The 267361-nt window shown below is 38.1% G+C and overlaps 12 protein-coding genes, 1 long non-coding RNA gene and 1 other non-coding gene across 20 annotated transcripts in view; 5 read left to right on the forward strand and 9 right to left on the reverse strand.

The window, feature by feature from the left end:
- LOC145765240 (glutamate--cysteine ligase regulatory subunit-like) overlaps positions 1–8716 on the forward strand; it is a 13990-nt gene extending 5274 nt beyond the window's left edge. Inside the window, exons 6-8 of the mRNA XM_082577026.1 lie at positions 4476–4590; positions 5700–5790; positions 6559–8716. Coding sequence (XP_082433152.1) covers positions 4476–4590; positions 5700–5790; positions 6559–6664 — 312 coding nt within the window. The 3' untranslated portion in view covers positions 6665–8716. The remainder of the gene's footprint in view (positions 1–4475; positions 4591–5699; positions 5791–6558) is intronic.
- A 1-nt stretch (position 8717) lies between these two features.
- LOC145765241 (glutamate--cysteine ligase regulatory subunit-like) lies at positions 8718–14606 on the reverse strand. Its single transcript, XM_082577028.1, has 8 exons — positions 14395–14606; positions 12147–12215; positions 11801–11945; positions 11381–11490; positions 10974–11081; positions 10311–10425; positions 9540–9621; positions 8718–8981 (listed from the first exon to the last, which is right to left on the reverse strand). The coding sequence occupies exons 1-8, from the start codon at positions 14506–14508 to the stop codon at positions 8900–8902; spliced, it is 825 nt and encodes a 274-aa protein (XP_082433154.1). The 5' UTR covers positions 14509–14606; the 3' UTR covers positions 8718–8899.
- A 7828-nt stretch (positions 14607–22434) lies between these two features.
- LOC145788186 (4-trimethylaminobutyraldehyde dehydrogenase-like) lies at positions 22435–31903 on the forward strand. The gene is made up of 10 exons (XM_082599874.1): positions 22435–22626; positions 22916–23061; positions 24521–24650; positions 25062–25196; positions 26514–26710; positions 28138–28278; positions 28611–28799; positions 29290–29374; positions 30075–30213; positions 31206–31903. The coding sequence occupies exons 1-10, from the start codon at positions 22446–22448 to the stop codon at positions 31411–31413; spliced, it is 1551 nt and encodes a 516-aa protein (XP_082456000.1). The 5' UTR covers positions 22435–22445; the 3' UTR covers positions 31414–31903.
- A 282-nt stretch (positions 31904–32185) lies between these two features.
- Positions 32186–42605, reverse strand: LOC145788185 (mitoguardin 2-like). Its single transcript, XM_082599873.1, has 15 exons — positions 42406–42605; positions 42145–42257; positions 41776–41872; positions 41346–41413; positions 40933–41008; positions 39423–39539; positions 39170–39308; positions 38351–38456; positions 37728–37825; positions 37159–37262; positions 36779–36851; positions 36204–36389; positions 34467–34601; positions 34090–34260; positions 32186–33438 (listed from the first exon to the last, which is right to left on the reverse strand). The coding sequence occupies exons 1-15, from the start codon at positions 42558–42560 to the stop codon at positions 33274–33276; spliced, it is 1803 nt and encodes a 600-aa protein (XP_082455999.1). The 5' UTR covers positions 42561–42605; the 3' UTR covers positions 32186–33273.
- Positions 42606–75272: 32667 nt separating this feature from the next.
- On the reverse strand, positions 75273–84212 carry LOC145764949 (ras-related protein Rap-1-like). Its single transcript, XM_082576658.1, has 3 exons — positions 84037–84212; positions 77199–77423; positions 75273–76922 (listed from the first exon to the last, which is right to left on the reverse strand). The coding sequence occupies exons 1-3, from the start codon at positions 84126–84128 to the stop codon at positions 76646–76648; spliced, it is 594 nt and encodes a 197-aa protein (XP_082432784.1). The 5' UTR covers positions 84129–84212; the 3' UTR covers positions 75273–76645.
- On the reverse strand, positions 79070–79176 carry LOC145765771 (U6 spliceosomal RNA). Its single transcript, XR_014288645.1, has one exon. It is a non-coding gene; the product is annotated as a U6 spliceosomal RNA (small nuclear RNA).
- Positions 84213–93581: 9369 nt separating the features above from the next.
- Positions 93582–113632, reverse strand: LOC145765023 (phosphatidylinositol 4-phosphate 5-kinase-like protein 1). The gene is made up of 8 exons (XM_082576755.1): positions 113465–113632; positions 113073–113141; positions 112686–112849; positions 112219–112290; positions 111484–111574; positions 108532–108697; positions 98778–98940; positions 93582–98490 (listed from the first exon to the last, which is right to left on the reverse strand). The coding sequence occupies exons 1-8, from the start codon at positions 113630–113632 to the stop codon at positions 97839–97841; spliced, it is 1545 nt and encodes a 514-aa protein (XP_082432881.1). The 3' UTR covers positions 93582–97838.
- LOC145765694 (uncharacterized) lies at positions 103749–107029 on the forward strand. The gene is made up of 4 exons (XM_082577515.1): positions 103749–104084; positions 104351–104538; positions 106377–106543; positions 106856–107029. The coding sequence occupies exons 1-4, from the start codon at positions 103966–103968 to the stop codon at positions 107027–107029; spliced, it is 648 nt and encodes a 215-aa protein (XP_082433641.1). The 5' UTR covers positions 103749–103965.
- An 8000-nt stretch (positions 113633–121632) lies between the features above and the next one.
- On the reverse strand, positions 121633–149200 carry LOC145764835 (uncharacterized). Of its 2 annotated transcripts, none has more exons than XM_082576518.1 (28): positions 149073–149200; positions 142764–142878; positions 139137–139294; positions 138262–138336; positions 137684–137834; positions 136775–136854; positions 136443–136587; positions 136061–136178; positions 135154–135280; positions 134240–134420; positions 133731–133855; positions 133308–133339; positions 132404–132614; positions 131358–131513; positions 130544–130613; positions 129641–129783; positions 128962–129034; positions 128059–128382; positions 127503–127550; positions 126881–126946; positions 126488–126661; positions 125932–126104; positions 125242–125395; positions 124845–124972; positions 124172–124381; positions 123853–123964; positions 123408–123565; positions 121633–123017 (listed from the first exon to the last, which is right to left on the reverse strand). In XM_082576518.1, exons 1-28 carry the CDS (start codon positions 149133–149135, stop codon positions 123006–123008), a joined length of 3582 nt encoding a protein of 1193 aa, XP_082432644.1. In that variant the 5' UTR covers positions 149136–149200; the 3' UTR covers positions 121633–123005. The 2 variants fall into 2 exon arrangements, with proteins under 2 accessions (XP_082432644.1, XP_082432643.1); XM_082576517.1 differs by having other exon boundaries at positions 128059–128385.
- A 10159-nt stretch (positions 149201–159359) lies between these two features.
- Positions 159360–175798, reverse strand: LOC145764657 (uncharacterized). Of its 2 annotated transcripts, XM_082576300.1 has the most exons (13): positions 175787–175798; positions 169301–169350; positions 167808–167870; positions 166914–167001; positions 164810–164892; positions 163932–164073; positions 163679–163765; positions 163494–163593; positions 162590–162632; positions 162371–162441; positions 161697–161774; positions 161272–161505; positions 159360–160029 (listed from the first exon to the last, which is right to left on the reverse strand). In XM_082576300.1, exons 2-13 carry the CDS (start codon positions 169341–169343, stop codon positions 159907–159909), a joined length of 1155 nt encoding a protein of 384 aa, XP_082432426.1. In that variant the 5' UTR covers positions 169344–169350; positions 175787–175798; the 3' UTR covers positions 159360–159906. The 2 variants fall into 2 exon arrangements, with proteins under 2 accessions (XP_082432426.1, XP_082432427.1); XM_082576301.1 differs by lacking the exons at positions 161697–161774; positions 175787–175798 and having other exon boundaries at positions 169301–169446.
- A 16034-nt stretch (positions 175799–191832) lies between these two features.
- LOC145765406 (prostaglandin E2 receptor EP4 subtype-like) lies at positions 191833–212070 on the reverse strand. Of its 2 annotated transcripts, none has more exons than XM_082577225.1 (9): positions 211802–212070; positions 209244–209421; positions 207730–207908; positions 207064–207216; positions 197617–197757; positions 195410–195510; positions 194507–194618; positions 194095–194193; positions 191833–192401 (listed from the first exon to the last, which is right to left on the reverse strand). In XM_082577225.1, the coding sequence occupies exons 1-9, from the start codon at positions 211895–211897 to the stop codon at positions 192246–192248; spliced, it is 1215 nt and encodes a 404-aa protein (XP_082433351.1). In that variant the 5' UTR covers positions 211898–212070; the 3' UTR covers positions 191833–192245. The 2 variants fall into 2 exon arrangements, with proteins under 2 accessions (XP_082433351.1, XP_082433350.1); XM_082577224.1 differs by having other exon boundaries at positions 207730–207911.
- A 17690-nt stretch (positions 212071–229760) lies between these two features.
- Positions 229761–237479, forward strand: LOC145764558 (uncharacterized). 2 transcript variants are annotated; one of them, XM_082576182.1, is made up of 6 exons: positions 229761–229901; positions 231949–232175; positions 234172–234241; positions 235075–235137; positions 235349–235522; positions 236961–237479. In XM_082576182.1, exons 2-6 carry the CDS (start codon positions 231981–231983, stop codon positions 237173–237175), a joined length of 717 nt encoding a protein of 238 aa, XP_082432308.1. In that variant the 5' UTR covers positions 229761–229901; positions 231949–231980; the 3' UTR covers positions 237176–237479. The 2 variants fall into 2 exon arrangements, with proteins under 2 accessions (XP_082432308.1, XP_082432310.1); XM_082576184.1 differs by having other exon boundaries at positions 229824–229901; positions 231957–232175.
- Positions 237154–249651, reverse strand: LOC145764557 (putative GTP-binding protein 6). 2 transcript variants are annotated; one of them, XM_082576180.1, is made up of 12 exons: positions 249535–249651; positions 248876–248998; positions 246356–246441; positions 242701–245734; positions 242101–242206; positions 241593–241760; positions 240988–241122; positions 240202–240377; positions 239754–239868; positions 239195–239288; positions 238688–238839; positions 237154–238068 (listed from the first exon to the last, which is right to left on the reverse strand). In XM_082576180.1, the coding sequence occupies exons 4-12, from the start codon at positions 243083–243085 to the stop codon at positions 237684–237686; spliced, it is 1716 nt and encodes a 571-aa protein (XP_082432306.1). In that variant the 5' UTR covers positions 243086–245734; positions 246356–246441; positions 248876–248998; positions 249535–249651; the 3' UTR covers positions 237154–237683. The 2 variants fall into 2 exon arrangements, with proteins under 2 accessions (XP_082432306.1, XP_082432307.1); XM_082576181.1 differs by lacking the exons at positions 248876–248998; positions 249535–249651 and having other exon boundaries at positions 242701–245766; positions 246356–246372.
- On the forward strand, positions 244620–248311 carry LOC145764559 (uncharacterized). Of its 2 annotated transcripts, none has more exons than XR_014288489.1 (2): positions 244620–244763; positions 247954–248311. It is a non-coding gene; the product is annotated as an uncharacterized LOC145764559 (long non-coding RNA). The 2 variants fall into 2 exon arrangements; XR_014288490.1 differs by lacking the exon at positions 244620–244763 and adding an exon at positions 246361–246463.
- Positions 249652–267361: the final 17710 nt, after the last annotated feature.

A 267361-nucleotide genomic window follows, 5' to 3' on the forward strand; every position in this document is an offset into this window, starting at 1 on the left:
CGAAATCGTTGATCGGAGTTTCCGTTGTTTCGCAAACATTTTAAAATTTTTAGTAATGATCCTAAGAGTTTGCCGAAGTCCTGATCGCAGTTTCAGCAAACATTTTAAAAGGGTTAGGGTTAGGAAAAGATCGAGAAGAAAAAATTAAAAATAGCCGAAGTCGCTGATCGGCAAACAAACAAACAAACTGAAAAGATCGAGAGAAAAAAATAGAACAAAGCCGAAGTCGCTAATCGCAGTTTCAGTTTTTCCGCAGTTCCGAAGTCGCTGATCGCAGTTTCCGCAAACATTTTAAAAGGGGTTAGGGTTAGGAAACAATCAAGAGAAAAAAATTAAAAAAAGCCGGTCGCTTATCGGAGTTTCCGCAAACAAACAAACTGAAAAGATCGTGAGAAAAAATAGAACCGTTTTTCCGCAGTTTTAGCAAACATTTTAAAAGGGTTAGGGTTGATCGGAGTTCCCGCAAACATTTTGTAATTTCCGGTAATGATCCTAAGAGTTTTTGTTTGTTTGCGGAAACTGCGATCAGCGACTTCGGCTTTTTTAAATTTTTTCTCTCTATCTTTTCAGGGTACGAACTGAGGGTACGAACTGTTCAGGGTACGAACTAGGTTGCATCCATATCGATCAGCATGTAACGAATTGATGCTGTGTAGATTATGGAATGTGTACCAATGGAAATAATCATGTGTTTTGTACTGCTCATGTTTTTAAACTTTAGACTATTTCCCAAAATTTCATCACGTTCTTGAACTTTGTTATACCATAAGTCTTTTTTATTCATGTTTGTTTTTAAGACTTGATTTTTCATGCACACTTTTTCCGTTTTCAGGTCTTTATAAATATTAAACAAAAACATCTGTATTAACAACATGAATGCTTATCAGTATGCCAAATACAGCAGAGACACATTTTGATAGTGCCACACTGATGGACCTCCTTGAATGAAAATAGATTTCAGCAGCACCCCTCCAAAAATTAAAGGCTGGATCCATCCCTGCTATAAACACACCCTTCCCATAAAGCTCCAGTCAACCAATGAATGTTTTTTTTTTCAGACAGCAAAATTCGTCGTTTTTACATTGATTCAACGTCTGCAGACGCATAATTTTGCTGTCTGGGCTGATGCTGGAAATTGTTCCAAGTAAACTGAAGCGAACGGTGCAATACACCTTGAAGTATGCTACCTTAAATTGCAACTTGTGATTGTGCGTGCCTCTTTTGTACGGTATCAAACGCACAGCACACCGGACTAACCCACATTGACCTGCTTTTTTGCTATCTACCCTGATTTCTTTTAAATCTGTCACATACCATAGGAGTACCATAGAAGCGTGATATTGTATGTGTGAGGCTTGATGGCATATCTTTTTGGGTACGGTACCTTGCGATATATTTTACAGTATTATTCCCCCCCCCCCTCTTATAAATCAGTTTTGTGGTGGCAATCGAACGCTGATCAGAGATCAACGTGAAATAAAATATTTATACAAAACTTATGACAAAGCAGAACACAATTAAATACATCGCAATAGGGGTTTAACATGTTGCAATTAGACAGCAATGTTGATATCGACCCGTTGCTGCCTGTCCTAGCATTCATTTTAAAGCTCGTGTACAATTGCATGACCTGAACAACAACAACCATGCAGCTGTGTAGCATTTGCTTTGGTTGGAACATGTGAAGTTGTGCAATATTCTCCAGGGACAGACACCACAACTTTGTTGTATTTTTAGTCATTACACTTATGTATTCATTTGTATTGATGAAAGTTTTTTCAATATCAAAATCGCAACAAGGGTGATTGTAAATTCCTTGAGGCATTGTGTACATGACAACAGCTATGGACTTGTGGCATTGACTCGGCAGTGCTCTCAAACACATATTGATTCAAAGCGTTCAGCAGTTTAGCGCGTATAACTTACCGTAGTTGTCGTGAAATGCTTGATTTATATCGTAAAAGGATTATAATTTTTCCAGGTAAATTTAATATTTTGTTGTAAAACGGTGTTTTGCAGTCCAAATAAAATGTGGAGCGCAGCGACGCAACAATTGATGGTTTCCCTTACTTTTGATTGTTCAATTCTTTATCGTTGATAACTACGAATTGTTCTAACTTGGAAATTTAGTCGAAACTTTAAGTAAAAACAAAATCCTAAAATTAAATTCTTTGAAAGAATCACATCACTGCATCACTGTTTCCAAGCAGCAAGGTCTTTCAGCCAATGCCCAACCAGCAAATCAGCTAACGTCTACAGACGTCGAATCAATACAAAACTGACTGATTTGCTGACTGGTTTGTTCGCCTATTTACTTGTCGTTGTCCAAAAATGATGCAAATGCCACAAAACTGGAACGGAAGCCAATGCCCGAGCCAGCAAAAATTACTGCACTTTACAGCGGAACCATCTCGAACCGCTGTCAATTTGTTAGCTGGCCCACCATCATTGCACCTGCAAAACATCCAGCAATGGTTTGGTAACGTTGCTAGAACAAAGATCTCTCTGCAACTTGAGAAAAAATTTTGTATTTTTGGATCACCTGGAGACCACCCAAATGTCGGGTTAAAAGTGTCTGTTTCTCGAATGCCGAAATAAATAATTATGTTGCATGCTGCAACGTAGTTTATGCAGATATCTTGCAGTTTAAATGTTAATCCAATTAACGTAACGAGCTTTTCCGTTTATTTAAAGATTATTATGATCACGCCGCCGCTCTCGCAGCATATGAAGATGCTTTTACCATTTTCTGCACTATCATGCTATTGCCCAAGGCACGATTTGCTCTGAGAGTGATCATAAATTATTGCTGTTCTCATCCGAGTGTTCGTTCCATGACTAAGCATTCTGAGGCGTTGCAAACAAACCAAACGTATTTGCATTGTCATGCTTGTTTACTGTTGTCCCAGCCAGCAAACCAGTCGCATGTTTTACATTGATTTAACGTTGATCTCTGAAACGACGTTAAAATGATAAACGTTTCCAGAATACGACGTATATGTGTCATATCCCGAGTAACAGATCAGCCCACCCAGACAGCAAAATTTGTCAACGTCTGCAGACGTTGCATCAATATAAAGACATTGATGCCACGTCTGCAGACATTTCATCAATGTAAAAATGACGAATTGCTGTCTGGGCGGTCTGCAAAACTTGCTTTTGAAGAGGTTGCAACATTGCAAAATGGCATTTTTTACTGACTAGTTTAGTTTTATGGAGAAAGTCACCAGTTTTAGCTTTTCAATGAACAAATGCATATTTTTCGTACCAGAGGCAAATCAGTCGCTTCTTGCATTGATTCAATATAAAAATGCGTCTAAATGATGCGAAAAATTATTGTACAAGAAATCATGAAAGTCACTGGGTCTAGGATTTCCTTCCACGATTCTTCATTAACAATTTTAAATTTACTATCCAAACATTCCAGATTCGAATTTACCTTTTGCCCGGGATAATTATCCGGTAAATTGCTATGCGGATGACCGAGTGAGCACATAATTACCAATAATAATTTGAACTTTGCATGTTGAAAAACTTATTACCCAGACATTTGGATGAGAAAACGTTGCTCGAATCATTCTGACGCTTTCATGTTGGCTAATTTGTGCAAAGTGGTGACGATTGAATGGGAATCTGTCAGTCCTTTCTAGTTCCAGACACCCCCACAGCATGTTCAATAGCGCCACATGTTTCGGTGCTTGCTTTTCACCTTATTTTTCATCATCATCAAATTTTCCACAATAAAAAGTGTGCTTCTTGCTATGGCATGCGATATACCAACAGGGTGGTAAACGGGAATATTTTGTTGTAAACATTGTAAGGTAACGTTGATGAAACGGGTCTGCTACTATTCGGTGAGTCCGATTCGGTGAGTCCGATTCGGTGAGTCCGATTCGGTGAGTTCCTAACCTCTAACCCCTAACCCTAACCTCAACCCCCTAACCCTAAAACGGCAATGATAATTAGGCTGCGGTACCCAATAATTTTAAAAAAAAATTGAAAAAATCCCCCGTTAAGGGATCGGACTCACCGAATCGGACTCACCGAAACGGGCCATTCCCGATGAAACGTGCATGAACAGTTGTAAGTATGATATATGAGTCAGTAAGATTCAGGAAGACCGAATATGATAACATTTTTTTTTTAATTTTAAGGCTTTTGTGACAACTTACATCGCAATGCAATCCCAGGTCCAGCACAACATACTGTAACGTTTTAAGTATTATCACCGGTTACCGATAAACACTACAGCCAGATATTTTCATTGTGGCAGTGTGGCACGTCGTTGGCTGACCAAAAAGTAGCCACTTGCGGCGGGATTCGAACTAAGCACTTGCAAAGCATCTCTTAGATGCTTTCACATTTTGTCGTGTAGCCAATAGATTTGTTAACGTAATTTGATTGTTCTTGTCGGCGGTGCCCTGAGCATGTTTGGCACAGCACACAGACTAAGTTCCTCTTTCTTTCGTTTTCAGATTAAACCGACGATCAATCAAATCAGTTTGGCCAATTGCTTTGCCGTTTCTCCAGACCTCATTCAATTCTCCCAGGAGAGAGGCATTGAGCTCCTAACTCACAACGATCCTCCTGGTGAGTCGTGAAAGTCTACATGGTGGATCAAAGTTTATTGATCTGTAACTGTCGGTGCACTAACTGGGTGTGCCATGTAGGAAGTACATACGATTCTCTAATACATTTTTTTAAGCATTGTTCACAAAGTTTTTTCAATTTTTTTTCCAAAGTTTATTTTTCATCTTCACGTTATGAGGTGGTTCAAACGTCACGTAACGCCAGCATCATCAGATTTCAAATTGTGCAACATCGGGCTCTGAATTATATTTTGTTATCATTTTGGTGCCGATGTCGTTGGAGCGTCGTGCAAGCGCTCACCACTCTGTGTTATAATGACTCCTGTTATCACATCTTAGAAAAGGTTTTGGTTTAAGTTGTTCGTAGCCTACTATTGCTCATTTTATTTAATCTCTTAGATGTTTTGATTTCGTAATTTGTTTCGTACAACCCTGTCGTTTGCCGCCCAAACACAGCACAGAGGCTAGAACTGGCTAGAACACATTTTGTCATTCCTTTTGAATATAAACTAGCTCATTTGAACGTATTTTTGATAATAACTTTTTGGGTGTGGTTCATGCTTACTTTGTTGTACAAAGTTGCATATTTACCGCCAGAGCCACTCGTTGAATGCAAAAGAGGAACTTTTCCGCGCATGTTAACACACGATTGGCAGTGTTGTCTAAAGTTATAATGAGGGTGTTAGATTTAACAATATGTGGACTGTGAGGGTTTGGCTTATTTAACTTTGTGCTTGAGATAAAAGCTCGTTCGTCACACCTAACTTCAAAGCTTTGTTCTGCCGCCTTTTCTATTTCCTATAAAATATATTTCTATTGACACTATTTTGTGTGATTTGTCCGAGCTGTCCGTTAAAGAAGTGAAGAGATCGTGACTGTCTTGAACAATGGTGGAAAACTATGCATAATATGTGCTTTAAAATAGTAGTTACAAATTTCACCTTTTCTTATCCCACGCATCTGCTAAGTACGGTACTTTCACGGTGCTTTAAGCATATTTACCTCAAACCATTTACGGCTTCGATGACATCATTGCAATTGTTGCACGTCATTGTGCGGTTATAACATGACTTGCATAAATTTCTTGCTTTGACAACGATGACTTTGCAGAAATCCTACCTGCTCGAAAGTTCCAATCATTTATAGCCGAAAGCACTGAAGATATTGATGCTGGAGATTGGACACCAAGTTACATAGCCAGGTAACACCAGCATCTTTATTTTTGAGGGTCTTCACTAAATTTACGCAGTTTGTGATTGTGCTGCACTTTTACCCTTTCCTGATAATAAAAAAATGGTGGACTATCAAGCTCTCTTGCGGCAACTTGTGGATTAAATTTAATAAGACGTTTTCAAACTGAAAGTTTTAGCAGATGAATACAAAACGTTAAATGTTTCTTGCATTGCAATTATTTGGTCATCTTCCGCACCTACGTACGGTGCCACGTTTTGCATAATTCTATTTTAGATTCATTTCTGTTAAAAAGATAGGGCACGTTTTTTTTAATTTAAGACTAACTCCAGTACAGTAGCCTACATTGAAATATAGTATAGGCTATTCATGCAGTGTGTTACTGGCTTTCTAATACTGCAAAAAAGAATTTTTCTAACGACTGTCATTCATTGCGTGATAACCTCTTTAAAGAAACCATCTTTCTGACACTTTTCTGACGTGATGCATCATCGGATTTCTTAATTGAATGTTCTTTCGATCATTCAATAAAAGCGTTGTAGGCATACACCTACCATATGATGATTTTCCCATATATCTTAAACTTAGCCGCTGCCATGATGACATGCGTATGTGGTTTCAAGGTCGGGTCAGAGCATTGTTTGCTGGCAACAAATTGCTGGAACCACTTTCTCCATCATTAGAAATATTTATTAAAGTTTGTGGATTTAAGTTGAATAATAATTAAAACAGCCGCCCAGTATCTTTGTTGTAACGTTTTCTCTGTCTGACGTCACAGATACTCCGTCTTAGTCCGGTATCGAGGCATTGTCCATTCAAAGGGCTACGTCATGTCTTCCGAACGTCGTAACTCTGGAGCTGAAGAAGATTACGGTTTCTTTTGAGTATTTAATCAACTTTTCGATCTACCTTATCCTCGGGTCGCAGTTGCAATGCCTTCAAGATTCAGATCAAGTCTAAAAGGTTGTATGGCCGTTGATTTTACCTCTCACAGCACTTTGTTCCAGCCGCGACATCAATCTAGTAGTTTTAAAATATTTAAATAAGTGAAACGCTTTATGTTGCATCGTTGTAGTATTATTCTCCATCCACGAATGTAGAATCAAGCAATTTTCAGTACAGTTGTCGCATTTTGGTTGTGAGAATTCGCCGTGGATAATCACTGTACGCATTTTACGGTCGTAATCTTTCTTTGTTCGATCTTCCCTCACTTTTGATTTTTCCATGTTGAAAAGTAAATTAGATTATGCGTGTTAGTGCAAAATTTACGGAATTCTGTGTTGCTGAAGCTTTTTCTTAATATTTTCATCATCTGGCTTCATATATTTTTGTTTCGATATACTTTTCTGTCATGAACCATCAAAGTCCTTGCCCGTAAGTAGAACAGTCGGCAAAGAACAAGCTGGTTTGAATTGAGTCCGGGGCTTTTCAATATTTTGATTTTGCGATCCCTTGGTGGGCACTTTACAGCGCAAATTACCCATTGTAGATCCACTAATTCGTTTGGCGATCCTATAATTACGATTTAAGCGACTCCGTTTGGGAAGCCCTGGATTGGACTATCTTCTTCATACCAAATTACCCAGAATTGAAATTAGGTATAAATCATACTGCAGTTTAACAATATACCGTCTCAATGTATTGGGTTTACTAGAACCTTTTTGGTTCCAAATAGGGTAATTGATTTTCCTGAAAACTACACAATATTTTATACGTTTTGTTTGTAACTAACATCGCATTCCCATTAGTTTGGGAAAATTTTGAAAATATCTGACTTTTTTTTTTAATTCCCAAGTTTAAGATATATATTTTGTTCATCGTTGATTGTAAAAAATCACGCCTCACGTTCCCTGTTTCAAAGACTTCTCAAGAATCTGTATGAAAACAGTGATAATAAATGTGCGGTTCGGTAGTGTTGGCGGGTTTACAGCTTACAATACTTAAAGTTGTAGCCTTGGCATCGTCTACAGCTGAAAATACAAACAGCACCTGACCGCCAAGTTCTATTTTCTATGCATGTACCTCGTGGAAATGTTGCAATTGTTATATTGTTTCAACGTCTAGCAGCTGCATAGCCGAGGTATGATACCGGTTCGACATCGCAAAGAACATTTAGCCGTGGCCCGTTACCTTAAGATAAAATAGGAAGATTGGCTTCCTTGCTTTCCGTCCACTTCATCTAACTACTAGGCACAACGCCTAGATACGATATCAAACGTCTAGCGATGTAAGATAGAAATTTTTCCTAGCCGAAACCCTAACAGCAAATCAGTCGTTGTTTGTGTAGATTCAACGTCTGCAAACGTTGAATCAATGTAAAAAGCGACTGATTTGCTTTCTGAGAAATTACCATAAACCGACTTGTGAAGTAAGTTAGTTTTGTTGATTTATTCCTCGATGTGAATAGAACAAATTATCATGTTGCTATGTCTATTCAAAAGTAAATAACATTGAAACGACGTAGAAGTAACATTGAAGATCTGTCCCAGACAGCAAATCAACCATCTAAAAAGTGATTTGCTGGCTGGGGTATTGGTATGGTGTTTTGAAATTAAAGTTATCCACGAAAGTAACCAAGGAAGCGAAAGTCAAGCTCTGTCAGTTAAATCACCTCTTTTGATCATGTGATGCAATTTATAATATGCATGTGACCGAGTACTCGTGATAACAAAACCCAAGCAGCAAAATCAGACATTTATACATTGAATCAATGTAAAAATGATGGATTTTGCTGCTTGGGAAGTAGCTCTCGTCAATTGTAATTTAATAATCCAGATTTGTCACTCTCACACTCTCAATGATTATATGGCAGCCTATCAACTACGGTATTTTGCAAAATTGAATGAGCTAAAAACACATGTTATTCGTCTATTGCAGCAACGGCATCCATTTGTACAATTTTTTGTTCCAAATACACATACTTGGTTTTACAGTGACTCTGTTGTGTTGCCAAAAGATGCACAATTACAACGTTTTCTGAAACTATAGGACTGCAAGAAATTCGTACGCAAAATTTACAAGTTTAGTAGCAATAAATACTAAGCAAGTCAGTCGGCAGCAATAAATACATCGAACTTGGTAATGCAGGCAAGGAAATCTAAATACAAACGTCCAATCTGTCACTCATCTTCGTTGCTTTTTATACATAAGAAATATCCTTTGGCCTTTACTATTTGACGCAACTTGACGACGCTGACATACCTGCAAGGAAATTTGTCAAGTTTAGAATGCGTCAAAGCGCCGCAGCAAAAGTTCGATAGCAGCATGATTTTAGTGACGTTTTCGCAATAACGTCCATTGAGGTAGTCGCAAAGCTGGTTGCCGTAGTGACCGTAACGGACAAGTGTCACAGATTTGACTAGCGGAACGCCATTAAGTAAATACTTACCGTATCGCAGTATAAATGAAACAAACATGCCGAGCACTTGGGTCAACACAAAAAGTGCCCAGTCATTGCCTGAGCACCTTTGTAAAAGAATGGGTTCAAGCCTTTTCATCTTTGCAACAAAAAAGCGTTACCGTACATTACTGTTCCAAGACCATAAAATCACCAAACCTACACCATATTAATACACATAAACCAGCGCTGTTAACCATTTAGTTTTACGCATGTACTATCTATAGAGAATAGACAAACGTGCAGTGTGGTTAACACAAAATACCTTAATCTATTTAACATTTTAAACCATAAAACTATATGTTCCTGGTCGAGCTGCGACCTCGTAACAGCAGAATGTGTAACATATGATTTTTACACACTTTGCAAGATAGGTTGTTTTCCATCGCTTGGTGGCCGTGTTTTTGGGAAGCACACACTGCAGCGTGTTTTCAGGGAAGATATCTGGAAACGCACATGCAACAGGTTAAAGAAATGTAACATGGGTCAAACTGGCGAAGTACCGTATCTTTTGCATAGATTCAACATTTACAGACATTGAAGCAAAGTAAAATAATGATATTTTCAGCAATCGACAACCCAAAACTTAAAAGTGTAGTCGCTCAATTTGTTACAATTTCTAAATATTGCACTACATTTAAGACATCACGTACGGTACTTAACATCATGCTTATTCCCGATTAAGCGTGTGTAGCCTGAAATGCAATAACTGATAAAAAAAGGGGGGGGGGCTATTGTTTGATGTTTTTGACGTTGAAACGTAAAAAGAGCATTTTTTTACTGGAAACGAGACTAACCAGTGATTTTGTGTTTCATTCACTATGCGGTATGCCAGCGGAACAAAAGATAAGGAAACATCGCAGGGCCAGAAACGCGTAGCTGACTTTAAGTCTTTCACTTTCAGCTAGCAGACCACCATATTTTGTAGCTCGCAGTGAACCTACAAGAATTACTTGATTTCACCAGAAAAATTATCGACTGCACAAAAGCGAACAATCCGATTACTCTGTTGCCGACCATCTGTACACGCTATGGCAAAATAAATTACCTGCCATTGCTGGAAAATTTGATTAATGTCTGCTGTTCTCTTACCTATTAAAACATGTTAATCGCTCAAAAAGCAAAAATGTCACCTCGTGGATCGTTATGCGTTAGTAGTTCGATGTTGTTCGAAGAGGCATAGGAAGTCAGGTCTTCGGGAGGAGTGCAGCAATGTTCCAGATTAATCTGGTTGCAAACCGGTTTTATCTGGTACAAAAGTTAATTTGTATAATTAGTTGGTGCTCATATGCGAGTCTGCAATCGTGGCACTTCACAAGCGACATGAAACGAACTAGCCTTGCTGCAGGATATGAAAATGACTTCCTTCCATTTTCGAAAAAAACCTGGTTGACTAAGTAATGTCAGCTGTGGCAAAACAGCCCAAAAATCGAAATTATGTCGCACAAAACATATTCTTTCACAAACTGCCACTGCATGCTAGTGTGCAATTGTATAGTTAAAAGTAGAAACTGCAATTACAGAAAAAGTGCAATGAACAAAAAGAGGTTCAATACATTGTACAGCATACATGCCTTTCTGACTGTGTCTTTTTTGTTTTTCAACATTCTACAAGATGTATTAAATGAGAAGTATGGGATTAACAGTTAACACCTTTCTAAAGATCAAGTCTAAAAGCAGCCGCACAGCCACAAATGTAATAGTGAAAACGGCCAGCCGATTACTTTCTTAAGTATTTATCACACACAGACAATACAAGTAGATACCTTTACATTTCATTTAAATAAAATGCATACTTTGCTGCATTCATAAAGATCTTTTAAGCTTGGTAAGTCAAAGTCACAAACTCCCAAATGAAAAACGAGTCCTCTTGTAACTAAGTCTTGCAACTTTAACCAAACTTCCTGAAAAAAAAAAAATTAAACAATTGACGATGTATTTCATTCAAAGTAGATTTGAAAGTAAGGATAATATCAACTCTTACAGCATAATCTGCAACTGAATTTGCTTCAGGAAATAAAGAATAAGGTCTAAAAAAACACCAGTTCAAATGGGTTCTGTTTTTGGTGTTACGGTATTGCAGGAAATATTTATTCCATTTTTAAAATGTTGGAGATTATGTGTCATTAAAATTTACAAACTATTGGTTGTTCGTGGGTTAATAACATGATAACAAGTTGTCACAACCGTAAACCAAACTCGCCTTAATACGTTCGAACTCCACTGTTCGAAACGTTTGCTTTGGACACGTACTAGTTGGTGGAACCGATAGATACACAGTATCAAGCTTTTCACACTTCACGTCAGTGATCACTGGAACAAAGGTGATTTTACAGAACGATTGGAAAACATCAGAATAGGTCTTCTCTTAAGTTATTTACAACTACTGTAGTGCTATATTTTTCTTGGCGGCCCATTGTAGCTTGCATTCACAGAAATATACACCAGTGTTTCGCCCATGAGGCTGACAGTATGAAACCACCTGATTCATGCCCATGAGCTCTCGTTACGTTAGCGAATCGCAATTGCTCTGTTATAGTGAGCACTCAGTCTTGTGGTGATAGCCAGGAAGAATGCTCCTTTCTAAACACTAAAGAGCTTGTTGATACAAAAAGACAGTTACCTCTGACAATAGCTTCCTCTATAATTTGTGGACTGTTTTCCTCCAAAAAAACTTTTAAAGTAATTTTTAACTCTTCCCGATTTTCATTCTCATCATCGGCAATCAATAAGCCATTGTTCGAAATGCAAAGATTGTCAGTCCCACACTAAACAAAAAAAAAAAACTAATTCAAGGTTTATCTTAGTTGCACGGTGTAAAACATCTTAACCACATGCTAAAAAAATTCCTTTTGTGCAATTGACACCAAAAACTTGAAGCATTTTCATGTGCTGGAAATTCAATTTTGCATAAAATTTAATGACAAGTTTTAGACAATCAAAAATTGTCATTTCAAGAAGGAACAAACCTGCGTTAGGTCACCTTTGGATTCACCTTCAATCCATTTCTGCACTGTGCCACAAAAAGCTCGACAGATCTACACATAGATGTTAAATATGTTAAAAAGCTCAACATATGCTCGGCATAGTTATAAGGTGTGTTTGAGATAAATGTGTTTTAGTTATATTTGGTCACTTACTTTTGCATGAAATTTCCATAATGGTTACATACACAGGTACAAAGTATTATATATGCCTGAAAATCTCACTCGGTGAAAATTCTGTGGAAAAACTATAAAATATATAGTTGACGCTCACTTGCTGGAGATGGGCCTTTCTTAAAATGAATGGAAATATGAAAGGGTGTATTTTTCATGTGTAGGCTTGAAACTATTGGCCGTTTTTTTCAAGTACGGTATCATTTAAAACCATAAACAACTTAACTCAGCAACAACACTACATTTAACATTACAAATAATAGTGTTGTTGCTGAGTTATGTCTGTTTATGGTTTAAAAAAATTACCTTTCTACCCAAATTGTATCATTTAAAAGAAAATAAAACGAATCAGAAAAGCATTAAAAGTGAAATTTGAAAAAAATAAAGTTGGGCCCTATTTGAATTCACATGTTCAATTGCATGTCTATATTTCATTAACAACAGCCTCATTCAATTTTCTGTCTATATTTCATGTCGTTTTTTTGCGCATTAGCCTAACACACGTTGCTGCATGCTGTGATGACCTTCAAGACTAATTACAGCAATGCAACTTTTTAACACTGTAGCTATAGTGTACGCCAGGGGTGTACAACATGCGGCTCGCGGGCCAAATGTGGCCCACGAAGAAAAATTGTGCGACCCGCGAAGATGTACCAATTTTGAATTGTGTGCGGCCCGCGAAACGTGTTTATAATTTAGTTTAGTCTGGTACATGTGAACAATTCATTGTGGAGTGGATTATTGTAATTTCGCACCTTCTGTTAACCATTTTAGAAATTTCCCACCGGCCACCGCTAATCCGTTGTATTTAATTATTTGGAACGTCAGAAGATCAGAGGCGGAGCCCTGCTATTGTCTCTGGCTTTGTCGCCTTTTTATTTGATCTCTTGCTTTAGACCTTTTGTAGAGCCGGCTTGCGTCAAATTTAGCAGTTGCCTAATGTAGGCCTAGCCTATAGGCCTACAAGCAGTTGGATCAGAACAACTTCAGCCTAGCGGCCCATTCCTTGCCAAATTTGTTGAACCAGTCAAAATAGAAAATTTGTTAAAATTAGAAGCAAAAAAGTAGAGGCATTGGAAGAAAAAAACATTGAAAAAGTGGCAATTGAAAAGGGCAAAACAAAACAATTGAATAAACTCAATGCAAGACTGCAGCAAAAAAACAGTATGCGAATGAGATGTATGGTCACATAAAAGGCTTTATGAACAAATTACGACTTTGGAAAGCCACATACAGACAGGAAATCTTTTCCACTTTCCAACTTTGAGAGACCATGGAATGCATCCTGAGAAGAAAACTGAATTTGCAGACCAACTTGAAAAATTGTTGTAGGCCTATGAATTTTTGGCTCGTTTCAAGGACTTTAAATCTCATGAACATTTGTTTGGTATATTCTCTTCGGCATTCAACACAGACATTGACAAAGCACCAGGTGATATCCAACTTGAACTGATTGATCTTCAAGAGAAAACGGATTTGAAAGCAAAGTATTTAGAAATGAATCTTGGCGATTTTTACCGAAAACATCAACCAAGATGACTTTCCACATTTGAAACAGTTCATGGCTTCAAAAATGGCTCTTTTTAGCTCAACGTATTTGTGCAAACAATTTTTTTTAAAATGGGCGTCATAAAATCTCCCTATCGATCGGTTCTGACAGACGAACCATATTTTGTCAGCTGACAACACTTGGAAAATGGACTTCGAATAATTCGCTTTATTGCTAGCACTTCCATTGAAGTAAATTTGGAAAAATCCGTGGGGAAAAGAAGCCAGCTGCAAACTTCTCACTGAACTCATTTAAAGACTGTGTGACAATAGATTTAAATAGCAGTTTTCTTCAGAAATTTATACGTCTCAACTTATTATTTCTGCAAGGAGATCCCCTAATAATACCATATGAATAACAAAAAACTACTTTTTTGTGCCTGCAACTACTAGAAATCATATGTCAAATAAACATGCGGCCCGCGGTTTCACCCAGTTGTTTATATCTGGCCCTCCTGTAAAAAAGGTTGCACACCCCTGGTGTACGCAATAGTGACATGATCAAACATACATCATCTGAAGTGTGAAGAAGCTCATACAAGACATTTCCAGAATGGATGGTGATGCATTTAGCTTTATCAATCAACCTTTTGCTTTGCAAATTCTTTTCAGCTGATGTGTTCATTTCTTCAAGCTACTGGAAGTTTGTGATTTACAATACTGAATGCTTCGAGGAGAGAAGTACTAAATAAACCCCTAATGAATTTTAGCAACAGTTAAACAACAAGCTAGAAGATTACAGAAACAAGATTTTGTAGAGTTAATATTGATCTTATCTCTAGCATTGTTATCCTTGTCTTTGTTCTGCACTCTTATGACAAAATAGCAACTTCTCTGCAAGTTCTAGTATATTACAAAGCTTGTTAGGGTTTAAAAATAGAACAAAAGTCTTGTATGCAAATGTTCACCAGAATTGCCAGACCAGAGGTTTGTTTGCGGTACGGTACCGTAGCTCTAAATACCCATTGTTAGGCATAGTTAAAACTGCCAGTTCCAATTGGATTAGTTTTTCGGATTACAGTAGGCTAAGAATTTTAATTGGTGGTTAATAATATGGTCTGACAACCCATTAAAATGTCTGCAATGAAAAATCCTTGAAAATACTGACAATGCTTGACAATTGTTAAAAGTTGCCAGATCCGCAAGTTTTACCTGCAAAACTTGGGCTACTTTTGCTTAGGGCTCGACCGATATAACGGTCAGCCGATATCAGGTGTAGCCGATATATTGTGTCGGCTATTTTTTGCCGATAAACATCGACCAGCAAAAGCAAACTCAAAACCAGCCATACATGCCTTTAAAAGAAACACAAGTTGCTCAAACGTGCTTGCATAGCACGAACAATTGTTGCGAGAATGTGATTTCTCGCCCATTCTAGTGCGCGCATCTAGAAAATGTTAATACTGTATCCCTTAGCTTCCATTCAAGCAGGAAAACGTTTGATTTTTACGTTGCTTCAACGATTGGTGACATTGCATCAGCGTAACAAAGGTGAACTCTTCGCTAAGAATCGATGGTAGTACCGGTGCACTTCTACACTAACCACGCGCAACTTATTTCAAGTCTTACATCACAATGTTTGGCTTTGATCTGCGAGTGATATTGATAAGGCAAGATTTGTTACAAAATTAGATCATACGAGTAGGCTATCACCAGAGCCACTAGTGGCTCTGCTATCACAGCAAGATGCAGCAAAATTTGTCAAGTTTCGGTATTACAGTAAGAAAGAAAAGGCCCAGGGAAAATTAACATTTGCTAATATAACATGCAAAAATAAACCCAAAGAAAAAAATCCTAGTGAAACTTTGCACAGAAGAAAATAGTAGCGTCATTGTAGAAGTTGCAAAAATAACCCCCCAAAAAAAAGCCTAGTGAAACTTTGCACAGAAGAAAATAGTAGCGTCATTGTAGAAGTTTTCCGACCCGTGCCCAGAGCATTGTGACGTAAGAAGCCATATGACCTCGTTCGGTGGAAGTTAATCAGTTATGCAGCGTATTGCAGCTACACGGCGCTTTGACTCTCCAAGCGCACCTCGTTGGTCTGATGAAAGCCTGCGCTGAAATTTTAAAAAGCCTTACAAACCGTAGCCATACCTCTTAAATGGCGAAGAATTCCGACCGGACACGCTTGTCCGCCGTCAGCAAAAACGAATTTCGAGGCCTGGGTTGTTTCTTTTTTGTTCGGTGTTTTTTTGTGATTAGTGTTAAGAATGATTTTTCTATTACAGCAACTAATGCATAAACTTTCTTGGACTGGTTTGTTGCTTAATAACTTTGTTGGTAACAAACTTTTCGTAGCTGATATATCGCTCACCTAGAACCGAACTATGTTATGTCCACTTTTTGCAAAAATCACTTTTTCAACTTTTCTTGGGTTTTGGACATAGCTCTATCTGATGGCATGCTCAGATTTCTCTTATGTCCATTATTTTAGCTTTTAGCCTATGTTAAGTCCTGCAGAAATTTCAAAATGTTCAAACTAAACTGTGCTATGTCCTTACCTGGACTTAACGTAATGTCAACCTATTAACTGTGTCTGGACATAACATAGTTTGTTGGACTTAAACTAGTTGCTACTTTTGACTGATTGAAAATGCTGGACATAATACATGTTGTGAAAAGGTGATCTTCGGGTTTATTTATTGATGGTAAATTTTCAGCACCCTTTTACCATTGTATCACTCAGAGATAACACAGGCTGTGTAAGGCTGGTTGCTATGGGTCAGAGAACATCCCACAGCTTGTTTTCTGTGTGACAGGTAGGGATGCCCAAAGTAGAATAATTGCCTATTCTAGAATTATTCTAGAATTTATTTTCGGATCTAGAATTTCGAATCCTATTCTAGAATCCTCGGCGTCAATTTTAACCTTTTCTTTTTATTGAGAAAATACACATAACGGCATGAAAAAGAAGCTTTGCAAAGCTATCATTTTAACAAGTTCTCAATCGTTCACAACAGTGATGAATTGCAATGTAGAACGTTTATCTCCTCCAGATGCTGCCCTGTCAGCCTTGTTTTGAGTTTTCCAACAGTCAGCCCAGCGCTTGAAAACGATCGCTCCAAAGAAGCTGATGTTGCTGGAATGGCCACGTATTTTGCAGCTAAATTGTGCAAAAGTGGGAAGTCTGCTTTGTTGCAAGACTTGCAGGCGTATTTTTTCAAATTTTTTTTTATTTTTTTTATAATTTTTTTTCTCCGTATTATTTCCGAATCCAATTACCCGATAAAAAAGCGGTTTTTAGATTCGAATCTGGATGGATTCGAATTTCAAGGATTCGAAATTCTACTTTGGGCATCCCTAGTAACAGGCTGCTATTTTGACTTAAGGCATTAATGATAATGACCAACCTTTCAGTTTTTCTCCAGTCCAGTCCAGTTTTTTCTCTAGTCATTCTAAACCAATCCTACCATAGTGACAATCACTGATTTTAGCCAAGTTGTTGACTTCAAAAAAATTGTGAATGATTCACCACAATACTCACATATCATGCGAGGCTCAACTTTTGATTCTGACGGTGAAAAAATACTGTGGACCAAGATTATGCAATTAAAGTTTTGCAAGGTAAATCCAGTCAAGCTATACTTCAAGTACAAATGTTCAAAGCCGTCTTTCAGTGAAATAGACTTCATAAAATCAAGTCGACAGAGCAGCAGACGACTTGCAACTGAATTTTCATTGCCGTTAGTTGTGGAACTACCAAAACGTTACAAATCACAGCTTGCAGTAAAAAAGGACAAAAAAGCCGATTTGATGAAGTTATTGTAAAAAAACCTCATTCCTCCACACCATCACCACTTTTATGCAGACATTCCAGAGTAGCTGAACAGTGAACACCAATGCTAGTTTTGCTTTTGTTTCAGCTGGACTCATCTTGACTTCCAAAAGAACTGTTGAAAATTCTGAGATCCTAAGTATCAATTTTGCTGATATTTAGGTCGCCGAATTATTATCTTTCCTTGTAATTTCATTATGTGGTTTGTTCGTTCTGTAGATACTCTTGAAAATTAGCATAGAGATTTTATTTACCCATTCCTTGAATTCTAGTTTTATGAATGCATCACTGGTTTGCAGTGATGTACGCGCATACAAAAACTATTGACGCCGTCAGCGTAAACGCAAACGTTCGAAAAACCATACACCGTATGCGTCAACGTAACTTGTAAAACAAGTTGACAGCGTCAGCGCATACACTAGCGTAAACTCATTTTGTTTGCTAGGTGCCAAACATTCACACGGTATAAACCACTCGAAACAAACAAGTTTTATTTTGAATTTCCACGAAGAAACACAAGCATCTGAAGTGTTCATCTGACATTTTGCTGCGTTTTGGTTTTAATATGTCTTTGCCCATTGAAAACATTCTTTCAACTGCAGCGCTGGAAGGTATTGGTGTGTTGTAGCGAAAAAAAATACATTAAAAAGTATGCGTTGACGTTGTGCACTAAAAAACCGCGAAAACTTTACGGCGTAGCTAGCCTCAAGCGACAACTATCAAAAAAAGTGTGGTTGTAACCGTTAGCGCAAACAAAAAGTCTACACCACAAGTCTACGGCGTATACGTACATCTCTGCTGGTTTGTGACAATGATTAAGGTTGTCAGATCAACTAATTTAGTAAATACAATATTGTTTAATAACTTACAGTGTTTTAATTGGGATGTTTTTTTTAATGTCCAGACTCCAGATGTTAATTTAGTTGAGCTGTTGGCATTTATTTCAAAGTCTGATGAAAGTTGGTGGTTAGGCAGCTAAATTAGAAATTCAGAAATCTTAGTTATGGTTCTATCTAACAAATGGGATTGCAGCATAGAACAATAAAGCTTTCAGCTATTTACTAACTAGGTCTTTTGAGGAAGCCATGTACCAAAAGTCCAAAGAAGACCTGTCAGATTTTATAGCACTATTGCAGAAGATGTGTAAGATGGCAAAGAAACAATTGAACATAATATCACACACGACTAAGTGAAAAGATTGTGTGGTATCAAAACAGGAAATCATGGTTCTACACTGTCAAAAAAGTTTACAAATGCTACCTGGAGGCTACTATCTCAATTTATAGCTCCATCTCAAATTGTTTCAATGTAAAAACAGTGGTTGCAATACTTTAATCGATTTTATAAGTATGCTATGTCCGTTATTTCATGAAATTACCAGTTAGAATTTTCAAAATTAAACAATGTTAAGTCCGTCCAATACTTGAAAAAACACTATATTGCTCACTCTAGTGGTTAAAAAGTATCATAAATGATGCCTAACAAACAGCAAGATATTACTAGTCACACTGGTACAAAATATTGCATATATATCGGGAGATAATTTACAAAAACCTAATTCAAAATCTATTTTCCTGTTTTTCTCAAAACTTGAAAAATGGACATAACATAGTTCGGTTCTAGGTGAGCGATATATCGGTATCGGCGTAAAAATTTCATAAATATCGGTATCGGCCTGAAAAAGTGATATCGGTCGAGCTCTACTTTTGCTTCCCAGGTGCAGAAACGTTTTACCGATTACGAAGTGTTGTATTGTTGAATCCTTTGAATTCCTATTAATTGCAATTTGCTTCAATATAATAAATACTATTTTTAGTTAAAAACATCTGGTAGCACTGACAATGGGAATTTAGAAGTATCCATTTATTTGACAAATTTGGCTCAAGTTTTTAATGTCACTTGAGTTTTTTTTGTTTTGGCAACAGTGAGATTGAGGTTTAAAAAGTACTATTTATACAAAATAACGATGTTGGTGCATAATCTTAGCATGCTGCATACATACATGAAAAAATGTGCGCTAATGCATAACATGAGTCATTTTGACCCGTATTGCATTTACATGTAATTTTCATTTGAAAGGCTATTCTGTACAATATTGTTGCTTTAGTTCAGGGGTGACAAACCTTTTTGCGGTCGCGGGCCACTTTGTCAATTACACATGAGTTATCGGGCCACACAACTTTTTAATCGTAACCTACTATGAAATCGTTTAGAAGCGATTCAACATATTATTCATGAAAAATAAAAAACGGCAGATGAAAGTAAAAAAAAACCCACGCAGTTGAAATTATCTTACGCAGAATCGAAACATACAACAGTTTGGCATTGCAATCATAAAAGTTTAGTTCCTTCCATGGGCTAAGTTAATATTGACTTTTTGTTGGCACATAAATTTGGATATATAGTTCAGTTTATTTTTGTTTTGTTGGCGAAAATTAAAAAAACAAAAATATACAAAAACACAAATAATTTGCAAAACAAGGATGACAGTGAAAGACCAAAAAGTCACCAAAGTGCAAGATACATGACTGGTTGAATTGAGTGCAAGGCTAAGTATGGAGTAAACATTATCGTATTTCACTTCAAGCTTACACATTTACTATTACTACCACCTGGTACCGTAAGTTATAGCCATCCTTGACTAGTCTATTGCAATAATTTTTTGTTGTTGATGGTTTTAACATCGCTGCATACTATATTGCCAAACTTTAAACAAATATTGCCTAACTTTAAACAAAACTGCATTAAAAGAGCGAGTTTTGCCAATACCAAACATTTAAATATCTCAGCCAGGAATTAGCAACAAGAAAACATAGAAACTTAGCTTTATTTCCGAAAAATGCCGAAGAAAACATGATCTTATCTTTTTGCTATGCCACCGGACAGCACCATTTTACAGGAATATTCATACCCACATTTTTGTTGAAAATGCTCTCAGAATGCACCAAATTCAAAGTAATTTTTCAAAATTTTGTGGGGGAGGCCCCCAGACCCCCTGCCGATGGGTTGTCAAAACCCCCTCCAAAAAGTGTGAATTTATCATTTCTGCAAAACAGGGATATCTCAAGATAAAGATACGAAGGCTCGCCGCGATTGCCTTATTCTCACGACACTAGAAGAGCGGTAGTTGGCAGCGTACCGCGTCAAACGTGTAGTTCTTTTTATTTATTGCAGAAAGTCTTGTATGGGGACAGTAGCCTCAACCGTCTTCGTACGGGCGTCGGACTTTTTCGCTCAACCATGCACCAGTGGGGAATGGCTTCTTCCTGTGAATATGGTGCCGAGGAACAGACAGCAGACCACATCATGAATGACTGTAATGTCTTTAAGCCACCTAACGGAGACTGACTGCTCTCTAGTAGCCTCCCAGTGTCTGGCAACTCTGACAACAGGATGGGTACGACTCAGGGTTTCCATATTTTATGCCAAATTCCACAAATTTGGCCTTATTTAAAGTGGTTTGGCATCGAAAAATGCCGTTTGGCATATACGTCATAGTTTGGCATATTTTTGGCCTTTTTATTGTTGTTGGCATCAGGGATGCCAGGTTGGCATTATTAATGCCAAATTTCACAAATTTGGCATTTTTTTATGTTGCTTGGCATGAAAAAATCCTGTTTTGCATTTTTTCAAAATTATTTTTTCTGAAGAATACTCTCAAGAATAAAGATAGCTAGGTTGTGCAATTGCAGAAAGTGTAGGCTGAGCTTTGTTGTAGTTTTATCCATTTTCACGGTCTATTTTTTACCGAATCCTTTACTTATTAATGAAGAAAGCTTCGATTTTGCAGCGTTTTGCCTATTTGGCATTTTTTGACCAGTTGTTTGGCATTTTTCCATAAGTGGACCTGGCAACCCTGGTACGACTACGATGCCGATGGTACGATTTTTAGATTTTATAGCTAGGTACGGTACCCAACATGGCAGATAGAGACAAAGGTAGAGAAAAACCATTTAGTTCGTCTTTCGTCTGTTGCGAGAATAGTACTGTACAATTATACACAATACGAATAAAATAGCACCATAGCAATTTAGATACCACAACAGACAGAAAGCAGCGAAAGACTATATCACTCAGTGAGCTGCTTCCCTGTTCTTAATGTGACAAATGTCAAGCGTCGGCAAATTACGTTAAAACAAGATAGGCTGATGTTCAGTAAAAATTTAAGAAAAAAAAAGAAGTCATGTACTGCTGCGATCCTCAAGTGAAGTCTTGTGATTATATTCAAATATACACTTAGGTCTAGAGAGAGTCTAGACATACGATATATATATATAAGTGCAGAGGTCTTTTCAAAGTTAGGTGCGACATAATGCAAATTTTATAGCGTGAGAATCAATTTAAAATATAGGAAGTGGCTATTTTTCTACACTTAATGCCATGGTTACAATCAGGTGTTGGCGTGTTGCCAGAGTTAGGATTGAAGTTTGGAAGGGTTAAAGTAAGGGTCAGAGTTAGGAATAAGGTTAGGGTTTTGATCTTTGCCCAGGACTCAAAACACTTTCCAAAATATACCGTAAGTTTTTGTTTTAAATAGCTTTACACATTTCTGAAATTAGGGCAAAATTCCTTATCTGGCAACACTATTGAGGCTATTATTACACTATACAGTGTAAATATAGCCACAGCCTAAAATATATTATGGTCGCAACATATCTTAATTTGAACCAGTCTGTTGGTTAAAATTAGTTACGTTGTACGTTTGATCCTAACCTTGTAGACTGCTCAGCATCATTATTTAAACTTTGCTCATATCTTTTATAGGTTTTAGTTTGAATAAAAATATAATGGCCAAGTTACATGTTGGGATTTCAAAATGCATGAAATCACTTTTTTTTGGAAAAGATATTTCGATAAGACATTCTTCAGCTGGACATTTTTTTCCTGATCTTCCTCTCAATTTTGTTGGACAAAGAGTGGATTGCCAAGACGCAAAATCGAGTGTTTATGTTGAAGAACCGGCGACTGGTAAAGCATAAACTTTGCATCAAACACAAAATAAATTGTGTCCATTTGGTCTCACTCCTGCATGCTTGGAAATGTGTTTTCTCACTCATATAAATTTGCAGCAATATACATACTTGATACAAATGACTAACTACATGTTTTGTAATATTTAGATCTATAAGAGTTTCACCATGTCAGCACCTAAGCTTATTTAAATGTATAATTTAGCTAGACATTAATTTTTGCAATATTGTATTTTCATCAAGCTGATAAATTTTCTTAAATTCTATTTAAAGATGGTTGTTTTCAGGAAAACGCCTTTGCAAAATGCTTTGTTCTGGAAAAAAAGACGTTGACATTGCTGTCCAAAGTACTAAGCAGGTTCAGCAAGATTGGGCCGAACTCACTGGCTTTGAAAGAATGAAATTACTTCGTAATGCATCCAAGTTGATTAAGGTAGTACTGTAGACCTATTTTGATAAGTTATGTTTGCAACTTTGTCATTTAGTTTGTTTTTTACATTTGATAGTTCAATTTTAATGGCAATTCTAAACTCAGATAACTTTTAAAACTTATTCCAATGCATGGTACTTGAAATGGATCTTGTAATGAATTTATGTAATTGTACCAAGAAAAGCCAATTTTATTTGTTGTTGCTCAAGTGGATCTACAATTCTAATTTATGTACTTCATATGGAAGCTGTTGTGCTTCGTAAATTACAGTAAAACTGAAATTGCTAATTACTGTCAATTGTATAAAACAAATTGTGTTTGATATTTTAATTGTCAACTATCCTGAAAAACTGCCAGGATAATATGCTGGAGGCGACTTCCTTACTAACCATGGCACCATTTGTTCTCATCATTTATCAGTTATCACTTTTGTTCACTCCATAGCATAGGCTAGTTGATAGCCTACTGACAAACAGCTAGATTAAGCGATGGTGGATCAGCTGTTAATTGGAGCACTTGAACATCGCACTTCTAAAAGAGCACTCCATTCCACAAAATATAGCCTGGTACAAATAAGAAACTTTAAAGGCCTACTAAATGAAAATTTCAAACTGGAATTAAGCATTAAAATGCTTAAACTGAACATCCAAGAATACATTTCAAGAAAAATTACCGAAATGAAAAATGTTTTCAATGGTGCTGGCAAGGCCCAAAGTCCAATGTTTCATTTATTTTCAAAATAACCAAAAGTGCAAACACTGCTCAAGAATACACAAGTCGTCACAAAAGACAGCAATAACAAAAGCCACGTTACCACATCTGATGTTTTGAGCAAACTGTCTGATGTTTTGATGTACAATTGTACATACATACATAGCCTACAGTCAAATCGCCCGCAGTAACAATTATTGCGAGATTAGCTGATTGCTAGTCTCTAGTGACGCAGACTGTACAGTCGCACGCTTCGCTGCTCAAGCCCAATCTAGTTTTGAAAGCTCTGACAAAAGCACGCGCGCAATGATGGTCAGACCGCAATGGGGCAAAATTTTATTGAAAATCGTTTTATGGTGGCATGTTAAACAGAAAGAACGTGGAAAATCGCCAAGTCAGGTTTTTCCTTTAGTATCCCTTGAACAGCATGCCAAAATCACACACTGCTAACTTTAATAACGTTTTTTGTGTCAGCCAAAATCTTCTGCAAGTATGCAAAATTATCAGACTAAGCTTGACAGGTTTTCACAGTCTGAGTGAAAAATATTTCTAAAGTCCTTAACATTATGGTTGTTGTCTACTTGCACTTTGTTTTGGGTAATACATTGGCTTTCCAAATATGCGAACCTGATTCGTCACCCGGCTTTGTTGAAAAATGCCATTCACCTCTACTCAAGGTATAATAAATTGGGTGGGCATAGTTGCTGAAGGAAAAACGGCTATTGAGTATGGGACCTTTACTTTGTTTTAGGATAGTTTGGAAGAACTGGCTACAATTGAAGTGCATGATACAGGAAAACCAATATGGGAAGCAAGGAATGATGTGCAGACAGCAGTTGATATTCTGGATTACTATGCAGGATTAGCTCCTACTGTCTGCGGTAAATTCCAAAGGCTGTTAACCGTATTGCAATATTTACATATTGTTGGCCGTGAGCTGCACACTAACCAGTTGGTGTTTTTCTTCATCATTAACTTTTGTTCAAAGCGGTTTTAGTTTTATAACTTTTAATATATACTTTATTTTTAAGTCGTTAGTTTTTGCTCATGTTTGTTCAGTGAAGTAGGCCGATGCCGGTTGTATGCACCTGATTTTCCTTTTCAGTAGATTTATATTTTTCATTTCACGTTATGCCAAATATCTTATAGAAAATAACGGAATTGTGTACTGTGGCAAAATACATAGCGGTGTTAAAACAACAAACAAACAATAAATTTCATGTTTAGAAAAAGTTCACTAATTAATATTATGTATTGTCTACACGTTCCTTTAAGGAGGTTTTTACTTGCAGGTGAACACTATAGGCTCTCATCTGGTTCGTTCGGATACACAATCAAGGAGCCACTGGGCGTGGTGGCTGCCATCGGCGCCTGGAACTTTCCCATTCAGATAGCAGCATGGAAAGCTGCTCCTGCTCTAGCTTGTGGTCAGGAATTTTGCTTTTTTATTGCTATTATTTTTATCAATGGCGTTAGACGTTACAGTGTGCTTGTAGTCAGCAGCCCATAAACCATATGTTCTTCCTTTGAGTGACAAACTACATCCTATCCCTCCCAATGACGGTGGTCAATGTAATTTTCATTTTTGTTTCAAAGATACCACGTTTTATATCTCATACCAAAGTGCTGATTTAAAATACATTTTGGATTAATTAAAAACAAGCCCAGAAAACAAAAATATTTTCTTGCAATTACAACCTTTGTGATTGTTACTGCATAATTACTAGGGCCATTTTTATATGACCTTAAAAAATCAATAATATGACTTTATTTTTTGGAAAATATGACTTTATGTGAAAATCGTTTATTTTTACATACGAACAACGTCACTCACGGAACTAAAGAGTAAAACATACGCAACATAACAGTAATACACATCCATTTTTATTTTAAACCACTGTTGTAGTACAGTTTCATGTAGTGTGGAATGTTAGAGTCTTTGAAGTTACGATTTGGACGTAAAAATGATTTTAGTAAGGAAAATGAGCGCTCCACAGACGCTGATGTGGGTTGACACTTCTGCAGTTTTGCATAAAGCGCTGGTGAAATGTCTTGTCTTTGTAGCTCCATAATTTGTTTCACATCGTTTTTGTCCAATTGCTTCTTAATGTAATTTTTGAGCTCAAGCGGATCTTTTCCGAAATCAAGGGCATTTAGATCAGCATGGGCCTCTTTGATGGTGTACGTACAACTTTCCATTTTGAGTATTTAGTTGACCTCAATGTGTGACCTCATAAAATATAGGTCTGTGACTGTAAGTGTTATGTAGGCTAATCCTACAGTTTGCCTTCGTTCAATCAGAAATTGCCTTACTTTCTTAGTGCTTAATTGCTTCACCGCTTAAATTGGTATTTTTTATTTAAAGTATACAACGGTATGACTCTATAACTCAAAAATATGAATAACTTAAAAAGCTGATTTATGACCTAACCAGGAAAATATGACTTTATATGACTTCATAACTTTCTTAATATACCTCATAGGGATGCGGTTTTTGCGTTAAAATTGATTTCACGACTTACTGATGCATAGAAAAAAATATGACTTTAATGACTTTAAATGGCCCTAATAATTACTATATATTGTGACGCATAGGGTTACATGAGTAAAGCTTATATATAAATGTATTTGAAATCGCGTTGTTTTGTGTTGTGGCTAATTTTTTATGGTTTTAAAGTTTTGCACTAAAATTGTTTATTTGCACTAAACAACGACTTTTTTCAACGTTAAGATGTACTTTATAGGAAACGGGGTAGTATTTAAGCCCTCACCACTGACACCATTGAATGCTGTGAAGCTGGCTGAAATCTTTGTTAAAAGTGGACTTCCGCAGGGATTGTTCAACGTCGTCCAGGGAGATGCGGACACTGGAGCGCTGCTAACATCTCACCCGGATGTTGCAAAAGTAACTTTCACTGGGAGCGTACCTGTTGGCTTCAAAGTGAGAAACTGGCATTTTTCCGCCTTTCTTGTAGTCGCTAATTTACCTTATGTACTGTAAGCCAGTTTAAGGTGCAATTTTACAAGTTTCTTGTAAGTTCAAGGTTGAAATTAAGTGTACGGAAAGGCAAACAAGACTTGTCGGGTCTCCCGGTAAGCGTGTCACTAAGTACCTTACTAAGACACAGCCGCGAGAGGTGTCGAACCGCCAATACTTTTGTTTGTTTGTTTGGTTTATCTTTATCCTGCATTGCGGGAAAGCGGACTTGAGCGCTATGCATCGGTGTATGCCTTCCGACGCACACCTGACCCACGCTGCAGCCGACGGCAATGTCTGTTTCCGGTTGTCTACTCTACTTATGACTTAAATTTGGTACTACCCATTACTCGAAATCGATCACTGGGTAGAGGCAATTATCGTAAAGTTTCTTGCCCAGAGAAACAACAGCAAGTGCGGGTGGCTGGAGTCGAACATGCAGGCTCTCGACTGCGAGCCCAACGCGCTAACCACTCGGCCACTGCTGCCGACGTCGTACAAGGATCTCACTACTCGGCCATTTATTAAATCAAGATATAAGAAAGATCTCAAGCCAATATTAACTGACCCCTCTCTTCCAAGTGGTTTTTGGGAAGGTTCTTTATTTGATCCAAAATATTTTGTTAATCAGGGCTGATGTTTTATATGTAAGGTTGCAGTGGATCGATTGTGTGGTCTTGTGACATCTGTGTTATGTGTGCTGAAGTAATACGTAAGGTGGGCGTAGAATCTAGTAATACGTAAGGTGGGCGTAGAATCTACACAGTGGCGTAGCCAGGGAGGAGGGGGTTACAACCCCCCCCCCCCCCTTGGCACGCATGTGACGTCACGATACTGAGAATGATCCTTTCAGTCTCTTTATGCTTGAGAATGATGCTTTCAGTCTAAAACAAAGTTTGCCTAATTTTAAACGAAAGTGCATTAAAAGAGCTAGTTTTGTCAGTACCAAACATTCAAACATCTCAGCCAGGAATTAGCAACAAGAATCCATAGAGACTTAGCTTTATTTCCGAAAAATGCCGAAGACAACATGATCTTATCCTTTTGTTATGCCACCGGACAGCATCATTTTACAGGAATATTCATACACACATTTTTGTTGAAAATGCTCTCAGAATGCACCAAATTCAAAGTAATTTTCAAAATTTTCTGGGGGAGGCCCCCGGACCCCACGCCATTGGGTGTCGTCTTAGGCGAACACGCCGTCAAAACCCCCCCTTTTCAAAATTCCTGGCTACGCCACTGAATCTACATCCTGTCGAGTAAAAAACGTTTACACCATGGTTTACACCCTTATAGGCTTTCATGTAGATTGTAGACTTATGGCTTTATTTGAACTATCCTGGTGCAGTGAAACGAAAAGAACAAATGCAAATTTATTTTTTCTTTAGGTTCTGGAGTCATCTGCTAAAAGCCTCAAGCATGTTACCCTTGAACTTGGCGGGAAATCTCCTTTGATAATGTTCGATGATTGTGACAAAGAAAACGCGGTGAATGGAGCATTGGCGGCCAACTTCTACTCTCAAGGCCAGGTCGGTCGACAATATTAATGCGGGATTTATCATGGCTTCCTAGGCAGAATGTCAGTTTTTTTTACGTTCAATAAACGTCTGCAGACGTTGAATCAAGGTAAAATAGGACTGGTTTGCATGCTGGGTTCAACATCAACATGCTGCTTTTTTCAGCACCGACGTTCAACATCAACTGTTGATCAGCACCGACGTTCAACGTCAACTGTTGATCAACACCGACGTTGAACGTCAACTGTTGGTCAGCACCGACTTTCAACATCATCTATTCATCAGCCCCGCCGTTCAACATTAACTGTTGACTCTAACCGAGCATGTGTTTCATTCTGTTTCAGGTCTGTTCAAATGCAACACGAGTGTTCATTCACGAAAGCATTTACAAGGACGTCGTTTCCGAGCTGGTCAAACGCGTGGAAAAGATTAAACCCGGCGACCCACACGATGAATCAACTAAAACCGGAGCAATAATAAACGGAAACCAGGCCGAGCGAATATTAAAGTTCATACGAAGAGCTAAAGAACAGGTGAGAGTGAAATTGTTTTCATGTAGAAAGTCTAGGGTTGGTCTTGGTAGAATTTAAAATAAACTCGAAAAAAGGTAACCCCGCGGATATATTTACTGTAGATATCCCTGGGTAATCCTTGCGTTGCTACAATTTCCCGTAGAAAAAAATAGTAGCCTACCCCACCTTTCAATAATAATTTCACTTAAAAAAGTTGTTTTCTTTATCGAACTGATTGTTTTGATGATGATGTCACTTCGATTGTCGTTCAATAAATTGCCGCACAACGCCAAAGGGCTTCAGCCGATTCTTGAAAAACACCCCTTACCTAAGATATAAAAAATTGGGTGGGCGTAGTTGTTGAAGGAAAGTCGGCCGAGAGAAAGGAACTGGTTACCCTACTCTCGCTAGTGCCGAGGGCTTAGTATAACGAGAACCTTGCCGTCTCATCCCCCAATGCTTGGATCAAGTATGGAACTCACTTTTTTACCTTTTAAGTGTTTTTACGTAGCGTGGCAACGTTCTTTGCGGTGGGAAGTTAGTGCGGCCATCCTCTCCCGTGTTGAAAGGCAAATACATAACACCATGCGTCATCGGTAAGTAATCTCTTGTCCGGGACGTTCAGCTGACTCATAATTTAAGACTTAAAAACATAAGCTGCTTTTTGCAAAAGAACACGGTACCGTGAATCTTGTAATTATTGACCACGATTCACGGAAGTTACGTTTGATTGATGTTGGGAAGTAGATGGAAGTAAAATATATCCAAGTCAGTTTTCTATAGGAAATTTGATGGATTGAAGAAAATTTATTTAATTGCATGACTCGAGATGGTCCACATTACAATCAAACATAAAAAGTAGAAACAAAGCAGATACTCAACTTCGAAGAGCTTAGTCGTAATGTACCAAATACAAAGATAGGAACAGACTAACAGTCTGTTTGCATTAGTTCATAAACCCATTGATTGGAAGACAAGTTACATCGGGTTACAAACTGATATAATTTTTTTACATTCTACATATTTAAATTGGGTATCACACTTATCCACTATTAAAAAGACAATCTTCCTCGTAGGCGTAAATCAGTCTTCAAATAGAGCCTATTTTCTATTTCAAAAAACCATGGATTAAAGTAAAACGTACCATATTTTATATTATCTAGGCTCTTTTCTGAGAAAGTGTTGATGATTTGCAATGCCATTATTTGACTGTTGTTAAGAATGATAAAAAAAAAAACAATTTAAAATTCTAAAGTCTGCAGTTTGATGACAAGTTCTGTCTTCACCAAAATATAGAGGCAGCGGATCATATGGAAATCTCCAAAGAAGAAGTCTTCGGTCCAGTGATGAGTGTTTATTCTTTCAAAACTGAAGAGGAGGTTGTGGAGAGAGCCAATAACACCCAGTTTGGTTTGGCAGCAAACATATTTACACGGTACGTTGTTTGCTGGGTCTTGCTCGGCTTGTTTGAATTAGGTAAGGTTTTAGTCATAATGATTAACTTTGATAACGGGCAGACTGTGGCCCAGGGATATCTATAACTACGGGATTGGAAACTCTATTTAGTGCTATACATCAGTAGGGTCATCACATTACTACGACTACAAAAAGATTAACAAAATAAAATACCGACTAAAAGATATACAAAATTCGATTTTACAATAGTAATACAAAATGTACACTCACATTAAATTTAATTCATGTATAAAAGTACATTTACGCTGCTAGAAAAAAAAACAATGAATCCAAAAAATGAATGAATGCAACGAGTCCAAAAACCGTCTACTGTTGTTCTTTATAAATTTGCGTACTGCAAATCGGATCAGAAGTAAATGAGGAGTGTTCAGCAATCAGTGAAATATGTTGTTGTATCATCAACTTGTTCACAGACCAATCCAGTATAAAACCAATTCGTTTACGATGTCATTAGAAATAAAACCAATAGTCATTCTGGACATTTTTTAAGGAGCAAACAAAATACAACAGTACTGCAGTTATGAATACAAACAAATAAACAAACCAGACAAGCGTAGACCTTACAATTTATAGCAGGTGAATTAATTGTTACACTTTTGGTTGTTCGTTTAGCTTACAACTTGCTGCCCTTTAAGGTCAATTTATGTGATTGTTTATCACAGCAGCGCACAAAGAAAAATGACCCTACTGGTGTATAAAGTGGTTTTCAGTTTCACAGAGTTTCCAATCCCGTAGGTATAGATATCCCTGCTGTGGCCGTACAAAACACGGCAAACTGTTAAAGGCTTTCTCTAGCCGGACAAAGTGTCATTGTGTGCTATCAAATGGAAAACGAAATAACACCACCATCCTGCGAATGCCCGTGAGCCAGACAGGGAATCCAACCAAGAACCTTCGAGTAAGGTCAATTTAAATGCACAAATATGTATTCACACGCAAAACTACTTCCAGGGATTTGAACAGAGCGCATCGTGTGGTATCCAAGCTGAACGCGGGAAGCTGCTATATCAACAACTTCTGCACATTTCCTGTTGAATTACCATTTGGGGGTTTCAAAAACTCCGGCATCGGCAAAGAATGTGGCACACAAACTCTCGACCACTTCACTCGAGTCAAATCTGTTTTTGTTGAAGCCAACGACGTACAAAGTCCGTTTTGAGGAGGGCAGCAAAAATTTCAACTGACACATTGATTTGTGATTACCAATTCAAGAAATTACGCAATCTGAGACGAGTGTAGGTGTTTGTTGCTGCCGTATCCCATCCACGAATAACTTCTTTGTGATGCGCAATTTTCTACTATGATCAGCTTGCAAAATGGAGGGTATATGCTTGTTTTTATATAGCGTTGTATCCATCGCAGAACGCGTTGCTCCCCTGCGCTTTACAAAGCAGACAGTGATCACTGTAACTCGCTTTGATCTTTTTAGACGTTCGCAATATTTTTTTATAATTCACTGTAAATTGCCTATTTTATGAAACGGTGCCAAGATTCCTGACCTGATTGTAAGCAGTGTTGCCATTTTTCGCAATTGACGCCAAACCTTGTCGGTGCAATTCAATAAATATTCTAATTCTTAACTTTGTTTTCACCATGATATCGCAAGTTTTCTTCACATCTCTATTTCAATGGTGAGGACACCACTGAAATAAAACCTGGTGGCACAAACATGGCTACCACGAGGTGCGACCTGATTTGTCTCCATTATTGCAACTGTCTGGAATCTTATAACATGTTTTTACATTTTGCTTTGCTTGCATTTGATGCCAAGGAAAAGTAAGTTACAATTAGACTGTTAGCAAATGGCAAGCAGTCGGAATGAAATTTTTCTGAATCAATTTGTGTTTGTAACAACGCTAGATAAAGTACAAACCCAAATTTGTACCCTGGGAAAGACAGAAAAAAGACGTTGAAATATTATTTTTAGAAAGTTTTAAACAGTTGTTTAAAGTTGGCAAAATTCAACAAATCTGGCGGTATCTCTCGGTAGCCATGGTACAAGTTAGAAAATATGTTTTAAGAAATTTTGATCACTGTTCTATGAGCCCATTTCAGTGGTAAACCGTGCTTTCTATGCCCAGAATGTTTTGCTTATGAAGTGGGCAATTACGTCTTCAAGCTGCTGTTTGTCGTGTTTTGTTCATTTCCGTTACGTTCACAATAAAGTGATTCAAGTTCTTACGTCTAGACTCCGCTTCCAATAAAACCTTCCGTTCAATCGAACATCTTTCACTTTCTTTGTTGTTGTCTCACCACCACTTCTTTTACATTCACAGTTACACTCAGGCACTAATACTTTGCCTGGACTCGCATTATTACTGAGTCATAATTGAATCCCAAATAACATAGCACAATGAACAAGTAGCTATCTTGCTGCAATAGGTCTCAAAGTAAGATCCAACACATCAAATACGTAATCATGGTTGCGTAGCCTGGTATCAACTTTGAATAAAATTAAAGACCGAATCTGTAAAAGGCAAATGACAAATTTGCTGCAGGGGGCTGTTCATTGTTCGAACATCACGTGCTGCCTGATATCGTTAACCGAGACGATTGTATTGCCCAATCACTTCGTTGAATGAGATAGTTCAACACCCCCTGTTGGTGGAAGTGGTTTGTCTCTCATTTCTTTTTCGGTTAGCCAATTAATTACTTGGACAAGAAGTGTACCAAGCGATCACCACGCAAAAACGGCAAGTCTTACCATTGAGGAAACACATACAAAATTTACTTTTTGTCACAGTGGTCGAGAAAAAACTTACTACTGCACCTACGAAGGACCTTGGCGTTTTCATTTGTGCACGAAAATTTTTTGATGGCGCCACAAAATCACAATCAAACAGAAGTGAGGCTGCGACTTTATGAATTCGAAATTCATTGAACAACATTTGCACAAAATCAATGTTATTTTGTGGACGGCATGTCATGTGTACAATGGCGTAGGCTATCTTTTACCCTTGGTGTTCCGCAAGGGGCCAATCGTGTACCGTAAGCTGTGTCGGTCCGTATTCCCACTGTTTCAACCGATAATATCAGAATATGCGCTCGTTTGCTGTAAGTACTGCGTCAGAGCGCCGAACCGTTCTCTTGTAAGGCGCAAAAGGTCGTCTGCCATTTGGTTTGGCGTGGTGTATCTTATTAGACCAAAACTGAAGAGTTCCTTCAGGAAGTCCATGACCACCTTCTGCCAAGAAAAAAGCAAAAGATATAAACAAGACAAAAAATGTTTTCACAACCAATAAATGTTTTTAGCAAGCCATCTTTTGAAACACTTCGGAATAAAAATTATAAAATATTGAGAAAACCGACTTTTCTACGGTTGGCTAGACGCCTGTTTCAATAAACAAAGAAACTTCAAGATCAAGCGGCGCTGGTTCAGGGTGTGCGCTTGAGCAACGCATTTCAAAGACAGCACTCCGATGAGCGGCTACTAGTTTGTTTGTCGTATCCAGGCTTACACCCGGTGGTTGAAGATTTAGATTAAGTGGACGGGAAGGCAAGGAAGCCAATCGTCGTGTCCACCTTCAGGCATGCCTTTAAGTGTCCTGCCACAGACACAGCCGCATGCTCTTGAGCGGTGTCGAACCTGCGCCCTTTCGATTGCCGTTTCAGTGTTCTCACCACTCGGCTATGCCGGCTACTAGTTGATGGAATAATTCAAGAACAAGCAAAAACTGCACTCTATCAACCTCGGTGAACGGGCTTGCGTCTGGTTCAAAGCCTCTGATGATAAACTGCCAATATAAAGCTCTGAAAGAAGCTTTCCCAGTCCAAGGATAAAGATCCCTACAATAAATTGATTTTATTCACAATTTATTTCCTTTGAACAACCAACCTTAAAATATTCACAGACGTCTTTCAAAGTTCCGCTTGGTCCCATAAGTCCCCACGCGATGACCGGAGTTACGATAGTTGACACGTCGTATAAATGCGACATGAAACCATTGCTGTATTGTAATCGTTTACGCTTTGCTTTGATGACTGACCAAATAGCTGTGTGAAGGGCCTGCAAGAATTATTGCCATGGTTGATATATTTTGAATTGAAAAAAAACATGCTAAAATGCTACCCAGTGCACACAGCGACAAACCGCACCCTTTATACTTAAGAATCATCTTCAGTGCAAAAAACCTCGTTTGAGTTAGAAGTTTGAACAATGAGCCATCATGCTCACATTTGGAATACGGGTTGATTATGTATATTTTGGCTTACCGATTCTTTGAGCGAACTTGCCAACCATCTGTTGCTGATGATAGACAGCATTGGACCGGGTGGGTTGGCCAGGTCATCAAAACTGTCCATAAGAAGGAAATCAAGCACAATGTCGTAAAAGTTTATTTGTACTACCTGTAAAAAAGAGGATATTGACAACCTTGTTCGTTTTTAAACTTGCTCTTATCTTAGAAATTAGCATTTTATAGAACATATGCTACTACAGTAGGACTCGGTTAATCCGGATTCGATTTGACCGGCGATTCCATCCGGATTAACCGATGACGGTTCTATCCAGGGGCGTATCCTCAATGGAAGCAAGGGAAGCATTGCTTCCCTTGTCAAAATTGAAAAAAGAGAAGCTGATATTTTTCAGTAAAACGATTTCGTAATTTCTTTACCTAAATGCGATTTAGAACGGTTTTTAACTCATGCCCCCCGTATGATTTTGAAATCGGTTTTAATTTAAAAAAAGTTGGAAGCCAACGGAAGCGAAGATTCGTATTGCATCCGTTGCTCTCGTTTTTGCAATAAGAAGAAACAAGTTTGAAAAAAAGGAAAAAAGCAGCGCAAAGTTTTCGCAATTTACGTTTCTTTTAACTAATCGCTGGAAGCGATTTAAAAATTGCTTCCAGTCGCGGGGTTGCCAGATTAGCCAAATTCCGCGAATTAGTTTTTTTTGAATAACTTTTCAAAATGCATAATAATCAATATTTCTCTAATATTGTAACCTTACCAGATGAAACCATATTCACCATTGTTCAATACATGTTCTATACTTGTTTAATACTCGTAATGTGGCGGATCAAAACTCATCCGCTACTTTTATAGGCTAACTTGCTATTTTTTGGGCTACTTTCAGAATTATTTTTGCTACAATTTTTTAAAATCCACTACAAGTTATAAAATATATATGTAAATTTTATTATTTTTGATAGAAACAGGTAAATATATCCATTTGGCCTTTTTTGTCTAACATTTTCCTTGTTTTGGCCTTTTCTTTGTATTATTTTGGCTTTAAGACTTTTTCATAGTCTGGCAACTCTGCTCTGTTGAATGTTGTGCCAGTGAGCTACGTAATGAGAAAATCTAGGGCACTGTTATGGTTATAATATCGGCCTTGTAAGCAAAAGTTTGAGCCAAATGTTGGCTTTACACTGTTATCCTGGCTGGATAGACTTTGGAATAAGACAGGATATGTGAGGTCTAAGCTAGACTTGACTTTGTAGCTGAGTTTTTGGTGTTCTCTAATTATAGTCGCATTTTTGCCCTTTGCCCGTTCGTGTGTAAGAGCTACCTTTAATAAGTTAATAGCTGTTTATCTGCTAATAAATTTCATACAAAAATTACCCTAAAAGTGTTTCCAGAAAGCAGTATAATTCATTATTTGAGTGTAATTTTGCAAAATTTTTCCGGGGGAGCATGCCCCCGGACCCCCCTAGAAAACACGTGCCTTCGGCACGCTCTATTCCCCCACGAGTTTTATTGCTTCCCTTGCTCAACCAACCAGGATACGCCACTGGTTCTATCAAGACTTGTTCATTTGTACTTCCAGTTTTATCCGGATTAACCGAGTTCTACTGTATTTAATGTTAGTCACTGAGCTACAAAATGTTTTTAAAAATGAATTTCAAAAGATCCAAAAAAGCGTTTTTCTCCCTAAAGAAAGTTGAAATTTAAATTGCCAAAACTATTAATAGTAAGAATTGGTTTGCCGATTTGGGACTTTTTACTTACGTTCCTCTTTTCCAACTCTTTTTCCATCTCCTCCGCATTCGACGCGTCATTGACGTAATCAATCATTCTTGAAAAAGCCGATCGGAAATCTTCAATGTTCCGCTCGGCAACGCACAAGATACATTCGATCATAGACCGACTTGTCTCAATCAGCCATTGGCGTACCCCAAAATCTTGCAGCATAACCTGGACAAGTGAAAGGCTAAACCCATGGTGTTGTTAAACGCTTTTTGACACACAAGTCAAGCTACCAAAGGGACCGACCCAGCAAGTAGCCTTAGGAAGGGGGATTTTAAGAAAACACAATGATATATAGGTCTACATTAATCCCTCCCAATTATATCGCAAATAGAGTTACTTTTCTGTGTTTTAGAATGGGGTAGGGGGGCGATCCGCCCCCTCTAGATCCACGATTGAGCTATCGACAGGTTAAACATTTACTTCACCCAAAGTTTTAAGAGAAGTCGCATTGTGTGGAGGCATTACCTACAAAACCCTTTCCTATGTAGGGCACGTACGGAGCCCAAAAGCGTGAGGTGAAACGAGGCGTTGTACATAAGATATGTCATACATACTTCAAAACCTTGTCGTAAACAGTGCAGCTTCGCAAGAAAAATGTCTTCTGAAGCACAGTTAAGCAATTCTGCCCTGCAAAGCAAAACATTTCAATTATAATCTTCAAAAAGTATTTAAATCAACCAGCACCTTTGCAAAATAAAACTAAGTAGAGACAGCACCACGATAAGTAAAATTTCTGAAAAAACAACTTGTGTTGATCCGATAAACCATGATATGATTGCTTTTAATGTGCAATATAAAAAATAGCTGAAAGAAGCGAACCCACGACACTCTGGGTTATCGGTCACTTGAGTTTCGTGCAAGCCAAAGTGATACAAAAAAACGCAAGCATTTCTGTGCAAAAGTATTTTTTCACATTTACAAAACGCAACCATACCTTGATTTTCTGCAGAAGACCTCGCCCCTTTCTACAGCGACTTGTGCCTCTTCAAACATCCACTGACGCTTAGAATGGCTCCCTGTGGAGCGAGTGTCCCAATTCTATAAACAAATGAAGTCAGCGATTGACAACAAGCAGGTGTCACCGACACTAACATCATAGTCATGCAATTTGAACTATCCAAAACCAAAACATACCCCACATAACTAGGCGAAAAAAGTACTGTCAATGGCTAGAAAAAAGTACGAGTACAGTCAGCGGCGTAAGCAGGATTTGGTAACAGAGGAGTATTCGATCCAATTTGATACTTTTTTATTAAATTGCAAATTAAACTGATACAATATTAAAAAATTTTTTTTTGAGGAGGCACTGTGTACAGCAGATATGGTTAGTAATTCCCATACTGCGGTAAGTCAAATACAAAAGCATATGTGAAAACCTTCTCTCCTGGTCATTACTGAGACCTTTCTGCGATAACCAAACAAACTTATTTTTCATTCCACAATCGTATTCGGGTATGACTTTACAAAATGAAAAATTACAAATAAATAAAGTACTTTATCTACCTCACGAGCCGATACGTATGACTCAGTTGACTCCGTTTCTGTGTCTGTCATCACTTGGGGATTGTCGAATCCCGTCAATGTGATGTCAGTGTCGGACTCTGTTGCCAGATACAAAGGTGGTTTCAATGAAGCAGAGTTACAAATCACCAAAGTTTTGAGCTTCTATCACAGCTGCTTGCTTTCAATTAACTGAATTTTGCATAACTTTAATGACAAATGCTTTAAAATAAACGAGAACTGGTGCATTGTTTTAAACCTGTGTCATTGCAATACTTCGATTTCTCAGTTACATGATATATAAGTTCAAATTGCGGTCATTGAAGGTAGCGCATAGTTAACATTCGTTCAGCAAAATATATTCTGGCAACCTTGTAGTTGAAATTGTGGAGATATTCCACGATTAGAATAAGTTTATGAGTTTTCTTTCGACAGAAACTGAGATTTGCTGGACCAATCCCAAGTACCAAAGGTTTTAGTATTCCAAAGTGAAATTTAACCGTACTCTCTCTGATGCGAATATGTCCCTGCATCGTACTACGAGCATACTATTGTATCATACTACGAGCATACTATTGTATCATACTACGAGCATAATACTACAATAAGGATATGTGTCTGGTTACCCGGCCCGCTGTCGTCGTACAGAACATGTGTGAAGGCATCCTGAAGATGTTGAGCTCTTTGTACAATCGACTGGAGCTGATCTTCGAAAGACACTCTTGGAAGACACTGAAGAACGGACAGTAAGACGAAATCACCAAAGCCAAGTCCAAAAAATACACGATACTAAATGTTACAAAGTGAATTGGGTTCCATGCCGGAATGTTGTGGTTGAATACAATACTAAACAAAATGTAACCACGTATAAAGGCTACAAATGTATTCTTACGCATTTCTTATCTTAGGGGACTTAAATCAGTCTTCAAATGTTTAGACAGAGTTATAATTGACGTATAGGAACAAATGCGTTTGCAGTTTTCTCAATTGTAACATGATAAAAACAGTGGCTTGCGTGTGGTTAAACAAATTACTGTAATTGCAAAGATACTGGTCTGAAAATGATTCTTAAGTTTCCCCGATAATAAGGTGTAGATTGATTGATTGAATCTTTATCCTCGTACTGGGAAAGCTTCTTTAAGAGCTTCAACCTGGCAGTTTCGCACCCTTGTAGAGGCTTTGAACCACAGGCGCAGGCCCGGTCACCGAGATTGAAAGAGTAAAGTTTCCGATTGTCGAAGTGCTGTTGTCTGTGAATTATTTCCATTCACTCAATGCCGCTGCAGATGGAGACTTGGAAAGCTGCCTTGATATGTGTTACTCAAGCGCACATCCCGAGAGTAAAACCAGTGCTGCTTGATCTTGAAGCTTCTTCATTAGTGAAGTCTGGCGCTTAACAAACTGAGCTATCGGGGCGAACGGATGTTCATATCAAGCGCAGTCACCTCGCTATGCTTCACGCCATTAAGGAGTTCATCAAGCTTGCTCTCAGACTGGGAGTGGAATCTAGTCTTTAGCTTTAATCTGGAGCGAGCAGATAAAAAGGAGTCGGACTTTTCGTGGTTGGTTTCTGAGGACGGTTCGCTAAACAAGCAGGAAAAAAATTTTTAATGCAAGAAAATGGTTACAAATTTTAAAAAAAATATTACACAACAAAAAATCGATTGACCAAGCAACATCAGTGCAGTTTTTACTCACTTTAATGAAAAACGGCGGATTCTTCTATTGATAAAAAGTTTCTTTTCAGACAAGATGCTTCTACCTAATGTATCTATAGCTTCCTCGTCTTTGGGGTGTTCTATAAGCATGGGTGACCTGCGCATATGGGTTATGTAACAATCTTCAACAGTTGAACTGAGAAAGAATTTATGCTGCAATTTTACGATTTTCTAATAAGAAAAATGAAAAAAGTATGTTCACATAACAATCAAAAATCATTCTTTTCACATTGATTTAACGTCTCAAAACTAAAAGTCGACTAGATCAGTAATCAGACAATGCCTAACCAGCAATTAAAAGCCTTGGTGTTCATGCAAAACAATTTGCTTGCAAAGACAATAGAATGTCATTTAATTAATTATCAAAGCAAACAAAGCTTACAAAAAAGTTGAGCCTAACTTTACAAGCAATATGGTGCTAATTTCACCAGCTTTTGAAACTGGAGTAGTCAGAAGTCGTTACTGAAAAATAGTCCTCTGGTTCAGAAACTGCGTCCATCTTTGCATAGATGATAGATTCAACGTCCGCAGATGTTAAATAAATGAAAAAAGGTTTGATTTGGTGGCAGGCCTTCGACTATTTCGTGCATACTGTGATTCCCACAGTTGCTTCTTCTTTCGTAAGGGACAGGATTGTTCAAATTTCAGGGCGGATGATGGAAACCCAAGTGAGTGTAGGTTCGTACAGTGCTGCTATACCGTGCATTCCATTTGGTGCCTTGTAAATGGGACATTTAAGAATGACATGGTCAGCAGTTTGTTACTTTGTTTGTTATGTTTGTACAAAGAGGTGTCTTGACTTTAGCCGCCAGGAGGGTTTTCGAGATGGGACGTTGAGTTTTGAGTGGAGCAGGTGGTGGGGATCTACTGCCCGGCGAGCCAGGTGTATAACGGCTCCCTTTCGGGGAAGCTCAGCAGGATTGGTAGGTAATCTGTTGGAGTTGGGCGCAGGCATCCAATTCACAATGCGATGTTGATTGGCCGGGTGTGGGCACTGCGGCACCAGGCAGATACGCAGTATTCAGCGGTGGAGTAAACCAGAGCCAGGGTTGCAGTGTGCAAGGTGTCAGCGCCTGCCAAATATTTCAGCAAGGCAACACGAGATATCAGTTTTTTGCGTAGTGACTGTAAATGATGACGGTATGTGAATGACCTGTCAAGCGTAACCCCAAGGTATGTTGGCTCTGGACAAGAAGGCAAGATCTTGCCGTTGATGGTCACTTTCAGGTCACGTTTAGCCTTCCTATTATTGAAATGGAAGGCTGGCGTCATCGTTTTTCTTTACAATCGCTGAGCTTCAGTTTTCACAGTTGCTAAGTAAAGGTCAGAAACCACACAACAAAGCAACCGTTTGCAGACGTTGAATCAATGTAAAAAACTGTTGTTTTGCTGTCTGGAAAGCACAAGAAGACACACAAAAAGAGAAATAAGGTTGCTAGCTATAGCTGCACAGATGGGTGAAAATAACCTAGAATTGAAATAAAACTTACTTGTGGGAAGAAGTAATGCGTAAAATGCTTGATGCCTTCTCCCATTTCGCGATGGCCAATTCAAAAGAGTTCACACCTACATCAAAAAGTGTTGCAATTTAAAGCCATGCTAATATATAAAAAGTGGCATTTTCATCATCAAGATATTGTTTAAATTAAATAACTATTGCCAAGAAAGCCAAATACCGTAGCAGATTGTCATTTTATAACAATTGTAGTGGACGACACGTATTATGTTTACAAGCTTGTTTTAACGATTTTTGATAAAGAAACTCTTCTGGGATTTTTTGGATGCAGCTTCAGTTAAATATATAGGCATGTTCATACTTTTGCTTTTTTATACAGTATAACAAATATTAAAAGGAAAGATATATTTTATCTTGTGTGACAAGAGTTGGTATTCGGGTGTCTACCTTCTTGGTATAGCTTTTCGACTTCATCCGCATCTTGTGGATTTGACTCCATTAATAGCTTCCAGGATCTACAACAACAAAGCAAATGAATAAATCACAGCATCCAGAAAGTCTTTGAAATTTTGAACCGAAATGCATGACACATTAAACACAGTATAATTTGAAAAACAAATAGCATTTTTGTGCATACAAGCAACTGATATCATGTTAACAAATTGTTAAGCTTGCTCAAACTTATGACGTTGCACTTGTCAATAAAAAACAACAAATTACATGAAAATTCATAAATACCGTACAAAGGTAGTAAAAACCATTTTTATTTTAAACAATGTAGAAAGGACATAGTTTACTAGCTGGTTGTTGCTTCTGGTATTTTTATCAGGAAGAAGTGAACCATAATCTTCGCAGTTTTACAATTTTAATAACTTACTGTGTATTTACAAGGCTTCCAGTGGACGATGCTAAACTTGGAGTGTATGAACTATTTCTATTGTGAGCTCTCCGAGATGATCTCACACTGCTTGGAGCTAAATCGCAAAAAGTATAATATTTTAGCAGTTTTATGTGGGAAATTGTAAATAGTGTTACGCTATGTCAGAGATGGCTAACTTCTCATCAATTACAATCAACTAGAAAATTTCTTAATTACTCGCGATTGACCGGTTGGTGATAAAATTGCAACATTACCATGTAATCCATAACCACAATTCACAAAGTAAAAACAAAGATGAAGCAAAAATTACTTTTTTTGCACGATATGATGGTTGTATAAAAAAAATAACCCGACAAGCATGCTTACATGAAGTTGCTGTAGGTGTAACACTATATCTCTGCCTACCAGATCGTTTTCTTTTACTTCGATGAAGAGTTTTGTTAATCTGTTTCTTGGTTGGAAAGCTTTTCTGGCGCTTTCTGTAAAAATATAATACATGCTGTCGGTTAATGATAGACAATAATTTTTTACAGATTAAAAACAAGCCTTTAAACAGCAAAAACAACTATTAATAACTTAGCCAGCATTGAAATATACTTTGTACTTTAAGTTGAACTATGCACTTGCCTCTTCATATACAAAGCAGTTGCTGCTAAAGCAACAACCATTGTTGCAGATGTTATGATGACTGTGGAACGTTTCACTGGTGGCTTCAGACTAGGAAATTTTTGCAACAAATATTGCACATTTTTAATCATTGTAGAAAAAGCAAAAAAACCCATTTTTGAAAAACAAAAATTTCCTAGTCTAGTTACATTACCTGCCTATTACCTGCAAAACACAACATAATTATGGTTTAAATTCAAAACAGATCTTTTAACAATAAAGTCTTGCACTAAAATTTAAAGCAAAAAGTATATATATATATAATGGCTAAAATCACCACATATACAGCCATAAACTCAAACACTAATGTCTTCCCAGCACTTAAGCATAAAGTTTGTATTTTTTTTTAGCTGGCTCAACAGAGAAACTCTGGCTTTAATACATTTGTAACTTGTTACTTTTTGTGTCAAGATACGTGGTGCAATGATGCAAAAGAAGTTCCATATGTCCTTGATTTGACACAGTTCACATGTACTTTTTGCTACGCTTATTTACATTTGAAGCAGGTCATTTGTGGATTGTGGTTTTTGCTACTTCCAGCTGTCTCCTCATAATTTTTATTATACCAACTAAAATGATTATTATATATTTATCATTATTTGATTCTAGGTTAAAATCTGAATTCTGATTGTTTTCTATGCTTTATCAATTGTGAGCAATAAAGTTCAATTGTTCAAGTTTTTCAATTGTGATAGAATTTAAGACCTTTTCCACATTACTGATCGTTTGCCAAAAACAGACAAACCTACAGTTGCTAAATGAAATTGCATGCTATCCTTCCTGCACAGCCACTGGCACTACGGTAGTCCACTCAAGCAAAATTTTGATTCAACAACGTAACCTGCTGCGGCCTCTAACGCAAGAGGAAGGCTAGTGATTAACCAGCCTTGTTTCAGAATAGATTTGGTGCTTATACAAATTATCAAGACTGATTATTAAATAGGCTGTGGCTATATTTACACTATATAGTGTAACAATAACCTTAATAGTGTTGCCAGATAAGGAATTCTGCCCTAGTTTGAGAAAAGTTAAAAGCTGTTGAAAACAAAAACTCGTATTTTGGAAAAATTTTTTAGTCCATTTTTTGGATCAAAACCCTTATCTTATTCCTAACTCTAACCCTTACCTTAACCCTTCCTAACTTTAATCCTAACTCTGGCAACACTTGATTGTGGAAAAATAGCCACTTCCTATTAAAATAAGCCAGAAGGTATAGGCCTATTTGCCATATATAGATAACAAATACGCTTCGAAAAAATAAAACAGCTGTATGACATCATTCTTAAGTAACATAAGGTAACCAAAGTTTTTTAAGCTAAAGTTACCGTACATGGTAACTACAGCCTATACCAAAAAATACTAACATCTGGGACAACGATTCAAGTGGTACCAAACATGTAATAATGTGTTTCATATGTATAGCATTATATCTAGGAAGTGGCTATTTTTCCACACTTATGCCATAGTTACAATCAGGTGTTGCCAGAGTTCGGATTAAAGTTAGGAAGGCTTAAGGTAAGGGTTAGAGAATTATTCTCTAACGCAGGGCTTCTCAAACTTTTTTGCTCTGCGACCCCATTTTGAAAAATATATTTCTATGCGACCCCATTTATTTATTTACATCAGACTCAACATGGTCCATTTTACAATCAAACATAAAATGTAGAAACAAAGCAGATACTCAACTCCGAAGAGCTGAGTTGCATTGCACCACATACAAAGATTGATAGTAACAGTCTGTTGGCATTATTTCATAAATTCATTGATTGGAAAACAAGTTACATCGTGTTACAAACTGGTATAATTTTTACGAATGAGAGCTTGAAAAGTTGTGGAGAGCTGAGTTGCATTGTACCACATACAAAGATTGATAGTAACAGTCTGTTGGCATTATTTCATTAATTCATTGATTGGAAAACAAGTTACATCGTGTTACAAACTGGTATAATTTTTACGAATGAGAGCTTGAAAAGTTGTGGTATTGTTATCAACGAATGCAGAGGTGATGCTGCGTCGTCTCCGCAGATTAAACAACATTCTGCAACAATTATTGTATCCAACACGTAAGCGATTACTATTGGATGAAAGATAGTTGCACCATAGTTGACAGGCATAAAAAGGAATACAATAGGAACAAAACAACACATTTTTAACAGCAATCGAACATTTGGAAAACCTTGCTTTTAACATGTTTCCAGCACAATACAACGACCGTAATTGTCGTTTCGTGTCTTCATCATCGGATAGCAAGTCGTTAATTATTACTCCTAAATATTTCACTAGGTCTCAAAGCAGATACGTTTTTCATTTAAATATATGATCGGATTAAAGTCAAGTTTCAACATCTTGGATTTAAATAAAACACCAACAGTTTTGTTGCAATTAAAGTTTTGTTGCATTATGGGGACATCCACGTTAATGACATTAAAACGGATCATTTTGATCATTATATTTTCTTTTTCTTTCTGACTTATCAATTGTTTTCTTTGTGCTTGCAATTGTTACCGCATGAATCTACGAAACCTAACCACTGATTCATAGTCAATTAATCTTGTAACTGGTTCCTTCAGAAACTAGTTGATAAGCTACTCTGAAATCATAATGCGAGCGGTAAGGTTACTTTTGGTCAGCACGTTACAGCAATGATAGCGTAACAATGCATCAATTGTTACGATTGGTTATATTTTATCGTTCGACATTTCATACCGACGGTTGCGGTCAATTGACATCATGGCAAGACTACAACCCATCGGCACTAGAATTTCATTACGACCCCAAAATTTCATTACGCGACCCCATTTGGGGTCGCGACCCATAGTTTGAGAAGCCCTGCTCTAACGTGTCGGTGTCTCAGAAGTCGGTGTCTTGTGTCGGTGTCTCAGTCGGTGTCTCAGAAGACATTCACTTTATCGGTAAGGGTTAGAGTTAGGAATAAGATTAGGGTTTTGATCTTTGCCCAGGACTAAAAAAATTTCCAAAATATGGTCATTCCCCTAAGCACGAATTTTTTTTCTGAAGCACAAAATATTTTTCATTACCTACTCTTTAATTCTGAAGATATATTTTTTTGGTGGTAATCCACTTTTAGCTACTTGTGTCTACCTTACAAAACAATTTATTTCAGGCAAAAACTCCATCAACTTCGGAAATACGGAAGAAGATTGTGAATTGGGAGCAGGATATTCGTGGAAGGGGAAAAATCCCTAATGCGTAAATGCGCAATTGGGGAAATTCACAACAAATCTTTCAATAGCACGTTTATTTTGGAATAAATTTGCTTCCATTTGACATGGTTAGCTCCTGCATATCTACTGATTATTTTCACATAGTTTCATCCAAAAAAAAAAAAAAAACGTTGGCGTAATGGATCCCGAAAACAATGTTGGTCGATAGGAAAATATGTATAAATAACCGCGGACCCGCAATTTTTCTAATTCTTATTTATTTAGTGAAAAAATATCCATCCAAACATTTTAAAGACTTGAGAACACAATAGCAGTGATGACATTATTCATCAATTGATTGATTGAATCTTTATCCTCGGACTGGGAAAGCTTCTTGCAGAGCTTAATCCTGGCAGTTTTGCATACTTGTAGAACCTTTGAATCACTGACGCAGGCCCGGTCACCAAGATTGACAGAGTGAAGTTTTGTTGTCAGGGAATTATTCCATCCATTAGATGCCGCTGAATGGAGAGCAGTCCTTAACGTGCGTTGCTCAAGCGCACACCGAGAGTCGAACCAGCACCGCTTGATCTTGAAGCTTCTTCGTTCCAGAAATCACGCGCTAACCAACTAAGCTATGGGGGCGGCCACGCCATTACACAACGCAACAGTGAAAAAAAAGAAATTTATTAAAGAAATTAAAATGAACAACACAGCATAAGAAACACGAAAACAACACGGAGGAATTAAAATGATTTAACAAAGTCTTCAAATATTTTGACTCGCTCTGTGTAGCGAGTGCGCGCGAGACGTACTATGGCATCATAGTTAGTGCATTGCCATTTGTTGCCTTTAAGAGGCAGCATGGATGCAACAGATATTACGTCACATGCTGGAAAAATGGAGATGTCCGGATTTAAATCATCCGGGACATTTTGCATATTTCAAACATGTGCTATGTTCCTGTTACTGACAAATAAACCATTGATTGATTGACATTTGTAAATTTACCTCCGGCTCTGAACACCCCCACACTAACCTGTATAATATACATGTTTAAATAAGTTCCTACATTCTCTAATGCATATCTGAATTATATCTGCATCTTCAAAGGCAAAGGCTAACTCTTCATTACGGTCCCACGAGTTACCCATAAGTACCCATAAGCCCCATAAGTCGCGTCGAATTACCCATAAGCCCCATAAGTCGCGTCGAATTACCCATAAGCCCTGTAAGTCACGTCGAATTACCCATAAGCACCATAAGTCGCATCGAATTACCCATAAGCCCCATAAGTCGCGTCGAATTACCCATAAGCCCCATAAGTCGCGTCGAATTACCCATAAGCCCCGTAAGTCGCGTCGAATTACCCATAAGCCCCATAAGTCGCGTCGAATTACCCATAGGCACCATAAGTAGCATTGAATTACCTAAAAGTAACGTCGAATTACCCATAAGCCTGTATAGTGTAGAGTGTAGTCTATAGGCGTCTAGAAGCCTAGTAGTCGGCTGCATAGCCGAGTGGTGAGGAGCACTGGCTGGGCGTTCCAAAATATAGTTCGATACCGCTCAAGAGCAGGACACTTGAAGGCATGCCTAAAGGTGGACACGAAGATTGGCTTCGTTGCCTTCCGTCCGCTTATGTGTAATCTGCAGTTTGCTGCAGCAGATGGAGTGTTTTGTCCGATAAAACACCTTAACATTGGACAATTTTCCCTATGAACCAGGTGACTGCAGCATAGCAATCGTTCTCGCACTCAGCCAGAGACTTAATTCTTGCTTTAAACTTGATAATTAAAGAAAAAAAAGAATAATGGCAAGGGTGGGAATCAAACCCGTGTCACCAAATTCAATAGCCCTTTGGCTAAACCACTCTGCCACGCAAGCGCTCGTGAAATCTTCGCTTAATTTGGTTTATATGGGTAATGTTTCGAGAACGCTCACAATATTATCAGTTTGGTTTGTTTTTATTTCTGACCATCACAACGAAAAAACAATATACGACAAACTTAGCACAGATCTACAAAAGGTAGAAGCGACAAAACGCGGACGTTATAACGTGCATGATACCAAAGCAGGACAATCAGTTTAACATGACACAGTCGCAAGTCGCAACAGCAACCTGCAGATTACATATACGCTGACATGAGGCGTAAGTAATTCCACGTTGCTTATGGATAATTCGACGCGACTTATGGGGCATTTGGGTAATTCGACGCGACTTATGGAGCTTATGGGTAATTCGACGCGACTTATGGGGCTTATGGGTAATTCGACGCGACTTATGGGGCTTATGGGTAATTCGACGCGACTTATGGGGCTTATGGGTACTTATGGGTAATTCGTGGGAATTTACCATCGAATTACCCATCGAAGTACCATCGAACACTTTTTGATATAAGTCGAATTACCCATAAGCAACGTGGAATTACTTACGCCTTCATGTCAGCGTATATGTAATCTGCAAGTCGCTGTTGCGACTTGCGATCGTGTCACTTAAACTGATTGTCCTGCTTTGGTATCATGCACGTTATAACGTCCGCGTGTTGTTGCTTCTACCTTTTATAGACCTCTGCTAAGTTTGCCGTATATTGTTTTTTCGTTGTGATGGTCAGAAATAAAAACAAACCAAACTGATAATATTGTGAGCGTTCTCGAAACATTACCCATATAAACCAAATTAAGCGAAGATTTCACGAGCGCTTGCGTGGCAGAGTGGTTTAGCCGAAGGGCTATTGAATTTGGTGACATGGGTTTGATTCCCGCCCTTGCCATTATTCTTTTTTTCTTTAATTATCAAGTTCAAAGCAAGAATTAAGTCTCTAGCTGAGTGCGAGAACGATTGCTATGCTGCAGTCACCTGGTTCATAGGGAAAATTGTCCAATGTTAAAGTGTTTTATCGGACAAAACACTTCATCTGCTGCAGCAAACTGCAGATTACACATAAGCGGACGGGAAGGCAACGAAGCCAATCTTCGTGTCCACCTTTAGGCATGCCTTCAAGTGTCCTGCTCTTGAGCGGTATCGAACTATATTTTGGAACGCCCAGCCAGTGCTCCTCACCACTCGGCTATGCAGCCGACTACTAGGCTTCTAGACGGCTATAGACTACACTATACACTATACAGGCTTATGGGTCATTCCATGTCAAAACACCGAAATTTCAAAAAAGTTCCCACCCGACCCTCCCAGATCTTGCTCAAACTTTATCAGAATGTTGGTAAACATAATTAAGCAACATATGCAAAATTTTAGCTCTTTATCACTTTTCGTTTAAAAGTTATGCCCCCTCAAACTTTTGGATCCCCCCGAATCACTCATTTTCGTCTCATTTTATAGCGTTTTTGAAGGATCATATCTTCGGATTAAAGTGAGCTACAGTGCTGAAACTGGGAATTATGGTAGACATCTTTCCACTGATTTCAGACATGTATTAGGTAAAAACGTAGTGTGTTGCAAATTTGAGTTATATTTCTTTAAAAATGGCCCTTTCTACACATGCGGACGTGTTTTTTGCAAACTTTGGAGACCTGTATCTCCCGCAACAAGTATGACAATGCAACGAAACTACTGTTGGTTTTCACTCATATATGTAAGATTACTCTGATAAAGTTTGAGGCTTCTAACTGCAGTGACTTTGCAGTAATGAACTTGAACACACCAGACATTTTTCAAAAATGGTGAAATTGCGCCATCTTGTGTGGACCATTTCATAATGTGGGCAACATTTTAGAAATTTCAAAATTTCACAAGAGTGTGTCTTTGACCCAAGCTTCAGCATATACAAATTTTAAGAATGTGTCTCAACTATAAGGTTATTTTTTGAGGTCATGAAAGTCCACCTATTTTGCAGAATTCGCTTGCAAATTTTCCCTAGCAACGACCATAGCAACGACACTCTGCTTGCTGTAAACCCCCACTATCGTTACATTTTTGGAATTTATATTGAAAATTCAGCAACTTGCACCTGCTATGAAGCAAATTCTCATCAAAATGAACAACACATGTGTACTGATTGTTTTCCTATACCCCAAACATAACCTGGAGGCTTGCACACTATGTTATGCAGGATCAAAACTGGCATTCCAGTTTGTGTTGTATATATGTAAACATTAAACTCAAGCATTGCAGCATCACATTCATATTAATTGAAAACAACTGTGTATATATATATATATATATATAATACCTTCATGGCCATTCCAGTGTAAACACTGCACTGACGAGACCGGAAGGTCGAAACGGTGTGCACTGTCTGCAGTTATATATATATGCAAAAATTAATCCCTTAAATGCCAGTGCCCAGTATGCATTAAACTCAGCCCCTCATTATATTGCCAGCCTAATAAAATACGGATTAGCAATTCTTGCTACATTATTTTAATCATCATGTGTCAACCTATTCTTACTCTTGTATAGTCTCTGAATTGCAGCTCAGGTAATAGCCTACAGGAAACACAACATTCAGTTCTGTATAACATTGAACAATAAATAAAAGTCTGGCGGTTTCTGTGATCAATCATGGCGTTTTTCAATCTTCCAGCTGGTAGGAAAAAAACAGTCAGATCTAAATAATCAAATTATTCGGCTTTGATCTGCACTGCTCAGCTTGTAGCATTGACCACTTTGATGTTGAAGTACGGGGCATCCACAATGCATAATATTCTTGAAACGGTATCCAGCATTCATTTCTTGCATGTTAGGACCATGCTAACATGTTGTTTTGGTCAAGATGCATAAATTTAATGTATACATCATTTTGCTCTTCACACCGCTCTGTAATAATTCCGACATGCCATTCTTGATCATATGTGCATGCTACATACTGTAAAGGTTGGAATTTGATATTATTTTGAGTTGATCTTATGCCAGAAGAGCATGCTGCTGCGTTTTCAACTTCTCCAAGTAAAACTTTGATACCAGCAGTGTCAGAAGAAAGTCTCTTCATTTCTATGACAGACTCAGAAACAGAGATAAAACTGTGATGTGAACGAGTTCCAGGAATGATGTTACATAAATTTACAATAATGCTCTTCTAGGTCAAAGTCCCGGGAATTGCTTGTGATTTCACTTCCACTGACATATAAATATGTATTTTACGCCAGTAATATGCTGACCAACCCATGTAAACATTTGAAAGGCCGTCAAAATTTGGTTTAATTCTATTGCCTGCAAGCTTGCTCTTTTTGCCACAAGCCGTTTGGTTGTACCAACCAAACTATCGCATGGTGACTTATTATTATTATTGTAACTGTCTCCGCCGCCAGTGTAGCCAAATCGTTTGGCAGCCCCTGGCTTCGATCAGTCTTTCAACAAGGTTGATAGGATCTCCATTCTGTTTTGTCCTTTGCGATGTTTTGCAATCGATGGAGATGTGATTTGCTGAGTAGGGATCCCAGGCCAGCTTTTCTGATGTCAGATCTCAGCAGTTGTAATAAGTTGGTACGGTGACGTCCGGTTTGGCCTTGGTACTTTTTGCTGCCAATTATCGCAAATTCAAGGGCTTTCTGGGGAGGTGAGTCCTGGTGACGTCTCAGAATATGTCCAAACATGTTCCATCTCATGGTGGAGATCTTGCAAGATAATGGTTCACTGTTGCATATTTTGTAACATGGTGACTTAGCATGGCTGGTAGCAAAAAAATGCCACTCAGCTTCAAGATGATGATCATGTTTATGGTGACACATATTTAGCAGATTCTTGAAGTTTTTAAATTGACTTGCAACACCATCACTAAAATAAATCAGTTTCGCCGTTAAACAAAGTTCTTCGATAATGTATTGAAGTGCTGTATGGATATTTGGATAAAAGCATGAACTGCATTGTTGTCATGCTTCATGCTGTTCAATATGATGCAAACATTTAAACCAGGGGTGGGCAAAGTTGCTCAAGGAAAGACCCGCTTGCGGATAAACCATAAACACTGGCGAGCCGCAAATCACTTTGACACCAAATAACATAACAGCAATAAAAACATAATGATTGTTTATTCATATTAGTTTTCTACTTGACTCGCAAATCTCTGAAAATTTGGACGATAAATTGTTAATGTTGTGCGACTTAATTCTTCCAAGCGTTTATTTGTCAAGGTTGCACGATGTTTTGATTTTACAAAGTTATAAATTCTTACAAAAATGAGTAAGAAAAGTCTGGTGCTACTTGTAAGCTTCAACTAATCGCTGCTTAGCGACTTTATGAAACTTCCAATTGTTGCTGACTGAACACAAAATGAGCCAGGAGAGGCATAATGTTGCGTTTGCAACATCACAACTCCATTGTTTAACAATAGCTACCAGTAAAAGAGAGACTCCTTTTTGATCTTTGTATTGTATTGGGTGCAAATTAGATTTTAAAGAAAGTGTAGGCAACAAATATTAATTTTTACCAACCGATTTTCGCGCCCTTATCAATGCGAGCCATGCCTACCATACCCTAGATATGCCATTGCTCAGTTGACAGCGCGAGATAACATATTTGTAATGTATAATCTTAATTTTTGTAATATTACGATTCAATACTGTACAAGAGCTACAAAATTTATGTTGACGAACCGCATGTGGCTCGCGAGCTGCAGTTTGCCCACTGTTGGTTTAAACAATTAACTTCCTCCCCTTGTTGTACTTGTACATGCATGTTGTTCATTTTGATGAGAATTTGCTTCATAGCAGGTGCAAGTTGCTGAATTTTCAATATAAATTCCAAAAATGTAACGATAGTGGGGGTTTACAGCAAGCAGAGTGTCGTTGCTAGGGAAAATTTGCAAGCGAATTCTGCAAAATAGGTGGACTTTCATGACCTCAAAAAATAACTTTATAGTTGAGACACATTCTTAAAATTTGTATATGCTGAAGCTTGGGTCAAAGACACACTCTTGCGAAATTTTCAAATTTCTGAAATGTTGCCCACATTATGAAATGATCCACACAAGATGGCGCTATTTCACCATTTTCGCAAAATGTCTGGTTTGTTCAAGTTCATTACTGCAAAGTCACTGCAGTTAGAAGCCTCAAACTTTATCAGAGTAATCTTACATATATGAGTGAAAACCAACAGCAGTTTCGTTGCATTGTCATACTTGTTGCGGGAGATACAGGTCTCCAAAGTTTGCAAAAAACACGTCCGCATGTGTAGAAAGGACCATTTTCAAAGAAATGTAACTCAAATTTGCAACACACTACGTTTTTACCTAATACATGTCTGAAATCAATGGAAAAATGTCTACCATAATTCCCAGTTTCAGCACTGTAGCTCACTTTAATCCGAAGATATGATCCTTCAAAAACGCTATAAAATGAGACGAAAACGAGTGATTTGGGGGGATGCAAAAGTTTGAGGGGGCATAACTTTTAAAGGAAAAGTGATGAAGAGCTAAAATTTTGCATATGTTGCTTAATTATGTTTAGCAACATTCTGATAAAGTTTGAGCAAAATCTGGGAGGGTCGGGTGGGAGGCCCTTGGTGTTTTGACACGGAATGACCCTTATGGGTAATTCGACGTTACTTCTAGGTAATTCAATGCTACTTATGGTGCCTATGGGTAATTCGACGCAACTTATGGGGCTTATGGGTAATTCAACGCGACTTACGGGGCTTATGGGTAATTCGACGCGACATATGGGGCTTATGGGTAATTCGACGCGACTTATGGGTAATTTGACGCGACTTATGGTGCTTATGGGTACTTATGGGGCTTATGGGTAATTCGTGGGACCCCTTCATTACACTTCCTTACCTTTTCCATGACCAGATCAAAACGGATATAATAAAACCATGGCTACTCTTGCGCAATGGTAAAATTGCTCGAATGCGCAATATTTACTATCACCATCTAGCGGTTGCTGTGTTGAAGTTTTATGTGCCACATGGCGCTAGAGTATTATTTTCCGATTTTATTGATGTTTCAATGGCAATTCTAGGTTCACCAGAAGAGATTTAACAAAAAAGTTAGTGCAGACGGTCAGAAAGTTTTCAATTTTATTAGGGACAGGGTTTTGGGCCTAGGTGAAATATTTGCTGATTGCTGAAATCTGAAAAGCGGTTTTGGTCTAATTTTTAGTGCAGAAATAGGGATAGCAATCTTCTTACCTGTACCATTTCAGTTTTTGAGTTTAAGCAAACATTAGCCTGTTTTATTTGAAATTCGTGTTTCGGGTTATTTTACCAAAAATTTGTGTTTAGGGGAATCACTATACAAGTTTTTGTTTTCAACAGCTTTAAACTTTTCTGAAATTAGGGCAGAATTCCTTATATGGCAATACTATTGAGGCTATTATTACACTATCTAGTATAAATATAGCCACAGCCTTATATCTATCACAAATTAGCATTGCCCTCAGTGCTTTACAAGGATGCAACCTAGTTCGTACCATGAACAGTTCGGATCGTCAGTTCGTACCTTGAAAAGATCGAGAAAAAGATTAAAAAAAGCCGAAGTTGCTGATCGCAGTTTCTGCAATCATTTTAAAATTTTCCCCCTAAAAAGATCAAGAGAAAAAATAGCTCAAAACCGAAGTCCGCTGATCGCAGTTTCTGCTAACTCTAACCATAGAGTAATCTATGCTCTAACCTTAACCCTCGCTGATCGCAGTTTCTGCAAAATTTTTTCCGCAGTTTCCGTTAAACTTTACCCTAATTCTAACCAGCGTAATCTATGCTCTAACCCTAACCCTCGCTGATCGCAGTTTCCGCAAACATTTTTCCGCAGTTTCCGCAAACATTTTTCCGCAGTTTCCGCTAACCTTTACCCTAACCATAGAGTAATCTATGCCCTAACATTCGCTGATCGCAGTTTCCACAAACATTTTTCCGCAGTTTTCGCTAACCTTTACCCTAACCAGAGTAATCTATGCTCTAACCCTAACCTTCGCTGATCGCAGTTTCCGCAAACATTTTTCCACAGTTTCTGCTAACCGCAGTTTCCGCTTACCCTAACTCTAACCATAGAGTAAATCTATGCTCTAACTCTAACCCTCGCTGATCGCAGTTTCCGCAAACATTTTTCCGCAGTTTTGCAGTTTCCGCTAACCGCAGTTTCCGCTAACCGTAACCTTTGAGTTTGTTTCAAATTGTTTGGGGAAACTCCGATCAGCGACTTCGGCTTTGTGCTATTAAACTGGGATCAGCGACTTCGGCTTTTTTTAATTTTTTTTCTCGATCTTTTCAGGATACGAACTGACTGTACGAATGGTTCAAGGTACGAACCAGGTTGCACCCGCTTTACAAACCAGCTGGTATCTGGTATCAGTGCAGTCATGCAGAAAGTTACGGTACAACCGAGTAGTCTACAGCCCTACACTAGACCATTGTCATTCTGGCAGAATAATTTTGCGTGATCCGCCTAAAAAAATGATCCGTAAAAAATTGCGCGGTTAACAATGCGATGAAAGCAGCAACATTCGGAAGCTGATAAAATCACTTCTCCTTACCACATCAAAGCAAATGTTATATTTTTTCCATAGCCAAATGAACAGTGAACACAGAAATTTGAATAAAAAACTCAACTTGTCAAAGATAAAGCAACTGCAATTGCGAAAAGTTATACATAAAATCGTATCTATTAAGACTGCTATATGTAATATGGCAAGAAAAGTAAGCATCACAAAAACGACTATAAAAATATTTTCCCGAAATATTTTTCGGAACTTTATTTTTGAATCGTGTTTAGAATTAAATTTCCTTTCCAGGGGTGTCAATTTCGTGGTGGGGCATTCGAAGGAAACGCGAGCAGAATGGTTTAAAAATGGGGTAAATGTCTTACAAATTTAAAAATAAATAGAGATTTTAACGTTTATAGACGCCTTCAATTAGACGTCTATAAAAACATTTTCCCGAAATATTTTTCGGAGTTTTATTTTTGAATCGTGTTCAGAATTAAATTTCCTTTCCAGGGATGGCAAGCTCGTGGTGGGGCAGACGAAGGAAACGCGAGCAGAATGGTTTAAAAATGGGGGAAATGTTTTACAAATTCAAAAATAATTAGAGTTTTTAACGTATGTACACGCCTTCAATTAAGCGTCTATAAAAATATTTTCCCGAAATATTTTTCGGAATTTTATTTTTAAATCGTGTTCAGAATTAAATTTCCTTTCCAGGGATGGCAAGCTCGTGGTGGGGCAGACGAAGGAAACGCGAGCAGAATGGTTTAAAAATGGGATAAATGTCTTACGTATTTAAAAATAAATAGAGATTTTAACGTTTATAGACGCCTTCAATTAGGCGTCTATAAAAATATTTTCCCGAAATATTTTTCGGAATTTTATTTTTAAATCGTGTTCAAAATTAAATTTCCTTTCCAGGGATGGCAAGCTCGTGGTGGGGCAGACGAAGGAAACGCGAGCAGAATGGTTTAAAAATGGGGAAATGTCTTATGTATTTAAAAATAAATAGAGATTTTAACGTTTATAGACGCCTTCAATTAGGCGCCTATAAAAATATTTTCCCGAAATATTTTTCGGAATTTTATTTTTGAATCGTGTTCAGAATTAAATTTCCTTTCCAGTGGTGGCAAGCTCGTAGTGGGGCAGACGAAGGAAACGCAAGCAGAATGGTTTAAAAATGGGGAAATGTCTTACGTATTTAAAAATAAATAGAGTTTTTAATGTATATACACGCCTTCAATTAAGCGTCTATAAAAATATTTTCCCGAAATATTTTTCGGAATTTTATTTTTAAATCGTGTTCAAAATTAAATTTCCTTTCCAGGGATGGCAAGCTCGTGGTGGGGCAGACGAAGGAAACGCGAGCAGAATGGTTTAAAAATGGTGGAAATGTCTTACGTACTTAAAAATAAATAGAGATTTTAACGTTTATAGACGCCTTCAATTAGGCGTCTATAAAAATATTTTCCCGAAATATTTTTCGGAATTTTATTCTTGAATCGTGTTCAGAATTAAATTTCCTTTCCAGGGATGGCAAACTCGTGGTGGGACAGACGAAGGAAACGCAAGCAGAATGGTTTAAAAATAGGGGAAATGTCTTACGTATTTAAAAATAAATAGAGATTTTAACGTTTATAGACGTCTTCAATTAGGCGTCTATAAAAATATTTTCCCGAAATATTTTTCGGAATTTTATTTTTGAATCGTGTTCAGAATTAAATTTCCTTTCCAGGGGTGGCAAGCTCGTGGTGGGGCAGACGAAGAAAACGCGAGCAGAATGGTTTAAAAATGGGGGAAATGTCTTATGTATTTAAAAATAAATAGAGATTTTAACGTTTATAGACGCCTTCAATTAGGCGTCTATAAAAATATTTTCCCGAAATATTTTTCGGAGTTTTATTTTTGAATCATGTTCAAAATTAAATTTCCTTTCCAGGGATGGCAAGCTCGTAGTGGGGCAGACGAAGGAAACGCGAGCAGAATGGTTTAAAAATGGGGGAAATGTCTTACGTATTTAAAAATAAATAGAGATTTTAACGTTTATAGACGCCTTCAATTAGGCGCCTATAAAAATATTTTCCCGAAATATTTTTTGGGAATTTTATTTTTGAATCGTGTTCAGAATTAAATTTCCTTTCCAGGGATGGCAAGCTCGTAGTGGGGCAGACGAAGGAAACGCAAGCAGAATGGTTTAAAAATGGGAGAAATGTCTTATGTATTTAAAAATAAATAGAGATTTTAACGTTTATACACGCCTTCAATTAGGCGCCTATAAAAATATTTTCCCGAAATATTTTTCGGAATTTTATTTTTGAATCGTGTTCAGAATTAAATTTCCTTTCCAGGGATGGCAAGCTCGTGGTGGGGCAGACGAAGGAAACGCGAGCAGAATGGTTTAAATATGGTGGAAATGTCTTACAAATTTTAAAATAAATAGAGATTTTAACGTTTATAGACGCCTTCAATTAGGCGTCTATAAAAACATTTTCCCGAAATATTTTTCGGAATTTTATTTTTGAATCGTGTTCAGAATTAAATTTCCTTTCCAGGGATGGCAAGCTCGTGGTGGGGCAGACGAAGGAAACGTGAGCAGAATGGTTTAAAAATGGGGAAATGTCTTATGTATTTAAAAATGAATAGAGATTTTAACGTTTATAGACGCCTTCAATTAGGCGTCTACAAAAATATTTTCCCGAAATATTTTTCGGAATTTTATTTTTGAATCGTGTTCAAAATTAAATTTCCTTTCCAGGGATGGCAAGCTCGTGGTGGGGCAGACGAAGGAAACGCGAGCAGAATGGTTTAAAAATGGGGAAATGTCTTACGTATTTACGAGTGGTGCCTGTTCTGATGCTATGAAGTCTAATACAGGGTCGAGTGGTGCCGGTCTTGTTGTGGTGAGGTCTGCTAAAAGGACGAGTAGTGCCGGTCCTGTTGTTGTGAGGTCTGGTACAGGGTCGAGTGGTGCCTGTTCTGGTGCTGTAATGTCTGCTTCCGGTACGAGTGGTGCCTGCTCTGGTGCTATGAAGTCTAATACAGGCTCGAGTTGTGCCGGTCCTGTTGTTGTGAGTACTGGTACAGGGTCGAGTGGTGCCTGTTCTGGTGCTTTGATGTCTGCTTCCGGTACGAGTGGTGCCTGCTCTGGTGCTATGAAGTCTAATACAGGGTCGAGTGGTGCCGGTCCTGTTGTTGTGAGGTCTGCTAAATGGACGAGTAGTGCCGGTCCTGTTGTTATGAGGTCTGGTACAGGGACGAGTGGTGCCCGTTCTGGTGGTATGAAATCTGACACATGTACGAGTGGTGCTGGTCCTGTTGTTGTGAGGTCTGCTAAAAGGACGAGTAGTGCCGGTCCTGTTGTTGTGAGGTCTGGTACAGAGACGAGTGGTGCCTGTTCTAGTGGTATGAAATCTGACACATGTACGAGTGGTGCCGGTCCTGTTGTTGTGAGGTCTGCTAACAGGACGAGTAGTGCCGGTCCTGTTGTTGTGAGGTCTGGTACAGGGTCGAGTGGTGCCTGTTCTGCTGCTGTGATGTCTGCTTCCGGTACGAGTGGTGCCTGTTCTCGTGCTATGAAGTCTAATACAGGGTCGAGTGGTGCCGGTCCTGTTGTTGTGAGTACTGGTACAGGGTCGAGTGGTGCCTGTTCTGGTGCTTTGATGTCTGCTTCCGGTACGAGTGGTGCCTGCTCTGGTGCTATGAAGTTTAATACAGGCTCGAGTGGTGCCGGTCCTGTTGTTGTGAGGTCTGCTACCAAGACGAGTGATGTCGGTCCTGGTGCTGTGATGTCTGCTTCCGGTACGAGTGGTGCCTGCTCTGGTGCTATGAAGTCTAATACAGGCTCGAGTGGTGCCGGTCCTGTTGTTGTGAGGTCTGCTACCAAGACGAGTGATGTCGGTCCTGGTGCTGTGATGTCAGCTTCCGGTACGAGTGGTGCCTATTCTGGTGCTGTTTTGAAGTCTGACACATGTACGAGTGGTGCTGGTCCTGTTGTTGTGAGGTCTGCTAATAGCATGAGTGGTGCCGGTCCTGGTGTTGGTGTTGGTGTAAGTTGGTGTAAGCTTGTTGGTGTAAGCAACAAACCCATTCAACATTTAAATGTCTTACCTCCAGTTTTCCAGCAGAAATCTGATTTGCTTTGTAACGTAAGTAAATCTGCCTCTCCAACTAATTCTGATAATTTACAATTGTCTGATAATAGATCAAACTTACTTCTATCTAACTGCGACAACAATTTGGTAAAGACCGAAACTAATCACCTAAAAACCGAAACTGACAAAATAATCGAAATTGATGATCTAAAAGCAAAAGTTAATAATAATAAAAAAAAATTTATTGATGTAAAAGTCAAAGTTGATGAAATCTTAAATGAAATAGATAATAATTTAAAACCTGATGACAAAGCTGAAGATGATGTAGGCCTAAAAGTTGATCGCCAAAAAATATTTACTGATGTAAAAAACAAAAATAATGACCCAAACGGAGTAAATGATAATGAAGGTAGCATTTTTGGATGCTCCCAAAATCAGAAACCTTGGATTTCTGATGAAACATTGAAGGAGTTAGGGGATTTTAAAGAGCCAGTATCGCAAAAGCGTGAACGACGTTGTGAATTGGTTAACATAGATAGTAAGTCGTTATTCCTCACGTTAGATGAATGGAAAGAAATGACTCCCAGTCGCACTGCGCATAGATTTTCATCTGGTTTATATCGCGATATTATATGCAAAAAAAGTTAGAAAAATTTATGACAGATGTGTTTTTTGTTTCAGAAATCATTATTTGGTAGAACCAGCAGCAGTTGAATCTCTAAGTAGCGGCGATACAAAATTTTACAATGGCCATGCTAACATGTATTGCAAGCACTCGCGTTGTTGTGAATGCTCAGTAAAGGGGACCATTCGTATATTTTCGTACGTTGATAAAGTTGAAATAGTCGTAAGTGTGAAGGGGAAGCGTAGCCATGAATCACATTGCGTTAAACGAAGGCCGGTCGCAGGAGAACAACGTAAATTACTTATGGAACAATTACAATGTAAACATCCTAGCGAAGTTGGCCGAAAGTTGGTAGATGACTTAACTGAAGATGAACTATTTTACGGAGCGTATAACTTTGCTCCTGCCTCGTCTGTTTTGAGAAATATAAAAAGTGAAGGTAAGCTTTGCAATAGATACTCAATATTGGATGTATAACATCAATCGCCTGAGATACGAGTTTGAAAAGAAAAATCGAACCTTTATAAGACAAATAACTACACATCCACCAGGAGTTATAATGTATTCAAATGCACAAGTGAAACTTTATCGGGATTTACGCCCCATTGATGCAGTTTATTTCGACGCAACTGGAAGTATAGTCAGAAAACAAGAAGGTGAAAAAGACTTTCAAATTTATTCGCTTTTAGTGAGAAGCCCATACACCGAGGGTCCAGCGCTCCCGGTGGCAACAAACATCGCAACAACTCATAATTCTGAGAGTATACGGAGTTTTCTGGGAAAATTTTTAATGGACACTGTAAAAATTTGCGGAAAAGTAAAAAAGCCGGCATTGATGATGATTGACAGTTCCATGGCTATGTGGAATGCTGTATTAAGTGCTATGTGCAATGAGACAAGGTTAGATTATTACAACAGATGCTGGAGAGTAGTTACAGGCGAGGCAATAACGTACGACTTAGAAAAAACGTTCGTTCACAATTGCTTGAGTCATGCCATGCGTGCAGCTAAAGTTATGGCAAAAAAACATTACAAACATAAACAACACAGATTGACTGCAATGCATTGGATTTCGTTGGTATTTGCATGTACAACCCTGCCAGGGATATCTAAAGAAGGGGATACGAAGGCTTTTATTACGTCTGACAATAGAAGGGCTTTTGTTTATCGTAAATAATCTGTGTTTATCATAAAATGACAATTGGCACCGATAGTAGTTTAATAAATTTTGTTATGATAACTTGCATTGCGCTATTAGCATCAGGCCTGGATATTCACAGCATGCTCATGGTTGCTTGTTAATTCAACTACTTGTATACTTGCTTTACATCTAGCCTACTGCAAAGGCTTTGTTCAAAAAACCAGCTTACTGGTAACTTTTCAACTGTCTTTGTAAGCAAGTATTCTTTAAATATGCTCTACGTAACATTTGCTAACTGTCTCCTGTAGCTCACTGTACCAGCTGCACTACAAAACTTTCTACGATTTTAAAAAGAACCACATGTTTAAAGCACCACAAACTACCGCCCTGGTAGTGTCACGAGAATAAGGCAATCGCTGCGAGCCTTCATATCCCCTTCTCTAGATATCCCTGAACCCTGCGTGAACTGGACGAAATAATGGAAAGCATTATTTGGGTAACCAATTGCGAACGAACGTCTTTTCAAGTGGACTATCATTTTAGCAGACTGCATCAAGGCGTTAAACCTTACGAAACTAAATCAAAAGTAACAAACGAAATTGAAGAAACCGATGTAAACGACCTGACCAGGCGCGGATCTAGGAGTTTTTTTCGGGGGGGGCCAGAAAATTTGAAAATCAATTAAACAGAAAGAAAAAGATAAAACAGATATTAACAATGATACTACGACAGTGGCGTAGCCAGGAATTTTGAAAGGGGGGGTTTTTACGGCCGGCGGGCGAAGCCCGTCGGCGTCTTCGCCAAATGCGACACCCAGCGGCGGGGGTCTGGGGGGCAGCCCCCAGAAAATTTTGAAAAATTGCTTTGAATTTGGTGCATTCTGGGAGCATTTTCAACAAAAATGTGGGTATAAATATTCCTGTAAAATGGTGATAAGATCATGTTTTCTTCGGATTTTTCGGTAATAAACCTAAGTCTCTATGTTTTCTTGTTGCTAATTCCTGGCTGAGATATTTAAATGTTTGGTATTGGCAAAACTCGCTCTTTTAATGCAGTTTCGTTTAAAATTAGGAAAACTTTATTTTAGAGAAACAGAGACTGAAAGCATTATTCTCAATATCGTGATGTCACACGCGTGCCAAAGGGGGAGGGGGTTGTAACCCCCCCCCCTCCCCTTGGCTACGCCACTATACTACGACATATACGATATGCCATAAAATAAAATATACATTAAAAGAAACAGCCATTTCATCAATTGTGAATGTTTGAAAAATACATTTTGCTTGAATAAAAATTGCTAAGCATGCAAAGTAAACTTGAAATCTGGTTTAAAACCCTGTATGCAGTGTCCATGACCAATTGGATGTTTGTATGTTTGCAAGCATAGACGGCAATTGATTGAAATTATAATGAAGGCTAAAAACTATAAAACAGCCATTCAAGGTTTCAGATTGTTTCAACTGACGTCATTTGGTTCAGCATTGGTTTCAGCTGAGTCAGCTCCAACAAATGTTGCTATTAAAATGCATTTACAGTTGTATAACGGAATAAAGGAGTCTGATCGATGGATGATTTTAACCATAATAATAACAAAAAATTACCCCCCCCCCCTCCCAGATAAGTGAAGTCTGCCGTGGGACTAATATCAGTTGTGTAGACGCATATCAAACGATTTGATGCGGATACATAGAATTTCAACAATAATTCCTCGCAACATTTCGGGGGGGGCCCGGGCCCCCTGGGCCCCCCCCATAAATCCGCGCCTGGACCTGACTGACCATTTTCATACCAGCATGCGTGAGGATCAAAAACAAGAATTGAAATCTCCATTTTACTTACGCTACCATAACCGACTTGTCGCTTTTTTAGATTCTAATAACTTTTCGTATCACCTTAACCATTGCAATTCAAAGCTAAAGCACGAAAATGTTTATATGGACAAAACCTTTTGTTCCCAACTCATTCGAATTGTTTTAAGTCGAATTAGTACAACTTCGCAGCTAATTCTGGGAGACTTATCCCGGCATTCGTCTCATCATCAATGCCCAAATGATCAACTCTACTTTCGGTATTCCTCTTGGTTTAAAAATGTTATTTCTTCCGAATTAAGAAATATTTCTCGGGATAACTTAACTCAAGGAATCATTGAGCAGCATTTTTGGGATTTGAAACAAATTTATTTAAAAGGAAAGCGAGTTGTAAGTATCGATAATTTTGTGGAACAATATGAAAATGAAATCAGAACTAGTGAAAAAATATACTCTGCACATTATATCCACCAAGGTTACAGAAAACCTCACATTTCTTCCAAAAACAAAAGCGACCAAACATTGAAAGATCAGTCAAACCATTGCACTAGTCTGGTAGTTTCTAAATTTAGAAAACCAAAAAAACGTCGTTCAACTGGGTTTTACACTAACAATGAATCAAAAAAGCATATTCGATACGGCAATGTCATAAGTGACTCCATGTCCACATCGGCTGTTTATAAAAACACTGCTTTTGCAACCTCTCTGTGTGATAACAAACGGATAAATGACTTTTGGACTGCTATAAAAAAAAATTTCGAGTACATGAAGGAATTTTTAACAAAGGTGTGGCACGGTTTGGCAATAAATCGTAACTGTTTATCTGATACCGCTCTCGTAATAGACAAAAACCACGAAGTGTCTTGGCTAGACTTACTTACGGCGTGTAATAACCCCTGTAGGAAAATCAAGAGCGAATTGGAAAAGCACTATACAAATCCATCGGCCGTTGGTTGGCTAAGCAAACGTCTGGTAGACGCTTACATTTTGCTAAAAGTCAATGAACCGAGCAACATTAACGCCATAGGAGCTTTAGACTGCGATTCCACAAGCAAGCTTCTTCAAGGAACACCCGTAAAGTCAATAAAATTTTTCAAAACGGCCATGATAGAAAACGAGGACAAACTGCGACCCGTCGTTCTTCTGCCTTTCTTGTGCAATGGTCATTTTCGTTTGTTACATTTTTCCATCCAAAAGGAGTTGTTACATTGCTATGATTCATTAAACAATGACATGTCCAGTGATGTTTCAAAGTTCTTTCGTGACGGCGTAGATTGTTTATTAAATGTCTTGGTTGATTACGGGCTATGTAAGGACGATTGTGCCGTAGACACTAAACACATCTTGATGCAACCAGACAACAATACTTGTGGAGTGGCCGTTTGCATGACAGCGGATATTCTTTGCAACAACAGCAATGAAAAGCTTAACCAAAGAAATTTGGATGTTGATTTTTTCACAACCTATCGACATTGGATGATATATTACATCGTTACAAACGCTATCAAACGCTATACAAACGCAAACGCTATCTGGAACTTCTAATAGCAATCTTCCTCCTGGCTTAGTAAATGTAGGTAACTTATAATGCATAATCTTATTGTTAACAGAAACGTAGAAGAAAAACTACTTAAAAACACGTTGAATGATATAAGAAGTAAATTTCCACTGGATTTGCAACATGACCCTGCCGAATTTTTTAGCGAATCGTCATTGCCATTGTTATTAGAGCGGTCTGATATAACATTGGCACTGGAATACGTCACGTATCACCAGTGTATTGAATGCGGTTCAAAAAGTGAGCTTCATAGAAATAACGAAAAAGTATTATTTCTACCAATGTACCACTGGATTTCAGAAAATAATCTTTTATCCTTATATCTAAAGAACTTGCTCGTTGACAACGAAATGTCACCATGTTGTAAATGTACAAGTGTGAACTGCACTACGTGTAAACAAATATTTAGTTTCCCCAAAGTTTTGGTTCTGTCTTTAGGTAGAAATACTGGTGTAATCAAATCCAAAAGATGTGTCACAGCAGATGAAACTTTTACTCTTGAGGATGCAAATGGCGTTGAATGTAATTACAAATTCGTAAGTGCCATTGCACATTTTGGTGAAGGGAAGGAAAACGGCCATTACATTTGTTATTGTCTAGAAGGAACCAATGTAGTTTGGGAATTTAATGACAAAAAAGTTCGATGTATTTCGTTCTGCGAAATGACAAAGGTAATACAGGATCGCGGATACTTGTTTTTCTACGTAAAAGCTAAAGACTGAATACAGCAAAAGAATCCGCAGCATCCTACTCAGTGGTGCCGAAGTTAGTTGAGGATTGGGGGGGATAAATCAAAATTTTATCAAATTTTAGACAATTTTGAACATTGGGGGGGATGCATACTTTTATACACAATTTTAGTGGTTGTGGTAGGCCTATTAGGTTTATTAAACAATCACCGGACCTCGGTAAATTAGCTGCTAACAGCATAATACACAGACAAGAAATAGTGGAGATAAAAGCGCTACCTGTGCTCTTGTGAATGACTGCTGCAAGATTAAGAAACAAGCAAAGAAAAATTGGTACCTCCAGCTGGATTCGAAGCTATGACCTTCCAATGAATACTTAGTTTTTCCAAAAAAAACAACAGAAGTTATAGGCTACTTTTCTTTTTACCCTCTCCTTCACTAGAATCACTACACTTAGTGCGCTATAGGACAAAGTCACTAGTCAGGAGACTGAAAACAATCGAAGCTACAGAAGAACATTTGCAAATTTATGACAAAAATGCTAACTTTCAAACACATCACAAGAACTTAATTGTTACAACCAAATTGCGTTTTACGGTAGTGCTCATTGAAAATACATTAGCACTGTCATTTATGCTGATGTCATTAAGAATATTTTGGTCAATGTTGCAAACAATGCTAGCATTTAACCTTTCCTGTCCCAAAGTATTTCTCAGTCAGGTTTTCAATCTACGAAGATTGGAAAACGACCTCTCACAAGCAGCAAAGCTTACCGGGCAAAAAGAGGTTCTTAATCAGCTGGAGTATTTGAGAATAGAGAGTTTTTTTTCAACTCGGACAATGCCTGGTAAGCTCTTTTGGCATCGTACAGAGATTTTGGTGCTGTTGCCTTGCTGAATGAATCAATTTGATAACTCATCGATTGTCTATTCAGCTCTGGATAATTTTTGACCATTTCAGGAACTAAGCCGGTCTTGAAAATTCGTGCAAGTTCTTTATACTTTGCCAAATCAGAATTCAGGCTACTTTCAAACCTCTCGGTCAGTTCAGACATAACTCTGTCCATGAACTGATTGTAAAGTATTTTATAACTTAATGCAGTTGAGTGTCTGCAGTAGCTGCCATCGAGCCTCCACCCAATCTTTCAGGGACTCTTCTTTGCAGTGGTGCTTGCAAATAAAATTAGCAGCAAATTTTTCCGGAATACCTTCAATGAAGGTCCTTCATTGTCTAGCGTCAAATCCAAGACAATTAGAACTGTGATTAAACATCAATAAAAGAAAAACAACAGCAATTCGAGATGCTTACAAACAACTAAATTGAAGTACAACTTCATAGCAACTAATTTTTTCTGAATTATTGGGGGGGATGCTGCCAAAATATTGGGGGGATATATCCCCCCCCATCCCCCCCTACTTCGGCACCACTGATCCTACTCGATTTGCTGAACAAATGTTTAGAAGTTTATGTTGTGCTCAGAGAATACAAATTATTCTTCATTAACTGATACCTACTACATAGCCGAGTGGTGAGGTCGGCTGCATAGCCGAGTGGTGAGAACTTGGAAAGGCAATCGAAAGAGCACCGGGTTCGACACCGTTCAAGAGCATGCGGGTGTGTCTTTGGCAGGACACTTAAAGGCATGCCTGAAAGTGGACACGAAGATTGGCTTCATTGCTTTCGTGTCCACTTAATCCAAATCTTCAACCACCAGGTGTAAGTCTGGATACGACAAACAAACCTAGTGATTTCTAAATCAAATCATTGTAGATGCAGTAATCTATTAAAACTTTAAAAAATACCCATTCGAAATGTATAGCCTATAATCGCTTTCTAGAGAAATTTAAGTTTTCAAATTAGGATCTCTTCAATTTACACATCATTTTGTCAAATTCTGAAAAGTTCAATATTGATAAAGCATTAACTATTCTGTACAATTTTTTTGCACTACTCAAGATGTGCTGTATAAGCAGGTGTAATATGGCTACTGGCGACAGGTCCTGCGTTAACAAAAAATCTAACGACCGTATAAGGTTGCCTCAAAGGTGCGGTGGGAAAACCTTACAACAATACAGAACTTAATAAACAAATCTAACACAAGGAATTTATTTTGTACAGGTCTTTTCCATTATTTTCTGTAATTTCCAATTTTTCAACTATCTTTTATAAACGCTTAATTGAAGGCTTGTCAAAACGTCAAAATCCTTATTTAATTTTAAATACGTAAGATATTTCCATCAATTTTAAATCATTCTGCTCGCGTTTCCTTCGTCTGCCCCACCACGAGCTTGCCACTCCTGGAAAGGAAATTTAATTCTGAACACGATTCAAAAATAAAATTCCAAAAAATTGTTCGGGAAAATATTTTTATAGACGCCTAATTGAAGGCGTCTATAAACGTTAAAATCTCTATTTATTTTTAAATAGGTAAGACATTTATCTCATTTTTAAACCATTCTGCTCGCGTTTCCTTCGTCTGCCCCACCACGAGCTTGCCACCCTTGGAAAGGAAATTTAATTCTGAACACGATTCAAAAATAAAATTCCGAAAAATATATCGGGAAAATATTTTTATAGACGCCTAATTGAAGGCGCCTTTTAACGTTAAAATCTCTATTTGTTTTTAAATACGTAAGACATTTCCCCATTTTTAAACCATTCTGCTCGCGTTTCCTTCGTCTGCCCCACCACGAGCTTGCCACCCCTGGAAAGGAAATTTAATTCAGAACACGAGTCAAAAATAAAATTCCGAAAAATATTTCGGGAAAATATTTTTATAGACGCCTAATTGAAGGCGTTTATCAACGTTAAAATCTCTATTTATTTTTAAATACGTAAGACATTTCCCCCATTTTTAAACTATTCTGCTTGCGTTTCCTTCGTCTGCCCCACCACGAAATTGATACCCCTGGAAAGAAAATTTAATTCTGAACACGATTCAAAAATAAAATTCCAAAAAATATTTCGGGAAAATATTTTTATAGACGCCTAATTGAAGGCGTCTATAAACATTAAAATCTCTATTTGTTTTTAAATATGTAAGACATTTCCCCAATTTTTAAACCATTCTGCTCGCGTTTCCTTCGTCTGCCCCACCACGAGCTTGCCATCCCTGGAAAGGAAATTTAATTCTGAACACGATTCAAAAATAAAATTCCGAAAAATATTTCGGGAAAATATTTTTATAGACGCCTAATTGAAGGCGTCTATAAACGTTAAAATCTCTATTTATTTTTAAATACATAAGAAATTTCTTCCATTTTTAAACCATTCTGCTCGCGTTTCCTTCGTCTGCCCCACCACAAAATTGACACCCCTGGAAAGGAAATTTAATTCTGAACACGATTCAAAAATAAAATTTCGAAAAATATTTCGGGAAAGTTTTTTTATAGTTGTTTTTGTGATGCTTACTTTTCTTGCCATATCACATATAGCAGTCTTAATAGATACGATTTTTTGTCTAACTTTTCGCAATTGCAGTTGCTTTATCTTTGACAAGTCGAGTTTTTTATTTAAATTTCTGTGTTCACTGTTCATTTGGCTATGGAAAAAATATAAGATTTGCTTTGATGTGGTAACGAGAAGTGATTTTATCAGCTTCCAAGTATTGCTACTTTCATCGCATTGTTTATCGCGCAAATTTTTACGGATCATTTTTTTAGGCGGATCGCGCAGAATTATTCTGCCAGAATGACGGTGGTCTACACTAGCCAATGTAGGTATGGTGTTGAGGGATAGAAAATGCCACAAATCATATAATAAAGTTAATTTTTAAACCAAAAAATTGGAGTTTTTAAAAGTTATTTTAATAAATTAAGGGTGAGTATTAAATTTACACAATGACATTTGCAGTTTTCTAAATTGCCAGATCATAACTCAGCAAACAAGGCAGTTTAAAAACAAAAATACTACGGCATGCCTATTCTACTATGACTTCTACTGTACTAAATACTTGTAAGTACTAACTACTGTTCAAAACGCTACTACAGTTAGTAGCCTATAGTAGGAGAGTAGCCTACTAGTACTACTACTCCTGTTTTCATTTCAAATTTTTCATGGCGAAAAAAAATGATTGACCCTAGAGACTAGAGTTGCCAGATGTAAATTTAATTTTCCACCAACAATAGGCCACTGCAGGAATAAAATACTATACAACCAGAGCCAATAAAACCAACAAAAGGAAAAGACGGCAAAACCGTAGACTAGGGGTGTGCAACCTTTTTTACAGGAGGGCCAGATATAAATAACTGGGTGAAACCGCGGGCCGCATGTTTATTTGACATATGCTTTCTAGTAGTTGCAGGCACAAAAAAGCAGTTTTTCGTTATTCATATGGTATTATTAGGGGATCTTCTTGCAGAAATAATAAGTTAAGACGTATAAATTTCTGAAGAAAACTGCTATTTAAATCCATGGTCACACAGTCTTTAAACGAGTTCAGTGAGAAGTTTGCAGCTGGCTTCTTTTCCCAACGGCTTTTTCCAAATTTACTTTGGAAGTGCTCGCAATTCGAAGTTCATTTTCCAAGTGTTCGTCTGTCAGAACCGATCGATAGGAAGATTTCATGACGCCAATTTTAGAATAAAATTGTTCGCACAAATACGTTGAGCCAAAAAGAGCCATTTTTAAACCCATGGATTTTTTCAAATGTAGAAAATCATCTTGGTTGAGATGTTTTCGATCAAAGTCGCCCAAAATTCATTTCTAAATACTTTGCTTTCAAATAGCCTACTTTTTCTCTTGAAGGACAATCAGTTCGTTGGATATCAGCTGGTGCTTTGTCAATGTCTGTGTTGAATGGCGAAGAGGATATACCAAACAAATGTTCATGAGATTTCAAGTCCTTGAAACGAGACAAAAATCTATGCAACAATTTTTCAAGTTGGTCTGCAAATTCAGTTTTTTTCTCAGAATGCATTCCATGGTCTCTCAAAGTTGGAAAGTGGAAAAGATTTCCTGTCTGTATGTGGCTTTTCAAAGTCGTAATTTGTTCATAAAGCCTTTTATGTGACCATACATCTCATTCGCATACTGTTTTTTTGCTGCAGTCTTGCATTGAGTTCATTCAATTGTTTTGTTTTGCCCTTTTCAATTGTCACTTTTTCAATTTTTTTTTCTTCCAATGCCTCTACTTTTTTACTTCTAATTTTAACAAATTTTCTATTTTGACTGGTTCAACAAATTTGGCAAGGAATGGGCCGCTAGGCTGAAGTTGTTCTGATCCAACTGCTTGTAGGCCTATAGGCTAGGCCTACATTAGGCAACTGCTAAATTTGACGCAAGCCGGCTCTACAAAAGGTCTAAAGCAAGAGATCAAATAAAAAGGCGACAAAGCCAGAGACAATAGCAGGGCTCCGCCTCTGATCTTCTGACGTTCCAAATAATTAAATACAACGGATTAGCGGTGGCCGGTGGGAAATTTCTAAAATGGTTAACACAAGGTGCGAAATTACAATAATCCACTCCACAATGAATTGTTCACATGTACCAGATTAAACTAAATTATAAACACGTTTCGTGGGCCGCACACAATTCAAAATTGGTACATCTTCGCGGGCCGCACAATTTTTCTTCGCGGGCCACATTTGGCCCGCGGGCCGCACGTTGCACACCCCTGCCGTAGACTAATGGTTTAAAACAGCGTTTCTCAAAGTGGGCGCCGGGGGGGGGAAAAATCGAAGAGAGCGATCGGGGGGAGAAAGCACCCGAAGGGGCGAATTTATCGAACCACCAAAAACAGTCCAACGCGCTAATCAGTTCTATGCACTATCTAGGCTAATATCTATGACTATGGTAGCCTATACTATAAAGTTTAATAAATCACAAATTCAATTATGGACATAAAGTAACAACATTTCCAGTGGCGCGGGAACTATTTTTCTCTAGGGGGGGCTGAAGCTGCCATTAGTGTTGTGAGCTTCTGGGGGGCTTCGCCCCCCAGACCCCCCTTGTGCATGAGAACGTTTAAAACTGGTAGCAACTTTTATAGTTCCCTCCTGTGTACAAAATGACGCCAACACACACACGCATTGTAAGTTGTAAGAAACGAAGAACGGCAACAACAAAGCAGCTGCTCAGAAAAGTAAACGAACAAATTAGAAAGTGATGTGAAAACGACAGTTTGTGGAAATGAGTTTTCACACTCTTTCGAAGATTGCTTTTCGCTCAGGTTTTTCTTTAACTTATATGAACTGTGTCATGAGCTTTTTGACATCGACAGTGTTCAAAATGTTTTGGTGGACATACATCAACGCAAGATGAGTACGGTAAGTCTGTATTGTGTCATTGAGCTTCTCAACCACGTTTTCAGGCGTCTTAGAGCAGAAAAAGAACTTTCTGATGATGCAGCTGAAACCGGGAGGCAAAGGCAGAGCTCCACGAATTTTCACGTTTCTTTTAAAAGATCAGTGTTGGAGGGTTTGGTTGCGATAGTATCCCAGCAACCTTTTGAACGGAGTTTGCGGTTTTTTCACTTATACAGCATCGCTGAGCAAGGTAAGTTCCGTTTTAGGCGATCTTTTCTGATGGCATCCGGTAAGCTGATCTCAGTATCAGATCCTTCCTCACCGTTTGCACAGCTCAGAAGGGCCTTTTCTTTGGTGGCTGCTGTAAGCAGATCCACCTGGTCAAATCTTCGATCAAGCTCAGCTTGAACAACTCAAGGGCTTTGATGTATTGCCGTTTCCACGCTCTTTCTCCCGCAGACGACAAAGCATCCGATTCCTCTGTGTTTCAAAATTTTGCTGAAGTTTTGCTCACTCGGAGATCCTTTGGTGTCTTTTGGCTATTAGCAGACGCTGGGACGTTCGCTGCTTCCACAAGCTTGGAAACGGATTCATCTTTTCTGAGATTTTTGATCCGTTTGCGGAAACTGGTGATGGATCCAAAGCTGAAGAAGCGGAGATCTTCTTGTTTTGGAACTGTCTAGTGACGGCTTCTGCAGGCTGAAAAACTTCACCTCTGCAGGTAATCGTAAAATAAAACCGCATCGTGTGTGCTTATTTTACCAAGCTGAATAGGCTATCTTTGCACGTGCGTCTCCTTCCATTGCACTATCTTCTGTCATGTCGGTCAGACATTGCAACAGGGGAGGGTAGCACTTAACAACACGAACGAGGGCAGAAGCACGAACGCACCAACGAGTAGGACACAAACCCAGAAAATTGCAGGCAACTTTATCGGACCCAAAAAACGACATGAATAAAGATTTACGTTTAGACGATTCACGAATTACAACTGCCTTGAACGAAGTTTAAGGCATCGGCAATAAGCCTCACCTCTTTTACAACGTCTTGCAAAATCAAATCGAGAACATGATTACTGCAGTGAATGTATAACGATCCAAGGCATAATGCTTTAAGTTTGGCCCGCACTCCGTTATAACAACCAGATCTCTTGCTGTTCCATGCTGTAAGTGTAAAGTGAATATTGCAGAATGATGTCCAATAAACGATGGAACGCCGTGTTAGTAGGGAGGGTGGCTGGAACTGCTACCGCGAAGTATAGTTCCCTGTGATTGGCGACTCTTTATTTCGAATGATGAGCGCGATCACACGTAATAGGAACTCGATCGATTCATCGTAGCAATTATTGCTCGAATAATTTTCTGAAAATATGTTATGTACCTTAAATTATCAGAATTCTAGGGGGGGCTGAAGCAATTATCAAAATTCCAGGGGGGGCTGAATTAGCTCTAGGGGGGGCTGAAGTCCCTTGAGCACCCCTACTTCCCGCGCCCTTGAACATTTCACAATCTTGCAAAAATTTACTTTATTACTTGAAGCTATTGAAATCTAATCAATTCATTGCAAAGTTATCTATTGTTGCACTTGTAGCGTCACAGTGCTCTTAGCAAAATATGAAGTTGAAACGTCACAGTGCTCTTTCATATTCCCAGATATTGCAACTGTTTTGGCGTGCTTTACACAGTTTGCAAGCGACAGACATGCAAAATCAGTTGTAGTTTTCAGTAGTTTAGGATCAATTTATATCGTTCAACTACTGCTGCGCCAACACCTGAGCTAGGTTATTCACCAGTTTATTCATCAGTCCTAGGCCTAGTGCTGTATTCGAGAGTATACGCAGTATACTCTCTGCTTTTTTGAGCAAATATAGTATAGGTATACCCTCTGGTTTTCCAAAGAGGGTGCCTATGCTATCCTTACTGATTCTGCTATCCTTACTAATAAACAATTTTGTAGCCTACCTCTCGTCCAATACGGTCCAATTTTGATGTTGATAATTCATGTTATGGTAGAATAAAGATTAGTATTTGGCAAGTTGTGTATTATTTATCATTTTGACAAATCTGACAGTAGACCCTGTGTTTTTTTTACAAATACAGCACTGCCTAGGCCAGTGCAAAGCCTCGAAGCCAAGGCTTGATCAGCCGAGGCCAGCCAAGCTCGAAGCTAAGGCCAGAGACCTCCGAATTTTATCACTGGTAGGCTATTCACCCTCGTAATTTACGATTAAGTCTCTGGTCAGTGTCAACCGAAGCAGTCTTAAACAGCATGTAGCCTACGGTAGTTAGTAGTTGATCACAGTAAATGTAGTAGGTTGCCAGTCAGTAGGTAGGCTAAGTGATAACATGTTTCAATTATAACAGAATTAACAGGCTTCTTAAATAATATCCCAACATTCTCTGTTGATAGTTAGAAACGTTAAACAGCAAAAATCGGGGCTAAACTTGTCGATGAGTTATAGTGGCAGACAAAGGGAAGTAATAAAGTGACTTCATAATTTTGATTTGATAGAACTCAAAACTTTATCTCCAATTTTGTAGTAGGCAAAAGCTGTGACAGAAGTAGCCTATCTTCATTCAAACAAAATTTGGGTCGACATGTCTTAACTCAGTTTCCCAATTTGAGCGAGAATGTTATTACAGAAGCACAACGGCAAAAATACTGCTCACATTTAGACATGCTTCATATAAAGACATGAAACTTCACTTTGCAGATCTCGTGGACCTTCATCTTCCAAATTGGGTGGTAGCCTACAACCATTTTCTACCGAACCCAAAGACATAGAAGTGGAACTTCAAGAGCAGTTCATTGATATGCAAACAGATGATGAGTCAAGAGTGAAATTCAGAAATGATCGATACGATTTGTTTTGGTGCCAGGTTGCTGGCAAATATGAGCTTCTCTGGAAAAAAGCTAGAATGGGGATTTTATTGTTTCCTACTTCATATATGGTTGAGAAGGGGTTTTCGGCTGTGACATTGATGCTTTCAAAGCAAAGAAATCGCTTGCTAGTTCATAAACGGGGTGATCTTCGACTCTATCTTACGAAGATGTCGCCAAACATTTCTTGGTTCCAGAAGTCAAGAAGAAGCTTCAAGATCAAGCGGCGCTGGTTCCACTATCGGGGTGTGCGCTTGAGCAACGCACGTTAAGGACTGCTCTCCATTCAGCGACATCTAATGGATGGAAGAATCTTGTTGGCTAAATAGTCCAGACTCTTGTTCATTGGATACATGAGTTCAAAAAAACTTGACTTCAATAAGCCACCAGTTCGTACGATAGTAGGCTAAGTGCTTCTAATGTGTCTAATGAGTTCATGCAGTGGCGTACGCAGGATTTTCTCAAGGGGGGGGCCATTGAGAGTAGCGTAACTAGGAATTTTGAAAGGGGGAGTTTTACGGCCGGCGGGCGAAACCCGACGGCGTTTTCGCCTAAAACGACACCCAGTGGCGGGGGGTCAGGGGGCCTCCCCCAGAAAAATTTGAAAAATTACTTCGAATTTGGTGCATTCTGAGAGCATTTTCAACAAAAATGTGGGTATGAATATTCCTGTAAAATGGTGCTGTCAGGTGGCATAGCAAAAGGATAAGATCATGTTTTCTTCGGCATTTTTCGGAAATAAAGCTAGACGTTTTCATGATATCCCAGTATGGTTTTAGTTTAGACTTTATCCATTTCTTTCTCACTATAATAGGCTTACATAACACTATGCTACATTGGCATACCTGGGGTGGGGTAGGTGGATTGGGCCATGTATTTCGTATTGGCTTAGTCTATATTGTTAATTGCTTTGACAGAGCAATGCAAAACATATTAAATGGCTTAATCTACGTCGTTAACTACTAAAACATTTTAAAGGGGGGGGGGGGCATGGCCCAATGGCCCCCCCCCTGCGTACGCTAGTGAGTTCATGCATTAGCCTAAATAGCTTATAGCTGTCTGCAGTGGCGAATCTTCTTAAAACACAGAAAAGTAACTTTTTTTGTAGGCTATGGTGTATTTGCAAGGTCCGATTAATGTAGACCTGCACATCATTGTGTTTTGTTAAAATCACCCCCTTACAGCTACTTGCTTGATCCGCCTCTGGTTGTTTCGATCGCTGATTTCAAGGCTGGTTAACCACACAACAAAAGACGGTGTTTGAAACAACTTTTAATCAAAATAATAATCTATGCACAAACACAACGTCAATTGCACAGTGACGGAGAGGCCCCACGTAGAAAATGTCAATTGCCTTGTTTGATATATCTTTTCACATCGATGTTACGTTATAGTCGCAGTAGCCTTGACAGGGGGTTCAGCTTATTGACCCTGAGCAAGAGATAGTTGCAGAGTCCCTTGAACCTTTCTAAAGGGGCCAGAAAACTCCAGGAAAACACAAGGCATTTTTGCTTTGTACGCTAGCGCATTTGTATCCCATTCATTCATTCAATTTTAGGGACATTCCTTACGTCTTGATGGTAAACTACATTTTTTGCAATAATTTCACCAATATTTTCGTAATTTTTTCTCCCTTGATTTTTTATAGTTGTCCTTATATGCTGTCATGGAGGGTCCGAAATCTTGATAATGAGCGCAAAATACCCTTTTTTAACGGCTCTACATATTCGCATTTTATAAACAAAAAACACGAAACCAAATTTTGATTAGTTTTTCTTATTCAGATCAGTCAAACCTGAAACGTTAAGTTGATCAAAATCATAATCCACCAATGCCACCCCGTTGTAAAGACTGTACCATTGTTAGGGCCATTGAGAGGATATTTTGGGCCCGGTACCAATGAGTTTGGACTTTTTGGACTTTGGACAATGAGTTTAGACTACCATTTCCTTGGACTTCAAATCAAGATATTTATAAGCAAAACGCAATGTCCAAAGAATACGCAGTGATTAGTCTTTGGGCCCATAAAATTATCCCGGGTCGGAGTCCAAAATCACCTCCCGGACCCCCCTGTCAATGCTACTGGTTGTAAATCGATGGCTCTCGTTCTTTTTCAAGGCAGAGCAAAATTTCAAACTTCCAGTACGTAGATAACCAAGGATAGCATTTTAAAAAAGCATTAAATACTGTAGGCCTTGTATAAACGAAAAACTTTAAGTAGCTTACACTGCGAAAATACACATAAATTCAATAGAAAATTGAATATCAGCTGTGGCTTAGAACAGGTTTTTTTAACCAAGGATTAATTCAGTCAAGTGAGAGAATGTGTTGCAGCAAATTAATAAATTTACTGCATTAATCAGAGCTTTGAGCGAGATAAATCATTGCTACAGAGTTAAATATAGTCCAATAACTTTTTTCTTATTTACTAGATGTGGTACAAGTGGACTAATTCACGAGTTTGCAAAGACAACAAGACAGCACGACACTTTAAAAACCTTTTTCTCTACGGTAGATTTCTTTCAGAGAGATCATAAACTGATCTTCGTTTACCGCTTGGAGGAGGAAATGATGTTACATTGCAGTAAAGATTAGGCCACGTCATCGCCATGTAAGCCTACGTCATCACATGACGATGCATTTTCCGCTAGACTTTTTCTTTGTGGTGGCTTCTTTTTTCAAAGCGGCAACACGAGATTTTCTTGTTTTTTCAAAAGAAATAATTTCTCTGACAACTTGAACAAACACGCTTTCAATCTCTTGGTGTTCCCTTGCTGAAGTCTCCAAAAATCGGCAATGGGGCCATTTTGCGGCTAGTTGGGCCCCCACCTCTTCCTCTATAACTCTTTCATGCTCAGCTAAGTCTCTTTTGTTTCCAACCAAAACAATAGGAACTTGTTCACTGTAAAATACAAAAATTCATGAAATACAAATTGCAATAACACAATATAGCTCTATAAATGTTAGACGACATGCTAATGTAGCTTTCAACCAATACAATTTACATCATAACAAAAATGGCATGTTTTCGGAGGGGGAGAGAAAAGTAATCATCCTACTTAATCAATTAATTATAATTAAAAAAAAAATTTAAATAAAAATTAATTATAAAAAAAAGTAATCAATTATAGAAAAATCAAATTAATCGTAATCAATTATGAAAAAAAAGTAACGATACCTGTATTTATTTCGTACTATTTGCTCTCGTATTGTTTTCACATCTTCGAACGTTGTTGGGTCGATTATGGAATATACTAAAATGAAACCATCGCTTTTTTTAATGTAGAGATCTCTCATCTGTGTAAACTGCTCCATCCCAGCCGTGTCTACGAGTTCTAGCATGCAGTTTTCACCATCGATTTCAATTGGCTTTTTATGTATTTCTTCTATCGTGGGTTCGTATCTGAAACATAATTTTTATGTAAAAAATGATAAGCCTACAACACTACCAGGAACGTAGCCATGGGGGGGGGGGCTCGGAGCATCATACGCCCCCTTCTCTTCCAGATATTGTATCTTGCCACCTCCTTCCCCACACAAAAATATGCTTTTAATATTATGGTAACGTTTATGTGATATTGTACCGTATGTTAAATGAAGTTTCATAAATGTTTGGTTGCATTTAGTAATAATATTTTCAAACATTTTTTTTCATTTCATACATTGAAATATCCCCCCCCCCCCTCACAGTTAGCCTACGTTTATACCCTTCTAAAAAATTTCTTTCCAGCTACGTCACCGGACACTACACAACTATCAACACTACATTTAACTCCAACAAGTGTTTAATATCAATTAAGGCCAATTTCTTTAAAAAAATGTTAAATTATACAGATTTTAACGAAAGGTTCCCACTAAAGCTATGTCTATAAAATGTCAAACAAGAGCTTTTCTTAGGCTGTGATCTAAGTCGTTGAGTCATTATTAGGCCATGATCTACTGTATCTACGCAGCATCAGCTTATTCTTGGTTAAGAAAATCTGCTGTTTCTTCACAGCACTGGATGTTGGTTGAAATGCTGATATACCATGTCATTTGATGCGGAAGTGACATACACATAACACAATCATGATGTCAGATGTTAACATGACATGTGGAAAATGGAGCTTGTTATTGGTTTAAAAAAAATGTAATTTCTTGTAAAAAAAAGAATAATGCATTCTTTCCGTTTAAATTCTTTTAACCAAACTATTTTTTAGGCTGTGTCTGAAAATAGCCCAAGTGTCAAGCTGCCGTAGCCTATTACAAATATCGCAACGTGCAATGCATCATGGTTTGTTTTCACTCCCGTGGAGAAAAAATTGTGTAAGTTCTTTGAAGCTTGGCGTAGGCCTAGTTGCACACCAGCCACGTGCACAGATACAGGCCCGTAACTAGCTTGGAGCACCAGGGAGGGCAATAAGTACTCTAGAGGGGGCTCAACTTTTACCTTCCGTATCATGTACGAAAACGACGTTTGTACACAATGTGGGTATAATCACGCAAAAAAAACATTAATCGTATTAGCCTACACTGCAGGGGTCACCAACTGGAGGCCCGCGGCCCGCATGCGGCCCGCCACGCTGTATCGCTGCGGCCCGCGGAAGGCATCAGCATACAAGTATAACCAAAAATACTTTTCTTGAGGAGTTAAAGAGCACGAAGGCAAAAAATACTTTCCGGGAAGCATATTTTCGCTTTGCATACGATTCCACCGACCGACCAATCAGATTATAGTTCTAGGTGGGGGTTGTTTAAAGTTATTCTAATGCGATGTCCAGCCACATTGTCCCAGTGGTTGATTAAAACGTATGTTTTCGAATTTCGAAATTGTCTGTGAGCATAGGGTTGCTTATTTTAAGTTTGCAAATGTCATGTAAACACTGGTGTGCGTTTCACCGTTATTGTGTTTCACGAGCAGTGTTCTCTTTATGCAAGGTCTTGTTGTCGAAATAGGTCGGTGTGCCAACTCAATTTATAATGAATTGGCAAAATATTATATATAAATTTAAAGACTTTTTCTGATTGTATTATGAAAATATTTAGCTTAGTACTGCAAAATGTTTTTTTTTTTATATGGAACGCTTCACGATTTTGCGTGTCATCCTTGCGCAGGGGCCATGCTAATCTTCTCTATATCGTTCCAATTTTAGTATATGTACTGCCGAAGCAAGTACTGCAAAATGTTGTTAATCAACAAATTCTTGCCATGCTGATAAGCACCGCAAGTGACCGTTGTCTATAATAAAAAAGACGGTTTTATAGACTCTCACAAAAAGGATGAAAAACCAATTCATTGCTTTTTTAGAGGAAACACTGTTCAATTCATGAATTACAATAGAATTTCGGTTTTTCGGTGATTTCCACAAGCGTTTGTTTCATGGTACCTGGTTTCTTTTTCCCTGTTATTGGAGCCTATTTTTCGCTGATATGTTCGCAGGTCACTATTGTTGCCTGTATTGCGATGTGTCAAACATTTCCTTGTTTATTGAAATTGTTAACTGCAAGATATCTTTTGTGAAGCGAAGAGACAACACCACTCTTGCTTGGTGATGAATATTCTGATAAAACCGCTCGCCTCGCTATAAGTGCGCAAACCAAGTGGCCTCATTTATTAGTCATTGCTAAAAAAGTCAAAAGTGTTGTAAAAGGAGCTTGGCCTGGCAGTAGCGTTGTTCGATTAATTTTGTTGCTGCGGTATTCTAAGATAAATATCAACAACATGTAACGCTGGATACTGAATACGAAATGAGTTCTTTTCTAGCATAAGAGTCAACCTACCTAAAATTTTAATAGTACGGCCCGTCACAGCTTTCCTTAGTGCCAAAGTGGCCCGCATGCAAAAAAGGTTGGTGACCCCTGGCCTACAGTGTTCATATATTAATTAGCATAGATTATCGTAGAAACAGCAGCGTGAACTGGCATTATAGAGTCGATTACATGATGTAGCTTAAACAGTTATAATGACGACAGCATAGAAATTGAGAAGCAAAATCATTTTTAAAACAGCTGACCATCAACTAGTGATAAAATGGTTACAAATTGGCATAGAGGCCGCAGTGAAATTTGTGATTCTGTAGTTAATTCCTTTGTTAATCCATTGCCTTTCATGGACTTCGAGTTTGTTTTAGTTCATTTACATTTTTCTCTAATGCGCTGCATAAATCACACAAAATATACTATACATAGAAAGTAGGCGTTTAAGTATGATCAAATATGCAGCCGCTGCACCTCTCACTCATCGTTTTGTAAATAATAATTGTAGCCTACAATGTGTAGCCTACATTGCACCTCATTTTATCTAGTGCAGAATCAACAATCATTTCTTCCAGATCAATCCTTTTGATGATAATAGTGAGAATGTATGTCACACCATCAGTGAAATGTAACTTCGCCATAGATAGGCAGGCCTCGAAATTCGTTTTTGTTGACGGCGGACAAACGTGTCCGGTCTGAGCAGCTATCTCGGCGGACAAATTAAGTCTCACGGCGGACACACCAGTTTTAACATCGATCAATCAATCAATCAATGTTTTATTTGTCAGTAACAGGAACAAAGGTAGATGTTTGAAATATGCAATTAATGTACACAATGCAAAGTTACACAAGTTCCCATACCGACTGGGAGACAACGAAACGACCATACGGTCTACAAGTCAATTGCCACCCTACGGAAATGATGATTTTGCCATTTAAACTAAGCTTACAAGAGAGAGAGAGAAACCTTTTCTTTTGTCTGTTGCGACAATACGAATAAAATAGCTATCTAAATACCACAACAGACAGGAAGCAGCGAAAGACTATATCAGTCATCGAGTCAGCTGCTTCCCAGTTCTTAATGTGACAAATGTCAAGCATCGGCAAATTACGTTGAAACAAGATAGGCTGATGTTGAGTAATATTAATGAAAGAAAAAAAAAATCGTGTGCTGCTGCGATCCTCAAGTGAAGTCCTGTGGTTTTTTATTCAAATATAAACTTTATTCCGGGTGATTAAAAATAGGAAAAACTTTTAAAATCAATAAACTCTTGTAGCAAGGGCGTTTAAACTTCAGTACAACAGAGAAAAGTTCAAGCCAATAAATAGTACAAGACTATACGAGTAAAAACATTTTTAGTAACAGTATTACAATACAAAAATAATCAAAATTTAAAAAAAGGTATAGGCCTATTGTTCTGTCATAAAAGAAATGGCTGAGTGACTCTCAGTGTGACCTGTTAGGCTGCATGAAACTAGCGAACAATCCTGAAACTAGTAAATGAGAAATATTTGAGTGTAACCGAACAACACAATAGGTCAATAATGTTTTCTTCAGACGAAATTTAACAAATCAAATCCAGGCGACGTATCATTACAAAGTTTGAGCCCAAAATAACAATTTATGACAATTTTTGTCACTTTTCCACTGACATAAAGCAACAAAATTTAAAATCAATTAAAAAAAATCAAACACTTCGCATTCAAATAAAAACAGGAAAAAAAAGCACTTTTGTCGATTTAGGCTATGTGCGATTGATCCAAACTTGTCTGGCAGCCCTGCTTAAAAACTGACTAGGCTTGATTGCTGGCCAGTGGCCAACGTTCGATTTTTATGTCAAAAACTAAGTAATTTATCATTAAAAACTCTTGCGCTGGTTAATTAAATTGATTTATACTGATACAACACACACTAATACAGAAAAGTTTAAAAAACAACTGAATTTAAAACAAAAAATTTTAGGACAAATTTTGAACGGATTTGATAATGGGCAGCAAACGAGATCGTCATGTTTAATCACTTTATTTTGATAATTGTTCGCCATTTGAGAACTATAGCTACGGTTTGGAAGGCTTTTTCAAATTTCAGCGAAGTCACTTTGAAAGGCTTTCATCAGACCAACGACGTGCGCTTGAAGAATCAAAGCGCCCTGTAGCCGCGGCGCATAACTGATTAACTTTCAACGAACGAGGTCGTATGGATTCTTGCGTCACAATGCTTTGGACACGAGTCGGAAAACTCCCACACTAACAGGGCCGGATTTAGCTGATGGGGGGCCCGGGGCACTTTTAGATCGGGGGGCCCCCGTGCAAAAAATTTTTAACCGTCTCTACGTCTACAGTAGCATCAGTCCAGTACTGCACAGCATTTTGCAGAAACTTCAAAGGCCAAAAGGAAAAAAATAACACAAAATCACATTTTTTTTCACATAGGGGGGCCCTTCAAAAGTTGGGGGGCCCGGGGCAACTGCCCCCTCTGCCCCCCCTAAATCCGGGCCTGCACACTAACTTTACTATTTTCTGCTGTGCAAAGTTTCACTAGGCTTCTTTCATTAGGTTTATTTTTGCGTGTCATGTGAGCGAAAGTGTCAAAAAGCGAGTAGGTTCATCGCCCTCATTCTCACTTTTAAAATTTTTCCTGTGTTTTTTCTTTCTTACAGTAATAACAAAAGTTAACAAGTTTTGCTGCATCTTGCTGTAAAACTAGCCTACTCGTGTAATCCAATGTTGTAACCAACCTTGCCATCAACATTACTCGATCAAAGCCAGCCATTGTGACGTAAGACTTTAACTAAGTTGCGCGTGATTAGTGTAAAAGTACGGCAATGCAATCGGCAGTTTGATATACATTATACATATACGTAGTTTTACGTCTTTTTAGCGTTGTGCATCTGCCGCATGCCACATTGCTATGAGCATTCTAATCACACTGAGTTTCTCTTAAATCAACCCGTCTGGCATTAAAGAAAAATCAGTATGGTTTTTCTTAGTCATAGTTAGGGTGGTGCGTTATTTTCAGTCAGTTCACCACGGATTCTTTTCTTGAAAGTCACGGTGTCAGTTCAGTTATGGTCATAGTTTAGTTTTATGTTCTGAATCATGGTTTTGTTTCAGTTCATCTCATTCTGTTTGTAATCAAGTTAGGCATTATTTGGCTGCAACGTTTTCGATCTGGAGGTTTGTTTGTTTTTTTTTCTTTGCAATAAACTCATACTTGCAGAAACCAAGATATCATTCTCAGATCATCACCACTACCGTGCTTGTACTCGGGATGTTGCTGTAACAGTTACAGCTAGGGATGGGCGGATGCTCTAGTCTAGACTATTCGACGTCCGCTACAAAAAAAAGCATAAAAAAGCAAGCCAGCTTAAAAGGCCGGGCTGTAGCTTGGAGGCGGTAAGTGACAATAAGATTGACAGGGGAGTACTTTTGGACCCAGGCCAGGGGTTCAGGGAGTACTTTTGGACCCAGGCACTTTTGGACCCAGGCCGGTAACCTTTCCAAGGAACCTGCAAACTTGAAGGAACCACCACATATGCCTTGAATATAGTGCATTTTGGGACCTAGGACCTGGTTGGTACCGTCATCCTCGGCCATGGGGAGTGATCATACAACTTGTTAATGAAAATGATGTTTAAACGCTGCACAGAACCGACAATTCACTGACGTACGTTCAGGTTATAATGATTACGCACCTCTTACGTTGACGTTACGTAATGTCAAGTAGGCCAAAGAAAATATTTACAAGAGCTAACATCCTGTAAATTGGAAAACCTAGCTCTAAGTTACTGACAAGGAAACCATTGTATCCGTTTGTAGATCTGACAAACTACAGCATAACTTAGTTTTAAATTGATTCAAATAGTCTCAAGAGAAAACACTGAAAACAACATTGGTTTAGTCATTTCAAAGAAAACCATTCCAATCCAAATGGATAATTTTCGAATTTGAATAAAAGTTAATTCAGCCTCGCACATGGAATTGGCCTTTTTTAAATTGATTCCACGTCTGCAGACGTTAAATCAACTTCAAAAAATTGATCTTCCTAATTGCCGAACGTTTTCTGATTTCATGAGGTGACTACTGATTAGTGAAATGATCTAAATTCTAAAGAAAGCTTTCATGAGCGATTTAATGGAAATGATAAAATGACGACTAATACTGGCTTTTGTGCTACATACTGTACGATTGTCATAGAGGTAGACTATCGCTTTATTATTGCGTGATAATAAGTTGCATTATTAAGCTACAGTACAAACTATAGTTTTTCAATGACTTACCTTTCATCGAATTTGGCTTGCACAAATTGTGTTGTCATTGACGTTTTTCCTACCCCCCCGGCACCCATTAACACTATCTTGAAATTCCTCATGTTTTTTTAGAAATCCTTGAGTGAATAAATCAAAGATACAAAATTAACCACCTGAGTTGTGCAAAACTTTCACTGCTTCTCGAAACGAAAATACCTAAAACACAGAAGTATAAGAGTGGGTCACATTTTAAGCTAAAATTATTTCTTTTGTGAACAGATGTAATAGCATAATTCCATGTCAGCTTGTCGAAAAACTTCGCCAAGACATGGATTTATATTTTATAGGAATAATATGAAATAACTGTTTTATCCAGTTTCAACACAAAAATACTAAAAAAGCATTTACCAGTTGAATCTATGGAAATAATACATTGGTTGAAAATTGAAATATATACCTGAACAAATTTGAAATTTTTAAACATTGAATTTACTTGACTGTTAAAAACTTCGCTCTGCAACTCTTTGACTGGCTTTGATGAAAAATTATTTCATTACAGAACTACTAGGTAGATCTTTGCAGGCCAGTTACTTGAAGCAGTCTCACTTGTAAAAAAAAATATAACAGAATGACTTCCCACTGTCACTTGTAGGCCTAGCCTACGTATCAGTTTCCTAGCCTACGGGTCGTATAAGTCAGCAAATGAGATTTTCGTGCTCACGTCAGACTTGCTTGTCACTCATTTTGCTGACTTGTGTCATTCCAAGTTCCGGCTTGTTGAGTTGTTACTTGCTCAGTTTCAACTTCAGGCACTTGCTGAAATGTTGCTAGCTCAGTAGTCACTTGCTCAGTTCACAACTGCTGGCTTGTAGAAGACTCAGCCACGCACCACTGCATATTTAACATTTCTTGGTTGCAAAACTTGTCGTATATAGTGTCATATATTGAGTATATTTAACATTTGACATTTTGAGGTTACACAATTTGTCGAAGCGCTTTCGAAGCGAAGAAGGAAATTCCAGGCGTTTATCATCCAATGTTGTGAAACAATTCTGCAAGAATGGAGCAAAAATCCATTTGCATGACGTAGTGTGCAATTCTGCGCTTACAAGATCCATCTATTCAATTTAGAGCAGTTTCTTTGGTGGTTACGTCACGACAATGTAGATAATTAACTGTTTATCGGTTAGTTCCGCATTACATGACACATTCCGTTCCAGGCATCGCTGATGTGGACAACTGCAAACTATTACACAAAAGTAAAGCATCAACTGAAGATAAGTAACGAAATATTATATTTAAATAAAGCGCACTTTTGCCTCAAAAGAGAAAGTGTTAGAACAGTGTCTGACCGGAAGGTTCTACGATTTACATTCATATGATATCATATCACCACATACAGGGTTATGGCTGGGTTGCAATTGAAATATAAATCACAACTTTATTATAGGTCAATCACCTCCTATAGTAGCATACAGTAGCGTAGCCAGGAATTTTGAAAGGGGGGGTCTGGGGTCCCCCCACAAAATTTTGAAAAATTACTTTGAATTTGGATATTCTGAGAGCATTTTCAACAAAAATGTGGGTACGAATATTCCTGTAAAATGGTGCTGTGCGGTAGCATAGCAAAAGGATAAGATCATGTTTTCTTCGGCATTTTTCGGAAATAAAGCTAAGTCTCTGTGTTTTCTTGTTGCTAATTCCTGGCTGAGATGTTTGAATGTTTAGTATCGGCAAAACTCGCTCTTTTAGTGCAATTTTGTTTAAAATTAGGCAAAATTTTTTTAGACTGAAAGCATCATTCTCAATATCGTGACGTCACACGCGTGCCAAAGGGGGGGGGGGGGTTGTAACCACCAAACCCCCCCCCCCCTTGGCTACGCCACTCGTAGCATAGTATCTGAAAACAAATTAATAAGGTTGAATGTCATTAAGCTATTCAAACAATTTAAAAAAACTAACAAACGAAATAAACTCAAACGTTTCAGGCCAAAATTCCATGCCCTCCTAAGGAAATACTTGCAAATACACTTGAAGAAAACAACAAAATAATTCTAAACAACTATAAGAGATAGACAATTTAAAATCGTATCCTAACAAGTTGAGAACAACAATAAAGAGACAGACATGGAATCTGTCAGGTCTATTAATTTTCTAGTCATAGCTTGAATAATGCCATTCAATCCCATTAATTCGTGGTCTACTATCTATTTGTTATGCTGTACTATGTGATATGTCAACAAATGGGAAAGGTGACATAATCTTGCATGGCGATTTCCATTGTTCATAGAGTTGTTTAGCTAGTGAGAAGGCTTTTTATTTGTAGTAGCAAGCGCGATAGCAAAGGAAAACCTAGATATCATTCACGCGCCACGAAACATATTTTACAAAGGTCTAAGCTAGAATATGCCAGTTTCTGGACCTACCTTTAAAGACAGCAAAAAATAACCAAGCATTTTTATCACTTTTCACAATAAAACTATTCGATCTAAACCTAAACCGAACTTAAACTCATGCCAGCAAAGTACAAAACTCATATTCTCAAAAACACATTCAAAATCAAGTTTCTCAACGCTTTCTACTCATCTTTCATTTAACATAAAACCTCTCAAACTAATCATTATTTTATTGGATTCAAAAATCGCTTCATCAAGTCTGTCTCTTCAATGCACATTCACACTTTGTTGTTTGTTATGAGTATTACGTCACAAAGCTAATGCGCTTATCAAAGCAAGCGCTCCGCACAGGATAGCCGAAAAATCTCAAGTGCTTGCGCAAGAAAATTTCAATATTGTTAGTCAGTAGGCGTGCCGATTTCTTCACTGTATTCAAGTAGATTTTACAGCTAATTTTAATTAAGGCCTTGCGAACTTCAATGCCCCTTAGTGGCGAATTTGTCTGGTTGAGTTCAATAGTAAACACAATCAATTAGTTAGAAAAGCGTAACTTATGCCAAGAAAAATCTGCTTGTCATAATTCGACACAGTCTAGATGGGACTGACATTTAAATGCATCAACAGCTGTTTAGTGTTTATGGCATTACTAATTTGTGTTTTTACAAAGTTAAAGAGTTTGATAAGCTTCCCTAACCCTAACCCTCCTGCATCTGCTGCAACAAGTGGAAAAGTAAAAACAATTATGGGCGGTTTAAGACTGTATCTTTTTTCAATAACAAGGTAGTCCGAAGTCCACAGGTAGCTTTGCTTCCAACGATAGGTTTTGATAACACTGGTCTTAGGTGCTTTATTGAGTAGGAACCAATTTTACCTTCTAAAATAGTCTTGAAGGATATTTCTGAGCCACACTAATGACTAATCTAGAATTGGCAGTTAAAAAAGTTGCAATCGTTGGTATTGTCCAGACGGGTTAAGATGACTACTTTGGCTACGTTGCTACAATTGTTCGAAGCCAATTTAATCTGGACGAAACAAGTTTCTATCTTGATAATTATGAAACAAAACTAAGACAAAAGAAAAGTTGTTTCTTTCAGATATCTGACAATTTCTCAACCCAATAGCACACTACCAAGCTGAAATCTTAAATCCGTAACTGGACAAAAAATATCTTTCTGATACTTCTACGACATTTCAGAGATGCCAGTTAAAGTCTGAAATTTTTACTTGGAAATAGCCTACCGGTACTAGCAAAACGGTATGTTTACTGTGCTAAAAAGTTACTGCTCTGATGCATGAAATCTAACACAAAAAAACTTTGTTTGAAAGATGCATTAGACTGCATTGTCTGCTGTTTGTTTTTGTTCGTGTTGCTTATAATACTTCCTGTTTGTCGTCATAACTGTGACATCATATCCGCCATGGGATTCACTGCGTAGGTTCGCTTTACATCATTCAAATACTATGAAATCTAACCACTTTCTAATTAATTTTTACCAACGTTTAATGAATCTTGATTTATAATTGTCTCCTTGCTGAAGTAGCTTTTTGCAAAATACTGTAAGAAAATTTCGGAAGCAACAGGCCAAAGATGGCCATTCTGAGAACTCACAATAACTCAGTTCAGTTTGATTTTATTTCTGACGATCAAAAACTAAAACTTAATTCCACGATATTAAGTCATCTGCATTAGAAAAGGCTATTCTTGATGGAATTTCAAACCTTTGCAAAACTTGTGTCACTACACACACACAGTAATTTAAAACCGGAAACTCTTTCTGCCTCGTATTGGATCATATATTACGTTACTGTTACTCAATGTTGTTATATCAAAGCTTTTTTCATTTTGCATTCGTTTCGAAATCTAAACCAGTCACATTGGAAGAATTGTAGTGCTAGCGCACATCTCTTTTTTACGCTGATATAACATTGGTAGACGTTCTAATACAGAAGCGAATTATGAGTGAACCGCCGCTTCAAACACTTCAATCCCGTCCTAGCATTTTGATTCTCATGGGGCTGCGATAGTACCAAATCAAAACAAAAACTTTATAAACATATCGGTTAACAGGCTGGGCCGTCAAGAGGGTAACTTGGGCCGGTACCAATGAAATCCTCGGTCTTCGAAACAAGAAACTTCTAAGAAATACGCACTACATCCAAAGAATACGAGGTGATTTCTTTAAGTTCCTTTGGAAAGGTAACCGGTCCTCCTTAATATCATCCCAGAACCAGGCCCAAAAGTACCCCATGTACCTCCTGTCTACGCTACTGAATGTACTTCTTCTTCTTCTTGCGTTTGAGGCCGCCACAGGTCATGTTACGATTCAGGCACAGGATTGTGCGTTTGTTGAGCTCTGTGAGGTTCACATATCCAGGGCCGGATTTAGCTGATGGAGGGCCCAGGGCACTTTTAGATCGGGAGGCCCCCGTGCAAAAAAAATTTTCGCGCCTTAGGCGCAAAAAAACCACCTCTGCGTCTACAGTAGCCTTAATCCAGCACTTCACAGCATTTTTTAGAAACTTCACAGGCTTAAAGAAAGTAAAAAATAATAAGACAAAGTCACATTTTTTCCACGTCGGGGGCCCTTCAAAAGGGGGGGCCCGAGGCAGCTGCACCTTCTGCCCCCCCCCCCCCCCCCCTAAATCCGGGCCTGCACATATCCATGACGGCTCTGGTCATGTGGTAAGCATATAGAACATTGGTAGATAATGTGGTGTGTAGTCTAAAGACTAGGCCATATGCAAAAGATGGTGAGTCGGCGAGGCCCCATTGGAACATGTTGCTATTGATACGGGTAAATAGTCCACCTCAGTTCGTAAGCGAGCTTTACCCATGCTACCCGCGGTCTGCTCAAGCGCTTTAGCGTTTATGAAGTTGTCTGTTGGAGCAACTGTGTCTCAACTCAACTGGCAAACAACTGATGCCTCTTTACATCGAAACAGCGTTTGCTGATGTTAAACTATTGTTCTAGCTAGAAAATCACTGGCTTAATCAAAAGGGCAAAGAATTGATGATGTGCCTTTGATATACAGAAAAAACGATTAATTTTCTTAGGGTAGGCTAAAAATTGTTTACTCGACTAAATAAAATCAACCACAGTTATGGTAAGGGTAAGAGTTGAAAAGAACCTTAAAAAATGATTAGCTTAGTTATGAAGACTCGTCAGAACTTTGTCAAAACACACTGCTGCAATCGTTTCCTCCTGGCAAAAACAATAGTTTTCGATTATGATAACTGTTAACTTTCAGCATAGCATGGGTGATTATATCTTCTTCAATCAGTTGCCAAGAACATTTGTAGATGTTAAATCAATGTAAAAAGAACAAATTTTGTTTCACATGAAAAGTTCTATGAAAGCAACTGTTTTTCGTTTCCTTTTTGATTGCTCGCCTACTACATCCTACGATATTTCACATAGTGTGCAAACTTAGAAAAACCTCGACTATGTTCTGTTCTTTCTTCTGTGATAACCAGCTCAGTAGCCGAGTAGTTTTGCCTTCGGCTCAGGCGTTAGTAGATCTTAAATAGTTTCCAGGTCGGGTCAAAACGAAGACTTTAAAAATGGTACCGACCGATAGTATTCTTTCTTGCATAATGTAGTAAAAATAAGTCGGGTAATAATGTAATGACACTGTAAACCTGATATAAAGTTAAAAATGAGCCCTGTCGGTTGTAGATCGACAATAAATAAAGCCATATTAATATTCTTCTGTGATTTTGCTTTTTATTTTTTCTTGCTATTCCTAATATAGAGATTAATATTTTTTTTTTGAAATGCCCAATGTATTTTGATATAGGCCGTTGTTTCAGTTTCGGCTTTTGGTTGCAAATGGTTTACTTCATGAATAGAGATTGCATGCTTCGACACCATAGGAAAAAGTTTGCAATTGTTCTTTGGTTAATTCCATACTGTTGCATCATATGACGCGCTGCATAGCAGAACCAATAGTAAAAACCCCCGTGCATGAAATGTGACAACTTAACTTTCGGCTATTGTAGGCTACAGCTCATAATAAAGAGTTTAGAGAAAAGCTTTTCATAAAAGCGTAGTTCCATTTACGCATTTACGTGGCGTACGTAGGCAACCTACGTAAAGTACCACGCTTACAGTAAATTCTGTTTCGAAAGCAGACTTTTTCAAAATGTGAGATCAATTTGTAGATTTTTGTGCTGTTTATGACGTCATTAAATCGCTTTGTGGCTTGTCGTGTTATAGGCTACGTCATCCCAGTAAAGCTTTCCAAATTTGGATAGTTATATGTCGTTTATTGTGGTTGAATCAGAAAGTGACCATTGGGCCAGCAACCCCTACTTAAAAAGAAAAAATGATGTACTTTTAGAAACCAGCGAACCAAACATGAAAAAATCTGCTACAAAGTCCACTATCTCACCTAATATCAAAAATGAACAAACATAGACTAATAAGCAACAGGGCAAAACTAACTTGCTTGAAGTGGAAATTACTCTGACCTGAAGAAATACTTTTCTGCAAATTGGCTACATGAAACTGTGTTTACCATAATTTCACGGTCTTACTTACAGTAGCACTGCAGCGGTAGAAATTAAAAAGATATGCAAGAGTTCCGTGACCACGGAACAATTGGCTAGTGTTCAGGGTAGCCACTTTACCAAGTCAATTCCCACTAAGAAACCACCTACAGCAACGACACCGCAAGCCAATCAGCACATGTTTAAGTGGCTATCGTCCAATTGTGACTCTTCCAGCACTTAGCCAGGGAGTTATGGCTAAAAGAGTTATGGCTACTAAGAAAAAAGAGTTATGGCTACTATTGCCCTAACCCTCTACGCCATTGAGCTGACAGCGAAACGTTGATTTTTATATCGTGTATGCGCATTTTCTTTGTTCTTTCTGGAAACGCAGCCTTGATGACATCACAAACAGCGTAGCATCTGGTTGGTTATTGGTATAATTGCTGCAATTGGGATCTTACTGGGACTTTGCATGTTTAAGTGGCTATCTTTTAACAGCAGAAACTCAACCAGCGTTGTCAGATGCGATGTAATGTCCTAAATTTGGTGAAATTTTCAGATCGTTGGAGGAAAAATGCGAATAAGGAAAGTTCCTAGGTTCTGAAAGTTTGTAGCGGGAAACGATCACTGACAAAATCGGTGTGACGACCATGTTATGGCAGTGAAAGGAAGTCCATGTGGTGGCGTTCACCAACATTAAGATAAAAATCAATGTAAACAAAAATAAACATCATCTTTAACCTCTTCGATTCAAATTAAAAGCTTATTTTGCAGATTTCCCTTTTCTAAACTGTGAACTTTTTATTTACAACTAGAAAAAAATAATTTCGATAATAACCCCCTGTGTATCTTGTATCTCTTTCGCTTTGTTAATATGCTGTTCTTTGTTCGCTTCACAATCTATACAAATCCTTCCTATAATAGTTGTTTCTTTGTAAACAGCAACGTAGTCTCCGTACGACCTTTAGGCTACAACGCAGCCAAGCTGCAGCAACAAAAAGCCTTAGCCTAAATAGCAAGCTCATGCGATTTTTTTCAACAACAATATAAGGATAACGGAAAATGACGCAGCCGATTGTTCGTTGTCACAACTCTGTAGAAATTTCAATGCGCAGTCACCAAGCCTGCTGAACAGCTAATATCAACAACTTTATTACACAATTGGTTGAAAATGCTTCAATAAATAATGCCTAACAAGCTAAAGCCTTTTGCTGTTTTACAATAAAAAAAGTTCTCGCAGTTGTGTCTACTGCATAGCCAGTGCCGGTCTTAGGGTATTTCGGGCCCTGTGCGGAATATGCTTTGCGGGCCCCAACGACAATCATCCAATTCAATAGCGTAGCTAGGTATTTTGAAAGGGGAAGGGGCAAGGAGGTGGTTTGACGGTCGGCGGGCGATGCCTTATGGCGTGGACACCCAGGGTCTGGGGGACCTCCCCAGAAAATTTTGAACAATTAATTTGAATTTGGGGCATTCTGAGAGCATGTTCAACAAAAATTTGGGTATGAATATTACTGTAAAATGGTGCTGTCCGCTGTCAACAAAATCGAATTTCAACCTATTTCGTCCCCTGAAATGATCGAGAGATATTTTGAAATGTTTGCGGCAACTCCGATCAGCGACTTCGGCTCTGTTGTTTTTTTTCTCTCGATCTTTTCAGGGAACGAAATAGGTTGCACTTATTGAGTTTCTATGCTGAGTCTCTATGTTTTCTTGTTGCTAATTCTTTTGTTCAATTTTCCCCTTGGAAATGACAAAAGTTACTGCATTTTCTGAGTAAATTGCGGGCCCCCTACTTTGCGGGCCCTGTGCGATCGCACGGTTTGCACACCCCAAAGACCGGCACTGTGCATAGCCTATGTTTTAGAATGCGTTTAAAGATTAGTTCTTGGTGCTGCACGCGTTATTTACAAAGTAGCTTAGATGAGTGAGGTAGGCTATTCCAGGAAAAAGTTATCACTGCTCAATTCTTCGAATTGGCATGAATGCATTTTGTGACTGCAGTAGCCGGTAGTCTGATATAATTAAATGAATCAGCGCTGTACGGAGTGTACGCGTTCGAACTGGTTAGGCCACTGTGCAGCCAATACAATAAACTATATATATATATATTTCGATTATAACTAAGTTACAGCGTTTTAACTTACAACTTTGCATTGCAACAATCAGCAATAACTCTCGCTTTTCACCCCAGATATGACGTTTTTTGTTAACCTAATCGCTTAATGCAGCATGATCAGCGGCGTAGGCTACACAGGATTTTATAACTGGGGGAGAGGAGATTCGATTCAATTTGACATTGTTTGACAGAGAGTAACACTTAAATTGCTAAAATACTTTTAAACAAAAAATTTGGAACGGGGAGACATGGCCTGATGCACCTTCTGCGTACACCAGCGATTATGATACTTTTGAGAGTCTTTTCCATTATTCAGAGTTTTATAGGATACTTCAACGGCTTCTGTTGGTATCTTAAACGTTTTACACTGTCGTCGTTTACATTTTTAAAGACACATCTTTGAACACAAACTCTGGTATTAAAACTTTGCCTTAATTATGTCCAAGGTTGCTTGATCAGTGAAAATCTGATCATAAAACGACAAATTTTCATGAAAAAGTGGCAACACTGATTAAAGCAAGACTTTGAGACCAGGAGAATGTGAAAACAATTTGTAACAAAAAAAATATATATATTCGATTTGTTTATTAAGGCGACAAAAATAAATTTATAGTTGAAGAAATCTCAGCATACTTATCCAAAACGGTTTTCGGCCATTCTCACATTAATGCGACATCACAAGATGCCATATAGCAATGGTTCTCAACCTTTATGTTTTGGCGGACCCACCCCTTTTGGTGCATTCGAAGCGGTCTGAACTTTTGCTACATCGCGTCCCCTAAGGGAATCAAAAGTTTCATAAGTTTCGAAGCGACACACTCAAAAGAACGAGTTCATGTGATTGTAGTTATAGATATCCCTGGATTGAATATTACCCTAGTCTGTGGATTGTGGAAGTTTATGGTCCAAGCAAACCTGTTATAAATAGCCGCGTCATTCGATTGTGAAATTATTAGGGTAGTGTATTATGGGGATTAAATTTGAGTTTTGACAGGCCTTTTAGTAGAGTTGTGCTGTAGATGATTGTATTGTAGAGTTGTAACCGATATTGAGTAGATTGTAAAATTGGAAGTTATTGTCAATTGTAAAGTAGCTGTGGCAAGTAGTATCGTAAAGCTAGTTTGAAATCGGCTGAGACGTTGGCTGTTCAGAACTTGATTTATGTACGTGCTGGAAGTGGTGAACCATTCGTTAGTTCAAGGTTTGCATCTAACATCTCACAAGTACTGTAGAGCTGTTCGACTCTTTATCTGACTGTTCAACGTTTGATATCCCAATAAACTACGTCATCAATCTTTCAAAAGTGTCTTTACTTGAAGATAGAAACATATTGTGACAATGTTGCAAATTCGATGACTTTCACGGACCCCCTGAAATCGCTTTGCAGAACCCCAGTTGAGCACCACTGCCATATAGGCTAAACGTTTGCTTGAAAAGTATGAAAGTTGTACTTAAATCAAAAAAATGTACATACAGGATTGAAAGATACAGTACATGTATGTGAAATGTCGCCATCAATTAATTAGAGGCATATCACTAAAATACGTGAAACATAAACTTCTAATCTAAGGCAATAGCAAAACACTGATACTGGATATCTCACAAAATGTGTCCATATTTTTCAAAGCTCCCAGAGCGCCAAAATTGTGAATAATACAGTATATAGGCTATAGCAACTTTGCTGACAAGACATAAGATTCTTGATTTTCTAATAGCAACATTAGGTAATTTACAAGTCAGCAAAAATCTTTAAAATTTATTCTTAAATAGACAAATTTCCTGTGATGTGATAGCCGTCTATTTCTATAGGTCTCTGTGGTTAAAAATCTTTTCAGTTTCCTAACAGTGAAAGTTGGCATTGGAAACCAGACACTTCAAATACAACTATGGAGATCAAGTGCGTAGTAAAAATGAACAAAAAGCTAAGTTTAGGAACTACTTGAGTGAAAATTTTAAGGTAAAGCAAAAGTTATATTGTTTAATGGTCAAAATATTTTCCCAACTAAAAGTTTATTTTACAAACGGAGTGACGTGGTCAATGGCGTTGTTCAGTACGTGGTAGGTTATGCTTTTGCAAAATTTTATATGCTTCTTTCTCAAACATACTCTTCTGTGATATTGATAGTTCTTAACCACAAGTCTCAACTTGGCGACTTCAAGGTATTTCATGTTGGTGCAATTGTACAACAATTACAAGCCTCCTTTACACTGAATCATTACGAAAGGCTGCTTTGAATAACTATGACGCAAAGTGCAATATTTGTAAAGCTACCTCAACCTACTTTGAAGAGTGTGGGACATTCGGGTGAGTCACAATATCAGCGGAATATCAAAGAGAAATTCAAGTAAAACTTTTTTAAAGCAATGGTACAGAAAGAAAACCAAAGTTAGATATGTACTGTAGCCTGTAAAGACAAATTACATAACCACATCATCAAATAAAGTGGTTAACGCGGGTTAACTGTCATTTGCAAGAAGTATTTTATAACTGCTATTAACCAAACACATTTTAAGCGCGGAATCAGTGTTGTTTATCAAGTCCTGGACATTTGTGATTAAAAACTTGCGCAGTATTTTCAAAACGTACAAACCTAAGTCCACGTTATATCAGCTGCTTAAAAATAATGATATTCGTAAATTTACCTACTTCTACCTACTTCATTTCATATAGTCTGTAAATGTAATAGAAATTCATTAAACAAGGTATTGTAACTTCTAAACGCCGTGTTTCATTCATAAATTTGCAATGATTCAGACTACCGTATATGATTTGAAGTAAACATAAATTTACAAATACAATTTCTTCAGTTAGTTGAAAAAGTTCTTTATCGAGACTTAAAATCTGTGCGGTTTTGCATAAGATATTTTTAAGTTGGTGTCAATCGCAATTGGGATAAAGCTTTAAAAAACATCTGGCAACACTGCTGATTCCCTATTTCAAGTGTGTTTAGTTGAAAGCAACTCTTCAAACAACTTCTACAATCGAGTTAAACGCTGAATATCGCTACACTTAAAGTAGCTTCAAATGTACTCTGGTGAACTGCATTTAGGAAAGTGTCTTTTCTAGAATCAAGCAAGTCCTTCAAAAGGATAACGTTTTACAACGATTGATCTAACTTCACAAATCTGGATAATACTGAAAAAAAGTCGTCGAAAGCAAACTAAAGCATACATCTTGAATCAAACCCAGACAAAACGGGGCTAAACCTAAACAAGTTACTTTCAGAGATGAAAAGTATTTCTGAAAGGTAAAAAGTCATATTAAGAAGTTTATATCTTAAAACGAAGAAATACAAGTGCAAAGGCGCCATCTGGCGACTATAGAAACTTCAGCTAAATGAGCACTAGCGTCACTGTACAAATTGTCACTAATACATGCTCAAATTCAGGGATGCCAGTTTTTGAAAATGTTTTCTATCGGAACTTTATCGATGTCTTCCCTTCAACCAACACACCAGGCCTATTTGGTTGGCAAAGGTGCAATAGTGAAGCAAAATTATGACGCTAAGCTTCTAAGTAAACCACTATTTCCAAACAGTGGAGCTTGTGCACAGGATCAGCATGCAAGGTGAGGATCACTGGGCTGCAGCAATTTATTAGCAAAGCAACGATTTCGGCTTTGCAAAACGTTGACGCATGACCCTATTGCAAAGTAAATGACGTTGACGCAAAGCAACGATAAAACGTTTGCGGATGACCATTGTAAACGGTGTTATCGGGGTCTGCCTTTGTTGTTTAGAATTTGTTCATAAGAAATCCATGAAAAAGTGTGCTCTCAGAATCTAATTATTCTGTTTGATAAAACTTACAAAGATGAGGCGAACACCACCGCCCGAGCTTGTAATAACACGTGGATTGATTGTATGATGACGTCATTGATGATAGAAAAACTAGATGGATCATTCGAGAATGCTGTAAAATGCAGAAGGCGTGAATGAAGAAATGCAACAGGCAAAGCCATAAATAGCCTAGATAGTGACATGGAAAAAAGTGACATGGATTTGCCCCTTGCCTTACTATGGTTATGCTCACAGACATATGTACATTGTACATGTAGTAGGTTTCCTTGGAGCAGTTAATAAGCTTATTTGAAGAAAAGATTATTATTTATTACACAAATCGACATGTCGCGCAATGCAAGGGTCTGTTGATAGCGTCTCAAACAACAGCTATGCAAAACTAGTTTTGAATAATAAAAAAAAATTTAGTTTTGTAGAAATTAGTTCAAATACAGTATCAAACAATGAGTACTGTCAGTGTTGCCAGATTGAGAATTTGCTCCAAATGGAAAATTTTAATACTATTAAAAACCAAAATTTCAAATTGGAGAAATTTTTCAGGCTCTGAAAAGTTGCAGCGGGAAGTGCAGCCTGCAAGGAAGCCTGTAAAAACCTGGGTCTTGGAAGGAAATGTCTTTTAATTCTTCTAGAGACCCTGCAGAAATTGACCGAAAACCGAACCAAACGTGAGTGAAGACCTTTTTTTAAAGGTCTCCCTAAACTTAACGGCAGAACTCTTGAAGTCAATTAACAATGAAAAAGTGCTAGTAAAATGGCGTTGCAATTGGGGAATTAGTGAAGCAGTTGTGAAAAAATATATTTGGCGGAGTCTGGTAACACTGAATAACATAGTACTGTAATTGAATGATATTTTAACTTTTTCCAATTGAAATGTTTTGTCGAAAAGTTCCTGCCACACACAGTGCCTGCCACATTATCGACGCAGAAGCATGGACTAAGGTATGGTTTAGAAAGAATTTGCAGGTTTTCTCATACAAAAATGAGAAAACATATGATAGTTATCAAAAGCAATTTATATTAAGCTATTATTCAGTATGCTCTTCCCAATATTTATTAAACCTAGCAGCGTATGCTTTAGGGGGAACAGTTGAAAACGATAAAGGAGGATAAAGAATACGCTTGTATGCGTTTTCTAATTTCTTTTTGAAAGTGTACCGAGTGAAAAAATCGATCACTCCTAAATAGTATCGTTCCTCCCCATCAATAACATGCAATTCATTCCGATAATCCGGTAGAAGCCTCCGATTTTGAAGGAGTGCCTCTTCTCCTGTGATGACACGGCTGTTACGACAAAAGATATCTCGGGATGTTGTGACCTTTACCGATGAAACGGATGCTGCCTTATCTATCTTATCAACGCTGGGTCCGTGAGACGGCGTCAGAGATATAGATTTATAATCAGGAAGAGTTTGCTTCACAAGAGGAGAAGGATATTTGTCTTTTCTTTTTGATGGTTTTATTTCTCCTGTTTCTGTTTCTACTGTCGCAGTGGACGTCCCGGAGTGACTTCCAGTTGCATCTTTAACGTTAACCATCCCAGGAAGAGAGGATGCCTCACTTTCATACCCATCATAGAGAGCCGGAGATGCGGAGGGAGTTGGGATGTCTTTTGAATCTCTTGGTCGTATGGAAAGACGATGACCTTTCACTCCTACACTTTGATACTTGGAAGTAGATCTGAAACACAATAACGAACCTGAACAGGTGGTGTCAAAAGAAACCTAGGAAGACCTGCATAAACTTTCATGCAAAGTGGGTTTGAACCCTCACAGAGTACAGCTAAGAAGAACTGCGACAGTTGAAAACCGCTAATTATGGAGACTTTTTATTGACGCTATTTCGCAGCCAACTGGTGTGACATGAATTATTATTATCATTAAGTGGGGTCGCGGGAGCAGATTGCAAAAAGAATGCGTCAATAAAAACAATACTTAAAAAAAACCATCACATGTTTCATTTCTTACTTTTGCGCACGTTTTATCACGGTGGCAAGATCGCTATTCTGTCTGATCTCGTCCTGGTGAAGAGACTGGACACCAATCAGCAGGCTATAGTCAAGCACCTGGATGTCGAGCAAAAAGTCAGTGTCGTGTTTAATTTGCTTCAGAAACCACTCCCGTTGAGACCCTGGGTAAAAAGAGAGTAAATCAACATTTTTTCAACGTTACCAAAAAAAAAACGATGGCTAGAGTTGGTCAGAGACGACATCAGTGCAAAAAACCTGGATAGAATCAACTCTAACAATAGGGAAGCATGGCAAAAGGCATGAAAAATCTGGCGGGCACCTGCTAGCGGGGACAAACGCTAGGTCTCATCTACTGAAGGGACAAACAGATGATGAAAGAAACTTGAAGGACAGACAGTATATACTTGTTCGATCGAAAAGAAAATGACAAAATTGTCACTGAAATGAAACAATTTTTATGGTTTCTCCACACTCACTGGCATGCTGGTATATCGCTTATATAGCAGTAGCTAAAGCTAATTTATGTCATGCTGGAGATGTTAGTAACAAAAAACAAAAGACGAAGAAGTCTTTCTACTAACTAATTGGAAGAAATGACATAACTTTTAACTTCTAAATGTAATTTAAGAGATGTATTACAGCAAGTATGTAGCAACCTAAAGAGTTACTAACAAATGATTATTTTACAACAACAAAGCATATAACTCATAAACTTTCAAACACCAAGGCACGTAAACTCGTATCGTCATTATTAGATCAACAACAAAAGAAAAATACCCAGCGCAATAAAGAACAGTGAATGAAAGCGTTTGAACGGATTACGAAATCATATCGACAGCACAACACCGCGCTTCACTGAACAAATAATGGAACAGACTGTATGAAAGCTAAGCAATTGAGAAAGGAAATACATCACCCAGAGTGAACGATAATACTTTATATGTACATTGAACCAACCTTAAATCAATTTAAGAAACTAGAATGAACGCTTTGCATCCGCACAGTTTGGCCCCGAAACTCGATTACAATAAACAAACACTTTATAAGCGTATGATGCACTTTAGGTGTCTTCAAAAACGCTTTTGTATGACTCCGTGTCGGTTTAGTGGTTTGATTAGCACGCGGCACAGAAAAATCTTAATTTTCTTATGGCATACCAACCCTCTGTCAAACGTGTACATTTCTTTGTACAGTTTGTAACGTTATTGTGCAACTATGCGCAAGCCCAGCTAACACAGCCATGCAGGTCCCGTGCGGGTTTAGGGAGGGGCTCTGCAGGCCCGTGCGGGCTGCGATGCCAGTGCGGGTACTGCACGGTCACCATGCAGTTTCGCTGACGTAGACATATTTAAATTTCCTTTGATTGCTTTTTTAAAGCATTGTAATTCTCCAGAACTGACTTTATGATTATTGTGTTATGTAATAAGCAATCCCAGCGTGTTTGTAGCCACGAAAACAAAAATTATCATTTTACTTTTATGATGCTATAAACTGTAGTGGACCGTTGCAGGAACTATATGCGGTGTAACATCGTTAACTTCTTTTTAAACTGTCGGAAATGATTTTGAGAGACTAATAAAATCTTTAGGTAGCCTTAAAATTTATCTAACTGTCGAATAATCTTGTCAGCGTAGTTTCAGCAGAAAACTCCAATACTCTTTATAAACTGTTGTGGAGCTGTACAGTAACTGTGCAGGCAGGTCGCTGTGAGTTTAGCTGCCATTAAAATTCGTTCATTTTTGTTTTACATAATAAATGTTTAAAAATTGGCAGTTTCGAGTTGGTTTTAGCAACTGCCTTGATATATAAATAAGAATGAATTATACTATGCGGGCTTGTTAGGTTTCGATGCCAATGCCGGTACTGTGAGGGAACAGCGCGGTTTACAACGTAAAGCTGTAATTAATTTTGCTCATTCTGTCATTTTCAACTATTAAGTCTTCTCAACTGACTTTATAATTATTATGTATAGCCAAATAAACAATTCCGGCGTGTTTGTAAGCTGCAGCCACGAAAACAAAAAGAATTGTTTTACTTGTGTGAAGCACTGAAGCTACATCAGTTTTCCCGCGCTTTTTTAAAGTGAACAGCAAAGTTTTTGCAATCCAGGTCTAAATATATCAATTGGAATCAAGAAAAATTTAGGCCTGGAGAATAGCTAGATTTGGACAAATTGAGAAAGGAATGTAATTGTGGTCATTTTAGTTGCAAAATTTTCAAAATCGATGAAGAACTCGCAGAGAAGGGACAATTCAAAGAAACCTTGATTTAGCCTAGCCAGACTAGCTAGGCCTACCAGTGAATTCGGCAGCCATTTTGTTATTTGCATTTTCTGAGTTGGGTCGCTCGTAGATAGCCACTTTTATTGTTGAATTTTGAAGACAAAGTAAAGAGAAGTCACAAGAAATGGTTTTGGCCTTTTTTATATTCCACCTAACCGTACCGTAGTCAACCAAGTTCAAACACTACCCAGGCTTGGTGCTGTAATCATCGACTCTAAAGAATGTTGTTTATGATTACGGTACCCAATCAAATTTGTAAAGAATTGAATCTGGACTGTTGATTGTACGGTACTGTATGTTACAACTCCGTTTTTGTTTAATTTTTTTTTGTTGGCCAATAGTTTGTAGTTCTGCACATTTTTGAATTTATAAAAATGTAAATGTAATCAACTCAGTCTGACTGATTTTATAACTTTTGCCTAATTTTCATATTTTATGACGCAACAATAATATTTTTGAAAATTTGACCTTTCGAGCTGTTCCTTCTCTTGTTTTTTTGTTGTTATTTCTATTTTTGTTTCCCCATGTTACAGTAATTGATGTCTTAATTAGGCTACTTGATCTATTTACTGCAACAGACCACTTTTTATTTTCACAGCTGCATATGTTTAATTGCGTAGCATTTTAACCTAATTCACTTGTTTTAATACCACTGTTTTAAACTGAAATTATATGCTTAAGGTTTGTCTGAATGAAAAGTAGGCCTACATCAATTACAGATAAGTTAATCTTCACTAATCACCTTATACGTTATTGCGCTCAATTATATATATTGTATCTCTGCTTTTTTTTCTACAAGTCACTCAGCTACACATAAACTCAATAACTACTGTACACAAAAATCCAACACAGTAAGCCATTCTGAAATTGCTTCTACAAATTAGTTCAAAGAAACGTAAATCTCGTAAACTTTGCGCGATTTACAATTTGCAAAATTTATTGGTGTCTTTCTGTGTGTCTAAAACAAGTCCTGGGGGGTGCTAATAGCCAGATGTCTTGGAAAACATTATAAATTTCTACAAATTTTATTACATTTTCAACAAAGGGCTCAACTTCGGAATCCAACTTGGAAAATTTGGGGGGGCCATAACCCCTTTCGCCCCTTAGTCACAATTCGCATGCATGCAAATTGTTAAAACTATTTGTTAAGAAAGTTCCTGAGCAATATGGTCGCCAAGCTTTAGTCTATAATATGCATAGTTTAATACCGTACATCTTGCACAAGATGCCAAGAAGTATGGAAGTTTGAATAATATTTCCTGTTTTCCATTTGAAAGCCTTTTAGGACAGCTAAAAGCTATGGTGCGTAGGCCTCAGAATCCTGTTGCTCAAATTGTTGCCCCCTAAAGATGACACAACCAAGTGTTATAAGCAACAACACTTAGCTGGACCAATACCACTTTCTCACAGACACTGTAGTCAGTACAAGAAGTACATTGGAGATTTTTTAGTATCTACGTCGCAACGTAATAATTGCTTTGAAGTTAATAACCAGATAGTTTTGGTGAAAAATATACTTGTTGCACCTAATGGAGAAGTTAATGTTGTAATTCAACAGTTCTTAACCTTGCAATGTTTTTTTGACACCCCATTGAACTCTAAAAGTCTTGGAATATACGTTGTATCAAGACTTGCCTGTGATCTTTTGGTTGTACCAATAAGTGCATTAACCAAAAAAATTGTCTTATTACCATTTAATGATGATTTTGTAGCAATGCCGTTTGTGCATAATGATCATGGAAATTTTTATAGTCAAGTAAGTGTTCAGTATTTACACTATAATGCATTGTGATATGTGTATGCAACTATGCATAATATGAATTTTTTAGATTATGTATGTTCTGTATGTGCTGTGGTAACCTCAATGCTTAATTACCAACTTTGTTGGCAAACATGTTCAATTGTTCATAAATATATCCATATGCATAATATGAATTTTTTAGATTATGTATGTTTTGTATGTGCTGTGGTAACCTCAATGCTTAATTACCAACTTTGTTGGCAAACATGTTCAATTGTTCATAAATATATCCATATGCATAATATGAATTTTTTAGATTACGTATGTTTTGTATGTGCTGTGGTAACCTCAATGCTTAATTACCAACTTTGTTGGCAAACATGTTCATAAATATATCCGTTAATATACTTTTCAGTGTGTATTAATCTTAAACCTGTCTTTTCAGTGTAGGTATATTAATATTTACCCTAAAACTGTGATGGCTCAATATGCAATAGTTGAATTTGTTTTGTCCACAACTGTAGCAATTATACCATCTACGATGGTTTCATGGAGATGAAGAAGCTGCATGTTACTGGCCCCCAAGATCATGGAGTGCTTCCAAACGAGAAAAGTCTGTTATTGACAAGTGTGACTGTTGCGCATCCTGGTTCGTTTATGATATACATGTTCTCGGAAAAGCAGGTGTGAAAATACTAAACGTTTGAAGCACTTAAACAAAAGTTGTTTAAAATGCTAAACTATTGAGTTATCTTTCTCTTAAGTATATATAGAATTGCTTGGTGTGTATAAAAACTGTCAATAAATAACACAAATATTCTAATTATTGTGCTTCCATAACTATGCATTATTTATTATACGGTACTCAGTATAATGCAGATTGCATGTATTTTGTACTACAGTATCTGCTAACATGCTCTCACTTTTCTTTTAGTCAAGTGCTGAATGTAATAGCAGAAATAAGTTAATTTTCCCAGTTGAATAACTGCTTTGATGTCTGTCAATGCAGCAGCATTAATGTTCACATAATAGGAACTGATAGGAAAAGTACTGATTCAGTTTTCGAAGCAGTTTGATGTTCTTGAAGTAGTTTTTCTTCCAAACTCTAATTTTTATGATGTTTGGATGACGTTAACTTATGCTTAATATATTTAACTACGTAAATGCAATTTCTTTCAGGGACATATGAAAAAGCGTTGAGGAAACAACAGTTGTCACTGGATACATCTGATCTTTCCACTGATAATGGAGTAGTGGCATCCACTCCTAGAAGGAAAAGAAGGTATGCTTATAGTTGACTAGAGGAATTAACTGCTGGAGTTTTTCACAATTGCTTCTGGCATGTATGTTCAGATTGTCATGCATAGCACCAAGGGAAGAAATGTTTACATGTTATGTTGTTTTCGTTTGGTGCCTAGCTAAGAAGCTAGTAGTGTAATATGTACTGATATAATAATTCAAGATTACAATATTCCATTCCACTTGTCAGCAACTCAGTTTTGAGAGAAAATTAACGTCATGTAGATTAACCATTTCATGATGATTCAGGAAAACTGAAAAATATGAAGAGCACTTCAAAAGGTATGACAGTTCTTCAAATGACGAAAGCGAAAGTGTTATGCCGCGTGTACCGCCAAGCCTCATGTCATCCCGTGATGATGAGAGGTTGCATGTTGCTGAACCTCAGCATGAAGTGCCAATTGATCCAGAAACGAGCATTAACACAAACAGGAATGGTGCGTTAGTTAATGCAATGAAAATGCCTTATCACTCTCTGCTTAAAACAGCAGTCATCCTTTTCGTTTGCAAAGCTGATTACTTGAGAGTTACCTGTAGTGAGCGTTTTTGCTTTTGAGCGGAATTAATCCTTAAACATGTTGAAATGCATACATGTCAGAAAAAGTGTTGTTACAAACTAATATTGGGTTCAAAGTAAGTGAAAAGTGTATGCAATGTTACATTATAGTGAGGCTTAAAAAAACTTTGTATTTAGACGCAGTATTGATGAGTCGGACAAAAAATTGTTGATACAAGTTCTAAGAAACCAAGAAGTGATAAAAGACACGCTAAAGCCTAAAAGGTGCATTCTGGCATCTTGTCATCAATTTTGAGGAAGACAGGGATGAAAAATATTTCACCAGATATTTTGCCAGACGGAGCTTCGTTTCCCATTAAATCTCGCAACAAATTGGAGGCGATGGAAGAGAAACTAAAAGAAGAAACTTTTATGAATGGCGTTGTAAGTACATGTAGCATTTATACTGAGCACTAGTTATTTAACTTGAGATTTGGTGCAATCTTTGTTTTCAGATACCGTTTCAATACATTGCTGTAAGAAAAAATCAGAACAATTTAAAACATATATCGCTGTAGTTTTCAAACTTTATGAAAACCAAGTATTTGACTGCGTACTAAACAAAACACTGTACTTCAGTTTGATGTTTGGCATGTGTTGTGTGCAATCAATGGGTTAAGCCATTAAGGCAGTGATTCGCAACGTTTTTGACCTTGCGGCACCCTGGAAAACCTGGATCAATTTTATGAGGTTGTCATGTGGCAAAATGTCATGTGGCTTGCAAAATCGCTGATTTAGCAACAACTGTCCACCTGCGAGTGAAAATTTACAGCAAAATTGTACAGCAAAATAAAACAAGCTAAAAAAGAACAGTACACTCGCAGATTTTTCATCACATGCCAGAAGTATGTCATTTACGATTGTTAATAAAAGAGTTTCACTACTGTGACCTTTTTTATATCCATACTGGTTCAAGTCAATCAATCAGTCCTCTTGCTCGATGTCCGGGTTGACATCATGCGTAGAACCAATCAAGTGGGTTATGGTCCTCCATTTACTGGGGTCTTCTGCAAAAAGTGAGGCCTCTTCCAATGACAGGTTTATCTCTGTGAGGTCCCTGGACACCGTGGGCGTTTCCATCCAGCCTCCTTCGGATCAAAATGAAGTAAGGCGAGTGTTGGGTGATCGGCAGGGAGACGAAGCATATGTCCGAGCCAGCGGTGGCGGGCAGCGAGGCATGAGGCTGGAAGCTGCTGGGTTTGCCTGCGAAGCTCAGTGTTGGTGACATGCTGTTGCCATTTGACACCCGCAATGGCTCGGAGTGCTCTGCTGTCAAAGCCATCATCATCAAAAATGATCGCTTAGCGAGACATTTTTCACACATATTTCTGATATTTTCTGTGGTTTATTAGTAAGTAAAACATCCAGCAAGTGACCCAATTTATAAGTGGGTTCAGAGATAATTTGGGTCAAGCAGAGCATGAAAGAGCATGACTCCAGCAGAGCATTGAAAGTTACTTTGTTAATATCAACAGCATCCAAATGAATATTCACATCACCACCAATCAATATCGAATCACATCTTATTGAAATAATTTCAAGCAATGAAGAAAATTCAGTAAAAAATGTGTGCCAGGGGATTGATAGGAGCCTATAAAATGATACTAATACCATTCTTTCATTCCTATATGTTAATATTAGGCTATGTTTGTTCAGGTAATCAACAGTACGTAGTTGGTGAGTAAAAGACAATCAGTTTACATCATTTTTATTTTGTAGGAGCACTCAAAAGAAACACTTCAACAAGTCATGCATCAAGAAGTGATGCAGAGAGAAGTGTCAGTAAATTGCTGCGAGGAAGCAGGGATCGTGGGAGAAGAAGAGCCAAACGATCAAAAGCTCTTGCTCTATCTATATGTGATCCTTATCCGTTGCTCTCAGGGCCTGTGGATTATTGTTGATTTCAGGGTCATCAACATTTATCGTTACAACTTTGAAAGGTTATAGTAAGGAAATGAAGCAAAATTTTTGAGTAAAAAACGTGTAATATTAAAGGAAAAACATTAAAAAACTAATGTCAAAATTATCATTTAATATGTCCGCCCTTGGCATCGATCAATTCGAGCTCTCCGAGAGCTCGAGTTATTCAATCTCGCATCCAAGGAGGCACGTTACCGAATATCGCTTTCAGCGACGAAAATAAATTCGATGTTCAACATCATTTTAACCCTCAAAACGATCGTGTTTGGTCACGTCAGGGGGATGAAACACCTCGTGTCGCGTCTCGGACGCAAAGTGCTGCCGTGACGGACTCGGGTAGTTTGTTTTACGTGGGTCAGGGAGTGAAACTGAACAAGGAAAACTACTGCAAGGATATTCTCGATGGTTCATTGTTGCCCTGGGCTAAAAAGCATTTCAAGAAGCGTGCTTAGTCTTTACAGCAGGACTCAGCTCCGTCTCATGGAGCTAAAGATACGCAGGAGTGGCTTTCAGCCAATGTGCCACACTTCATTTCCAAGGAGGAGTGGCCACCCTCCCCCCCCCCCCCGATCTGAATCCTCTTCACTTCGGGATCTGGTCTTACCTTGAGAGCAAGGTCTCGTCGTCATGTCACTGAAGTTTGAAGGCTCTGAAGATGAAGCTTCGAAAGGAATGGACCAAAATTCCGGAGAGCGTAATTCGTGTAAGGCGTTTTCTAAACGTTTTCAGTTGGTGATCGACGCCAAGGGCGGACATATATAATGATAATTTTGACATTAGTTTTTAATGTTTTTTCTTTTAATATTACACTTTTTTCACTCAAAAAGTTTGCTTCATTTCCTTACTATAACCTTTCAAAGTTGTAACGATAAATACTGATCACCGTGTGTGTGTTCTGTTTTTTGGTCTTTTAGATACTCGTTACACTAAATTGTATTTGTAAAATTAAAAAAAAATTCACTAATTTTTGTTGACTTTGTGTGCTGTTACAGTGTACAGTTAATCAGCAGTTTGTACCTCAGATACTAAAGTCAACAGTGGCATGCCCTTTCGTAACCACGTCCAACCCGCAGTGGTTAGCATTTCATAAACCGCATTTAGCCTGCACACATATTGCATCTAGCCTGCGTTTAGCCCGCTCGAAACCACTGCTTCCCCTTCGCTCAGCCCGTGCACAAACCGCAGTTTTCTCGCGTTCAAACTGCGTTTAGCCCGCTCGAGACCACTGCTTCCCCCTCGCTCAGCCCGTGCACAAACCGCAGTTTTCTCGCGTTCAAACTGCGTTTAGCCCGCTTGGGACCACTGTTTCCCCGGCGGCCAAAACCGTACGGGTACTATAAGGGCCGCCCGCAAAGGGCCTGCAATGCAGCCCACACTTTACCTGTACAGGGCCTGCATACTTGTGTTAGCTGGGAGCAGTATTGAAAGGGTCAATCCAACATTGAACAAACTAATTTTCCAAAATGTTAAAGCTTAACACAACAACTCTGTTTGCAACAGTCGAAATCGATTTGAAATGTTCGTTTGACTTCATGAAGATGTTAAAATTGCAGCAGGTAACACCAACTCTCCGTAGCCCTTCTCTCCTAACTTTAACGTATTTTTAGAACTAGGTTATGAAGTCTGAGCAAAAATACTAGAGTCCGAAATCCAAAATCATCTCATGAAATTTAATTTTTGGATGTTTCATAAACTACAAGGCAGAAGAAGTTACACTCAAGGTCGTTGAGAAAATAATTTGGACCCGGTTCCAATGAGATCTTCGGGCCCCATATCGAGACATGTTTTAGAAAAACGCACTAAATCCTAAGAATATACGGTGGTTTCTAAGTTCTCTGGCCCTTGAAAAGGCTACAGGCCCTTAAAATCACTCCGGGACCAAAACTACCCTCTGATTGCGTCAACGCTACTGGTTACACTTGGTTGAGTTTTGATTGCATTGGTTGTCACATACCCAGTTTGATTTTTCCGTCTTTTAGGTTTTTTTCTTTCAATATGACAAGCATGCTACTGTCTTCAGCTGGCGTGGTGTACCTGCCGATTTCACATCCTTTGATATCATAGTGGTGATGTATGCGCTCCCCAGGGTAAAATATGCTCAGCATGACAAGGAAGTAGATCTAAAAAATAAAAAGAGGAAAGTATATATATTTTTCGGCACCTTTTGCCATGGTATTGGTATGCAATCAAAGAGTTTTAATTTGTGGCAGTGTTGCCAGTAAAAAAAATGTCTTAAATTTAGTGAAATTTTCAAATCTGAATAAATTCCCAGGTTAAGTTTGCACTCTGCCCAAGACTTCAAAATGTCCCAAGTCACAAGATTGTGTGTTCAACGCTTGGAAGTTTTCTTAAATTAGGGGAAAATCCCTATCTGGCAACACTCTTGGCGAAAGTCGTCATAAACAGAGTCACTTCCCGAAAAAACTACATTTCAGGTAAAATTTGTGGTGATATTCATCCGCTTCTCAGAGATTCGTACGAAACGGTTGTAATATCAAAACAATTTAAATGTTGCTTATCTGGCAACACTCTTGGTGAAAGTCGTCATTTCAGGTAAAATTTGTAGTAATATTCAGCGCTTCTCACAGATTCGCACAAACCGGTTGTTGTATCAAAACAATTTGAATGTTGCTACAAACTACAAAGAACAGATTTTCATATATTTACTGACCATATTATTCAGAAAAGGTTTTGGAAAATTTTGGACCACACAACCGGTATATAGCTTGTTTTTAAATATTTCTAACAAGTTTAAAAAAGTTTTTTAAGAAGTATGGATTTGCACATCACTGATGCCAAGTTGTTTATTCAAAGAAAAAATCAACCCTGAAAAAGTAAATAGGTTTTCTCAGTTAATATTTTTTCTTAATGTTGAAAAAGTTTGTTTTTTAACACATTACCGTCTGCTGCGGACTGAAATTATAAAAGTTTTATGCTAACATTATAATGATTTCAACTATTAATAATTAAGGTGTAAACTATTTTGACAGCATGCGGCATGATGATCTAATATGCACAAAAATCTTTTGAGTATCATCATCATCATCAACCAATTTAGATTATACAGGCCATGAATTAATCCTCATGTCGAGGGTGTGGCCTGTCTGTCTGTCGAGAACGAAGTCTTCCCCTCCACACTTCACGATTTATTGGGTTGGCAGAGTCCATGTTCAGGGCTACAAGGTCACGTTTTACAAGTTCTTCCCAAGAAAGTTTTGGTCTACCTTGACCCCGCTGTGCTGCGATGTTGACACATCTGACCTGTGAGATCCAGCTTGAGCTGCGCTCAACGTGACCAAGCCATTTCAGTCTGCCTAATTGGAGGACTTCACTGATGTCTTTTAATTTGAGCTTTGATAGCAGAGTCTCAAACCGGATGTTGTCCTCAGGCCCGACCAGGCAGGTCCATCTTACCATCGCTCTGTCATTACGTTGTAGGCGCTTGACGGTGCTTGCTAAAGTAGCCCACGTTTCAGAGCCATAGAGCATGACACTCCTCATACAACTGGAGTAAACTTGTCCTCTGGTTGCAGCAGGAAGTTGCTTGCTTGTGAGGATAGGGAGAAGTTCTCTAAACTTTTTCCAGGCTGACTTGCACCGAGTTATAGCCGCATGCTCACACCCCCCTCCAGAAGACATGGTATCACCAAGGTAGCAAAAGTCAGCTACCACGTCAAGTGTGCCACCTTCAATCTCAACCTCGCTTACCGGCCTGCCATCTATTGGTCTTGCTGTGCCCTGACAGCGTGGGCATGAGTAGTGTGGGTCCGGTCTGAGTGACCCATTAATTCCACTACACTTTTTGTGGACCCAGTGGGAGCAATTGGTGCAGAAGATAGAGTTGCTACTGGTTCCACTTAGGCATACCGAGCAAGGGTGCTTTCCTGATCTTCTTAGGGAGTTCTGGTTGATGCCAGAGATCATTATTTTGGTCTTACCCATGTTCACTCTTAGGCCCTTTGCTTCCATTCCCTTCTTCCAGGCGACGATTCTGTCAACTAGTGACTCCAATGAGGTGTCGATAATGGCAAGGTCATCCGCATACAACAGCTCCCAAGGGCAGCCTGTGCGCAGTTCGAGTGACAGGGCCTCCAGGACAATGATGAAGAGCAGTGGGCTCAATACAGAACCCTGATGCACATCTACGCCTACTTTGAAAGTGTTACTGTGCCCATCCCCAACACGCACACAGCTCCTAGCATTCAGGTACATTGATTGTACTATCCGTACTAGCCATTCCTCAACACTCAGCTTTCGCATGGCCCACCAGATCACCTTCCTTGGCACTCGATCAAAGTCTTTTTCTAGGTCTACAAAGGCCATATAGAGAGTCTTAAAGGCCATATATGTACTCTGAAATATTAAAATGCAACAAGCAACCACGTGTTTGCAAATGGCTTTGGAGGCAACTGACTGTTATTATAAATGCCAAAAATCTAGTCAAATAAACAGGCTGAATGGAGCTTCCTAATTACACAATAGGTATGTCATGTAAATTATGTGGCATATAACAAAGCTCACCCAAAATCATATAATGCGGGGACAATTTTAACAGTAATTGAAATAGAAAATTTAGAAACAGGAGCCTACATGTCTAGTCCATGTGATAATATTGTGCATCACGTACATATAGGCTATATTACAAGAGGCGGCAGTGATGTTTAGATTCACAGGGATTTCACTTCTTTGACAGGTGCATATGTAACTACAAACAATAAATGCTATTAATACTACAAAAGTGCTCAATGCCAAGCAAAGAAGCCAAGCAGAGCAAATTACATCAAATTCAGTTACTATTTTCTGATAACCTCTACAGCCTGTTTTACCTTTACTGGGGGTTATGGCTGTTAGAAAATAGTAAATGAACTTGATATGTAACTACAAATGTGCAAAAAAGCAATATTACCGGCTTTGAGAGTAATTTCAGCTTCACACTGTGTAATCCAATGAACTTCACTAATAGACTGTGTGGAAAATTTTCAAAGTGGTCAATGTATCTGAGATGGAATCATAGAACAAATGAATTAGTGAAATAAAAACTTATATACTTCAACAAATCATTTAAAACAAAACAAGAAAGAAAATAAAAAGACTGGTTGCTTTCACAGCCAATAAACGTTACAGGTGCTAGGAAATATCATTGAAACAAGTGAATGGGAATTTTACATTATTTATAATATGCTTTTTTTTTACATCAGCAGCCTGTCAAGCTTTTTCTTGATCTAAATTGAACGGATCAATATCCTTTCACTTCGAGATACACTCGAAAGAAACTTTTTCAATGACTTGTAGAGCTTTTCAACATCAATGTTTAAAGGTTTTTCAACCGCATTTAAAATATTCAACAACAATTACATACAATTGTCAAAATCTTATTGTGAAACTATTTTCTAAAACACTTGAAAAACTATCAAGGTTTCTTACACTTATCTCAGATTGCAATCTTTTCATAAAATTATGAAATTATATGCAGACTATTTCAATTTACCTATCTTTATAAAAAGATAACAGGTTTTTGTGATGTGAATCAGAATTAAACAACTTTAACACAATAACACAAACTGCAGATTTCACTCCCTCATTATTTTTAAATACCATTAATTCCATTTATGGCATCACTGCTGATTATTAGCAAACTTACCTTACTAAAATCCTCATGAAAAAATCTGCTTCAGTTTTTGTCACAGTTTTAATCATCAATTGTCTGTTGTTTCTTTAATAAAAGTTGTAAAATTAATATTTGAAAGCACCATAACACATTTCACAAAACATAACCATGTGCAATGTGCATCGTGCAATGATCAAAGTTACTACCACGCGGCACAAAAAAGGTGACGGCTATGCTGTTGAATAAAAACAAACTTGCAAAGTTTTATTTGGTTATTTGAGGATTTGTTGCCTACAACTTAGACAACAGATAATAAATATATAATACAAACTGATTGTTAAGAAAGTACAAATAATGTCAAATGCAACATTAATGCAGATATATATTTTATTAATCAAACTACACTAACTAAAAGACAGAAAGGCTTTGAAATGACACACAAACACAAATAATAAATGCAGTATAGCACATAAAAAGTTATATACAGTAATCTATCTTACGTGAAAAAGAAATTTTGTCCACTTTTTGAGTTTGAAAGAAATTCTAAATAGCGACAATCCTCCTCTAAAGGTGAAATAATATCCATGTATGTTGACGATGGTATTCCAATCATTTGACGAAGATAGGAAAACACATTTGGAGCATATGAATGAAAATGGATTGTCTTAAAAAAACATGAAAAGCATTAGAAAATAACAGACGTGCAATACTGAAAATTGGTTTTAATTTATCCAATTTTAAATAATGCATAGGCCTACCCTACACTGCAGCCATAGATATGGTGTAAAAAGCATTAGAAATGTTTTGCAAAAAATATACAGTTGGTTATAAAAATAGTTATATCATTGTCAAACAACAATTTGACATGCTTAAAGATTATAGCCTACCACATTGTTGAAGTCGCAATAAATGTCATCCACCCTCACTTCCTTGTAATCATCTTCGAAAAGATCCAACTAAAATTTATTAAAAGATGAATTATTATATACAACATAGCCAATGCAATGAAACCACTAGACCTTGCATGAGAGCTCTCAAAACTGCCCATTTGTCAAAATGTGGTTGGAACACATGAAAATGAATGGAAAATATATATAACAAGATTGATGATAAATACTTGAAATACGTAGACAGAATGTTAAAAACAAGAAAATAATCAACAAAAAAACATTGAATAAATTAACTTAATAGGCTTACAAATTAAACAAAAAAAAGATGCTCCTCTGGCATGCAACCACTTATTGATGCTAGAGTTGCAGCTTTTCATTGCATACGGTACCTCATATTCTTTACAGCGGATTAGAAACTCTCTCATTCCAAGTCGAATATATTGTGTAAATAAATATTTTGAATGTTCTTCTGTAATTTCAACAACATCCCTACGTTTCCAACGTTTACGAACCCTTGTGAAGTAATTTTCACGTTTGACTGCAGTTAATTTAGACATCCTGATGATGTAAACATGAATAGAGCATAGCAATAATTGACTACTATAGAGTATAGACACAACACAATATTGCTGAAAGTGAGTTAATAGAATTTTAAATAACTACTTACAAAAATAGATTTATTCTACTATGTACAATTGTACAATAATCAAATACATGTCAATTTTCTCAAATGTGAGATAAATTTTTCACAGATTAGATTAGTTCAGGTAGTTTATTTTGCATATAGACAATCTGAAACAATGTCAGAGGGCTAGTCACTTAGGCACGAGATTGATAGTTTGAGTGTTTTGTTTTTACTTGACCTGTTACTTCCACTCGGTGCTGCTGAGTAGGCTAGATGGCTGTTCTTAAAGTGCGTGCTTCAGCCTAACTGAATGCACACACTAGAACTTGATGTTGAGCACCCAATATGGAGCACCAAAATAATTCAAGCTTGAGTAATTTTATTTTACAAGTCTTGCTTTCCAAAGTAACTTATTCATGCCATTGTTCCCACAACTATGTTTCAGTGGCTATAATTAAGTTGACATACATTCTAACCTAAACTACTAGGCACACTGGCACAGGCTATACAAATGGTTTGTCCAGTTTGAAGTCATAATATAATAATCTTCCCATAAATGTCAAAATAATTTGTTTGTTTTATTATCTTTATCCTGCATTGCGGGAAAGCGGACTTGAGTGCTATGCATCAGTGTATGCCTTCCGACGTACACCTGGCCCACGCTGCAGCCGACTGCAATGTCTGTTTCCGGTTGTCTACTCTACTTATGACTTAAATTTGGTACTACCCATTACTCAAAATCGATTACTGGGTAGAGGCAATTATCGTAAAGTTTCTTGCCCAGAGAAACAACAGCAAGTGCGGGTGGCTGGAGTCGAACATGCAGGCTCTCGACTGCGAGCCCAACGCGCTAACCACTCGGCCACTGCTGCCAATTTGAAGTAAACAAACCGTGAACAAAGTAAACAATCTAAAAATAAAGTCTATCTGACGTGACCACGTTCGGGAACTATCAGTGTTAGTTTTTTTTTTAATTCTTTATTTTTGTTAAAATCTACACGAAAGTTTGTTTTTTACCTTTATCCTGCATTGCGGGAAAGCGGACTTGAGCGCTATGCATCGGTGTACGCCTTCCGACGTACACCTGACCCACGCTGCAGCCGACTGCAATGTCTGTTTCCAGTTGTCTACTCTACTTATGACTTAAATTTGGTACTACCCATTACTCGAAATCGATCACTGGGTAGAGGCAATTATTGTAAAGTTTCTTGCCATCAGTGTTAGTTGCTATGAAAATGTTTTGATTTTGCTGTGATGACATCGAGTGGTGAAAGTTTCATGCAGCCTGGTTACAAATCATGTTTATGGCAGGGGACTCTTTCGAGCTTGTTAGTTTGGCATTAAATCTTTATCCTTGGACTGACAAAGTCTTTATAGACAATTTCTGGTAATTTCGCATAATTGTAGAGATTTTTGACGCAGGGCCGATTACCGAGATTGACAGAGTGAAGTTTTCCGATTGTTGAAGCAGGCCCGTAACTAGCTTGGAGCACGAGGGGGGCAATAAATATTCTAGAGGGGGTCAACTTTTACCTTCCGTATCATGTACGAAAACGACGTTTGTACACAATGTTGGTATAATTACGCAAAAACATTAATCGTCATACAGCGTTTACATAGCATAGGTTATGCATAGGTTATCATAGAAACAGCAGCGTGAGCTGGCATTATAGAGTGAATTACATGCTGTAGCTTAAACAGTTATAATGACGACAGCATAGAAATTGAGAAGAAAAATCATATTTAAAACATCCGACCATCAACTAGTGATAAAATGGTTAAAAATTGGCATAAAAACCGCAGTGAAATTTGTGATTTTGTAGTTGATTCTTTTGTTAGTTAATCCATTGCCTTCCATGAACTTTGAATTCGTTTCAGTTTATTTAGGCTACATTTTCCTCTAATGCGCTGCATAAATCACACAAAATGTTGTAGATTCTAGTTATGGTGCTATTTTATTTGCATTGTCTATATTTTGTACCGTATAGCCTACTTTTCTCGCAACAGACAAAATAAAAGGTTTCTCTCTCTCTCTCTCTCATCGTTTTGTAAATAATTGGATAATGCACCTCATTTTTTCTAGGGCAGAATCAACAATCATCTCTTCAAAATCAATCCTTTAATGATAATAGTGAGAATCTATTTCACACCATCAGTGAAATGAATCCTTGCCATAGATAGGTTAGGTCCTACCTTAACAGAAGGCGTGGATGGACTTCACTGAATCTATTAACAAAAACGTCCACGTCTATTTTCTCGGTCATTTCCTTTTCAAACGCCAACAGAACCAAGTTCGCCTGGAACATAGATCTGCGTGTAGGCTTGTCTATCCGAGATAAGACCGAGAAGCCACTCTCACAAACCGCCCTACCGGACCCGAAAAATGCCCAGAGTAGCGGCAAGTGTATATAGGCTACATTCAGGAATGCCAGTCGCTGATTGTAGGCTACAGTTCTTTCAGTAGCCTACTATATTGGAATCCTGGTGTTCTGCAACTTCCACAATCCACATGGTCATTTAGGAACTGTTTTGCGACTTGCAATTCCGCTTCTGATGGAATATTTATCTTAAGTTTTGTATATGGTGGAATTAGTGATTCACGGTCCAAGAAGTTTTTATTTTTTTTTGAAAGGGCACGAACAGATGTGTAAAGCCATGAATTGTCTGCCAATTTAAATTTCAAACTGCAAGTATATAGAAGCATACCAGGAGCGCAAATGCCAAGGTGGTTGTCCGGTAGGCTACTTTAATAATGCTTAGTGGCAGGACTGGCAGTCAACTGCACAGTATTCTGGAGACTGATCGGCTATCACACTGCTTAGCTCAGTTGGAAACTGGTGTAGGCCTACTTTGGACCTTACCAGCAATAAATCTCAAGTCTGTCTGTTTAACACAACATTCGACCACACCATTAGACACACCTACACACAATGTTAAAAATTCAACAACACAAGAAAATTGGGTATAAAACTGAAAAGTTAGCGAAGAGAGCTAATTAACATCATTTTTTCCAGGCGAAGCCCCCCCTTAGTTACGGGCCTGTGTTGAAGTATAGTTGCCGGAGGAATTATTCCATCCATTAAATGCCACTGAATGGAGAGCAGTCCTTAACGTGTGTTGCTCAAGCGCACACCCCAAGAGTCGAACAAGCGCCGCCTTGATCTTGAAGCTTCTTCGTTTATGAAGTCACGCGCTAATCAACTGAGCTATCGTGGCTGTAACATTATTCACTGTTAAGCGTTGCATTAATAAACTGTAGGTAGCATTATTCTAAAATAAAAAAAAAGTTCATTGAAATGAAAACCTAACACATTTGAAAATGCCTTTTCCTACGGTTTTCGACTCCGTTATGAGATCCTTGAAGTTATTTTTTAAAAGCATAAAGTGGCCTAGCGTCTGCAGTCTACACAATCCCAGAACGGATGCTGGTTTAGCATCTCATGATCTCAGCTATGCCCATACAGTTTATTGTATACAAACAGTGTAGCCTACAGATAATTATGTGTAATTTTTCTTCACTTTTGGCAGTCAAATTAAATTGTGGGCGAACTGTTCTTGACTATTAAATTCCAACATAGACTTCTCGCGTTTTTGGTGTAGACGCCTGAGCTCATTAGCCTACGTTCTTCAGTTCAATTTACAATCCATCAATCAATGTTTTAGAGTCTACCACACGTTTACAAAGAATGCAAGTGCAACTGGGTAATTTCTAACTGTAGTTCATAGCTCCAGTAAGTTCACTGCTAACTTAATCCACTTGTAGCCTACTCAAGCCGTTGAGAGGATAACGTGAGCCCAGCATTGTTAGCGTAGTGGTTACAGGCCTGACCCAAGATGAAGAGGCGCTGGTTCGACTCTCGTGGTGTACGCTTTCAGGACTGCTCTCCATTCAACGGCACCTAGTGGATGGAATAATTTCCCGTCAACAACACTTCAACAATCGAAAACAGAGTTGCCATATTAGCAATTTTATCGCTAAATTCCAGAAATCTGGCCATTTTCAAAGGCTATTCGGCTACATATTTTTGGTTTGGCGATTTTTGGAAACCGATTTTAATAAATTAATTGTGTTTGGCGATTTGCAGCAAATGTCACTTTCAGCACGGTACGGACCGTAGCCTTCTTTGCAAAAAAATCTTTGGCAATAGGCTACTTTCGGTCTCACCATAATGGCTGCAGCCAGCCAGAGAGTTACTGTAGAATTAAATTAGTTATGAGTAAGAGCACCAAGTAGCCTAAACGTTTGGCCTGCAGCAACGACATCATTAGTTTGGCAGCTAAGTCCTGCTCAGCATTTTTTTGTAAAATAGGCTACCAGACACCCTTGCTAGATCAGTTGCTGCTTGCCAGCAATGATACAGTGTGGAATGAGACTTCCGGCACTTAGCCTACTTTTTTTATCGTGTGTTTGTAATTAGCCTACATCAAGATTATGTCATGCCAACATTAAGCAAATTCAACAACTGTGTAAAAAAATTGTTTGACCCAGAGAATTAAGTAATCTTTCTGAAAATCATGAGGGGTCATTATTGCGGTCCACAACCTAATGATACAGACACAGTTTAAAAGACTTATCTCAAATGATGCATTTTTTAAGCTGCCACGGTACTCCAATGGCGCTTGGGCATAATACAGTAACTTCTCACCACAGTGATGTAATATCTTCAGCCTAAATTTGGGTGATTTATTTTTAATAGTTAAATAACGAGTGTTTAGCTAGCCAGCTTAAATTACTTTGAAAATTTTTTGGACCTCAAGTTAAAAAGTTTGCCCACTCCTGACATACATAGGCTACATTAGATTACTAATTGTTAATATGCCTTTTTTGTCTTATAAATGGTGTAAAAATATTCGAATAAATTAATTAACGTTAAAGTTGTACGTTTTAAAACTTGGCTATAGGATTATATTGGATCAGGCAACCGTGATGGAAAACTTCACTCTGTCAATCTTGATAACCAGCCCTGCGTCAAAAACCTCTCCAAGTATGCGAAACTACCAGAAATAACCTAATGAGGCTTTGTCAGTCTAAGAATAAAGATTCAAAACCAAGCCGGTACCAATGAAATCCTCGGGCCCCAAGCCCTAAAACCAAGACACCTCTAAAGCGTATTATTTCCAAAGCATATGTGGTGGTTTCTTCAAGTTCCCGGGACCTTTCAAAGGTTACAGACATGGGTCCAAAACTACCCCCTGGACCCACATGTCACCGCTACTTCTTGTACTTCAATCAGCAGCTTACGTTCAGTTTGCGGTTAGCGATCAGGTCGGGTCCCACTTTAAACACGGTACCGATTGTATTTCCTTGCATAACGTAGTGAGGTTAAGTTGGATATCGGTAATGATGGGCTGACATCCTAAATATGACACAGATTAAAAATGAGCTCTGTCTCTATAAGACCTTACTAGTTGTAGAACGACAACAAATAAACCATAACATTAGCCAATAACCAGTAAGGGCCTAGCCTGTTGTGCGAAACACGAAATTGATGGTCAAAGTCGTCAAAACTGGTATCGTTTAATTTAGGAACTCTCGAGTTTTTAAATGAAGACAAAAAGATATTTCATGTTGAAATATGGCGGCATTTGTATAACCATTCATATCAATATGTACAGAAGCAGATGCATTAAACTAAACGAGCATAAAACAGTTGCAAATTCCTTTGTGACATTTCTAGCATTGGATACACGTTTCGAATCAGAGAACAACGAAACAAAAAGGAGTTTGCTATAATCCGCTCAAAAACTGCATACAAATCCATTCGGTTTAGCAAATCCTACGGTACTTGAATTATTTTAATGCTTATTCAAACAAAGAAAATCGATCTAGAAATGTTATAAGCCGAAAAGTAACATGCTTAAAAATAGAACAAAGGGCAAATGTGGACCGCAAGCATGCAGATCAGTAACATAATGATGTCACTGTCGTGGTTGTAGGCTAGCCTGCATTCGAGAGCCAAGCAGGTGAGCTTTTCAAAACGCGCGAGTTCGAAAAATGGGTTAGGGAACGTTCAAATATTACGTAACGCCTTCGAGGGGGAGGGGGGGTTTATGCAAAGCGTTACGTTAGCGTCACATCGGGGGAGAGGGGGTTCAAGCAAAACGTTACGTAACGCTTTCGAGTACGGAATGGTAGTTTTTTGTGCTGAATTCGTAGTGAAAAAGCGTTACATGGGGGAGGGGGGGATTGAAAAAAGCGTTACGTTGGCGTTACATGGGGGAGGGGTGGGTTAAAAATTCGGAAAAAAAGCGTTACGTAATATTTGAACGTTCCCTTAGGCATCTTTTATAGGGTGTTTCAAAATTTCACCACTTTTAAATTTTAAAACGAGTACCTTTTTTTCTGATGGAGTTTTGGCCGCTGATTACGAATCTGGCATTATTTTTTCATTATGACGTCATCTTGAGGGTGCCCCACGCGATTTTTCGCGTTTTTTCAATATCACGAAAACTACTTGGGCTAGACGTATGGAATTTGTATCAAATGATGCAGAATATACAATTTCCTATCTCTACTTAAGAGTGTTTAAAGTCGTATCTGCTTCAGATTAAAAGTAATTTGAGAAAAACACTTTTTTATTGTTTTTACATCCATTCCATATCTATAATCTTCGAGCTATATGACAATACATTGTGACGTCAATTCGGTAATTGGTAATAACAATGGTAATTGTTTGTAAATGAACGATGATAATTGTTTGTTGACAATACGGGTCTTAAGGGATAAAAACAATTTCCAATTTGAATTTAGTTGGTCAGTTTTAAATGCAGTATAAGCAGGGATATGGCATGGTTGAGATCTGTTGAGGTTAAGTCTCTGATAGTCTCGAAAAAGTTACTTGGAAATACATTACCAATGTGTAGAGAAGTTATAGAGCACTATCATTATATTCAGCAGCTTTTAATGGATACAGACACTAAATTTTTGAAGAAAACTTCAGGATTCTATGATATCAAAGATGTAGTTATGAATGACACAGTTCAACTGTGGAGAAGAGCCAGCTTGCCTGCTATCGAGTTGAGAAGTATCCATACAAAACTGAAGCAACTTATTCACAAGTTTGCTGTGGCAAGAAAACGTGCCAAGAAATTGAAACTTATTTCAATCAGCGATGGCTGGCTCGACCAGCTCTTTGATATAACCAAGTGCCGGTGTGAAATACCAGATATATTTCAAACGTATAAAGGTAAGCTGATTTGTAGTTGCAGTTTTGACCACAGAGTTCCAGAAAAAGAAAGTATGTTTCTGAAAGATCAAAGATCCGTTAGAAGAATGATTTTATCTTCATCCAAAGATGCACTGTTTAATACACACAAGCTGCAGAGTGTAATCAAGCTCAAGCGACTCACCACGGCGGAAGATGATATTGAGAACCCCACATCCAGTAAATTAAGAGCTACAATAAACGGAGGCCTATCCAATTCTAAAGTTTTGTTCAATTCGTTGAGACCGCGCCAGTTCGATTTAAATATAAATTCTAATGAGAGCAATGATGATCTTTTGGAAGCAGAGACGAGTGATAATGTTAGGGACACGTCAACCTATTTCGACCTGGATTACCAACCTGCTCCCAAGCATCTTGCAGGAGGAAGAGCTTACCTTAAAAAACGTTCATTTTCGATCAGTACCAGTGACCGTGTTAAAGCAGACCGGCTTAGTGTCGATTCGCCAACAATCCGATCTGCAGCGATCAACTATTGGAGAAAAAAATATTTCTGCTTCGCCAACAACTGTACTTCGAAAGCGCGAGCAGTGTCGACTTGAAGCTTTAAATCAATGTGAGTAAGAGCTGAAACATGCTAAAGCAATTCAATTATTCTATGATGGAATAATCATAAACAAAATGGACAGGTACATCTTTTTGGGACAATTTGTGGATACAGGAGTCAAGTGTGAAAAAGTTATAGCTGTGAAAACTTTTTTGGAAGGAATTTCGGTAATTTCTCAGACCGTTTTTAACTGTGTTACCGAGAAAATTTGTGAGGATACTTTAAGTAAAATATATTCAGTTATGTCAGATACTACTGCATTAAACACAAGGAAAAAATCTGGTATAAATAAGCGCCTGGCCGATTTCTTCATGGAACGGCATGGTCGAGGCATCCACACATTGGAATGCTTATTTCATGTTAATGAAATATATTTCACTCATGTCATCTAAAAAATCGAAAATCACAATTGTAATTGTCATATAGCTCGAAGATTATCGATATGGATATCAAAACAATAAAAAAGTGTTTTTCTCAAATTACTTTTTTTCTGAAGCAGATACGACTTTAAACTCTCGTAAGTATAGATAGGAAATCGTATATTCTGCATCATTTGATACAAATTCCATACGTCTAGCCCAAGTAGTTTTCGAGATATTGAAAAAACGCGAAAAATCGCGTGGGGCACCCTCAAGATGACGTCATAATGAAAAAATAATGCCAGATTCGCAATCAGCGGCCAAAACTCCATCAGAAAAAAAGGTACTCGTTTTAAAATTTAAAAGTGGTGAAATTTTGAAACACCCTAATCTTTTATGAATAAAGCTTTTTTTTACACGTAACAGCCTATTGAGCGATATTTAAATGCAAAACATATTCTAAAAACACCCTACAAGTACACGAACGTACCTGAAAGACGACTTTACTTACACAAAACAATGCAAAAACAATGGCGCGTTGTAATAGGTGGGTAGGTCAGTAATTTGAATAGTCGGTGGGTGATTATGTAATTATCAAGGCTACCTTATCAACAAACTTTCATTATGGCTACTCGACTACTCGTCTTCTTGGAGGAGTTAGAAAATTGCGATTTTTATGGAGTGATGACAAAGTTCATTTCAAGAAAAATGGGTGAAAATGACCGCATCAAGTGATCCTTTAACTACTCCTCAGACCACCAAGCTGTTCATTTTACCCGCAGTGCGTGATCAATAAGAAGGGCGAGTAATTGAGCTTCGAACACGTTGTTGGCTTCTGTCATTCACTGCAAGCTGTGGCTGAACGTTGAATCAATGTACACAAGAATATCAAACTCCCATCACACAAAAGAAACGAAAATAAAATTATTACCATCTGGAAATACCCAAGTGACCAAATTAAGGCAGAACTGCCGAAATGGCGTTTTCAGAGCATGCTGGACCATAAAAAGATTTTAACAAAACGACATTTTAAGTTTGAGAAACGTCAGAACGTGGCGACGCCAAAAGGTAGGGACGTCAGAACGTAGGGACGTAAAAACGTATAGAGGGAACACTGAGATTCACCCATCAACGTGGATTCAGAGAAAAAAATGCAGTTGATTTCATCTGGGATGGCTACGAAACAACCTAAACAACAGGTTAGGGGAGATTAATGCAAAGTTACATTAGTTCACAAAACTGAAAATAGTTGCTTCAAGTAGCCTATGTAGTATGTATCTTTTTCATGTACGATAGAATTATGAAGCTTTAGATTTTTTTTATCGTATTAAAGCTAATATCCGGTGGTTGAATATTTAGATTAAGTGGACGGGAAGGCAAGGAAGCCAATCTTTGTATCCACCTTCAGGCATGCCTTTAAAGTCTTCTGCCAAAGCCATGCCCTTAAGCGGTGTCGAACGCGCGCCCTTTCGAGTGCAGTACCAAAGCTCTCACCACTCGACTGTGCAGCTGACGAAATGTACTGGTGACACATTATCACAAACACAAGACGTTTCAGTTAAAAGACGGGACATTTACCTTTCTTCGTTTGCTGGCAGGCATTCCAACAACATATGCATCGCTATACGGTAGCTGTGGATCCATTTTCTTTTGTTTCTCGGCGTCGGCGACTATTGTATCAACCCATTCTGCCGGGACCTCTTTTTTCCAGTTGTCGCCCGAACCTTCTTTCGCTTCTGCAAACAAACTGAAGTAAATCAAACAATACGGAAAAAAAGCAAAATCTTTTAACAAAACATGGGTTCGATTCTTCGTCGTGTCATACCAAGCTCATACAAAAGGTTGTTTGATCTGGTTTTTGCTTGCCAATCAGCTTGAGATAATAACAGATCCAAGGCAAGAATGTACTCAGTAGCACCGAAACCATCTGCCTTGTACAGAGCTGAGGCCATACATATATGCAAAGGATAGCTGTATAAAACACATACTATCATGGGTCAATTATGTCCAGTAGATAGAGAACCTGTGCTGGCCGCGGAAGGGACCGGGCCACTTGACGATCCAGCCATGGATGAGGCTTCACTGGTGGAAGGCAAGGCGTGGTTGGCAGGGCTGGTATCCATTGCGTCTTCAAACTGGAACAAATGAAAACATTGACAGTTGTGGATGATCATTTGTGTAGCCCCAGCTTGCAAACCAACTGTTTATTACATTGTTGTCTACAGACGTTGAATCAATGTAAAACACGACTGACTTGCTGTCTGGGTAATTGTTGACGATATGACAAAGCTAAATAGGTAAAAAAAAGTTGATAAAGGCAAAAATATCGTCATAAGACTAACGCTTTCATCATCTTCGGTCTCTGGTGATCCAAGATCCGATTCTACTTTCCGTGGAGCCTCACTGAGGACGAACTGATCAATCTGCTCCTGGGAGACCACAGAGAGGGTGGTGATGTAGTGGAGAAGAGCGGCAAACGGCTCTTCACCTTCGGAGCTTTGTCCAAAAACTTGATCGATAATGTGCAAAAGAGAAGTTTTCGATTGCAAGGGCTGTATGAGTAAAACGTGATGTAATAACGTGACGTGGGAAATAATGTCGATTCAATGCAAATTTTAAAGCAACTTGCAAACGAATGATAATGCAGAGTGGATGTTCAACACCCATTATTAGCACTAGAAACCTAATAATGTTTTGAAACAAACATCATAAAAGTGCCGCCATCGCGATTGGCCGGTTACAAACTGATAGTGCTGCCATATCGACATTTAAATTTTGTACAGAGCCTAGTTCCTTTGTATGCATAACAAACCCATCAAGCGCAAATTGCCTCTTTACATCGCTTCATCGGCAGATCGCGTTGAAACCATGTAAAAAAACGACCAGTGCTAGAGTGCTGACATTTGCGTTGGCAAACATGGCTTCCCAACCACCAAAATCGAAATTACATTGATTCAACGTCTAGAGGCGTTGAATTAATGTAAAAATGACAGATTTTGCTGTATGAGTTTTTACCTTGAAGTCCTTGAACAACTTCACCAACTGACGTCGGCCGCCTCGAAGCAAGTTCTCATTGAGGCCAACCCACAAAGCTACCACGTACCTCACTTGCTTGCACATCGTGGGGGCAAAGGTCGAATCGTCTGAAGAAATAAACGGCTTTTGTTATTTTCAAAATGTCGCCGAGGCAGACGAAGCGAGAAAGACCTTTCAAGATCTTGAAATCTTTCATCGCTGATTTAAAAAGCATTCATGAAATATTCAGCGATTTAAAATCTTATCGTCATTATTTATTTTTGTATCGCCCAATGTTTACCAAATCGAAAGCATTCGAAAAACAGTCAAAGAATCTCTTTTGAGAATAAGGATGGTAGCATGAAAACAACGTCTACAAAGAAGAAGCGCATCTCACCGGCAAAAAATATAGCCTCCATTAATTTCTTGAAGAAGTGGCGTAAGAGGGACAGGTTGGACTCCACGATATCAACATCCGGGATTGCTCTGGCGTTGACAAAGAAATCACTGACGTAACTCCGCAGCAGCTCAGACGAAGCCTGTGCTACACTCTGTGTGGGACAAATAATGGAGTTAATCCCAGACAGCAAAATCCGTCATTTGTGCATTGCTTCAACGTCTGTAGACGTTGAAGCAATGCATCGGTAGAAGCGAAAATATTATAACTAATAGCAATTTTATTGACCACGATAAATTAGTTAGGAAATATTATTATCAAAAATATAAAACACGTCAATTTTAAAACCATTAAAAACTAAGTTCCGAGTTTAGTTTGGAAACCCAAGCGCTTCTGATGGTGTAAGAATTATCAGATCCAGCAACTTCCCAGTCAGAAAAAAGTTATTTTTTTACGTTGATTCAACATCTGCAGACGGTGGATCAATGGAAAAATACTAATTTTCGTAACCACTGAGTAACCGGTTCCTTTTCACGTACTTCCATTAAAAAAAAGGCTACTTCCGAATTTCTGAGTAAAATGAGCAGCGACCGACGAACGCGACATAGAAGACGAGCGCAATGACTACAGGACCAACTGAGGACACTACCACATAGGTCGAATTTGCCAGACAAGATAATCAATGGATACCTCAGTTTGTGGAGGGGAAGTTGGGGGAGTGCCGGAAAAGTACTCGGAAGTTATAAATCTCTGGAGGCGGCCACGGGTTCGATTGAGAGGAGAGGGATCGTGTTGCCATAATCTCAAGATCTCAGCTCCTGTTAATTCTTCTCCAATCTCAAAGAAGATGCGAGTAAACAGAGCTGGAAAATGGAGAAAAGGTATTGGATGAAATATACCGCAACAGCAACATTGTTTTACATTTATTCAACGTGGAGTAGCAACCACGTAGTGCATAGACAAGCAAAAATAGTTTTGAAAACCTGCAGCTCACAACACCTCCTTCACTACTTAGTTGACATTCCTAATTAAGTGTATAAGTTTAAGCGAAGCATAAGAATTTATATCCGTTTAATTTATGCCCAGTCCCAGTCATCCATATATCAATGCATTGAAAACTATTTTTGTAAAAACAAAATGTTCATCATATACCCAGATAGCAAAACCAATCATTTAAAACACGACTTTGCTATCTGCTTAAACTTGAACGTCATGTAAATGCATTTCAATAAGAGAGCAAACTTACAGCAATTGCCACCAGTTCTTTCTGGAAGTCCAATACCAACATGCCTGGCACATTCATTGGCCGGTAAGGTCGTAAAGTCGCTGTTATCGCCAGCCACGTCACTGATGACGCGGTTGAAGAGTGCAGTCAAATCCTCGCTAGATGGAGGTTCAAATTGCGAAGAATGGGGTTCACCTAGAATGTAGTTTTAAGCAACGTTAAATATACATTAGAAAAACGTTGGTTTCCCAGGCAGAAAATCAGTTGTTTTTAACGTTGATTCAACGTCGGCGGGCAGCTTCTTTGAGTACAACTGGAAATAGGCCATAAATATCATAAAAGCATTGCAGATAAAATGATTGTTTTTTGGCAAATTTTTTTTTAGACGACCATGATCAAATTAAGTAAATTTACTTGTTTGTGGCCTTGGCACTTCGCTTCTTATAATATTCATCATTTGTGCGATCTCCGAAGGGGAACCTGCGACAAGAATGCTTTGTGTGAGGTCAAAGCTTTAATGTGCCTTTACTTTACAGAATGGAGCTACGCTATATTTCTGAGGTGGCGGTAAGATGGCGCAGCGGATAGGGCGTTGGTTTTCTAATAATGCGAACCTGGTTCGACACCTGACTTAAGATGGTCGCTAAAAACACCGCTCATCTCTACCCATGGTGTAATAAACTGGCCACTGGGTGAGCATAGTTGCTGAAGGAAAGGCGACAGAGAGAAAAGAACTGGCCACCCTACTCTCGTTAGTCACAAAGGCAAAATATAACGAAAATATTCCACCAAACTTTTTTTTTGGCGAGTTGACATTAAAATTTGACAATCGAGATTTTTCAAAAGTGACAAATTAATGAGTGAAAAAAGGATACATTTTAAAATTCAAGTGTCCAACAATTGTTACCATAATATCAATGCAAGTTTGAGGCATGATAGTTTCCACTCTTAAATGGTTTGATGGCGACGTTGAAACGATGTAAAAATGGTAAATTTTCTTAGCTGTGTCAGAACGTAAAAGCAATCAAGTACTTACATCTAGCTATCAGTCCAGTCGTCTCGATGTCATTCCCTGAAGCAGGAACTAAATTAAAAGCTAGCGTTAACACGGTGATTAGTGAATAGTGATTACCCACGTAAAAATGATGGATTTTGTTGATGGGTTGTTGCTATTAATGAAAAATGAAATAGAGAAAAGGGTGAAGACAAATGTCGAAAGGAAGAAATCAGCTACTCACATTAGTGCAGACAATACCAAAGGTAGGTGATGATTATATTACAATAGTTTGCTCTTATACGGCCTAATTTCTTTGGTATTAGTATTGTAGTGTCAGTTTTTAAATACAAAATAAGTTTAATCAAAATAAGTTTCTCTATGGTTCATCAAAGCAAACTCTCTACCAAAGCTTAAAATAAGTTTGATAATGCAATACGGTATTGGTTCTATGAGTAGCCTATTTTACGTATTGTTATTTCTTATCGTTACAATTTCTTAAGACTGTTGACTCACAATCAAAGAAAGCAATGCCGTTTATGTCTAGCCGTTTATGTTCACCTAAACAATATTTTTGAGAGAATAAATAACTACATACGGGATCCAAAACTTCCTCCGGAGACCAAATCTACTGCAGATGAATTAGCCTTGGCATCAGATGCCTTCTTCGCACTATTTTCCGCATCATCCTTATCTTTACAGCCAGTGTCCTCTTTAAAAGATTCTGAAGAGGAAGCTGGAACGCATGTCTCCATCGAAGCAGGATCTGTTGATGAGGAAGACGGAGACACAGTGGAAGTTGCACTTCCAGATGAGGAGACGGTGTTTGTGACTGTTGTTGCTGGTGGAGGAGCCGATGAAGAGGATACAAACTGGACATTTGGAACCGTGGTGCTAGATAATGTTCTTGGCTGATTCGAACCTGCTGAGAAAGCAACTCGGATCATTCATCACCACCATTACTCAACGTTTCACAACCAAATATAAACGTTAAAATAGCAGGTTTGGTTCTGTAAGTTCATCAGAGTGCTACAAACCATGGATGACAGATAGCTTAATCACACAATTCGGCTACACAGCCAACCACGGTAACTGAAAGGAAAGACGTCCTGCATGTTAGCACCTATGATATTCAAGCTTCGATACTGCGCACTACATTTCTATTTGCACATTCAAGCGTTTGCAGACACCGCTTCATTTCTACAAAGCCAGGAGGTCTTCAAAACAACACCAATAGGCAATTGGGCATACAAGTCAGAAGTGAGCACATAACCAATTCAATTTTCTTGTTAAATTTATCATGACGCCACAACACAAAGTCACAGCGTTTGAAGACACTTGACTAAGCATCTGGTTGCACAGGTGCGTATGAACGCGATAAACTTTGACTGACTTCAATCAAAATTTAGAGACCCATGCTTTGAACAACGAGTTGTTTACGAAGCAATTATGACTATAGCTAAAAGATCTAAATGCGTCTTAAGCGTTCAGAACAACTCACGTGACAGCTCATTGTACACGGCGTTGTAGACGGTCTGACCCAGTATGTTGGAAACATCTTCGTTTATTTGATTCTGCAAACAAAAAGTTTGATTAGAATTTTAATTTGCAAGTTGGCTTGAATTGGATAAGAGGGTGTGGTGAGTAATTGGAGGTTATGACCCAGTTCGGGGTTAGGATCCTAAAACCCACCACATGGATGGGTTGCATTAAGGGTAAGAACTGTGGATTTTTGAGGTTTCTGACATTTCGAACTTTTGAAAAGGTACTTACTAATGTACATCTCTCCGTTGTAAGCATAATCCCAGCCACTTTCAGGGTTGAATATATATAATCAGGTACGAAAAATCCATCACAACAGGAGTAGTTTGTTAAAAACTATTTGGTTGGTCACAAAAGCTTATTCTTTCAGTCAGTTAACAATGTTACATTGCCGGTTAACAAGCAAACATATCCACATATTTTCTAGCGAAACAAGATAAAAAAATTATTGGTTAAATGTTTAGCAATGTAGTAACAGTGTAAAAGTGATGGTGAGGTTGAAAAGCAATAGTTAGTTATACTTACAACAAATTTTTACAATTTTATAAGATCACGTTTCCTCTTTTTGCAAATAAAGTAGTATCACGTAGTTTTGTCGTACAAAAAAACGTCTAAACAACAAATCTTTTTTAACCGACCTGGCCTCCAGGTGGTCCTTGGACAACGATCAACCCGGCACTGGGGGTTTGCTGCTGCTGCTGCTGCTGGTTACCAAACAGTTGCTGTTGTGCCGATCTTGCAACGGACTGGAAGATGTTGGAGAAAACATCCTGTGGAACTCCTGGATACAAGGAAGTTTCAGGATGTTGGACTTCAAGTTTAAAAATATAGACTCGTAAAGCCTTAAAGCTTATGTTCAGATAGTTTTTCATTAATCAATCGGAGTCATTCTGAGTGTTGGCAAGTGGTTCGTAGCATTGTCCTTTCTTGAACCAGTTTTCTCGTGTCTGTAATTCTGTATACGTGGGCGTTACTGTTTAGTACGTTATGCTGTCTGCATGTTTACTTTCCGTCTGCATCTACTCTCTTTTGACAGCCCACATATGCAAGCTGTAGTAATGTGGTTTACTATTTCATGCAACTTCACATCAAGAGATAATTTTTTAATTTTCACTACCGTAAAATGTATCACGTCGTTGAATTAACGTTAAGAAACGCAGACTACTGTACACAAAGTAACGTTTTTTCATGTGTGTGTGTATGTTTATCTAACGCTACATCCACCGCAGATCAGCATTGCTTTCGATTACCCAGACAGCACATCCGCAGTTTTTTAACATTGATTCTACAGACGCTAAATCAATGTAAAAAGCAAATGATTCGCTATCTAGTTGTTTACATGGAAGAAATTGTCAGCGCAGCCACATAAAGGCGTAGTCGAGTGCATTACTACCCTAAAAGCATTCCTTTGCAAAGTGGCAAAAAGAAAAATCTTTGGTATGACCCGAAACCGACAGGGTATCGAACCCATGTCTACCGATACAGGCGCGGACGCACTAACCACTAAGGCTCTGAGTCGGTATACAACAAAACATCCGTACCTGGTATGTTAGGTAAGTTGGGAAGTACCCCAGCCCCCTGCTGTCCGTTGCCTGATGGATTTGCTCCAGCCTGTAACAAAACAAGAGCTCTTTATTGACGGTAATTTGATGTGGAAGATACGAGATAAAATGGATTATATTACCAAGGTACGTACTTTAGGCTACGCTGAACCAACCCACAGTGTAGTATTTTCAAGGAACAATAAATAATTGAACAAAGCTATATCATGCGGACAAGATTTCAAATAGTCCACGATTTCTTAGCACTCATTCCATAACCGAAGTGATGCTGGAAGCAGCAATTCCTCTCTTCTTTGGGAATCGTTATCTAAGATTCGTCAAGCAAAGAGGCATGAAGTGAGTTAAGTCACCGCCAGCCGATGCTGCCATGACTCCCACAGCATCCATATTCCATATCCATTACAAAATCAATGTTTTCCCATCGAAGCAAAGAAGACGACTCGATCGATGAATATTGAGCGCAGCACTTGGACACGTTGAGCACAGAATCAGCTGGATCTCGAAATCGCATGCATCAATATGGCAGCACAGCATGGTCAATGGAGACCAAAACCTTCTTGAGAGGAACGCGGAAAACGTGACCTTGTAGCCCTGGACATGGACTTTACCAACTCAATGGAGTGCGGGTGTGAAGACGAAGACTTCGCTCTCGACAGACAAGCCACCCCTTCTGTATGAGGACTCATCCATGGATGCATTTGAAACAAAAGACTAAGTTCGTGACGCCTGCTTACATCTTGGAATGCAAACAATAAAGTACTAATTAGAGTTGTTTGATGAACATTACACATACGTTATGTTGTGGTTGTGGTCGACTGGCGAAATTCCCGGTTTGTTGTCCACTAGCAGCATTTGTTGCAAAGTTGGGTGGGAGCACATTAGTTGCATTGTTCCCAACAGGTCCAGTCCCAACGTTGATATGCACACGCGGTTCAATTGTGGCGTTCACCTGAAGTTCAAGAATGGTTGAACAAATTGTTTTCGGTATGAGTTTGTCTAAGTGGTAGTTGAAACGATGTTGCATTGCTTTGGGATGGGTTTAAAAGAAGAGAAAATTAGAAAGACACAAGTTTCAGGTCGCATCCTTAACTACAAATTAGTCTTTTTCACGTTGATGCAACGTCTGCAGATTTTGAATCAATGTAAAAAAAGCTGATTTACGGGATGGGATGTGGTCATGAAAAGTTTTTTAAAGCCAAACCTGTGTCAAACGTAAAGGTTTAAAAATGGGAGTTTGCGGCCAATCAATCATCACATGCAAACGAGGACCGCAAACTGTCGACATGCTGCTGAACCACAACTCAGAAAACCAGCAATATTAGGATTCACGAAAGGCTTTAGTAGCATGTGAAAAAATATATTTGATTGTTATAACAATATAACAAGAGTCATGCGGCTTTTTTCATTCGTCAACTTTTCACCTTTGAAGTCCTTTGACTACAAAATTGCCTTAACATTTAAGATTAGCTCAGTCGTGAGTTTATATAAAGAAAAACAATAATGGCACTAAGCAAGCACTAAGCAAACAATAATGGCACTAAGCACTAAGTATTGAATTATCATCACGGCTTCTAGAGGTAAACTTTCTCAGTTTGAAAAACACTAACGAATGTGCAGTTCCAATGCCACAGCATTCACTTGTTTCTACAGTAGAATTCGCCTATAGTGACTTTGGCTATAGTGACACTTCGCCTATAGTGACACCTGTTGCAAAGTCCCATTTGCATACGCAACAGTTTGGTAGCATTCGGCTATAGTGACACTTCGGTTATGGTGACACTTTTTCCGCGGTCCCTTCAGGTGTCACTATAGGCGGATTCTACTATATCTCCTCCTCACCTGAACAGTGTATGTTGGAGGAGCCACGTTGAAGTGAGTGGTGCGGAGATCAGAAGATCCTGCGCTTCCAGCTTGTGTTGGAACGCTGGGAGCAGAGGGTCCACTGCTGGTGGATGAATTTGGCATTGTAGTGGGAGCGGGAGTTGCATTGGGAGCGAGAGTTACATTGGGAGCGGGAGTTGCAGTTCCGCCAGGTGGTTGGGGAAATCTTCTGTAAGAACAATACAGTATTTCTTTTTATGTGGACTTGTAAATTGAAGATAAAAAAACATATTGAAATTCATTTTTGAACGTCAAACGATTGATGACCAAAGCATGACGCAAGCACTTGCTCATGGCGACTTTTACACACATGCTATGACAATGTGCAGCTTCAAATTTGACTGAAGACCGATCTGCTAGTACTAGTAGCCAAAATCGCTAATATAAGTTGATACTTTGAGTATTAGTTAATAAATTGTGTATATTTTGAGCTACTTTCGTGCTTTTGTTACCATACAATAAATTTTGGCACTTGTGCTGGAAATCCAAAAAGTGTCTGGCAACACTCATAAAAGGGAAAGATTTGCCTTTTTTTCAACGTAAAATTAGAAGTTCTTACAGGGATTTGAGATTCAGCGATCACACTGTGGTAATTGGCATTCTCAAAACTATCATTTCAAAGAGATATAAAGTAAATTCAGCTTGGACATTAAACTTAAGTTCGCACATTGTTAAGGCCTGTGTATATACATCGCTATGTACTTGCACTAGTGTTGCAACTAGCCAGATCCGGAACAAACCGGTTATTTATGCTTTTTCTGCAGGTGATGGCTTACTGTTGAAATCGATACTAAAATACCATGAACTATTGAACTTATGTAATTTTTTCAACAGCACAAAACGTATGAAAAAGGTAACTCACACCCTCATCTGCACTCCATGAGCCACTGGCACCTGCAAAACAACGCCAAAGATCATAAGATTAACAGTGATCATCAAGATGATGACAGAGAGCGCTGCGGAGAAGAAATAGTCCAATAGACAAAATTTAGCATCATTGCATCACACAAAACAGTGAAGTAAGTTCCATAATAACAATCAGAATAGGGTCATGCAAAGATAGGAGCTGTACTCGGTTCAAAACATCAGTAAGTGAACAACCAACTGTTATGTCTAAACAATATCCTTTCACTTACTACACATATGTGATTTGTGTTCATCCCGAAATAGACACAACATTCATTCAACTTCAACGCAGAGTTAAACGAAAAACATCTGGTTCGAAACTATGTCAATCAGTTCGCAATTTTTGGTTGGAAATCTATCAAAGAAATAGAGTTCCTACCACGCGTGGCTGACCCCCGTCAGTGCCAGACGGGATTCCAAAGCTGAATCTTGGGAAGTTGGGACGCTGTTGGCCAAATGCAGGTGCTGGGCCAGCTTGGGCCGCGTTGTTCGTTCTTCTTCCACCTGTTAAAAAAATGTAAATATAATAATGTTATTTGCAATACATCTCAGTTGGAAAATCAGTCTTTTTACATTGATTTAACATTAGCCTAATAATACATAAATATTTTTTCAATTAACAATAGATTGCTATGATCACCACTGCTGCAAGTCAAGCGGCTTGCAAAAACAACAACAAATGTGTACGCGGTGAAAAAGGGGCAGCCTTCAAGAAAGCATCGCAAAGTTTTGAACACAGCCGAACTTTGCCACACAAAGCCACCTACTTTTGGTGCTCTTCAATTCAATAACATTTCAAACGCCGGTCAGAGGGCTACATTGATTTAACAAAAAAAGAGAAAAACTCGCACAAAATTTAGATAAAGATCTTTGCAAATCAAAACTCACCGTTTCGTGGGTGCTGATGGGTATGCACCGCCCCCGGTCCAGCAGGTACAAGCATAGTCCTTGGTGGGGTCCTACCTAGGGGAATCACCACCCTAGATAGCAACCTTTGAATCTCGGCAAGCATTTGCTGAGCTTGCAACGTGTGAGACAACATACGAGAAGTTGCCTGGTACTCCGGGCTCTGAAAACGATATACAATTCACGTTTCAAAGACTATGGACTTTTAGACAAGGTTTGACCTAAAATATAAAACCCACTGCAATATGTTCGTGCAGTAAGTTCATATCATTTTGATCTGAAAAGATGTTGTAGAACTCAAAATGCGACATAACTGCCAAATCAAGACCCGGATACGCTTCTTATAGGAGGATTGGAGGAACCCATATGTGGCACGCTATAAATACTGAACAAGCTTCAAGTAGACAGTCATACATCCCACAAAACAGAATGAAATATTTTCATTTCATTGCGATCAGCTTTAAAAAACTCAACAACATTTAGTATTGGAGAATGGTTTTGTGATATAAGTCAGTTTGCCACAACAACGAAAACAAAAACCGATAACAATGATGACACTGAAGATTATACTCCCAGTTATTTTGTCATATCTAGGCTTACGCCTGTTGGTTGAAGATTTAGATTAAGTGGATGGGAAGGCAAGGAAGTTCTTGTCCACTTTCAAACATGCTTTTCAGTGTCTTGTCAAAGACACAGCTACATGCTCTTGAGTGGTGTCGAACCGGTGCCCTTTCGAGAGTCATATCAGGCTCTCACCACTCGGTTATGTAACCGACATTGGTGTACTATTAAAACATTGCACTGAACTCCAGGGATGAATCCAGGAGTATGAAATAGTAACTTGAGCTCTCACAAAGTAAGTGGTGCAGACTTGAATTGCGATAACATGCAGATACCTGCGTGCTGGTGAACGGCGGATCAGTGTTCAAGAAGGTGATGGTCTCGTTGATGAACGGTTCTAGTCTTCCTTGAGCCTCCAACATTTGCGAGAAGTACCGGCCGAGCTCCCCAAGAGAAGGGTGGCTGCATGAAAACAAAGCTATTGTGAGAGTCTCCTACAAGTCAGCAGTTGTAAACTGAGCAAGTGACAACTTAGCTAGCAACATTTCAGCAAGTGGCTGAAGTTGGTAAATGATGAAACTGAGTAAGTAACAACTGAGCAAGCCGAAACTTGGAAATGTCACAAGTCAGCGAAATGAGTTTGACAACAATGACCAAGCAAGTTCGACGTGAGCACGTAAATCTCATTTGCTGACTTGGCAGTAGCAGAAATGTACTTGCTGAGTTGTCGCATGTCAATAGCCAAGTGGTCCGACGACCCTATTGAAAACGTATCCACGTCAGATGAAGCAACTGGTTTACAAAGTTTTGAAATCAACAATGCAACATTGATAACAAAACATGAGGTTTTTAAAATGGTTCCTTTCAACATAGGACATTACAACTGCACAGAAGTCCGGCCCACAGCTACCCAAAGATCTACTTTACAATGTTGAGTGTGAATTGCAGATAGAATCAATTGCGAAGACTTTAAGTCTGTAGGCTAATGTTGAGGGTTAGCTATTCATTGTTCTCAAATATATCCGTGATAACAGTTCGAAAATATTTCGATTTTTCGTAAGCAAAAGTAGGTTCATATCCAGACAACAAAATCCGTCGTTTTTACATCAATTCAATGTCTGCAGACATTGAATCAATGAGAAAATGACGGATTTTGCTGTCTGGGAATAAGACAGCTTAATTTCATTCTCTACAGTTAATTTTATGAAGCAAGAAGACTTGCGGTGACCAGTACAAACTTACGTTTGGCAAGTTGGCACTTGATCAGACGTGGTGGAAGTGTTGGAACTCGACTGTGCTGGCTGTGTCTGGGTGCTGGTGGTATTTGTGGTCGATGCAGGCTCAGCACCAGCGCCTGAACCTGCAATGTTCATAAATTTACATTAAAGCCTCACCCAATAAAGAATGGATTTAATTTAGTTATCTGTCACCATGTACATTGTACAGGATAAAGATTAACAATACTTTTTTTTACAAATGCGATAAGTTTGTTTACAATAATTCCAAAAAAAAATTAATCCTTTTCAACTGTGGTGCAACAGAAGAACAGTAAAACGATAATATAGAAATTTTAACAGGAAATCGTGATATGTTGTTTCATCTGGGTATAAACGTCAGATGCTACCTTCGCTGGTGTCCATGACATTGAGTTCTTCCTCTAAATCTGCAAAGTTTTCATTGGCGAATACCTCGCCCGACTGGTCCGCATCGGTGCCACTGCTCCCTTCACCTGCAGCTGTTGAACCTTGGCTTGCCGGTGCCGAGTTTCTCTGGAACAGAAAGTGACGTAATTGGCACGTGATGAACAATCAACTTTTAAGATATTTTTAAACCCTATTCAGAAAATTTCTTAATAAAAGACCAGGACAGAAGCTATGCCTTTCATTACATTTACAAGCAAAAACAACATGTAAAAACACAAAGCATATATTTCAATCAATGTGCACTTCTACGCACCTCCAGTTGGTCGAGCACTGAGTTAAGTTGGACGAAAATCCTCTGCACAACCACCAGCTGTTGCCTCGGTATGCTATGCCCTAAAAGCACATCAATGCAGTACTGTATGAAAATTGTCATAAAGGGTTTAAAAAATACGATGAATTATAATATATAAAATATTCCTAGTTCCATCACACGTCTTAAAATTGTCTTTGAAGATGGAGACCACAGACACCTTTATAAGCAGGCCTCGCCAATGTGCGAATCTGTATTGATGGCTGGAGGCTGTAATTTTGATGATGAGCTCTCGGCTAGATGCACTTTATATCTCTTTAAAATGATAGTTTTCAAAAACTAAGTTTCCAAAATAGAAGCATCGAATCTCAAATTACTGCAAAAGTGGTTTTACTTTAATAAACAACAAATCCTTTCTTGTTACCAGTTGTACAATGTACAACAGGGTGCTTTTTCGCATTCCCAGCACAAATTTCAAAGATAGTTCAATATTTGCATGACAAAAGTAACACAAAAGTATCCCAAAACACACACAAAATATACATCAAGACAATATTTACCAACTACTATTCATAAGACTAGGAATTAGACTTGTGATTATGATTGCTATCAAGCAAACTTTGAAGAAGCCCAGCATACAGATGGACAAACTTGAAGCGTGCATGCTGGGCTGCTGGCATGGCTTGTGTATGTAAAGATCCCATACTCAGCTTTCATTATACTCACATTACTCAGCCTTCGGCACTAGTTAACGAAAGTAGGGTGGCCAGTTCCTGTCTCTCAGCTGCCTTCCTTTCAGCAACTACGCTCTTGAGCGATGTTTTTCAACAACTAGCTTAAGCCGGGAGTCGAACCAGCATAATAACCATCACCACAGCTTAGATTCATTACATGTCGAAATATATAACATACTGTGATGTGGCTGATTCCGTTGATTTTGAGTGTGTGCAGACGAGGTTGTGGTCGCACCACCTGGTTGAGGGGGTCTTGGATTGGCCTGGTTTGCATTGACGTCTATTTGGAAATTCATCATGTGCTCCAAAGGATTATTGGGGTTAATGCCCTGAAAATGATCAACAAATGTTTAGAAATAAAAGTAGCATCGCATTGTTCGAGAAACATAATTTGCAGCAACACGGTCACACCCAACTCAGAGCATCACAAATCAACAATCGCTTGTTCAACATAACCTGATCATCATTATAAAAATGTAGATCTTGATCATGTAAAGCAGGGTATCTCAACCTTTTTCCTTTTAAGTAACCCCCAAGTTATAAATATAATTAGCCTGAATCCCTTGCAACCTGACACCAAACATATTGACTCTCTCGTTACAAATCATTAAAATATCATTTAAAAGTTTAATGACGTCCCGTTGAATCAATGGGGTAGAAGGCGTGCTTCAAAAGAATCAAGGAAAGATGAAGGCAAATGAATCAAAAGGGAAGAAGACATGCTTGTTAGACAATTATTTAGCTAATTCAACTCACCATGTTACCACGGATAGCACTTCCATTCATAAGGTTCCCAAGACCACCCATCGCTTGTTGGAAAATCATTTGAGACTAAAAAAAATACAGTGAAACTGTGCTGGTACACACATATTGTAATCTAGTTACATTCACACTAACCAATAACCAAACAAGTAAACTATACAATCACACAACCAGACCAAATCTACGCTGGAACCTGTTTAAAAAGAGTTCACTTGAATTTACACAATTGGTAAAAGATGTGAAGAATTTGAAATTTAACTTTAACTATATCAATATACAAGTGAAGTTTGAATTATATACACTCCAAATTAATTAAAAAATTACAAACAATATGACAGGCTGGCAATTTACATGATTATACTGTATTTACAAAGGTACAGTGATGCATCCAGTTATAAACTTTCTGCACTGGCAAAACCTAATAAAATAGTGTCACTATCTGCAGTTTTATTGGTATGTAGAAATTCATCATGCTTAGGTTTTATACAAACTGAATTTGTTCTATCCAATTGCATGTTTACAGCAATTATGACACTAAATTCTATACTGGTAGTATGGTATGACACCAATGGTAGTAAATATAAAGTGAAACCTATCCAACACATGATTAAAATATACAAATAATAATTAGACCGCTTTAGTTGACCTAAAGTCTGCGTTTCTGTACTATTTTTCCTTATTTAATGGAACCTGGTATACTTTACTTTTAAAAGTCTCACTAATTTTAAAGTAAAGATACTTTAATGATACTTATTTCATATGTACAGTTGTACAATCACACAATATATACATTATTATATATTACAATTTAATTTACATATAAATTGAAAGCTAAAAGTATGCTAGTTAAAAAATGTATATACTCCTACCAGTTGAGCAGGATTGAACACATTTGACCCAGTGCCACTTGGGGTTGAATTTGTTTGTGCCGCAGAAGATGTGATGGTTGTACTGGATGATGCTGATGCCACAGTAGTGGTATCAACAGGTATCCGTTGAACAAGATGAAGCACTTTTCCATTGTGTTCTATGAACAATGGTTTTGCACTTTTAACAACTACATTATTGGTTCTAATCTAATGTCTTATTAAATAATAAGCTATGGCTAGAAAGGCAGTGTTCAGATATAAAGATATTGAGACTGAGAAAAATCTTGTTTTATAACTAAAAAAATTGATTTTAGGGTCATTTCATTATGACGAAATCGGTTAATAGTATACTGCTTAAACGTATCAATCGTTTATTTGAATCAAAACCTGAAATCCCAAACCAAATCCAATCTGATGTGAAGTAAAAACATCGGTTAAGCGCATACCGCTTAAAAGAATAAGTCGGATAAAAGCATCAAAATTTGCTTCCAGTTTGCATACTTCATTCATTTAATTGTATAATTATACCCGTTAGCGAAAAGAGAATTTCTATTTTTTGGTTCGCATTATTGTCAGCAATGCTCAAAGGGGAAATGAAGCAAAGGTGAAACAGACGCATGCGCTCAAAACGGGTCTGCTACTATTCGGTGAGTCCGATTCGGTGAGAGCCCTATTCGGTGATTTTTTTTTTGAAAATTATCGGGTACCGTAGCCTAATTAAAACCCCAAAACCCCTAACCCCAAAACCCAAAAACCCAAACCTCAAAACCCCCAAAAAAAAACAAAAAACCCCAATGATAATTAGGCTACGGCGCGCAATAATTTAAAAAAAAACTCACCGAATAGTGCTCTCACCGAAAAAGGCTCTCACTGAATAGGGAACTCACAGAATCGGACTCACCGAATCGGGCCATTCCGCTCAAAACAAAGACAAGTGTCTGTAATCCCAGGCCATAATCTTATGTGCTAGACATCGCACTACAAAGAACCAATTTTCGCACAGCTGGGCTTCATTAAAACCGTAGAAGAGCACACACACAAAAGGAATAATCACACTAAAGAAGTTTAAATGCTTTTGATGTCATCCGACGGCGACTGGCCATCCAAGGAATGGACATGGACAAATTATTTCGGCTTAAGAGGGAAGTGTTGGAAAGCATGTCCAAAAGTTTTTACCAGGAAACTTTGGAGAATTTTTTTTAAATTGCTGAAAAAAAGTAGCCTACTGTTGTGAAATGCAGTGCGTAATTTCATTTGTGCAGTTTCGTTCAGTTGAAGAACATTGCAAATTAATTTATTTACCAGACAGCGCAAAAGACTTGAAAAAAAAAGTTTGCGATTTCAAAACAATGTGTGTGAGCCGTGCTTTTCTACCATACCACTATTTTCGTAGGCCACGTTCCATACTCAAAACTACACAGCTGGTACGAGCTAAAAATAGCACTCCTTGAATCAAAAACGTCAACGTCAAAGTTCGCGTTGTGACGTCACCGAGATCGGTGAGATTAAAAGAAGTCCGATTGCCGCAGTTTGCAGAAAAATGCTTTGATCATACCTGCTCAGCCAAGTCAGCAAAGCTGGTCTTTTTTACATTGTTTCAACGTCTGCAGATGATAAATCAATGTAAAAAGGACCAGTTTTGCTGGCTGGAACATACAGCACAGTGTTATGTAACACAGAACTAGTAAACTCTTTAAAGTTTAACCAGAATTGTAAACAGTTGTAGGAAGCATCAGTTGTAATGTGCGTTGCAGCCTAGTCAGCACAGACATCTTCCCAACAATCACGCCCATACACAATAAACCTTTTTTTTTTAGTAAATTGGTTAAACGAATCAATCGTATAATCGTATCAAAACGTCTGGCAAATAGGTGATTCGACTAACCGACTTCGTCTTAATAGGAACATTGGTTGGCACCAGTTAATTTTTTTTGGCTTAAAACATGCTTCTCACTTTTCTGAGAAGAATAATGCAAATTTGATGAAAATCAGACAAGTGGTTCTCGAGTTATAAGTAAAATAACCCTTGACCACTAGGTGGCTTCATAGATTAGGAGCAATGAAAAAACGGCAATATCTGAAGAACCGCTCAACATATTTGGATAATTTTTAACTCTAGGCCTATACCCCCATGTTTACTGGGGTGGGCTATCTGTTTATGAACACTAAAACAAGTTTTGGCTACAATAAAACCATGATGCGTAAAATTTAAAAAAAAAATTTTTTTTTAGTTAGGTAGAGGACAGCTTCATGCAGAAAAGTGCTAAAGTCTCAACTTTCTGCATAAATCGTCTATAACACCTGCACAAATCGATAATAACAACAACCACCTAAAAACCTACCAGTATGAATATAACATCACAAATAATAACTATTACATCACAAAGGAGTATTGAACCTTTTCAGGAAAAATAAAAAACATCAAAATGTTTCCATTTTACTACTTTTAAATGTGATTTGGGAAAAAAGTTGGGACTTTAGCAGTACACTGTTTGTGCCAAAATTTTCACCAATCTTTCCTCTACCTAATTAAAAAAAAAATGTTTTTAAAGTTACACATCATGGTTTTATGGTGCGTAACGACAAGAGGTCAATTTCTTAAGTTATCTCAAAAAGTAGTAGCTAAAACTTGTTTTAGTGTTTGTAAACAGATAGACCACCCCAGAAAACATGGGGGTAAAGCTAAAAATTATCCAAATATGTTGAGCGATTTTTTAGATATTGCCGTTTTTCCATTGCTCCTTATTTATGAAGCCACCTAGTGGTCAAGGGTTATTTCACTTATAACTCGAGAACCACTTGTCTGATTTTCATCAAATTTCCACCATTCTTCTCAGAAAAGTGAGAAGCATGTTTTAAGCCAATAAAAAAATTAGGTGGTACCAAAATTTGAAAATTTTGTTTGTATTACATAATGAAATGACTCTTTATTAAAAAAGTTACAATACTAACAGGACAGTGTAAGAGAGCTCTATGATCAGCCGTAATATTTGAATTTCTCAACAAACATTTCTAGGAATTGAGACTAACTTTTAAAAACAATTTCTTTGAAAAATGTAGACCTGCATTTATAGCACAAATACAATGTTTTTTGAATAAGGCATTATGTTAGACAAAACGTTTTTTCACAGTTAACTATTGATGTAAACATAAAACAATTTTTGCTATGTATTCTATTAAACAGCAACCTTTACTTTAAATATCACTAAACTTAAGTAGTATCTTTAAATACCCATTGTCAGGCATTGTCGCCTTTTTTCGAGCATTATCAGGGTTGCCAGCTTTTCAAATTACGATTTGGATTACGTTTGTGGTGAGGATTAATATTATGGTCAGACAACCATTTCAAATGTTTGTCAATTTCTGAAAAAACTGACAATGCCTGGTAAATTTCAAGAGTTGCCAGATTCACAAGCTTTGCCCGCTAACTGTTCTATTTGGCTTTCCAGTTGCAGGAATTTTTTGGTAGTTTTAGGTTTTGATATCGTTGACTCTTTTGATTTCCTATTATTTCAAATCGACTTCAACAGAATATATTATATACGGTACCATTTTTATAAAAAATATTTTGCAACACTGACAATGGGGATTTAGAGGTACCCAATATAAGAGCAGTGTATGCTAAACCTGAAGTTAAAATAAAATCATCCTGAAGAACCCTTCCTTGAAAAATAAGTCGTTGACGATCTCGAGGAATATCAACTTGTTCATGGATTTTTTCCTTGAACTCCCCAATTGTAGTCTGTAAAAAATTGTTGCATCTCTATTTTAATTCATAAAAAGCACTGACAGAAAAATGATCAATAAAACTATATATAACTAACATGACTATTGTCACAAAAAAAATAAAATAAAAAATTACATTAGTCTATACTATATGAATGTGCGTATTTGCGACCACAGAAGTAATTGCGTCAACTAGAGCTCGACCGATATCACTTTTTCAGGCCGATACCGATATTTATGAAATTTTTAGGCCGATGTACTGCCAATACGAAAAGTTTGTTACCAACAAAGTTATTAAGCAACAAACCAGTCCAAGAAAGTTTATGCATTAGTTGCTGTAATGGAAAAATCATTCTTAACACTAATCACAAAAAAACACCGAACAAAAAAGAAACAACCCAGGCCTCGAAATTCGTTTTTGCTGACAACGGACAAACGTGTCCGGTCAGAATTCTTCGCCATTTAAGAGGTATGGCTACGATTTGTAAGGCTTTTTAAAATTTCAGCAAAGACTTTCATCAGACCAACGACGTGCGCTTGGAGAGTCAAAGCGCCGTGAAGCTGCAATACGCTGCATAACTGATTAACTTCCACCGAACGAGGTCGTGTGGCTTCTTGCGTCACAATGCTCTGGGCACGGGTCGGAAAACTTCTACAATGACGCTATTATTTTCTTCTGTGCAAAGTTTCACTAGGCTTTTTTTGGGGGGTTATTTTTGCAACTTTTACAACGACGCTACTATTTTCTTCTGTGCAAAGTTTCACTAGGATTTTTTCTTTGGGTTTATTTTTGCATGTCATATGAGCAAAAATTAATTTTCCCTGGGCCTTTTCTTTCTTACTGTAATACCAAAACTTGACAAATTTTGCTGCATCTTGCTGTGATAGCCTACTCGTATGATCTAATTTTGTAACGAATCTTGCCTTATCAATATCACTCGGATATCAAAGCCAAACATTGTGACGTAAGACTTGAAATAAGTTGCGCGTGGTTAGTGTAGAAGTGCACCGGTACTCCCATCGATTTTTAGCGAAGAGTTCACCTTTGTTACGCTGATGCAATGTCACCAATCGTTGAAACAACGTAAAAATTGAACGTTTTCCTGCTTGAATGGAAGCTAAGGGATACAGTATTAAAATTTTCTAGATGCGCGCACTAGAATGGGCGAGAAATCACATTCTCGCAACAATTGTTCGTGCTATGCAAGCACGTTTGAGCAACTTGTTTCTTCTAAAGTAGGGCGTAACATTTTTCCAAAAGTATGTCAATAATATGTTCTATAGATGGGAAGTGGTGATACTAAAGTGCTCTAAAAAGATTTTTGACAATAAATTAATTTTTGAGGTTCCACACTTAACTTGAAAATATTCATATTTTTAGCTATGAAATGTCGCGCGACCTATTCATACTATCGTTTTTGGCAAGGTCTTTGTCATTGTAGAACAGTTGTATATGTGTAAGAGAGTTTTACGTTTGTCTGGTCATTAAAAATAACTAAGTTGACATTTTCCTAGCTTTCTTGGCCTAAATTTAAAGGCATAAAGAATTTCAAAAACTCTTAATTTAACAACATTTTACTGTAAAATGCAAACGGTGATAATAATCTAAAATAAAACGAATATTAAGGCAGCAGATATGTTTAATTTGCACAAAACAACATGTCCGAGAAAAGTAACCAACAAAAAATCCAGTTGCAATCAAACGACAAATCAAATCTTATTTTATTTCCTTCAACGAAGCTGTCATGCTTGTCGAAGCTCAGCGAAGCTGTCACCTTCTTTTCCTGTACGCCAGGGGTGTGCAACCTTTGTTACAGGAGGGCCAGATATAAATAATTGGGTGAAACCGCGGGCCGCACGTTTATTTAACATATGATTTCTAGTAGTTGCAGGCACAAAAGAGTAGTTTTTCTTGTTATTCATGTTATTCTTATATTAGGGGTTATCTCCTTCCAGAAATAATAAGTTAGGACGCATAAATTTCTGAAGAAAACTGCTATTCAAATTTATTGTCACACTGTCTTTAAACGAGCTCAGTGAGAAGTTTGCAGCTGGCTTCTTTTTCTGACGGCTTTTTCCAAATTTACTTTAATGGAAGTGATCGCAATTCGAAATCCATTTTCCAAGTGTTGGTCTGTCAGAACCGATCAATAGGGAGATTTCATGACGCCCGTTTTAGAAAAAAATGTTCGCATAAACACGTTGAGCCAAAAAGTGCCATTTTTGAAGCCATGGATTTTTGAAATGTGGAAAGTCATCTTGGTTGAAATGTTTTCGGTGAAAATCGCCAAGATTCATTTTTAAATACTTTGCTTTCAAATCCTTTTTCTCTTGAAGATCAATCAGTTCAAGTTGGATATCAGCTGGTGCTTTGTCAATGTCCGTGTTGAATAGCGAAGAGAATATATCAAACAAATGTTCATGAGATTTGAAGTCCTTGAAACGAGCCAAAAATTCATACAACAATTTTTCAAATTTAGTTTTCTTCTCCGGATGCATTCCATAGTCTCTCAAAGTTGGAAAGTGGAAAAGATGTCCTATCTGTATGTAAGCTTTCCAAAGTCGTACTTTGTTCATAATGCCTTTTATGTGACCATACATTTTTAGAAATAATTGATTAAACTACCATTCAACGTTTTATAGGCAGAGAAAACTTTTTCTCGAACCGTAGAAAATTTCATGATCAGATCACCGCTTCAATGCGTGATGGAAAGCTACAGATAAATCTGCATCTGGCATTACAGAGTGCAAAAAACAGTGTTGCAGAATGCGATTTCGAATATTAAATTCTCATCAGTGCAACTACGTTTATGAACGCAATAACAACGGTTAACTTTAAACACAATACATTACAAACATTATAAGGACATATTCTCAGTGTTCAATTGAATATAAATAAATCCAGAGACATCAGAATAGAAAATTAAATACAATGGATTGGCGGTGGCCGGTGGGAGACTTCTAAAATGGTTAACAGAAGGTGCGAAATCTACAATATTCCACTCCACAATGAATTGTTCAAACGTACCAGACTAAACTAAATTACCGTATAAACATATTTTAAGGCCGCACACAATTCAAAATTGGCACATCTTCGCGGGCCACATAATTTTTCTTTGCGGGCCGCACGTTGCACGCCCTGCTGTAGGCATTTTTTTACACACCCAATTAGCCTTTCATTTGCTATTTGATTGTTTTTGAATGATTTCCAATCACCAGGTCAACCAATTGAAATAGCTGGAGAACATTTACTTGTAATATCAAAGAGCGATTTGATAGGCCTATTTTTCCAAACTAGTTTCTGGGTGTCAATTGATGGAACAGAAATTTTCTTAACATTTTCAACACTAACAGGTGGTTGGTCTAATTTGGTGGTGTTTAGTCAAAACCTTGCTCTCCTGGTAAGACCAGATGCCAAAGTTTAGGGGGTTCAGGTCTGGGGATGAAGGACGCCATTCTTACTTGGAAATGAAGCACCGCACATTGGCTGAAAGCCAGTAATTGTGTTTTCTTAGCTCCATGTGAAGTGGCAGAATCTTGTTGGAATGGCCAATTCCGTTTTTTGAAGTTTTTCTTTGCCTGGCAAGGCAACAATGAACCCTCACGAATATCATTTCGATAGTTTTCTTGGTTCAATTTCACTCCTTGGTCCACAAAAATCAATAGACTCCTTCCTGATTCATTGACTGTGGCCCACACCATCACTGATGCCACCCCTTGTCTCCGAATGACTACCCGGGGTTCAATTAACGTCACCATCTCTTGATCAAACACGATCGTTCTGACTGTTAAAATGATGCTGGACATCAAATTTCTTCTCATTGCTGAACACAAGATTTGGCAGCGTGCCTCTTTCTTCAATGCGCGAGAGCAGAATTTTGGCTCTGAAAAGACGTTTCTCAATGGTATTGGTATTTAGCAACGGTTTCTCCATGTATTTGAATGGGCTCATCTTCAAATCCTTCTTGAGAACTGTGAACATGATTCCATAGGCTACGTTGGCCTCCTTTGCCAGTTTTTGAATTGGATCTCTTGTAACGTTAATTATTGATGACCCTGTACAGTACTCAGTAGTGTATACCATATTCCATATATTCTAATATGTATATACTATAGTAACTATACACAGGCGCGGATCTAGGAGTTTTTTTGGGGGGGGCCAGAAAATTTGAAAATGAATTAAAAAGTAATAAAGATAAAACAGATATGAACAATCAGTGGCGTAGCCAGGAATTTGGGGGGTTTTGACGGCCGGCGGGCGAAGCCCGACGGCGTGTTCGCCAAAGGCGACACCCAGCGACGGGGGGTCTGGGGGGCGTCCCCCAGAAAATTTTGAAAAATTACTTTGAATTTGGTGCATTCTGAGAGCATTTTCAACAAAAATATGGGTATAAATATTCCTGTAAAATGGTGCTGTCCGGTGGCATAGCAAAAGGATAAGATCATGTTTTCTTCGGCATTTTTTCGGTAATAAAGCTAAGTCTCTATGTTTTCTTGTTGCTAATTCCTGGCTGAGATGTTTGGTATTGGCAAAACTTGCTCTTTCAATGCAGTTTCGCTTAAACTTAGGCAAACTTTGTTTTAGAGACATAGAGACTGAAAGCATCATTTTCAATATCGTGACGTCACACGGGGTTGTAAGTCTGCTGCGGGACTAATATCAGCTGTTTAGAAGCATATCAAACCATTCAACAATTTCTCACAAAATTTCGGGGGGGGCCCGGGCCCCTTGGGCCCCCCCCATAAATCCGCGCCTGACTATACATATACTTATCCCAACCAAACCAAGGAACCATAAATGACAAACAGTGGCTATTAATGTATGTTTGTAGAAATTTCAGTGTTGATGATAATTGTACAAAAAGATAGTGCAAAAATGTAAAAAAAAATACTGCAAATGTTGTATGCACATTAGGTTATTTACAGAATAATACAGTAGGTACACACAAAATAAATGTTGCAAAGCATGATTTGATAAGTATTATTGAATAGGTAGCCTATAACATTTCGATAATATAATACGTGATATTATACACCCTTTTCCTACTATTTGCAGTTATTTGTAAACAACAAATTAAGTGTAAAACATAAATAAGCCCCTATTTTACCTAATTTGCATACCGTATCCGAAAGCACTATATTTCAACCTGAGTGTGGAACTTTAAAAAATCGTTTTTAATCCCTAAAAATTGGTTTCTGCTTTCAGTGAGGCATTTCCCACCTGTTAGAAACATTATTGAAACAAAGTGAAAATATTTTTCAAAAAGTGTTACACCCTATTCTAAAGGCATGTATGGCTGGTTTTGAGTTTGCTTTTGCTGGCCGATGTTTATCGGCGAAAAATAGCCGATACAATATATCGACTACACCTGATATCGGCCGATATATACGGTATCGGCTGACCGATATATCGGTCGAGCTCTAGCGTCAACTTCAGAAATTGGTTAATATTTTGCAATTAAAAATAATTTGACAGAAAAAAATTCAGTAATACAATTATCACAACTTGTGTATGTGTAACTTGTATCAACTTGTATTTTTTTACACCAACTACGTAACATGTTTTTTGGTTTTCAAATAACGTTTTTAAAAACTCTGTTTTTCATAAAAAAAAATAAATTAAAATAGGAATCCTCCTGACTTTCAAGCGGCATAAAAAAAGTCACTGGCAAGTGCTTTTATCAGGTTCCGCAACTCTGCATGTTGTAGTTGTCATCGCATTATTTACTGTGAGTTTTTTACAGATTGTTTGATTAGGCAGATCACACAGAATTATTCCGCCAGAATGACAGTGGTGTTCAAATGCATTTTGGAAGTAAAAAAACAATCACAAAATGTGCTATTAAAACTTTAATACACACCACCAAATTATTACACACTTAAGAGTATGAAAATGTCTTTCTAATGCAAAAAGAGTAGGTAACTGTTTAAGTTAACAAATACGATTTTCAGACGCCTTTGAAAACAAATGGCTTCTTCTTCTTTCGTTTGAGACTAGATCAAATCAAATTTCAGGGCAGGTGATGGAGAGCCAGGTGAGTGTAGCTTCGTCCAGCGTTAAGCGTTGGCTGACGTTAAGCGTTGGCTGACAAATAGGAACATATATTTCATATCATGTTTTAATCATTTGATAAATTATTGTCAAAAATGGAACAGATATATGATTCTGTTGTATCTGATTCTAGTATGAACTACGTACAGCGCACTTACTGATTCTTCAACTTCATATTGTCTGGATTGCGAATCCATTGTTTTCACAGTAATTGATAACATTTTATTGACAATAAATGTTGGCTCTTTATTTTACTTACAGTTGTAATTGTGTACAATATTGACCTAAACAAACAACAATGTTATTATCCCAGTAAAATGAACATGAGACTGACGTGTACTATTTTCACTGTGAATGTCAGAAATAAGAATACACTGAAACGTACAGTACAAACAGTAGCTACCCTGATAGTGCCTAGAAGTTGACTAGCAACATTTGGCATTTGTCACCTTTGTTGTGGGATGGAATTGATACCGGTACTCATGCAAATACTTTCTTTCTGAAACTTGGCTGACAGTCAGAAAAATAACCTAAAACAACAAAAAAGCTAAGTTTTAGACTATAAGAGCTTCTTCTGTTGCGAGTCATTGTGGTTGCAGACTCGACCTGGATTCTGGGTCTGGGATGTGTGATTGAAATAAAAAAAGTGTATTCTACTGTTATCAGCCATCGGTCAGTACAGTATATTTCTACAACCCTACTTCAAAATATACCTTGTAACAAGCTGCAAATTTTTTCAGCATTAAGCACAAACTTCTTGGTTTTCAAACCCATCATAGTTAAAATAAACGCAGTGGCTATTTGACCGGCTCCGGTCTTTGAATCTGAAACACTATTTGACCGGTCATGACGTCACTAAATAAGTACCTTTTTCTTTTTCTCTTTCAAAGCAAAAGACGTGAAGCGCCGATATAAACTTCTAAATTCAACACGTTTTGTTCAACTCAGTCCGTGGCGCATACGTTGCGTCTCGGGTTGCCATTCGAGAGGGGATGAGTTCGATACTATCCGGAAGTATCGATTTTTTTTCATTTTTTTTTTTATCTAAATTTTGACCCGAAGCGCATTTTTGTGGTCAATTTTTAATTTGAGTAGCCTAAAGCCCATTTTTTTATGTCTTTTCAAATGTGAGAAATAAAGTTAAAGTTTTTTAATTTGCTGGAATTTGAGAATTTCTCTTGGTAATTTTCCGATCGTGATAAGTGGTCCACTTTTCCGATCGTCCATTTTTTTTAAAAGAAAATTAAATTTTTGCTCTTAAGTTAGTTATAGCCTATACAATACTTCTTTAAAAAATGGTTTTACCATTACCATTTTTTTAAAAGAAGTATTGTATATAACTAACTTGAGAGCAAAAATGTTGGGTCGTTCGGCAAACACGGTCACTTATGACGATCAGAAAATTACCCAGAGAAATTCTCAAATTCCAGCAAATTAAAAAAACTCTAACTTTATTACTCACATTTGAAAAGACATAAAAAAATGGGCTGTAGGCTACTCAAATTAAAAATTGACCACAAATTGCGCTTCGGTTCAAAGTTTAGATAAAAAAAATGAAAAAAAAATCAATGCTTCCGGATAGTATCGAACTCACCCCCTCTCGAATGGCAACCCGAGACGCAACGTATGCGCCACGGACTGAGTTGAACAAAACGTGTTGAGTTTAGAAGTTTATATCGGCGCTTCACGTCTTTTGCTTTGAAAGAGAAAAAGAAAAAAGTACTTATGTAGTGACGTCATGACCGGTCAAATAGTGTTTCAGATTCAAAGACCGGAGCCGGTCAAATAGCCACTGCCTAAAATAAATGTATTTATTTCCCAATTTTTAGAATCAGCAAAATTTTAACTGGCAATTTTTCCCCTCATCCCTTCAAATTGAAAAGTATAATTCATTTAATCATTTGGCAACACTGATTATGCTGCCACCTATTGGTTAAATATACTGATCTGCCTGTGTTCTTGTTCAGTTTCAGCAAAGGTTTCAGTTTTATTCGTAATCGCCACAACTATGATATATTCTCGCTTGCATTGACCATATTGAATAATTTTTACAAAACTCCAAAACGACGTCTTCCAAGCAGACTTTGCTGTACAGCAGCTTTTCCTTTGTAGCGCCCTGCGTTTCTGCTTGGGTCTTTTCAATGTTTTTTAACGTCTTGAAATTGTCGTTCTTTTGCATATATGTAACGCTACCCAGGAATTCAAGTAATAGACCTTTTGCATAACAAACCAACAGAGCGTGACGTTGGAGTCGTGAACGACTAGCCGCTGTTTGCAATGCTGTGCGCTATGGTTAGTGGAGTAGTTTGCGGGCGAATAAATTGTTTAACGTTTGCTTGAGCTGTTGTTTTGTGGTCTTTACAAGCGTGTATCAGTGTTTCAGTGTAATTTGACAGAAAATAAAAGTCTTTAAGTTGTAGACTTAGGCTACAGAAGTGTAAACCATCGACCAGTTCTTTGCTGTACTGGAAGCGATCTTGCCAGGCAAAGATAGGAAGAATGTCCTGTAATCAGAGATGGGCAAGATCACCAGTATTGGTGATCTTGAAGATCAAAATCAAGATCACCAAGAATAGGTGATCTTGAAGATCAAGATCAAGATCACCAAACTATGTGATCTTGAAGATCAAGATCGTGATCTTGAAGATCAAGATCACTTTCAAGATCACTTTTTGTGTACTTGAAAAAAAAATGAAGTTTTTGATCAGTGATGTTGCAAAAAATAATTACTATAAGCAACCTGGGTAAAGGTATATAGTTGGTATTGCTAACTTTTACTTTTAACTACTCGATCGCTGGCCTAAGAATTGTGATAAGTTAGTGACTGTTGCTATTAGGCCTATCAATTGTTGATGTAGTTTGCGTAGAATCGCAACGTCACACCCAAGGCCGAGGTTAATTACAGTTGTTCTGAAAAAGTCGCAAAATTTGCAATTAGTTTTATACGTTTTATTTATAATAAATAAATAAAAATAAACTTTGAACTGCATCATCTTTTACCAAATTTTTGTCTGGTTCGTGGGAGTTTTTATTCGTGTTACTAAGCAGTTTTAACTTTCACTGTATTATGTCAATGTTTATTACACCATTTACCTATCTGGCAACCTTGATGCTGTTGTCTGCTATCAAAAAAGTTCAGAGGTCTGAGGTCAGACAAACCGCTCCATACTCAGACCTTAAACAAGTCTTGGTCTGGTTGATTTGCTGCAATACACCACTTTACATGACCAAAGTCGGCGTCCTAGAGTCCAGATTTTTTAACGCCGCCATTCTAGAGTTTTGAAACATCTAAAATTGAGTCAAAGAAAGAAAACATTTCTTTAAAATTCACACATGGAAATTGTGAACAAAATTAAATCATTTTTTATTATGCGTCAACATAAAGTACACGGAAGTTGACTTCTTTATTATAACCAACACAGAAAACTTTTTCAATTTTGAAATGGCAACACTGACCAGATTAGACGGAGACTACCGTCTTTTGTTGGACACATATTATATTAACAGTGGCTTAATGTTAGTAGTTGCCACTAACTGCTTTGTACAGTAGCCTACGAGTTCTAAAAAAATGCCTTTATTTAGGAAGTAAAATTCAATTTTAAAGTGATCTTGATCTTATTGTTCTTCAAGATCAAGATCACACAAAAAAAAGTGATCTTAGATCAAGATCAAGATCACCAAAAAAAAAGTGATCTTGAAGATCAAGATCAAGATCACGATCTTGATCTTCAAGATCACTTGTGATCTTCAAGATCAAGATCACGCCCATCTCTGCCTGTAATATACAGCTTCAAAAGCTAAGCGTGCAATTCAAAATGTTGATGCAGAACTTCAAGGTTTGGTACCTATTAGTTCTGCACAGGGATGAAGGAACCACGTGGGCCTCGTGGGCCCACCTACTTTATTTTCTGGGTGGGCCTGGCCCACCCACTTTTGAAAGCCAAATTTCTTTGAAAAGGTAGTGAAAACGGCAAATTAGAGAAGGAGTTCCAAAAAAAAAGCTCTTCACTCATTTGATACACACTGGTTTGATTGCACAGGCCAACAAAAAAAATTTGGCACAAAAGGTGAGAGTCATTTTAGAGTATTTCAAGGCCCCTGATTCCAAAAATGCACTTGGTTTTTTCGGATTTTTGAAACTACCAGAAATTGAATTTCGAACCAAGATTACATTCTTCCGTAACAAGGATAAAATTTTAAGCAGCTACTTTAATGAAGAACACAACTTTGTATTCTGTAATTATATAAATGGCCTTCGTACCTTGATGGGTGTTGCTCAGTATATAGTAAGCTTACCATAATAAAGAATTGCGTTTGTTCATCGATGGCTATGTTTTGATGATAAGCAAAACAAAATGTTTTGCAAAGGCAAAGGCAAAACAAAATGTTTTGCTTATAAGCAAAACAATGTAGGCCTATGTAGTTTGTTTGTAGGCTACTTAGTATCTTAGTTAGTAGGCCTAAGTCTGATACTGTTGAAGTCAACAAACATATTAACGCAATGCACAAGTTGTATATTATACATCTTGTATCCTAAGGCAGGGGTGTGCAACCTTTGTTACAGGAGGGCCAGATATAAATAATTGGGTGAAACCGCGGGCCGCACGTTTAGTTAACATATGATTTCTAGTAGTTGCAAGCACAAAAGAGTAGTTTTTCTTGTTATTCATGTTATTCTTGTATTAGGGGTTATCTCCTTCCAGAAATAATAAGTTAGGACGCATAAATTTCTGAAGAAAACTGCTATTCAAATTGATTGTCACACTGTCTTTAAACGAGCTTAGTGAGAAGTTTGCAGCTGGCTTCTTTTCCTGACGGCTTTTTCCAAATTTACTTTAATGGAAGTGATCGCAATTCGAAGTCCATTTTCCAAGTGTTGGTCTGTCAGAACCGATCAATAGGGAGATTTCATGACGCCCGTTTTAGAAAAAAATGTTCGCACAAATACGTTGAGCCAAAAAGTGCCATTTTTGAAGCCATGGATTTTTGAAATGTGGAAAGTCATCTTAGTTGAAATGTTTTCGGTGAAAATCGCCAAGATTCATTTTTAAATACTTTGCTTTCAAATCCCTTTTCTCTTGAAGATCACTCAGTTCAAGTTGGATATCAGCTGGTGCTTTGTCAATGTCCGTGTTGAATGGCGAATAGAATATATCAAACAAATGTTCATGAGATTTGAAGTTCTTGAAACGAGCCAAAATTCATACAACAATTTTTCAAATTTAGTTTTCTTCTCCGGATGCATTTCATAGTCTCTCAAAGTTGGAAAGTGGAAAAGATGTCCTGTCTGTATGTGAGCTTTCCAAAGTCGTACTTTGTTCGTAATGCCTTTTGTGTGACCATACATTTTTAGAAATAATTGATTAAACTACCATTCAACGTTTTATAGGCAGAGAAAACTTTTTCTCGAACCGTAGAAAATTTCATGATCAGATCACCGCTTCAATGCGTGATGGAAAGCTACAGATAAATCTGCATCTGGCATTACAGAGTGCAAAAAACAGTGTTGCAGAACGCGTTTTCAAATATCAAATTCTCATCAGTGCAACTACGTTTATGAACGCAATAACAACGGTTAACTTTAAACTCAATAAAATACATTGCAAACGTTATAAGGACATATTCTCAGTGTTCAATTGAATATAAATAAATCCAGAGACATCAGAATAGAAAATTAAATACAATGGAGAAATAAAACATAGTAACTTTAGCGGGTTTAGCGTACTTTATTTCTCTATGGTTCAACAAAGCAAACTCTCTACCAAAGCTTTAAATACAATGGATTGGCGGTGGCCGGTGGGAGACTTCTAAAATGGTTAACAGAAGGTGCGAAATCTACAATATTCCACTCCAAAATGAATTGTTCAAACGTAGCCTACCAGACTAAACTAAATTACCGCATAAACATGTTTCGCGGGCCACACACAATTTAAAATTGGCACATCTTCGCGGGCCACATAATTTTTCTTCGCGGGCCACATTTGGCCCGCGGGCCGCACGTTGCACACCCCTGCGACCTAAGGCTTGCTTCACGTCGTATTTTGATTGTTACTAGGCCAGTAAACGTTAAATAGCCGTTTGTTTGGGTTGTAATCAACGTGATTGGTTTCAAATGGCGTTTATACAACTCAGAAATGTGCCTGGGATTACTTTCATTTTTGTCAATATAATAAACGACACGACGTTAGATCTATGTAGGGACTCAAAATTGCAAAAAAAATGTTTTTGCTGTAGGCTATCTTAAAAACTAGAGCCAATTCGAAAAAAACAAGTGCATTTTCGGAATCAGAAGCCTTGAAATACCCTAAAATGACTCTCCCATACCGTACCTTTAAAAAAAAGTTTTTTGTTTGTCTGTGTTCTCTTTGATAGCTCAATGATGAAATCTAATCTTCAAACTTTTCTGTTGAGCCCACTGTTGATGGGCAGCACGTGTGGGTGTGGTTGCGTGTGATTGGTGGAGCAATCTATAAATCAATCTAATTCTTCACCAAGGTTAAAACAATGATATCATTACATACTCGTATTATGCAGTGCATGCACGTAGGCCTACGCCCTACTGTATAATGCTGTAGATTATTTCTCCCAGGTTGGTATTATAACTGTGTGTATATTTTTCCTTTTTATTTGCGTGTACATCGGCATATTTTGTACAGCGCTATGGAGCAATTTAACAATTTTGTAATTTGTTTGACCAAATCGGGCCCAAAAACGGAAATTTTTCGGTGGTTGGCACAAAAGGCAATCATGAAAACACAATGTATAAGCGATTGGAAGTATTAGAAATGCAGCAATGCTATGGGGGGTCTGGGGGGCGAAGCCCCCCAGAAGTTTGATTAACTTTGACTGCTACGGCTTTGGGCCCACCTACTTTTAAAATGGTTCCTCCATTCCTGGTTCTGCATCTGTAGCCTACTGTACACCGTATTTTTCATTCATGAATGCATCTCATGTATTTAAGGTTGATTAGTTTGAACTTATTCCCTCATCGTGATGTTATCATAGCAGCCATGAAGCCAGACTCAAGAAGGACTACACAAGCACCATGACCATCATCGACTGCACTGAAGTAGGTTATACGTCTCAAACCACCATCCTCACTTCACCGTCAGTCGCAAACGTAGTCGAACTATAAAAGTACTAACACTGCAAAGGCATTAGTGGGAGATGATCTAAATGGGGATATTATGTTTGTATCTCGGTTGTACACTGGTAATGTGAGTGACAAAGAAATATGTCAGAGGAGTGGATTTTTTCATCTTTTGAAGCAGAAAATAGCTGCTAATGAACTGCACTTCAATGGTGCTGTTGGCCGATAAAGGGTTTCTTATAGAAAAGACTTAGCCTACATGATATTGGTCTACATTTGAATATCCTACCGTTCCTAGGCAGAAGGCGTCAAATGTGTGAAGACGAAGTGTTGAACACACGAAGTATTGCACGCCATCGCATTCATGTCGAGAGGGTCATAAAAAAAATTCGTCAATCTCAAATCTTCGACAGGAAAATACCAGTGACTATGCTTGGTATCATCAATGAAGTGTGATTGGTTTGTTGCATCTGTTATGCAGAATCAAAATAAAATGTTGCACGACAAGGTACCATTAACGTGGTCCATAATTCCCGGTCAAAATGCACACGCTCCATAATGGCCGTCCTAAATTGCCTTTCCTAGTCTGTTAGACAACACTATGATTAAAACAAAAAAGAATTGAAGTGTACCGACAACCTACGACAATTCATAAACACAAAAAATTTACTTTCACCTGCCAGCGACTTCACACTTGGTTGCAATAACAAGAAACGCCTTCATAAACCGTAGTAAACATAAACAAGCGATTCTTAACCCTCAGACTCCTCGTAACTTAAACGTCACGCTCTGGTGATTTTGAATGCGCAAAATTGTGCAATTGTGCTTCAGGATTTTGAGGCGTGATTAAGAATTTGCGTGCCTCTCAAGAATTTGCATGCAAATAAGCTAAACGCATTCTTGCAAGTCCACTGGCACAATATCCAACTGAGCAGAGTTGCCAGACTATGATTTTGATTGATTTGACTGATTCTTCGTTATGTTTTTCATATCTTTATCCTGCATTGCGGGAAAACGAACTTGAGTGTTATGCACCTGACCCACGCTGCAGCCGACGGCAATGTCTGTTTCCGGTTGTCTACTCTACTTATGACTTAATAGTATCTAATCTTTATCCTCGGACTGAGAAAGCTTTTTGCAGAGCTTAATCCTGGCAGTTCCGCACACTTGTAGAATGTAGAGGATTTGAATCATTGACGCAGGCCCGGTCACCGAGATTGACAGAGTGAAGTTTCCAATTGTTAAAGTTTAATTGTTGCCGTGTTTTGTGTTTTTATTTGCGCCCATTGCTATAGCGTATAGTACACTGTGATCACAGATGCGATACAACAGACGACAGGAAGCAGCAAAGTGACGCATAGTCTTCGAGTCAGCTGCTCCCCTTATTTTGGCTTGCCATTAAGTGTCTTTGCCGAGACACAGCCACGTGCTTTGGAGCGGTGTCGAACCCACGTCCTTTCGAACGTCGCGCAGACGTTCTCACCACTCGGCAACGGGAATTATTCCATCTATTATGTGCCGCTGAATGGAGAGCAATCCTTAACGTGCGTTGCTCAAGCGCACACCTCGAGAGTCGAACCAGCGCAGCTTGATCTTGAAGTGTCTTTGTTCCAGAAGTGACGCGCTAACCAACTGAGCTATCGGGGCGGAATATCTTAAAGCCAAAATAATACAAAAAAAGACAAAACAAGGAAAATATTAGGAAAGATAGCCAAATAGATATATTTACCTTTTTCTATTAAAAATAATAAAATGTACATATCCTTTATGACTTTTAGCGGATTTTAATAAATTGTAGCAAAAATAATTCTGAAAGTAGCCCGAAAAATAGCAAGTACTGTCTGTAGCAGAAGGACTGTCTGTAGCAGATGAGTTTTAATCCGCCGCATTACGAGTATTAAACAAGTACCGTATAGAACATGCATTGAACAATGGTGAATACGGTTTCATCTGGTAAGGTTACGATATTTGAGAAATATTGATTATTATGCATTTTGAAGAGTTAATTTAAAAAAAGCCTAATTCGAGGATGTTGGCCAATCTGGCAACCCTGCGACCAAGGCTATCAATTTCAAAATTGCTTTTAACAGATCAGTGTTAAAAGCATGAGCTCCGTTAGAGGGGGGGCCGCGGGGGTACTTACCCCCCCACTAATTGGAGTGGGGGTAACTAATGCAAAATTACCCCCCCCCCACACACTAATGTAGAGATAAAAATATCATTTTTAATAAATTTTTTACTTTTGTGTTTTGTTTTCATGTTTTTATTTTGTTGCACAACTTTTAAGGTTTTTGCTTGGAAACTCCGACTCGCAAGACAACGCCAAGTCATCTACACAAAAATATATGCATCAAATGCCCTATAGGTGACGTCATAATTTCTCACTGCTACAAACTGTTTAATTTCGCTTTTACCACTCACGAACGAAACCCACTACAGTTGCATTGTTTCAATGTCTTATTATTTTCGGTTGTTGTAAAAGTTAATACATTTCAGCTTTTATTTTTTTTTCTGAATTGAATGTAGGCCTGCCCTACATCAGCGCTACTCAACTGGCGGACCGCGGTCCGAATCCGGACCTTCTGGGTGTTGAAGGTGGACCTCGGGCTTCTGGAAGAATAACCTCATTGTAGGGCCTCTTTAAACAGATTTCCATTAGAGAAAAGCGATTCTTTGTGATTATCCAAGGAGGTGGGGGCTTCGCCCCCAGACGCTTTGCCGTTTTCTCTGATGTGCGATCCACACAGCTACACTACAAAGAAAGTAAGAAACACAATACATTTTTTTTTTTTTATTTCTTTGTTTGTGTCAGACAAAAATCCAAGTCGTGTAACATACTATTGAAAAGTGTTTCGGTGCTCGTGGGCTACTGGTTGTTTATTTTTCGTGGTTGCATATGAAATATTCACCGGACCGCAAAAATATTCAACTTGTCAAAATGGATAAGATAATATAGCGATAATGCTCACCTATCAGCTCATTATCGAGTAACGAAATAATAACTATAGCCTATACAAAGAACAATGGCACGAAAAGGCATCATGCTAGTAACCTACTGTGATACAGACTTTTGTGTGGTGAATATTATTTTGAAGCAATAATGAAAGAGTACAATTAGGCTAAAAGCGAATAGCAGAAATTGTTAAATTACAAAATGTGCAGTAGGTAGCTTACATTACCTTAAAAGAACACCATTGCCCCCCTCATCCACAGAAAAATTGAGGGCAGGGGGCATCCGCCCGCCCTCTTCCGGCGCCCCTGCGGGGGGCACGTGTCAAAGTGCCTTCACCCTGGTGCCGCTTCTCACAACCTCCAGCACACAATGAGAACTTTAACCATAGAAGACACGACAACATGACGAGATGATTTTTATTTTATAGCGTGCAAGTCACGATTAACAGAAGACACACTTCAAGAACAAATCAATGTAAAAATGACAGATTTTGCTGTCTGGGTTTGTACGGATTTGAAATCATGCTGGATACTTTGACACCTGCACATTTAAAGTATAAATTCATGATTGGGAAAATAGCTAAACTACAAACTTGACAAATAAATAAAGACAAAATCCACAGCAATCGAATGAACTAAGAACAAACATGCCTTCCATCGATCTCACAGCCCACGCTTGGATCTGCTGAAGAATAGCAGTGAAGACAAAGGAACCAATCTTCGTGCCCAACTTTAGCCTTAGGTATGCCGGGACACGACACGCTCAAGGGTAAGCGATAAAAAGCTTACATTTTTTAACCCACAACTAATTTGCTAAAATCCAGAGAGACAATGCTATCTTCAAAAGGCAACCAGTAATCTTCTGCGGTCTCAGAACCAATCTGCATGAACCAGATTTCTCTAGGAGTTCAACTGTTTCCGAACTGACCATTCGAGAGGTGCCAAGGCGTTCATTCTCCACTCATATGACGACTTCTGCCAGGAAGCATGATAAAAAATTTTAGCGCTGCCAAGATGGGAAACTCAAAGCGTAAAAATGCGCTTTTGCTTGTATTGAAACGATGCTCCAGGGCCTGCAATACATGACATGTGTTGGAAACAGCGACATGTTTGTGACCTAACAAAAATGAAGGGGAGTGTGGAATCGGAAATTAATTGATGAGATCAGTTTCTCTATCAAAGGTCTCCGCCAGCAAATCAGTCCTTTTTACATGGATTCAACGTCTTTAGACCAGTGGTTCTCAACCGGGGGTCCGCGGACCCCAAGGGGTCCGTGAAGCGATTTTAGGGGGTCCGCGAAAGTTTCCGAGTTTTCAGCATTATTGATAAATTACAAAATTTAAAAGTTGTTTGTGCTTTGTTTATGTATTAACCTACAGTGATTCTCAAACTGTAAGTCGCAACGCACTGGTGCATCGTTTGAAATTTCAAAGGACGTGGCACAAAGGTTTGGTTTTTTAACTAAAAATATAAGGCTATGTTCAACTTGATTCTTTTGATACATCAGGTTGTTGATCAATGATTAACTTAGAAATGCAAACGTTAGTCAGCAGTCTATCACCACTCACAGTTTTGCAATGACTGCGATTATAACGAGCTAATATTGATTACAAATAAAAATTTCTTTGTAACGGTCGCAAGTATTCTATTAACTTTAGATAAAATTTGTAGAAAAACATCAAATGAGCATATAGCTTACCGATGTTTGATCCTGTGTGCCAACATATAGTTCATAAGTCATAACATAATTTCGTCAATCTCATCAATTACGTTGCGAATAGAGCAAATTCTTCTAAGTGTGTTGCTTCGAAACTTATGTAGGCCTAACGTTATGCAACATATGATTACATAAGGAGACGCGATATAGCAAAATTTCAAATAGAATTTTTTAGGGGTCCGCGACCGCTTCGAAGGCACCAAAAGGGGTCCACCAAGACAAAAAGGTTGAGAACCACTGCTTTAGACGAACGGGTAATGGAGATCATGTCTAAGATCTGTTTGACATGTCTACAAACTAGTTGTTTTACATTCATTCTGCATTCATGTCACGTCTGTAGACACTAGACATGTCAAACAAGCAAGATGACAAAAATGTTTTTGTAGCGCGTACAATACGAATATGTACTAAACAAGACAGACAGGCAGGGCACACCTTCAACATAAGGATTAATTAATTCATGGCCTGTATAGTGTATAATCAAGATTGGCTGATGATATAATGACAACTAAATATATGTCATGTGTAGAGGTGGCAAGTAAGAAAATAATTGCGTAATGCATTAATGCTACAACATAAAGCTTCGAAGATTACTTACCGTAACCAGACGTGACACCTCTTCAGATGTCAAGTCGCCGTGAATCTTGGCTGAAAGAAGCAGGCAAGCAGCGGCAATGTGGTGGCGATTAAACTTATTAACAAAATGTGAGAACACCAGCCGTTCAAAGTAGGATTTTGCGCACGATAAAACGCCGGATTCGATACCGAAAACCTTTGCAGTTCGAAGCATCAGCCTTTCCAAAGAACGCAGTTTTGACAACGTTATATTCACCTAAAAACACGTAAGTTATAAATGCAAAGTGAACCACTGAATCGAAAATGTTCAAAACTGGGACTTCTGTAGTAAGTGCTGCTAACTACTGTGCAATGCCTACGGTATTAAAGTCCATTGCATAAAAATTATAATGATGATGGAATACGCTACTAATATTCTCATACAGATTAAACAAATAATAATTTTACCCCAGGAAAAGAATGTTTGAACTTCTGGTTCAAGTCTCGCTTCAACTCTAATGCCTTTGTGTAGCCGATCACACTCACCTGGTGAAACAACAACAAAATCATCTCGTAGAAAAAAACGAATGTAGAAGCAATGCTTGATGGAAGCCACCAAAGGCTATAGTATATAGTTATTAGTTAGTCCACCACTCTCATTTCGACAAACAGAAGCAACGCGCTGGTTCGACTCTCGGTGTGTGCACTTTTTAGCTATGTTTTTCTAGAACAGCTCTCCATTCAGAGGCACCTATTGGATGAAATAATTCACAAGAAACAAGACTTCAACAAGTGGAAAGTTCACTTTGTCAAACTCGGTGACAGGGCATGCGTCAGTGGTTCAAAGCCTCTACTGTACAAGTATGCGAAAGTGTCAGGAATAAGTTACCGAAAGGCTTTCACTTCACAGTCCGAAAATAAAAATTCAACCGATGAACCAGTAAAGCAAAGCTTTATGCTCCAGGCGGGGTTCGAACCTAGTTAGGTTAATCGACTTCGCCGCCCGCAACGAAAGACCAATCACGTGGTTTTACGTCACATCAAGTACTTGAACACGACTCTGCCGTCATGATGACATGCAAGTCCATAGGACAAGCAAATCTGCAGTTTCGAGCATACACGCACATTCAAGCAACACGTACCATGTATCCACTGAACTGCAAGACAGTTCTGTGTTTTCCAGATGTCCACTCCGGGCAATCCAACTCAGCAACTGCGAAAACATGGACTTGTATGAAAAGCAGACATGAAGAAACGTACAAAGTGACACATTTTTGACAGAAAATTTACTTTTCAATGATGTGCTTCAAGAAAACTATAACGTGAAATACTGTAAAAAACAATCCTAGATAAACCCATACCCGGCTCTATCTTTGAAGGCGACAGAAGAGATTCATAAGAAATCTAAAAAAAATAGTAGTAACGAAGTGATCAATACTTCACATGTTTGTCAACATCAACTACTAATTACGATAACAGAGCGACTTCAAAAGTAAATCAACCAAGAGTCCAAGGCTTTCAACTTTTCAAGGTCTGCGTTGAAAATGGTCGCGGTTTTCGTGACGTTGAAGTACTCTTCCTTCTTGCAAGTAGGCTGATATTCGGTAGTTTCAGATGCTATCGTTGAAAAAGTTTACGGAACTTACGCTCCTGATTTTTCGATTGGTATTAATTTAAGAAAATGCAATACCGGAGATATTTTTGGAACAAAACCTTTCCTTACTATTATTTTGTCACCAATGTGTCTAGGTGGAAATGGGAGTATGGTCACATACTGGTGAATAAGGAAAGAAAACACAGCATGTGAAAGAGAAATGATTAAGTTGTCAACCAAAGTAGTTTTATTGCTCTTTGGCGGAGACATAATAGACTTATAAAACTTCGTAGACTTTTGCACGAAAGTCCTTTAAGAAATTGTTTTTGTAAGCGAAACCGAATCATCGTAGCCCATTACATTAACGCACGAAGTTCTCTTCAGAGCACATTGTTTTTTGCATGCATGTATACTTTTCGTCCTGTTCTGCTAGCTGTCAACTGGCGAACACTGGTATACTGTAGAGTGTAGACGAATGAATTGCCCTCTCCGAAGATGAATTGTCCTCTCCTTTCATTACTGTAGTATCAAATCCTCAGCACTTTGCCTTCTACTTAATTGCCGGATTATCAGACTCAAAAAATTATTTCGTTTCGATGCACTTCACTTTCCCGACCTTACTTCTGACATAACAATCTAAACGATGTGATCTGACGCGATTTTACTCTTACCATATGTTTCGAAGGCGTCGTCATAAAGGGGTCCATAGGGTTATGGCTGTTTCGATGATCGGGAGTGTCCATTGTAAACGATTTCGTTGACGATATTTGACTGAAGCACAGAGACAAATTAAGAAAAAATCTTCATATGCACAAACAACACACGATCTAGATGGTTGGTATATTAAACACGTTACCTTTTCAGTTTATCAGCATCTCTGGCAAAAGGCAGTATGGAAAATACTCCACATGGTGTATGGCAACTAGATTCCAATAAAAATATTCTAAGAAATAAAACAAACATGTTTAATATATTTATGAAACAGTGTTAATCAGTAGTTAAGAAAACAAACATGTTAATGAAACGAAACACTCCGCTGCTTACAATTCCAAGCATAACTACGTTAATCAAAGCATAAGGAATAACTAAAAATCTAAAAAAAAATGTGCCTTTTGGATTGAAGCAATGAAGAGGCAGTTAGGTGCAGTTTGGTTATAGGTTTTCTTGAGGTATTCAAAGGATAGTTCAACATCCGCGATTCTGTGAGATGGCCAAGTTGACAACTGTGTGTTTCATTTAAACTCGATTGTCCTGAAAAACACAAACATATTTCTAATTTTTTCTTGGCTGTTAAAAATTTCAACTGCAATAAAACGACAAACAGTTGAAAACTGATTTAATCTGCAGGATTAATATTCTTGGATTAGATGATTAAGTAGGCTAGCCTACTTACTAAATGATAAGTCACAATCTGCATACCAAATAACTGGACTGCTTTTCAGAAAACTTCATTCCTGAAGAGATATATTTTAGTGAAAGGACTGAACATTTTTATGATGAACACAAAAACAAGAGCACTGGAACACCATTTTCCAGATTTTTGGTAATTGTCAGAATGAAATTTTCTAAAAATTCTCTTTTAACGTCTTCTTTACTATCTTCCCCAGGTGACAGCATTTCAACTTCATCAGGCATTGAAAAACAAAGACAATTTGATTCATAAAATTTTATGTTAACCATTCAATAACAGTCTGATTGGACATTTTTGAACACCTTTTTTCTTTTTTTACTGCTTCCCTAAGGCAACAAAAAACTTTTATATCATTACAACTCAAAGAAAGTAGAAAAATCTTAGAAAATTCCAGTCACATAGTAGCGGTTACCAAAATCTTCCAAATGTAACAAACCAAGCTGCATCTCCAGTTAGCCCTGTTCAAACTAACTGTGATTCGAAAGCAACTGTGAGATATCATGAACAATGAGTAACCGAATCGTTTTAGATACTATTAATTAATCATCAATATTGCCAAAATTTTAAACAACATACTTCGAAGAGGCTTCATGTGGAGGCTTGTGGAAGTTTCAGCATAGGAGGAAACCGATCGATGATATTTGGTTGAATGTTGGGGGCTGCAGAATACTTAATGTGAGTATTTATGGTAATAGCTTTTCGTAAAAATTCTTTGCCACATGCAATGCTGGCCTCTAAGCCACGGCCGCCGAAAAGTTAAATGGCCTCTGAAACTACTGTGTTAGTACTACAGACGAAATCGGTTAATCGTATCACCTATTTGCCAGACGTTTTGATACGATTATACGATTGATTCGTTTAACCAATTTACTAAAAAAAAGGTTTGTGGTGAATGGCGTAATTGTTGAGAAGACGTCTATGCTGACTAGGCTGCAACGCACATTACAAACTGATACTTCCTACAACTGTTTACAATTCTGGTTAAACTTTAAAGAGTTTACTAGTTTTCTGTTACATAACACTATGCGGTATGTTCCAGCCAGCAAAACTGGTTGTTTTTACATTGATTTATTGTCTGCAGACGTTGAATCAATGTAAAAAAGACCAGCTTTGCTGACTGGGAAGAGCTTGTACGATCAAAGCATTTTTCTGCAAACTGCGGCAATCGGACTTGTTTTCATCTCACCGATCTCTGTGACGTCACAACGCGAACTTTGGCCGTTGAAGTTTTTGATTCAAGCGTGCTATTTTTAGCCTACCAGCTGTGTAGTTTTGAGAATGGAATGTGGCCTACAAAAATAGGGGTATGGTAGAAAAACACAGCTCACACTTATTGTTTGTTTTGAAATCACAAAGGGTTTTTTTTTCAAGTTTTTTGCGCTGTCTGGTAAAATAATTAATTTGCAGTGTTCTTCAACTGAACGAAACTGCACAAATGAAATTACGCACTGCATTTCACAACAGTAGGCTACTTTTATTCAGCAATTTAAAAAAAATTCTCCAAAGTTTTCTGGTTTAAACTTTTAGACATGTTTCCCTCTCAAGCCGAAATAATTCGTCGGCGTCCATTCCTTGGAAGGCCAGTCGCCGACGGATGACATCAAAAGCATTTAAACTTCTTTATTAGGAAGTGTGATTATTCCTTTTGTCTGCTCTTCTGTTTTAATGAAACCCAGCTGTGCGAAAATTGGTTGTTTGCGGTACGATGTCTAGCACATCAGATTATGGCCTGGGATTACAGACACTTGTCTTTGTTTTGATCGCTTGCGTCTGTCACACCTTTGCTTCATTTCGCCTTTGAACATTGCAGACAAAAAGAGACATTCTCTTTTTGCTTACGGGTACAATTATACGATTAAATGAATGAAGTAGGCAAACGTGAAGCAAATCCTGATGCTTTTATCCGACTTATTCTTTTAAGCGGTATACGCTTAACCGATGTTTTTACTTAACATTAGATTGGATTTGGTTTGGGATTTCAGGTTTTGATTCAAATAAACGATTGATACGTTTAAGCAGTATACTATTAACCGATTTCGTCTGTAGTAGGCCATGTTTGGTCACCAGCTTTCACAAGCCAACATTTCTCCACTTGCGTTTGTACATGAAAATATTTCTATTCACTTACATTTGCAACCTTTTTTCACAAACAAGGCAAAGTCTCTTACACGCCGACAAGAAATATTGCTGATAAAAGTTTCACAAAAAGTTTGAGCGTGGACCCGTAAAAACTCGAAGACTAGCTGTACCCCTACTTGGGAAGCAGTGCATTCAAGTAGGCTACAACTGCAAATAGTTCCAAATTGTTCTTAAATCAGTAAACGCAAAAACATGATCTATTAACGGATTTTCAAAACACTATTTCTCAACGAATTTTTTATTTCGGCTGCTGGAGTGCTGGGTGCAAGAATTTGGCCACCGGGAAGAAGCTCTGGTAGGCCATGCTTGGTCGCCACAAAAATAAAGGAGCTTAGAGGCCTGCAATGTTTGAAAAACTGTTTATATTACGAACCCTAACCATCCATAGGCTACACTGAGAAAAATCACCAGTCTTACAACAGTATAACAATGACAAAACGTTCACTGTCTGATAAAAAAACAAACATATAAAGCAATGTATTGTTCGCTTGCAAGCCACTCTAAAAATGAATATATTATGTCGATGTGATACACCATCCACCTTATTCTAGGTACATCACTGGAACCAGATATATACAAAGTAGTGAGCCCATCTTTGTTAGCATATGAAGATCGCTGTGTAGACTTCTCTGTTGACAAAAGAGGGACTTGTTAGCTACAGTATAAACAGTTTATTTATTTCATTAAAAATTGTTTAGGTTTGAGATCTTCAGTAGTCTATGGTTATATTTCACAAAAGTGCTCTTCTAAGTATATATACAACAATACAGGTCCACTTCCACAATGTGTACATTTCAAAGTAATTGCAACTTCACTGTTAAATATCTTATTAATTATATTATATAAATTATATTTTCATCATGACTTGATGAACGTTTGTTTATGGACTTCTTCTTCTTCTCTCGTTTGACTTGTAGTAGCTTAGATTGGCAATGGCTCATCGTGCAGCCATGATACGGTAGTTGGGTCCAGTTGTCGAATACCGATGATTCCACTTGGGGGCCGTAAGGTGGGACATTCGTGGAGTATGTGTTGTTTGTTCTACCGCTTCTATGCATTGTTTGTTCTACCGCTCCGCAGACACATATCGGCGTATTGTGCAACCCTGACCTAAACAGATTAGCTCCAGTGCAGCCAACGTCACATCTGATCCTGTTCAATGTGACCCATGCCTTTCTTGAGAGGTCTGCTCCAGGAGGGATGAAGAGTGCTGGTATAACTGAAAACTGGGGAGGGATATGTGGCAGCTCGTTCCATTCCTGGGCCCATGTCTCCATGCAGCTGAAGTTCTTATATATTTTATGGACAAACATGCATGATATAAAAAAAGAGAATAAAACAATGAATAAACATAAACATATACATTACAATATATCAAACAAGACAATTTAATACAAGATTTTTAACATCCACAAATTTGTAGGCTACAACCTACCTTGTTCTTTGGGTGCATTTTGAGCGCAAAGAGAACATGCATCTTGAAGGGATAGCGGAATGTCTGCAAAAACCTTAATATAATTACACTTCCATCTAAGTTTTCTGGTAAATAAATACAACACTAGCAGAATATTACCTATCTTATCATTGATAAGAAAGGGCCATATCTACAGCAAAGTACATACACCTATTTTATGCAAATACTTTTATATCTATGGCAGTGTTATTGCTCAGGACTACGCACAATTGCACAATGCACATGAGGAATAAAAGTGCCATAAACATAAAATTTCTTGCACAAATATATGTACAGTGCTGTAAATATAGATGTAAGTACAACCACTTCATTTAAATAATACAAATATTTTTCATTTTTATATCTATTATTTAAGGGGGCAGTTCTACTTAGAAAAAAAATGTTTCAAATTTTTTTTATTTTATTGATATATATTGGAAATTTATCGTAGATTCCGAATATGCAGTCAGTTTTTACCTATTTGCCCTCATTAGGCTTCAAACGGAAGATTTTCTGAATGCACCTCAGTTTAAAATGTGAATAATTCTATTTTTCAAATGCGATTTACTCAAAATCATGTTTTTGTGCACTAAAAATGTTTCCTCTAGAAAACTACTTGTCAGAATTGGCTAAAATTTTTAACAGATGTACAGTAGGCCCTTACGAACATAATGATTGAGTTTTGTTTCAATATTCAGAGTTATAAATATTTTAGTACCAAATCCTGAAGTCAAATTTGGGAGCTGGTATACAAGTCCCCCCCCCCCCCCCCGGTAACTCATGACAGACAGGACTCAACCAAACATATAGGGTAAAACTACTTTACCTTTGCTTCCTGTTCACACACTTCAATCCACATGTTTTGGTCAATTCCTCTTTGTCATGAGCTGCCAAGGGGGGGGGGGGGGGACTTGTATACCAGCTCCCAAATTTGCTTTCGATGCATAGCAATTATGAATTTTTTTATATTTAAAAAAATAAAAGAGTTAAAAGAAATCCCCTCAGTCAATTTATGGCTAGGATACCCTACTAGACCTCCATGCAGTTTGAAGTCCCTACCTCTTGCCATTTTCGAGTTTTTAGGGCTGCAATAGAGACAATCGGTTGATTTTATGTACAAATTCAAAATGGTATAAACCCTTAATGGATTGTCCCAGCCTAACAAAGTAAATATTTTTGGATAGCTTGTTTCCTCCTTTTTCTAGCAATATATGGTTTGTGGGTGAACTTTTGTGTGTAGATTATTATTTATGACAAGTACGAAAAATGCGATTCTAAGTAGAACTGCCCCCTTAAACAATCACTTATGCACGATGTAGCCTATTTGTGTATGTTCAGTTGTAATCTGCATTTTTGCAGTGTAATATTAAACTTCTTGTTATTGCTGAAAACATGAAAAATAATTAATATCTAAAACAAATATAACAACAAAATTTATAATCATTTAGATATAAAGCACAGGTAGAGCAACTTACTGGTCAAGAATGATATGGCAATTTGTCTTGTTTCTTCATTCATTCTGTAACTTTTTGTGATAGAATATCATGTTTAAGTTGTAAAAAACTTCTGTATATAACTTATTATACTACACAGGAATCAACAAAACAAAATGTAAAATTACCTATGAATACGATGGTGGGTTTTATACAGGTTTTAAGGTTTTTAAATCCAACACATTACAGCATGGAAAAAAACGTGTCTCAGATAATGAGATCTTAAAACCCATCTGTCTATATTCTATTTACAGTTGAAAACTGCCAGATTCATAAAATTATATTGTTTTAACAACAGTGCTTTGCACATCATGTATATATTTGGTTGTCGCTTCAAAGGCTTACTACCGGTATGAAACGATAAGGTTTGCAATGATTTTACCCTATAATTTAGGTCCTAAAGCATAATGTTTTCACAAACTTACAGTAAGTGAAAAACTATTGCAAAGTGTAATTTTTTATTTGATGGTATCTCATTTTGACTAAAATAAGAGGGACCATATTGAATGCTAATGATAGTAAACTTTTAAAAAGGTACATAGGTATATACTAGGTGGGTCTGCTACTATTCGGCTAGTCCGATTCGGCTGATCCGATTCGGCTAGTCCGATTCGGCTATTACCCTTTTCGGCTACAGCCCGATTCGGCTAGTCCGATTTGGCTGATCCGATTCGGCTAGTTCCCTATTGGGCTACAGTCTTTATCTGTTAGTTCCCTATTCGGCAATTTTTTGAAAATCCAACGATAATCCTTCTGTAATCCAACATCGTTTCTTTTGCATTCCGACAAAGAAAAACAAATTGAAATGAAATTTAGCGAAAAATGTTTGAACTATTAAATTGAACTGTTTGCTCACATAAAATAGACAACGTCTTCTGTTTATTTAGAGAATGTTGTAATATCGCTTCTTTTATAGTTGAAATCATCGAAGCTTTAGATGAGTGGGGTTTAGACCTAACCATTGAGATCTTAAAACTAAAAAGCGAATTAAATTTATTTTTGAACTATCAATGTTTGCTCAGATAAAATTGACATGTAGGCTATCATGCGTCGCCGTCTGCATGCAAACTTAGAATATATTAGAATCCTCAACTATTACAAAATTCTAAATCCAACGACACTTTCTGTTTATTTACTGTAGAGAATTTTGTATTTTGATCTCGAAGCTTTAGATGAGTGGAGTTTAGACCTAACCACTGAGATCATAAATCATATTTATGACACCGGTTACATCCCTAGTGATATGGTACGTTCCATATTCATAACTTTACCAAAGAAAACCGGAGCAACAGAATGGTCACTCCACAGAACAATTAGCCTTGTGAATTACGTAACAAACAGCTTACTCCGAATCATGTTGATGAGATTGAGACCAAAACTACAATCGGAAATTTCAACAGCACAGTTTTTATTTGTTCCAGACAAAGGGACCACAAAAGGAATTTTTTACATTAAAAATGATAACAGAGAAATGTATGTCCGGTTCTTCTGTTTATTTAGAGAATTTTGTATTTTAATTCGACAATATGGTATCTTTTGCATTCTTGCATTTTATCCAGTGTTTACCTTTGAGTGCCTTCCCAGACGGCAAAATCTGTCATTTTTACATTCATTCAACGTCTGCAGACGTTGAATCAATGTAAAAATGACGAGTTTTGATGTCTGGGTTCGTTCAAAATATGTGTTTTACATGAAAACAACAGTTTTCATGATTACCAATAGGGGTTAATGAGATAAAGTCTCAGCGAAAACGTGTCAACGAAAAAAAGACAGTTGCCAAATAGCGTTTGCAATAAAAGATGAAGTTAAAACCTAAGTGGCAGTTTAGAGTAAACCTGGGTTTCGGCGTTACATGACCTGAAATTCCTTTGGTTAGTTCCTTCGTTAGACTCTCAGTTGATGTTACTTGATCATGGCAGAGGAATCGATTAGTACGCAGCGCAAAGGTGAGGTTTTTCTACATGATGGCTACATGTTTCAACTAGCTCAATATAGTCCAGACGGGCTTAAGAAATACTGGCGTTGTTCCCGACGTGATGAGAAATGCAAGGCTCGCATCAACACTTGTGTGGCAACAAATCAGGTAATAATGTGTGTTATGATGACTATATTTTGATCATTTGAGAAAATGTGCCAAGAAATGTCAAGTACTTGAATTGTAATAATTGCAACCGTTGTTCACCTGCATTGACGTTGGACCTGGGAATGCACCACGGACTGCCCTACCCTAATAATAACAACTGCTTTGATAGTGACGTTGTGCTATTACTTATTACTAGGGCCATTTTTTTACCTAAAAAATTGAAAAATATGACTTTATTTTTTGAAATATATGATAATATATGACTTTGTTTTAAGCATCAAATTTATGCTAATCTCTAATTAATAACTCGTATGTAAGTTTTTACATGTATTTTGAACAATAACACACTCGAACAACTAACAAAACACTTCTATTTCACTTGAAAATCACTACAAAAATTCAAATGTCTAATGCATCCACTGGCGCCGACTTGCGGGGTGGCCAGCCACGCCACCCCATAACCTCTATGGCATGATGGCAGCCACCCCGTTTAGGTTACATTACTTACTGCAAATAAATGTAATTTGAACGGACGTTTAAATCTTTTTTTGATTATTGGTTTTCGCTTCAAGTCAACGTAAAGCAAGAGGTGAACCAATACAGTATTGCGAAGAAAATGATTGTTTTTGTCACAAGCATGATACTTGCGTAACATCAAGCAAGCTACGTGAAGATTACGCAACACGTGGCTACGATTTGTTTCCTTGTTGTTGGGATCGTTTTATTTGTTACTTTTCATAAGTCATTGTTACATTTGTTAGGTTTACAATGGGATTTATTAATCAATAAAATACGATCTTTCCATTGCCTCTCCCAAAAATCTTTTTTGAAAAATTTTAAACTGCTTAATATCGCTATAAATTATGACAGCTATAAAATACTCGGAAATAAAATTAGCTCCACCCCCTAAATGAATATCTATTTTCAAATTAAAAAAATGCAATTTTCGAATGCTTAGTAAAAATCAAACAAAAACATGCAGTTTGAAAGTTTATAGGTTGCCATATTGTGCTATCTGCCACCCCGTGCAAAAATAAAAGTCGGCGCCTATGTGTAGGCCTACCTACCAAACCAGCTACTTAGTAGTACGAGTCAAAGCTCTGTACTCGAAAAGTACCCTTGACTCTTGAGGTCTCAGCACTGGTTGACTTAGTCGCCGTTAAGCTGAACTATCGTAAGTCCAAATTTTTCAAAATTGCGTTTTTGGTTGATTTGATATCTTTATAAACTACAGTTTATTTTGTTAAAGCATCGTAAGTCCATCTGCTTTAGTTTTGATGATACAGAATGATGAACTATCGCAAATTGGAGTTACGATAATTTTGCAAAATAATAAAATGGGACTTACGATACTCTGCTCTGAAAGTAATTTTACACGTTTCACGTTAACACTCCCTTTTCTTTTGGGTAATTTTTCTTTCAATCGTTTTTTGCATGTTGATATTCAAGGCTTACTTATATTTCTTTCTATTTCGCATAACAATTTTGCTGTTTTATTGTAACTACATTTCGACAATTTTTTATTGTTAAACTATCGTATGTCCATACTCATTTTTCTAACGTTCAATTTTTGCAAAAAAGAATTATCTTTTTTTCAACAACAAAGCTCCATGAAAGACAATGTATATATAGTTTTCATGTTTTTCCGTTAGAGAACTTTTAGAAAGATCAAACAATGTACAGCAAACACAGCGTGAACTTTAAAATTCAATTTTCTCAAAACTGCATTTTTGGAGTTACGACGGTTCAGCTTATTAGCGACGTAGTGGCCTACTGCAAGTGTTTATAATGTTCAGAGACTGGATTGTGTGTTGCAAAATAATGTGTCAAGATGATGTCACAATGCAAATTAACATCAAACAGCAAGCGCTATTACTAGGCTACAGAAAGTAATAAAAATGTTGCTTCCAATGCTAAGTGAGACTCAGCGTGAGAACTCTCATTGCCTCCCTTCCACAAATTATTATCAAAGTTCAATGTCTACAGGAGCTGTTTGAACTGCATTTACAAAGTTACTCCGGCTCAATCTTTGTATTTTGAAGTAAAAATGAAGTCATATTTTATGATCTAAAACAGAAAATATAACTTTTTATGACTTTATAACTTCTTAAATAGACACCGTAGAAACGTCGTTGTTTCACTGTTATCGGTTTGACAACTTTCTGCATTACCAAAAAAATATGACTTTAATGACTTTTACTGGCCCTACTTATTTCACAGGTAGTGAACACTGGCAAGAATCAGCACTTTTAGAAATGAAGACGATGTTCGATCAAGCTCAAACTTTCAGGAATGTCGTTTTATGATTATTCGCAAGAAAGAAAGTTTGTAGCAATGAAATCGGAGAAAAAGTCCGTTTCGACCCACCCTACTTGTTATGTACCGTATTGATTGTATTGACTTGTTAAACTAGGGATTGGAATTTTGTAATAGTTGAGGATTCGAATATATTCTAAGTTTGCATACAGACGGTGACGCAGGATACATGTCAAGTTTATGTGAGCAACATTTTAATTTAATAGTCCAAAAATAAATTCAATTCGCTTTTTATGTTTCGCTAAATTTCAATTCAATTTATTTTTCTTTGTCGGAATGCAAAAGAAACGATTGATGATGATTATGTGTCTCATCTGATACAGACGTTGGCGATCATGGTCTTCCAATCTTTTCTGTCATTTGCCATTCGTATAAAATCGTTCGTTTTAACTGTTGTGTTTGTGGCCCATTGATTCAATCTGTTTAAATAAGTTAATCTTTGACGGCCACTGCTTCTTTTTCCCATCCCAAATCTCCCTGTCGGTAAATATGACCTACAAATTGCATCTGGCGCCTTCTAACTGTTCTTATTATCATATCGTTACTTATTGTCTAGCATTCACATCCGTAGGTTAGAATTGATATTACATATGCTTTCAAAAGTTTAATTTTGGTCTTTGTTGTCATGTTGCGATTCCTGAAGACTACGCTCATTTTACTGAAAGTATCCTTTGCTATAGCGATTCTCTTTTTAATTTCAGTGTCACTTTGCCATCGCAAGTTATAGTGTACCCAAGATATTTCAATTTATCAACTTGTTTCACACCATTGAGTGCAACACACCATTGAATGTATGGTTGCAATTTGGATAAGTTTTCATTTTTGATACGGTCATACATTCTGTGTTTGAATTTAACTCTTACCCATTCGTGTACTGTTATTGACAGCACAATTTAATAAGTCCTGTAGATCGTTTGCAGATTCTGCTATCAGGACTGTATCATCATTCATCAGCGTATCTCAAGCTTGTTACATTTTGTACCCCAACCTTTACTCCATTCATATGTTCGATGTCTCTCAAAATCATCTCACTGTAAGCGTTGATAAGATCTGGAGATCGGACACATCTCTCTGTTATCATTTTTAATGTAAAAATTCCTTTTGTGGTCCCTTTGTCTGGAACAAATAAAAATTGTGCTGTTGAAATTTCCGATTGTAGTTTTGGTCTCAATCGCATCAACATGATTTGGAGTAAGCTGTTTGTTACGTAATTCACAAGGCTAATTGTTCTGTGGAGTGACCATTCTGTTGCTCCGGTTTTCTTTGGTAAAGTTATGAATATGGAACGTACCATATCACTAGGGATGTAACCGGTGTCATAAATATGATTTATGATCTCAGTGGTTAGGTCTAAACTCCACTCATCTAAAGCTTCGAGATCAAAATACAAAATTCTCTACAGTAAATAAACAGAAAGCGTCGTTGGATTTAGAATTTTGTAATAGTTGAGGATTCTAATATATTCTAAGTTTGCATGCAGACGGCGACGCATGATACATGTCAATTTCATCTGAGCAAACAGTAATAGTTCAAAAATAAATTTAATTCGCTTTTTAGTTTTAAGATCTCAATGGTTAGGTCAAAACCCCACTCATCTAAAGCTTCGATAATTTCAACTGTAAAAGAAATTTAATTATTCAAACATTTTTCGCTAAATTTGTCGGAATGCAAAAGAAACGATGTTGGATTTTGTTGGATTACAGAAGGATTATCGTTGGATTTTCAAAAAATTGCCGAATAGGGAACTAACCGCTAAAGACTGTAGCCCAATAGGGAACTAGCCGAATCGGATCAGCCAAATCGGACTAGCCGAATCGGGCTGTAGCCGAAAAGGGTAATAGCCGAATCGGACTAGCCGAATCGGATCAGCCGAATCGGACTAGCCGAAACGGGCCATTCCGATACTAGGTAGGCTATGTAAGCAAGAAAGTCTGTGGTGTCATAGATGGAAGTGACCATATTTACGATTTTGAATGTAGATTTTCTTGATATATGTATAATAAAATATGCAGGTAGTTATACGTCGTAGTCTATTCATAAACTTTTTAACTTCAAAGAAAATCATTTACTTTGCAAAACCATCAGCTATTGAGCTTCGCTAAAATTCCTTTATAAACTTGCTTGAGACTTGCTAGCAGTGCTCTCATAAATGAAAACCTGAAAGTCCTCAAGCTACGTCCAAAAATTCCTAGATTACATCAAAATTCCCTAAATCATTATTACATTCAGTTTCACGTTCTGAAACAAAAAACAAGAGTTAAGCGGTTTAAACAACAACACTAGCAAAAACTATTCTACAAGCTACATGACTTTGTTGTTAGTGGGCTAAGTCTCAAAGCAAAAAGCAGTAGGCCAACCGTATATTAAATTACAGTGATGCTTAACATTATAGGGATAGAGTGAAGATTTACCAATGCTTATCAAATGCTAAAAATGACATAAACTGTGCACGACTAACGACTTATTCATGAGAGCTATTTCGACTAGCAATTAGTTGATGTGCTTCAGCATCTGTAGCTGAATTCTTCACAGCCCTGGCCAACTTCAACAATTTAGCTCGATCACTTAAACCCAGTTTGTCAGCTGATAAGCCAGCTGACTTCATACCTTGTTGGGTGTGTAGCAAACCAACTAAACTTTCTCATTTTAAACTGTTCCTGTAGTCAGTTTTAATGTCCTTCAAGCTACTAAAAAGTCGTTCAACTGGGGCATTTGAACATGGCAGGGACATTAGGCAAGTGACTACTTTGCTAAATATGAACTCAAATACGGAAGAAAACTTCACAAATAAACTTACATTCATTTTGTAAGCGAACAAGACAAAACTGCTAAAATAGTTTCGGGAGAGAGTTTGCTTTCTTGTACCAAAGACAGGCAAAACACAACAATACCACAGGGTTGAGCATTACAACAATATATTTTACATATTTACAAATAGTTTTGACAAACGAACGTTTTCGGCTTAACCTAAGCCCTCATCAGGAATCTGAAAATATTTATAAAATGCAACAAATTTCAACTTCTTGAAGGTAACTAGCTAACTGATTGCAAGCAACAAGAAATACGCAACAGTTAAAAGCAATAGTGTGGAAAACAAACAGACAGAAAACAAAATTACATTAGAAAAAGGCAACCACATGACTACAAAAGAATTAGCACCACAGAGTACGTGATCCATCTAACTTAGTAAATGTTTAGTAGAATGGACGCGCCGCCGTAAATAATTGTTTGTTTAAATTTGGGTTGTAGCGTTTGGTTAATAGTGCTTCCTGAATTTTTGTGTCAAATTGGGATTTGCCTTTGCGTAAAATTATAAATGAGTCAGCAGAGAATTTTTGATTTGTGCAAAAAGAACACTCCATAATATGGTCTTTGATGGCACTTTTCTTTAAGTCTCTAAACTTCAAATGCTCTTGTACTCTCGTGGTCAAATGTCTGGTGGACATACATACATACAGGCATTGACATACATCGGTACAAGAAACACTGCTCATGAAACACAATAACAGTGAAACGCACACTAGTGGTTACAGGGCATTTACAAATTTAAAATAAGCAAACCTATGCTCACAGACATTTTCGAAATTCGAAAACAGACGTTTTAATCAACCACTGATGGGACAGTGTGGCTGGACATCGCATTGGAATAACTACGACCCCTACCTAGAACTACAATCTGATTGGTCGGTCGGTGGAATTGTATGCAAAGCAAAAACATGCTTCCCAGAAAGTATTTTTTGCCTTTATGCTGTTTAATCAATCAATCAATCACTGGTTTATTTTTTTTCTCAAATTATCACGACAAATACATTGGTACATTACATAGAAGTGAGAGAGGAAGGAAGCGAAAGACCTTATGAGGTCACCAAGTCAGCTTCCACCCCGGCGGCAGTACCGTATTTTACAAAAAAATACTACCAATGAAAATTATACTGAAAACACTTAGAGAAAATAATGAAACGTTGAATAAGGTTACAATCGCAATGTGGGGGTTAGTAAATGCAAGCCAAAACATGAGAAGATTCAAGATTGTATATGAACATAACATAAAAAAACAAAACAAAAACAGAGAAATCAAACAAAACACAAATTAGATCCCAAAAGTTGTCAGACACGTCAGATCAATTTCCATGAAAAATACACAACAGAGTTACATTTAGCAGAGTAACAAATTAGCAAGATTAACTCCTCAAGAAAAGTATTTTTGGTTATACTTATGTGCCGATACATTCCGCGGGCCGCCAGTTGGTGACCCCTGCCCTAAATCATCAAATTCCCTAAACTTGTCCCTAAAAGTGGTCAAAAGTCCCGATTTAGGGACAAATTCCCATAAAATGAGAGCACTGCTTGCTAGTGTTCAGTGAACTGTGTGATTGTATCAAAAACTAAGTGAGGCATAACCAAGACGAAGAATCATTTATTTTTGTCAGGAGTTAAAAATGATTGCTCAGAATACTGGAAAGTTTAAGGTGTTCATAAAGAATATTATCCTTTCTAGCAGTGGCTGCAACGTTCATGGCATGAATGAAAAAAAAAAAAACAGAAATACCGGTATAGAGGTTTTTTTATTGCTTTACTGACGTTTCACGCACCATGACAATGCGCATGCTTCATAAGTGGGTCTTCATTTAGTCTAAGCTCTAATATTCAACAATGTCTATTGTCATGGTGTCCACTGTCCATCTGTGATTTTCATCATTAATGTTCGTTGAAAAATCTCGTATACAATTCCATGAAACTGACAATTAATTGTAAGTTATGGAAGTAGGCTATTAATCTTGTTTGTGTTTTCTTTTTTGATTGTAGGCTAACCGATTTGGTTAAATTGTTGATTAGTTTCATGAGTGACTGAAATTATTGTGCCAGGGTGGCAACTGACTAGTAGACCGTATGGTCATTTCGTTGTCTCCCTATCAATAACAAAACCTAAACATTGTATGTAGCCTATTATTGTTTTGTCACTTTTGTGCTTTGTTTTTTGATAAATAAACGATTGATTGATTTTCAGGGCGAATATGGTAGGCTACGGTACAAAATAAAATTTGCTTTTAGTAGCATGATCGTTGTTTACTTCACAATGTAGATATTAACGACCTGTTTTAGTCTGATGTTGCGAGTTCGCTGTGGTGATAGCCAATTGCACTAGCTTTCGGAACACAGTTCTCTAGTAGTCATGCGCTATGACGAATGGTGTTGAAGTCAGTGAGTCGTTGTTTTATGAGTCTCTTTTATTTCGCTTGAGGCTGCTGTCTGTTGAGTTTCTGTGTTGTTAGGCTTTACTGCTGTGAAATTTTGTTGAATCAGTTGATTAATAGATTAGGTGATGTAGTTCTTCCCTTTCGGCACGGTTATTGATCTTTGGACTCTGTCTACTTATGAAAATGGCCTCTTTGAAGCGCAGTTGTACCGCGTCTTTTTCTCTGGCAATGATTGTAAATTCAAAGTCGGCGAGGCACCGTTTCTGATGATCAAAAACCAAAGTTTTATCTGAGCTAAGATGTTCTTTCAGGCCGGAGTGGATCTTTCCCTGCATTTCTTGCATATGGTCTTGTAAACAAAGTTCTTGGTGGTAAGCTACACAGTAGGCCTACACATGTCGTCGTTCCGTGTTGGACAGTCTTGTAGTAGGCAAAGTTCGGATTTTTGTCGTTTTTGAAGGGCGTTTCGAAAAGTTCGTAAACGCCGAAAGAGGCGGACTGGCAAATCCAGGTCTTTAAATACTTTCTTTACTTTACGGTCCGCGTCGTCGCTCATAAAAGGAAATTCAAAATGTGTTAAGTTATATAGCTGGTCACAGCGGTAAACCATAATCTCTTCGTGGGAAAATTGTAACATAAGATTCCCAAATCCGTTCGTCTGTATATAATGACCGAAGAAACACACACTTGAACTTCTTTTCAAACAGTGTATTTCTGTAAAATTAGCCCGCGGCTATCGAAATGGGTATGCAATGCCTACACCTCTAAAACTGTCACTACGATACAGATTACTTGGATAAAAGACGGAGAATTTGTCCAGTTAGCAAGCACCAAATAAACCAGTTAAATGTGCGACCGACTTCCAACAAACAACTTCGAGAATGAATCAGAAAAATTTGTGATAACTCAAAGGCACGAGAGCAGTTCGTGACGCAATATTTCATGTCCAAACAGGTCTCAAACTGAAACAGGTTTAAACCGGTCTGACACGAGTCTTACGGACGATGGTGCAATTTTGGCTCATGTTTTAGGAATTTCCATGACGTAATATTCAGTAGACCCAAACGGTTTCTACATGACGTTTGACCAGGCGAACAACCGTCTGTAACATAGCGGCCCCTAGTTATGACAGTCTGACATGGCATAACTAAAAAAGAATTGACGACAATTGTGAGCCAATGAATAAAAACACATGATACACAAATTGTTTGAATCACTCACGTTTAAGTTAATACGCAAATACAAAGGGCATGCAAAGAATGAACAGCAATAAGAATAAACACGACGATACATGAAATTGGTACCATAGGTATTAGGTACACGCAAAAAATGACGCTATATACCATGGTTGCGATAATAACCGACTGTTCTGGGTTCAGACAAGTGTCGGCCACCGCAGACAAAACCAGGCTCAAACCCTAACACTTAGGTGTTCTTTACGGGGGCGAGGCACGAAATATCCCTCAACACATAGTCTACTTTCACTTTCCCCGTACTCTCATCATAGTTGCAGATGGCAACTTTAGCTCTACGAACCACAGGCTTCCCTTTCCTAATTTGTGGAACTACCTCATGCACCCTCCCAAGTTGATACTTCCCACGTTTACCAATGTCCTGGAGAGAACCTACCACTACAAGTTGACCAGGCTCCAAATTCTCGGCCATTTTTAGCCATTTTTTCCGGCCCTGAAGACCTGGCAAGTAAAAATCGATCCATTTACTCCAAAACTGCTGAGAAAGTGACAAATTGAACCGATAATCCCTTCTTAATTGGTCACGATCATGTGGTTGCCCAACAGCACAGTATGGGTCTAAGTATGGGGTCAAAAGTGAGGCAGGGGTGATGACAGTAAAATCCCTAGGGTCGTCACTCAAAGGTACCAAAGGGCGTTCGTTCACGATCCGAACGGCACTGCCTGTGTACGTAAGCAGTTCAATAAAACTGGGCTTACGTATTGAAGAGTCCAAAATGTGAAAAAACGCGATTTTAAATTGTTTAACCATTGCCTCCCAGGCGCCACCTTGCGCCGGAGCATACGGAGGTATAAATTCCCAGTTTATCTCTCTCTGTCTCAGGGCGTTGTGAAATTCAGCTGATCCTATCAACTCGGGTAACTTCTTAGATGCTGCCTGAAAGGTACTTCCATTGTCGGAATAGATAGCATTAACCTGCCCACGTACATCTGTAAACCTTGTAAAGGCAAGTAAAAAATCACTCAGCGACAATGACGTAACCAGCTCAACATGAATAGCGCGAGATGCCATACATGTGAACAAGAGTCCCCAAGCTTTTTTGTGACTTCTACCTTCAACGAAAGTTAAAGGTCCAAGATAGTCTAAGCCGCAATCAAAAAAGGGTTTCCTATGCGCAGTTGTGCGAGACAAAGGTAAATCAGACATGAGCTGCCTTATAGGTCGAGCTTTCTCAATCGCGCATACACCACAGTCATTAAGATACCTCTTCACGGAGGCATTACCATTAGCGATCCAAAACTTCTGTCGCGTAGACAACAAAGTGTGCTGTACTCCACAGTGCGCATTTCCATTATGATGCGACAGTACAACAAGCCTAGTGAAGGGGTGCTTCGAAGGCAAAACAATCGGATGCTTTGCTTCAAGAGAGATCTCGGGAGAATTACTTAAGCGCCCTTCAATGCGGATTACACCAGCGTCATCTACACAAGGTCTGTACTTTTTAAGTGAACGTAATTCTTTCAACCGTTCCTTCTCACGTTGCGAAGCGCCAACACTACCTCGCTTTATCACTTCCTCAAGGGCATCCGGCGATCGTTTGGTCATTAAATGTACCACATCGCCATACACGCTCTTCTGAACAAACTTTACAGCCAACTCTGAAGCACTGTTAAGATAAGATGCATCCAGTTTTGGCTTCACAAAGCTACGCTTTCTCGTTTTACAGCACAAAAATTCAACAAAAGCAACCAAATAAGCGATTCTCTTTTTCATAACATACAAAGAAGGTGCGGCCTCGATCAATCTGTGAAGACCACCCTGTCCAACGTCAAGCGACTCCTCTTCGTCACGAAGATATAGGCTATGGACAGGTACTGGAGTGGCATTTTCTACAGATGGAATTTCCTCACACTGGTAGAGAAGACTAGAACCATTTAACCACAACTCTCGAAATTCTTTCTTTGTAATAAGATTTGGCCTTGTGCCAACATCAGCTGGGTTCATATCGGTAGGGCAAAAACGCCAATCCTGGGCTCCAGACAACAATAAAATATGCTCAACTCGACGTGTAATAAACTTATTCAAACGTAAATCAGGGTTTTTAACCCACTGCAACACAGTACGAGAATCACACCAAAAATACTTAAGGCAGTCGGCCATCTTCAATGCCTCGTAGGCCTGCTTCACGAGTCTTGCTGTATTCAAAGCGGCAACAAGCTCTTTCCTAGCAATCGGCCAAGAAAACTGATTTTTTACAACAATGGTAGATTTACCCAGAACGAAAGACACACTCGGAACTCCGTTAACCAGCCTACGTAAGTAAACAACAGAAGAGAAAGCTTGATTCGAAGCATCACTAAACCCATGCAATTGATATGAAACAATATCATCCGGACTGCACACACCAGAGTTTGCAAAATACCATCTCGGTAACGAAAAATCCTTAAGCAGGTCCAAAGAGCGAAGCCACGACTCCCACTCTTTAACAAAGCTATCAGGGACCTCGGTGTCCCAATCAAACTTGTCTATCGCCAATTGCTGAAGTATAAGGCGTGCTTTTAGAAAAAATGGCGCTCCAAAGCCTAGCGGATCAAATTTTTGTCCAAGCTGACTGAGCATACTTCGGCGCGTGTGTTTAGCTAAGGGCTTTAAGGAACATGCGATACGCATCTCGTCAGACTCGGTTTGCCACACACAACCCAATGTCTTCGCTGATGGCAAAGTCATATTTTCAGTCTGAAAGTCAATGTCACGAATCAAAGGTGAAAGCATCTCATTATCCAAATTTGACAAGACAATCATAGCCTCCTTGTTAGCACTCCACTTACCAAGTTTAAACCCACGGCTATCAAACAAAGCAATTGATTCATGAGTGATTTGCTGAGCTTCCTCTAAGCTATCAGCCGAAAATATAAAATCATCCATGTACATATTATTTGCAATATTGCAGAGAGTCAATTCACCAGCACTGCTGGGATTCTGCTCGATCATTTTCTTTATAGCCAAGCAAGCGATATACGGGCTACTCTTTATTCCCCAAGGGTGTACACAAAAACGAAATGGTACCATCCTACCATTTTCAAGGTCATCATCTTCAAACCACAATATACGAAACAAATCCCTTTGCGACTCAGGTAACTTTATTTGAAAGAAGCATTTAGTCACATCAGCCATGAGACCAAATCTACCAAGCCGAAATCTAGCCAAGACATCTACCAGAGGGTTTAACAAGTCAGGACCCGAAAACATTACATCATTAACACAAGTTCCTCGAAATTCAGACTTGCCATCGTAAACAATGCGCTTTTTTAATTGTGACGTAACAAAGTATGGTAAATACCATTCAAATCCCTTGACATTTCCTGCTTCACCAGTACGCTCAATATAGCCATTTGATTTAAGATCTTTCATGGTGTCAGTAAGGAAATCACGAAGTTCAGGTTGTTTTAAAGCTTTCTTTCTTAAAGCAGCAGCTCTATCTGACGCCAACACAAAATTGTTAGGTAGATCAATATCTTCCTTCAACGGAACAGGTATCTCAAATCGACCATCTTTCAACTCAATATTCGGTTCAACAAGTTCTCTAGCCAACTTATCATTGCGAGACAATTCACAGGTTTCATTTTGCAACGTCAAATCCTGAATGACTTTATTCAGGTCTGCTATTTCCATATCACGAGACTCAATTTTACGCTGAAAGCCAGAGATGACATCCGACTCTGAAGACGTCTGCACTCTGCACACTTTAGCAACGCTTTCATCTAAGGGTGACTTACCACCACAAGCCAACCAGCCGAGAGGAGTGAGCAAAGCATGTGGTTCACTACGATTTTCACCAACACGCTCTTTTTTTGCACACATCAAATAAGCGTTGTCGTTGCCAATCAGTACATCTACAGTACTACAATCATTCAAATGAAACATATTCACGTCATGAAAATGACGGAAACCATTTAAATCTTGTTTATGCGGTAAAGTTTTAACATCATCAGCCCAAGCTGGGTTAACCACCGAGGTTATATCACAAAACAGTTCATCTGTCTCTAACGACTGGATGTTGAGTTTGACAAGGTCAGCACAAGTAGCTTTCTGACCAGCCAGGGTATCCATTTTAAACGACGCTTTATCGTACGGTTTAAGATCAAGTTCCCACACCAAATCACTCGAAACAAACGTCAACTGCGAACCAGGATCATGCTGACAATACACCAACTTCGATTTGCCAGTCATTGGATTCAAAACACGAGCAGCAGTAACGCGGTTAAAAGCTGCTTTAACATTTCCAATCTTAACATTACGCACAGGAACTCTGGCACGAGCATCATCTTTCCCAACCGAATCCAGAGAATCACGTGACGTCACATAAAAATCATGCAGAAGAAAATAGTGTTTCCTATCGTTGTTAGGCCCACACTTACGACAGTTATTTGCATGAACGCAATCCCTAACCCTATGCTGGCGCAAACAATTCAAGCATTTGCCAGCTTTCACAATGACATCTCTCCGATCTTTAGGTGTCAAGCGCAAAAATTCTTTACAATTAGACAAAAAATGATATTCAACTTGACCACGTGACGAACAACAAATGCATGCCGGTAGGTTTTTACGTCTGGCTTCACCACCGCGCGGTGCACCAACAACAGTCGAGTACTGCGAACTCCCTGACATCACATCATCATGGGGTTTTACGGACGTCTGCCTAACCGGACATGAAGGCAATTTTCCTTTGACAAACTTTTTAAAATGCTGCGACTCACCAGAATCGCCCATTAGCATAATGCTAAAATCAGTCGACTTACGCGTTTCCTCTCGTACAACAAAATCGAACAAACTCTGAAAAGTAGGCTCATTAGTGCCACCATACTGATCACCTAAAAAGTCAAGATAACGCTGCTTAGCGTCAAACGGGAGTCGCTTAGCCAAATCCAAAACAAAACGTCCTTCCAATTTGTCACGCTGACCATAAGCTTGCGCGTAAAGCAAACACTCCGATAATTCATCTTTAAACTCTTTCAGATCACTGGAAGAGGTCGAAGTCAATTTGCTACCATAGCGATACTTTCTAATTTCCGGTTCTGCAAAAAGACCTCCACGAACCCCAAAACGCTGGGACAAGCGAGCTAACGACATTTCTATCCTGTCTTCCTCTGACACGCCAGGGGTGTCAGAAACCAAATTAGCAATCGTTTGCGCAGCTGTTCTAACACAAGCTGCTTGTAACAAAGTCAAACAAGTCCCCTTAAAGGGCGAAGCTGCCATTAAGGCCGTAACACGATTTTTAAAGAAGATAAATGGCATATTATTACCATCGTAACCAATCAAGGCCGCCTTATCGAAAAACGTCCTACTATTTTGGTATTCAAAAAAGCAATCCTGCTGTTGAGAACTCGATTTAGCGGGAGAAGACAAGCTATATCCCTTAAGGGGCTGAGTGGGCTCAGTCACATGCACAGCCCGATCAGACGCGATACGCCTCTCACAACCACCCAAATTACGTGTAGCTGGGCGATCAAAACCTAGCGGCGCAGAGAACTGTGAAGGGGGCAAAGCATTACTACTAATGGCGGCCCCGTGACCTGTACGCTCTGGGGGAGAAGTTCGGTTGTAATTCGCAGACCTTGGCTCTACAGCATTCGGAAGACCCTTAGCCGCGGCCCCGAGACCTCCTGAAACAGCTGGAAAACGTGTGGATTGCCCTGGTCCACTCACAGGTTGAACGGGTGTTTGGAAAAGGTTATGTAAATTAAACTGCGTTTGATGTTCATTTCTGGAATGCCTAGAAGAGCTCTTCCTAGAGCTACGCCGGGAGCCCGCCTCTGATCGATATTCAGCTAAAACTACCTCTTTACGTTGTTCAGCCCTCAACTGAGCGTCTTTGAGTGCGAACTCAGCAGCTCTAGCTTCGGCTCTCGCGGCGGCCTCAGCTGCTCTCGCTTCGGCCTCAGCTCTCGCGGCAGCCTCAGCTCGAATGGCCTCAGCAGCTCTCGCTTCGGCCTCAGCTTTCGCGGCAGCCTCAGCAGCTCTCACTGCAGCCTCAGCTCGTATGGCCTCAGCTCTCGCGATGGCCTCAGCAGCTCTTGCTTCGGCCTCAGCTTGGATCTGGAGCTCCTCTCGTCTTAGCTGTAGGTTAATTTGTGCAACTATCCGAGACGAACTCTTAGACATCCTAGTGCTTACATTTGAGGCGCTATCCTCAGGATGTATGTCAGCATCCAACATATCTGAGAACTCACTTTCTTTTTGTTCAAAGTTATTTTTTAACGAGTTAAATTCGGGATCTACCCTATCACGAAGTTCTGCCAAGATTGCAGAGTTAAAGATTGTAGTCAAAAGAGCATGGAAATGCCGTAATTCTTCTTCTAAAGTAGATAAGTTAGATCGAAAAATTAACAGTTCCTGCTTATCACTCAAAGAACCTAGGGCTACAGAAAGTTCCCCAATTTGAGTCAAAATATCCCGTCTAAGATGCCGGGCCTCTCGAACTGACTTAGCCTCATCGTTATTGGGTCCCTCCCCAGAATGGCCTGCCCGACCGCAAAGAACATCATCAGGCTTAAACTCAGTCGAGTCTACGGCGGTCGAGTCCTTGTCGCCACCGAGTGTAGACATATTAAATGTTGGGGCTAAATTAACAATTAAAAAAATTAAGTTACACAAACACACAAATTATTAGGCTACAGTAGTTATAAAAAACTTAACTGCAAAGACCGTAAAAATACAAAAAAGAATTTAAATGCACGATACCGTAGCTGTACGAGTATGAAGTCCTAAAGTCCACAAAACTTGCTTGGATTCTTCCACTTGAATCTACAAGCACAGATGGATTGTCTTTTAATCTTCTTTCTTGCCAATGAATGTCAAAGTTATTTTTCTTCAGTACCAAACTGAGAAGAAATGTCTTTACTTTTCTTTGCTTCTGTAAGAGTGTAGACTACCAACCAACAAATCTTCTTTTATTATTTCTTGTACTTCTAATTAGTTCTTCTGCACTAGCTGACAACAAACACGTCGTTTATTTTTATGCCTTCAAGTGCTTCTTGGCCTACCAGCTAACAAAAATCGTCGTTTATTTTTCTTGCTTTAATTTCTTCTTGACCTACCAACTGACAAGAACTCGTCTTTTATTTTTTATGGTCACAGCGGTAAACCATAATCTCTTCGTGGGAAAATTGTAACATAAGATTCCCAAATCCGTTCGTCTGTATATAATGACCGAAGAAACACACACTTGAACTTCTTTTCAAACAGTGTATTTCTGTAAAATTAGCCCGCGGCTATCGAAATGGGTATGCAATGCCTACACCTCTAAAACTGTCACTACAATACAGATTACTTGGATAAAAGACGGAGAATTTGTCCAGTTAGCAAGCACCAAATAAACCAGTTAAATGTGCGACCGACTTCCAACAAACAACTTCGAGAATGAATCAGAAAAATTTGTGATAACTCAAAGGCACGAGAGCAGTTCGTGACGCAATATTTCATGTCCAAACAGGTCTCAAACTGAAACAGGTTTAAACCGGTCTGACACGAGTCTTACGGACGATGGTGCAATTTTGGCTCATGTTTTAGGAATTTCCATGACGTAATATTCAGTAGACCCGAACGGTTTCTACATGACGTTTGACCAGGCGAACAACCGTCTGTAACAATAGCCTAGCCCTAGTGTTTGGGGGTTTTGTCTATTTTTCCGTCAATCTCGCTAACCGGCCCCGCGTCAAAAGCCTCCACAAGTAGGCTATGCGAAACTACTAGGAATAACCTATCAAGGCTTTGTCAGTCCGAGGATAAAGATTCAAAACCAAACCATAACCATTTAGTGGATGGAATAATTCCTCGGACCTCGGCAACAACATTTCAACAATCAGAAACTCCCCCTTATCAATTTCGGTAACCGACCCTGTGTCAGTGGTTCAAAACCTCTACAAGTATTCCTAATTGCCAAGAATAGACTAACCTATCAAAGGCTTTGAAAGTCCGAGGATAAATATATCACCAACCAAAGATCTATAGGTGACTGAAATGTAGATTCATCGTGTCGTAGGTTATTGCTACAACTTAAATTACTTCGTATCATACTAGATCAGGGGTTCTTAACCGGGAGTAAATTTACCCCCTGGGGGTAAATTTCACCTACCGAGGGGGTAAATTTACTGAATCATAAATTAAAGCAAACTTCATTTTTTAAGTTATTAAAAAACTGATAGTGTTGCATTCGATTTTGATTCAAATTTATGCTTAATGTAAGTTTTCTTCTTTTTCTTTTATCTCCACCCAAGTAGACTACCAGTTTCATTTCAGCAGGGTATGTGTGCTACATTTTCACAGTACACAACCTAATGAGAACTTCGACCACAAAGACGAAATTCGAGCTAGTAAGGCAAGAATTAGTCTTCAGCTAGACGAGTCACTGACGTGTCGAACTGTGCATATTTGTTGGTTTACTGTCGATATGTGCATGCTGGTGAGATGAAAGAGGAATTCTTGATGTGCGAAAGTTTAGAGACGACTACCAAAGCGGTTAATGTTCTGGAAAAAATGGATAGTTTCTTTCAAAATAATATATCCTGGAAACATGTGGGTTCACTTTGCACAGACGGTGTCCCTTCTATGCTCAATGCTAAGTCTGGCTTTACAACTCTGGTGAAAAACCCCGCACCGAACATCATTTCTACTCACTGTGCCCTTCATCTACATGCACTGGCAAGTAAAGCCTTTCCAGAATATTTGAAAGCAGTATTGAAGCATGTGGTTGAATGTGTGAATTTTATCAGGGCACGTGCTCTTAAACATCGTCTTTTCCAAGTGGTTTGTGAGCAGATGAGATCACAACACTCTGTTCTCTTTTATCACACCGAAGTTCGGTGGCTCTTTAGGGGTATTGTTTTGTCTCGAGTTTTCGAACTATATGGTGAAATCGAGAACGCAAATTCCCGATGAGTATAAGCACTTTGGCGACCACAAATTTATTGGTGCATTGGTTTACTTGACAGACATTTTTTCAAGTTTGAACCAGCTCAATATGCAAACTCAAGGAAAAAGTGATGATACCATTATAGATGTAGGCCTACATGATAAAATTCAGGGCTTTTAGACAAAATTAGATCTGTGGAGTAGAAGAGTACAAAAATAAATTTGCACAAATTTTCCAACAATTGATGATTGAAAAGTCAGTAGAAGTCGCAACGAGATTTATGACCTCGAAGTCTGGACACGGACATCACAAGGGGCCACCAAAACGGTGGGGGTAAATTTTACTTTTTTCATTCGGCAAGGGGTTAACAAGACAAAAAAGGTTAAGAACCCCTGTACTAGATGATGGTTGAGTTGATTGTATTACTTTTCATAATGCAAACCACTTCAACATCTAATTTTAATAGCTTTCGAATCTATCGCAGTTTGTTGGCGAATACAAATAAGGCGTCACGTATGTTATGATGATAGCCTAGTAGCATACGCTACATGGTGCTAAAGGGGTTTATTGAGAAGGCATTCAGATTTATTCTTGTAGAAAGTCAGGCGCTCAACAAACTGACCTGTAAACTGCAAGAGGATAGAAATCACAGCTATTTGCAGTTGCACCATGAAAGATGTGCTCAAGAAACCAACACTAAACTTAATTCTATCAAGCAGCTAAATAATATAAAAGGTGAAACGACCAGTACAGGGTATATGCTATAGAATGGAAGACGTTTTTTTCCATCTTCCATCCTGAGATTTTCTTCCATTCCATCTTCGTTCCATCATCACAATCTTCCATTCCATCAGCAATTTTTGCGATTTTTACATTGTATATGCCACAAGTAAGCCTATAAACTATAGCCTAGATTTGAGCTAAAAAATTAATACCAGTAGTTTCGAAAACCCCAATTGAACGAAAATGGAAGACGCCATACTCGAGTTTCACCCTTGTTTAGGATCATCAGTGGAGCATATCCATGTGTCTTCTATACACCCAAGATCCTAAACAAGGTCGAAACTCAAGCATGGCGTCTTCCATTTTTGTTCGATCGGGGTCTTCACGACTACAAATTCTCACATCTCCTTTAAGCAATAATTTTGTAAGAATTACGTAGGTTCCGTCTGGTGCTTGAAGTTAAAACCAGAAGACCTATAGCCTACTTGTGGTCTTGTTTCAGTGCAACTCTTGTACAGAAAGCGCAGCAGGATGGAATGCGATGGAGTGGCTGTTATTCGTGTTTTGTCAATTCATGTGAAACATCAGGGGCATCTCAGTCCGCCCCGATAGCTCAGTTGGTTAGCGCGTGACTTCTGGAACAAAGAAGCTTCAAGATCAAGCGGCGCTGGTTCGACTCTCGGGATGTGCACTTGAGCAACGCACGTTAAGGACTGCTCTCCATTCAGGGGCATCTAATGGATGGAATAGTTCCCCGGCAATACGACTTCAACAATCGGAAACTTCACTCTTTCAATCTCGGTGACCGGGCCTGCGTCAGTGATTCAAAGCCTCTACAAGTATGTGAAACTGCCAGGATTAAGCTCTGCAAGAAGCTTTCCTAGTCCAAGGATAAATATTCAATCAATCACTGGGATGACTGTTTTTTTTTGTGTTTTCAAGTGAATCGCCAATATATGTTTGTGGAGCGTAGGAGCGGTCGGGTTTATGTGTTCTGTTTTCGCGGTGATTTCTGCCCAGTGTGTATTAGAAGTTGTTGCAGGGCAAACTTAGTCTACATTCTATTCTATCGCTTAAGTTTTATTTATACTTGCGAGGAAATCTTGTCTTTGATAACTGCATATTTTTTCTGACTTTTTTAGGTGTAGCTTCGGTATGGATAAAAGTTAGGCTTTTTGTTTGATATAGCCTATTATTTTTGTCTCGGACTTTTGTCAAATGTATCGTACCGGTATTATTATTATTATTTATTTGCAATCAGACTCAAAGTCCAAAGAATTCAAATTTTTAACAGGCATCACACAAAATAGCAGACTAACACAACACCAAGCAGGTTACATCAGACAACGTACAAAATACTGTTGTAGTGAATATAAAATGTAGAATTAAAATGCTATAGGTTATAAAATGCTATATGTAAAGCTATAGGCTATTCTGAAATACACTTGATTGATTTATTATTATCACAGTTAGTGCTTTGGTTTTCAAATTGATCTGCATGCTGCCACATAATGTTACTTGTTTCTCAGACTGTTTGTTCGCTTTTTCACACAAATAGAATGATTCAAGAGCAAGGTAGCCTACTATATTTAAATGACTGAAGTGGAACTCTGCTAGTTCTTGTTCGCAAACCACCGTCCAGGCAACAATCGCGTTGGTTTAATACGAATCGAAAATTGAATTATATCAGTTTAAGAAACGTAATAAAACGGCAACTTTTACTCGAGTTGTTTTACGATTTTTTTATGTTTTAAAACCGTACCAGAAGATTAATGATGGAATTGGGATGGAAGACTGTTTTCCATCCCATTCCATCTTTGACATTTTCCATCTTTCATCGCAAAATATGCCTTCCATTCCATCCCATCTCATTCCCTGGTTGCGATGGGGCATTTTTTTGTGTAATTTATTAATTTATTTCAGTTTTAAGCACGTCTGAACGGTCACGCTTTGTCGCTTCTACTTTTTTGGAGTTTAGAATTAGACCTTTGCTATGTTGACATGTAGGCTGTTGTTTTTGCTGTGGTGATCAGAAATAAAAACAACTGGAAGCTTTTTAAAAGACATTGACGTTTTTATTGTTTCAACTCACAGTGTAGACCTACTTTGCGGTACATAGCCTATCAGAAACTCGGAATCTTACTTTGAAAAATTGAAGATGAGTTTGGATAAACAACAATTAATTTTGAACATTTGGTAAAAGTATATCATACTATTGCTGTCCAAAAGGTTTTGATGCAAATTGGCAGTGTGCAGTTGTCCTACTGTACAAGTGTAAACCAAATATCTTTAGCTCATAGCTCATATTTCGCTATCGTTATTCGCGTCATTGGAAAGCATAGAGCAATATAAAAAATCATAGAATATCGAGAAGAAAAAAATACGTTTCGAACATCTTTTGCAAAGACATGCATCAAACCCAGAAAACTGACAATAAAAACTTAAATTTTTCAACATGTCAGTTACAGTTAGGTTCAGTTAAAAACATAAACGATATTATTAACGTGCAACAAAGTCAGGTGAAAGGTACTGTTGTCTATCTAAAGTTGACTGAACCGGCGAAGTTGTGTCAGGTTTACTTGATGTTAGACAGGGCAACTTTTTCACAAGCTGAATCACCCCTTGGAAAACAGATCGTCTGCATAAAATGTATACCTGAAAAAACAAAATGCTTTTAAAAAATAGCGGTAAAACTTATAATGATTGATAGAAATACCAAAGCTTTGCGCTTGTTTTAAAGCAAATACATACGTAAGCTGAACTGAACACAATTGAATGTTGCCAAAAGACAAGCTTGATAGTTTTACATTACAGTATGTGTTACATTTTTCTCATTATGTGTTCAGTATACAGATTGAAAAGATATGGTGACCGTATGCATCCCCATCTGACACTTTTTGCGGTTTTATTTAGATTTCTAAAGGAAGCTGTTCGATAGAACAACTCTCCTTTAATTGGTACAACTAAAAGCACGCAAGCCCGTTTGATCTAACGCATTGATAAAACATAATCATGAATTATTAAGGGTTGACGTGGGAAACCTCAATCACACAAAAAGTAAGTCCTATTTTACATTAATTCAGCGTCTGTAAACATTGGATCAATGTAAAAAAAACAAAATTTTCTAGCTTGGCAAGATACTACCAAGATTCACTTGATTACGACTGGAGCACAAATACCGCACGCAATACACAAACAGAAATAAAATTGACGTTGACTTATCAAGTTGCCAGGCATTCAAAATTTCGTAACAGGATAATTCAATTAGGTCTAAATGATTGCAACCGCATGTTTCGCAGAGGAAAAACATAACACATCGTGCAAAGCACTGCAAACAAAGCCTACGAGTGGAAAGAATCGTATTTTTATCATTGGATGTCTCTTAGTTTTCATATTGTTTAAAGACAAACATACAGTCAAATGTAACGGTGCTAGAAACGACAATCAAATGAAATCAATGATAGAAAACAGAAAGGCTACAGGCTACATGGAATTTTCTACATTTCTAGTTGTAGTTTTATAGCTCAAATCGCAACGATGACATCAAATTCAAGTAATGTAGGCCTACTGGTCTATCAATTATAGTATGTGACAGCTTTCTAGAATGTTTGTGTAAAAAAAACCCAGCCAACTGCTTAGTATCTTCGAATTGTACATTTTCGTGTAACGCGTGTTTTGAAAACCTTATGATTAGATGCGACTTCTGACCTACAAAGGTTACCAACGCAACCCAGCCTACCTAATTTTGACAAGTGGACTCGGTAAGTGGAATAAATGACAGAGGATTGACAGTAACTGCAGGAAAATAGCAATATCAGACAACTCTGATAACGAATAAAGTGTTTTAGTGCGTAGGTCTGTGAAGCATTTACAAATAAGAAGTAACTTGAAGGCTGGTGGTATCGGGATGATTGGTTTTAATTCAAAAAAGACTGTGTGTATAATTAGTGCCGGTTTAATGTGGAAATACTTTAAATTCATTAATGCGGCGAGTTACGTTATGTAAGACAACACAGATTTTGAATCTGTTTCAACAAGGTAAACTTCAACTTCATATTATAAAAGTATCATCTCTAGGTAGCCATGGTAGTACCAAATGAGCGTAAAGGTTGAGTAAATTAATTTCCCATTGCGCAGGTGTATATGTCACAGCAAGGATGGCTGAATGGCCAGTTTTTTTCGTTTACACCATTACTCTCACTCAATTTGTTACACGATTAAAAGGCAAGCGGTGTTTTCAACATCCAGCTTAGTCGAGTGTAGGACCAAGATTAAAGTTAGAGATCAAACGTCACATCCTCCCTAACAAATAAATAAACCTGTAATAGGCTATATCCACTATGCTTACCCAAGGGTCTAAGATAGGATTAGCGGCCACCAACCAAATGGCCGTTCTGTCCGCCTCGGGAGATTTATTAACTCCGGATTGATTGAGCATGATCCTAATCTGAAATATGAATAAAAAACGCTTTTTTTTAAATAATTTTCTCATGAAGAACGTTTTAAAATAATACAAAAAAAATATTTTAATATAGTTTCACATACACAGCCATATTTTTGACGCTGTTTAGCTTTATATTTGAGAGAAAGTTTTCTAAGTAAATCAGTGATAACAGCACGATAGCATAGCAAAATTGTTATTAATGTTTTATTGATACGCTTGAGAGCAGCATAGTCCAATGGCTGCAGTGTCATGATATAACACCATTGCTACCATCTCTTAGAATAAGATTGTATAATGTTTGATAGAAACCACTTACCAGCAAAGGAAACCAACAAATAATGAAGATCGTCGTTATCGCCAAAAGTTGAATTATCATTTGTGTTTCGCAACTCAAAGCTCTTCTGCGGACTGAGCGGTTAAAGGTCATACTGGAATAAAAAGGAACTGGTCATGAACGCTTTTCTGTCTTATTCAACAAGATTTAAACAAATAACCCAGCAGAAGATTTATATGACAAGTACAATAATAATAATCGTGTTTTTATTTGCGCCCATTGCGATAACATACAGTACACTGCGATCACAGATGCGATACAACAGACGACAGGAAGCAGCGAAGTGACATATAGTCTTCGAATCAGCTGCTCCCCTTATTTTGGCTTGCCATTAAGTGTCTTTGCCGAAACACAGCCGTGTGGTCTGGAGCGGTGTCGAACCCACGTCCTTTCGAACGTCGCGCAGACGTTCTCACCACTCGGCTACGCAGCCGACAAGCCGTTGTTTTATTCTACTTTCAAACATAGTAAAAACATTGTATAAAAATAGAAAAAAAATTTAATGATACTGCAGGGGTATACCAAAGCTTGGTTTATTCCAAGCTTGGTTTCGGGATAAGCTTTGCAAGCAAAACTAAATAGTTACTGAGCCAGTCTGAAAGAGACAAGCTGCTTGAACTCAGACAATTTGGCAGAATGTTTTTTAGAAAATTGTGCCTATTTTTCCATATTCTGTCACAAAAATGCTTCATTTCTTATAATATGTTTTCAGGGGAGGCAAAACGAACGTTAATGTTGAAGAAACACATACAAAAGAGATAAAAGGTGAATGCTGACGCCGTAAAAAAAAGAACAAAAGTTACCAAAGATATTTGTAGGCTAGCCTACATAAAAATGTTTTGCAAGAACCAAGACTTGTCTAAAAAAGTGCACACACTTCCATACCTGTTATTCATTTTAACAAGGCCTTGTATAACTCTTGCATTACAAAGTATTGTGATTATGATCATAACAGCTCCTAAAGCGACGTACAAGTAGTTGAACACCTGGAAAATAATAAAAATACAATTGTAGTCAAACATTTCAAATTTACTAAAAATGGCCGATTTTGGTCAAAATGTTTACAAATACAATTCGACAGCACATCGTTATGCTTTTTTTTTCATTTTGTTGCGATGAAAACTGTCATGCATTGGTTTTGCCAACTTCTTTAGTTGAAGTCATTGTGAAGTAAACAATGTGTCGTGTCATATAGTAAACAGAAAAATAAGCAGCAAAGTGCGTGTAACAAGTAACAAATATACGTATAACAGTTCAATAGATTATGTTATAGTTACAAAAGTATAAGTTCTATAACAGAAAAATTGTGCGATGTGACTAATGTGCGTACAGAAATTTGCAAATAGAGAACAAACATGTAAAAAATATACATTTTAGATAAACTAGCAATTGAGCAAACACGTAAATGTAAACTGTTTGAAATTGATTCCTTGCAGCAACAGCAACACTCCGAACTCGAATATTGCAACAGAAAGCGCAGCCTGACAATTGAGAGTTAAAAGTTGGCAAATTACACCCAATCAGGCGCGGATTTATGGGGGGGGCCCAGGGGGCCTGGGCCCCCCCCGAAATTTTGTGAAAAATTGTAGAAATTGTATGTTTCCGCATCAAATGGTTTGATAAGCTTCTAAACAGCTGATATTAGTCCCTCGGCATCACAATTGATGAAAATGGTTCTTTTAATGTCTATTTTATAGCATATCGTATATGTCGTAGTATCATTGTTCATAACTGTTTAGCCTTTTCTTTCTTTTTAATTGATTTTCAAATTTTCTGGCCCCCCCCGAAAAAAACTCTTAGATTCGCGCCTGCACCCAATGTGTCACGAACATTCCAGTACAAAGCGTATCGAGTAAACCTAAGCGCCGTTGAACTATATGGATAATTGCGGCACGTTTAGTACAAATGACATTGCCACCCAGAACCTAAGAAAAAATCATTGCAACTCGATTTGTCAAAGTCATGCTTTCAAAAAATTACTTTGAGCCGGTCTCTTGAGCTACACAGAAAGAAATGTATAATTTGATGCGACTCATTAGAGGCGCATGACTCCAGAAATTCATTTAAGCTACATATTAAGTGCAGCTTTTTTTTACAGCACCGTCGTTCCAAAACAGAAATTTGCACTTATTTTATTAGTTATTTCAGGAATTTTTTTTTGCTTTTGTTTTCAACAATTTACAAGTCCATCATGGTACGTGTGATTATTATAGTTGTGTTTTGATAGCTATCGTTAAAAAGGCAAATTTTAAATCTAAAATTTGACAATTTTAAAATTTAAAATTTGACTCTGCATCAGCAAACCCACAAACAAACCTTAACTTTGGCAAAAGCTAACGTTTGCTTTGACACAAAAATCGATTTTCAGCGTCGCAAATTATAAATCATCGGCCTTTTTCAAGTATTTAGTTGACAGGTTTCACAATTTTGCTTTGCAAAGTCACAATGTTACAAAGTGTTCATGCGGAAGTCTGTAGGCAACACGTCGCCAAATCAAAAATATTGGTAAAATACTGCGTTTATAAGCTCAAACCGGGGACATAGTGGCTCAAACATTTTACAGTACTTGCAAAATAGCCTATATAACGAAAATACTGTAAACTGCATGTAACTGGATTGAGGGGCATTATTTAAGCTCAAATATACGTATTACATAACAATACGAGAAGAAATTCGTTTTTTGTTGCAATTTAAAAAAAAGTTATGAAACCAAACGTTGAGAACCACTGAACAACTATTGTTCGAATCCGGTGGGTTGTAATAGTGTTGCCATAGTTTTTTATTGTGATCTGATCTACTTATTTCTTAGTCAATCGCCTGTTGATGATATAGCAAAAGTGATCTCTCAAAAAACTATCAGCTAAGTGCTAATTTTTTTATTTATTTTTGCAGTAGTAGCCTACACATCATTCATAGTCGGTTAAAAACGTAAAATGGCAGCACATTGGCTGAGAAGTTAGGTTGGACCCACAAGTTAATGAACATGGATATCATCCAAATTAGTTACAAAGGTTGAAAAATGGTTTCATTCGATCAATACATCTACCAATAGGCTACCAATAGACACCAAACTTTACCAAATTCCAACTTACTTTGTCCTTTACCAATACAGCATTCCAATTCGCAAAACACCAGGAGTACGGGTACATTTGGCGAATAGTTCCAAAACCAAATATTGGCATGAGGCAAAACAGAGCTCCAACGACTAATATGATAAAAGCCACCGCAATTGCCTGCAAGTTATGTGTATATTCAAGCAAAGTGACATTTCAGGCATTCAGTTCTCCTTCAAAGCAACATTTCCTATTTATAGTTAGTTTGTTTGTTCATCCACAAGAACTTTTTTGCATTTTAAAATAGAAGAGTGGACAAATTTAATTGATTTTTAAAGGCTAATCTTTTGAGGATTTTGACACGAATTTTATTTGGGTGATTCAAAACGAAGTAAAAGTTGACCGTATGTAATTGTTTGGATATTAAATAAATACAATATTTGTCACAAAAAATAGTTTCAATGATTATCTAGAAATTTTTTATTTTTTTAATTAAATTTTTATAGACTGTTCGGCAAACCTTAGAAAGACACGAATCACCGGTTATAAATTTTATGCGATTTCTTTAGAATTGTATTTCGAACACATAACGAAATGAAATTGTTTAGATTTCGAAATGACGAAAAAAAGTTTTTTTTTTATGCTAAGGAAATCAATTTTAAAAAACTGATGAAAAACGTTGAATTGAGACGAGGAATGTTTTCTAGGGACTGAGCCCCCAAGGAATGCAAACCTGGTTAAAACGACACAATTTTCGTCTTCAAATAATTAGGAGGCTGCCATATCTTTCTGCAATATGTGGCAGATTACCTTTTCTTCATTCGCTGTACAGTGTACAGTAGCCCAGTGCAAGCTGGTATGTTGACACTGTTGGCAGGATTAAAAGCTTATGAACAAACTATTCACGATTTATCGCTGTTTTAATGATCTGGTCATTTATCTTTCTTAATATCTACAACATAATAATGGCTTCCGATTAGCTCATAATCTTGACTTTGTGCTTTCATATGACTCGATTACATAAAAAATCAATTAGATTTTCTCCGATTACGAAGCCACCTTTCTTTGTGAAAAAGAATAGATGTTGGTACCCAGTCAGAAATCAGTCCTTTTTACATTGATTCAACGTCTGCAGACGTTGAATCAATGTAAAAAGACTGATTTGTTTGCTGGGTAGCAGTCTACCTGTGATTCGAATATGTTCACTCATTCATCACTGTCAGAAAAGGAAATGGATTCTTTCTCTATTTATATTGTAAACCGTATAACAGACAGTCTGATTTAACTAGGCTTAATGAACCGATGTCTTCAGGTATTATTTAAAATTCGCGCTTGCTTATAAGGTGGTAGTCTAAACTGGTAAAATATGCACCAAAATGATGACATTTTTGTGAGGCAGTCTAAGTTAACTTTGACTAAAAATTTTAGTGGAAATCTGTAGCCTTTGATGACATGCTAGTAAAATTTCAGGTAAATGTATTTTTTCCAAATAAACCAACATACGTGCAAGAATGAATACATAATAATTATTATTTATTGCAAAACGGTCTGTAACAAAACAATCTCATATAAAAATGAGCACCAAAAGTATTTTGGAAATTATCGTCCATCAGATGTAATTATGTACATTTTTTCACAGATGCGTCGAAAACACATTTTCCCAAAGACTTTTTTTTAATGTGATTTTTGCATTGGTGTTATCTACAAACCAATAATGAATATCACTTGGTAAACATGAAGTAATGTAGTTGAAAATGTACTGACACGTGTTATAACTAGGGCGAATTTTTGGTAACCTAAAACACTCAAAAAGGTAACTTTAATTTTGCGAAAAAGTAGCCAAGAAGTAACTTTATTCAGCAAAAACAAGAAAGCGAAAGAAATAGCAGCAATTCAACATAAAAAAGCATCTAAATTAGTTTCAATTTTAGCTCAAATTACATATATGAAGGTGTTTTACATTCTTTGGCAGGAAGCTTCTGTCAATCAAACACTTTAGCTGCTTCAGGGAAAACAATTGGTTAACACAATTTGTTTCATCGAAAAAAAAAAAGTTCATGAGTTTTCAGGAATACACGTGGTCACAGCGGTAAACCATAATCTCTTCGTGAGAAAATTGTAACATAAAGTTCCCGGATCCGTTTGTCTGCATGTAGTGACCGAAAAAGAAACACTCCTTGAAATGTCTATTCAATAAGTGTATTCCTGTAAAATTAGCCCGCGGCTATCGAAATCGAGATGCAACGCCTTACACCTCTAAAAACTGTCACTACGATACAGATTACTTGGATAAAAGACGGAGAATTTGTCCAGCTAGCAAGCACCAAATAAACCAGTTAAATGTGCGACCGACTTCCAACAAACAACTTCCAGAATGAATCAGAAAAATTTGTGATAACTCAAAGGCACGTCAGCAGTTGGCGCGACGCAACATTTCATGTTTAAACAGGTTTCAAACCGAAACAGGTTTCAACCGGTTTGACACAAGTCTTACGAACGATGGTGCAATTTTGGCTCATGTTTTAGGAATTTCCATGACGTAATATTCAGTAGACTTGAACGGTTTTTTATGACGTTTGATTAGGTGAACAATTGTCTGGAACATAGCGGCCCCTAGTTATGACAGTCTGACATGGCATAACTAAAAAAGAATTGACGACAATTGTGAGCCAATGAATAAAAACACATGATACACAAATTGTTTGAATCACTCACGTTTAAGTTAATACGCAAATACAAAGGGCATGCAAAGTATGAACAGCAATAAGAATAAACACGACGATACATGAAATTGGTACCATAGGTAGTAGGTACACGCAAAAAATGACGCTATATACAATGGTTGCGATAACAACCGACTGTTCTGGGCTCAGACAAGTGTCGGCCACCGCAGACAAAACCAGGCTCAAACCCTAACACTTAGGTGTTCTTTACGGGGGCGAGGCACGAAATATCCCTCAACACATAGTCTACTTTCACTTTCCCCGTACTCTCATCATAGTTGCAGACGGCAACTTTAGCTCTACGAACCACAGGCTTCCCTTTCCTAATTTGTGGAACTACCTCATGCACCCTCAAAAGTTGATACTTCCCACGTTTACCAATGTCCTGGAGAGAACCTACCACTACAAGTTGACCAGGCTCCGAATTCTCGGCCATTTTTAGCCATTTTTTCCGGCCCTGAAGACCTGGCAAGTAAAAATCGATCCATTTACTCCAAAACTGCTGAGAAAGTGACAAATTGAACCGATAATCCCTTCTTAATTGGTCACGATCATGTGGTTGCCCAACAGCACAGTATGGGTCTAAGTATGGGGTCAAAAGTGAGGCAGGGGTGATGACAGTAAAATCCCTAGGGTCGTCACTCAAAGGTACTAAAGGGCGTTCGTTCACGATCCGAACGGCACTGCCAGAGTTTGCAAAATACCATCTCGGTAATAAAAAATCCTTAAGCAGGTCCAAAGAGCGAAGCCACGACTCCCACTCTTTAACAAAGCTATCAGGGACCTCGGTGACCCAATCAAACTTGTCTATCGCCAATTGCTGAAGTATAAGGCGTGCTTTTAGAAAAAATAGCGCTCCAAAGCCTAGCGGATCAAAATTTTGTCCAAGCTGACTGAGCATACTTCGGCGCGTGTGTTTAGCTAAGGGCTTTAAGGAACATGCGATACGCATCTCGTCAGACTCGGTTTGCCACACACAACCCAATGTCTTCGCTGATGTCAAAGTCATATTTTCAGTCTGAAAGTCAATGTCACGAATCAAAGGTGAAAGCATCTCATTATCCAAATTTGACAAGACAATCATAGCCTCCTTGTTAGCACTCCACTTACCAAGTTTAAACCCACGGCTATCAAACAAAGCAATTGATTCATGAGTGATTTGCTGAGCTTCCTCTAAGCTATCAGCCGAAAATATAAAATCATCCATGTACATATTATTTACAATATTGCAGAGAGTCAATTCACCAGCACTGCTGGGATTCTGCTCGATTATTTTCTTTATAGCCAAGCAAGCGATATACGGGCTACTCGTTATTCCCCAAGGGTGTACACAAAAACGAAATGGTACCATCCTACCATTTTCAAGGTCATCATCTTCAAACCACAATATACGAAACAAATCCCTTTGCGACTCAGGTAACTTTATTTGAAAGAAGCATTTAGTCACATCAGCCATGAGACCAAATCTACCAAGCCGAAATCTAGCCAAGACATCTACCAGAGGGTTTAACAAGTCAGGACCCCAAAACATTACATCATTAACACAAGTTCCTCGAAATTCAGACTTGCCATCGTAAACAATGCGCTTTTTTAATTGTGACGTAACAAAGTATGGTAAATACCATTCAAATCCCTTGACATTTCCTGCTTCACCAGTACGCTCAATATAGCCATTTGATTTAAGATCTTTCATGGTGTCAGTAAGGAAATCACGAAGTTCAGGTTGTTTTAAAGCCTTCTTCCTTAAAGCAGCAACTCTATCTGACGCCAACACAAAATTGTTAGGTAGATCAATATCTTCCTTCAACGGAACAGGTATCTCAAATCGATCATCTTTCAACTCAATATTCGGTTCAACAAGTTCTCTAGCCAAAATGTCATTGCGAGACAATTCACAGGTTTCATTTTGCAAGGTCAAATCCTGAATGACTTTATTCAGGTCTGCTATTTCCATATCGCGAGACTCAATTTTACGCTGAAAGCCAGAGATGACATCCGACTCTGAAGACGTCTGCACTCTGCACACTTTAGCAACGCTTTCATCTAAGGGTAACTTACCACCACAAGCCAACCAACCGAGAGGAGTGAGCAAAGCATGTGGTTCACTACGATTTTCACCAACACGCTCTTTTTTTGCACACATCAAATAAGCGTTGTCGTTGCCAATCAGTACATCTACAGTACTACAATCATTCAAATGAAACATATTCACGTCATGAAAATGACGGAAACCATTTAAATCTTGTTTATGCGGTAAAGTTTTAACATCATCAGCCCAAGCTGGGTTAACCACCGAGGTTATATCACAAAACAGTTCATCTGTCTCTAACGACTGGATGTTGAGTTTGACAAGGTCAGCACAAGTAGCTTTCTGACCAGCCAGGGTATCCATTTTAAACGACGCTTTATCGTACGGTTTAAGATCAAGTTCACACACGAAATCACTCGAAACAAACGTCAACTGCGAACCAGGATCATGCTGACAATACACCAACTTCGATTTGCCAGTCATTGGATTCAAAACACGAGCAGCAGTCACGCGGTTAAAAGCTGCTTTAACATTTCCAATCTTAACATTACGCACAGGAACTCTGGCACGAGCATCATCTTTCCCAACAGAATCCAGAGAATCACGTGACGTCACATAAAAATCATGCAGAAGAAAATAGTGTTTCCTATCGTTGTTAGGCCCACACTTACGACTGTTGTTTCTCTGGGCAAGAAACTTTACGATAATTGCCTCTACCCAGTGATCAATTTCGAGTAATGGGTAGTACCAAATTTAAGTCATAAGTAAAGTAGACAACCGAAACAGACATTGCCGTCGGCTGCAGCGTGGGTCAGGTGTACGTCGGAAGGCGTACACCGATGCATAGCGCTCAAGTCCGCTTTCCCGCAATGCAGGATAAAGATAAACAAACAAACAAACAAACAGTTATTTGCATGAACGCAATCCCTAACCATATGCTGGCGCAAACAATTCAAGCATTTGCCAGCTTTCACAATGACATCTCTCCGATCTTTAGGTGTCAAGCGAAAAAAATTCTTTACAATTAGACAAAAAATGATCTTCAACTTGACCACGTGACGAACAACAAATGCATGCCGGCAGGTCTTTACGTCTAGCTTCACCACCGCGCGGTGCGCCAACAACAGTCGAGTACAGCGAACTCCCTGACATCACATCATCATGGGGTTTTACGGACGTCTGCCTAACCGGACATGAAGGCAATTTTCCTTTGCCAAACTTTTTAAATTGCTGCGACTCACCAGAATCGCCCATTAGCATAATGCTAAAATCAGTCGACTTACGCGTTTCCTCCCGTACTACAAATTCAAACAAACTCTGAAAAGTAGGCTCATCAGTGCCACCATACTGATCACCTAAAAAGTCAAGATAACGCTGCTTAGCGTCAAACGGGAGTCGCTTAGCCAAATCCAAAACAAAACGTCCTTCTAATTTATCACGCTGACCATAAGCTTGCGCGTAAAGCAAACACTGCGACAATTCATCTTTAAACTCTTTCAAATCACTGGAAGAGATAGAAGTCAATTTGCTACCATAGCGATACTTTCTAATTTCTGGTTCTGCAAAAAGACCTCCACGAACCCCAAAACGCTGGGACAAGCGAGCTAACGACATTTCTATCCTGTCTTCCTCTGACAAGCCAGGGGTGTCAGAAACCAAATTAGCAATCGTTTGCGCAGCTGTTCTAACACAAGCTGCTTGTAACAAAGTCAAACAAGTCCCCTTAAAGGGCGAAGCTGCCATTAAGGCCGTAATACGATTTTTAAAGAAGATAAATGGCATATTATTACCATCGTAACCAATCAAGGCCGCCTTATCGAAAAACGTCCTACTATTTTGGTATTCAAAAAAGCAATCCTGCTGTTGAGAACTCGATTTAGCGGGAGAAGACAAGCTATATCCCTTAAGGGGCTGAGTGGGCTCAGTCACATGCACAGCCCGATCAGACGCGATACGCCTCTCACAACCACCCAAATTACGTGTAGCTGGGCGATCAAAACCTAGCGGCGCAGAGAACTGTGAAGGGGGCAAAGCATTACTACTAATGGCGGCCCCGTGACCTGTACGCTCTGGGGGAGGAGTTCGGTTGTAATTCGCAGACCTTGGCTCTACAGCATTCGGAAGACCCTTAGCCGCGGCCCCGAGACCTCCTGAAACAGCTGGAAAACGTGTGGATTGCCCTGGTCCACTCACAGGTTGAACGGGCGTTTGGAAAAGGTTATGTAAATTAAACTGCGATTGATGTTCATTTCTGGAATGCCTAGAAGAGCCCTTCTTAGAGCTACGCCGAGAGCCCACCTCTGATCGATATTCAGCTAAAACTACCTCTTTACGTTGTTCAGCCCTCAACTGAGCGTCTTTGAATGCGAACTCAGCAGCTCTCGCGGCGGCCTCAGCTGCTCTCGCTTCGGCCTCAGCTCTCGCGGCAGCCTCAGCTCGAATGGCCTCAGCTCTCGCGGCAGCCTCAGCAGCTCTCGCTTCGGCCTCAGCTCTCGCGGCAGCCTCAGTTCGTATGGCCTCAGCTCTCGCGGCAGCCTCAGCAGCTCTCGCTTCGGCCTCAGCTTGTATCTGGAGCTCCTCTCGTCTTAGCTGTAGGTTAATTTGTGCCACTATCCGAGACGAAGTCATAGACATCCTAGTGCTTACATTTGAGGCGCTATCCTCAGGATGTCAGCATCCAACATATCTGAGAACTCACTTTCTTTTTGTTCAAAGTTATTTTTTAACGAGTTAAATTCGGGATTTACCCTATCACGAAGTTCTGCCAAGATTGCAGAGTTAAAGATTTTAGTCAAAAGAGCATGGAAGTGCCGTAATTCCTCTTCTAAAGTAGATAAGTTAGATCGAAAAATTAACAGTTCCTGCTTATCACTCAAAGAACCTAGGGCTACAGAAAGTTCCCCAATTTCAGTCAAAATATCCCGTCTAAGATGCCGGGCCTCTCGAACTGACTTAGCCTCATCGTTACTGGGTCCCTCCCCAGAATGGCCTGCCCGACCGCAAAGAACATCATCAGGCTTAAACTCAGTCGAGTCTACGGCGGTCGAGTCCCTGTCGCCACCGAGTGTAGACATATTAAATGTTGGGGCTAAATTAACAATTAAAAAAATTAAGTTACACAAACACACAAAATTATTAGGCTACAGTAGTTATAAAAAACTTAACTGCAAAGACCGTAAAAATACAAAAAAGAATTTAAATGCACGATACCGTAGCTGTACGGGTATGAAGTCCTAAAGTCCACAAACTTGCTTGGATTCTTCCACTTGAATCTACAAGCACAGATGGATTGTCTTTAATCTTCTTTCTTGCCAATGAATGTCAAAGTTATTTTTCTTCAGTACCAAACTGAGAAGAAATGTCTTTACTTTCCTTTGCTTCTGTAAGAGTGTAGACTACCAACCAACAAATCTTCTTTTATTATTTCTTGTACTTCTAAGTAGTTCTTCTGCACTAGCTGACAACAAACACGTCGTTTATTTTTATGCCTTCAAGTGCTTCTTGGCCTACCAGCTAACAAGAACTCGTCTTTTATTTTTTATGTGCTTCTAGTGCTTCTTGGCCTACCAGCTAACAAGAACTCGTCTTTTATTTTTTATGGTCACAGCGGTAAACCATAATCTCTTCGTGGGAAAATTGTAACATAAAGTTTCCGGATCCGTTTGTCTGCATGTAGTGACCGAAAAAGAAACACTCCTTGAAACGTCTATTCAATAAGTGTATTCCTGTAAAATTAGCCCGCGGCTATCGAAATCGAGATGCAACGCCTTACACCTCTAAAAACTGTCACTACGATACAGATTACTTGGATAAAAGACGGAGAATTTGTCCAGCTAGCAAGCACCAAATAAACCAGTTAAATGTGCGACCGACTTCCAACAAACAACTTCCAGAATGAATCAGAAAAATTTGTGATAACTCAAAGGCACGTCAGCAGTTGGCGCGACGCAACATTTCATGTTTAAACAGGTTTCAAACCGAAACAGGTTTCAACCGGTTTGACACAAGTCTTACGAACGATGGTGCAATTTTGGCTCATGTTTTAGGAATTTCCATGACGTAATATTCAGTAGACTTGAACGGTTTTTTATGACGTTTGATTAGGTGAACAATTGTCTGGAACAACACGCGATACGCACAAGCATACTAGTGCAAACCTAAAATCCGTACCATAGTAGAAGATATATTAATTTAAAAGTCTTAGCATTACATAGAATGTAAATTTATCTCCCCAGTAGCAGTGAAAGATAAATAAATAGGGGAATTACGCAAAAAAAGTAACCTAACAAATGAAAAGTAACCTAAAAAAACAAAAGTGCCTTTTGGTAACTTTATAACTTCTTAAATATTGACCCCACAACCATGAAATTTTGGTTCTACATTTCTTTTGTTAATCGGTACAACCAAAAAAGTAACTTTAGTGACAAAAAATCGCCTTAGTTATAACTGAGTGCCACCCTTTAAACAAAGTGTGGTTGATCTCACAGATTTCCTCTCCTGGAATGTAAAAATTGTAGTCTACCCGAGATCTAAGTATTGATTTGGGCATGGCTGATAAAATGATGCCATGATAATGTACTCACAACAATACCACCCGTACAGTGTAGTTTGAAACCAACAGAGATAAAAATGATAAAACGTTTTTTTTTTTTAGCTAAAGCAAACTTGGACATTCTTTTGTGAATGCATAGCAAGTGAATGTAAATAAACAGAAAGCTATCCATCAGCTCATACCTTTTTTGCGTTGGCATGGGTGTGGTAGTAATAAGGATGGCGAATGCTGAGTAATCGTTCAATTGACATTGTCATCACCATCGCCATTGTGGTGAAGCCAAAAAACATCATTGCAAACGCGCTGTAGAAACACAGAGCTTCTCCGCCCAAGTACTGCAAACAACGAGAAAACAACGTTGTAAAAACACAATTTACATCTTTGTTGTAGCCAGGCTTATGTTGATGGTTGCAGATTTAGATTAAGTGAAAGTGAACCACTTTGAAACGTGTCATAAGTGCCTTGCCAAACAAACAGCCAATGCGCTCTTGGGCGGTGCCGAACCGGCGTTCTTTTGAGAGTTTTATCCTACGAAGGTAATCTCTCATCAAAAACAACATGCTGCAAAGTTATTGATTAATTGCAACACAGATACGACCAAAATATTGAATTGTTGATCTAAATTTAAAGAACATTGCTTATCAAACCTAATGCAGCAATAACTGATCAAATAAAGACGTTAAATTTCTCAAATTATCATTCAAAAGAGAAATGCATTTCACGATGTTTACAATACAACGTGCCCAAGTTGTGTATGATATATAATTATAATTGTTGACACAGTCCATACAATTCACAGGCGGACAAGAGAAAAAAGGTCATGTACTCCAATAGTTATCATTTCTTACCGTTATCCGATAGTTTTTTACATAAAGAATAATGGTAAGCGGAGATGTGCAGACAGATCCCATCAAGTCCAATACGGCCAAGGTTAACACTAAAGTGTGGAAAGCACCGAACTTGACTGCAGGCTTGCAGCGGACTCGAACTCGAATGCGAGAAACTCCAGATGCTCTTCTTCGATTGTCTGCTGACAAAAATATGTTGTCAGTCAGCTAGGTTCAATCGTAACTTATCGGACACCGAAATGCATCAATTTAAAAGTTGTGGGCAATGAGTTCGAATCCTGGCAACGTTGTATTTATTTGCATGTAAAAATACAAGTTCAATTATTTTATTACTTTCAACAAAAAGATAAATAACAAAAGTAATTAACTATGGCATGCAATTGCCCAATTGAGGGCGTTTTTTGTCTTAAAAAAATGGTATAACATCAATCAATATCCGTTGAAAGATCTGATCAGCTTGCCTACAAAAACAAAAAAACCGTTGTTGATTACTCAGCTTATGAATAAATCAATGCGTTTATTTCTTTTTAAACTTTTTAAATAATGGTAACATGTGGTTTGTTAAACAAATTTGTATTGATGGATTAAAAAAGCAAAACAATATTTTGTTATTTTAGTTTCTACAGATTCTGATGTAAACGTTATCTGCAAGACTCACAATTTAATGTGATTTGAAAAGGCAGGTTACGCTGCGACAAATGAAATTAATAAATAAAAACCTAATAATCTTGTTGCAATTATGTCAGTTTTCATTTCAGCTTATAAATATTTAAACAGAGCATATTTGGTTATTTGTACAATCGCATTGCTGGAGCAGGCAATATTTGAAGCTAATAGCAACGAAACTTTATGAAAATGATACTACGACCAACAAAGGAAAAACAAAAGAATGTTGATCATATTGATTTGACAAAAGTCACACTGTGTTATCTTGTTGCTCATGTATTGACAAAACACTTCCCGAACACTTGTTCTAACGTTTTCAGCATGTGTTACGGTATTGCATTGCCAACCGCTGAATCGGTAAACTTACTGTGTTTACTATGCAGCAACAAACAGTGTATGGTGGTGTATTAGCGGTGAGGTCTACTGAAACTCTGTTGGTTGAATTTGCGTTTGCGCTGTTTTTTTTTGTGTATGAATTTCGTGTGCTTTTGTATCTGAGCAAGTATTGATCTGGGTCTGAATAAATTGCACCAACTTTTCAATTTCGTTTAACTCTGTATTTACAGTGTAGCCTACAATTCGAAGACAGCATTTCCTTTCTATGAGTATAAACGACGCTCAAGCAAACGTTTAGTTCGACACCGCTCAAGAGCAGGTGGCTGCGTCTCAGCAAGGCACTTAATGACACGTTAGAATAAGAATGTAAACCAATGACTGGGTATAGACTTTTGCTTCTTCTATTTGTCTTTTGTGTTGCATGTAAAATTACATCGCAGCCTACTGAGTTTTGTCACAAAATAATAATCTTAAAAATAAAAGAAGATGGTTCTAGTACAAATGCTGCACACCTGTGAGGTCCACTTCGTGTAGGCTGTATTGGCGGTCACGTGATACTGTTGGTTGTGAATCGTACACCGTTGAGGTCTTGTGGCCTCCGTGGCATAAGACGTATAGAAGGCTGGCGATCGCCAGGCCATTGCTGACCACACCCAACGCGAACATTATGACTGGAATGATGATGCTGTTCTGAAAAAAAGAAAATTTTGTTTGCGAGAAAAATGCAAGAATTTTAAAACGCACCTTGCAATAAAACTTCTCTTTTAAAGCGTTAAATTACACGCATTTACAGTGAAAACAGGTGCATGGGTATTTTGGTCGTTAAAAGCCTCCAGGTTCTAGAAGATTCCAGTTACTCCTGTTTCATGCAAAATGCACAAAAACTCAATTTGAAATTAAAGCATTTTCAATCCTCATTAGAACCGCACATGTTACATACAATAAACAACCGCTTCCGAAAGGCAAGCAGTTCTCTTCCTTTCTCTTTCAACGCGGTTCAGTGTCACACAGCTGCAAATCTTATCTTCAAAATTCATGTCAGTTGTTGAGAATCACATTACATTGTTGCTACTGTGCTTTGCAGTAGAAATGAAACTAAATCATATTTCATTAAATTCAAACCGGCGATTTATCAAAACACAAAACTGCGTTTCCGAAGTATAACCATGCTGGGCTATATAAACTATAAACATGGCAAGAAGTTTCGAATTGTCCTCAAAAGGTTGAAAGATTTGATAGAACCGTTTTTTTAATCTATGTAGGCTAAGCACAAATCATAGAAAAGCAAAATAACTTCAACCTTGCGTGCTAAACGAAGTATGCGAAATACAAAAAGCAAGAGGGTAACCTAAGGTGTTTAAAACAAAAATACCACAACGAAAAATTCCTTCCTCTTAATTTTATTAGGTTATAAATAAACTTTCTTAGTGAAAAAATACGCTTGTAGGACCACGTTGATACAGTGAAATTGCGTTTCGCTTTGCCTAAATAAATGTGTTTCAGACTGTTCACAATGTGCATCGTTTGATGGTTTAGGTTGCCATATCCTTCAAATATAGGATTGTAACAATGTTTGAAGCCATTGAGCAGACTACATTTTGTCAAAATTACAGCAAATAAAGCCAGCAGTCTCTAAAAACCTTATAAGCTGTTTTATTCTTATTGGGACCGTCACAAGGTTCTGATTCAAATATGATTTTTTTGTTGGTTCGATAAATTTTGGTCAGAGGTTGTTTGTTTGTCGTATCCAGGCTTTACACCTGGTGGTTGAAGATTTAGATTAAGTGGACGGGAAGGCAAGGAAGCCAATCTTCATGTCCGTCTTCAGGCATGCCTTTAAGTGTCTTGCCAAAGACACAGCCGCATGCTCTTGAGCGGTGTCGAACCGCCGCCCTTTCTATTGCCGTTCCAGGGCTCTCACCACTCGGCTAACAACAAGCAACAAGACGCTGATTAATCTGGTAACATGAATCTCTTTGTTGAGGTGGTGGCTTAGATTTGATGACAAGTAACCGCAAGCATTTTCGATGATGGTAAATGTTAAATATTTTCTGGCTTTGTTAAAATCGATTGTAACAGAATCATGTTTCTGTTGCGAGCCCAACGCGCTAACCACTCGGCTAACCTGCCGAGTGGTTAGCCCAACGCGCTAACCACTCGGCAGCAGTGGCCGAGTGGTTAGCGCGTTGGGCTCGCAGTCGAGAGCCTGCATGTTCGACTCCAGCCACTCACACTTGCTGTTGTTTCTCTGGGCAAGAAACTTTACGATAATTGCCTCTACCCAGTGATCGATTTCGAGTAATGGGTAGTACCAAATTTAAGTCATAAATAGAGTAGACAACCGGAAACAGACATTGCAGTCGGCTGCAGCGTGGGTCAGGTGTACGTCGGAAGGCGTACACCGATGCATAGCGCTCAAGTCCGCTTTCCCGCAATGCAGGATAAAGATAATAAAACAAACAAAACAAAAAATGTTTTTAAAAAATTGAAAAAAAACACTAGTTTCTGTTTCGTCACAAATTTTCTGTCTTTTGTTTTGGTTCTTGTCCAGATAAGTTTTGATTGAAGAATGTCGGTTTCTCTCAACTTCTGAACAGTCCTTGTTTTTGCAACTTTTAGTAGGCGATCTAAGAAAACCGTTTCCAATTGCTAATATTTAGCTTCTCCAATGAAGCTAAGAAGTTTTCAACATTTTACACAAAATTTCCCCTTGGCGTACTTTTTGTCATAAAATTTACCTAAACATATTGTGAGATCGCAAGCTTTTGTACTTTTACCCACACCCAATTTTTCCTGTTGCTTTAAACATGTCTCATAGTCAGGCGTAATTTACCCCAAAAAGTAAATTAAATCACTTCTACTGTAGCCTACTGTCTTGCACTAACGTCATCAAAAGCACCTCATTTATGCAGTATTCAATGAAAACATCGTTAGTTAGAAAAAATTATGGAGTTTGATCACAGAAAAACTAGTGAGAATATTTTCTCACTCATCAGTTGTCCATTGACTTAATTTGAAGCAACATAAGCAAAAAAGTATAAAAGAAAATCATAAAATAATGTTCACTTACTGTTGAAATAGCCAGATGAATAGATTTCACCGAGTTAATGGTTGTGCTTGAGCTCACATTCAAGAACATATTTGTATAATTCTGTTCAAAATCCATACTGCTAAGTAATTTACAACGGCGAGATCTCTTCTAAGTAGGCTACAATGATGTCAAGAGCGCTCTTCTTGTATTGTCAGCCTTAATTAACACTTAGAGCTTCAAGAAGGAAAGCGAGAAGTTCTTTTTACAACTTTTCTCTTCTCTAAAGAAGGTGATTTTTGTACTTGAAAAGCAACTATGTCACGTTTTTAAATGATACCACATAGGCTGTAAGCTGTGAAATAAGAAATAAATAGTTGAAACGCAATGCCTCAGAAGTAGTGGAAACTCTAACAAGCCTAGCCTGCGAAGTCTACTTATCCTTTGTACTATACTATAGCGCATTCACTAATTTTACTTTACCATCCTCATTCAGGTAATCGGTAGGGCAGAGCGTGGACTCGCTACGTCCACGGGCAGAGCGTAGCCAGTAAGAGAGAGGCTTAGAGGAGCAATCGCTGCACCCTTCAAAAAAATCTTGCTCCCTCAAAAAGGGTTTTTTAATGGTATTACAACGTTTTATTGACATTATATCACATGTTGAATAACATTTCATAAATGAAATGTGCCGAAAGGGAAGAACTACGTCACCTAATCAATTAATCAACTAATTCAACAAAATTTCACAGCAAAAACGCCTAACAACACAGAAACTCAACAGACAGCAGACTCAAGCGAAATAAAACAGCCTCATAAAACAACGACTCGCTGACTTCAACACCATTCGTCATGGCACATGACTAGGGAATTGTGTTCCGAAAGCTAGTGCAAGGTGCAATTCGCTATTAGGGAACGTTCAAATATTACGTAACGCTTTTTTTCCGAATTTTTGACCCCCCCTCCCCCATGCAACGCCAACGTAACGCTTTTTTCAATCCCCCCCTCCCCCATGTAACGCTTTTTCACTACGAATTCAGCACAAAAAACTACCATTCCGTACTCGAAAGCGTTACGTAACGTTTTGCTTGAACCCCCTCCCCCCGATGTGACGCTAACGTAACGCTTTGCATAAACCCCCCCCTCCCCCTCGAAGGCGTTACGTAGTATTTGAACGTTCCCTTACCGCAGCAAACTCGCAACATCAGGCTAAAACAGGTCGTTAATATCTACATTGTGAAGTAAACAACGGTCCTGCTGCTAAAACTCAATTTATTTCATTTCATAAAAGCTTAGTTGCATTCAGTGGGTATATTTTTAAACAATCTTTTTATTTCAAATTTTTTAAATGATTGCCCTCCTCCCAACAGCGTCACTGCAGTAGGCCCTAGTTATATTGACAATAGCAATATTTACAACAAGTGTTTCCATTAGTGGTCTACATAAGGCATGCACAAATACGTGGATCTATTCCAATACTTTTATTTACGGTCTGCAAACTATATCACAATTTTTACATCTTGCTCTGAGGTCTCTACTGAATTGACACTCTGGTACAGTTGCCCCCGAACTGCATCCTCATCAACGGATTAGTTTGATCTTACATTGATTGGTGCATTTATTCAATTACGTCTGCAGACGTTGAACCAATGTAAAAATGACGGATTTGGCTGTTTGGGACACTGATAAAACAACACTCGTCTCATTACGAAGCACTGTGATAGATCGACAAAATGAATCTGACAGTTTTGCTGGTGTAAGCCTATTCAATACTAATCTGGCTTGAGAATTTGCTTAGCAAAATGAAGAACTGGTGCGGATTTCCTAATTTTAAATCGCTCAGCGATGAGCAAGCTACATTTTGTATTAGTGTTTGACTGCCGTAGTTCATAGGTCTACGCCTCGGTTTGCTATGGTCGACTAAACATGAGAGCTCAAACAAATTTATACAAAATGTTAAGCGGGTCTTTTCAGTATCAACGTTACCTCTGTCCCATAAATATATCTGTTTTGCATACTTTTTATTGATAGGGTCATACTTCAAACACACAAGCCAGTAAATAATATATCAACATCTATTTACGTTTATTTTATTGTCTCCAGCCATAAATTATTTACAACTTATCGCAAGTGAATACTTTGGTTCTTCTAGAATTACTTGCAAAAACACTTCGTTTTTGGTTGTAGTCTTCAGTTGTATGTTTGTTGCAAAAATAAACCACTTCAGATTGTGTGACACAGTCCACATCCCAGTAGCTGCCAACAAAGACTGTGGTATAATTAATTTTAACGGTTTGAATTCAATAGTAATTACTTAGGTGCTAAACATGTGGCCCTATCGTCTGTTCACATTCTACTCTTGGCGAAACAGCTGTTGCTTAAACTCATTGCAAATTTAAAGGTATCCAAACTCGATTTAAGTTTGTAGTTGTGTATTTGTTTAGTAGATACTGCAAGCAAAAATAAGACCACACAAGGCAAAAACCTGTCCCATCCTGAGTGCATTGAGGTTTAATCAAATGAAAAACCATGTCTTGTTTTAATGATGCTTTGACAAGTTAACTTTCGACATTTTTCATTACAATTCCCCTCTAATAACTTTTCATTTATAGCATGAACTTTTAATTACATATATCATACCGTTTTCATAATTTTAACCCTAAGGACCTAAACCAAAAAAGGACTTCAAAGAAAATACACACTTTTCAATGCTAGTGTTAGTAATAATAAGTAAGTTAAATCTACTCAACCCTATTTCGCAGACGACTAGAAAACTCAGAGCATTATATGTTACAAATCATCCTTTTCTAAACTCTTAAGTATCAGAAATGACCACATACCTTGCAAAACATTGTGATGCAATGAAAACAACAACATTAAAATGAGCAACGACGTAAGATTTGTAATGCAGTATGTGTATAGAAGATTTCTTCTAATCCAGGTGTAAAATTTTAGTTTTCATCCCATATTCAGAAACTTTCATATTCAGTACTAAAATGTTTTTCTCTTCCACAATATCCCTGTTTTAGTCTCGTCTGTCACTCACTGGTCTGCAAGTCCTGTAGTTAGCTGTGATAACCTAAAATAACATATCATATTGACACAAGCTAAACTTAAATAACTTTGAGCCTGTTGTACAAGTACACAATTTTGAAGTTTTATTTGAAAATTCATCACTGCTTAATGATCATAGATCTCGCATGTTCAATGTGTAAATTCTTACAAACGTCCAAAAAGACACAAATTCCTGTGGCGCAGCAATTACGCTACAAAGTGTTCTGTTTTATTTGGGTTAAGCCTTTCGGCTGCAGTCTATTCTAAGACTTTGGCAGTTCATGCTGAGAAAGAAAATTTAATAAATGTAGCTCGCCTTTGAGAAACCGCTGAGTTTCAAAAGCGAAAGTTGGACAAGATTACCCTTCATTGTTTGATTAGTAATTTTATCCACCTATATCATTTAAGGACAATAGAAGAAGTGATGGACCTCGTGTTCTATGATAGTTGTACGTCACACAAGGCAGTCGGAAGTGTGAGGTGGATTGTCCGTTGCTTAGTATAGGCTAGTTTTTGTTTTGTCTAACTATGCTTGGCGTCAGATCACACGAAAATGGCTTGACGTGGGTACGTTCAAATGGAATCGGAGCTATTCTCCTTGAGCTTTTTCTATTTTGCAAACAATTTAGTAGACTTCGAAACTGACAAGTTTGAATAAGGAACTTGCCGTCGGTTGTTGTTGTCGTTAAAATAGTCTGGCAACACTCTGACACGAAATCAAAATTTTCAAATGTTATTGAACTATTTTGACTGACATTTTTTTTTTTTTTTAATTTTCCAAACTACACCAGTCTATCGCACTTAAAGTCTTGTAACTGACAACGCAATTGGGATGCACAAACGTATAAAAAGCAGAGAGCTGAGAAAGGAAATGCCAAAGTCTTGTTTAATTAAGAAAGCGTGGACGTAACCGACAAAAAATAAAAATTTCCCGAAACTGCGTTGAAAACACATTATAGACCAAATATTTTGTAATCTCATTGAATCGGCTTGTTGCTGAAAAACAATCACCATTATTCTCATGGCATTTCCGTTAAAGATCAATAGTACAAAGAGTAACATGCCAATTTGTATGGCTTTGTTGTGTGTCTATTTGTATCTCTCTCCATACGTTTTTGTGAAATACGTTAACGGAAAAACCAAAAAAAGTATTTTGAAACGTTTCTCAATTCTGCCAGACATAAGCATCAACATCGCATTGTCTATCTAGACAACAAATCAACCGTGTTTTACATTGATTCAACGTCTGTATACGTTGAATTACTGGAAAAAACAGTTGATTTGCTGCCTGGGTAATTACTGTATCGCAAGCGAAATCATCAAAGTTGACATACCCACGTAACCCAGCAATCAGTTGTGTTTACATTGATTCAACGTCTGCAGAACTTGAATCAATGTAAAAAAGAACAGATTTGTTGACTAGTAATGAGAAATGATTAGATTAAATAACCCTTTGCTGGTATTGAGCCAAATATACCATACTGCACTGTAGCCTATTTGCAAATCCTTATAATTAACTACCATAGGCTTATATTGTGAACAAACGCAAAAAACTAAACGTTACCGATCATAAGTTGCATAATCGAGATTTTTCGGGAAATGATTCAATTTCAAACCCAAGAAAGCGGACTTGATTCAATTCCCTTTTCCTTTTTTCTTTTGTTCCCGATCACAGTTCAAACAATCCCGTTGAACCAACTTCCCAGATGGCAAGTTAGTTGTTTTTACATTGATTCAACATCTACAGACGTTAAATCAATGCAAAAAAATGACTGATTTGCTGTTTGGGATTGATGAAGAAACGAAGTAGGTCAAATTGGCGAAGGTTCACAGCTGGCCAGTTTGCGGCTTTGTCATCTTTACAACAAAAGAGTAATCTACAAGCAAGCGAAGTATGCTTATATAATAAAACTACTGCACTTATGGTTTATAGTCCAGGATTACTCAACTAATCTTAACAAAGGTCCAGTTTGACAAGTTGAATTTTTAGCGGTCCGGTGAATAAGTTATTTCACACGCAACCACGAAAGTTAAATTATCTGTACCAAACCACTTTTTTATGTAAAATGTACCGTAACTCGAATTGGATTTCTGAGAAAGTGTTGGGGAGTCTGGGAGTCGAAGCCCCCCAGCAACTAGGATAATCATAGTAAAAGTTGCTTCCTCTCAGTAGAAATCTGTTTAAAGAAGCCCTGAAACGTGACCATGAGGTTATTCTTCTAAAAGCTCAAGGTCCACCATCAACATCCAGAAGGTCCAGATTTAGACCACGGTCCGCCAGTTGAGTAGCCCTGGTTTATACTTTATAGCAAAGCGGCTTTCTTATCTGATCTGTAGGCTGCTTTCGTTTTAATGCGTATGTTGCTGCAGGATTACTTTAAATTAGAGTCTAGTTTGGTTGGGTTCGTGATTTAAGCCCAGACAAGCCATGCTGTTCAATACAATCGATCATCGGAATCAAATCGATCATCTTTTACTCTAAAAAACTGGTGTTGATTATCAAAAGTGTGCTTACAGAAAATTGTTTCACCAAACGACATCCAAATTGACATATTGCCTACAAAACCCTGACTTTACAGCAGAATTGCAATTTTAATATCACTATCGCTTTGATATAGTTACGCATAAATTACTAAGCAACATTTTGCTAAGATTTTAGCTTGCTCTGAGTAGGCTGCATGTATTTTTTCTGCAAAAGTGGCATTGATATGGCCACTTGAATTGATCACTTAAAAATTATCGTTTTTAGTAAAAACTCTTCTCATAAAAGAGCTGGTACACTCCGCCCTCTGAGTGGCTTAAAAGCATTCGTAACCTAATTATTGCACATCTCACTGATGACCACAATTCGTTCTCTCTTTCGTTTCAGAATGATGATTCTGCTGCTTTTACCGCTGCTAGCCAATCGTATGAAAAACGCGTTTATCCTTTTCAAAGCAGGTGCCACAGAGCGTGTCAAAACGTTGGTCAACATTGGAGACAAAAGTTTTGCAGTTTCATGTGTTTTTCAACATTTAGTTGACTTTGCCGTAGTCAGCAAATCAGCCCATTTTTAGATTAATTCATCGTCTGCCTGCAGTGTAAAATGGGCTGATTTGCTGACTGCAATGGAGCAACAAGATTTGGTGCTTGTTTACAAGGAATAATCCTGTCATAAAATTCATTTACTTTTGATCACTTTTTTCTGTTGCTGACTTTATTAAGATCTGTTAAGTAAAAATAAAACGTTCATAAAATGCTTGAACTAAGCATTTCATACAAAAATTTTACATTTTCATGCCTTTCGCAACAAAACCACAAAATATTTTTGTTTCGAAAAATTTTCTTGTAACCTGCAAATATCTTGCTTACGTAAAGTAACCCAGCCAAGCATGTAGCTTTGCTTTGTAAAAAATTCTAACTGCGATTTATTTTTAAATGTTTTTTACGGATCACATACTCAGAGTAAACTTTACACGACTTTTCATAATTTTCAAGGGCACGCAAAGTCTAAAGGATATTATCTCATCACACTTGACAGTTGCAACAGCACCTGAAAGCAATGGCATGAAATTGCTTGTTTGAAATAGATTGCATCGGCTCGTGATATTTTAAGAATGATTTTTGTCATATTTCTTGCTACAATGTCGATTGCAACAGCTGCTGATTACCATAAAGTTTTAGACTATTCGGGTGCCCAGCTCCGTGTCTTTCTTTTACTTTCGATATGCTTTGCTTCGAAATTTGTATCTTTATTATGTTTCATGTTCTCGATGTAAAACATTCAAGTTGGACTTACTTTTATTGCCCTACGCAAAAAAGAACACTACCAATCTTATTTTTAAAGTTTTTGTTGTAACCAGCACGGGAATTGAACCAAAGTTTAAGCGTACAATCACCAAAGCCTCAGCTGCTGTTGTAGAGAGACAGTTCATAAACGGTAGCCACTTTAACAAGTCGAAGTTCTGCCACTGCGAATGACTACAATGCAACCGCCAACCAATCAGAACATGTTATAAGAGGCTACCGTCCAATTGTCCAATTGAGAAGTCGCACTCATCCAGAGAGTTAATGCTGGTTTTGAACTTTATTTGGTAAATACAGAAGAAAAAGAGCAATAGCAGTAGTGGGAATCGAACCCGCGTCAATGAAATGACTACATTCTACCCCTAACCCTAACCGTTAAGCCAACCAGCTGACAAAAAATCCATCACTTAATTTGCTTTCTATCATCTTCTTTTCGCCATTTTTTACGTCACTTAAACCGTAGCTTGTGATTGGTTGGCGGTTTCATTCTAATCAAATTCAGTGGCAGAATTTCGACTTGTTAAAGTGGCTACCTTCATAAACACGTCATTGCGATTACCATGCTTGTGCTGGCGTCAGCATTGTGAAATCAACAATCACAGCGGTTGAAAGTTTTCCAATTGAATCAGGAACAGTTCATTAAAACATGACTTTATTAATGTCATGAAGTCACTTCAAAGGTTTTGCATAGCTCGCCATACGCAGCGGCGCTTAATATCATGAAATACATTTGAACAAAATAATAAGATCGTGTTTGAATCTGTTCAAAATGTTTCTTAACGTTTGATTCTGAAAAAAAAAACACAATTATAATTGCATCTACTGTATTAGGAGCACTCTCTAATCTATCTTCAGCAATCTAATTGTACCAGAGTAATATTATGGCCGAATGTTCAGAATAATCAACTGACATTTGTGGTACACGTTTGACATATACAAAAGTACTAGCTAGCTCAAGGTAGGAAAAAACTAGACCCAAACAACAAATCAATTGTTTTTACATTTATTTATTGTCTGCAGATGTTGAATCAATGTAAAATATAGTTGATTTATTGTTTGCGGAAATTAGTCTGCAGACGTCGAACCAACGTTGAAAAATACAAACCGCTGAATCTTATTGTTTATGTTTTCAATGAAAAAGATACTTTCACTCACACGAGTATCAAGAATGTAAATTGACCAATTTAACAATCATCAATTTCTGATAGAATCTATTGTAAAAACTAAACATCTAATGGCTCAGCAATATTTTCTCAAAAGTTTGCTAAGCCATTAGTTTTGTCTCAAATAACAGTCTTTACCGATGGAAGATGACAACTCAACCAAACTGTGCAAAATGCAACGACCTAAATCAGTCCCTAGACCATCTTATACTACAATGCCCAGTAACCCAGCTTAAAGGAGGATACCACACAGCCCACCAAAGCAACAACCTAGTCATGGATTGGCTAAATAAAAACTGCTTGAATTTGTAACAAAATAGCGACATATGAAACAATAACAAGTCTCAACGGCGAGTTTTATTTGTCTTATTCATTCAGGTTGTCAGAGCTCACCACGTTCTGTTCCTAATCCAAGCATTTATAAAAACTAATGCCGTCAGTATACAGGCTAATCTAAGTAACCCTGGACCGCAAGCATTACGAAGCCCCGTTAACATAAAAGCCAATGCCACTGGAAGAAAGCGACATTTGAGTTGTGGAATTTGTGTTTACACTTTTACTTAAAAGCCGGACGTTCTTTCAAAATTTATTTTTCAATGACAAGTTTTCTGTAAAAATCAACTTGAATGTCAGATCGCATTGCTTACGTCATCTAGCAGCTGAAATCACAGCGAGGCCTTCTCATAATCTCATACATAACAATTGACAATAAGGAAGACAATACCTAAGTATAATCATCTATGTACATGCTAATGTCACAAAACTTTCACAAAGGAATGCTTATTGCTTATTGTAGCCTAGACCCGGTGTTTGATGTGCTATACGAGTGTATGGGAGGGATAAAGCAGTGTATTTTGTTCTTTGTCAAGTTCAAGGACTTACAGCAGACAAAGCAATCTGCTAACGAAAGCTGGACAAGAAAACTTCCACGTTGAAGAAAATGTAATTTCTACGTTTATTCCACAAAAAGTATCAAAATTCCGCAAAGGATTAAACGAAAATATTTGACTTCAAGTGGCCACTATGGGGCTCTTGCTTGACCTTGGTAACTTTGATAGGAAGTGACCCAGTACCTTTAATCACAAAATCTTGCAAACGTATGCAAATTTAACGTAGGTTAAAGTAAAAAATAATACAAAATATAGTTTCGCTTTTGCTTGGGCATTGCAAAAAGAACACAAAGCTTTGTGCACTTGAACAGATTTAATCGGCAACCTGTCTAAAAAGTTACTTTGATGAACATTTTTTAAAAACTCTACCTTACTGAAATGTTAGATTGTATGCTGCTTTTCATCAAAAATTGATTTTACAGTTTCAGGTCCACATAGCAGTTACGAAAATTTTGATGCAACTGTTTATGATTTGCAAAAGTTTTTACTCAGTTCAGAAAAATTTCAAAAATGTTTCAAGCGGAAACAACATTTTGTCTCTCTCTGGCGCAAACGCGTGTTCCTTTGCTTTAGCTCCGTTTGCTTTTCTTTTCGAACTAAGGTTTTTTGATAAAGAATTTTGTGTTTTTGCACCGTCTAACAAATTTTTGTATAAAATTATTTGTAAAGAATTATATTTGGTTACATTTCAAATCGCTTTTTATATAGTTGCCTGAAGTCAAAAGTTCCATTCCTATACTTCAAAAAAATTCCTTTCGCCAGTCGTAGACAAAAAGCACCAGGTATAACAAAATAAAACAGTATCAGTTGTGTAGGCCTACGCAAGGGGGTTGGGGGTAAAAACCCCTCTCATTGAGATTGATATTTGAAATTATCAGGGGCTCTATCCACTTTTAGAATTTTTTGGGGGGGGGTGATTTTTAGACAGTGGGCTGAAATCGTCTTAGTCATTCCAAACCACTCCAATAAGTGGAGGGTTGATCACCCTCCTCACCCCCCTTTGGATACAGCCCATGAAATTTATTGTTTTATGTATTACTGTATTGTTTCATGACTTATCATGGCTTTATTTAAATGTATCATCCTCCAGTTTTTAAGTAAATCAAGTTTTGTAAACACGTTTGTGTTGTGATACAGCAATTATAGCCAGAAACTATCTGCGACGAAACAAAACAGTGAAAAATTAAATAGCAGGCATCAAAATTTCTAAATTTTCGCTTGCTTTTGTTGTTTATTTAAAAGTTTGGTACAGCCGCTTGAAGCTAAACTGTAGGTTACTATGGACTCAGGCTCACCACCAGCTTAAATAACCGGTCTGTTTTTTGCTGATGGCTAGCCTATTTTTTAGTAGGCAACAATTTCCACCGTTTGATTGAACATCTCCAAGGACCTAGCATGAGCAGCTTTAGTGTTACGTTGAACCGTTTGTAAAATAATATTTTGTCTCATTTTCACGGAAATTCTTTTATCTTCTTTGATTTCGAGATCTCAGCAATTTGGTTTCGTTATGCGCTTAAAAGAAATATGAAATGCCAATGCATGAGAATCGTAGGCTACAAGCAGACTTGGACAACTAGATAAATCTAGTTGTCTAATTCGATAAATTAGAGCGAAATGTCTGTAATTCTACTTCTAATCTAATTCGGTAAAAACTTGTTTGCTCTAATTGTAGTTCTTATCCAATCTCCAGTTTTGCTAAAATTTTTAGTTTGTCCAACAGTATATTTTGGCAAATGGAAGGATACTGCGCTCTTATCAACGATATGCAAAGAAAATGCAATAAAACGATCAAGATCAAAGTGTCATTGCATCCCTTGAGCAGCAAAGTCATGAAAAATTCGATTAATTCATCAATTCACTGACGTTACAATGTATATTATGACGTAAGTGGTTTTGGCGCTGTGATGGTGGAATGACACTTTGATCCCGAGTTGCCACATTGGCGCTTTTATCCAACTAAAAAAAGATATGTGACAACTGCGTCCACCTAATTCTAATCTAGTTTAAATTCTACTCTAATTTGTGAAAACTTGGGTAGCTCTAATTCTAATCCTAGTCTAATTTGTAAGGATTGCGTAAAAAGTGTTAATTAGTTTAGATAAACTGACTGCTTTCACTCAGGGGAGTTTTCAAAATTTTCAATCAAATCAAAATTTCAAATCAATTGCTTGATAAATAACTAATAAGTAATCGCAGGATTAGTAGAGATTTTTATCATTTTTAACCCACCTTTTTTTGTCCCAAAGTAAAAGCAAATCACTGCAACGAGTATTTTGAATTCCTTTTTTCTACAAAATGCAATCTTAACGTAACTCAAATGAAAAACGTCTTCGTACTCCACAGGAAACACCAGACACAATCTGAATCGACAGTGGATTGCATTCACGATTTACATTGCATATTAGCAAAGCAACAAATTTTTAACAAAAAACTTACGCTAATGTTCGTCAAGCTTTCATCTTGTAACCCTAATCATCACCACAATGACAAGTGTACGTTTAATGACCTGTCATAGACCGTGGCATTGCATAGACCCACTTCGTTTAGGCCGTGAACTAAATGTTGGTTACGATTAGAATGGTCTCATGAATTTTTTCAAAATCCTCTTTATGAAAAAATTCTATGTAGGTCAACACCACTGAACAGTGAACAGTATAATACACAATACTAAACTAGCGAAATCGGTCCTTTTTTACATAAATTCAACGTCTGCAGACGGACCAGATCAGAAAAAGTTCAGCTAATAATTTTCAAGTATAAATTTGGTTGATTTTGGAGAAAGTTTGCGTTTTAAAGATAAACCTACCTTAGTTGGCCGGTTCCAAAAGGACAAATCGTCCACTGACAATACATAATAACGAAGATGGAGCTCATTTTCTCACATTTGCGTTAAAAGTGTTTCATTGTGGTCGTTTTAGCTGCTCATTTGCCTTGTCACAAACCGGCAGCAGTTTAAATATAAAAAAGGAAAACAATTAGCATATGATGCACGAACATTTTGGGTGAAATAGTTGCAGAAAACAACTCACATAGGCTATTTGGTGACCAAATCGACGTTATTGGTCCAAGACACCGCAACCGTACTGCAATCTGCATGTACGCATCTTTTGCAAAGAACCTTTCAGTTTAAACTGAATAATATTCCCACAGTCAACTAACCAAGCCCCGTATGTTATGCAGATCACTTTCTCCGTTAGTTTGTTTTTATAATGAGAGGAAATACAGTAATCCATCGTCAACAAGATTCAACTTTTAAACCGCATTGTTGTTTTAAAAAGCTAAGCATTCATTCTTCCCTTTAATTCCTGAATAACCAATCCCACCTTTTGCTTATTGTGCAATTGAGCCAGTCTCAATTGGCTGCTTTGATATTGGAATTTTCGTGGGAGTTGTCACATGGCAAATTAATCGTTTTCATCAAAAAATCCACCTCTGCAGACGTTGAATCAATGTATTGTACGATTAATTTGCTGCCTAAGTTGTGCCCTGTTGCCACAACATGAGTGAGATTTACATGAGCCTACCAGTTTACAAAGCCATGTTTGGTAACGGTAACGGTTGTTGAATCATGTAAAAAGAACACATTTTGCAAACAAGAATAGCAACAATATGGGAGGTCTCTCGGATATTAACCGAAGGGTAGCGGGTTCGATCTTAGATAGGGTTAGCAATGATCACTTTTGGCATTAGGCTGTTAACATAACCAAAGTGCGTACCATGGTATCGAACCCAATTTATTGCTTCGATATTGATCATCTTTTCACAATATCATGAACGTTCCTTTCCCTCAAATTCATGCTAAAATATATCTGGTAAGCTACAAACCGTTAGTTTTCTGGCAAAGCTAAAATTCTTCTTAGAAATATATAATGCTGTTGGTAAGAAGTCTTTCGGCCGAAGCTGGGTAACACATGTCCTTAATGTTTATAGCTTTGAGAGACATACTTGTAGAATACTACACATATGATGGACAACAGCTTAATTGGATCGAACTACAAAAATATCCGAGTTTAATATGGTATGTTACTTTGTTAGTTTATCGTATTGTTATTATGATTATTATTATTATTATTATTACTATTATTGTTATTGTTATTATTATTATTATTATTATTATTATTATTATTATTATTATTGTTTTTTGATAATGTCATTCAATCCAATTTAGTTGTTGTACATCACCCGTCTTTATGGTATTTGTCATGAAAACTTTCTGAAAGTGTTATGCTGTTATGGCTTTGACTAATACCAAAGATGAATATTTAAAGCATAGACAGATAAAACCAAGTGAAGAAAGTCACCTCTTTACAATTGAATATTCACAGATCAAAAATTTGTTAAATGGTCTGCTGCTTCGTCATTGGTAGAAGATTTTACGCCACCACTGCCTGAAAACTCTTTATCCAAAATTTACTTGATCTCTAGCAGAAATCCCGTTTCACTCCAAAGTGATTATCATTCCAAAATGTAGTAAAACTATCATAATATTGGAAAAGTTGATACTAAAACGACGCCCGAAAGAGCGCCGGTTCAACACTGCTCAAAAGCATATAGTCGTGACTTTGGTAAGACACAACAGGATGTCTAAAAGTGGGGAAAAATATTGCCTTCCCTTCAACTTAATCAAAATCTTCAGCTTCAGGCATGAGCTTGGATACGACAAAAATTTGATGCTTTTTCTCATGTTTGCCTGTCTGGCTATTTGGACTCACAAACACCTTACTGAGAGTCTTGTGTGTGGGCTACTGTTCTTGATAGTTTGCTATGCTTTCTTTGTGGTAACGAAACGTTGATTTTCATAGCTAGTTTAGTCTTAAAAATGCACTATCGATTTGGTTTAAGAGTGCTCGCAAGTTATTTACTTAAATCAATGTAAATTCAACTAATTCTTCTAATGCTTTCTTTAAACATAATTACAGTCGGCCACCTCTATCGAGACTTGTCTGAAAGTCTAACTAAGTAAAAATAAAAGTTTGTTCGTATGTTGCATCTTGCAGTCAATATTTTCTCGAAGAAAAGTGTTAGTAGTCCTTTGAGGCCACTCAAGGTGACATATTTGTGTTTCAGCAAGGTGGCATACAATTTGAAACGTCGTTTTGTTTAAATGATCATAATATTGTTTATCGCCTTACGCACTCTGATGGCCTTTGATTAAATTGTCATTCATTTTTTTCATACTTTTGATAAGCACCAAACATATAGGCTATGCAATAGATTGAGTTTCGCTTTTAGCAGCATGATCGTTGCTTACTTCACAATGTAGATTCTAAAGGTCTGTTTTAGTCTGATGCTGTAAGTACGTTGTGGCAATATCGAATTACACTAGCTTTCGGAACACGGTTCCCTGGTCATGTGCTATGACGAATGGTTCCCGTAAAAACCCTTAAATAATAGTAGTGCAATTCGCTATTACCACAGCGAACTCGCAGCATCAGGCTAAAACTGGTCGCTAACATCTACATTGTGAAGTAAAGATAGGCTGTAGTTCAACATAAATATTGTTTTCACATGAAAATGTTTGCATTGCTTTAACGTTAACAAACCTTTAAAAAACACATGACACACGGGTCATGAATAACTCAACTATTTTAGTTGAGTCTTTCGTGTTAAATAACCCGTATATTACTTTGCGAAGTAAACGATTTGCTTCGGTAAAATGATACGATATTTTTAACAAAATAAAAAAATTACCCTTTGGAGTGTAAATACAAGTCATGGCATTTTGCAGATGGATAGATTTTAACACTGCTTACTTTATTGGCAGCAACAAAGTATAATGCTAGGGCCATAAATAAGGTTCTTCAACCTCTGATTGAACTTCAGTAAACTTTCTTGTTTATTGTTATTCTTTGCCAAACATTGTTTTTTAGTCATCCCAGTCTGTAAAGTTGTGAATTACAGACAAAGCCTTTTCAAGATAAAGCCAGTATTCTGGAAGAGAAAAAAGGAGGCTGCATTTTGTACCTTATTGGACCGATAGGGTGCATGGCGAACATTCCAAAAGGGTTGCATTGAATAAAGTAAAAAATCGCTTATAAGCTCTTTCCTCTTGCAGATGTGATGGTTACGACTTTTAATTTTCAAATGAACCTTGTCACTATTAAAAAAATAAAAATAAATAAACTCGTCACGGATCATTGCAATTTATTGAACCTTCGCCTGTCCTCGCGTAATATTCTGGAGTAAATCAGTCTTGTATCTTCAGTTTTGTTACGCATACTCAAAAACGATAGGTTTAATTCCGATTTTCTCATAAATTTTTTGTTTGTTTAAACAAAAACAGATAAAAATCTTTCAAATATTTGAGTGCTCTGCGATTGAATGTTCATATTTTTGCTAAATTCCTTTTAGGATTTTTTGTTCTTGCGGCAATGCCTGGTATGAAAAGTTTATCATCGTGTACACTGGAGCACGTCGGCTGGATAGCCGAGTGGTGAGACCTTTGGTTTGACATTCGCAAGGGTGCTGGTTTGACACCGCTTAAGCATGTGGCTGAGTCTTTGGAAAAACACTTAAAGATATGCCTGAAGGTAGACACGATGATTGGCTTCCTTGCCTTCACATCGACTTCATCTAAATCTTCAACTACCCGACACAAGCATGAATACGAAGACTGGAGTCTTATCCTGACAGCATCCTCCCTACAACAATCCTCAACCTCACTCCTGTTCCGTTTGCATGTAGAAATGTAATTCGGTCAACATATATTCAAAGAATTAACGATCTGGATCAGAAAAAAGATATAATTATTTGAACATGACTCATAAAGCCAAAACATCGCTAAGAAGTTGTTGAGTATTAATTATTATTGACTGGTTGCATTCTCTTTTTTCTGCATTCTCTTGATCATACTCTGTAGGCTAAGTACCAACATTATCTGAATAATATCAAAACTGAATTATTGTATCGCAGTTAAAGCGTTTTTGCAAATATCCGACAACACTTTGAGAATTCCATTTGAAAAACAAGAACCTGTACATGCTATAAGAAACTATTTACAGCTCTTTTGATTGACATGTGTTAGATCAATCAGTGGCGGCTCGTGCCATGGGGCTGCAGGGATGCAGCCCCAGCTGAAAGAAAGAGAAAAGAGAAAATATGTTTTCCTCTGTGGTTACTTTCTTTATTTAAGAATTGTGGATAGAAGATAAAAATATTAATAGTTTCATTTGGCAACACCGATTTTGGGCAAACTTGTTTGCAGCCTGAGATTCTGGATTTCAAGCGCTCTGATTGGCTAAAAATTATCCTTGAAGCTCAATCTCTTTTGTTATTTTACAGCAATTTTTGAATCTGTTGGGGCTGCATGGATAACAGCCCCACCTAACCGAATAACTTTACAGACTTTTTAAAGTTAGTTTTTATTTCGCAGAGCAGCGATGAGCCATGAATGTAGAAGTGTTAGCTGTAGAGTTAGGGTATTCAACAGGTTATAGTGCTAACTCGGGTCGGCAACCTTTAGCATTGAAAGAGCCATTTGGTCTCGTCTCCATTAAACTAAAACCTGCTCGTAGCCGCATAATCTAACTGACTGCTTACAGCAAAAACCTAACGCTTACAGGAAAACTTTTTGTTCGAGTTATTCGGCCGCACCCTGTAGAACTGATTTGTAGTTACCATTCCAACAGCTGTCAACTTTTAACATGACTGGGAAATACAACTAATCGGTTCATGGTCAGATATAAACATACGCATATTCTTTTAATGATTTATTTCACGCAGTTGATGTGATTTCTGCTCCTGATGTTCATTACATAGCGCATCCGCGTGAGCAAGAGCGCGGAGATAAAAGAGCCGCATGCGGCTCCGGAGCCGCAGGTTGCCGACCGCTGTCTAGGGCATCACAAAACCACTTGAACCTTGTATGCAACGGCTAGGCTAGTCAAGACTAAGCTCAATAGGCTACTAGTAAAGTTTGTCTCCAAAACAATACTGTTAGTTTTTTTTTAAATACAGCATAGGACTACATCAACTTTTCAACAAACTTTGAATGTATTTTTTTCAAAATTTGGTTTAAAAACATGCTCAGAACGCACCAAATATAATGCGATTTTTCAAATTTTTCTGGGGGGAGACCCCCTAACCCCTCCCGTGCGAAATCGTTTGCAGCCCCACTGCTCACAAACAGAACCAGCCGCCCCTGAGATCAATGACTTTCAATCGCTGTTCCATGCAACATCGTCAGGTGTTCCGCAAGAAATTTACTAGTTTAACTTGTGTTCCGTGAAACACAGGTCGAAAATCCAAAAGCTTTGCGTTTGTCTTTCTGCAATTCCTACCCGAACATAAAGCTTGTGCTGATCCTATTAGGCCCAGATACAGCACTGAGAAAAACGGAAACTGAATAAATTATTGTTGTGTTGTTCATTTGATTGCATCATTATACGATTTTGTTTGGTGTTTCGCAAGATTATTTTAATGCATAAAGTGTTCCGTGCAGGACCGTTGAGTTGATATTTTGGAACCGGTACCACGAAGAAACTCAAGCCCCAAATCAGAACACTTCTAATAAAAACGCACTATATCGAAAGCATACGCAGTGGTGTCACAAGTTTCAGGACCCCTTGGATAAATTACGGGTCCCTACAATCACCCTGGACCCGGGAGCAAAAATACTCCCTGGACCCCTTTGTCAACGCTACTGCTTCCGTTGCTTAAAAAAGGCTGAGAAACGATGTATTACATAACTTACAATGCGAGAAGTAGCTTAATAGCCTGCTGTAAAGCCTATTGTGCAACTTCACGTTAAACATTTTGTTGCGATGAAAAGTTTCAATGATTCTAGCGGTGGTGCTTTATTGGTTCCCAATTGAAGTTATAGCATGGCTGGTGAAATTATTTGTCTTTTTAGATAAAACAATGAAAACTATTAATACTACAGAAAGTGCTCAATGCCAAGCAAAAAGCCAAGCCGAGCAAATTACATCAAACATAGTTATTACTTTCTAAAACCTCTACAGCCTGTTTTACCCTAAAAGGGGGATCATCAAAAGATCCTTATTCAAATAGAATCTATGCGATTTTTTATTAGAGGTTTTAGCAAGCAGTAGTAACTATATTTGATGTCTTTTTAGATAAATATTTCAAGGAAATGAAGCAAGTATTCCATTGTTACGTCATAAAATTATACAGGGGAATTTTTTATGAACTTGCAATTATCAAGGTGTTGATGAAGTTCTTGCGTTTGAAACATTATTCAAACAAACAAACATGAAAAAACTTTGAAAAGAAAAGCACGTTCGAAAACATCAGGTAAGTTTGTCTATACTTTGCTGTTGGATTAATTTTTTGTTCAAGAAAAACACATTAATTCTAATTACTGAAAAATCTGCAGTTGACCTTGTAGCCTTGGAATTTCCAAAAAGAAAGACTTTTTTGTACTTTCCTACTTTATACTACCACACTTAGCTTAATTTAAAGCTCAAATAATCTTTTATCTTTGATGTATTTGCAGCTCGAACTTAGGGACAAAGTAGGCTACTGGCTGAACTACTCACATAGATTTACAGTTTTAGAATAGGAAATGAGAAACTTTATCCGTTTTTTTTTTGTTATTCCCTACGCTATCGGTCTAAAGATTTTAGGCCAACTTTCGATTGCCTATGTGGAAGTTTTCATTGAATGTATCAAGCTGGTAATTTTTTGAAACAATGTATGTGTTTTATTATTGAAAATCAGCTTCCAAAAACGTGAAAAAAGTAATGGGATCGAGTATAGATCGAATTAACGCCCCTGAGTGAACAGTGGTTACACGAAGTGTTGTGTTCTGCAATGTAGCCTAATGTCCCAATCATAGATTTCGTTTGCAGCCTAGAACTATTTTGTACTTTTTAGTTTTAACGAAATTGGGATTCACTATATATACATTAATACCTTTGTTTTATCGTTTCTTTTTGTTTTTTTTATGATATTGTATATATTTTTCTTTCTGTTCTTCAGTTGCGACCGCTTGATCCGTAGCCATTTGTGACCGCTTGATCCGTACGTTAATTTGATATTGCTCTTTTATATTGTCTCCCATGTGACTGGCATGATAAATCGCTTTGATTCCGTAAATGCAAATGTTCAATTTTATGAGAAGTTAAAGTAAATCCGCCACCCATTGACATGCACTTCAACAGAAGATCGTCCACCACTAAAGAAAGAGAGTTGTCACACTACAATTGTTGATATCTTGGCTCGTTGTGTTCTCAATTTTTTAGTCTACTTATCGGTATAAATCAGTCTTATTAGAGGTTGATAAGCGGCATTAGTTAGTCTGGTAGCATAGTGTTTTTGCTTTACACAAAACTACCGCAGCAAATATGTAATTTTGAAAAAAAGACAATGGGTGTCAGACAAAGAACCTTTTCCTTTTCAGCACAAAAGTAAAACATTTCATGGCATTTCGTTGTAAAGATTCATTTTAAAAAACATTGCTAGAGTAGACCACAACACAGCATGTGTCTGAATTGTAACAAAAAAGTAAATGAATCTTTTCATGTTAAACTCATATTTTCAATTTACTGGTTGTTATTTTTGCTTTTGTTGTTACAAGACAGTGCATATATTCAATTAACCATTTTTAATGTGTGTCTCTTGATTGTTTGGGCAGTAAATTTGTGAAAAAAAGCTTTACTAGTCATTGAAATGTTGCTTTATTGTTATTGAAGACTTTGTAGATTGAATTTTTCTGCTGCTGCTTAAGGTAGAAGTCAACCTAACCCACAAGCCAATCAGAAACAAAAGTAGACCTGCAGTTACGACAGAGGAGAGTTTAACACTTTGCTGTTACTTAACTGAATGTATGATACGGTGAAGTAGCGGAAAATAAATTTAGGAGGCAAATACAATACTGTTATAGGGCCAAATATTTCAATGTTTGAAATAAAGAGTTTATTTAAAAGTGTAGCTACTGAATGCAGCCAAACATTTATGTAACGTCATTCAACATGTAATACAATGTCATTAAAACGTGGTAGTAGTATTAAAATATTTTTTGGGAAAGCAAGATAAATTTTGAGGGGGATTGCTCCCTTAAAGCACCCCCGTGGCTACATGTCTAGTATGATAGCAACAAGCATTTTTTCTTCTCAAATCAAGCAGTAAACTTAACGGTGATTGATTGCAAAGAGTTTAAAAGCATTTGTTTGTAGGCTACTATTTTCTATTCTCATATTTAGCCTACGGTACGGTATCGGTAGGTCAAATGTCCCGTTTTAAACCATGTTAGAAAAAAAGGGAAAGAACTTTTTGGTAAAAAGGACAAGTAGGATAATGTTAACTGTTGATTGGTTTAACAATTAATAAAAAGTTATAGTTTTTCAGCGTTTCTGACCGCTCAAATCAAGTATGGCGAATGTATACACAAAAGGCAGTAAATTGCCCAAAAGTGTAACAATGTCCGATTTTGGCTTCAAAAGTCGGGTTGAGGAAGCTGTGAAAGCGAAACCTGTGGAACCTCTGCGATTGCATTCCCCTACCAGACGTATCAATCCGCAACCATTGGGATTAGTGTATCAGAGCCCCTACAACCGCTATAATCAGGTACGGTAGGCTAAGTCAAAACATTAAATTTTATTTGATGGGATTAACAAGGATGGAACCAGCAGGCAGCAAGTAGCTTTAGGGAAGGCGATATTAACAAAACACAATGATGTGTATAGGTCTACATTAATCCGATCGCCCCCCTAGATTGGCAACTGGTGGTAAAACATTGGATTGCTTTATGCTGAAACTAAAATAGGCCTAATGGCCTTATAGCAAGCTGTCAGAATCAGTGACATAGCCGTTTGTGTTGGTTATGTAACTACGAAATATCGACTGGGGGATTTGGCACATTTTTGACGCAAATGAAAGAAAGGGCAAGGAAGCAACAATGATTTAACTCTCTGTTCGTGAGTTATGACAAGGCACTTCAAGGACAGCTAGTAGCCTACCAAGTGGTTGTAATAATTTACTGACAACAACACTTCAACAAACAAAAACCTTGCTTTGTCAACCTGCGGTGACCGAGCCTGCATCAGTGGCTTCAAGCCTTTACAAGTAGTTTGTGCTAAACTGGTATTGTTAAGCTTCCGATGAGACTTTCTCAGTCTGAGGATTGGCATTCCTACAATCAATCAATCAGAAATGCTGTGTTTGATGCAAAACGTGAATGAAACGGAAACCCAGTTTTGCTTTGAGCTACCCCAGAGAGCTCTTTGTTGCCTTCCCGGCCAGAGGCGTGGGCAAAAGAAGAAACCCCAGTGGATTTTTTCATCCTTGTCGTAGTCACGTTGATGATATGTTATATATGCCTACTGAAGAAAAAAAGATGTAGGTGTAAGCTCTAAGGTCTATTCAAAAATTTTAAAACTCCACACAATAATAGTAGCCGAATAGGCTAGTCTAATTTTTATTTTATAAACAAAAGTAGACTAGTAGGCTATATGTAGACAACATGTCTAATCGCAGTTGATCTAGCTTACAATAAGCATAATTAACACTACCGGTACAAAAAGAGTGCTCAAATTCAAACAAAAAATGCGAATTCAAGCAAGTGTGGGCTAATTGCTGCACCCCTAAAAAGCTTAACAGGCGTTTTCACCCTAAGCTTAATTAGAATTTTCAGAAGCTTCTTATTCAATTAAAAATATAAGTTATAAAAAATTTATTAATATTCTACTTAAATAAGAACATTTTGAGGATTTCAATATAAGTCGTCGTCGTATGTAGGCTACCTCTGAGGCTGAGAGCTTATTCTTTTACTACTCCAGAATTACAATGTTTCGGACTCCGGACTACATTGGAAGCAGGGCCGGATTTAGATGATGGGGAGCCCGGGGCACTTTTAGATCGGGGGGCCCCCGTGCAAAGAAACCACCTCTACGTCTACAGTAGCATTAATCCAGCACTGCACAGCATTTTGCAGAAATTTTAAAAGCTGAAAGGAAAAAAATAACACAAAATCACATTTTTTCCACGTAGGGGGGTCCTTCAAAAGTCGGGGGGCCCGGGGCACCTGCACCCTCTGCCCCCCCTAAATCCGGGCCTGACTGGAAGGCTGCTAGAGAGCAGTCAGTCTTTGGTTTCTTTATCAAAGACACGAATATCTTTCATTTCGTTGGGCTAAGTTAGTTGAAGATGGTAGCCTACAATCGTTAATGATGTGGTCTGCGGTCTGTTCCTCAGCACCAGTGCACCACATTCACAAGAAGAGGAAAAGGTCATTCTCCATTGGTGTATGGTTTAGAGAAAAGCCTGTCGGCGGTAAGCTACGAAGAGGTCTAAGGCGTAGGCTACCTACCCCTGCATCGATAGCGTCAGCGCAATGGAACGTGTGTCGGCGATAAATAAATGGAGTGTAGTTGATTTCCAATGGTCCTCCTAATTAGCCGTAGAGATGTTTTGTTTGCCAGCTTCGTTGAACAGAAATTGAGCGACTGGCACGAAAGGGCCTTGATTTGAACAAAAGTGAAACAGGCTTTTCATGAGAATGGTAGGCCTACTGTAAATATATTTGCTTCAGCTTAATTTTTATACACTGTACACCAAATTTCAGACTTTTGGAATATGGAATCCTAATCGGCTCATGGCGCTAATGAGGTCCCCCACTTCTCTGCCTCATTTACGTAAGTTGACGTCTAAGCATACTTAGCCTACCCTTCACTACACTACAAAGTTGTCCACAAACGAACTCAAAGTCGCAAACTAACCTATAAATCTTTAAATTCAGTGGTTGGTTGGTTTTTGAACCTTTATTCTCAGACTGACAAAGCCTTGATAGGTTATTCCTGGTAGTTTCGCATAGGCCTACTAGTAGAGACGAAAGTGAAAGCGTTCTCTAAACTCAGTTTACCTATCTGTTAAATTCCACCGCTTCTGAGACCAACCTAGACTTACGGCGGTTTGACAATCCCCGCTACGGCGTCGTAGGCTATGATATGGTGTTTCAACAGCTCTCTACTACTGCACACGCAGGGCCGGATTAACCATTAGGCTAATAAGGCTATAGCCTTAGGCCCTGGAAAACTTCGGCCCTCAATTTTTTCAAGGTTAAATTTTTGTAAGGATGATAGTGATAGGCTACAGATCCAGTAGCCTGCAGTATAGGCTAAAGTTTTTGCTTAAAAACGATTGACTGAGTTAATTCAAGACATATGAAGAGCCCATTTCCAAAACCACGTAGGTGCCACTTTTACCGAAATTGAGTTTAGTGTCATTAGTTTGCTAAATTAGGCCCTTCTCTAGTAAACAGCCTTAGGTCTACAGTAGGCCTACTCTTAATCCGGCCCTGTGCACAAGGGTTTTTGTATCAGCAGCTCTGACGTCCTTAAGAGTAGATGCAGTTTTTAAAGGCATAGCCTACCTATTGTTCTTTCACTGGCTTTTATAAAGAGCCAGAGATAGTGTTTTAGCGTAGCCTGCATGTGCACCACTCATTAAACTCAGTGTCCAAACTTAGGTTCAACAAACTTCTCCTGCAGACACGAACATGATATGATAACTGACCACAAAAGTACACAAGGTTTGTACAATTTTGTAATTGCGTTTGTTACTTTCCAGGCATTGATAGACTGATTCGGCATCAGGGCCATTGATAACTTGGACTTAGCACCAAGGGATTTTCCTGACTCTAATACCTAATACGCTTACCTTGGAAAAACAAGATACCTTTTAAAAATAAACTAGCCTACCTCACACAAAGGTTAACCGAGTTTTGTCGTTGAAAAATTTAGACCGCAAGGACCACCTAGAGAAACGCCACCAACCAGATGCCAGTTACACCCGCAACACGATACAGCGCGAATGCTTCCAATGGCCGACCGCGGTGCCGAAAGAGTTCGCAGGAATGGTGAAGACGACCCGGTACGGGCACACACCACATAAGGACGTACCGGTCACTGGGATTGGTGAGTTATCAAACAGATTAACCTGCCCAGCCAATCCAGGAAGAATATATTTTGTTTGTTTGTTTATCCTGCATTGCGGGAAAGCGGACTTGAGCGCTATGCATCGGTGTACGCCTTCCGACGTACACCTGACCCACGCCTTCCGACGTACACCTGACCCACGCTGCAGCCGACGGCAATGTCTGTTTCCGGTTGTCTACTCTACTTATGACTTAAATTTGGTACTACCCATTAGGGAACGTTCAAATATTACGTAACGCCTTCGAGGGGGAGGGGGGGTTATGCAAAGCGTTACGTTAGCGTCACATCGAGGGGGAGGGGGTTCAAGCAAAACGTTACGTAACGCTTTCGATTACGGAATGGTAGTTTTTTGTGCTGAATTCGTAGTGAAAAAGCGTTACATGGGGGAGGGGGGGTCAAAAATTCGGAAGAAAGCGTTACGTAATATTTGAACGTTCCCTTACTCGAAAGCGATCACTGGGTAGAGGCAATTATCGTAAAGTTTCTTGCCCAGAGAAACAACAGCAGGTACGGGTGGCTGGAGTCGAACATGCAGGCTCTCGACTGCGAGCCCAACGCGCTAACCACTGCTGCCGAATAAATTGACTTTATCAAAGTTATCGATTGCAGAATATTCTTTGCTGAAAACTTCACGAATTTGTGTTATCGAGTCAAAAATGATATTAAATTACACTTTTTTGGATTTTTTTTCATTGAATCTTCATCCCCGGAAAGCTTCTTGAAGAGCTTAATCCTGGCAGTTTCGCATACTTGTAGAAGCTTTAAATCACTGACGCTGGCCCGGTCACTGAGATTGGCAGAGTGCAGTTTCCGATTGTTGAAGTCTTGTTGCCAGGAAACTATTCCATCCATTAAATGCCGCTGAATGAAGAGCAATCCTCAACGTGCGTTGCTCAAGCGCACACCCCTTGATCTTGAAGCTTCTTCGTTCCAGAAGTCACGCGCTAACCAACCGAGCTATCGGGACGGTTTTTCAAATATGTTGATTGAATAAATTAAATAGCCAATGATTAGGCTACTATTAGTTTCACAAGCTCATTTTCTCTTAAGTTATACGAACATGCAGAATTAGTTACTTGAAACGCGTTCCTTTGCGCTGACTCAAACTAACTTGCCAGGACGAAGAAACAGCCAACATAAAGTCATTAGCCACAATTTTGGCAAAATATAAATGAGAGGTCTTGCAAAGTACAGTATTTCATTAGGCTAGGTCAAGCCTCTTGGTCCTATGTATCACTCGACAACTTATACCTTATTTTGGTCATTATCAAATTTGTTCCCCACTTATGTTCGCTATGACAAGGCGGTAAGATAATACGTATATGTCGTATAACATAAAGTGTCAGCACCGGACGCAAGCTATGTTATAAAGTGCGAAAAAATTGACGCAGAACATGGTCTACATATTTTCTTTCAGTTCCGAACTCAATGACTGCGTTTGTACCGACTTCACACTACAACGATTGCTACGGCATGGAAGGATTTAGCCAGACCAAACGAGAGGTCACCAACGCTGTGAAGCATGACATTACACTGCCGGCCATAGAAGGAGCCAAGAAACCATCAACAAGCGAGGGGCTGAAAAGACTAACACCATCACGACGCGGAGATAAAGTGGTCGTGGTTGTATAAACGTTAAGTAACAGCAAAGTAACAACAACCTACCAAGGAAGACATGAGCATTTACATTGATTTCCAACACGTTGAGTTAATGTAAAAATGTGGAATTTTAACAAAAAAACGGAACTATTGCCGTAAAATAGGCCTTGTCAACGTTTAAATGCCTTGCGCCGAAAAACAGTAAAAAATATAAAACAGTTTTAAAAAACGTTTTGCTTGTTGAAAGATTAAACGCTCAGGCTCAGTCACACTAAGAAATGGCTTTGAAATACTTTCGTTGCTTTTAGGAAAGTAAGTTACGTGAGTAGCCTTCCACAAGAGAAATATAATGACGGTTAATATTTTGCAATATTTTATCAACAAAGCACTGCATAATAATGTACATAATAAATTCAAGCACCGCACCCAGGCAAAATTAAAAAGAAATTTGTGTCAACATGATCAAGTAAAATTGAATGTCAACTAGATTTTAAACCTCATGTGGATCAATTTCAAAGCATCACAAAAACAAAACATCATCCTACGTCACCGGTTGTGTATTTTTTTCGCCTAAGTTTCTCAAAACAACAACGTCATCAAATGTAGAAGTGAATTTGTTCAACTGCGCCTGAGTGAGCACAGCGAGTAACCTGAGCTTGAAGTCGCCTTCGCCGGCCACACTTTCAACAGCACAGTTCTTCCTGAGCCAATTGTGGTGTTCACCGGCGGCTGGCACAACCAGTTCGAACCGGTTACGACAGGTTACTTGCATGACGACATTTTGCAGCTGTTCAATCAGCGCCGGCATACCGTCACCCCGAGTTACCGACACGGGGCAGACAACTATCGGACGGAGATCTGTCTTGCCAGGTTTAACTACAGCTTTCTTGAGCTTCGGAAAGACAACTTTAGAAGGTGAAAAATCGCTGAAACAAAAGCTCTATTTAAATACTTGTCAAACTAGTCTTTTTTCAAGTATTCTTACTTCCAATGAGTGAAACATGTCAAACCAAAAATGTTATGATAAAAAACAAAAACATCAGTTAATCGATGACTACACAACGTCCGAGGCGGCCGAGAGTCTTTGAGAAGATTGAAGGTACTACGACTAAAAAATGACTTCGAAATTCGTTACCACGGCTTTCGTCAAGATATAAACTGATCTTGTGAATGAAAAGCATCAGCATCAAATGTTGCCCATTAAAAGATGAAAACAAATGTATGACATACATTTTAACTTGAAAGTTATGTAGTCTATCGTTATAATCGCTGCACTGCACGAAGGATCATCAGCTGAAGGCAACGTTAGGGAAACCCGCAGTATGAAGATTTACGTATCTTGGATTAAAACTATGATATCAAAGATTGGCTGCTTTTAGGAGCGTCTCAGTGTAATTCTCGGGTTATACACCTGTCCAAGGTTGGTGAAAAAGTAAAACCTTTGCTATCTCAGAGTGCAAAAAAGAAAACTCTAACGGAATTACCACCATCCAGACAGTAAATCAACCTTTATATACATTTATTCAAATGTAAAAATGGACCAACCTTTCAGGAATCATGTCGATCTTGTTTCTAACTTCCACCACGTTCTGCAGCAATTCACTGTCGAGCCTCATGTTGGAGAGAATTTCAAGGACGTTCCGCAATTGGTTCTTTCTGTCGGGATGGCTTACGTCACGAATGTGCACGATGACGTCCTAAAGAAGTAATTCCAGTTGCTGAATTTTATTGGTAAAGTATTTCCATTACGTTGGTGCGATTAAATACCTGCACAAAAGCATAGGCTACCGCAGTGTTCAACTGCTCATATAGTGTGAAGTCAAATGAGTTTAGTTGTTTTTGAGAAAACAATTAGGATTGCACAGAGAAACAATCAGGATTGCAGAGGTCTAAAGATTTACAACTCTATCTGATTATCTGCAAACCAAACTTTACGAAAATAATATTGGCAGATCAAGTTGGAAAAAGTTGCCATCTTTACATGGTTTCAACGTTTAGCGATGTGAAGATGTAAAAATGACAACCCTTACTGACTGTACAGTTAGTACAGACCGCTTGGAGCATGTCTTCCATGGTGGTTGAAAAAGCGTCGAATAAAGCGTGAGGTAGGTTCGATAGGAATCCCACCGTGTCGATTAGGATGTACCTGAAAGAGAAATAACTTTATTTACCAACCAGATTCTAGAATAGTACACAATAAGCTTACAATTTACAATAACTATTATCACTTGGAGTGGCAAAGAAGGTTCATACGAAGAAGACAATAACATACAATCTACAAACATAGAGGAACGCTGAAGTAGATACGCTCAGTTTTGAACACTTCAATCTGGTAAGCTAGGAGCAGAGAAAGACCACTTGATCATCCAGTCAGCTGCTCGTAACTCGAAAAAAATACTCAGCTTACTGAGACACATAGCGCTACACTGGAGTGGGGTTACGAAATGTTCAATAATAGAATTAATTAAGTTCTACAGTGAACCTCAAAAGAGATTTTGTAGGCAAAAGTTGCGTTTGTTTGCTGGAAATCGCTCATTCTTTTTGTGAAAACTAAGATAACGTGACAAGGAAATGACATCTACGCAAATAACTCCATTTAAATCGAACGTACCGAAGCTGGTTTGGAAACATGGCAGCATGAGCAGTGACGTCAAGTGTTGCAAAGAGCTGGTCTTTGGGTTTAACTCTCTCTGACTCCGTCAATGCTTTAATCAAACTTGTCTTACCTGGAAATATAAGCATATGAATGAAGATACGTGGTTATGTCAAATGACAGCTAACACAAGGCCTTAAACCAAAATGGTTTGCGGTTAGGAGTAAACAAGCAAAATTTATTGAATGTCACCCAATAAATAGTATAGCTTAGCTTTCAAATACCCATTCGCTCATAAAACCACTTTATCAGATGATAAAATACACGTGAATGGCTAAATCTACAGAAATGAATCCATATTTTTCACAAGTTACCCAACACCACACATGTTACATTGTCATCAAAAGACAGTCTACCTTTTACACGTCCCAAAATGCCTACTAACTATAGTATAGTCAAGAAGAACCTGCATTGGTGTATCCAACAACTGCGACTACAGGCACACCAGTCTTCTTCCTGTGCACTCGATGGGCCGAACGATTGCGGTTTAGAAGCTGCAAATGTTTTCGCAACTTTCGCTCCTTGGCATGAAATTCCATCCGCAACTTCTCTTGGTACGTTTCTGATACATAGCCCTCATGTCTGTATAGTGTTGAAGTCAAAAGAAAAATGACATAAAACTAACCGTTATTCTTGTATTACCCTCTGCCCAGGTTGCACACAGCAACAAATGTAACCAGACAGGATCAGCAAGATGTAGAGAAGAGCTTTGTTTTTTTCTTGCGTAGGCAGAAACTTACCGCAAACACAAGCATCCCAGACAGCAAAATCTGTCATTTTTACGTTACAAAATGTACATTATACATATACATGTAACAATGTAAAAAAGACAGACTTTGCTGTCTGGGATGTTTCTAATTTTCACATACGTAATATATCCGTAGAATAATGTTATGTTGAGAAGTTAGTTAGACGATAAACAAAAGCACTGTATGGAGATTAAATATTTAAAACAACGACAAACTGACTACAACACCATACGTCGTAGCACATGACTAGGGAACTGTAGTATAAAAGCTCGTGTCAAACCGCTACCGCCACAGCGAACCTGCCTGCATCAGAATAAAACAGGTCGTTTGTATCTACACTTGTCAAAGACACGATAGTTCGGCAAAAGTTTTATTCTTTAACGAGAATTAACAATATTACTGTGTTGCGATGCATGCAACGTAAAGCCAAGTTTTAAACTCACTGATGATTGGAATTCGGGGCTAAGATGGCGGATGAAACGTTAGACTTAATGTACGGGATCTCAGCAAGAGCCACTTGAAGTTTGGCTTGTTTTGTTCGGATTCTTAGCTTGAAGATTTGTAGAACCAAGGTGTATCTGAATGACAGCAAGATATTTATTGTAAAACCTCAGACACAACCGTCTAACGAGAGTTAGTTTCATAAAATTCCACAACATTCTGCTACAGCGGTATGAATTTGTTTTGAAATACTGTTGTGAGCGGAATGGCCCGTTTCGGTGAGTCCGATCCCTATTCGGTGATTTTTTCAATTTTTTTTTTTAAAATTATTGGGTACCGTAGCCTAATTATCATTGCCGTTTTAGGGCTAGGGTTTAGGGGTTAGAGGTTAGGAACTCACCGAATCGGACTCACCGAATTGTAGCAGACCCGTTGTGAGTGATGCCTAGCCAAATGAGGTATTTCCACTATTGATCTTAATCATTCTGAACATTCTTTAAATTAACAAGTCAGTTTTATTTGTACAAAAGATACCGCCGAATTTTTTCTGCAGCAAGCTTTTACCAGTTGAAAATTAGTCAACGAAAGAAAATGGTGAAAAACATACCTGTCAAATATCTTTTCGATGCCACAAATCTCTTCGAAATTGCTCTTTTGGACTGGTGTTAGCTGTTCCACACTGACGAACAAGCTTGTTATATTGGAGTTGGCTTTGATTGCTTTTTCTAATTGATCAAAAATTTTCTTTTGAAAAATAAAAGGTTTCTTTGTATTTCTGAAAACAGTCACAAAAAATAGATTATAAAATATGTCAAAAGATTTTTGTGAGTGGTTAGCCAGTGTAATAAGATAAAATATATACAACTACAGTACAGATTCTCTACTACAGTACAAATACAGATTCTATTTGAATAAGACCCTTCTGATGATCCGTTAAAGGTGAAACAGGCTGTTAAGGATTCAGATAGTAATAACTATATTTGATTATACAACTACAGTGATATCCTAGGCAGCAAAATCCGTTATTTTTACATTGATTTAACGTCTGCAGACGAGGATTTTGCTGCTTAGGATATGGGTTGAGTGTTAGGGATAATATAAATCTGACGCCATACTTTGAAGGGTACAAATTTTGACCGACAACTTTCCAATTTGGTAAACTTTCCACCAACGCGATGGACTCATCCAACTGCAGCTGTGGCGTGGTTACGTCAACGTTGTCTAAACAAAGTGAAACTATCAAGTCATTTCACCAAACAAAAGCGCAGATACCAGGGCTGTGGAGCTGGACGAAAAATATACGACTCTGACTACTCAGTTTATAACTGGCCCACTCCAGACACGCCAAAACCTCTCCGACTCCACAGCCCTGGTCGATACTTACAAACAAATTTAAAGTGGAAAGCAAACTGTTGGACAAGGCAGATAAAATATGAAATTTCCGGAGTTAAGGCCCAATAAGATAGAATGAGGTTTTTAGGAAGACATCAGCACCTAAGCACGAAAATAAGCTTCGATCCCTTGACAGTAAATGTAAGCTTTAAACTATGAGTATTGAATAATTTGAAGCTAAAATTTACCATCAAGGGTTAAAATTTTAATTTGAAAACTATACCAACAACATTGGATAAATATAAGTACAACATTGCCAGCTTAGCACCAGTAGTTTTCTCGTGAATGAAACATAAAGATATTAAACAGCACAAAAAACTTACCTTTCTCGTCAAAAGGCTGGATGACAAAGACATTTTCATCGGCATTTACCAGCGAGGTATCGGTTGCAAATTCCAAATCAATATCCATAGAGTTCAAGTCGTCATCGCTGCTGCCACCACTTGTGCTGTACTTCCGTTGACAATAGTTATAGGGGTTTTGTGCAAAGTTCGTGAAAGAGTAAATGGGTACACTACACGCTTTTTTCAATACAATACCACGCGTGCTAGCGTGAAAAAGTCTCTTGAATGACATTGCGATAATCCTTTTCTTAGGAAGTGTGTTTCCACAAAACAAGCATTTCTCAGTATTGATAGGAGCTCTTGTTCGCATGCCACGCAGATATGTGTTGGCAATGGTAACTACTTTTATATTCATTTTTGTCATATGTACATAACAAAACCTACAGACTTGTACACCAAAATTTCCTGACAGGGTGGCAATTGATAATTTCAAGATTGTTTTTATCTTTGCACAAATATGCTTCACCAGTATGTCAGTCACTCGTACAATGGATGCAGAATGAGTAGTAGCGCTGCATTTGGCATCAGCCACTTTAGGAAAACAAGTAGTGAGGTAACAGTAAGTTCTGGTTTTAAGCAGCTGAACGATGTAAAAGTAGACGAAGTTATACTCCAGTCAGCAAATTAGCCCATTTTTACATTGATTTGACGTTTAACGTGTAAAGACGTTGAATCAATGTAAAAAGGGGCTGGTTTTCTGACTGAAACAGCCCGTCCGACGACGTTGAAACGAAATACAAACTGCAACTTTTTCTAACTGGGTGAGAACAAAATAAAGCATGATAACTGTGGAGCAGCACACTGATGAGACAAATCAGGAAGACACAAAAGTTACCTCATGTGACGGTCTGGTACTATTCCGAGAATCCGATTCAGAGAAACACTTTTTCGGAGATTTCTAAAATCCCCAGTGGGATCCTTTTATTCAAAGGAATTGGCATATAATAGAGGTTAAAGAACGTCTCAGCGAGAAAAAATAAACAGTTGTCAAACGGCGTTTTATGATCAACAATGAAAGTTGATCAAATAAAGTATTAGCGAAAAAAAATCTCAAACGGCGATTCATATACATATGTCACGCATGAATCATTACCACCACGGTCGACACAACTGTGGCGAATCTGGCAATCGCTTTTTTAAAACATAATAAATTAATTTTTTACCTGTAGAGCAACTACATTTCTTTGTCAGATGTATGAAATCGGCCCTCCCCTCATGATCCACCACTGTGATATCAACGATAATAGGTAATTGCCGATAACACAGGCCAACAAAAAAAGTTTGGCACAAAAGGTGAGAGTCATTTTAGACTCTAACATGTCGAGCCTTTCAAATTTTTTTTTGTTTTCCTGTGTAATAAAATAATCGCTGTAGCCTACACCCTCAAGGTATCAGCTAATTTACATCTACCTCATTGAAACAATATCTGTCTCGTTTGCATGAGTATGGGAAGGTAACCACAAAAAACGCCTAGCTAAATGACCCCTACAAATTCTCTAAATCAACAGAAGCCATCGCTGAATCTCAAGAAATCAGCAAATAGGTTTTCTCCGAAAAAGGCTGTCTTCAAATCGGATTGGTACAGCTATATTGCATTCATCAAATGCTGGCATTTGCGCAACAATCTAACCTCTTAGTGTAATTTACTAAGAATCGATTTCGCCATAGCATCCTCAGCTAGTATACAGCTACCGCAAAATGACTTCGGACCTTTCTACCAAAATTTACGCCAGGTTTGTAGCTGTGCGTTTTACATCAGATCATACCAGTAACAATAAACATTGTGACTAACAATGCGAAGATTGTGAAAAATGTGAAGAAGGTTATAATAATGCAATATGACAAATTATTAGGAAAGGTCGATAGTTTTTATTAAAAAATTTCATTGTATACAAAATGCTTGTTTTTCTTGAAAATTTAGAAAGGTCCGAAGTCATTTTGCGGTAGCGAACAAATAAAGCGAATCGGATTCTCCGAACAGGGCCATTCCGGATGTATGAAGGTCCTGGAAATACTTGCTCCATGAAGTGTCACAATTCATAGTAAGATTATTTATGTTTTGCTTACTTTCAAAAATCATCGCTGTAAAAAATCGCCTGGTTGTATCAACACAGAAACATACAATTTTAAAGTAGAATACTTGCTTCTTTCATGGCAAATTGCACCAACTTCAAAAACTCTTTTAAACTTAAAGCAATGAAAGTTAGAAGATGTACGGTACAGCAAAACTTTTAAAATACGGCCTTCCAAAATTAGCTACAAAAAACGCTATTCAAAAACATTAGGCTTTTGACATATTTGATCAATGCATGTGATATGTTTGAATGAAAAAACTGGCACTGAAAAGTTTTACTAAGCATCTTTGAAACTCATCCGCACGCAATTTAACAACTATTTCAATTGTTTATACTGACTACATCGTGATACAATAATAAAAAAAGCTTGATAAAAGGAAAGTTTGAATAACAAGATTGATTTTGCACGCACAGTCACAGAATTAATTCAAAAAGTCACAGCATGCCCATACAGAAAAGGTCTTCTTATTTTCCGCACTTAGCCATAGCGCAGGTGTAGGGCTGCACTCCAGTGGCTTGTAGCCAAAGCAGAGCGTTAAGACACAACACAAGTGTGGCATGATGACATTCGATATAACGCTTAACACAAACAGAAATGTTGACTCATAGATTTGTCGAGTGAATATGACATGCATTTCTCACTTCCCTAACAACGTCACACACTAAAAAGCATGTCTCAGTTCAACATGGAACAAAACCGTTTGGTGCAAAGATACTTCCTCTATATATATATATCCTGCTGTGTAGAGATCAACAGAATAGACTTGTGCCTCCATTCTACCACACATTCCTTCACTGGTTTGGTATAAGTGTTGTTAATAAGCGCACATTGCTTGCATCAGCACTGGCTCCATGGACAGTGGTTTCTTCATTATCCAATTCTGCACTTTCAGAAGCAACTTGAGAATTTTGTTTATTTTCTTCAGGTGGGCAACTTTCTGTACAAAAATCCTCAAGCGTCAACTGCATCCTGCATAGCATAGGCTAAAAGCACCATATTATACAAAAACAAACTAACAAAATGTGTTGTCATCATCAGACCTCATGGATTGTGTTTCAACTTTTTCCTGCATTGTACAAAGACTTGAAAGTATGATTAAACCAAAAACATGGTAACTAATTGGTCACTTTTCAAAAATAAATTAAGAGCAAAACGTTATTGTGCTGTTCAAAACACATTTCAAATACGAATTGTTTAGTAACGCATTGTAATTAAAAAAAGATATATTCGTGTTGCTTTTGTCAAATATCAGCGCTTTATGGTACCATACCGTACCAATATTGAATCAAAATATTGTTTATTTATACACTTTTACCTCATGCTACAGTATTTCCATATTAGCAACGAACTAATTATAAAAACCATGACAATAACTTTTCAGCTACACTTTCCACATGATGCAGTTTAGATTGTAAAGATTGTTACTGCCACAAATGTACATTAACAAAAAAAAAATATATATTGTAGACCAAGATCATCAAATTGATAATCAATAACTTCCAGATAAAGCAGCATCTTGCAAATTATAGATTTCTTATGTAAGGCACTTGGTACTAACCATGAGAAACTGAAGCTTTTGTGGAAACAAGTTTTGCTGTCTTGTTTTCTGGCTTTTCAAACTGCAATAGTTTCCTCAGCAAGCATCTAAATGTACAATATGCAGTAGGTATGTATGTATATTAGTAGCTTTGTTAAAAAAATAATTTCAGTCTATAACAAAAATAGGCTTTTCTGTCAATTTCACTTCAGACAACCGAAGTGTTTTCTGCACTATGGTATTGTTCTTAAGTGTTTTTTACAAAACTACGAATTAAATCACTTGGCATTTATGAAGGTTTAGATAGTAGCATGAAGAATACACTGAAGCTCCAACACAGTGGTTCTCAACCCGTTTGTCTTGGCAGACACCTTTTGATGCCTCTAAAGAGGTCGCTGACACCAAAAAAATTGTATAATATCTAAAATTTTGGCATATCAATTCTCCTAAAGGAAATGTGACGACTGATGCCATTGATAAAGTTATTAAGAGCAGGCCTCGAAATTCACGGCGGACATCGGACATGTCCGCCGTCACAGCATGTGATGTCCGCGAGAAGTGCCATCTAGATCGGTCATATATATTTGTCCGCCGAGAAATAGCCTACCACAGGAACTAGCGATACAAATCGTCATTGCATAGCACGAACAATTGTTGCTAGAGTATAATTTCCGCGCATTCTGGCACGCATCTAGAAATGTGAATACTGTATCCTTTAGCTTCCATTCAAGGAGGAAAACTTTCGATTTTTACATTGTTTCAACAATGGATGACATTAAATCAGTGTAGCAAAGGTGAATTCTTCGCTAAGAATCGTTGGGAATACCGGTACTTCAACACTAATCACATGCAACTTAGTTCAAGTCTTAGGTCACAATGTCTGGCTTCGATCTCCGAGTAATATTAACAAGGTTGGTTACAAAATTAGATTATACGAGTAGGCTATTACAGTAAGATGAAGCAAAATCTGTTAAGTTTTGGTATTACAGTGAGAAAGAAAAGGCCTAGGGAAATTACACTTTTGCTCACATGACACGCAAAATTAAACCTAAGGGAAAAACCTTAGTGAAACTTTGCAAAGCAGAAAATAGGAGCGTTAGTGTAGAATTCTTCCGACTCGTGCCAAGAGCATTGTTATGCAAGAAGCCACACGACCTCGTTCGGTGAAAGTTAATCAGTTACGCGGCGTATTAAGCAGCTATACGGCGCTTTGACTCTTCAAGCGCATGTCGTTGGTCTGATGAAAGCCTTTCAGAGTGACTTTGCTGAAATTTTTAAAAAACCTTTTAAACCGTAGCTATATTTTTCAAATGGCGAAGAATTATCAAGATAAAGTGATTTAGGCATGACGATCGACGTTAAAACTGGTATGTCCGCCGTGAGACTTAATTTGTCCGCCGAGATAGCTGCTCAGACCGGACACGTTTGTCCGGCGTCAGCAAAAACGAATTTCGAGGCCTGAAGAGCTATATGTTGGCACATAGGATCAAAAATCAGTACTGTGTATGCTGATTTCATGTTTTTATATTAATTTTATTAAAAAGGATAGAACTTTTTATATTTTTTAAAAAAAATTCTCATTTTTTTCATTTCTAATCAATATTTTGTTGTACTCACAGTCTCGGAAAAACTGTCAGTGCTAAGTTAAGCATTGATGAACAATCTGCTGCCTCAAAAGAATTAAGTGGAACCAAGTGGATCAAATATCTCCCCAGCAAAAAAATTTCAAAAATCAGAAAACTTCACTCTTCTAATCTCAGTAACCGGCCTTGCGTCAAAAACCTCTACAAGTATGCAAAACTAACAGGAACAACCTATGAGGCTTTGACCATCTGAGGATAAAAATTTAAAAACCAACCAATCTTATAAAAACATTTAACTCCTTTATGTTAATTTTTTGTTAGGTAGCCAAGTCTTTGTGTGACGCACTTTGAAATTTCAAACAATGCACCAAGGCGTCATCAGCCGCAATTTGAGAATCACTGTAATACACAAATAAAGTACAACAAACTTTTAAATGTTGTGATTTATCAATCATGCTGCAAACTCGGGTCTGCTACTATTCGGTGAGTCCGATTTGGTGAGTTCCTAACCTCTAACCCTAACCCTAAAACGGCAATGATAATTAGGCTACGGTACCCAATAATTTAAAAAACAAATTGAAAAAATTCCCCGTTAAGGGATCGAACTCACCGAATCGGACTCACCGAAACGGGCCATTCCGGCAAACTCAGAAACTTTCACGGACTTCCTGAAAGAGCTTTGCAAACCCCAGGTTGAGAACCACTGCTCTTACAAACAACAATTTCCCCAGTATACGACTCTAATAGCCTAAGTAATATTCATCATTTTTTAGCCTTTTTTGTACACAGACTAAACAACTGAAATGTAGATCAACACCAGAACATAAATTCTTAAATTAAATATTTGGCTTCTTAAATAACCCAAGTGACGTTTTAACATTGCAAAACAGTAAAATGCAAAATTAAATAATTTTTATTAAAAAAATGAAGTTAATATCTTTGATAGGCTAATACATACTTTCGCTCATTTTTTGCAATAACCAGCTTGTTCTCTGTATTCTCAATTTCTTGAGAAAGTGCAGCATTTTCATAAGCATAGTGTTTGACTAACATTTTTAGGTTTGAATAGCGCCCATAAAAACTGTAACACAATATAATATACCGGTATTAATAAATAAACCATACTTTTTGCTATAAAGTCTGTATTATATAGCCTTTAAAATTATTGTAATAAAAACTTTTATCAATGTTAGTAATAGACTTCTTCTTCTGGCCATTGCAATAACAGTCTAATTATGATAATAGCATATTTTTTTCAAGTATGTAAGCGTCATAGATATATATAAAGACTAGTTGTTGTTGTAGTTTAGCTGCACTGTGGACGTTTTTAACTTGTTTCATGAACTTAGCATGCCAAAAGAAGTGTTCTTACGGTGTTCAAAATTAAAAAATTATATTACCGTACCTTATTAACACGCTATTTATATTTATCAATAAGCTGTCATGTATGCGATTAAGTAGCCTATGAGTATGACTCAAACCACTGGTTCCTAAAGTAGAAAATTTTAAAATAAAGGGGAAAACTGGAAAGGGGTGATTAGGGAGCAAATTTTGAAACAACGAGGCAAAAATATTAAATAACTAGCCAAGTATTTTTGGGAGCAAATTGAAACTCACCTATTTAACTTGTCTTTTTTTAAATGTTCTTTCTCATTCATTTGACAAAACGTAAGATAATCCATAATCAAGCTAAATATTCTTGGTAAAATTGCAATAAAGAAGCTTACTTTAATTATCTTGAAAGGTGAAAGAAGATGAGGCGACCATTGTGTGTTTTGTAGCCTACTTCCACGGGTCTGCTACTATTCGGTGAGTCCGATTCGGTGAGTTTGATTCAGTGAGTTCCTAATTTCTAACCCCTAACCTTAACTCCTAACCCCTAACCCTAAAACGGCAATGATAATTAGGCTACGGTACCCGATAATTTAAAAAAAAAATTTAAAAAATCCCCCGTTAAGGGATCGGACTCACCGAATCGGACTAACCGAATCGGACTCACCGAATCGGACTCACCGAATCGGACTCACCGAAACGGGCCATTCCGACTTCCACAGAGTATAGTAAATTTTTTAGTGGATGTTGAAAATGATGGATTGATGGAAGACTGACAAGTAACAAGCTCACGTTATCACCAGGTAACAGGAACACATCAGGCTAAATACAGTGTTAAGTTACCAGTGCATAAAATACTACAACTTAAAATGCAAATTCATGTCACAAGAACGGTCAACTGACTGAAAATGAGCAAGAACAATTGCACAAAACAAAAAAGTTTAAAAACCGTAGAAGAAAAAGCAAATTGCAAATGAGCACTCGAGCAGTGTTGTCAGGTTATTTTATAAAAACAAGCAATTAAACCTGAAAAAACAAGCCAAAATATGCAACCCCAAAAGAAATAGTGGTTTCATGCTAAGTCACCAGTAAAAAAATTTTACTCTGCTCCCAATAGTCTGGTATAATTCTGATCACTTGAGCAAAAAAAAAAAGTTCAATCTTGATAAAATTTTTGAAACATGCTGAAAGTTCTTGCTCAAAGTTTTATCATAAATTTTGCCAAATTTTTGACTAATTGAATAGTTTAGGCGTGCGGTTGCATTTTATTTGACATTTGCATTTAACTATTATTTGAACAAATATAAGTTCAATCTTCTTCTTCGTCGTATGAGCTGTTCTTCGGGACTATATGTTTGGGCATGATGTCATCAGCCACTCTACAGTCTCGTCATCCAGGGTCTTCAGTCCAAGCGTTCCATGTGGTGGTTGATGGATTGGGCAGTCATGGACGACATGATCTACTGTCTGGTCTGTGGCGCCACACTCGCATCCCGGTGAGGGAGCCAGGCCCCATCTGCACATGTCTGAACGAAAGCGACCGACGCCGGTTCGTAGGCGGTTAAGCCGGACCCACGCAAGTCTTGCGAGGGACATTCCCGGAGGGTGGGGATCGACGTCGGGTAGGAAATCATGGAGTCGGGAGGTGTTGTTTTGCCACTCCATGTTCCATGTGTAGTTCGTCCAGTGTGCCGCACTTATTCCAAGATCTTCAACGTTGTTCAGAAGCTGTTGTGCGGCGGGCACAAATGGGCGTCTTGATTTCAGTCGCTGCTGTCCTCCAGGTAGGCGCTGGAGTGCACTGTGGAGGAGGTGGTCGGGGTCCAGTGCGCGACGAGCAAGGGAGTGAGCGACGAGCAAGGGAGCAAGTTCAATCTTAATGAAGTTTTTGAAACATGCTGAAAGTTCTTGTCCAAATTTTTATTAAATTTACCCAAAATTTCGACTAATTGAAAAGTTTGGAGGTGCGGTTGCACCACTTGCACCCCTGGCTCTTACACCTATGATAACTGCCATAGGCGCCGGGTTTTGAAAATTGCCGGGGGGGCAAACTTTCTAGCCGACTGATTGCTTACATTCAAAATGCTAATGTTTGTTTGTCAGCATTGATGTTTGTTTGCGTCTATCTGCCATTGTATATCGCCAAGCTTTATAATGTAGACTCAGGCCTCGAAATTCACGGCGGACATGTCCGCCGTCACAGTAAGTGCTGTCCGCGGGAAGTATCATCTAGATCGGTCATATTTGTCCGCCGAGAAATAACACAGGAACTAGCGATACAAATCGTCATTGCATAGCACGAGCAATTGTTACAATAATATATTTTCCAGCGCATTCTAGCGCGCATCTAGAAAATGTGAATACTGTATCCCTTAGCTTCCATTCAAGCAGGAAAACTTCCGATTTTTACGTTGCTTCAACGATTGATGACATTGAATCAGCGTAACAAAGGTGAATTCTTCGCTAAGAATCGCTAGGAGTACAGGTACTTCTACAATACACTAATCACGCGCAATTTGGTTCAAGTTTTACGTTACAATGCCTGGCATTGATCTCCGAGTAATAATGATACGGCAAGGTTGGTTACTAAATTAGATTATACGAGTAGGCTATTACAGCAAGATATCTTGCATATGCATATGCAACAAAATTTGTTAAGTTTTGGTATTACAGTAAGAAATAAAAGACCCAAGGAAAATTCACTTTCGCTCACATGACACGTAAAAATAAACTTAAAGAAAAAATTCCAAAACAAAACTTTGTTCCTAAACTTTTCATCAAATTTTCCTATAATTCAACTGATGATCCACTGGGATGCACGGTGTGACAAAAATTTTAAATAAAGTAAACAATATCACACCAAATCAGAAGAATCGGTTATTCTGATTTGGTGTGATATTGTTTACTTTATTTAAAGAAAAAAGCCTGTGAAACTTTGCACAGCAGAAAATAGTAGCGTTGGGGTAGAAATTTTCCGACTCCTGCCCTTGACTCTTCAAGCGCAAGTCGTTGGTCTGATGAAAGCCTTTCAGAGTGACTTTACTGATTTTTTAAAAGCCTTCTAAACCGTAGTTATAGTTCTGAAATGGCGAAGAATTATTATCAAGATAAAGTGATTAAGCATGATGATCGACGGCTAAAACTGGTGTGTCCGCCGTGAGACTTGATTTGTCCGCCGAGATAGCTGCTCAGACCGGACACGTTTGTCCGCCGTCAACAAAAACGAATTTCGAGGCCTGTAGGCTACTTCGAATTATATGCTAGTCACTTTGAACTTTAGCTCTTAATACGCGTAAATACTAAACTGAGCAAACAGCAAACCGCACCTCGTTATTGACACTCCCAAGAAAAAACAAAGCGGAAGAAATCAAGAAAAACGTTTTTCAATCATTATTTGCTTCAGCGGCACCATGCTGGCGTTTATCAGCTACCGTACTTCTGTTTCTTTTGTTATCTTTGGAGCAGCGCTCTTGTTGCAACAAGTAGATCTTTTAATTCAGATCGATCCGCAATGAAGGTCAAACTAACGCAAATTTGAACTTAGAAACATTTGCTTTAGGATTTTTTAAAAATAATTTGCGGGGGGGCAGCCACCCCGAGCTAAATTCACGGGGGGGGGGGGGGGGCCGCCCCTCTGCCCCCCCCGGAGTCGGCGCCTATGATAACTGCTGCAAGGTAATCTACACCAGGGACGTGCAGTCAGGGGAGGCAGGTGAGGCACTGCCTCACCTTCCTACATCTGGCAAAGCAAAAGTTATATCAAAGAGATAGTTCTCACAGAATAAATATTATTTGCTAAAAAGTAGTAAAAATTGCACATTTTTAGGTGCTTTAATTTGTATGAATTTCTGTAGTCATGCCTCTTCTCCCAAAATTTCACGGTTCTATGCCCGAACTGTACTTTAACTTTTTCTACTTCTGTGGCGATATTTGTATCAAGCATTCATGTGGTCAAAGTCATTGAAAGGCAGCAAAGAGAGGCAGTGCAAGTTGTGCCTCTATTCAAATCACAAAAGTTCCATAGGCTACACTGCATTATGTGTGCCTTTTTCTTTAGCAAAGTCACCTAGAAAACATGATAAACAATTTAGCTACGATTTGAGGCATGCCTCAAATGTGGACGTTTGGGACGTCACAGCTATGAAAACTTTCTTCATCAAGCTGGATTTCCCGCATAGTACGTGTATGTGACTTCTTGCAGTGTAAAGGACTGTTTCTTATAAAAATTAAATGAAATGGAAGAAGATTTAGTAGGCTATCTAAGCTGAGAGTTTTTCAAAACTAAACTTTCAATCTAAAGTTGAAGTCATAAATAAAGGAAGACCTGTTCCAGATTTAAAAGGTTTGCATCAAACCACTCGATAAAAAATAGGCTGTGGCTATATTTACACTATATAGTGTAACAAAATTGCCTATCTCGGTAAAATTGCCTATCTCGGTAACCACTGGTCGTAGAGTCATGATATATAGCTCAAAAGCTGCCAAAACATCATGTTTCTATCTGTCCTAAGAAGAAAGTTTGCTCTATTTACAATACAAAACGAGTTATAGCCAAAAAACCAAAATATACACACATTTTTGTTAAAATTCAGCATTTTTTCTGACAAATTGTGATCTGTCATAAGTTTTTTGAAAAAAAAATCTGATATGTTGCACAAAATATAGTAACACACTGATAATACCGAAGATTGGGCCCATAATCCAAAAATATTCACAACACAGTCCTTTTAACATGAGTTCAAAACATCATAATGAAGCACTCACATTAAGCATAATGTCAGTTGCAGCAGTGCAAAAATATCACAAGTGTTTGGTGATGAACTTCAAAGAACTCATATTCATTTTGCAAAACAAGTTGCAGTTGCTTTGCCTGGTGTGACATGTTAGCGACATGGCAGAGCGGAACTGCACATGGTTTTCAATACTGCAGCGGCAAAGCACGAGTTTGATTACGGCTGGAGGCAGATTGTGTTTGACATATATTTGGGTGGCTGGAGACTCGAAGAGTGGTAAACTCATATCCCAGTCGCCCCAAACTTAACGTTTTTTCATAATTTCGTTGATTTGTAGTTCCTCAGTTGAAATATTTTAAGTGTGAGCTTTGCTAATCCTAAAAGGCTCAGTTTTTAAAATGACAATTCAGGCCTTCTGATGGCACGATAATCACAAAAAAAAGTGAATAGGTATGTCAATTGAATTAAAACGACTTATTTAAAATGCATTTTTGTGTCAAATTTTTTGATCAGTTTACGAGACTTAACTTTTTGGCGAATGAGTCCATCTTGTCTTTCAAATCCTGAAACTTGTGCTGATGCTTCTGTTACGAGCTTCACATGTCGTTCCACTGTTTTGATTGTGGTATGGATAAAACAAAATCAGAGGCTTCTCACGGCATTCTTCCAACTCTGCATCGGTTAAGTGCTCAATTGCTGGAGAAAGTTGTTGATAAGGTTCAATATCAACTAACTCGTGGTATGCCTTTGCTTCCAAGTTCAACTTTGGAACACAGAACAAACGAATTGGACTGCAGTTCAATGGGTTGGAACTGCTATGACTTTCAATTTCCATAAGTGAATTTGTTTCAGCGGCATGTTTGCGAATTGCAAGCACCTTGGTCACACCCTTATTTCGTATGTCTTCATTATCATCCCCCAGCATTGCAATCAGAATATTTTCGGGGTGTGCGAAATAACCATTTCTTGTTACCACATTGATAAAGTGAATGTCATCTGAGCATAGGCGCCGACTTTTCAAAAAACCTTGGGGGGCGTGAAAGGTGATGACGTCATAACGCTATATTACTCAATTAAAATAATGTTTGATTAAGCTTACTGTCTTGTTTATATTGACACCTAGATCGCAAACCGAATTTATTTGAACCGAGCGCTGCTTGAAACGATTAGTTTTACGCATGCAGTACTCCTGGTCGTAAAAAATTTGATATTGTTAGCTCATAACTGGAACAGTTGGAAAACAAGCGGATTCATTTCCTTTTCGTGCGAGTGAATAACAACGATCAAGACAGTGAAGTTATCAAAATAAAACGCAAAAAATCATGATCTCAAGCAGAGTGGAAACCCGCTATCACTTTTATTAACCTCGTTCCGCTCGTTTTGCTAATTACTTACCTTCAAAGCGTTAACAACGGCGAAGTGTTTTCTCTTCTGTTTTTTATCGAAAGTCTTTATAGTCTTTTATCGAATACTGTATAGCCTATACTCGAGTATAGGTCGAGATGTTCGCAAGTGATTTTCACCTCAAAAAGACAAGTTCAACTTTTACATGGGACAAGCTGTTGTCTCCAGCTTGGCAGTTTTCAAAATGAACGCATTTTTGCTGCGGCAAAATCATTGCCGACGTAGATTACGGGGTGTGAAATGGCGTCGGTCGAAGTAAAAGTTTTGAATACGTTTATTTGCAGTTAATTAATTAATTTTGAAAACTGCATTTACCGGAACTTAATTTTCAAATTTAATGATTTCTTGTCAATTCTAAACTTTATGCACAATTGCACATGGTGTGCAATATGCAAAGCTCACGAGACAAAACAGCAGAAAGAGCTGTTTTAAGAGATAATTTTTTTATTTTTTATTGTAGGATATAATCGTTCTTACTACGTTAAATTCCATGATCGTCGATGTCAAACCTTAGCGGTCAAACCGCATAAAACAATGATGGATTCGGGTAATAATGTACTCAGTTGCGCCTCTATACGGCTGCATTGACACTGTCTGCTTTGTAAAGCGCTGTAGAGCAACGCATTCTGCGATGGATACAGCGCTATATAAAAAGTAACATTATTATTATTATATGTCAGGTTGGCTATGTGATAATAGCGGTAAGAGACGTCGTTAAGTGCAGGCAATATCTGCGACCAAAACCATTAAACACCTTTTCTTTTATCGGTTTTCGCTTTAATTCTCACACAATTGCGAACAAAACAATGCGTTCTGTTGAATCATAATTGATCTCACAACGGGAAGATCTCACAAGCGGACCGCCCCGGGCGGCACGTCTGGGGGCGGCACTTTCAGACTACGATTTTTGATTTTGATTATAATCTGATAAAAAAACGCATTTCATTTTCACACAGGGCCGGATTTAGCTGATGGGGGGCCCGGGACACTTTTAGATCGGGGTCCCCCGTGCAAAAAAATTTTTTGCGCCTATGGCGCGAAAAACCACCTCGACGTCTACAGTAGCATTAATCCAGCACTGCACAGCATTTTGCAGATACTACAAAGGCTGAAACAAAAAAAATAACACAAAATCACATTTTTTCCACGAAGGAGGCCCTTCAAAAGTCGGGAGGTCCGGGGCACCTGCACCTTCTGCCCCCCTAAATCCGAGCCTGTTTTCACATGCTTTTTCTTGAAGGGGCGGCAAAAACTGCATCCGCCCCGGGCGGCACATCTCCTAGCTACGCCACTGCGTGCGCATCTCAGTTAGTGATTCACGTTCCGGAGAAAGCCATGCGATCAGCTGCTGTTTTGCGTCCGTTTAAATGATCTAAATCTCTTTTGCGAAGTATTTTATCTTTGAAACACCACTTGTAATAGCCATTTTTGTTGCCCCCCAACCATAAATTTACGAGGGGCGCCGCCCCCGGCCCCCCCGGAAGTCGGCGCGTATGCATCTGAGACACCGAGACCTAACCCTGGCACGCCGTCAGCAAGAAGCGGTTGACTTGATCACATCAAAATAAGTTGAGAATTAAAATAGAGTTCAACCAGCCTCATGTTTAAATAGAATATATATTTCGCTACATAGTAATGAGCATCTTCAGTTCTTATTCAAATGGATTCTATTTATTCAAAATGATATATTTATTATATACATATTTACCGGTATTCAAAATGATTCTATTTATTCAAAATAGAATATATATTTCGCTACATAGTAATGAGCATCTTCAGTTCTTATTCAAATGGATGGTCACAGCGGTAAACCATAATCTCTTCGTGGGAAAATTGTAACATAAGATTCCCGAATCCGTTTGTCTGCATGTATCGACCGAAAAAGAAACACTCCTTGAAACGTCTATTCAATAAGTGTATTCCTGTAAAATTAGCCCGCGGCTATTGAAATGGGGTGCAACGCGATACACCACTAAAAACTGTCAATACGATACAGATTACTTGGATAAAAGACGGAACTTTTGTCCAGCTAAGCAAGCACTAAGCCAACAGTTAAATGTGCGGCCAACTTTCAAACAATCATTTTACGAATGACCAGAATAGATAGCAATATCTCAAACTCACATATGCAGTACTGTGACGCAATAATGAAAGACAATTATGAAGTCATTCAAACAGGTGTTTAAAGCTGATGTAATATTTCCTGTTTAAACAGGTTTCAAACTGAAACAGGCCCAAACAGGTCCAAACAGGTTTGACACAAGTCTTATGAACGATGGTGCAATTTTGGCACATTTTCTAGCAACTTCCATGACGTAATATTCAGTAGACTTGAACGGTTTTTTATATGACGTTTGATTAGGTGAACCATTGTCTGGAACATAGCGGCCCCTAGTTATGACAGTCTGACATGGCATAACTAAAAAAGAATTGACGACAATTGTGAGCCAATGAATAAAAACACATGATACACAAATTGTTTGAATCACTCACGTTTAAGTTAATACGCAAATACAAAGGGCATGCAAAGAATGAACAGCAATAAGAATAAACACGACGATACATGAAATTGGTACCATAGGTACACACTAAAATGACGCTATATACAATGGTTGCGATAATAACCGACTGTTCCGGGCTCAGACAAGGGTCGGCCACCGCAGACAAAACCAGGCTCAAACCCTAACACTTAGGTGTTCTTTACGGGGGCGAGGCACGAAATATCCCTCAACACATAGTCTACTTTCACTTTCCCCGTACTCTCATCATAGTTGCAGACGGCAACTTTAGCTCTACGAACCACAGGCTTCCCTTTCCTAATTTGTGGAACTACCTCATGCACCCTCCCAAGTTGATACTTCCCACGTTTACCAATGTCCTGGAGAGAACCTACCACTACAAGTTGACCAGGCTCCAAATTCTCGGCCATTTTAGCCATTTTTTCCGGCCCTGAAGACCTGGCAAGTAAAAATCGATCCATTTACTCCAAAACTGCTGAGAAAGTGACAAATTGAACCGATAATCCCTTCTTAATTGGTCACGATCATGTGGTTGCCCAACAGCACAGTATGGGTCTAAGTATGGGGTCAAAAGTGAGGCAGGGGTGATGACAGTAAAATCCCTAGGGTCGTCACTCAAAGGTACCAAAGGGCGTTCGTTCACGATCCAAACGGCACTACTGGTGTACGTAAGCAGTTCAATAAAGTTGGGCTTACGTATTGAAGAGTCCAAAATGTGAAAGAAGTATTTGGTCACATCAGCCATGAAACCAAATCTTTCAAGCCGAAATCTAGCCAAGACATCTGCCAGAGGGTTTAACAAGTCAGACAAGTCAAGACAAGAAGACATTACATCATTAACACAAGTTCCTCGAAATTCAGACTTGCCATGGTAAACAATACGCTTTTTTAATTGTGACGTCACAAAGTATGGTAAATACCATTCAAATCCCTTGACATTTCCTGCTTCACCAGCACGCTCAATATAGCCATTAGATTTAAGATCTTTCATGGTGTCAGTAAGGAAATCACGAAGTTCAGGTTGTTTTAAAGCCTTTTTCCTTAAAGCAGCAGCTCTATCTGACGCCAACACAAAATTGTTAGGTAGATCAATATCTTCCTTCAACGGAACAGGTATCTCAAATCGACCATCTTTCAACTCAATATTCGGTTCAACAAGTTCTCTAGCCAAAATGTCATTGCGAGACAATTCACAGGTTTCATTTTGCAAGGTCAAATCCTGAATGACTTTATTCAGGTCTGCTATTTCCATATCACGAGACTCAATTTTACGCTGAAAGCCAGAGATGACATCCGACTCTGAAGACGTCTGCACTCTGCACACTTTAGCAACGCTTTCATCTAAGGGTGACTTACCACCACAAGCCAACCAACCGAGAGGAGTGAGCAAAGCATGCGGTTCACTACGATTTTCACCAACACGCTCTTTTTTGGCCCACATCAAATAAGCGTTATCGTTGCCAATCAGTACATCTACAGTACTACAATCATTCAAATGAAACATATTCACGTCATGAAAATGACGAAAACCACTTAAATCCTGCTTATGTGGTAAAGTTTTAACATCGTCAGCCCAAGCTGGGTTAACCACCGAAGTTATATCACAAAACAGTTCATCTGTCTCTAACGACTGGATGTTGAGTTTAACAAGGTCAGCACAAGTAGCTTTCTGACCAGCCAGGGTATCCATTTTAAACGACGCTTTATCGTACGGTTTAAGATCAAGTTCACACACCAAATCACTCGAAACAAACGTCAACTGCGAACCAGGATCATGCTGACAATACACCAACTTCGATTTACCAGTCATTGGATTCAAAACACGAGCAGCAGTAACGCGGTTAAAGGCTGCTTTAACATTTCCAATCTTAACATTACGGACAGGAACTCTGGCACCAGCATCATCTTTACCGACCGAACCCAGAGAATCACGTGACGTCACATAAAAATCATGCAGAAGAAAATAGTGTTTCCTATCGTTGTTAGGCCCACACTGACGACAGTTGTTTGCATGAACGCAATCCCTAACCATATGCTGGCGCAAACAATTCAAGCATTTGCCAGCTTTTACAATAACATCTCTCCGATCTTTAGGTGTCAAGCGCAAAAATTCTTTACAGTTAGACAAAAAATGATATTCAACTTGACCACGTGACGAACAACAAATGCATGCCGGTAGGTTCTTACGTCTGGCTTCACCACTGCGCGGTGCGCCAACAGCAGTCGAGTACTGCGAACTCCCTGACATCACATCATTATGGGGTTTTACGGACGTCTGCCTAACCGGACATGAAGGCAATTTTCCTTTGCCAAACTTTTTAAAATGCTGCGACTCACCAGAATCGCCCATTAGCATAATGCTAAAATCAGTCGACTTACGCGTTTTTTCTCGAACTACAAATTCAAACAAACTCTGAAAAGTAGGTTCCTCAGTGCTACCATACTGATCACCTAAAAAGTCAAGATAACGCTGCTTAGCGTCAAACGGGAGTCGCTTAGCCAAATCCAAAACAAAACGTCCTTCTAATTTATCACGCTGACCATAAGCTTGCGCGTAAAGCAGACACTGCGACAATTCATCTTTAAACTCTTTCGAATCACTGGAAGAGATTGAATTCAATTTGCTACCATAACGATACTTTCTAATTTCCGGTTCGGCGAAAAACCTCCACGAACTCCAAAACGTTGAGACAAGCGAGCTAATGACATTTCTATTCTGTCTTCCTCTGACAAGCCAGGAGTGTCGGAAACCAAATTAGCAATCGTTTGCGCAGCTGTTCTAACACAAGCTGCTTGTAACAAAGTCAAACGTGTTCGTTTAAAGGGCGAAGCTGCCATCAAGGCCGTAACACGATTTTTAAAGAAGACAAATGGCATATTATTACCATCATAACCAATCAAGGCCGCCTTATCGAAGAACGTCCTACTATTTTGGTATTCAAAAAAGCAATCCTGCTGTTGAGAACTCGATTTAGCGGGAGAAGACAAGCTATGTCCCTTAAGGAGCTGAGGGGGCTCAGTCACATGCACAGCCCGATCACGATCCTCACACACGTTAAAATCAGGAGACACGATACGCCTCTCACAACCACCCAAATTACGTGTAGCTGGGCGATCAACAACTAGCGGTGCAGAAAACTTTGAAGGGGGCAAAGCATTACTGCTAATGGCGGCCCCGTGACCTGTACGCTCTGGGGGAGGAGTTCGGTTGTAATTTGCAGACCTTGGCTCTACAGCCTTCGGAAGACCCTTAGCCGCGGCCCCGAGACCTCCTGAAACAGCTGGAAAACATGTGGATTGTACAGGTCCACTTACGGATTCAACAGGCGTCTGGAAAAGGTTAGGTAAATTAAACTGCGATTGATGTTCACTTCTGGAATGCCTAGAAGAGCCCTTCCTAGAGCTACGCCGGGAGCCCAACTCAGAACGATATTCAGCTAAAACTACCTCTTTACGTTGTTCGGCCCTCAACTGAGCATCTTTGAGTGCGAACTCAGCAGCTCTAGCTTCAGCTTTCGCGGCGGCCTCAGCAGCTCTCGCTTCGGCCTCAGCTCTCGCGATGGCCTCAGCTCGTACGGCCTCAGTTCTCGCGGCAGCCTCAGCTCGTATGGCCTCAGCTCTCGCGATGGCCTCAGCAGCTCTTGCTTCGGCCTCAGCTTGTATCTGGAGCTCCTCTCGTTTTAACTGTAGGTTAATTTGTGTAACTATCCGTGACGAGCTCTCAGACATCCTAGTGCTTACATTTGAGGCGCTATCCTCAGGATGTATGTCAGCATCCAACCTATCTGAGAACTCACTTTCTTTTCATTCGAAGTTATTTTTTAACGAGTTAAATTCGGGATCTACCCTATCACGAAGTTCTGCCAAGATTGCAGAGTTAACAATTTTACTCAAAAGAGCATGGAAATGCCGTAATTCCTCTTCTAAAGTAGAGAACTTAGATCGAAAAATTAACAGTTCCTGCTTATCACTCAAAGAACCTAGGGCTACAGAAAGTTTCCCAATTTGAGTCAAAATATCCCGTCTAAGATGCCGGGCCTCTCGAACTGACTTAGCCTCATCGTTACTGGGTCCCTCCCCAGAATGGCCTGCCCGACCGCAAAGAACATCATCAGGCTTAAACTCAGTCGAGTCGACGGCGGTCGAGTCCTTGTCGCCACTGAGTGTAGACATATTAAATGTTGGGGCTAAATTTAACAATTAAAAAGTTAAATTACACAAACACACAAATTTAAGTTATAAAAAACTTAACTGCAAAGACCGTAAAAAAAAAAATACAAAAAAGAATTTAAATGCACGATACCGTAGCTGTACGGGTATGAAGTCCTAAAGTCCACAAAACTTGCTTGGATTCTTCCACTTGAATCTACAAGCACAGATGGATTGTCTTTAATCTTCTTTCTTGCCAATGAATGTCAAAGTTATTTTTCTTCAGTACCAAACTGAGAAGAAATGTCTAATTACTTTTCCTTGCTTCTGTAAGAGTGTAGACTACCAACCAACAAATCTTCTTTTATTATTTCTTTGCTTCTGTAGCCTACCAAACCAACAACTTCGTCTTTTTATTTTTTCTTGTACTTCTAAGTAGTTCTTCTGCACTAGCTGACAACAAACACGTCTTTTATTATTTATGCCTTCAAGTGCTTCTTGGCCTACCAACTGACAAGAACTCGTCTTTTATTTTTTTATGTGCTTCTAGTGCTTCTTGGCCTACCAGCTAACAAGTCATGTCTTTTATTTTTTATGGTCACAGCGGTAAACCATAATCTCTTCGTGGGAAAATTGTAAGATAAGATTCCCGAATCCGTTCGTCTGTATGTATCGACCGAAAAAGAAACACTCCTTGAAACGTCTATTCAATAAGTGTATTCCTGTAAAATTAGCCCGCGGCTATCGAAATGGGGTGCAACGCGATACACCACTAAAAACTGTCAATACGATACAGATTACTTGGATAAAAGACGGAACTTTTGTCCAGCTAGCAAGCACTAAGCCAACAGTTAAATGTGCGGCCAACTTTCAAACAATCATTTTACGAATGACCAGAATAGATAGCAATATCTCAAACTCACATATGCAGTACTGTGACGCAATAATGAAAGACAATTATGAAGTCATTCAAACAGGTGTTTAAAGCTGATGTAATATTTCCTGTTTAAACAGGTTTCAAACTGAAACAGGCCCAAACAGGTCCAAACAGGTTTGACACAAGTCTTATGAACGATGGTGCAATTTTGGCACATTTTCTATCAACTTCCATGACGTAATATTCAGTAGACTTGAACGGTTTTTTATATGACGTTTGATTAGGTGAACCATTGTCTGGAACAATGGATTCTACTTATTCAAAATGATATATATTTCGCTACATAGTAATGAGCATCTTCAGTTCTTATTCAAATGGATTCTATTTGAATAAGAACTGAAGATGCTCATTACTATGTAGCGAAATATATATTCTATTTAAACATGAGGCTGGTTGAACTCTATTTTAATTCTCAACTTGTTACCACGTTCAAAGCAATTTCCCGAACGTTTTGGTCAGAAAAATTCAAAACTCGTTGAATCAAGTTGAAAAAGTTTATGGATCCATTTGTTATATGGTTGTTTCGCTTGATTTCAAACCAAGTCGGAAAATATACTTCAAGGCAAAAACGAACCAGAATCTCCAGGTTCAAAGGCGGTTCATTCACTGTCACATAATAACGTAAAATTCTGCATCCCAAATTTAGCCATCTTAAATGCACAACTGGTCCAACCTCCAAATAAGTGAGATCATCATCAACGTTACCTTCAATAATTGCCCAGCACATTTTATAAGCATAAAACTAGTCCGTACTTAAGTTATTCACAACTTCAGATGGGAGCTTTGGAAAGGCCAAAGTGGTGGCGAGAGCTCATTGAATTGAGTAACTGGCCAACAGGATACAGTTCCATGTAGTTTTTTCCAATTGGACCTGCAAATGTGTCTGGGCCACTTGTAGCACCATCGAGACCAGCAAACACATGTCCCAAAGGCAATTCATTAATAGCCTATGTAGCAGACATACTATCCATTGAAGTGGCTTATTCAGCAACTCTTCCAGGCCTCGAATGCATCCGTTGTGTTTTCCTGTCATTGATACAGTGCCATCAGTACCAACAACTGCCAGTTTATTTTGCAATTCTGTACCTTGTAATGAATTGAATAGATGTTGAGCTATGGTTCTGCCCTTGCCATCTTCAGGAGAAAAGTGGGTGAGGTAATAACTCCCTGGCTCACCAACTGCAGTATAGTGTTCTTCCAATTGAACAGATCTGTAGTGCTGTTCGTTTGGACCTTGCACAACCGTTTGTGTTGTATCTTTACGTCCATCAAAGTATAGACCATTCACTATACTGAAATTTTGTTGCTCTTCTTGCCGTAGTTCCTCCCTGCATCTTTCACATTCGGTATTATCAGTGTGTTACTATATCTTGTGCAACATATCAGATTTTTTTTTCAAAAAACTTATGACAGATCACAATTTGTCAGAAAAAATGCTGAATTTTAGCAAAAATTTGTGTATATTTTGGTTTTTTGGCTTTAACTCGTTTTGTATTGTAAATAGAGCAAACTTTCTTCTTAGGACAGATAGAAACATGATGTTTTGGCAGCTTTTGAGCTATATATCATGACTCTACGACCAGTGGTTACCGAGATAGGCAATTTTACCCCCTCGCGCGCATAAATTGGGGGGTTGCCGGCTGGAAAATGGGGGCAACCCCCTAAAGTCAATTTTTAATGAAGTTTTAGGTCATTTGCCGGGATTTAAGAACCCCGTTTTTTTCGATTTAAACAAAAAAAATTTTTCACTCCACCCTACTGTGTGGTTGCGCTTTAAAAAATCGTCTAATCTGCTTTCCTTGTCTCTTGTTTTCAACATCCAGTGAAAATGTTTGGACTAAAGAAGAAATTTCTACAACAAAGTCACAGATGTTTTTGTCCAAAAAGATAGACGCATGAATTTTATTTTTAAATAAATGTGAAAGCATGCTGCTAATTTTTTTTTATTGGTAGGCCTACGATACCGTTTTTGTTGTTGTTAAAAAAAAATTATTCTAAACGTGACTTGAAAAAATTAGTGCCTCACCATCTAGGAACCTCACCGCACAGCACTGACTACTGTACACAAATCAAAAAACTGCAGTTCCTCGTCATTAAGTATGTTTTCTCTACGTTTTGCCTTGTCATTAAAGTTTTTTATTCCCAAAGAGTTAAAAAAAACACGCCCAAAAGCAAGCAACCTGCAAATCTACACAAAAAAACTCAAACTTAAAAAATACAAGTCCACTAGTCCACACCACACTTGTTGAAAAACTGTAAAGTTAGCAACACTGCAAACCAGTGCTTCCACTTTTACAAAGCTAGATTACCACTTGTATTACCACATTTGTCCTCAGATTACCACATTTTTACTGTGATTTTTTACCCGATCTTAACCGTATTTCGACTTACTTTTACATTAACACAGTGGCTATTTTTACCCACTTGTTGCTATAGTTACTATCAGGTGTTGTCAGAGTTAGGATTAAAGTTAGTAAGAGTTAAGGTAAGACTTAGGAATAAGGTTAGGGTTTTGATCTTTAACCAAAACTAAAAATTTTTCTAAAATGCAAGTTTTTGTTTTCAACAGCTTTAAACTTTTCTCAAATTACGACAGAATTCCTTATCCGGCAACGCTATTATTTGGTTATATTTACACTATATAGTGTAAAATAAGGCCTAAAACAACTACTCAGTTTATTAACAGAACGTCCGAAATAAGAAAGCAAAGTACCAGTAGCTTAGCCAGGAATTTTGAAAGGGGGGGTTTTGACGGCCGCCGGGCTTCGCCCGCCGCCTCTTCGCCAAAGGCGACACCCAGCGGCGGGGGGTCTGGGGGGCCTCCCCAGAAAATTTTGAAAAATTACTTTAAATTTGGTGCATTCTGAAAGCATTTTCAACAAAAATGTGGGTATAAATATTCGGAGCTGGATATGTTGGTGTTTTTCGGGCCTGTGTTACATTGCTTTGTATAGGTGAGATCTTCTGCTTGGTAGGGCTGGTTCAATTGTTAAAGTCGAAGCAGAAACAAGCAAATCACAACTAATTTAGTAAAGGCGGACACTTGCATGCTTTTTATTGTCATGGTTGACTGATTTCACCCCACTTTTGCACTATTTGTTTGGTAGATTCCTCCTCCGTGACGTCATTGTATTTTTAACCAGGGCGGCGACTTGTATACCAGCTCCAAATATTCCTGTAAAATGGTGCTGTCTGGTGGCATAGCAAAAGAATAAGATCATGTTTTCTTCGGATTTTTCGGTAATAAAGCTAAGTCTTTATGTTTTCTTGTTGCTAATTCCTGGCTGAGATATTTGAATGTTTAGTATTCGCAAAACTCGCTCTTTTAATGCAGTTTCGTTTAAAATTGGGCAAACATTGTTTTAGAGACATAAAGACTGAAAGCATCATTCTCAATATCGTGACGTCACACGCGTGCCAAAGGGGGAGTTGTAACCCCCAACCCCCCCCCGGCTACGCCACTGGAAAGTACTGTATTTGACACCGCAGCTAGAATCTGAAAGACATCTTGACTATGAATATCATCACATGGGCACCCTACCTTCAAAGTCAAAAGTCAGGACGCATTCCAAAATCAAACCGAAAACAGCGAAACATGCTAGTCACATGCTGTTATAAGTAGTTTTTTGCATATCTGTTCGATTTTGGAGAACAACAGTTTAAATGCTCTTATTCATTGATAGTATTTTATGTCAAATTTTCAAAATTTATAATTTCCACATTTTGGCAACATTTCCACACAAAATTTCCATATTACCACATTTTTACCACAAAGTTTTCATTACCACATCCACATTTTTACCACAAGCATGATGAAAATTCCACAATTGTGGTAATTACCACAAAAGTGGAAGCGCTGCTGCAAACAAGAATTCTCAGTTTCAGACCTGCCAGGTTTTATTAATTATCTTTCTTTCACAGTGTTGCCAGACGCATTAAAACAGTCAGTTCAGTTGTTTTTGTTTCTGACCATTTCAAAAAAAACAAAACAATACACGTCAACATAGCAATCCTATCATTATTATTATGACTGCCTAAAGTGCCTATCCACACCAATATTGGAACTGGAAAATTCAATCAACAACAATTTTCATTAGGCTATCATTCAATCAATCAATGAATGGTTTATTTGTTAGTAACAGGAACATAGTACATGCTTGAAATATGCAAGTAATATACACAATGCAAAAGTTACACAAGTTCCAATACCGACAGGGAGACAACGAGATAACCATACGGTCTACTAATCAATTGCCACTCTACGGAAATGACGACTTTGCCATTTAAAATACAAGAGAAAAAAAATAAAACGGTCATTCATTACTACATGTGTGTTTTTCTCTGTTTTTGTTTTATTTTTTTCTATTTTT

This window comes from Aplidium turbinatum, chromosome 2 (assembly GCF_918807975.1).
Source record: "Aplidium turbinatum chromosome 2, kaAplTurb1.1, whole genome shotgun sequence".
NCBI lineage: Eukaryota > Metazoa > Chordata > Ascidiacea > Aplousobranchia > Polyclinidae > Aplidium > Aplidium turbinatum.

Excerpts from the sequence above, each read along its gene's own strand:
- LOC145764657 (XM_082576300.1), bottom strand. The coding sequence starts at position 169,343 with ATGAATGAAGAAACAAGACAAATTGCCATATCATTCTTGACCA. Across the intron at positions 164,893-166,913 it reads AGTGATGTACCTAGAATAAG|CCCCCAACATTCAACCAAAT; the intron begins GTGGATGGTGTA and ends AGTATTCTGCAG. Across the intron at positions 163,766-163,931 it reads TCATTGCTTCAATCCAAAAG|AATATTTTTATTGGAATCTA; the intron begins GCACATTTTTTT and ends TTTATTTCTTAG.
- LOC145765406 (XM_082577224.1), bottom strand. The coding sequence starts at position 211,897 with ATGGATTTTGAACAGAATTATACAAATATGTTCTTGAATGTGAGCTCA. Across the intron at positions 207,217-207,729 it reads TAAAAAACTATCGGATAACG|TACTTGGGCGGAGAAGCTCT; the intron begins GTAAGAAATGAT and ends CGTTGTTTGCAG. Across the intron at positions 195,511-197,616 it reads CTGTATTGGTAAAGGACAAA|GTGTTCAACTACTTGTACGT; the intron begins GTAAGTTGGAAT and ends ATTATTTTCCAG.
- LOC145764949 (XM_082576658.1), bottom strand. The coding sequence starts at position 84,128 with ATGAGGAATTTCAAGATAGTGTTAATGGGTGCCGGGGGGGTAGGAAAA. Across the intron at positions 77,424-84,036 it reads CAAGCCAAATTCGATGAAAG|ATACGAACCCACGATAGAAG; the intron begins GTAAGTCATTGA and ends ATTATGTTTCAG. Across the intron at positions 76,923-77,198 it reads ATAGTACGAAATAAATACAG|TGAACAAGTTCCTATTGTTT; the intron begins GTATCGTTACTT and ends TGTATTTTACAG.
- LOC145765241 (XM_082577028.1), bottom strand. The coding sequence starts at position 14,508 with ATGAACACATCAGCTGAAAAGAATTTGCAAAGCAAAAGGTTGATTGAT. Across the intron at positions 11,082-11,380 it reads TGGAGTTCGAACGTATTAAG|GAAGTTTGGTTAAAGTTGCA; the intron begins GCGAGTTTGGTT and ends TTTTTTTTTCAG. Across the intron at positions 8,982-9,539 it reads AAAACAACCTATCTTGCAAA|GTATGTCAGCGTCGTCAAGT; the intron begins GTGTGTAAAAAT and ends ATTTCCTTGCAG.
- LOC145765694 (XM_082577515.1), top strand. The coding sequence starts at position 103,966 with ATGCAATTTCTTTCAGGGACATATGAAAAAGCGTTGAGGAAACAACAG. Across the intron at positions 104,539-106,376 it reads CATTAACACAAACAGGAATG|GAGCACTCAAAAGAAACACT; the intron begins GTGCGTTAGTTA and ends TTTATTTTGTAG. Across the intron at positions 106,544-106,855 it reads ATCCGTTGCTCTCAGGGCCT|GGGGATGAAACACCTCGTGT; the intron begins GTGGATTATTGT and ends TGGTCACGTCAG.
- LOC145764558 (XM_082576182.1), top strand. The coding sequence starts at position 231,981 with ATGGCGAATGTATACACAAAAGGCAGTAAATTGCCCAAAAGTGTAACA. Across the intron at positions 232,176-234,171 it reads CCTACAACCGCTATAATCAG|ACTTTTGGAATATGGAATCC; the intron begins GTACGGTAGGCT and ends ACCAAATTTCAG. Across the intron at positions 235,523-236,960 it reads CGTACCGGTCACTGGGATTG|TTCCGAACTCAATGACTGCG; the intron begins GTGAGTTATCAA and ends ATTTTCTTTCAG.
- LOC145764557 (XM_082576180.1), bottom strand. The coding sequence starts at position 243,085 with ATGACAAAAATGAATATAAAAGTAGTTACCATTGCCAACACATATCTG. Across the intron at positions 240,378-240,987 it reads GCCCCGAATTCCAATCATCA|ACATGAGGGCTATGTATCAG; the intron begins GTGAGTTTAAAA and ends AACACTATACAG. Across the intron at positions 238,069-238,687 it reads ATCGACATGATTCCTGAAAG|CGATTTTTCACCTTCTAAAG; the intron begins GTTGGTCCATTT and ends CTTTTGTTTCAG.
- LOC145788185 (XM_082599873.1), bottom strand. The coding sequence starts at position 42,560 with ATGGGTTTTTTTGCTTTTTCTACAATGATTAAAAATGTGCAATATTTG. Across the intron at positions 41,009-41,345 it reads CGAAAAGCTATACCAAGAAG|GTGTGAACTCTTTTGAATTG; the intron begins GTAGACACCCGA and ends TTTTTGATGTAG. Across the intron at positions 39,540-40,932 it reads CGCATTACTTCTTCCCACAA|GTCACCCATGCTTATAGAAC; the intron begins GTAAGTTTTATT and ends CCATATGCGCAG.
- LOC145764835 (XM_082576517.1), bottom strand. The coding sequence starts at position 149,135 with ATGTTATCAATTACTGTGAAAACAATGGATTCGCAATCCAGACAATAT. Across the intron at positions 126,662-126,880 it reads AGTGCCAAGGCCACAAACAA|GTGAACCCCATTCTTCGCAA; the intron begins GTAAATTTACTT and ends ACTACATTCTAG. Across the intron at positions 124,973-125,241 it reads GGAGGCTATATTTTTTGCCG|ACGATTCGACCTTTGCCCCC; the intron begins GTGAGATGCGCT and ends TTATTTCTTCAG.
- LOC145788186 (XM_082599874.1), top strand. The coding sequence starts at position 22,446 with ATGGCCAAGTTACATGTTGGGATTTCAAAATGCATGAAATCACTTTTT. Across the intron at positions 24,651-25,061 it reads ATTAGCTCCTACTGTCTGCG|GTGAACACTATAGGCTCTCA; the intron begins GTAAATTCCAAA and ends TTTTACTTGCAG. Across the intron at positions 25,197-26,513 it reads TGCTCCTGCTCTAGCTTGTG|GAAACGGGGTAGTATTTAAG; the intron begins GTCAGGAATTTT and ends TGTACTTTATAG.
- LOC145765023 (XM_082576755.1), bottom strand. The coding sequence starts at position 113,632 with ATGTCTAAATTAACTGCAGTCAAACGTGAAAATTACTTCACAAGGGTT. Across the intron at positions 108,698-111,483 it reads TGAAATTACTCTCAAAGCCG|ATCTACTTCCTTGTCATGCT; the intron begins GTAATATTGCTT and ends TTTATTTTTTAG. Across the intron at positions 98,941-108,531 it reads AGACGGAAAAATCAAACTGG|GGTCTCAACGGGAGTGGTTT; the intron begins GTATGTGACAAC and ends CTTTTTACCCAG.